General features: G+C 44.2%; 5 protein-coding genes across 13 annotated transcripts; 2 read left to right on the plus strand and 3 right to left on the minus strand.

Annotated features, from left to right (window-relative positions):
* The first annotated feature begins 67,373 nt into the window (after positions 1–67,373).
* KLHL24 (kelch like family member 24) lies at positions 67,374–105,478 on the plus strand. 6 transcript variants are annotated; one of them, XM_041003007.1, is made up of 8 exons: positions 67,374–67,609; positions 73,615–73,672; positions 76,758–77,738; positions 91,158–91,342; positions 92,355–92,473; positions 95,931–96,119; positions 97,059–97,247; positions 100,720–105,478. In XM_041003007.1, the coding sequence occupies exons 3-8, from the start codon at positions 76,819–76,821 to the stop codon at positions 100,918–100,920; spliced, it is 1,803 nt and encodes a 600-aa protein (XP_040858941.1). In that variant the 5' UTR covers positions 67,374–67,609; positions 73,615–73,672; positions 76,758–76,818; the 3' UTR covers positions 100,921–105,478. The 6 variants fall into 6 exon arrangements, with proteins under 6 accessions (XP_040858941.1, XP_040858939.1, XP_040858942.1 ...); XM_041003005.1 differs by having other exon boundaries at positions 67,426–67,562; XM_041003006.1 differs by lacking the exon at positions 67,374–67,609 and adding an exon at positions 71,058–72,221.
* A 10,181-nt stretch (positions 105,479–115,659) lies between these two features.
* On the plus strand, positions 115,660–225,039 carry YEATS2 (YEATS domain containing 2). Its single transcript, XM_041002599.1, has 31 exons — positions 115,660–115,800; positions 135,141–135,259; positions 139,711–139,808; positions 140,276–140,368; positions 145,504–145,749; positions 147,623–147,738; positions 153,857–154,018; positions 160,643–160,754; positions 164,566–164,610; positions 171,713–171,893; positions 173,515–173,754; positions 175,236–175,394; positions 176,805–176,908; positions 180,206–180,313; positions 180,715–180,897; positions 189,034–189,292; positions 191,159–191,320; positions 192,888–193,066; positions 194,433–194,591; positions 201,030–201,206; positions 204,564–204,744; positions 210,970–211,098; positions 212,173–212,271; positions 213,760–213,862; positions 215,059–215,132; positions 216,329–216,408; positions 217,042–217,243; positions 218,373–218,599; positions 219,392–219,466; positions 220,977–221,050; positions 222,590–225,039. Exons 2-31 carry the CDS (start codon positions 135,160–135,162, stop codon positions 222,696–222,698), a joined length of 4,236 nt encoding a protein of 1,411 aa, XP_040858533.1. The 5' UTR covers positions 115,660–115,800; positions 135,141–135,159; the 3' UTR covers positions 222,699–225,039.
* A 623-nt stretch (positions 225,040–225,662) lies between these two features.
* On the minus strand, positions 225,663–232,066 carry MAP6D1 (MAP6 domain containing 1). The gene is made up of 3 exons (XM_041002758.1): positions 231,681–232,066; positions 227,269–227,401; positions 225,663–226,948 (listed from the first exon to the last, which is right to left on the minus strand). Exons 1-3 carry the CDS (start codon positions 232,064–232,066, stop codon positions 226,868–226,870), a joined length of 600 nt encoding a protein of 199 aa, XP_040858692.1. The 3' UTR covers positions 225,663–226,867.
* Positions 232,067–234,999: 2,933 nt separating this feature from the next.
* PARL (presenilin associated rhomboid like) lies at positions 235,000–268,137 on the minus strand. Of its 4 annotated transcripts, XM_041002730.1 has the most exons (10): positions 267,980–268,134; positions 255,848–256,043; positions 254,355–254,495; positions 251,392–251,440; positions 244,918–245,013; positions 244,189–244,338; positions 242,551–242,621; positions 237,800–237,901; positions 237,583–237,680; positions 235,000–235,315 (listed from the first exon to the last, which is right to left on the minus strand). In XM_041002730.1, the coding sequence occupies exons 1-10, from the start codon at positions 268,099–268,101 to the stop codon at positions 235,204–235,206; spliced, it is 1,137 nt and encodes a 378-aa protein (XP_040858664.1). In that variant the 5' UTR covers positions 268,102–268,134; the 3' UTR covers positions 235,000–235,203. The 4 variants fall into 4 exon arrangements, with proteins under 4 accessions (XP_040858664.1, XP_040858666.1, XP_040858665.1 ...); XM_041002732.1 differs by lacking the exon at positions 244,189–244,338 and having other exon boundaries at positions 267,980–268,137; XM_041002731.1 differs by lacking the exon at positions 237,800–237,901.
* A 2,743-nt stretch (positions 268,138–270,880) lies between these two features.
* Positions 270,881–280,146, minus strand: LOC121171100 (cytochrome P450 2J5-like). Its single transcript, XM_041002576.1, has 6 exons — positions 279,982–280,146; positions 279,466–279,607; positions 278,659–278,846; positions 276,051–276,192; positions 275,792–275,971; positions 270,881–270,951 (listed from the first exon to the last, which is right to left on the minus strand). The coding sequence occupies exons 1-6, from the start codon at positions 280,144–280,146 to the stop codon at positions 270,881–270,883; spliced, it is 888 nt and encodes a 295-aa protein (XP_040858510.1).
* Between the last annotated feature and the right edge of the window lie 8,212 nt (positions 280,147–288,358).

The raw sequence follows: 288,358 nt of genomic DNA on the forward strand, positions 1-288,358 counted from the left end.
TTTAAGATGAGGGCTCCATGGGCATTATCTCATGTCCTTTGATCCTGATAACTTGATAACATAGATTACTGCTTTCTTTTTATAACTGAAGATGTCAAGGCTCAAAACCATGGTTGGATACTTTAGCCCAGGTCACACAGACTGTATGAGGTACATCAGCACTAGCCTAGAACCTGCTCATGCCCTGTTCTACTGAGAAGTTCCCACCACATCTCCTTCTTCACCCAGAAAACAATTTAGACACAACACGTGACTCTGCCATTTCCTCTAGTGAATTGGACTAGAGCAGGTCTCCCATCCAGATAGCCAAGTGTAAAGATTACTACAAAGACACAGCTGGCATAAAAAGATCAAATAGGAAAATTGGATCCTCCCTCTTGCTCTCTCCCTTTTCTGAAATTTGAAGAAAAGAATGCTGAGAAATTTGTCTTTGGGTAGCAGAAATGAAATGAAAAAGGATGCATCAAGAGATGCCATGAGACAGAGACCCATGGCAAGCTAAGCCATGTGCAAACCAAACTTCTCAAAAGCAAAATCTGTGAAAGCAAGCAGACCTACCTAAGAGATAAAAAGAGGAAACTGAAGCCCACTGGAACAGTTGCTAAGACAGGTCCCCCTAAGCCTGGATGAAAGCTGGTGGGCTCCTGTTGCTGAAGTCCTGGGGCCATCCTCATCCAAGACTCACTCTCCTGCCCAAGGTTGCAGGTCGGGCTCTGCTCTTGGATGTTAACAGGATAAAACTGTAAGTCCCACATTATCTTGAAGCAAGAAGCTTGAGACTAAGCTCTTTATACCTAGCAGGTTTCTACTATAACAGAGGTAGTATTGTGACATTGATTTGTCTGACTCCTACATAATAATCATGACACTATCCAGCCTCCACACATCAGGGATATTACCAGGTGCAGAGATGAGCCTTGGAAAGGACATGATACCATAGTTGCATGCAGTGCTAATCTAATCTGCTAACATTTCAAATTCTAAGGTAGACTTTCCAAATAGTCAAGGGGTAGGTTGGAAAAACAAAAATTTCTAAGGGTGAGGCTTGTCAATGAGAATCATCCCCAATTGTTCACTTGTTGCTTAGGGTCATGGTGGGGTACCATAAAATATTTATTATGCATATTGTGTTCCTATTTTGAAATTATGAGTGTACATAAAAGTAGTTCAAAGACCAGAGGGATGGTATTCTCTTCATTCATCAATTATTATATACGTATATTCCAGATGCTCAGGACACAGTGGTGAGTAAAACATGACACAGTTCTTAGTTTGTCGTCTGAAGGAAGTCAGCATGAAGAAACAGACCTATTGAAATCATCCTAGATGCTGTGAAACAAAACGTACTTGGTGAAGAAGGCTTATCAGGTGCAATTTGACCTGGTCCAGGAAGTTGGCCAAGGCTGATGTCAAGTAATGACTGAGCTATGATGAATTAGTGTGCATTATCTACAGTGAAGAACAAGGAGAAAAACTATTTAGGAAGAGGCGATAGCACATGAGAAGCCTCAGTCATGAGGAAACCATGGTAAGCACCAGGAATTGAAAGAAGGTCACATGATTGGAGTAAAGGAATTTGGGCAGTAAATGATATGGGATGGGGCTAGAAAGGTAGACAGGGCCAGATTGGATAGGTTTCCTATGCCAAGTTAAGGAACTTTGTCTCTCTGCAATGAACCATGAGAAACCACTGAGAGGTCAGGAGAGTAAATGAGAGTGGAATATCCAAGATATGAGGGGACTTTAAAAAGTTCATAGAAAGATGGAATTAGGATAAGCTTATTTTGTTGCAAAGTATTTTTATATGCATATGCACACTATTTTTTTTTAAGATTTATTTCTTTTTATTACATAGAGAAGGAGAGAAAGATCTTCCATCTGCTGGTTTACTCTCTAAGTGGCCATAGTGGCTGGAGCTGAGCTGCTCCAAAGCCAGGAGCCAGGAGCCTCTTCCAGGTCTGCCACGTGGGTGCAGGGTCCCGAGGCTTTGGGTCATCCTCTACTGTTTTTCCACGCCACAAACATAGAGCTGGAAGGGAAGTGGAGCAGCAGCAATACAAACAGGCACCCAAATGGGATCCTGGCACAGGCAAGGCGAGGATATTTAGCCACTAGCTACCGTGGTGGGCCCACATGCATACATTTTATCATGTAGAATTCCATAAATCTTTTGAAGATTCTTCAAATGAATGACTTCTGTTTTCCTCTAGTAAATTTGTGTTTTGTTTTTATCACCCACAAATCTTTTAAGTGGCCTGGTATAAGCAGATTTGCACTACGAAAATATTTTTTTCTTTTTTAAAAAGAAAGCTAGGAACTTCCTGAAGTGGTGATTACAATGCGGGAGCACAAATTCATTTGCATCTATGGCTCATGGGATGGTCCCAATGGATGAAATAGGAAGAGATTTCCAAACCTGGGACAAGCAAGGTCTATTGCCCCTAATCAGCAGGAGAAAGCTACAGAAGATGAGATGAATTTATGTCCTTCAGCTACCCTTAAGAATAGGGGTAAGAAATCTCAGAGTAAGGGAATGAAATGGGACAGGCAAGTAGCAACAACTCTGAAAATTAAAAGAATTATTATATGATCCATCAATCCCACTACTGAGCATTACATTCAAAAGAAATAAAATCAGTATAATCAACAGGTTTCTGCTCACCATGTTTATGGCAGTCATATTCACAATATCCAAGATATTAAATCAACCCAAGAATCTACCATGAAAGGATAAGGCAAATGTGGTATACATACTCAGTGGAATTTTATTTAGCCACAACGAAAGAAGAAAATCCTATTATTTGCAACAACATTATTGCAATAGATGAACCAAGACCACATTATGTTCAGTGAAATAAGCCAGATACAGAAAATAAATAACACATGATCTCACTTAACATGGAGTCTAAGGAAAATCATGTCATAGGGGTAAGAGTAAGATGAGGTTACCAAGGAGCCGGGCCAGTTGTGAGAGTGAAGAGAGTCGTAGAGATGTTAGTCAAATGCCACAAAATTTAAGGTGAGAGAATAGTTCAAGAGATCCAACAAATGCAGTGACCATTATTAGCAATATTTTGTATTCTCAAAAACTATGGAGAGGGTAACTTTTAAATGTGCCTATCACAAAGATGACAACTTTGTGAAGTAGTACCTGTGTTCATTAGCTAGATCTAGCCATTCTACAATGAATAGATATATGTGTATATCCATACATCTCAAAACATTGTGTAGTATAATACACACATATAATACACATAATAATACACATACACATAATGTTACCCATCAACTTAAAAAAACGTTTAATGTGTGAATGAAAATGTCTATCCTGACAGGGACAACAAATGACTAAGGGCCACTTTGCAGACACAGAGAAGAAGCAGCCAGTCTGGAACATACAACAGTGTTCCTGATGAGACATGATATTAGCTTGGGGTATGATGGCAGCCTGGACTGGGAATTCATGCTCAGGGGAAGAGGTGGTTATGAGGATAGATCAGAGTTAGAATTTTTCCTGCTTGTCTTTTTACCTTTTACTTGTTGAACTCTTTATTCCGTAGAACCATTAAGGCGTTAACGGTGAAAACTGTGTTGTCTCAAATGATAAGCAAAATACTAAGTTGAAATAAAAAATAAAATCAGAAAAAAAAGTTAAAATTGATACGGCTAAATAGTGGTTTGGGTTTGGAAGGAATTGGGTCATAAAGGAAAAAGGAATTTTCAAGAATAGCCTAGGTTTCTAATGTGATCAGCTGGACAAATGAAGATACTAACATTCTCCTGTGGGGAACACAGGAAAGGGAGCAGGTTCTGGGGAGAAGGCTGTGAGTTCACACTTAGTAGCACTGTGTCTGAAGAATCTGAGACATTCGAGCTGTGTTGTCAGGGATGTTAGCTATGCAAATCTGGAGCACAGAAGAGCAGTTTAAGCAGGAGATGTAAATCGATGTACCAAACATTTAAAGGGGTGATGCTTGGGTGACTCTTAAAAAATAAATAAGCCTTTGTGTTTTTCTCTTTCCCAAGTTTTCTAAGTGGAATCCGAAAACAAAAGAGTAAAAATTTCCATAAGTACAAAAGAGAGTTCTCCCTAGCTGAGATCTCAACAGAAATGTCCCTTCAATGGAGAAAGTCAAGTTGATTTCAGGTTAGCCACTCTTGAGAAGCTTCACGCTTCTTCTAAATGTGTCCATACGGATCTGACATCATCTCCAATTTCACTCTGAACAGATCTAAGGAACAGTAGGGATCCATTGTGCTGGTGAATGGTCCACTTTAGGATTCAGGCATCTCCCTAATTGTAGAGGAGTTTAAGGAGTCCAGTAGCTTCTTGGAGCTGCCCTCTCCATATCTCTCCCTACTTTCCCCCAGATATAGGAAGAAAAAAGGAGATTGGAGGCAATTGTCTCACCCATTTTCTCCCATTCTTCAACCCTCCCCAACTTAATTGGTGGTCCACATGGGCATACATCCCTCTCAACTGTGCAAACATCACCAAAAACAAAATTCAGTAAGCAGCAACCTTTGTTGCCTCCTCCAGGAGATGAACCAGGTGAGAACAAAGAGTTGGGAGGCCAAGACCGAGTATTTCAGTACTAGCTAAATTGAAGAGTCAAACTATGGAATCAACCAAAGATCCACCTATATTATGGCAACACTGAACCAGTACCGGCTCCTGCCCGCTGGCTCATTACCAGAATTGCAAGGCAGAAACTGCATTATGTAGAGCAGGCAACTTCCACAGGAAAAGAAGAGGAAGAAGTGGACCCACACTAACAGTTTCTATCTCCTAACTGCCCATTTGCCCTAAGGCAGGTGGAAGGAGGCAAATGGAAGGAGGGTGTCAAAGTGCAGAGACTGGGATAGGCTCATGCTCCTCAACCCCTGCGATCCATTCATATACTTAGCATCAAGTTCTGCCACAGGGAAGATACTGTGCTACTCCATGTACATTTATACAAGTAGAGTCTGAGTCCCTGCTAACAAGTCAATAGTAGCTGATTTTCAGCAAAGACTGAATTTATTTGTAGAAAATTACATGAATGACTCTTGTTAAGATCTGAAAATTTTAAAAAAGAAATACACATATTTCTAACCATGCTATCAACATCACCAGAAGCTGAAAGCAATCCAAGTGTCTGTCTACAGATCAGTGATTAGACAACATGCAATACAGTCACACAATGGAGGATTATTCCACTTTAAAAAGGAATGAAGTTCTGACATGTGCTATAACATAGATGAGACCCAATGACAATGCTAAATGAAACAAGCCATTTACTGGAAGACAAACACTGCTTGATTTCGCTCATAGGAGATATCTACTAGCGTAGCCAAAATCACAGACAGAATGGTTGCCACTGGGTGGGAAATGGGAATTGTTTAATGAGCACAAAGTTTCAGCTTTGCAAAATGAAAGAAGTTCTAGAAATGGGCTACACTGTCCACTTAAAAGTGTTAAGATATTGAATAGGAAGGAAAAAGTGCAAAGAAACGGAGTTCTCTTTCTCAGTGTCATACATCAGGAATATTGAATGCCAGATATGCCAGAGTTCCAAAAGCATTAACACCAGAAACATGTGTTTTAGACAACATCATGTGACTTCACTCATGCAATCTGAACAACACTTGATCTCACTGACGTTAATGATATGATGGTTGTAGCAGGGGCTGGAGAGGGATGAGGGTAGCAGGGCTGGGGAAAGGATGATTAACAGGTGCTAGGGTACAGCTGGATGGGAGTAAGAATTACGGGGTTCTGTTGCACAGTAGGGTAATGAGAGACAATATTAATGTACTATATATCTTGCTAAAAAAGATTCTAGAAAACAGAATTTGGGATGTTTTCACTTTAAAGAAATGTCATATGCTTGAAGGAATAAACATATTTACCCAGGCATTATTACATGGTATATAAATAATGAAAAAGCATATAGTGCCCCACATATATACAGTTTTATATATCAAACAATTTAAGATTTTTTAATTGGAAATTCATATTTACAGAGAGAAGAAGAGACAAAGAGGAAGATCTGTCTGCTGGTTCACTCCCCAAGTGGCCTCAGTGGCAGAGCTGAGCCAATTCAGAGCCAGGAGCCAGGAGCTTCCTCCAGGTCTCTCATGCAGGTGCAGTATCCCAAGGCTTTGGAATGTCCTCTTGCTTTTCCAGACCACCAGTAGGGAGCTGGATGGAAGTAACGCCGCCAGGATTAGAACCGACACCCATATGGGATCACAGGAGTGCAAGGTGGGGACTTTAGTCACTAGGCTACCATGCCAGGTCCTATATATGAAAAAATTTTAATAAACAAATGAAAAAGTTGCATATTTCCAAACATCCTTAGATGATACAGTATTGAATTTGAGCTTGGATCTGAAAAGAACATTAATAAAAGTTGAATCGAGAAATATTTCAAATCATCTAAGATATTTTCAATTGATGTAGGAATTAATCTAAAGCAAAAGTGATATTAAAGGCTTGATTGTATTGCCAAAAAAGAATATTTTGGAGAAATGAAAAACTTTGAATTGTACACAATGGTGTTATGTCAAGGTTACATTGCTTGCTTTTGATGATATAGTATGCTGGATGTATAGGAAAATGTTCTTGTTCTCAACAGATTAATGTTCTTTTGTGGACAAAGCATCATGATATTTTTCATTTACTTTCAAATGATGAAGCAAAAGGAAATATTTCACATCAAAAGAGAAATAGTGGTAGCACCAAGGCATAACAGGTTAAGCCTCTGGCTGTGGCTCTAGTGTCCCATATGGCCACCAGTTTACATCCCTGCAGCTCCACTGCTAATTGTCTCAAAGGGCAATGGAGGAAGTTCTAAGTCGTTGGATCCCTACACCTGTGTGTGAAACCCGGAAGAAGCTCTTGGTCCCTAACTTCAGACCTTCCCAGACCCAGCTGTTGCAGCCATTTGGGGAGTGAACCAGAAGATGGAATTCTCTCTCAATTTCTCTATCTATCTTTCTCTCCTTCTCTCTCTGTAATTCTGCCTTTCAGATAAAAAAAGTAAATCTTTTATAAAAAGAAGAGAGAGAAAAATAAAACAAAGCATATATATGTACTCATTATACCACTATTTTAAATTAAGAATGGTCTGAGGTGTAGGGGATACACAGCATTGTGGAGTACACAGCAGCAGGTAAAACCACTGCCAGAAACACTGCTATCCCATATAGGCATTGGTTCAAGTTCTGGTTGCTCCAGCTCCATACTATTGCACCTGTGAAAGCAATGAAGAACCTGGTCTCCTGCACACATGTGGGAAACCTGGAAGAAGCTCCTGGTCTCGGGAATGGCCTTCTCTGGCTGTTGCAGCCATTGGGGGAGTGAACCAGCAGCTGGAAGACTTTCTGTCTGTTTCTTTCTCTCTCTTTCTCTGTAACTCTGCCTTTCAAGTAAAATTAGTAGTCATCTTTAAAATACAAATGAGTAAAATAAAATGTGGGATTGTGTGGGGATCACAGAATCTCCATTACGAACAATGAACTAGACTTGGAAGATACAGCCAAAATTGAGACTCAAAATCACCCCACAGGACTGGCATAGGAGGATACCTCTTTCATCACCCCATGTATTAGGGTCTGCAGCTTGCAACACCAACATGCTGGCACCGGACACTGGATGCCACTGCTACCTATGCCCACAGTCATTGTTTCCCCAAGAACTCAACGATACCACAACCTCCAGTTCAGAGATGGTCATCTCTGGAGAGTGTGGGGCACCTGATTAGCTAAAGATAAGACTAAAGAGTAGCCGGGGACAAAGAACCAAGGCCCGGGGACTTCCAGACAGCCTCATTCTGAAACATTCAGGTGGCCTTTTTTCACCTTAATCCCGGGTAAAGAAGTTTGAATGAGTTTGATTGAAACATCAAGCTACACACTTCCATACACTTTTTTTTTAAAGATTTATTTTTATTATTTTTTCATTGGAAAGGCGGATATACAGAGAGGAGAGACAGAGAGGAAGATCTTCCGTCCGATGATTCACTCCCCAAGTGAGCGCAACGGGCCGATACTATGCCGATCCGAAGCCAGGAGCCTCTTCCGGGTCTCCCACGCGGGTGCAGGGTCCCAAAGCTTTGGGCCGTCCTCGACTGCTTTCCCAGGCCACAGGCAGGGAGCTGGAAGGGAAGCGGGGCTGCCGGGATTAGAACCCGCGCCCACATGGGATCCCGGGCGTGCAAGGCGAGGACCTTTAACCACTTGCGCCACCGCGCCGGGCCCTTCCATACACTTTTATGTGACAATAGAAAAGGGAATATATGAGATTATTAAAAATCTGATTTTTTTTCCTCCATCTTTGTTTCAAGGGAGAGTTTCACATATATCCATGCTATGTCACACATATTATCCAGAGATCCTTGTGTTAACCACAGTTCTAGAATTAGCATCTTAGAAACCTGATACAAAAAATACAATGCAGAAGCTCTGATCTCAAATGATGCTTTAAAATGTGTAGAGATATTTTCATGCTTTCTAATGCCATTTAAAAAGAATTTTGAGATAAGCACCAGTTTGGATGTGCATTTTAACAGTGTAACTCCCTGCTGGCTTCTGAATATCCATGACCATTTGTGCAAATTGCTCCTTCAGGATGCTATGTGAGAAAGTGGGCATGTGTTATCCACTTCCCATTGGGGACTGGGAAATGTGGCCATCACCTTTTCAGAGGGATGAGTTGGAATTTCAGGGTCTGCACCTGAATGAAGAATCCTAGTGTAGAGAGAGACACAGAAGGCCATCCCCTCATAGTAGGGATCTGGCAGGGTGAAGTGGGGGTTCCTTGAGAAAGCAGGAAAGTGGAAGACCACTATCAAAGACCCCAACTCTAACGGCAGACAGACCTATGCAAAGTCCTTAGCAACACACCTCACAAAGACTGCTAAATAAATAGCCAATCTGATGCAATAGCTAAAGTTTTAAACCCCAGGCAAAGAAGAGCAGAGGCATAAATTCCCTTCAGACAGAATATGAACCATTTTGGCTACTGACTGACTGACATGTAAATTATTTCTAACTGTCTCAAAATAACTCACTTTAACGGAAAGTCATTTCCATGTCTAAATTGGACAGTGTGTACCCCTTTCACTAGGCTGCCCACTTCTGTGTGGCCTTCTGAGTTGCCACCATGTCCAAGAGGATACTGACATGAGGCTTTTTTTTAAAGATTTATTTATTTTTATTACAAAGTTAGATATACAGAGAGGAGAAGAGACAGAGAGGAAGATCTTCACTCCCCAAGTGACCACAATGGCTGGTGCTGCGCCGATCCAAAGCCAGGAGCCAGGAACGTCTTTCCAGGTCTCACACGGGCGCAGGGTCCCAAAGCATTGGGCCGTCCTCAACTGCCTTCCCAGACCACAAGCAGGAAGCTTGATGGGAAGCGGAGCTGCCGGGATTAGAACCGGCACCCATATGGGATCCCGGCATGTTCAAGGTGAGGACTTTAGCCACTAGACCACGCCGCCGGGCCCAGACATGAGGATTTTCAAACAGGTTCTTTTCCAGAAGTTAAGCAGAACCAATGTTTTCCCAGTGCATCATTTTCAGTGTGTTTTGGTTTAGTTTTTCCATTAATAATTGAATACTCGACAAACAAGCTAATATCTAGTGTGTTTGGGAACCCTTTTTACCATCAAAAGCCATTTGGATATTTATAACATCATTCATGGGCCATACAAAACAATCAATTTAAATGTTAACCTGCCATACATTTGTTGAATTTTGAATCCCACCTTCAGTTGCCTTGGCAGGGCCAGTCCAAATGATTTCACAGACCCGTTATGCAGCCAACAGCCTGGACATTCCCCACCCCTGCAGCAGAAGCACAAAATCCACCATTCTGTTTGCTTAGAAGTGACCATCTTTGTCTCAATTGCATTATATTATGGGTTATCTGGTTCTCATCACTGGTATTAGAGCTAAATTTGTCTGAAGAAGGCTCTAGCAGAAAGGATCTTCATGCAGAACCTCAGCCTTACACTCCGCCTGCCAAAGGACCAGACTGCACACACCACTGCAGATGTAATTTGCAAAGTACCACTGCATTAGGCCACCTTTAGCATCTCCAGCAGAAGACGTACTGGTGGACTCTCTTAATATATGTGGTCCACTGAGAAAAGCAGCAAACTTTGCCAGGATAGACAATCCTAATATTCCAGGTTGTGTTACATTTTCCCTCCACAATAAATTCTTAGTCATTGCTACCTAGTCATTGTACTTTTCTCTCTCAGTAAGGTGCAAAGCCAAAAGAAGAAGCGTGGAGTCAGACTGCCTGAACTTAAATTCCATCATTAGCATTTACTAACGTGTGACCTAGGATGAGTTATTTAATCTCCATGTCTCAGGTTTTTGATTTGTAATACAGGCCTGATAACAATAGTAACTACCTCATAGGATTGACAAACCCTTTGGTGAGACTCCCAGGAAAGTGCTTCAGTTTTTTTGGTTGGCTGGTTGATTGGGTTTTTTGGGTTTTTGCTTTTTTATGTTATCTTGACACATTTAAATCCAAATGAGAGTGCGCTGCTGTCAATGTCAAGTTTAAGTCTAGTTGAATGTTGCTTAATTACATTAAGCTTCTGACATCTGCAGCTTAGTGCAGCCATCTTCATGTGATAGTCCTGAGACCAGCATCGCCTGGGAGCTGGCGAGAACTGCAGATCCTCAAAGTTCATCCCAGCTCCACTGAGTCTAACGCTCTGGGCATAGATCCCAAAAACTCCAGTTTTCATGAGCCATGCAGGTGCTTCTAATGCTCACGAAGCTGGAGAACTAGCCTGTTGACAAACATCAAGAGGTCTACAACTGTACTGTGTAGTTCAAACTCAAGCTCTGCCACTTTCTCATGGTGTAAGCTGGAGCAAGTTGCTTCATCTCTCCATCCCTCAATTTCCTATCTGTACAAAAATAATAAACTTGGGATTAAATATAGATATATAGAATCTACTTCTTTTTTAAAACATTATTTTATTCATTTAAATGACAGAGTTGCAAAGAGAGGCAAAGACACAGAGGGAGTTCTTCCACCCATTAGTTCACTCCCCAAATGACTGCAGTGCCCAGGTCCAGTTTGAAAACAGAGAGAGGAACTTGCTCTGAGTTTCCCACACGGGTGCAGGGGCCCAAGCACCGAAGCCATCTTCTGCTGATTTTGCAAGTACATTAGCAAGAAGCAACTGGGACTTGAACCAGAACCCATATGGAATGCTGGCTTTTACTTGCCATGCCACAACACCAACCCCAATCTACTTCTTAAAAGCATTGTTAGAAGCCTGGCATGACAGCCTAGTGATTAAATCCTTGCCTTGCCCATGCCAAGATCCCATACGGATGCCAGTTTGAGTCCTGGTTGCTCCACTTCCCTTCCATCTCCCTGCTGATGGCTGGGAAAGCAGTTGAGGATGGCGCAAAATTTAGGAGGCCTGCATCTGCATGGGAGACCTGGAGAAGGCTCCTGGTTTCAGATCATCTCAGCTATAGCCGTTGTGGCCACTTAGGTAGTGAACCAGCAGATGGAAGAGCTTTCAATCTCTCCTCTCTGTAAATCTGACTTTCCAATAAAAATAAATAAATCTTCAATTAAAAAGGTTATTGTTACATCTTAGAACTACTATTAAAAGTAATCTAATTGGATTGTGTTTTTGTCAATCAGGGTCCAATTAGGAAACAGAAACTAGATAAGTTTTTGTAACAGAATTTAGTATAAACAATGTTTAAGAAATTACAAACTGTTGACACATTAACTAAAAAGATGGGCAGTCATTTGGCACAGTAGTGAAGATAAGGCTTGGAATGTCCTTACTCCATGTTGGAATGTGTGGGTTCAAATCCTGACTCTGCTCCTGACTCCAGTTTCCTATTACTGTACATTCTGGGAAGCAGCAGGTAGCGGCTTGAGTAGCTGGATGTCTGCCATCCAGGTGGGAGAGCTGGACTGAGTTCCCAGCTCTGGTCTTGGGCTTGAGCCAACCCTTACTAATGGAGGCATCTGGAGAGCAAATCATCAGACGAGATTCCCTCAGTGTCTAGTTCTCTATCTCTCTCATGAGCATGCTCTCTTGCTCTCTCTGCCTTACAATTTAAAAAAATATTTTACTCAAAAAGAGAATCAACACTCCACTACTGCAGAGGCAACAACCATAGGAAGCTGCTTGTTGGGCTGGTGAGCACAAAAGGAAGAAACAGGCATTATTCACTTAGGAGCTTGAGGAATGTGTCTTTCTCAGGAGCGCTGCCGGTCAGCCATGCTAGTGTTCCTTCAGACCCAAGTCTTGAAGGTTGATAAAACAGCAAGTTGTATTGAACTGTTTCCAGAAGCAACTGCCTCTGCCTGTGTGAAAAGGCGGCATTGCTGAAAGCTGGTAACAGGAAAAGGAAGCCAGCAGAAACAAACCGGAAGCCATCAGGAGAGTGCATCCTTCCAAGGCCTGCACCTCTGCACTCTCCCTTAATGTTCCCACTCACAGGGTCTAGTGGGGAGAAGACAGCAAAGGAAAAAACATGTCGGTACAGAGCCTCAGCATCACAAAACCAAACATGGAGGAGTGGGTTTCAGGTCAAAAGACCATAGTTAATAGCTGCCAAAATGCAATTATTATTATTTTTTAAAGATTTGTTTAATAATACATTTTACAGTGAGATAGGGAAAGACAGAGAGAAAAATCCCCAAAAGGCCTCAATGGCCAGAACCAAGCTGATCTAAAGCTGGAAGCCAGAAATTTCTTCTGGTCTTCCACATGGGTGTGGTACCCATGGACTTGAGTCATCCTCTGCTGCTTTCCCAGATCATAAGCAAAGAGCTGGATTGAAAGTGGAGCAATTAGGACATTAAACCAGTGCCCATATGAGATACCAGTGCCAGCAGGCAGATCAGCTTGCTATACTACTGTGACTGCCCAGTTATTATCCTTTTTTTTTCTTTCAATATTCATTTTTACTTGAAAATCAGAGTTACAAGAGAGGGAGAGACAAAGAAAGGCCTTTCATCCACAGGTTCACTCTCTAAAAGCCTCAAAGGTGAGAGTTGAGCCAATCCAAAGCTGAAAGCCAGAAGCCTCTTGTGGGTTTCCCACAAGAGTACAGAGGCCCAGGGCCTCAAGTCATCCTCCACTGCTTTCCCAGGCCATCGGCTGGATCAGAAATAAAGCAACCAGGCCACCAGCCAGAGTTCCTGTGGGATGTTGATGCCAGAGGCAGAGGTTTAGTCTACTATGCCACAGCACTGGCCCCAGCATGGATTTATCAGGATAGATATAGATATAGATATAGATATAGATATAGATATAGATATAGATATAGATATAGATATAGAAATAGAAAGAATTTTCCATCCACTGATTCATTTCCAAAATGGCTGTGATGACCACCTCAGACCAAATTCAGGAGCCAGGAACTTCATCTGAGTCTCCCACATGGGTGGCAGGGACTCAAGCACTTGGGACATCTGCTGCTTTCCCAGGTACATTGGCAGCAAGGTAGATCACAAGCGGAGAAACTAGAGCACAAACTGGTGCTCACTCAGAATGCTAGTGTTGCAAGCAGCAGCTTAACCTGATGTGCCACAACGCTGACATGTTCTGTGCATTTTCATAAAATGATGAGAGCAAAATACAGTAAAATATTGAATTCATTGAGCATACATCAGGTTGTTCCTGTAGAAGCCATACTGGTGGCTAACACCAGGTTTCAGCTATTTGCCCACTGATACACAACAGCAGCTTATGAGATGACTGCATTCTGAAATGGAAAAGTGGCCATAGGGACAGAGAAACAACTATTTAAAATGTAAAACCAACAGATTTTTCTAAGTAATCAGAGGTGAGGAGTGAGGGCAAAGGCAGGAAAAAGAAAAAAGAACCAAGGAAAACTCACAAGTGTCTGTTGGACAACTGGATTAATGATACTCTTTCCTGGGTTAGGAGCACAGGAGACAGGGTGAGTGTGAGGGAAGGGATGCTGGAGCCAGGCTGAACATACAGGGTGAAGGGGCCATCCTGATGGCAGGAGCTGTGGAATTCCCGTCATACCATCACCCCTTTCTCTCCCACTTCAAATGTGACTATGTCCCAAGCTCGAAGCTAACTATGAATCAACCAGTAAGTGCCTTGAATGCCACCTGCTCTCTAGACTATGATTAGTCTCATTTTAATAACTGATAAACGTAGATCTCTTCTTCAAAATTTATCCTGAGTGAGAACAGGATGTGGGTGCACCACCTGGAATGATACTTACATATGTAATTCTAAACTATTCAAAACAAAACAACTGTTATTCAATTAGCAACTACTTAGAAAGTAGTTGAGAAAACCTAAAATGAATTTGCTACTCTTTAATCGGCCACTACCAACTAAAAGAAAGGGTCCCCCTTTTTCTTTTTGGTAACATCTTCCTGATACGTTATTCTTCAAATTGGACACGTTGTTTGAATTCTTGTTCTTCAAAACAAAATTCTAAGCTACACAGCATGAATTCAGATTTTCTAATCAGAGAATTTGTCAGGTTTAAGATCAAAAGACATAGTTAGAACATCTCAACAAATGATTGTTTTTTACTTCAGACATCATCATGCAAAGGGCTTCCTTTCTTCTTTTCTTTCTTTCTCTCTTTCTCTTTCTTTTCTTTCTCTGAGGGAGAGTGCTTCAATCCACTGGTTCAGTCCCCAAATGTCCATTGCAGTCCAGCTGTAAACCAGAAACACAGTCCAAGTTTCCCATGTGAATGCCAGGAGCCAATAACTTGAGCCATCACTCCTGTCTCCTAGGGTGTATGTCAGCAGGAAGCTGGAGTCAGGATTGCAATGCAGGTATTGAACTCAGGCACTTTGATACAGGACATGGGAGCTTTAACCAATATCTCCATCTCTAGGATCAATCATCTTCTTTGGAACTCTTTTGGGTGAATTTCAGCCATAGATCAAGTGGCAGCTTTGGATGAAATGATAGCAAGATTTCCTGCGGGTATAGGTTTTTCTCTGGTGGGAGATGTTTTCCACAGATGTACAAGTGAAGAAGCCTTGAGAAGAACAGCACTTATGAAGGCTGAAAGAAAAGGAGAGTCACAATCCACACATCCCAAGGGAGCCACTTATGCCAGCAAAGGTTTCAGAAACCTCCAGGAAGCTGGTCTTCTCAGCCCCTTCAAGCTGGCTTACATGTGCGTTCTTGTTTACTCCCAGGGAGCTCAGAGTTTGTTGTGAGTGGCACTTGGCAATTCTTGTGGACCATATCTGTGGATATGGCCACTGCCCCACTCCACCTGTGTGCCATTAGTTCTGGACATGTGTGTCTCATATACTGTAGGTGATCAATGAAATCTCATCAATAAAACAGAGAACAAGTATTTCACAGGCAATTCCATCATCAGTAAAGATGCTTCAATACTTATATACAAATAAATATGTAATTGTACAAAACCTTAATAGTTCTTAGCTCTGCTACTAACACAAGGCCCAGAACCTAAATAGTTATTTTTTAAGATTTATTTATGGGCCCTGCAGCGTGGCCTAGAAGCTAAAATCCTTGCCTTGAACACGGCTAAAGTCCTTGCCTTGAACACGCCCCAGGATCCTATATGGGCACCGGTTCTAATCCCAACTGCTCCACTTCCCATCCAGCTCCCTGCTTGTGGCCTGGGAAAGGAGCCAAGCATGGTCCAAGGCTTTGGGACCCTGTACCCGTGTGGGAGACCCGGAAGAAGTTCCTGGCTCCTGGCTTTGGATCGGCATAGCATCGGCCATTGCGCTCACTTGGGGAGTGAATCATCGGACAGAAGATCTTCCTCTCTGTCTCTCCTCCTCTCTGTATATCTGACTTTCCAATAAATAAATTAATTAATTAATTAAAACTTTATTTATTATTATTAGAAAGGCAGATTTATAGAGAGAGGAAAAGACATAGAAAAAAAAATTATGACCACTGGTCCACTCCCCAAGTGGCCACAATGGCCAGAGCTGAGCTGATCTGAAACTAAGAGCCAGGAGCTTGTTCAGGTTTTCCCACGCAGGTGCAGAGACCCAAGACCTTGGGCTGTCCTCGACTGCTTTCCTAGGCCACAACAGGGAGCTGGAAGGGAAGTGGAGCAGTCAGGATATGAACCGGCCCCCATATGAACCCTAGCACCTGTGCGAGAGGCCCAGCAGAAGCTCTTGGCTCTTGGCTTCAGTTCAGCTCAGCTCCAGCCATTGTGGCCATTTGGAGAATGAACAAGCAGATGGAAGATCTTTGTCTCTCCTTCTCTCTGTAGATCTGGCTTTCAAATAAGTAACACTTAAAAAAAAGAAAAAAGTCTTTTCTTTTTTTTGGTTGTTCTGTTTTACCTCCACAAGTCCCTATTCACACATTTTTCAATTAAGATATTTATTGGGGTAGGTATTGTGGTACAGCAAGGTAAGCTGTTGCTGTTGCCTGCAATGCTAGCATCCCAAGTGAGCACCAATTTGAGTTTTAGCTGCTCCACTTCTGATCCAGCTCCCTTGTTATTGCGCCAGGGAAAAGAGCAGAAAATGGCTCAAGTGCTTGTGCCCTTGCCACCCATACAGGAAATTCGGAGGAGTTTTGGGCTCCTGACTTTGTCCTGGCCCAATCCTGGCTATTACAATCATTTAGTCTCTCCTGGACTTTCAAATAAACAAACAAAACCTTTAAAACTAAATAAATAGACACCAGTGCCATAGCATATCAAGCTTCCATCTACAGCACCAGCATTACATGTGGGCACCAGTTCAAGTCCTGACTGCTCCACTTCCAATCCAGCTCCCTGCTAATAGCCTGGGAATATAGTAGTTCTCTCTCTCTCCTTCTCCCTCTCTCCCTCTCCTTCTTCCTCTCTTTGTCTCATTGATATTCAAATAAATAAAATCTTTAAATACATAAATAAATTAAAATTTACTCCACAATTTTTTTTTAAAAGTATTTGTTGAGCACATGCCACTGGCATACACTGTGCTAAAACAAGAATACACAGAAGCGAACGTGGTAAACGCAGGCCTATGTCTTCACAGGGCTCACAGTCTGCTTAATGTCTGCTGGCTCCTACTCACCTCTGAAAGCCCGAGAACTTGAGACTGCCTTGCGGGCTTAACATATTTCCATCTTTGACAAAGTAATATTGCTAAGGCCAGCCCAGACTAATCCAAAAAGACCAGGTACTTAGCAATCCACAGTTAAATTGCAAGGTTGTTAAAGCTTTTCGTTTTCTCAGGGCCCAGGAGACGTAATCAGTCCAAAGAGATCCACACCTAACCACATTCCAGTTCTCTGTGGCTTCCCTCTTCGTGAATCCCTACACATGAGTCTCTCGCCCCAGGGACCATCTCAGGAGAGCCAAAGGGAGATGGTGACACCCACCACCCTCACGTGTCATCTCTCACTAAAGGCTTTCAATTGCCTTCTTGCCTGCTGTCCTTGGGCGAGTTTAGGAAAGGTGCCCCCTCTATGCAACCACCTTAGAAATGGGCTTTACTTCCTCCCCAGGCGATGCTGCTCTATTCAAAGGTATACAGCTGGGGAACAGAACACGTAAGATTTTCACCCCAGCGGGTCCTTCAACATCATCCTGTGTGAGGTCCTTGTTCCTTGCACGGGACACAACATGAATCAGCACATTTGAGTTACAGGTGTTTTAAAATCACACTTCTGTGCTCCGCGTGGTAAAGTGGTAAAGTCCTCACCTTGCACACCCCGGGATCCCATACGGGTGCCAGTTTACGTTCCAACTGTTCCAGAATAGGTTCTTGGCTCCTAGCTTCAGATCAGCTCAGCACTGGCCATTGTAGTCACTTGGGGAATGAGCCAGCAGATGGAAGATCTTTCTCTCTGTTTTTCCTCTCTGTAAATCTTCCTTTCCAATAAAAATCAATAAATCTTTACAAAATCATACTTAAGGACCAGCATGGTGGCTCAGTTGGCTAATCCTCCAACTGCACACATTGACATCCCAGATGGGTACTGATTCATCTCCCAACTGCTCCACTTTCAATCCAGCTCCTTGGTCAGGGAAAGCAGCAGAGGATGGCCCCAAGCCTTGGGACCCTGCACCTACCGGCAGACCGGGAAGAAGTTGCTGGCTCATGGCTTCGAATTGGCTCAGCTCCTGGCTTCGAATTGGTTGCAGCCATTTAAGGAGTGAACCACAGGACAGTCCATCTTTCTCAGTCTCTCCTTCTCTCTGTAAATTTAATTTTTCAATAAAAATAAATAAATCTTCAAAAAAATCACATTTCTAGCGAAGGAAACCAATTTTCCCAGAAAATCACTGAAGTGTGTGGCAATTCTTCCATAAAATGCCAGTAACAGCCACATAGGCTTCAAACATGATTCAGACTTCTCACAAGTATTCCAAGATTGCAATTTATTTCCACTGAAGAACCCCATGAATTTTTCAAAACCTGTGACTTCAGTGAGCTCTGAACCATTCAGAAATGGAAAATGAATAGTCTGCGGCTGGGCAGTTTGTGGCGAAGGCGCTGTGCCTCCCTGGACCAGCATCAAGTTCAGTGTTGAACAACTTATCAAGTCATATCACACAGGCAGTGCTGTCTGCTGGCCTTGGAGTCTCCCAGAATTTGGTTCCCAATAATACATTTTATTTTTTCTTAAAAACCAGGTCACAAAATCACCTCATCCTAGTCATTTGTCCCATTATAATAAGCTTCTCTGTTATATTCTTTTTTGTTTTATTATTTCTAAACACTCATAAATTGGTAATGTTTCAAGGTACAGTCATAAAGAAGATGCCTGTTTGTCATTGCTCCCTCTTACTGTCCAATAGCCCTAATATCAGCTGGGGACCTTGTCCCTTTACGGTCTCTATTCTACAGGTCCCAATTCCCATGCTGCAGTCTATGGGAAACCCAGGGCTCTCCCTCCTGGGGCAGGGCAGCAAGGACCACAACTTCTTCAGCTCAGATACCAGCCTCCCCTGAATTAGGGTTCTCTCTTCTGCACCCTGGGCTTGCTTCTTTCTCTTGGCCCTAATGGGATTCACAAAGGTCTGGCTCTTCCCCTTAGATGGGGGCCCTGGAAGCTGCAGGGCTGGTGTGTCAGGGGTGGGGGAGAACATCACAGTGCCTCCTACACCAGCCCAGGCACACATACTGGTGCTTCTCATCTCTCACACCCACCCAGTCACCGTGGCCTGTGCCTCTCCCTCGTTCTCATCAACCATCTGTCCTGTCTCCACCAAAGCCCAAGTCCTCATTCCCCTTGGGATTTCACACCAGCCCTCCTCATCCAGGCCTACCATGGAGCAAATGCTTTCAGGAACAGAATTGAACAAGCAAGTCATTCATTCTCTTGGCAGAGTTCTTGCCTTCATGGTGCTTTTTCCTGCACAACATTCACCACCACCATTTCCCTCCCCCAAGAAGGCAGCTGCTATTTCAAAGAGCCATTTTTCTCTTTGCTTTGGCTTTTCGGGTGAATGGTGTGATGGAAATCAGGCACAAGAAGCTCCTTCTTCAGCTTGAATAAACAGTGGAAACCTTCTCCCTCTTCCCCTCATGCTACAGGTGCCTGGCCTACAGTAAGCACACTCAACTTTTCCAAGTTTAGAATAAAGTTCGGAAATGACCAAGCGGCAGGTGGTGGGGCCCTATTGATTCATCGTGCCAGGTTCAAAAATAGGAGAAGTTGTCATTCAGGGGCTTGGCCTGACTGTAGCCGCAGGTCTTTGAAGCCTGTCTGGTTAACAAACTTTGTCTTGGTCAGCTTATGTTGGGAGCCCTGCCTTGCAATATCCATGCCACCTGGACACTCATAGGACTTGCACACTGCTTTATCCTGATGGCCTCTTTTTGCTGGAAGATTGTTTCACGGACTCCTCCAGAAGCTCCTTCCTTAAATGCAGAAACAGAAATGATTCTTATTCGGACCTCGTGCCAGACCACTGATAGCCTTGTCTCTGGAAGCAGTGCCTGGGCTCCTGTGTTTTTGTAGTCTCAAAAACATTCCAGCATGACTGGGGGCAGGAGAGTACTCAGAGGTCCTCTACAGCCTGGCTGCTCCAGGCTAACAGGAAGCAACAGCACTGTCTGGGATGCAGTCTCAGGCCATGCTACATGATAACAGACCAGAGTCGGTCCTTTATCCCCAGACCCTAACGCACATCACAATTTGAGATACATTGATCTACTTATTCTCTCATTTGATGGATGAGGCTCAGAAAGAGTGAATGACTTCCATGGTGCTCACTGAAAACTCAATGGGGCTGGAGGCCAGATCTCTTGGCTGCTGGAGCCTTAATTTCCATCACATTATCATTCAGACTTAGCCAGTAGCTAAATAGCCTCCAAAATCTATCAAATGGAGTTTTTCCCCAAGTTTGTCACAAACCTCTCTTTAAAAAAAAAATCAGCACATAGTAAATCAGTTAAGGGGCCAATACAGTAACTCATTTGACTAATCCTCCACAATGGTATCAGTTTATATCCCAATTGCTCCACTTCTGATCCAGCTCCCTGTCTGTGGCCTAGGAAAGCAGTAGAGGATGGCCTAAAGCCTTGGGACCCTGCACACATTTGGGAGACCCAGAGGAAGGTCCTGGCTCCTGGATCCTGGCCTCAAATCAGATCAGCTCTGGCCATTATGGTTATTTAGAGAGTGACCCGTGGGTAGAAGACCTTTCTCTCTGTCTCTCCTCTCTGTAAAATCTGTCTTTCCAATAAAAATAAATAAATCTTTTTTTTTAATCAAGACTTTTAGAAGTTTCCTTTTCTACTGGTAGAGGACAAAATGACTAGTTGCCTTAACACAAAAAATTTTGAGGGGCAGGCATTTAACTTAGCATTTAAGACACCTGCATCCCATTTCAAAGGGCCTGAGTTCCACTCTTTTTCTAACTTTCTGCTAATGTGCACCCTGGAAGACACCAAGTAATGGCTCAACTATTTGAGTCCCTGTGAATCACATGGAAAACCAGGCTGAGCTCCATGCTCCCAGCTTCAGAAGACTTCAAGCATTTGGGGAATGAATCAGCAAATGAGAGTTCTCTTTCTCTTTCTCACTCACTTGCTCTCTCCCTCTCTCTTTCCTCACTCCCTTTCCAAATAAAAAATTTTTTTTTTAACCTGAGAAACACATCATGGAACAGTTATGGGGGAAACGATGGAAGATGTTTAATGAAACAGTGGTCACCTAGTTTGTGGATTGGAGTTCTCAGGAGCCGTAGCAGATGTTGGTAGAGGGCACAGAGATTGCCTAACCTTTCAGGTAGGCATCTTGAAACAAGTGTGCAGCATCTCTAAGACATCCAAGTTTATATCTCAGCCAAAGAACAAACACTAAAAGAGGTTATTAACAGGCTTGCAAATTCCACAGGTGCCTTGCAGAGGAGAACAGTCCCCACTTACTTATCACAGCTATTGCAAATGAAATTCCAGAGATCTACATAAGACACTGTTTTACTGTCAGTGCTGCCAACTGTAATAGGTATCCAAGCGATCCCAAGCTTCTCGCTCCCTAGGAATGGGAAGAGAGCCCCTTGTACCATGTTCCAGGCTCAGCATTTCCTCTGCGCACCTGTGCAGCTAGCTGAAGCCTTACATTCACCCCAGAATCCCAAAGAGCTCTCACGGAAAGAAACTCGTCGACACATTTACTATTCACAGCCTTCACTTTACACCAGTGCCCCTGACCCATTCCTTACACACTTTATTCCATTCTGCTTATGTAGCTGTCTTGAATGATGATTGTTGTTTCTCCACCCTGGCCACATGGCCTCTGGTTGCTTCAGGTACACAGCCCTCCCCTTCTGACTTGACCATGAGCTCTGTGCTCTGGCTCCATCCCTGTAAGTAGGGCTGCCTACAGTCCTGGGATTAGCATCCGGCCACCAGGAATCTGCAATCCCAGGCGAGAAGCACTGACTCCTCCCTAGTTCCCTTTTCCCCTCTACTTAAAACCACACAACTGCTCCCAGCATGACCCTATCCCAGGGCTACTAAGAGCACTGAGAGAAGAGAGCAAAAGATGCAACTGAATGATGTCCCATCCTGACCCAGGTCATTCCCTGCCCTCATGTCTTTGCTGGCACTAATGCAACTGCTTGGCTTTTTCATGTCGTTTGTAATTTTATGACTGTGGTTCTCCAGAGAGGCCAGGTGCATGGTATTTCTGGTTCTCTACCTGATGAAAGTGACCCACATTGGAAGGACACATTCCTTCTGTGATGTGTGTTGCTGCTCTGGCTAGCACTGGCAATGGTGAACTCAAATCACTGAAAACTGTCACTGGCCAGGAATGCAAAGTGACTCTGCCACCCGGAGAGGTCATGCTATCAGCAAATTCACTTCCCTGCACAGACTTGTGGAAAGTATCTTCTAGTCTTCTGGTTGCCCACTCTCATGAAGGCTGCTTGCCTCCAGACCCTACTTAGGGCTGTTCTGGGCAGTGCAGGAGATTGCAGCTGTTATAGGGGAAATCAAGGCACACAAGTCACAGAGGGGGGTCAAGAAGCGCATGTGAGGATCAGGCAGGACCAGGAACAGCTCAGACCTGCACAATACCCATTAGTAGTGGGCCCTCCTAAGCTCTGCCCCAGGGTGAGAAGACTCTGTGAGGATAAGACAAGCCTTCCTTCACAGAGGAACCCTGCCAACTCTCCTTTCTCCCAAATGGTTTCTACTGGAGGCTCCTGCAGAGAGGCTGCAGAATCCCTTTGTGTGTTGTTGCCAGAGGATTTTACTAACAGGGAACTCCTTAGTTTGTGGCATATTGAATGGTTGAATAAATGAATGACAGAGAGTAAGAGCAAGTGAAGCCTGTGGATAGAACCAACAAATAGCAAACATCTAGGTCTCTGAAACCCACACTGATGGCTGAGTTTCAGTAATGCCCCAATGAGACTAACCACATGATCTTTGCTACCTGGTACCCAGGGTGTGAGTAATGATAGTAGTACTTGTAGTGGTAGCAGTAGCAACTATTCATCCCAGAGATGCTGCCATGTTGCTGAGCATTGAGCATTGTCTTACAGCATATCAGTTAGGACTCTTGATTTCATAAGTGGCAAAACCCAACTCCAACTAACATATTGGATATCAATCTTGACCCAAAGTTGCTTTAAATGAATGTTTTGCTTGAAAACATTTGGTTTATTTTTTAAAAATATTTATTTATTTTTATTGGAAGACCAGATACATAGATAGGAGGAGAGATGGAGAGGAAGATTTCTGTCCTATGATTCACTCCCCAAGCAGCCTCAACAGCCAAAGCTGAGCCAATCCAAAGCCAAGAGCCAGGAGCCTCTTCTGGGTCTCCCACACAGGTTCTGGGTCCCAAGGCTTTGGGCCATCCTTGACTGCTCTCCCAGGCCACAAGCAAAGAGCAGGATGGGAAGCAGGGTCACAGGGATTAGAACCGGCACCCCAAAAGCCAAAGCAATCAAAGCCAAAATGAACAAATGTTCCTACATCAAACTAAAAAGCTTCTGTATAGCAAAGGAAATAATTAACAAAGTGAAGAAGCAACCAATGGAATGGGAGAGAATTTTTGCACACTTCACAAGTAATAGGGGACTGAAGGATTTACAAAGAGCTTCAGAAACCCAGGTACAGTAAAACAAAGACAAAAACAAAGACAAAAACAAAAACAAAACAAAACAAAAAAACAACCCTGTGAAAAAATGGGCAAAGGAAATGAACAGACATTTTTCAAAAGAACAGATTCAAATGGCTAACAGACATATGAAAAGATGCTCAGGTTCCCTAGCCATCAGAGAGATACTAATGAAAACCACACTGAGGTACCACCTAACTCCAGTGAGACTGGCCTACATTCAGAACTCAACTAACAACACCTGCTGGCATGGATATGGGGAGAAAGGTACCCTCCTTCACTGCTGGTAGGAGTGCAGGCTAGTACAACCACTGTGGAAATCAGTATGGAGAGTGCTTGGAGAATTGCAAATAAATCTGCCATATGACCCAGCTATCCCGCTCCTAGGAATACACCCAATAGAAATGAAATCTGCACATGAAAAGGGGATCTGTAATTCTACACTTACAGTAGCACAATCTCCAATAGCAAAGACATGGAAACAATCTAGATGTGCGTCCAAAGAAGAGTAGTTAAAGAAACTGGTACATCTACTACATGGAATATTATTCAGCTACTAAGAAGAATGAAATTATGCCATTTACGACTAGGTGGTCCTAACTAGAGACCATTATGCTCAGTGAAATGAGTCTATCACAAAAGAACAAATACCATATGTTCTCTCTAATATAAGGAAACCATCATGGAAAGTGTCACTTCAATAACCCAATCCATACTGGGTTTTTTTGGCTGCATCCCATGTGTTTTGATGTTTTTTTTTTGTTTCGGTTTCATTTATTCCAAATGCTTTCTTTTGTCTTGTTGAATTCATCACTGGCTCATGGATTACACAGTGGCATAATTTTTCCCAAGAGACTTTTGTGTTTCTTTTCTGTTACTCATGTGTTGGTTACTCAGTGGCATGTTTTTTTTTTTTTTCATAGTGCTGTGATTTGCTTTTGTTGTTGTTGTTGTTTTGTGGCTATTCTAATTCATACCAGTTGTTGGCCGTGTTTCATGGTTCCTCATTTATGGAAATGTATAGTGATGGAGTACTAGAGTCTACCATAACCAGATGTAGGGGTACAATGCAACATATATTCCTGCTTCCAAACAAAAGATGGACTCCCAATAAAACTGTTGGAAATGTGTAGACAATGGGATGCTGAACTGTCTGACACTATCTGTACCAGCAATGTCAGGGCAATTTAAATAAGAGACTGGTGGAATTATGACCCCTTATGAAGGACTATACTATTGTACCAACATGGTGAAAATCTGTCAGTGGTGGGGGAATCTTGGTCTATACGAAATTGTACCACAAAATTCAAATATTCAAAATAAAAATATAACAAAAAATTTTAAATAAATAAATTTTAAAAAAAGAAGAAGAACCAGCACCCATATGTGACCCAGTCAGTGCATTCAAGGCAAGGACTTTATCTGCTAGGCTAAAGAACCAGGTCTGGTTTCTTTTTTTTTTTTTTTTTAAGATTTATTTATTTTACTTGGAAAGTCAGAGTTACAGAGAGGGGGAGAGATACAGAGAGAGAGAGAGAAAGAGAAACGTCTTCCATCTGTTGGTTCAGATGACTGAAACATCTGCAAATGGCTGCAACAGCCAGAGCTGGGCTGGTCCAAGGTTAGGAGCCAGGAGTTTCTTTAGGGTCTCCCAAGTGAATGCAGGGGCCATTTTCTGCTGCTTTTTCAGGCCATAAGCACAGAGCTGGATCTGGAAGTGGAGCAGCCAGTACACAAACTGATGCCTATGTGGGATGCAGACACCAGCAGGTGGAGGATTAACCTGTTACACCATCATGCCAGTCCAGGCATTTGGTTTCTTTGAGAGGCTCAAATCCTTCAGGGTTTATCAAGATGGAAGGAGAAAGATACCACGGTTGTTGTTCATTTGATAATGATAATGTAGTATTTGAACATGCTGAGCCATAAACCAGAAAATTACAGTCACAGTGTTCATACCCATTGGTAGGCTCTTTCCATGTTTCCAGACCTGAGGCCCCAAAATTCTGCAAAGCTAATTGTTTCACCAATGGAGATGAAAGTTCGGAGAAGGTAGGTTACTTGCTCAAGATCATAAAATTGGTGACTAAGACAGGCTCTGAGCCCAAGGCCCAGGTGTTTTCTACCAGGTGATGCTAATCAAAGTCATTGACCTCTCCTGCAGTTTGCAATTTGGATTGTGGAGGAGAGATTGGAAGTCATAAACATAAGGTTAGGTATCCCAGAATTCCTCATCACTTCTGTGATTCTTAGCATTATATCCAAGTTAATTAGGATACTCTGTTACTTAGGCATACAATAGGCACTTTCAGTCTCAGAGGTTTTAAGGGCTTCGGTGTAGGGAAATGTCTTGATTACAAAGAGGGAAGTGTCTACCTGGGTCCTCTGCACCAGATTGTCACTCAATCTGTTCATTAAAGAGTAGAATGCTTGGAGCTAGCACAGTAACATAGCAAGCTAATCCTCTACTTGCTGGGTCAAGTACAAGCTGCTCCACTTTCAATCCATCTCCCTGCTTATGGACTGGGAAAGCAGTAGAAGCCCCAAGTGCTTGGATCCTGCATTCAAATGAGAGACATTAAAGCAGCTGTTTCCCAGCTTTGGACCAGACCAGCTCTGGCCATTTCAGGCATTTGGGAAATGAGCCAGTGAGTGGAAAATATCTCTCTCCATCTCCTTCTCCCTCTATAACTCTGACTTTCTAGCAAAATAAGTGATTTTAGAAAAGCGTTGAATGCTTAAAGCACCACCCTTCTTACTGTTCTAACAGGATCTTCTTGGGGAGGAGCTACCAACTTTTGAGAATTTTCCTTCTCTCTGATTTCTGACTTCAGAGAGCAGAAGACCAATCACCGTAAACATCTAGCTTTCCCTCACCCTAAAGAGGCTGTTTTTCTCTTCCTGGGTAACATGGTGATGCAGGACTGTAGTCCAGTCCATTGGAAGAAGTCTCACCCTGAACAGACATCCTGCCTCTAAACAATCTTAGGGCCCTGAAATTTCATTCTAGGACAATCTGTCTCAGGCCTACATGTTCCTCCATTGTCCCTTTCAATCATTAATTGGCTGAGTCTTTGCTGAGCACCTGCCAGACACTGTTCCAGGTATCAGAAATACTGATGGGAATTAGATGGAATGTATAGTTCATGATCATAAAACAGACAGAAAACGAAATAAATCAGCAAGTTAAAATGCTACTTAAAATTGTGACAAGTGCTATGGTTGAAAGAAACGAGGATTTGAGAGAGAATAATGTTATAGGAGGAGATGCTTTAGAAAAGGTATTCAGGGGCTGGTTAGGTGGCAGATCAGGCTAATTATCTACCCTGTGGTTCCAGCATTCCATATGGGCATCAGTTCCAGTCCTGACTAATCCACATCCTAGCTAGCTTTCTGCTCATGGACTGGGAAAGCAGAGAAGATGGCCTAGGTCTTTGGGACCCTGCACCTGTATGGGAAACCTGAAAGAGGCTCCTACCTTCAGACCAGCTCAGCTTCAGTCATTGCACCATTTGGGAACTGAACCAATGGGTGAAAAACCTTCTCTCTGCAAAATCTACCTTTCAAATGAAAGTAAATAAATCAAATGAATATATTATTCAAGAAAAATCTCTCCAAGAAGGTGAGATTTGAACCAAGACCTGGAATTTGAGAAGGATCCAGCCTTATAAGAGTTGGTAAAGGAGCATTCTGGGGAGAGATGAGAGATTTCAAGGAACAGTAGCTATAGTTTAAGTGTGCGTGAGAGAGAATTGTCCATATGAACTTAAAGAGGAAGGGGGGACGAGATCATAAGGGCCTTTGTGGGTCAGGATTAAAGTATGAATTTCATTCTACATGAAATGGGAAAATAGTAGAGGGTTTAAGTAGGCGATGACATGATTGAGTCCAAAATTCACAAAATGGAAAATAGACTAAATAGGTCAAGAGTGGAACAAAGTAGCACAGGAGGGTTTGGCAATAGGCCAGACAAAAGAACGTGTGCTTTGGGCTAGGGATTATCAGTGGAGATGAAAGACTTGGGGTATCTTCTCCTGGTAGAACAGACAAGTCTGGTATGAAGGGCATAAGGAAAAGAGAAAAGCCAAAATGACTCAGATTTTGGAGGCAGCCAGTTGTAATGTGATACTCTTATTATAGGAGATAAGTGGAGGAAAAGAGATGGTGGAAGAGGAAACCTGGGCTTGCCAAGATGCTTACCAGTCAACTGAAGAACCCAGCAGCAACTGGGCTCCTGATTCCAGGGAGCAAAGAAAGTGCTTGTGTTCAAGTTACACATTCCCAAGTCATCAGCATGTTAAAGCTGATTAAATCCATCAGCAGGTTAAAGCCATAACATTAAAAAGGAATCATATCGAGAAAGATGCAGGAGGAGAAAGAGAAAAGACCAACGACAGGGCTTGAGCATAGTTTCATTTTGAGTTTACACAAAAAAGCAAAACGCCAGTTGTAATGATACATTGAGCAAGAGAGGTGAATGCAGTGTAATTTTTTTTAAAAATCCACTTTCTCTTTCCCCTGCTACCTGTTCAAACCCATCCTCTTGCTGGAACTAGTTGGGTTTTGCCCCTGGAATAAAAGCAAAGGCAATTTCATGATGCTTTTGGACACTCTTAAGAAAAGCTGTCTAGTTTCTGTTTACCACACACAGGCTTATTTCAGTAATTATCATGAGATCCAAATTCATGAAGAGTCTCTTCCTTCGCCCAGCGTGACTGCACTTCGTTAGTCTAGCTGCCTCCAAGGTGAGCTAGCTCATCTCTTGCTGTGGTTTGAACACAACTTGGCTCGGCCCCCAAATTCAAGCACAAGTTTAATTCCCAAATCATGTGTTAATGATACAAAGAAGGTGGAAATTAAATTCAATTACATTTCTTAAGGTGTAGAGCCAGCCAGGCACCCCTTAGGTCAGTGTAATCATGCCTTCAAAAGGTAGTTCTTGTAAGAGTACTGCTATAAAAGTCTGCATTGGGCATAGACACTCTCTCTGCTTCCTGGCTCCCCATATGGCCCTTCATCCTCAGCACACACTCCACTACTGCCATCCAGCTGCCCTCACAAGACCCAAACAAATGGGCCCCCACCCAATCTTGGACTTGAACTCCAAAGCTGTGAATAACCCTTTTTCTTGATAAAGTTAGTGGCCTCAACTATTTCATTGTAGCAATGAAGTGTTGAATAACGCATCTCTATTTTACCAGAAATGTGAAGCCCTCTTTCCCAATTCAATAGGCTGCCTCTGGTCTCTTCAGGATTGAAGCAAAGCAGGAAGGAAAAAATTATGGGGCAGGAGTGACCTTCCATGGCTAACCTTCTTGTGAGCAGATCAGAATTGCCAGAGCTTGGCTTTCTCTCAGGAGAACACATTATGATTCCTTCGGTGTAGATCTCATCATCTTAGGAAGTTTGGCAATGGCAATTTCCTTGCTGTAATAGTTTTCTCCTAGAGCTGGTCTCTAACAATTCCTCTTTTACTACCTTGGAATCCACTTACGTTCCTCCAGCATTTGTAGGTAATTTGGGATTTTTTTCTTTAAGCAGGCCTATTAGCCAGGACCTAAGTAAATGTTATGCCTGCTTGTTCTTTCTACATCAGGTTTATGGGAAGCACTCACTCAATGTTTGCCTAAAACTCTAGGAGAATCCAGCATAGGATTCTCTTCTCTCTGCCTTCAAATTCATGAGCCAGTTACAGCCGCTTTAGTCCGCCAGGCTCCACCTTCCAAGTCATCTGCAGGCTAACCCTTTGTCCTAAGCCAGTTGCCAGGTGCTCTACAGCAGGAAGGAAAACTTAGGCTGAAGATCTCTCTAAAAAATTTGTTTCTCTGCAATGTCTTATGCACTTTGACCTCATTAGCATTGTTTGTAAATCAGAGGTCTTTTATCAGCTAAGGGAGATGGAAAAAAAAAATTCTTGACTACTTCCTTTGCAAGTCCTAACTAACCATCTCACGCCTCACTTTAAAGTATGGGAATCATTTGTTCCATTTGTGTTTGAAAGCAGTTACATACAAAAAGAATGAGTCCTATTTTAAAACCCTAAGTACCCAATGCATAAAACTGAGAGAGAGAGAAATGAGAAGGAACAATAAAAGCAGAAAAGCATGATGTAGGAGGGCTTCAAAGGTGCTCAACTATGGCAAATGTTGCTAAAAGGGGGAATATAACAAAGGGAAAAGGGTCCCATGGTGCAGTTGCATTTCGGTGTAGTACTGGGGCAAAAGCCGCATGGATGACTGGTGACTTTCTTCTCCTTGCAAACAGAAACTCCACCACCAGCTCCAGTGTACAAGGCCGACAGGTTCAAGCCAACCACCATGAGCCACTCCCACTAGGTCAGCAAGATGTGAGGAGGAATCTATTTCTTGTGGGGAATCTCTCTTTCCTTCTTTCCTTCTTTCTTTCTTTCTTTTTTTTTAAGCTAAAAGAGACACAAGGTGCTCCTGTTGTGGCATATCTGGCTAAGCTGCTACCTGTGATGCTGGCATCCCATATGGACACCAGTTCCTATCTAGCCATTCTACATCTGATCCAGCTCTCTGCTAATGGCCTAGAAAAAGCAACAGATCATGACTCAAAAGTGCTTGGGGTCCTGTACCCACATGGGAGACCCAGGTGAAGCTCCTGGCTCCTGGCTTCAGCCTAACCAAACCCTGGTCATTGTAGTCACCTGGGGAGTGAATAGCAAATTCAATCTCTCTCTGTCGCTCTTTTTTTCCATCTGTTCCTCTCTCACACTATAATTCTGCGTATTAAATAAACAAAATATTTTTTCTAAAAACCACAAGGAAAAGACAATTCTTCTTCCATTGATAATCATCATTGTCACCACTCAGTGTGACACCACTAAGACACTTTCTTGGAGCCAGCCCAAATGTAATGACAAATCCAAACAGAAAGGCAGAGCCAGGGCCAAGATCAGGAGCCTTCTCTCCCTGCAAAGTTCTTGTTACCCCAGCTAGTCCATCCCCAAATTATTTCACACCATTGGTCCAGAGTGTTCTTTCCTGATGCCAAAGGCATCTAAAGATAGAGTAGGCTGAAAGAAGGTGAAGCTTTGGAGGCAGTGTGTAAGCAACATTTCTGAATTGTTTTTATGGAAAAAGAGACAGAGAAATAGTCTGGCAACTATGGAGGGATTTGGTGAAGGCATTTTAAACAGAGATACAGTAACCTGTTGGTAAGGGAGTGGGAATGACACTGAAGAGAAGGGAGAAGGCAGAGCTACGGGATCAAGCCTTCTCTTGCTGCTTCATTCACAGCAAGCCTTTCCTGGAGTCTTCTGCACTGATTTTGCTGAGGCTCCTCCAAGCAAGAGCTGCCAATCCTCACACTACAGTTTCCATCATCTAAGGACTGCTGCTTGCATGCCCCTGCCCTGGTGACCTAAGCATATTGTTGATGGATTCCCTCCAGTCGTCTCTAAGCTCTGAATTGTTTGCAATGGCCTGTCGTGTTGGTCTTGCCTTGCAGCCTCTGCTCAAGGAAGGCTGCCAGGAGCCCAGCTGTTATAGTCTCTTGAAAGTTTTCACAAGGGGATCCCAATCCTACACATTCTTACCCTCCCCAAACCCACCCCTAACAATGTGTAAAGGACACCCAAGACTCTAGCTCAGAGTTACCAGTTAATCCTCCAAGTTGCACCTATTCCTAAGACCAACTTCATCCGTGGATCAACCTAATGCAGTATGTTGTTACTTACCCCTTCATATTCAATGTCCCAATTGTAATTGCACAAAAGGAAATATACCTATCTATGACTGTTTAAAAATTAGTTCATGGAAAATGTGTATTATATGAAAATTATGCATAGACTTCAAAAAATTTTTGTACCAAAATAAACTTAATTTTTAACTCAAATTTTTTTCCCACAAACTTTCTGAGGTTCCCTCTAGATAATTCCTCTCCCATAGGGTGGAAGGACTGGCCCCCAAGTCAGCAACTGTAGTTATGCAAATTAGTTCAAGGTCAGAGTCTTTTCCCAGGGGAACAAGGGCATTCAGTCCCAGATGGGTCCTGAGCTACACCAGACAAGGCACTACTGAGTAACTAAATGGTGATACAAAAGAGCATTGCTGTAACACATTTCCAGTAAAAATATAACAATAATGCAAAAGATTAAGTCAAGAACAACGCTGATTTGCCTTACTATTGCTTCCTGTCCACAGTAATGATTTGTTCCGCATTTCACTTCCCCATCTTATTTAACAGTAAAACAATAAGATATTTGACCTAAAATGCTTAACATTTACACTAGGAGGTGCTAGTATCTATGGTCATATAGAAACACCCAGTAAAAGCCAGAAAACAAGACTTTCATTTCCTTACGGGATTTTTAACAGTTTGTCTCATCAAAACATTATACTGACCGAAATATTTTAAATATCTAAAACCTGCTCCCTCTGTTGGCTACATTCAAATTGGTTTACTAAGTCTTGTTTTACCACATTTTCTTACTAATGCAGTTTTGTCTGAAATCTAGATTGTATGTAGTAAAAAAGAAACCAGGCAAAATGTCACTTTTTTACATTTCTGCACTTACCCGGAAAACAGTGAGAGTCAGACTTTCCATCCAAGACAATAACTCAAATTACTGAACCATGCTTGAAAATTATAATAATTTTACATGAAGTCTTTTTTTCACTAAATTTATCTCTAAATCATGTTATATTAAAGCCTGCACCTAAGCATATTTCATATTTAAAGTCTGCCTCAAATTCTTTCTTACATCAAGACAAACACTAATAAATCAATTACTTTTGTAATGATCCTTCTCTTCACAGGAGTCCTTACCTTAAAAAAGGAGTCTCCTTTGGGGGTTCTCTTCTGAACTGCCCTTTCCCATGGGGATAAAGGCCATAGACATGTGCTCTTGGCTTCATTTTCTTGGCCACATTACCTGGTCAGGCACCTAGCCAGGCTGTCTCTTGTGAAATTCTGGAGTAAGATACAACCCTGGGGACCCAGCGTGGTGGCCATGCAGCTAAAGTCCTCGCCTTAAATGTGCCAGAATCCTATATGGGCACCGGTTCTGATCCCGGCAACCCCACTTCCCATCCAGCTCCCTGCTTGTGGCCTGGGAAAACAGTCAAGGACAGCCCAAAGCTTTGGGACCCTGCATCCCTGTGGGAGAACTGGAGGAAGTTCCTGGCTCCTGGTTCTGGATCGGCAAAGCACCAGCTGTTGCAGTAACTTGGGGAGTGAATCATCGGACAGAAGATCTTCCTCTCTGTCTCTTCTCGTCTCTAGATATCTGGCTTTGTAATAAAAATAAATACATCTTAAAAAAAGAAAGATACAACCCTCAAATCAGGTTTTAACAGTAGAAGATGAACAGGAGACTGAGAAAGCAAAGGAACAAAAAAGAACAATGCACAGTCTCCAAGAGAACAGAAATGAAAGAATGAGAGGTCTCCCAAGGCAGGGAGAGGTGGCTTGGCTTCCAGCACTTGCTCCTGGTGCTGCATGAGACTCCCCAGGCCATGGGTCCATGGAATACACTGGTATCTTTGGGTGTCTTTTAGTTTCACCCAGTCTGAGTGCACTTCTGAAACTTGCCATCAAATCTTCCCTGAGCCTGCCCGTGAGGCCCTAGGAGTTCATGACAGCATGGATACCCTATAGCAACACTACATCACCGCAATCTGTACTTGCCTGATCCTTGGCTCAGCTCCTTGCCTCTGTTTATGCAAGACACTGTCAAAGGATTCATGGAAAATGGAATGAAAAGATAAGTTTATTTTTTGCAAAAACCTTTCAAATCCATGAATAGCTTCTTCAGCACATGCATTTTCCATGAACCTTTTGAAGATCTTTAGTATATGTATTAAGCATATAAATAGACTACATAATGCTTTCAAAATGTTCTTAGCACAGCACGCACACTAAGGAAAAATCTAGTCTGTATTATATCCAGTTGATATATGAATATATAATCGAGATAAGAGTATTTCACTGTGGTATAATGGGTTAAATCACTATTTGCCATGCTACCATCCAATATGGGTACCAGTTGGATACTTGGCTGTACCACTTTTGATCTAGCTCCCTGTTAATATGCCTGGGAAAGGCAGCAAAGGATAGCCCAGTGCTTGGACCCCTACACCCAGATAGGAGACCCAGAAGAAGCTCCTGGCTCCTGGCTTCAGACTGGCATAGCCATAGACATTGTGCCCGTTTGGGGAGTGAAGCATAAGATGAAAGATCTCTCTCTCTTTCTCTCCCCCTCTTTAATGTTGCCTGTCAAATAAATAAAAAATAAATCTTTCAAAAGCAAACAAAAAGACTATATGCCATTGTACCTGGGCTAAGATAGGTTCTAATAAATATTTGAAATAGTTACATAAGTAAATAAATCCCATACAAGGAAAGAAAGCCAAGGCTACATATGCTTATTTTTTGGTTTTAAATGAATTTTTATTGAAGTATCTATACAGTTAGGATATAGGTTCTTTTTCTGAAATGTATGTTTTTCATTTGTATTATATCAAATGCTCAATGTTCCACCAAAGAGAGATCACCAAGGAAGAAGTAAAAAGGTCATAGCCAAGCAAACAACAGGCAATGGCTATAAATGATAATCACACGAAAAGATGTATAACTACATTCACACACAGTAAATTCTAAAATAGTCACAAAATCATTAAGGCTATATAAATTCATACAATGGCATATAATTCTTAATTCTCGGACAAAATTATTTTTAAGACTTATTTATTTGAAGGGCAGAGTTGCAGAGAGAGAGGGAGAGACACAGAGAGATCTCCCACCTGCTGTTTCACTCTGCAATAGCTTCAATGGCCAGGGCTGGGCCAGGTGACAGCCAGAGACCAGTAGCTTGTCCTGGGTCTCCCAGGGACGGAAGTACTTAGGCCATCCTCGGCTGCTTTTCTAGGCATAGTATCAGAGAGTTGGATCAGAAGTGGAGCAGCCAAGACTTGAACCAGCACCCATTTGGAATGCTGGCACTGGAGGCAGTGAATGAACCCACCACACCATGGTGCCCCCCGCCATTGACAAAGATGTAAAACAAAGTTTCACAAAGACTATTTGCAGCAAAACTGATACATACAGGCATTTTTTTTTTAATTTCTGTTTTTTGGAGAACATGTAGTATTTGTCTTTCTGACTTATCTCACTCATTGTGATATCCTCCAGTTCTAATCATTTTGATGAAAAGTATAAAATCTCATTCTTTTTTATAACTGGATAATAGTCCATTATCGAATGCTTATACCTATTGCAGGAAAAGAACTAGAAATTCAAGTTCAGGGGCTAGTATGTAGCAAGTAAAACCTCCATCTGTGGTGCCAGAATTCCATATGGGCACTTGTTCAAGCCCCGGCTGCACCAATTCCAATCCTGGGAATGCACCTGGGAAAGTAGTGGAAGATGACCTAAGTCTTTGGCTCCCTCAAGCCATGTGGCAGATTCAGAAGACACTTTGAGTTTCAGATGAGCCCAGCGCAGGCCGATGCAGCCGTTTGGGGAGTGAACTGAGTGAAATGACAGGTCAAAGTTCCGTCTCTCTCTCTCTCCTCTCTGTCTCTCTCCCTCCCTTCCTCACTCCCCCCTCTCTCTTTCTCTGCTTCTTAACCTTAAAAAAGAGAAAAATCAAGTTTGTAAATTTGAATTATAGTGATTATTTCTCTTTTTAAAGAATTATTTATTTTATTGGAAAGGCAGATTTACAAAGAGAAGGAGATAAAGAAAGATCTTCCATCTGCTGCTTCACTCCCCAAATGGCCACAACAGCCAGAGCTGAGCCCAAACAAAGCCAGGAGCCAGGAGCTTCATCCAAGTCTCCTACACAGGTGCAGGGTCCCAAGCCTTTGGCCCATCCTTGATTACTTTCCTAGGCCACAAACAGGAAACTGGATGGGGAGTGGAACAGTCAGGACACAGTCCAGCACCCAAATGAGATCCCAGTGCATGTAAGGTGAGGATTTAGCCACTAGGCTACCGTGCCAGGCCATTTTATAGCAATTTTTTAAAGCTTAAAATTAAACATCAAAATAAGTTAAAAAATAATATCTACAGCAAATAAAGACATAATTTGAAACTACAGTGATCATTGAAATTTAAGTGCATGCAATATTAACAAAATCTTTAGCTTTAGCTGAATTGGGGGTTTTTTCCCTTTAATTTGTATTTATTTGATAAGCAGAGAAAGAAAGAAATCTCATCAGCTGGTTTACTCCCCCACATGCATGCATCAGGCAGGACTGGACTGGGCTGAACCAGGAGCCTGGTACTCAACCCAGGTCTCCCAGTGGGTGGCAGCAAACTAAGTCTTGAGCCCCCTATGCTGCCTCAATGCTTTCCCTTCACACATGTGCAGACGACTTCACCAAAGCCTCAGAGGCTCTCAGCACAGCTCCCTGCCCTTTTGTGATCTCCCCACTACTTCTGGCTGTACCTAGCTCCCTGAACTCTGATTTCGTGTTTTGAACTCAATGGTTGCTCCCTGCATTGAGTCCTGACATTTGCATCCTGACAGTGCACTGGGTCAATTACAGAACTCACATCATTTGTCCCTCTCCCCTTAGAGAGCACAGATCTACATCATCTGCCACCCAAGTTTCAAACACGGTGCTGACGCTCTAGCTGTGTAAGGTCGGAGTGCCTTTATTATGGTGTCGTGTCCAAAAGTCACGTCATTTTCATTATAACCAGAAATTGCATAAAAATCTCCACCCCCACCCACCCAATTTTCTATTTTATTAAATGAAACCACAAACAACTTTTGCAATTGTTATTAGTCATGAGAATAAATAAAAGAAAAAAAAATCAAGGTAGCACCTTTATGTATTTAGCAAAGCCTAGTATTATACCAAGACTGCTCCTGCTCATGCAAATCTTACGTGGTTTTCTCAGGGTCATAGCGAAGCAGAATGAAAAGCTCCAGTCCTCAACATACAGGAGATTGGGGAGCCCACATTCAAAAACTAGGGAGACAATGACCCACATTTCTCTATTTTAGTCAGCCCTTAGACATGAGGTTGTAATATTGTTGCTCTCCTGTATTTTACTGCCAGTCTAGCTACTTTATATCATATTTCGCTTACTTTTAAAAGCATATTGTTTCTGTACATTCACTATAGAAAAAATACCTAAATTTTTTAATTCAATGTATGATAGATAAGGTGTGCCTATTAAACAAGAAAATCCATTTTCTATTAGAAGATAGGTTCATTTAATATATCCAAAAACCATTTTACAATGAAATAAGATCCAGAAAGTTCTATTTCTCACCCCCACCAAAATGCTGATCTCCCTCATACCTTGCGCACTGCCGTCTTCTGCAGCTTGCCTTCAGAATTGCCCCAAATAACGAGCAGTGCTCATTGCTTTAGAACACTTCTACTTCCCATCACACACACTCAGCCACCCACCGGAGAGAAGCCCAAGGTCTGCATAACAGGCTTCCAAGGCCTCTCTAAGCCCTCTTCCCTGGCTCCATGGAGGCACAAGGGCCATCACTCCACCGTGTTGCTCCCTCTCCCTGCAGCTCTCTGGAATGAGCCTCTTTGATTTCCTGGTTTCCAGTGAGGCTAAAGATGGGTAACAGAGGTTGGCAGCCACTGGCCAGCTCTTGCTGTCTTTTTAGGAAACCCTGAAGAGGTGTCTGCCAGTTGTGGAGAGTGAGAGATCACACCAGACACCGGTTTAGGATGTGAGGAGCAGTCTATTAGCCAAGCTTGGTGATGGCAGTTCCTGCTACACTCCAGGAACCGCTGCGGCACATAGCCCAATTAAGGTTTTTTTGTTTTTGTATTTGTTTTTATTTTTTTATTGGAAAGGCAGATATACGGAGAGGAGGAAAGACAGAGAGGAAGATTCTCCATCCACTGACCCACTCCCCAAGTGGCACCAACAGCCAGAGCTGAGCCAGTCTGAAGCCAGGAGCCTCTTCTGGGTCCCAAGGCCTCAGGCCATCCTCAATTGCCTTCCCAGGCCACAAGCAGGGAGCTGGATGGGAAAGCCAGTTTTCCGGGACTAGAACCGGCACCCATACAGAATCCCAGCACGTGCAAGGCAAGTACCCTCAGCTGCTAGGCTACCGCGCTGGGCCCAAAGTTAGGGATTTTGAAGCTTGCTTTGAAACACAACAGTGTTCCAATCAACTCAGATGGTGCATATCACCAATCAATCAACTTAAGTGGTACATGATCCAATTTACATTTTAGGCTGATTAGCTAGCAAGCATGTTTACAAAAGCAGATAGTCATATTCAAAACCTAGTACTATGCTAAGGTGCTGGCCCCCTCCTATCTTCTAAAATATCCCATCTGTTCACTGCCATGGGATGCAAACACCCGGCTACACCCCAGCACATGCCACCATTCTTTAGAAGAGAGAGAGGCTCGTTATCATCATCTTTGAGAATTTAGCCAAAACACCAAGGCAATAAGAAAATCACATTCTATACCCTTAGACAATAACAATATCAAGTCAGTCTGCTCCTTGACCTGGTTGTTATTTGGGTGTGCTCTCTTTGGGGGAAAATTTATGGCACTGTATGTTTATATTTTGTGTTCTTAATATATGAATTATATTGCATAAGAAATTCACACAAAATCACTCTGAATCCACCCTCCCCTGAAGACTGAGTTTTATCTTATTTTTAATGAAGCCACCTTTTTTTGAGTACTAATATATATTGGTACTACACCTTCTTTTAAAATTTGTATTGTGATATATAACATAATACAGAGTATGTTCAATTGAGCAAGTAGTTACAAAGTGAACACCACCCGTCAATAAATGTATTGGCAATGTTGCATCCACTAAAACAGAATGCTACACTCACCAGTGACAGTCACAAAAAGTTTTACTACGATGAGAGGTGAGGCAACTGACCCAACGGCCGACTGGGACTAACACTGCTTAACAAAGTGCAGCTCCGAACAACACATTCGCAGGCTTCTATAGGGCGGTTTACAAAAGCTTGTTGTGGCTGGACAGCCTGTGCCCGTCTCTTCTCCAGTGTGGTAGCTAAGATAACCAGCCACCTGTGGGACAGCCGGACTCAGGTTTTGATTCCTGGAACTGAGAATTATCTGTGCTGAAGGTCATGTAGGCGGCTCGGCCGGCGAGTTCACACAGTCTCACACAGTCTCACACAGTCTCACACAGTCTCACACAGTCTCACACAGTCTCACACAGTCTCACACAGTCTTACACAGTCTCACACGGTCTCACACAGTTTCATAGCCAAGCAGCAAAGCAGAAGTCACAAAAGCGAAAAGTACTGTAGTTAGCAATGAGCCATGTTAACTCCATTTTGTTTTCCATTCTACAGGGAACACTCCAGAAATCCCTCACTATTCTTTTCTAGTAACGACCTCACAATATTCTTTGCATTATCGAAATGTCACAACAAGCCCACGAAGACATCTTCAATAGTTGCAAGCTGCAATATGCCCAGCACTCATTCATACCTGGGAGTCACTTGGGGTCTCATCAGCTAAAAGGTAGAAACCCTATTAAGCCCCCAGCATACTCAGTAGAGCCCAGAAGGCCCACGCTTTTCTTGCAGGACTACACTAATGCTAGCAGTCTTAAAGTCAAAGATCCACCAGAACTATATTGAGGAAATCTACAAATAAGCTTCAGAAGGATCAAACTGCTCTCACGATTTCAGCGAAGGCAAAATAATAATAATAATAATAAAATAAAGGGGAAAAAGCAAATGTCCGGCACCCAGCAAATGTCACCATGTCCGGCATCTTATCAAATTTATAAAACATGCAAAGGATCAAAAAAATGGAGGGAAGGGGTGGATATGAACCGAGATGAGGGAAAACACAGTAAGTTAAATTCAGAAATGGCACATGTGATGTAATCAGAAAACAAGGAAAGACTAAAAGAGATATTAGAGCCATACGAAAAGTGATCATATACAGAGATAAGTGGAGGATAGAGGCAAGACAAAAATTGAAACTGTAAAAATGAAAAGTAAAATGTTTGAAATTAAAAAAAAAAACTTGCTGAGATTAACAAGTGAGGCAGTGCAAAAGAAAAGGTCACTGAACTTGGAAACACAGTGATAGAAGCTGCCCAAACTAAACCAAGCACGGGCGAGAAAGACAGATTAGAGTTCTAGCAATGTGCACAACAACATCCAGAGGTCTAGCATCCAGCAAAACAAAGTAGAGGAGTGACAGAAAAAAAATGCTGAAGGGACAACACGGTGTACCAACATCCAACTTCACCCTGTGGCGCCAACATCCAATATGGTTATGAGTTCATATCCTGGCTGCTCCACTTACAATCCAGCTCCCTGCTCATGGTCTGGGAAAGCAGCGGAGCATGATTCAAAGCACTGGGACTCTGCACTCAGTGGGAGACCAGGAAGATGCTCTTGGCTCCCAGCTTCAAATCAGCTCAGCTCTGACCATTGCAGCTATTTAGGGAGTGAGTTAGCAGATGGAAGACCTCTCTCCCTTCTCTCTCTGCAAAACATGTCTTTCAGATAAAAATACAATAAATATTTTTAATTGCTGAAATTGTCCAAATTTAATAAAAAATATAAATCCTCAGATCCAAGAATCCCAATAAAACTCCACATAGAATAAATACACACGCACCAACATACAAAGCATATCATCATCAAATTAATGAATAAGATAATAAGAAGAAAGCATTCAAAGCAAGCAAAGAAAAATACACATTATATACAGATGTAAAAAATAATGATTGAGTTCACATTAGAAAAGCCATCTTTGACTTTTATTCATTTATTTATTTGAAAAGTAGAGAGAGAAAAAGAGACAAAGAAAGATCTCCTCTTCTCTAGTTCACTCCCCAAAATCCCATATTAGCCAGGACAGGATCAGGATGAAGCCAAGAGCCAAGAACTCATTCTGGGTCTCCCACATGGACTGGAGGGACCCCAGTACATTAGCCATTATCTGCCGTTCATGGGATGTGTATTAGCAAGAAGCTGGAGCCCAGAGTCACCACTGGATACCAAAACCAGTAACCTAGATACAGGATGCAGGCATCCCAAGTGGTATCTAAACGCCTGTTCCCAAAATTGTAGTGCTGCACTGCACTACAAAATGAAACAAAACAAAACCTATCAAGCTAGAATCCTGTAAGCAGTGCAAGTATCCTTCAAAAATGAGGTATTTTTTAAAAACAAACAGATGCTGAAAGAATTTGTCACCACTAGATCTATGTATAATACCCATATTTTTAAAAGATCCTTAAGTAAAAGAAAAATTATGCAAGGTGGAACCTTAGGTTGACAAAGAATAGAGAATGCCAAAAAGTGATAAATACATGGGCAAATACAAAAATTTGTTTTGTTCATTTGTTAATCCCTATATAAGCTAATTAACCAAAACAAAATTAATTAAGTATAGCAGGGTTTATAACATATATAGATAGAAAATATATCTACACCTAATAAAATATCTTCAAAACACACAAAGCAAAACCAACTGAACTAAAAGGTTAAAGATCTGGCCATCCAGTAATTGGTAGCAAATCACATTCTCCCAGAGCTGGGCCCTGGTCAGAGGTGCAGGCACTGCACCTGTAGCTACTGATATTCTGTTAATGCTCCTGAAACTGATCCTATACTCTAAATGACTTCTTTTACCTGCTCCACCTTCATGAGCATCAAGCCCGATTCTAGCAACCCAGAGTCTGCCTCATTTATTTAACAGGCATTTACGGAGCATGTAGTAAGTTTCAGGCATGGAAAAGGTTACTGGATACACAGCCATGAGTAGAGCACACTTGGCTCCTTTTCCAAAGTAGTTGCTACCTGTGCGGGATACAGCCAACTTAGCAAAACAACTGTAGGGCAGAGGGATAAGTCCTGTGAGTGAACAAGACGTGGGAGCTCTGAAAGCAAAGAGGATGAATGCCTGACATACTTCAAGAAGAAAATCTTTCTTGAGGCTATAGAGACAAACCTGAGACCCTATTCTTAGCAGCAATGAAATTGTGTATCGTCTACTCATTCCCACCTAGTACATAAATCACCACTTTGGCCAGCATATCCATGCTATGTGTACTACCTACCCTACTATTAGAATTGTTTTATTTTACTATTAGTCATTTATAGCCTCTTGCTGTGTGTAATTTAAAAATTAAATTATATCACAGAAGTCTATAAGGAAAAAACACAAATATATGGTATTCAGTACTATCTGTCACTTTAGGGCACCTACTGGGGATTTTGAATATATCCCCTTAGGAGTAATGCTACTCATATCAAGACACATCAGGTCTTAAGCTTCATATATCTTTTTAATTCAATCCTCACTACATCCCTGTTATCATGCTCATTCCACATGTAGAGACATTGGGGTCCAAAGAGTTTACAAAACTCGCCCAAGCTCACTCAGCTAGCAAGTATCACAACTGGGATTTGAACCCAGTACTCTCTGGCTCCAAAACCCTAGAACACTTCTAGAAGATCACTCTTTGTCAGGGATGGGAGAGTTCAAGATCAAGGGTCAGAGTAGCCTAGTAGCTGCACTCACTAAGGTTTCTGGTAATAGAGTAAGCAGCTAGAGCACCCATTGTTTGTAGTCCTGGAACTGAACAACTGGCTGCTGAGCTTTATGATAATGCATTTAGTGATGGTGCTCAAAAAAACAAACTGTCCTTTGGATGTCAGAGAAATGCCATAGCACATAATGACTCCTGCAGTACGCTGCAAGTGTTATCCTGGGCCTTAGACCAGAGCAAATCCAGCTGTGTTTTGATAACCAGAGGAAAAATATCCTTAGGTTAATAGCACTAGAAAGAAACATTAAGGCAAAGGACTTCTGCACTAGTTTGCCACCCAGAGTTATAATATTGTTAGCCTTTGGATGAAAGAGATTTAAAAAGAAGAAAAAGAAATTGCAAGAGAGAAGAATTGCTTAGAGAGAATTGCTTAGCAGAAGAAAGAACATCAGAAGGAGGAAAGATGAAATTCTTGTCAGGAGCAATAATGCACATAGCTTGTGAGCAGTGTGGGTTGAAGATAAACAGTGGGGAAATTGCAGTGTTTGCCTCTCAAGTGGGCCCTCGAGCAAGCTGACACTCATTCTGTTTTGTCTATTTCACGTGTAAAGACCTGCTGGTCAGCCTCGTCTATTTTTAACAGGATGGAAAAAATTCCTGGTGACAGGCATCGGTGCTGACCTGCTGACCGGCTCAAACCACGGTGCTCAGCATGTGATGAGATAACTTTGTTGATGAGTGCATAGAGGCTGAGAGCCACCATTGACACAAGAAACACTCCTGCTGCTGGCTGCTGCCTTGAGGGTGAAACGGTCCTAGGAGAACAGTGTTTCATGAAGGATAGCCCATGCCTCTGTGGATGCTTGGAACCACTACTAAGCCCTGTGAAATCTATGGGAACGCAACTATATGCAGATAACCTACAGCGGGCAGTGCTGGCGTGCTACAGAAGCATGCTTAGTGCAAAATCTCTTTGTTAGGATGCCCCTTCATTCTTAGACAAGGTCAGATTCATTGCTGAAAATCACACAGCCTTGGTAAAGAGATCTGTGCACTAATTCTTCTAACTGCAGCTCAGTCAGTCCAGAGAGGCTGGAAGCATCTAAATTTGGCCAAAGCAGCTGGCCAGTGGAACCAGGCAGTCTTGCCTCTTTTCCCCTGCTGTCAACTAACGGTTTCCTGGCATTTCATGTTATGCTGACAAGACTCTTTCTTGGAAGTTAGATGACTCGAATTTCTCAAGATAAGGAGTGAGTTCTGTCTATGACGAATTTTGGAAAAGCACAATAGAGCATGAAATCCCAGAATCCCCTGAAGGTAGGGCCACGCATGAAGATCATATGGCAGATGTCCTTCCCAAGTTTGATGCCTCTTCAGCAGCAGCTCATGAGCTGTATACTCAAACCAATGAGCAGTGATGCCTGATAACAGGTTAAAAAATAAGACCAAAGGAAGCAAGCTTTTAGCCTAGCAAAATGCTGCCTGGGATGCTTTGTCCAGCTCATCTCCTGACCCTGCTAATGCATACCCTGGGAAACATCAGCGATGGCTCTAATGATTGGTTTCCTGCAACCTTATGGGGGAGTTTAATCAAATTCCTGGCTTCCAGCTGAGTCTGCAGTTGGGCACCTTTTCTCTCTTTCTCTCTGCCTCTCAAATAAATAAGAAAAAAAAAAAGGTTAAAAATAACTTTCTTTGAGTCATGTAGAATATCTTGGGAAAAAAATAACAATATGACCAAATTTTAACATGATAATCAAAGCCTTTCAAGTAAAAAGCACTAGCCTACTATGTATTGGGACATAGTTCCAAGATAAACTATGGCAAGTACACGGGCTCTGCAGGGCAGGAATCTCCAGGGACTAGATGTGGACTCTGGGGCCTTGGGTTATAACCATAATCCAACACAGGATGTGAAGATCCCCTGGGGTGTCTGTCAGACTTGAATCCAGGGCAACATTTTCAGGATTCTTCAGCTATGTCTGATATCACAGGGGTTGCAGCGGACAGAGCAAGCCAAGCTCATAAAGTTTCTGCAAATTCTGAGGCAATAGAGGAAGAACACTTTATAAAAATAAGCAACACAGTCTCTGAATCCTTTAAGGCTGCATAGGAGTGCCAATCTTTAAAGAATTTAGGGTTGTGTCCAGAAAAAAAGTAATCCCTGGAGGCAAATAAGTGTATCTGCCAATTCTCAGAAGTTCTGAGTCTCAGTCTAGACCATAGAGAATCAAGTTTCCACAAATGTCATTGACAATGGCCACCAGGACAGCATTCAAATCAGGTTATCTTCAGGGAGTGAAAGGCCCCAGGTCTCTGAGACAAGATCAAGTTTTCATCATCATTTCCATGGGAGTAGACCTGGATGGAGGGCCCAGCACGGTGGCCTAGCAGCTAAAGTCCTTGCCTTACACACGCCAGGATCCCATATGGGCACCGGTTCTAATCCTGGTGGCCTCCCTTCCCATCCAGCTTCCTGCTTGTGGCCTGGGAAACCAGTTGAGGATGGCCCAAAGCTTTGGAATCCTGCATCCGCGTGGGAGACCTGGAGGAAGTTCCCTATTCCTGGCTTCAGATCAGCGCAGCTCTGGCTGTTGTGGTCACTTGCGGAGTGAATAATTGGACAGAGCATCCTCCTCTCTATCTCTCCTCCTCTCTGTATATCTGACTTTGCAATAAAAATAAATAAATTTTTTTTAAAAAGAACTGGATGGAATACACATGGAAGTGTCTGAGGAGGTCCAATCGTACATCCCAAATGCTGCTCTCCACAGACACTTTGCCCTGCCACTGCCCCTTTGCAAGTAAGCAAGGCAGAATCCAAGGGTGATCCCACCAGAGTAGGTTCCCAGGACTCTACAGGGAGGAGGAGGAGGATATCTGGCCTTCCTCCTCCTCTTCTAGTGCAGAAGATGGATTTTTTTTCCTGGACAAGCAGTCCTTCAACTCCAGCTGCTTGTACAGACAACCTCTCTAGTCCAGTTTCTACACTCCCTGTCCTGTAGCTGTTAGAGGACAACTAAATCCAAGAAGAAAAAGCGAACTGAGGGCCAAACTGCAAAATTTCTTAAGCTCATAGTGATAGAGATCATTTGTTTAAAATGTAAGCCATTAACCATGGAGTGCTAGCTATTTTCCTTCATAGGAGAGTTTCCAAATAACACTAAAGGGTACTTGTCCATGGAAATGAGAACTCAACTGCTGTTTACAGAACTGAATTAACATTGAAGGTGAACTTTCCCAAGTTTATCCTCCTGGGACAGAACCTGTTGGACTGGTGGCTGGGAGGATAGTGTTGATATTACGTGATGGAGAACTGTGCAAAGCTCTAGTGTTTGTCATCCATGGAAATCTGATTGGCTCAGGTCCTGATCTGTGTGTCCTGTAGTGAGCCCCGCACACAGTCACATGACCTCTCACAATGTGCATTCTATTGTGTGAAGCCAACTTTGTCCCCTTTCCTCATTAGTCAGGTAAACACTGCATTGTATTAGTTCCAGCTACAGATTAAAAGAAAGCTTGGCTCTTTATACTGGAGCATTTCACATATTTCAGTGCCTTATTAATTTAATGGTCAAGCATTAATGCACATACCTTACAGATTTTATCTTAAAACTGGCAGTTTTATAGCCCCAAGTTGCAAGACCTTTGTTACACGGCACTGCTAGATCAGTTAGTATTTATCTGTAATGTATTTACAAGTAAAGTGATTGATTGTATTATTTTAGAGTTTGACAAGTTAATGGGAAAATGTATTTTGCCCAGTGATGGAAAATTTCAACATTAAATTTTCAATGTTTAAAGACTTAGTGTGCATGATGGAGTTATGTAAAAATTGTCTCATACGGGCATATCATCCTGCTCAGGATCATGCAATGCGAATTGTATAAACATAAAGGCAAACAAAGGCTCCATGCCTGCCTCTGAAATGTACAGCAAATATAAAGAGAAATGGCTTTAGTGAACTCTCTCTCTTTGGAGGTGGTGGAAAATGGTCTTCCCACACTCAGCAAGGTGATTACCTGTGAGAAGGCACAAAAGCTACCATGATCTGTTTTCTGTGGCACAAGACTTTGTCTACTTATTTATGACTTGAAGAAAAGATATTCTGTTGCCTTCCTCCACTACAGTCAATTTGTTGGTTTTAACAGCAATTTTGAAAACTGGATCTTCTGACACAGACATAATGGTACTGCAGTGCAGACACCACTGGGGATGCCTACATCCCATAGCAGAGAGCTTGGTTAAGTCCTGGATATTCAGGCCCAGCACGATGGCGCAGTGGTTAAGGTCCTCGCCTTGCATGCCCAGGATCCCATATGGGCACCAGTTCTAATCCCGGCGGCTCCACTTCCCATCCAGCTCCCTGCCTGTGGCCTGGGAAAGCAGTTGAGGACGGCCCAGGGCTTTGGGACCCTGCACCTGTGTGGGAGACCCAGAAGAGGCTCCTGGCTTTGGATCAGCATAGCACCGGCCCTTGCGCTCACTTGGGGAGTGAGTCATCGTACGGAAGATCTTCCTCTCTGTCTCTCCTCTCTGTATATCCACCTTTCCAATAAAAACATAATAAAATAAGTCTTTTTAAAAAAAGTCCTGGATATTCTACTTCCAATCCAGTTCCCTGTTAATGTGAACCCGGGGAAGCTGTGGAAAATGGCTCCAATACCTGGATCCCTGCCCCCTACATGGGAAACCTCAACTGGGTTCTGGACTCCTGGCTTTAGCCTAGCCTAGACTTGGTGCTGTGACTGTTTGGAGAGTGATCCAGCAAATGTGTAAGATTTCTCTCTCTGTCTCTTCGGATTCCAAATAAATATGAAAAATTTTTAAAGGAATTCTAGGTCTTCTGGTTATGTTTTCCTATAGTTACTAAGCAATCATCAAAAGTAACACTTGTGGCTTCTGCCTGCACCCAACTACCACTGGATGTGGATCCCATATTCTTTTTTAAATGAGAATCAGGGTCCAACGCAATGACTCAGCTGTATAATCCCCAGTCTCCAAGGGCAGCATCCCATTTGGGTGTTTGTGGCTTTTGCCCTGGATGCTCTACTTCCCATCCAGCTCCCTGTTTGTGGCCTAGGAATGCAGTCAAGAATGGCCCAAAGCCTTGGGACCCTGCACCAGTGTGGGAGACCTGAAAGAGGCTCCTGCCTTCGGATCGGTGCAGCTCCAGCCATTGCAGCCACTTTGGGAGTGAACCAGAAGAAGGAGGATCTTTCTGTATTTCTCTCTGTAAATCTGCCTTTCCAATAAAAATAAATAAACCTTTAAAAAAATAAAATGAGGAACAGAAGCAAGGACATAGAGGGCAAATATTGACCATCTCTATTTCAGCTTCCTAGAAAATCTCAGTTATGAGCTACAAGTCCTAGCTTTCTTCTCCCTCACAGAGAGCTATCCTGTTGTGTTTGGGCTATGAATCTGTGCAGCCCAATTTAGATGGCACTTAAGCAAATTCTGAGAGTTTTAAAGCAGCTCTGTTTCAGGCTCTTCTCCTGCCTGCATACCGCGAGCACCTGCATGTCCTAGAAGCTGAATTTCCAGTAGGCAACAACATCACCAATTTCCATTCTATCCTAGAGGAGGATGACATCATTGCTTTCATTAGTGTCAATCATGACTTAATCAACAACTATACCTTGTCCTATGCCAACACGGAGCCAGGCACTAGACTCTCTACACCTGAGGCTAGCAAGCTGCCACCCACAGATCAAACCCTGCCTACCAAACATTTTGGCTCTATAGTTTTATTGGAACATACACACTGTGCTTTGTGATGAAGAATAGTTACGTTATTAAGAAAGAGAAAAACTTATCATGTGATTCTAACCATGTTTAAAATGCTTTTTTTCTGTTTTGTATTTTTTATTGTTATTATGTTCCATGATATGATTTTGTAGGTATAGAGATTTCCCCCTCTACCTCTCTTTTCTCCCTCCTCATTCTCTCCTCCTACCATTTCCCCCCATATTATTACAATAGTATAATCGTTCAGCAACAGTCACAAGTCCAACATTCTGCTATTTAAGTGTATCATGACATTGTACTATAGGCAATGATAAAAAATGTAGTAGAACATTATTAAGGTATATCTAACAATTTCATTGCGAGTCCTCCTTTCATTCAGAAGTAGAGATGCACACAGCAATGTATCTTTACTTCCTGATATGATAGTCTCCAGAGAATAGGTGATACAACAAAATGTTAAGATAGCTTCTCCTTCATCTCATAGAACAATCCTGAAAATTGTATTGTAATTATAATTATACAGATGGACAAGCAACATGATTACCTCTGAGAGTGGGAAGCTGCACGGCTTACTCTGAGTCGCACAAAATTTTCCATGTTTTTATAGAATCCCACTTCTTGCTCCTGTTAGGAGATGGGCGGGGGGGTAGAGTCTTGAGGGAAAATACAAATGCTATTCCCAAGGGTCACCTGAGAGCTCACTGCCCAGGACACAGCATTACCAACTATCACACACTTCAGGCCTCTGGGAACAGGAGGGGACTTGGGCTTCATTGAGAGGCCTATGCCCTGGAAGGCCTGGAAAGACCATCAGGCTGCTGCAACTGACTATACTAATTTCTCTCACTCCCTCTCTCTCTTCCTCTCCCCACCCTCTCTTTTAAGTTTTTTTTTTTTAAGATTTTAGAATTTTGGGCCCGGCGCAGTGCGGTGGCACAGTGGTTAAGGTCCTCGCCTTGCACGCCCCAGGATCCCATATGGGCGCCGGTTCTATCCCGGCAGCCCCGCTTCCCTTCCAGCTCCCTGCCTGTGGCCCGGGAAAGCAGTCGAGGACGGCCCAAAGCTTTGGGACCTTGCACCCGCGTGGGAGACCTAGAAGAGGCTCCTGGCTTTAGATCAGCATAGCATCGGCCGTTGTGCTCACTTGGGGAGTGAATCATTGGACGGCAGATCTTCCTCTCTGTCTCTCCTCTCTGTATATATCCGCCTTTCCAATAAAAAAACAAATAAATAAAAATCTTTAAAAAAAATTTTAGAATTTTTACGATTTTTTTTAAGATTTATTTATTTTTATTGCAAAGTCAGACATATAGAGAGAGGAGGAGAGATAGAGAAGATCTTTCATGTGATGATTCACTCCACAGATGACCACAACAGCCAGAGCTGTGCCAATCTGAAGCCAGGAGCCAGGAACTTCCTCCAGATCTCCCACAGGGGTGCAAGGTCCCAAAGCTTTGGGCTGTCCTCTACTGGTTTCCCAGGACACAAGCAGGAAGCTGAATGAGAAGCGGGGTCGCTGGGATTAGAAATAGCACCCATATGGGATCCCAGCGCATTCAAGGCTAGGACTTCAGCCATTAGGCTACCACACCGGGCCGACTATACTACTTGATCTGACTTGATTTCATTGGATTCTGAGAAATTGAACTATTCCAGACCCAGAGATGTAAGGCCTTGACTTCTTTACAGGCATATTTGGACTTGGCTGGGGCTGCCTCAGTCTCAGACCCCACCCCGATGTCTGCCTTGCCCACGCCTCTGCTTTAGGCTCTGCAGAGAAAGCAGCTCCCCTGTGGTTGTTAACTTGAAAGCTCATTATGCCCACAGCTCTTCCACATCCTCCCAGAGTCCTTGGGCAACCCAGCCATAGGCTTCCCCCACTTGTCCTGACTCAGGTTGGTGCCTCTGCTGGCCACCCTCAGCTGACACCCAGACTGGAGCTCCCATGCCAGCTGCGCCCTGCCCCCAGCCTTGGATCCTGCTCACCTCACACATGCCCCACAGTATTTTGCTGAGGAGAGTGGCAGTCCAAGGGAAGTAGTCAGGCTTTATTTCTGGTGAGGGCATCACAGCAGGAGTTTGCATCGTCCTGGCTGCACTTAACAGCACAGCAACAAGTTCAGACATTTCAAGGGCTTTCTGTGTTTTGGCTGCACCTGCTGCCTCTCTGTTCTTCCCATCCATTTTACCATTAAATTTTGTCTCCACTTGCTGTCTGATTCTGAACAAAGAAACATTAATCATACCTTAAATGTCTAAGGTTCTGAGACCTTCACTGTACAGCTCCCTGCCCCCTCCCAGGGCTTTAACTTTCACCTCCATCCTCAGATTCAGCCTAACCCTAGGATCTGGGATGGGCAAACTTCACATACAAGTAATCTGAAGTGTCTAGAACGATGGTGCAGGCCCCTGTACCTCTAGTTGTGTGGCTAATTCCATTCTGAACTGGCCAATGCAATGGCAAAGATCTGTAACAAAACCCCTGCCTTGAGACCACCCCTCCCAGCAGTCTTGATCCCTTGTCTAAGTCCCCATGTCCAGGCAAAGCTGGTACCCCAGGCAAAGCTGGTCCTACCCTGCAGGACAATTAGGACTTTCTCGGTCACTGTCCCAAGGACTGTGAGAGGTGTTGGTGTGGTAGAATGTTGCGAGCACAGGTAAAAGGACCCAACCCAGGGTCCTGGCCCATGTCAGAAGGGGTGGACCTTGGATGGTAAGTGGAGGGTGTCAGCGACACATCAGTGGAAAGAAGCTGATCTCCAAGTCTGCAGATGGTGAGTCTCTACCTATTTCCTGCCAGGCTCTGAGATTGCTCCTCAATGTGCTGGGACTTAGCCAACAGAGAACAGCATCCACGAAAACAGCAGGGATGGACGGGAGCAGACAAAGGCAGGCTCCCTTCCCCGGCCTTGGTTGCTCCAGTTATATAATGAGGGTATTGGGCATGGCGATCTCCACCTTTATTTCTGGTTTTATGAACTCAACAGAAGGCCTAGTCTGTTGTGTAATCATCTAAACACATGTGCAGAGAGAAACTACTTACATAATATGTGTAACAGTGCAATGCAAAGTAATACAGCTTTGTCTCCCTGACTATTCATTATTGTAATTGTCATGCCCTCTGCCAGGGCATGACAATGCCTCCCTCTCCTAACCATGATAATCCTGTTAGTTAGTGCCACTCTACGATCACTTCTATCTTGCAGCCCTAGTGTTCCCTTACATTGTCACTATGTTTCATATACCACCATTTCAGTTGCTGTCAACTTCAGTACCCTGTTTCAACGGTAGGTTTTATTATTATTCAGGATGGCGGGGTCAATGGATGAAGAGATAACTGCCATTGAAAAAACTGTTTCAGGCCCGGCGCGATGGTGCAGTGGTTAAGGTCCTCGCCTTGCACGCCCCGGGATCCCATATGGGCGCCGGTTCTAATCCCGGCAGCTCCACTTCCCTTCCAGCTCCCTGCTTGTGGCCTGGGGAAGCAGTTGAGGACGGCCCGAAGCTTTGGGACCCTGCACCCACGTGGGAGACCCGGAAGAAGTTCCTGGCTCCCGGCTATGGATCGGCATAGCATCAGCCGTTGCGCTCACTTGGGGAGTGAATCATCAGACCGAAGATCTTCCTCTCTGTATATCCGCTTTTCCAATAAAAATAAAATAAATTTTTTTTTTTTAAAAAAAGAATAAACTGTTTCGTGAGAGGAGATGTCACACCATGTCATACAGGGGCCACACTGGAAAGTATCAGGCTTTGTGATGAGTCTAAGAGAGCAAGCAGAAAATGTGGGCATCAGCCTCTATCATGGATTTCATGGTAAGGAATGGGCAGGGCAGGATAGAAGAGTTTAGGACTGGCTAGTTGAATGATTCCAGGGGGCTGTGGTACACAGGGGGTATCCCATCCGTTACCAAGTCCCAGGGTCAATAGGGACTGTTGTACCATTGAAGTGTAGCCCGAGTATGAACCCTAGTAAAATCTCCTAGAGTGGCCAGTTGGGATCTGGTCTTCAGATTGATGGGTTTGCGTATGAAAGTGTGCTCCCACAGGTTGTTGGCTACGTCTGGGAATTAGCTAACCGCACAGGCAGTCCCTTTCAGTGCCAATAAGGTCCCAACATATCAACACACCAAAATAAAAGATGTCCATAAGACATAAGGTACTGTTCCTAACTACTACAGTTAACTGCTTGAAAGTCAAAGTGGGTGACCAGGATAGAGTTCCTGGCTCCTGGCTCCTGGTTTCAGCCTGGTCCAGCCCATGGTTTTGGAACCACTTGCAAAGTAAACCAGAGAAATGGAAAAATCTCTCTCTCTTTTTCCCCCTCCCTTCTAAATAAATAAATAAATATTTACAAAATAAAAATATGAGAGTTTATAGCTGAGACAGGTCTTTCTCCATCCTTCACTTATTCATGAAATAAGCACCTATTAAGCACCTATTATTTTAATAGGGGTTATGTTCATTCTTGAGGTGTAAAGAAGAGAAAAGCAGTCCATTTACTTAAGTGGGGGTAACATCTGTGATAAATATGGAAAATCCAGGCTGTTTTATAGCAGGAGGGCACAAAATAGCTTGAGGGAATCAGACTCCTCTGTGTCTGTTCCCCACCCTGCTCACACTCCAAAGTGGGGAGCTCAGGAACACAGGGCTTATTACCATCTATCCAAGGGAAAACAAATAAATGTTCCTTGTCTTTTTCCAACCATATGTCCAATAAGATTCCTTCAAATAGGTTGGGTGTTGTGATGTAGTTAAGTCCCAACCTGCAACACTCACATCCTATATAAGTGCCAGTTGAAGTCTCTGCTGCTCAACTTCAGCTCCTGGATAACGCTACTGGGAAAGTAGCAGAAGGTGATCCAGGTACTTGGGTTCCTGTCACCCACACGGGAGATGCAGATGGCATTCCAGGCTCCTGGTTTTGGTCTGGACCAGCCCTGGTCATTGTGGCCATTTGTGGAGTAAAACAGAGGATGGAAAAGCTCTTTCTGTTTCTTCTCTCTACAACTCCAACTTTCAAATAAAATTTCTTTTTAAAAAAATACTTGTGAATAAAGCTTTGGACAAAATGATTCTCTTTCAATTTCTGGAAATTAATCTTAAGAAAGCCATGCAATAGAGTTCAATTCTACAGAAAGATGTCCCTTACAAAGTGATCAAAACACAGGGTACAAAACTTACTATATATAATCTTAGTATTTAAACTACTGGAGTAGCTGAACAAAGTATTATACATCTACCAAAGGACATCAGAAAGCAAACAGAACCAGCACATGGTTTAGAATGGAGTCAAGACTTTAAATCAGTGGGCAGCTTAATGATTCTGTCTCAGCTTTTCTATTTTTAACACAGGGAGAGCTATTCACAGTCACTAACTTGTAGTGCTTCAGGCAAAGTAAATAACATAATACAGACAAAACACCTGATAAACAGCTGGAATAGTGCTCAGGAAATGCCAGCCATTGCTGTTATTATTATTTGTAGTACACGAAAAAGGTTAATCAGGGGAGTCCAAAACAACATAGAAAATGTTGCTAGTATAAAGTGAAAAACATATATATTAAAATAATAGGTAGACAAATTCTAACCTTACGAAAAGTAAAGCTCTTGGCTTCATCCACTGTGAAAATGAAGACCACTCTCAATGTCGACATCAATCCAAAGGGGCACACAGTTACTGAAAAGGGTTGCCAAGGCAGGCATGCAATCATAGCCCTGTAGAACTAAGCCTCTTGGGAAAGAAAAAGCACCAGCTCCAGGTTAACAGATGGTGGGGAAATGGAAAGGAATTGGCAGCTGTTGACAGTGTCTGTAGTCAAGAACAGAATATGACCAAGGATGTGATGCTGAGCTTCCATTATAAGCCGCAGTGTATGTGTGTTCACTTTCCCATCAACATGATTATTCAGCAGAATGGACGGAAGTGTCAAATCATTTCCAGGTGAAAAATGAATCCAAAGGATTTAGGTGAGACCAGGTGTTGCCTGTTCAGTATCTCAAGCCTACAACAATGAATTAGTCCTTGAAGGAAATGACATTGAACTTGTCTCAAATTCAGCTGCTTTGAATTAGCAGACGACAACAACAGTTCAAAATAAAGATATCAGAAAGCTCTGGGATGGTATCTATGTTTCTAAAAAAGGAACAGTCCAGCAGGTGGACGAGTAAGATCTACAAGTTGACCAGCTACAAAAATGGATTATGTCTATTGGTATTTTAGTAATGCAATAAAAGATCTATTCATTTGATACTTTCATAAGCTGATTATCTTTACCAACTCTTGGCAAGTACGCAGTTGGGAAATGAAATGGCCTTGTCAGGGCAACAGCAGGTGAGACTCCAATTCAATAAATGTAGAAGTTTTTCTTACAGCAACATAAATGTATATTAAGTGAATCACAAAAATGTAAATTTTGAGGGACAAAGAATTTGTTATGGAATAAAAACCAGACACATACAAGGCCATGATCTGTGCTTCTTGTTGGCTGCTACAGTCTGTCTATATTGTCATGACTCAAGACAGTGAGTGCTAGGAAGGCAGGGCATGTACAGGTGGAAAAAACACTAATATACTGTGGCCACACTACAGTGATCTCATGATGACGAGATCAAGATGAGATGCAATGAGAGAGTCCTGGTGACACTGCCGATTATGCATCCAGTGACTGACACTCGTACCGTACTGTTGGTTTCTTTGTCCACACAGACAACTCCAATCCAACCTTTATTCACATATCCATAATCAACAACCCTCGCAAAAACTGAGTCTCCGATGAAGACTAAGAAAATTAGAATACACAGGAAAATACAAGTCCCTGTGTTCCAAATCTAAGATGCAGGATAAGAACATCAATTAAAGCAAAATTATCACCTCTCGGGCGACATACTTGCTGGATAGTTTTCAAAACTTAAGTGGTGTGACTTCCTACAAATGAAACTACAGAGAAAAGCTGCTATTGAGTATCAATCTTTCCAACAGAAATAGACAATTTGCTGTTGTTACTGTTGGAGTCAAGGCAGATCTGTGTGCCAAGCTTGTGGCAATACTCAAACAACAATGAAACAAAGCCAATGTGGAGCGTCATTTCAGCTTAAAACATGCTAAACGTGATGGATGAGGAGGTCAAACTGTGTCTGGACAAAATCAGCGCTCTTCAGTGCAGTGCGGAATCACAACAAGCTGCTCTTAGCAAGCTTCGTGGCAGTAGAGACGTTATTCAGACGAGTTCCGTGGTGAGCCAGCTGCTTGCCAAGGAGCTGTGGTTGCAGGGAGAGATGGAGTTGGGGAAACGTGCATGGTGGCTGCTGGGGAGATGGGGTCCCCAGACAAAGCAAAACTGTTTTCCAATGTTAGCTTGTTTTGGAGAATCTACTCAGACTGGATTACTCACTTAGCCCAAGAGATTGAAAAAAAATTGACAAGAGAGTTCCAATTTTTCTCCCTGGATTGTAATGAAACAATGGAACATACCACACACTGATGGACTAGCCATTTTTGCCCAGTGGATAACAACAGAGCTTGACACACAGGAAAAAAGCTGTTGACTCTGGAAGCCATGTATGGGGTTACAAAAGTATTTGAGAGACTCACTTCATCAGTGAAAAAAAAATTGAGTTAATATTTAAAATCCAAGTGGCCTCTAGTTGGCTCACAAAAAAAAAAGGTTAATTCTTTTGTCAAGAGCTAAATTGTTTCAGTCTTGACCCAAGAGATTTAATATTATACCACTGCATCAGACTCCAAGAAGTCTCTTTGTGCAATCACTGAAGCTCAACAGAGCAGCGTCAACAGTAGCCCCTGGTCTCAGTGTTCAGCAGAGTGTAACAGAAGTCCCTTAAAAGAGTTAGTGAATGATCTTGACTCTGAGTGCAGGGCTCTTGTTTATCACAGTAACGTGTAGTGACTGAGCTGTAGGACCATGCTCACGAAGGTTTATGAGCTGTGAGATAAAGTCAAGCAGTCCTTGGAACCGAAGGAACAACTTGTCAGGGAACTCTTGTGACAGCAAGCGGCTCTGTGATCTGGCATTGACTGTGGATATTAGCAAGTACCTCTCAGAGCTGAACATCAAGCTGCCGGGCTTGAAACAGTTTCTTGGCTCCCTGCTTTCAAACGTGAAGTCATCTGAAGCTAAATAAAGGCTGTAGAAAGCGCGCAGCTCGAGACTAGGAAGGAGTAACACAGGGCACTCTGGAAGGACAAAAGCCTCGTAGGACACTTGAATATGTTGGGTGACTGAGGCATTTAGTGGACAATTCAAGGATGTGAAAAGTAAACAAACGGAACTGAACATTTTAGCTACACTAGCTGATGTTCCACAGCAGGGAAATCATTCAGCTGCAAAGCGATGGCAAGCTAAAGCTAGGTATAACCTCCCACTGCTTGAGCTAAATGCTACACAAGCAGTGACAAATTTTCCACACCAAGAAGGCATGCAATGAAATATGCATGCATGTTCAGAACAACTGACTGCTGCAAGCAGTTTTTTTCAAAACTTGCCACTGTGTTCCAGGTTGACCAGTACAAACCCAAAAAGGCAGTCATGACAGAGAATTTGTGGGATTCCTCTCCTACTGTGTGCAGTTTTTCCATCACTCCATGTTATTCCTTATTGAGGAATATTCTTATGTGAGAGAATATGTCAGTGCAATGTTATATCCTGTCACAATTGTATTTATATTTTAACAGAATAATAGTATTTATTAGAAACTAGGTGTTCTTTTCTACAAGCTGTCAAGTAATTTTCATAGTAAAGAGTATCATTAAGGACTGGCGTGGTGCTGTATCAGGCTAATCCTCTACCTTCAAGCACTAGGATCTCATAGGGATACTAGTTAGTGCCCTGGCTGCTCCTCTTCAGATCCAGCTTCCTGGTTATGGCCTGGGAAAGCAGTGGAGGATGAATCAAGTCCTTGGGACCCTGTACCTGCATGAGACCTGAGAGAAGCTCCTGGATCCCGGCTTTGGATTGGTTCAGCTCTGGCCGTTGCAGCCAATTAGGGAGTGAACCAGCAGATGGAAAATTTCCCCATTTCTCCTTTTCTCTCTGTAAATTGTGCCTTTCAAATAAAAATAAAGTAATCTTTTTTAAAGAAAAATATCATTAGACTATATTTTCAGACAAAGAAATCAAGCATCAAAGTGGTTAAATAAACCTCCCAATGCCACCTTGTCAGTAGCAGAACTGGAATCTGGATCCAGAGTTACAATCTTTTTTTTTTTTTTAAAGATTTATTTACTTTTATTGGAAACTCAGATATACAGAGAGGAGGAGTGACAGAGCGGAAGATCCTCCATCCGATGATTCACTCCCCAAGTGGCCGCAACAGCCAGAGCTGAGCCAATCCGAAGCCAGGAATCAGGAAATTCCTCGGGGTCTCCCACGTGGATACTGGGTCCCAAGGTCTTGGGCCATCCTCGACTGCCTTGCCAGGCCACAAGCAGGGAGCTGGATGGAAAGTGGGGCTGCTGAGACCAGAACTGGCAACCATATGGGATCCCAGTGAGTGCAAGGCAAGGACTTTAACCACTATACCATCGCACTGGGCCCAGAGTTATATTCTTGATTCTCCATAAAGATATGTTGGTGGGGCAGGTCTTGCTAGAAGCTGGTTATTCGTTAAAGTTAACTCAGAATTCCTTAAAATTTATATCTATAGTTCCTTTTTGATGCATTGTGAAATTATATTTTCTTCCCCTCAAATGGCAAAACTAAGTATTGAGACATTAGAGCAGAACTGAATTCCTAAATTGTGTCAATTTTAGATGCTGCCACAGAGATACCAGGAAAAGAATTTCTCTCTCTAGATTTGTCATTTCATCTGAATTTGCAAACTATTAACTTGATGGATTACTTGGTAATATTTTACAGACCCGATGCAATGAAAACAAACTCAGGTAATATTTTTACAAAAACTATAAAGGAAAATTCTTATTCATCCAATATTTTATTTTCCACTAGTAAAAAATCTTCATATATTTTACACTGTAAAAGATCAGCTCTGACATCTGAATTAATAAACAAAAAGAAAGGTACCCTACAACTCCTTACCACCCTTTGGGACAAAAGTCACTCAGAGTTCATCCTGAAAAGCATCTAAATTTAGAGATTTGCCACCGGAGCAAAACTTTCATGCACCAGTAATAGACACAGGCAGGCTTTCCAAAGTATGCCAGGCATGTGCTTACAATGCTGTCTCAGGCAGGGTCAAGAGGCTCTGTCCCCGTGTGCTGCTAACCTGGGACACCTCACTGTTTTATAGGCCAGTTACAGCGTGCTCTGGAGCCAGACACAGAGAGATGGGAACACAACACTGATTTTGATTTCAATAGTCAAACAACTATTCTTTAAATACTTTAAAATAGTTGAATAGGATATATGCACCCAATTTGTTTCATGTCAACAACAGAATAAGAGATCTTCCCATCTGCTGGTTCACTCCCCAAACAATCACAAAGCTAGAGCTGGAGCCACTGGCAAGGAACCAGGAGATTCTTCCGGGTTTCCCATGTGGTTGCAGGGGCCTAATGGCCTGCTTTTCCAGGCAGATGAATAGGAAGTGGAGCAGCCAGGACTTGAACCAGTGCCTACATGGGATGCTGCACCACAGGTGGCAGCTTTGCCTATTATGCCACAGTGCCGGCCCCCAGAAGCAAAGCTAAATTTTGAACCCAGTCTCACCAAGTCTAAAGGTTCCCTGGAAGCCTGAAATTGTTAAGTCTTTACAGGGAGATAAAGATCATAATTGACATAGTGCTGGGCAGATATAAGACAGTGAGCAATGGCACAACACAAATTAGGTTGGCCCCTGCACTTTTACTATGAGAAACAGAATGCTAAGGTGTATATTAGGGTGGCAAGCATGATGGCTTAATAGGCTATTCCTCAACCTGCAGCACAGGCATCCTATTTAGATGCTGGTTTGTGTCCCCATTAGAGCTTTTGCAAAGTTGCAGGATTCAAAAGGGATGCATCAGGCAGAGCCTCAGTGAGCATGGGGTTGGGTGAGATTCACTATATTCATAATTTCCCAACTACAGACAGTTGCCATGACAAACGCAAAATCTTTAGAAACTAGCTAATGGGTTTTTTTCTTTCTTTTTAAAGATTTATTTATTTACTTACTTTGAAAGCCAGATTTTACAGAGAGAAAGGGAGAGATACAGAGGAAAAAAGGTCTTCCATTCTCTGGTTCACTCCCCGAATGGCTGCATTGGCTGGAGCTGAGCCAACCCAAAGCCAGGAACTTCTTCTTGGGTCTCCCACATGGTACAGGGACTCAAATACTTGGGCTATCCTCCACTGCTTTCCCAGACCACAAGCAGGGAGCTGGATAGAAAGTGGAGTAGCCAGGACATGAATTGGCGCCTATATGGGATCCTGGTGCCTGCAAGGTGAGGATTTAGCCACTGAGCCATTGCACCAGGCCCTGGCATTTTTCAAAAATAGAAGAGGAATCCAAGTTTTTGTCACTGGATATGTTCAGTCCCTTGCCTTTATACTCACTGCAGGACTGCTGGGAGAGCCACCAGCCAGTCAATTGAAAGGACCATAGATAAGACAAAAACATGCTCAGAAACAGAGGTAGTTGGAGCAGAGTGGTGTTAAGGACAGCAAAGTCAAATGAAATTGAAATTAGTGCATGCTTCTTAAATGCCATGGGGCGGTAAGCCTTGCAGACATTCAAAACCACAGATAAAGTCCTCTGGGGCCAGTGGCAGAAACTCTATATGGACTCATAGTATCTGTGAGACAGACTGCTGAGCAATGCTAGCAGCAGGGATACTGGCCAGAGCATGTGACCAGAGGACACAAGGAGAAAACACTCTTCCTAAGTGTGCATGCCTCAGTCGGGTCTGCAACAAGTCACGTGGAAATGTGCTGGGGGTATATCCTTTGGAGAAATCAGGCCTGCCGAGAGCCTTCAAGATACAATTAACTTATGACAAAACTTGTTGGGGAGCAAAAGAAATTCAGCTTCTAAAACCAGAATGACCACCTGAATTGTCAGTACTGGAGAATGTACTAAGAGAAGGAGATCCAACCAGGTGTCCCTGGGGGCAGAAGAATGAAGTATGTAGCTGTGACTAGTGTCACAGAGAAGGAAGATTTGCAGATATGCCTCAGCTCTGCAAGTCAGAAACTAAGGCTGATCTAGGGTGGTATCTCATGAGATGGGTTTGCTCTCAAGGAAGACTCTGAGGCCACCAAGGTACCAACTGCCCAACACTTCATGAGCTTTCACCTGCGAAGCACAGCTTCAGCAACAAACCAACAAGTGCCATCCCAACACAGCCATTGGGAAAGGCCACTTCCGTCTTCTGTTGCAAGGAAGGGCACCTCGTGGCCAGCTGCACCCAGGAGACAAAAATTCAGGGACAGGGCAGGGGGAGTGCACCTTCCAACTGGCAGAAGGTTTTCCCCTCGGTTCTCAAAGTGGAAAAGTTTTCTTGACCCATCTTTCCTTGTTGGAATCTAAAGCAAGTGCATTGGATTCTAAGATGTGCTTGGCCTAGAGGGGCCCCAGAGGAGCACTGCAAACCTTGCCTGGCATTTAAATAGCTCTCTATCTCCAAAAGCACTTCGGGGAGTGAGTCACATCTAACCTCACCAGGGAAGAAGGGAGGGAGACCTGGCCCTCGAGATTGGAGGCTCAGGTGCCACAAGCAAATAATGTGCTGTGTTTACTCTTGCTTCACTCAGCACTGTGAGTGGGTATTGTGTAACAGATTGCCAAGCCCATAAATATCTCCTGTGGAGCAAAACAGGGTGAGGTTGTGGTGGGCAGAGATAAACTGGTTATTTATGACATTCTCTGCCTTATTTTTTTTTATTCCTATCTTATTTTAAAAATTTTCAAATAGGGCCCAGCGCAGTAGCCCAGTGGCTAAGGTCCTAACCTTGCACACGCAAGGATCCCACTTGGGCACCAGTTCTAATCCCAGAGGGCCTGTTTCCCATCCAGCTCCCTGCTTGTGGCCTGGGAAAGGAGTCAAGGACTGCACAAAGCCTTGGGACCCTGCACCTGCGAGGGAGACTGGGAAGAGGCCTCAGGCTCCTGGCTTCGGATTGGCTCAGTTCTGCCTGTTCTGGTCGCTTGGGGAATGAATCAGCAGATGGGAAGATCTTCATCTCCATTTCTCCTCCTCTCTCTATATCTGCCTTTCCAATAAAAAAAATTAAATCCAAAAAAAGTATCAAATAATGCAGAAAAGTATAAAGAAATACACAATGAGCACATATAGATTTGATAATGCTTAATATTTTGCCATAGCCACATCATATGTACTAGTTTTGTAAAAGCAGGAGATATATATATATATATATATATATATATCTCACAAATTATGATATTCATGATAAAGATCACAAAGTTAGGAAAGAAGGAAATGCTATCACTTAGGGATATAATTCATGGAAGATAACAATTTACTTACTGTACATCACATTGCATGGTATCTACTTCTTTGTTACTAAATATATGTAATACATATGGTGTGTGTGTGTATCAATTTCCACATATGGATAATCTCTGTTGTCTTCTAAAGACTGGAGCTCCCTTGTTTGAAACACAATGAGTGCAAAAAATGTAAACTACAGAAAAAGAGATCGGAAAAGGCGGTGTCTGTTGGGAGAAGGCGGCACAGATCCCAGAGCAGAGAAATGCAAGTGTCTGGCTGGGAGAGGCTGGGATAAGAGTATGCATCTGCAGGAATAGAGGAGGAGCTGAGGTGAGGGAGCAGAGGTCTTGAAGGGGGCTTTATGAACACAGGTGGGTGTGGATGGGGAAGAAGCATCCAGCTTCACAACAGATGGGGGAGAGAAGAGCTAATGAGAAAGGGTGGCACTGGAGATGGCCTTAAAGGATGACCCCCACTCCTGCTACAACTGGAGTCAAGGGAAATTCAAAGTGCTGAGGCCTGAAAATATTTGCTATGGGCCAGTGCAATGGCCCAACTGGCTAATCTTCCACCTGGAAGTGCGACATCCCATATGGGCACTGGTTTGTGTCCCCACTACTCCACTTTTCATCCAGCTCCTTACTTATGGCCTGGGAAAGCAGCAGAGAATGGCCCAAAGCCTTGGGATCCTTCACCTACATAGCAGACCCAGAAGAAGCTCCTAGCTTAGGATTAGCTCAATTCTGTATTTCCAATGAAAATAAATAAAGTCTTTTTTTTTTTTAATAAGGTGTTTAGGGGCCTGGTGCAGTAACCCAGTGGCTAAAGTTCTCACCTTGCAGGCACCAGGATCCTATATGGGTGCCAGTTCATATTCCGGCTGCTCCACTTTCCATCCAGCTCCCTGCTTGTGGTCTGGGAAAGCAGTGGAGGATACCCTGTACCTACATGGGATACCTAGAACAGGTTCCTGGCTCCTGGTTTCGGATCAGCTCAGCTCCAGCTATTGTAGCCACTTGGGGAGTGAGTCAGCAGACAGAAGGCCTTTCTGTCTCTCTTATTCTCTGTGAATCTGACTTTCCAATAAAAATAAATAAATCTTTTTTAAAAAGTATCTGGTATTTGCCACCTTTAAATCTTAGGGGATCTTGCAGATGCTACGAAGCACAAAACGAGAAGTGCTGCTTGAGATTTGCAAGGAGGCCGACTATGGTACAATATACTTTAGGAAGAGGTGGGATCTAAAGACTTTCTGTCCACCGTCTCCCTCAAACACACACACACACACACACACACACACACACACACACACAGAGTCCCCACTCCAAGTGATCTTAGAGAGTATTCACCACAAACACACATAAATTAACAGGGGCTACTGGTGTGATAATTTCTGGGAAAGAGGTAAAAATAGGCTACTACAGAAACAAAGGGGAATATCTAGATATCTAGCCCAGAGAGCAACAAGAGGAAAGGAAAGTTCCCTGTACTCCCAGGAGGGAGAACAGGAGCTAGAGCTAGTGAACTGAGTGCAGGGAAGGAGGTAACAGAGCAGCAAAGGAAGCAGGCTTCAGACAAGAATGGCCTGGAGACTGAGCAAGATTCCTTCAGGCACCTAAGTAATTTGTGTAGAGTGTGCTGGGTCGGCAAGAAGGACCTTGTCCAAAGGACCAGGGAGCCCCTGGCTGCTTGGCTGCCTCCCCTTCCCGAGGGGGCTGGCCCGGCCCGGCCCGGCTTACTGTTCTGCGCCTGGGCACATTCTCAGACACTCCTTCTCCTGAGCCATTGTCTGTAAAGTACAAGTTCCAGAGGCATGTCCCAACATGGAACCGCTGGCTTGAACCCCAAGCACACTCTTAATTCTGCATCATACCACCAAATTTTCCCAGTATGTTAGAAGAACCCCAAGCTCTTCCAAAGACCTCCAAACTCCTACACAGGAAAACTTAGAACCTCTTATGCTACACTACATGGGAGGGACATATGAATAATAGTAAACAGGTGGGGAATAAGATAAAGTTCAACAACATCCAGTTCAGGTGTGATCATTCAAGACTGGAAGGATCAAGTACCAAAGTCCACAGGTTCTGTCTCCAGCCACAGAGAATAACACAACTGAATAGTGCTCATCAACAAATACAAAGGATCAGTGTAAGAGTGGCATCATGTGTCTCAACAGCAATATCAGAATCTAAAGCTGATAAAGCTACATAGTCATCATCCAAAATAAAAATAATCTAGAATTGTATACCTAGCCAACATTATCATTTAGTGGTAAAACTAGAAAGATGACATTTTTAGACATAATTTTTTAAAACTTACTTCCCAAGGATCTTAGGAAGCTACTTCAGAGAAAGTCACCAAATTAGTAGGCACCATTCAAAATCAGAGAAGGAAATCCCAGGATGGTGTAAAAAAAATTCTGAGACTTTTTTTTTAACCTAAAGAGAAGCTTCCAAAAACAAAAATTGAGGAGCAAGCTCTCCATGAAAAAGGAAATTTACATATCTGTGTGTCTTTACACGTACATACACACATATATACATGTCTGCATGAATTATTAAGTTTGTATAAAGATGATACTGAATGCATTTTATCACTCTTTTTAGAAAATTTAGGAGAATATTACAACAGGTACCTAATGTCTTAGCCTGTTTCCCATTGCTATAATAAAATACCCAAGGCTGAGTATTTTATTTTTCAAGAGTTTTATTGAGGTCAACATTGTGGTGCATCAGGGTTAAGCCACTGCTTCCAACACCAGCATCCCATATCAGATTGTTAGTTTGATTTCTGGTTGCTCCACTTCTAATTCAGCTTCCTGTTAATGCAGGCATGTGTTGTTGGCCCAAATAATTGGGTCCCTGTCACCATGTGGGAGACCTGGATGGGGTTCCTGGACCCTGGTATGAAAAGGCCCAGCCCTAACCATTGTGGTCACGTGGGGAGTAAGCCAGCAAATGAAAGATTTCCCTCTGATACTTTTTCAAGAAAACAAATAAATCATTACAAAGAAAGTTATTTATCTCACAGTTCTGGAGGTTCAAGGTCATGGAACTGACATCAGCTTGGCTGCATCACATGGCAGATGACATCATGGAAGGTACATGAGTGGGAGACAGACAGGAACTGGCAAGACAAGATGTCAGAGAATGCAAAAAGGCAAGTCACAATCCTTCAGAGCTCCTACTTCAGGGACTAACTGGAGACCCACAAGTAGAGAGCGATAAGCATCCCTTCAGACCACAGCACCTAATGACCTAATGACCTCCCTCTAAGCCCTTCCATTCGGAGGGTTCACCATTTCCCAACATGCCCACACATGACCCAGTGAGGAGCATCTTCAAATCACATAACACAATAAAGTAAGCAAAAGGGAAAAGAGGACACCCACTCCAGCAAAAACAGAAAATCACCCAGGAAAGGACATTTTGTGTTATTTGACTGAATATTAAATAACAAATGCCAAGTCTCAGGAGCATAGACATTAAATAATGACTTAACCAGATTGTAATAGTGGACCAATGGAGGACAGGGATAACAGCTTCCTTAACAGAAATAAGGTGCACATTTTCTGGGTATGTAGATGTGAACACCAGAAGAAATACTGCAAATGCTGGAGAACCACAAGCAGCAACAGTGGGAGATTAGACTGCTGCTTCATCATTAGCCCTGCAATACTTAACTCCCATAAAAAAATTCTTATAAACATATTTTTGCACCTATATTATTTAAATATATTCTAAATGATTTATGCATTCATTTCAAAATCAGAGAGGTATCTTCTACCCACTGATTCACTTCCCAAATGATAACAATAGCCAGGGGTGGACCAGACTGAAGCCAGGAGCCAGGCACTGCATTCAGGTCTTCCACATGGGTAACTGGAGCCTATGTACTTTAACCATCATTATATGCTGCCTCTCAGGTGCATTAGCAGGAAATTGAATAGGAAGCATAAGTGGATACAGATACTCCCAGCAATGTCTTAATCCACTGTGCCACAACACCTAGTTCAAACAAAGTTTTCTTGAAAAAAAAAGTTATGTGTAAAGTGCTCATTATCATCTTTGTAGATGAGCTCCCAAAAAGTGGGATATCATCTTTATTATCAGGTTACTAGGGGAGTTAAAGGATGTACGTAAAGGGGCTACCTGTGTGCCTGAGTTGAGATTTAGAACACAGCACTCTGAAGTGGGCACTTCAGAGTCCTCTGAACGAAAGGAGACTGCAAGGTCTCAGAAGCAAAATCTCCCTCTGACGTTATCCTGCCAGCTTGTCTCCCACCCTTTTTCTCTCTGGAAACAATCACAAACCAGAATTCTCTGCCAGGACTAGTCAGAGACTAAAACCTCTCTTCCTACAGAAAACCATAAAACCTAGAAACATTAACCCTCCCTTACCTCTCTATGAAAGACTGTGACGAAATTCTCTGACCTATCTTTCCAATAGTAGGCCTACAAGCCTGTCTCCACAGGGGTCCTGTTCCTCCAAGGGAGGAACATTATACGAAGAGACCAAGACTCTGAAGACAGACCTTGCTGGCTTTCTTGCCTCAGTCTACGAGAATTCCTCAAAAGTAAAATTAAGAGGTAAATTTATATTGATACGATTGTTTTTCCATTATGCACAATTTAGTGAATTTTTTGGAAAACTTTTTGTACATATGGATTTCAAAGGCTTTTTGCAGCAATACTTTTTTTAAATAACAGCTTTCAAATACTTTTGGAAACACCCTGTGTTTCCAGAGCCTTTTGTCCACTTACATTTCTCCACAGCTGTCCATTCCTTATTCAACTCAGTGTTTTTTGGTCTCTGCATCTTCATTTCTTCAGGATCATGTGTCATGTAAAACTATCTTGCTAGAGGCATATCAGCTATGACCCCTATGACGGTTAAGGAAAGGTATCAGAACTTCCTGCCTCTGTGATGTCTAGCACCCAAGGTAGGGAAAGGAGTATCATTAACTAGGAAGCAGCTTGCTTGATGGAAAAGCTGCAGGAGAGACGCTGGCCTGCTGCCTGTGGGCACTAGACAGGAAAAGAGCAAAACAATTTTCTTGCAGGCCTAGCCAGAACCTTATAGGAGGACTGAGGAAACTTCCTCCATTGCAATTGGGTAATAAACAACCAGCTCTTTGAGGAAGAGATGGAAAAGGAGGTTGAAAAGGCAACCAACAGCCTCAGGGAAGAAAATGGGTAGGGAGAGGCATACATACAGGGGATCAGCATTGTGGGGCCACCAAGGTACTTGCCAGCCAGGCTTCGCCTATTGGAGTGCAGGCTCAAGTCCTGCCAGACTCTGCTTCTGATTCAGCTTCCTGCTAATATGTCTGGGAAGTCAGTAGAGGATGACTGGTGTGCCTGGGTGCTTGCTATCCATGTCAGAGATCAGCATGCCATGCTGGTTCCTGGCTTCAGCCTGGCCCAGAACTGGCTGTTGAGGCGAACTGCGGACCCATGTGAACCAACAGATGGAAGCTCTCTTTTTCTTTCCCCCACTGCCATTCTTCCCTTCAAATAAACTAATAAGTCTTTAAACAAAAGTACCAACACAGGCCCTTCCTTAGAGACATCACTACATTCATGAAGCAGAGAACACAGAGCTATAATTTTGATATTAAAATCCCAAACTAGTTAAATGCATGCAAAGAAACAGAAAGTACATTCATCCCTGAAAAAAAATTATTTGGGGGGGAGGGAATGATAAAATAATGTCCTCCATGGAATCGATCTGAGGTAACCTCAAATTTGGTCTCAGGGATATTCACAGATTTGCAAAAAAAGGTCGTCTGCCAGGTGCCTTCCAGAGAACGCGATTCTAGCCCCTTCAACCCCTCAAATTTCCTGACGGCCTATCACAGAAAGGACCAAATAAAAAGCTCTCTAAGCCTCATTCCAACTTCTAGGGTTCCACAAGTTCCTGCTCACGTGCTTGCGCCTCCGAACGTGGAGGTGGCAAGCGGGCGCACGCCCCGGGTTTTCTCGCTTGGGCCCTCGCATAGGGTGCGTTTACCTAACATCTTCCAGTCAGCAGCCTTCGATAGTGGCCCTGTCACACTCGGACACATCCGTCCCTACAGCGGGCAGCCCAGGTGACCTGGCCTCGGGGCAGCGGGAACTACGTCTCCCAGAGTGCCCCTGGGCGAGGGGCGCCCGCCCGATTGGCCTCGGTCGCTGACGCTCGGTGTTTTGGCCCGGTCGGTCACATGTTTCCTTTGTTGTGAGCTGCGGCTGGAGACTGTTGGCTGCAAGGAGACGCCGGCGCTGGAGAAAACGCTGCGCCGCCGGCTGCTTGAGGGACCGCGGGGCTCGCCGCTGCCACCGCCGCTGCCGGCCGCTTCTTGCAGCCTTAGCCGAGAGGTACCCGGGGATGACAGCACCGGGACCAGCCGAAAGGCGAGGAACCGGCCAGATCCTGGGCTCTCGGGGGCGGCGAGGCGGCCGGGTGCCCACAGCCCCAGGAGGGTGTCTGTGGGGAGAGAAGCCCGCGGCCGCCGGCCTCTCGCAGCGGGAGAAGGGGATCTGAGGACAGGCTGCGGCGGGGGGCGGCAGGGCCATGTGGGGAAGCCAGGGAACTCCGGGGCTCGCTTGGAGGGGTCCTCAGCCCCGGCTAGGTGGCGGCAGTCCTGAGGGAGGGCACCCCCGCCTCCTGGCACTTGCGGGCCCGGAACCGCGGCCTTGCCAGGGGCGGGTTGGGGCGGGGTGGCCGCCGGGCTGGGGGTGGGGAGGGTGGGGGCCAGCAGGTGCGGTCACCTCCGTCTCCGGGGAGTCTGGGGGTAAGCTGGGGGGCTGGGGAGACGGTCCTGCTTGAGCTGATGCGCTGCGGACGGGGCATTTTATCTCTGGATACGTCGGAGCGCGACAGAGACCAACCCACCCTTTCCGTTTGGTGGGGGCTACCCGTAGTTCCTGTCGGGGAGTGACAGGACGGGGGCATGACGGGGTCACCGGGGGTCCCCCAGGCCAGGAGCCAGAGCAGCCCCGTTAAGTGATTGCGAAATGTGCTCGGCGCTGTCACCTGACCGTTACCCCCGCCCCCAGCGAGCCTTTGTTTACCACGAACGCGACGGGCCCCGCGCCGGGAGCCTTGCCTGCCACGGCCGTCCCGGGGGAGCGGGGCAGGCGGGGGAGCGGGCGTTCCGCGGGCCGAGTCCCCGCCTAACCTCCCCACCTTCCCTCCACTCCAGAGCCTGGTTTCTTAATTTAGTCTGTCTTGTCCCCGCCCCCCTCTCCTCCGACTTCTGGACACCTCGGGGCAGACTGTGAACGCGTCCGGGATTGGGCGCCCTCGGCGGCTCTTGGGCGGGCTCGACGGGCCAGCTCTGGGCTGTGACTGGCGGCCGTGTCCATGCTGGGTGGTCCTGCCTGCTGCCGGGCCTCCAGCCCCCTTGAAGGTGATCTGGAGGACGCGCCGGCCTAGCCGGGGTCTCGGGGGTCGGCCTGAGCCGTGGCTTTGGCCGGATCCCGCGGAGGAGGGTTGAACTGGACTGCTCGGAGGCCGTAGGCTGTGCCTGTCCTCCGACGCCCCGGAAGATCTGTAGTCTTTGACTTGTGTCGCATTATTTGCTTGTGCAGAGGAAATTCTCCTCTTGCGTGTTGATTCTTGCCGGTCCGATCCACCGAGGTGTTAGGAGGCCAACTAGGGACCGTGACACCAGGTTTATGGGAGGCCCTCATGCCCACCCCAGGCGGTGACTAGACAATTAATTGTGGTGGATTTTAATGCCTAGTTTTAAAAATCACGTCTTGGGATTTGCCAGTTTAGGACTATTTGGGTCTGCCAGCTAAGGGATTGGCTTCCATGAGCTTTGTAAAATGGGTTTGACATCTGCCTGTTAGGGGCTAAAGCTTAGACTTGGATGGAGCTCTAATTTTTTTTTTTTTTTAAGTTGGAAGAAAGTTTTCCAAGTATTAAAGATTCCTCTGTACCACGGCTTTGATGAGTCCTTTCCTTGTCTGGAGGAGTCCAGCTCACACACTTCCCTTGTTTGGAGGATTCTACTAGAATCGATGTGGCAATTCAGAACTTTTATTATAAGTGAATTGCAGTTGTGTTTTTAAATTGTAAATTAAGGTGGCAGTAATCAAAACCCTAAGACCAGTCATTGTTTAGTCATAGGATGGTGAAAGTGATTTTCCTTACCTGAGTTAATTGGGTACTTGGGATTTATCAGGTTTTTTTTTTCCCCCTGTGAGTCCATAGGAACTCCGTGAAGACCCAATGTATTTTTGTAGGAACAATTTTGAGCTTCTCTGGGTCAAGCAGGAATTTATGAACAGTTCTTATTGGTTATGCAATCTTAATATGTTTTAAAAATTCAAATGGAGAATGAACATAGCCCAGTAATGAGCAGAACTGCTTCCCCAGTTGTGTAGAGGTCACTAAATTGGCCGATAAGCACCAAATAGCACTGTCTCACCTTGTTAACCATTAAAACTGTCCCTCAATGAAGGCCCCTTTATTCAAAGCCTGTGACTTAGTCTCTGAGAATATTCTGGGTTAAGGCTGACTGGCTGACTGTGGGCTCTAATTTAAGCTTCCCTGGCTGTTGTCCAAGTTGTTGAAACCTTAATGCTTTTTCAGTCAGGTTTTTTTTGGGGGTTTTTTTTTTTTTTTAGGTTTTTTTTTTTTTTTTTTGAGCTTCCTTGTTTTTCTGCCTTTTCATTAAAGCCCAAAGGGGAAGCCTGTGAAAAATAAATACTGCTGTTTATCAAATAAATGACCACATGGACTTTTGCCTATATTTTCACCTAGAAATTTGGGACAGCTTTCTTCAAGTATAGAGACTCTGAATAAAATGCCCTCATGGAGACAAACATGAAGGATACATTTTGTGTGATTTTATTTCTGTTGTTAGGTGTGAGGCTGTTTGACAACTGTTCATATTTTAAAGGTACCAGTGTAAAAGCACAGCACCTGAACTAACTTTATTTTCAAAGGCAGTATTGTTTGAGAGATGAAGGGAGTACGCATGTTCCTATCATGGTTCACTCACCAGCTTTCCACAATGCTAGGACCCCAAAACTGAAGCCTACAATAGTAGTACTTCCCTTTGTGGATGACAGGAACCCAGTTACCCAAGCCATCTCCTTTGTCTGCAACAGCCCATAGTCAAGAGCTGGGACTCCAACCTCAGGTTCTCTAATGTGGGATGGACACATAACAAACAGCTAGGCCGAATATCCATTCCCTAAACTAACTTTACTAAATTGAAGAATTTGTCAATCTGCTTAAATTCATCATTACTCAAGAGCTGTAATTTTCCAGAATTTGGCATATCTTAAAGACAACTAAAATTAATATTGTAAAAGTGATTAGGCTGTAATCTTTATTTTGGCTTTCAAAAAGTTATTCCTGCAAACGATTTGTGGATATCTTAGAGTAAATGAAAATCACTGACTTACAAATGCTTTGATACATAGGGAAGTCATTTAGAACACTGGATCCCAAACTTGTTTAAGTGACTGAGCACCTAGTGGTACAGTGGGAGATTGAACTAAATTGAAGTAAAAGAAACAAAAACAATGAAGCTAACAGAAAACATGGATGTTTATCTGTAGGTCTTTTTCTTAAGATTTTATTTATTTCTATTGCAAAGTCAGATTTACAGAGAGAAGGAATGACAGAGACAGAAAGATCTTCTGTCCACTGAGTCACTCCCCAAGTTGCTGCAGTGGTTGAAGCTGAGCCAATCCGAAGCTAGGAGTCCGGAGCTTCTTCCAGGTCTCCCATGTTGGTACAGGGTCCTAAGGCTTTGACCCATGCTCCACTGCTTTCCCAGGCCACAAGCAGGGAGCTGGCTGGGATACGAACCAGAACCTGTATGGAAACCCAGTGCATGCAAGGCAAGGACTTTAACCACTAGGCTACCATGCTGGGCCCATCTATAGGTTAACATATTACAGTAAATACTGATAGGAAAGTACATGTTAGCAGGTTAAAGCCAAAGGGCATTACGTTTGACATGCCAAGTGTAGGGAGAAACATGACTAAGGAGTGCAGCTTGATGCTTGTAATGAGTAACCATTCTTTTTTTCTTCCTCCTTGAGGGGTTGGAAAGAATCAATAGGGGTGAGTTTTAAGGTGAGGGAGACATGCATTGTGGAAAAATTTGAATGTTTTTCTTGTAACTTAGGAGGAAATAGTGTTCTTTTTATTTTTAGAACCACACTATTTGGCACATTGTTTAAGCTCCTGGAATTTTCACCACCTAATACCTCTTTCATTTCTGTTTCTGTCATCAAAGTCATGGACTGTGTTGCCTGTCTGAAGGTCTAGGAAACGTAAGATAGTCACTAGCTTCTGTCATTGTAACCAGGGAAACTCAGGGTTTTTAATTTGCTTCTGATATGGTGGGTAAATATGATCGTGGTACTTCGAATTAGAAGTTAGAAATGTTTAAAATAACTTGAAGACTAGACTTAAGTATTATGTATGTAAAATCAGGAAGCGTTGCTCCAGACAAATACTACCAAGTAAATTTGTAATATTGTAAAAGTGATCAAATAAATTACTCTGAGACAATAGGATCCAAATAGCATAGCATCTGCTTGGTTTGGCATAGTTGCCTGTAAAATGTAAATTTCTGGTTATTTTAAAAATAAATTTACTATGTTGCAATTATTTTCTGGCTTTCCTTCTTTTGAGCTACTTTCGAATAACACACCTCTTCTTGGTTAACTATTCTTGTCCTTGCTGGGTTGTTCTTCACTCAAGGTTAAATTCGAGAAAATTGTGTGGTGTGTTACATAGCATGTGTCCATCACTTCTACAAGTTGCAGGGACCATGCTAGTCAGTACTTTATTGGCTTCTTTTGTTTTCTGCTATGGATTAATCTTTCAAAGCCCCCCATACTAACTGTAAGGCTGATCATCACCTTCTTGTGTAGAATCCCTGCATCCTGAAGGAATAATGCACACTTGCTACAGTATAGTTATGTGGTAGACGGATTCTAATTTTGTATATCTCCTCCAGACTTTGTACCCTGACCTCATCTGTCCCTTGCCTTAGCTATTAGGTTGGTATGTATTGCTTTAAAAACCTGCCAGAACTAGCCCAGTTTGAAACACCTTGCCCAATCTCCTTTGATATTTGCAAAATGTAATTCTAGACCAAATGTACTATGAGAAGCTTTATTGCAGTTTGCACCTGTGTGGGTTTTTTGTGGAAGAAATGTTGAGAATTTGAATCTATTATAATGTCAGCCTTGGAGTTTAATCTGATCTCATCCAACCCTGCAGAATCTTAAATTTGAATCTGAACCCACTGTTTGCCCCCCAGTGCCCAGCACAGACTGGGCTCTCTGGAAATGTTTCTTGAGTTGACTTTCCTTGCATTGATTCAGGAGCTTATCCCACTGTGAAAAACATTCAGTTAGCTTGGACTGAAAATGCCCTAACTTTGCCAAGTTGCAATGATATATGTAAGTTACACTGACATTTCAAAGTTAGGAAATATAAGATAGTACTCTCCTTACAACACAGTCTGAATATAGAGATATTTGTGTACATTCATGTTAAAAAAAAAAAAGTAGTTTGTACCTGAGTTTGGGACCAAACTTCTGGATTTGCCTGAAACTTGTTAAGAATTTACAAGTTCTATTTATAGTTATCTGGGCCAGAAACCAGAATCACTTGTGTTTAAATACTGTTGCTATTCTGTGCACAGCTCAAGGCTCTGATATTTTCTGTTACACATTCTTCTTCTCTCTTTCCACCAAAAAAAGGAATTGTGCAGAATGAGTTGATTTCTATTGGCATGAACTCTATAAAACTCAACAATGCAAAAGAAATATGTATTTATATGATAAAAGATAAAAGAATATAGTTATTTCATAAGCTTACAGATTCCATACAGAAAATCTAGAGAACAAAAGATTTTTAAAAATGGATTATTTTTCAAAGTATCCAGAATTGTTTAGGATTTTCTCTAATTGATTCCACAGTTATATGATATATACTGAGTAAACTGGGCTTGTTGTTGTTGTTGTTGTAATACTGGTAAACCAAGTCTTAGAATTACCCTAAGGCCCCAAGTTTCAGTGAAACATCAGTTCAGGACATTCTTCAAATAGCCAGTGTAGAATTATTCCAGGATACACTTCATCTCTGAGCCACCTTTATCTTGCTGTTGACATGAGTATTTATTTACTCTTACTCAAGAAATTTTACTGCATGAGAAAATTGTCAAGTAAGAAAGTCAGTACATAAGGAAGCTAATTTGTAAAATAGCATAAAATTATTTGCTAAAGAAGTGTTATTTATTTATTAATGGTTTTTCCATGTAAAAAATGAAAGTCTAGTGAGAAACTAGAGTTTAGTGAACATTTATTCAATATACTAATAAAAATGCCAACTCTGAGGAAGTGATTAGTGTCTGATTTGTATGTTGCTATTCTCCATTTCTTTTAGGTGTGGAAATTAACACAAATATTTTGACTGAGGCTTTAATCAAGCAAATGTTAAAAAGGTACATTTATAATATTTATAAACTATCTATACATTGGTAGTAGGTAATTTAAGCTGTTTTCTTTTCGTTAACCAGGAGTCACTTTAGCCGATTAGTGTATCAAGGAACAATTCTATCCTTAAGATCACAAAGGCAGGCACTGTCACAATCATTTGGTACTAAATACAATATATGCTGTTCCTTTATGTTCCTTTCTAGGAGCCTTAGTTTCTCTGTGTTATTCTGCAGTTTGAAGATAGTAAAATAGGTTTTCTGTACTTTCTTGGAGGGACATAGACCAGAAACATGTAATTCCAAATTTAACACAGCAATCAAAATCCAGGTTTACAACATTTGTGAGTTACACAGTTGGAAATAAATCCTAGAGTACCATTGACCTGAAGAATCTCTTAAGGAAGGTCATTCTTTTCAAGTCTGTGCGTAGTTCAAAAAATAAAGTTCCTAAAAGGACAAAGGAGAAATCGAGGAGGATATTAGCATTTCCAGCTCAGAGGAAACTTTTGCAGTCAGTCATTGGCATGTCAGTCTAACCTCGCTTGAATCCACTAAGTCATCTACCTAGAAATTAAAGTGCTGTGTTGCTGTAGTAAAATCATTACCTAGGGTGTCTCTCCCTCTCTGCTTTTGAAAGGCACACCACTTCCTGCATTTCTAACGGAAAATTCTTTCCCCTTCCCTCTTCTCCCCATTCACCTGGTCACTTCTCAAATAAACTTATCTCTCTGCAAAAAAAAAAAAAAAAAAAAAAAAGCATCACCTAGACCTCAGGTAAATTATGTGCCAAAGTATCTTATGAGGTTTAAAAGAAAAATGTACTTTTAAAGTGGAACATTGCAATCTATACCAGTGTTACATACTGTCTGTGCTGCTTTATATGGTTATTTATCTTTGTATGAATGTTTTGTGTCACAATTATATTTGCTTATATATGTATTTTAAAGACTTATTTATTTATTTTGAAAGACAAAGTGACCCAGGGCTGGCATTGTGAGCATAGCAAGTTAAAACCATTGCTTGCAATGGGAACATCCCGTTTCGGTGCTGGTTCATGTCCTAACTACTCCACTTCCCATCCAGCTCTATGCTAATGATGTGGGAAAAGCAGCAAAAAAAAAAAAAAAAAAGGTCCCAGTGTTTGGACACCTGCCACACCACAACTATGGGAGACCTGGGTAAAGCTGCTTGCCTTAGCATGGTTCAGCTCTGGCTTTAGTGACCATTTGGGGAATAAACTTCCCTCCCTGTCCTCTCTGTTTGTAACTCTGACTTTCAAATAAATTGACTGATTTTTTTTTTAAAGAAATAAAGGCGGAGTGATAGAGGTCTTCCACTGGCTGGTTTACTCCCCAGATAGTTGCAACAGCTAGAGCTAGGCAAGGTGGAAGGCAGGACCCCGGAATTCCATCTGGGTCTCCCATGTGGGTGGCAGGAGCCCATGTACTTGGGTCATCATCTGCTGCTTTCCCAGATGAAACTTTTTCCCAGATCCAGCAGGGAGCTGGATAGCAAATGGAGCAATTAGACCTCAAACCAATGCTCCTGTGGGGTGTGGGTATTGCAGGAAGAGGAGAATATTTAGGTCATGTACAGCTTCTGGGGAAGTGGAAGAAGAGTAGACAAACCCCCTTCAAAAGACACGAAAGAGAACTGATTGCTGTTATCTAAGTGCCTCAGTCTGTCATTCGTCATCCTTCCTGCAGGGGGTTGAGATGATTCTAAATGGTAAAAGGGAGCAAAGCCTAAGTATTACATATTTTAAAATGTTCAACGTATTTAAAATGGAGTCTTGTATATTCATGTATTAAGATTTGGGGAAACTGGAGGAGATAAATTACTTTTTCTGTTTTCCTTTTATTATCTATTTCTAGATGCATTGATATGTCATTTTTGTTAGCATATACTTTGGGATCTTTCTTCACTTACTGTCTGGTTAATAATTGCCCATGTCATTAAATAGGCTGCATATTTGTAAATGGCTGCATAGGCTGTTCCATACTGAAAATGTACAGTGGTTTAACTAATCTCCTGTTGTAGGGCATTTACATTGTTTTCGATTAGTGTAGTATTGAATACCTCTGTAGGTAAGTCTTCCCATGAATTCCTGTTTATTTCCTTAGATTGCTAGGAGGGATTTGGTGGCCCAACAATGTACATGTAAAGATTAACTTTTATGTTTTTATTTGAAAGACAAAAAGCCCTCATGTTCCAGAATACTGTCCAAATCCCTGCAATAGGTAGGCTTTGGTCAAGGCTGAGAGCAGGAACTCCACCACTTGCCATCACCATTGCTTCCCATGATGCACAACAGCAGGAAGACAGAGTTAGGAAGCAGAGGCAGACATTGAAGCCAGCCAGTCCACTATGGAATCACTTTGCCAACCATTAAGCCAGATGCCTAGCCCCATATTTTTAAAGGCTGTTGCAGTTGATGGCTGTAGCTAAATTTCTTTCTAGTAAGATTGTATTAAGATAGTCACTGTTATAGTGTGCTAGTGTTCTGGCACAGCAGGTTAGGCTACTCCCTGCAAAGCCAGCACCCAAATTGGAGCACCAATTAAAATACTCACTGCTCCACTTGCTAGGCAGCCCCCTGCACCTAGGAAAGCAGTGCTAAGTGGCCCTAGTGTTTGGGCCCGAATCTCCCCCTGCTACCCATGTGGGAAATCCAGATGGAGTTCCTGACTCCTGGCTTCAGTTTGGCCTAGGCTTGGCCATTGTGGCCAGATGAGTAGTGGATCTCTCTGCTAACTGCTTGTCAAATAGATAAATATTTTTAAAATGAGATAATAATACTTGCATTCTGACTGGAGTCAAATTATTTCACCATTCTGACATAATATCAGGTGAGAGAGAATTATCAGCAATCTAATCCACAATATCCATAATATCTTTTCTGCTGGGGAGCTGAAGTTCTCTTGAGGATTACTCCTGATATTCTAATTGTGGAAATGCAAATTTGAGTTAGCACTCTATGAGATATAGTATATGGTTTTGTTGCAGTGTTTACATAAAAATAAAATTATGTAATTTGAATCCTAACTTTTTTACATATTGAAATGTTTTGGTGGTTTTTTTTTCCTTTTAGCTGCATAAAGAAGACTCCTAACAGTCATTTCTCAGCAATTATATAGTCAACTGATGTAACAATGGTCCTAATATTGGGACGCAGACTAAACAGAGAGGATCTTGGGATGCGTGATTCCCCAGCAACAAAGCGTAAAGTTTTTGAAATGGACCCTAAATCTCTGACAGGTCATGAGTTTTTTGACTTCTCTTCAGGATCATCCCATGCAGAAAATATACTGCAAATATTTAATGAATTCCGAGACAGCCGCTTATTCACAGATGTTATCATTTGTGTGGAAGGGAGAGAATTTCCATGCCATCGAGCTGTTCTGTCCGCCTGTAGTAGCTACTTCCGAGCTATGTTTTGTAATGACCACAGAGAAAGCCGAGAAATGTTGGTTGAAATCAATGGGATTTTAGCTGAAGCAATGGAATGTTTTTTGCAGTATGTTTATACTGGAAAGGTGAAGATCACCACAGAAAATGTGCAGTATCTCTTTGAAACATCAAGCCTCTTTCAGATCAGTGTTCTCCGGGATGCATGTGCCAAATTCTTGGAGGAGCAACTTGATCCTTGTAATTGCTTAGGAATCCAGCGCTTTGCTGATACCCACTCTCTCAAGACACTCTTCACAAAATGCAAAACGTTTGCGTTACAGACTTTTGAGGATGTGTCTCAACACGAAGAATTCCTTGAACTTGACAAAGATGAACTTATTGATTACATTTGTAGTGATGAACTCGTTATTGGTAAAGAAGAGATGGTGTTTGAAGCCGTCATGCGTTGGGTCTATCGTGCTGTTGATCTGAGAAGACCACTGCTGCATGAGCTACTGACACACGTGAGACTTCCTCTGTTGCATCCCAACTATTTTGTTCAAACAGTTGAGGTGGACCAATTGATCCAGAATTCTCCAGAGTGTTATCAGTTATTGCATGAAGCAAGACGGTACCACATACTTGGGAATGAAATGATGTCCCCAAGGACTAGACCACGCAGGTGAGAAGAGTTAAAAAATATAATGAAATTTTTTAAAATATATTTTTTTGTAGTCAGCTGTGTGTATACTCGTTATGTGGCTTTTTATAACTTAGGATTTACTTTTTTGGAAAGTGTTGTAGCAGATTAAGGCACTGTTTCTGATACTTTCATCCCTTATCAGAGTATCAGTTCTGCTTGGCTTCCAATCCATCTTTCTGATCATGCCTCTACAAAGGCAATGGGTGATGGCCCAAGTACTACATGGGGTCCAGTCACCCTTGAGGGAGACCTGGGTGGAATTCTTAGTTCCTGGCTTTGGCCTAGCCCTGATTGTTATGGCCACTTGAGAAGTAAACCAGTGAATGGAAAACTCTCTCTGTTTCTCTCACTGTACTTTTTTATATAAATGGTTAGAATGTCTTGCCTAGGGAAGACTAGGAGCTATGGGGTGCTACAGAGGATCTTTAAAACTATACATTTCTCAACATATTTCTAATAAATTTTTCTTGACTTTGAGATAATATTTGAGAATTGTAACTACAGAAAAGTTGATAAATTTTGTTTAGAAGTAGAATTTAAGTATTGTGCTGTTTTTTCTTTTTTATAATTGTTTATATAAAACACATCTTAATTTCTAAACTGGAAAATAATCTGCATGCTTTTATTAAGTGGAATAAAGGAGTACTATTAATATACATTATTGTGGATAAGGAAGAAATGCCTGTTACAGAAAATGTTACACAAAGAATCTTTTCAATATTTTGCTAACTGCTTGTATGATTATTGGGATTTTGTAAAGATTATAGCAAATAAACATGCAACATGAATGTATCATCTTAACCATTTTAATTGTGCATTTTAGTAGTGTTCAATCTTCATATTGTTATGAGGCTAATCTTATTTTAATAATTTTCCCATACCACATCCATTTTTTTAACATTTATTAATTCTTATTGGAAAGTCAGATATACAGAGAGGAGAGACAGAAAAATCTTCCATCTGCTGGTTCACTCCCAAAGTGGCCGCAATGGCCAAAACTGAACTGATCTGAAGCCAGGAGCCAGGAGCTTTTTCCAGGTCTCCCACATGGGTGCAGAGTCACAAAGCCCTGGGCAGTCTTTGACTGCTTTCTTGTGCCACCAGCAGGGAGATGAGAGGAAGTGGAGTAGCTGATATACAAATCAGCACCCATTTGGGACCCTGGCACATACAAAGTGAGAATTTTAGCCACTAGGCTGTTGCCCTAGGCCCCTATCTCCACTTTTTAAAAACAGATTTACTGTAGTATAAGTCACAAACCACCTTTTTAGGGGTTTGTAAACCATTTTTCATTTATTTGAGAGACAGGGAGGGAGGCAGAGAGAAGGCTCCTATTAATCTATTCACTCCCCAGATGCCTACAGTGGTCAGGGCTACTGGACCAGGAATCAAATCTGGATGTTTCTATGTGGGATGTGGTGATCTTAGCAGCTAGGCCAAACTCTTGCTCCCCTGCTTTGATTTTGAGTAGTGTTCTTATGGAATGTTAATAAAATTTGTGATATTGTGAAATTACTTGTTTGCAAAATATATATGCTAGTTTGGATCTAGCAAGATTTAAAATTTCTCATGCAAAATGAAAATGATGATAAATAGTGTTTACTGGTTTTGCTATTGAAACCATCAAAAATCTTTTAAGCACCCAACATAATATGATACATATAAAATGCTTAATAATTATTAGTTATTATTTACATATTGTAAGTCTGACCTACTTTAAGAAAATTTGAATACTTGAAAGGCTGAACTTTTTGTAAATTAGATATAATGTTGGATAAATTACCACCCCAAAAACCCCACAGTATTTCTTTTTATTAGCAGGATAGTTTATTTTGGCTTCAAAGTTACCTAACTAGTTAAAGGTAATCTTTTTTTTTAAGATTTATTTTATTTTTATTGGAAAGGCAGATATACAGAGAGGAGAGACAGAGAGGAAGATCTTCTGTCTGATGATTCACTCCCCAAGTGAGCACAACAGCCGATGCTATGCCGATCCGAAGCCAGGAGACTCTTCCGGGTCTCCCACACGGGTGCAGGGTCCCAAAGCTTTGGGCCATCCTCAACTGCTTTCCCAGGCCACAGGCAGGGAGCTGGAAGGGAAGCGGGGCTGCTGGGATTAGAACCGGCGTCCATATGGGATCCCGGGCGTGCAAGGCGACGACCTTAAGCACTGCACCATCGCGCCGGGCCCGAAAGGTAATCTTTTTAAAAGAAAGAAATAGGAAGCTGGCGCGGCATAGTTAGTGCCTCCACTTATGGCACTAGCATCCCAAATGGGTACTAGTTTGAGTCCTGGCTAAACTGCTTCTAATCCAGCTCCCTTCTAATGATCTGGAAAAGCAGTAGAAGATAGCCCAAGTACTTAGGCTGCTGCACCTACATGGGAGACCTGGGAGAAGTTCTGGTTCCAGGCTTTGGACCAGCCCAGCTCCAGCTTGTGGCCATTCTAGGAGTAAACCAGCAAATAGAAGATATCCCGCTCTTTTCCTTCTCCTTCTGTATGTAAATCTGCCTTTAGAATACATAATTACATCTTCTTTTAGAAAGTAAGAAGTTTCACTCCTAGTCATTTTTAAAAGGCCAGAAAACATAAAATCTTATTTTATAAGTGTATTCATGTTTTTTATGTAATCCATCAAGGCCTGAGGGCTAGATTTAATAGTGTTGAAAGATCAAGGTTCCTGAAATTACTAAGAATGCTAGGGGCGGGTGCTGTGATACAACAAATAAGCTGGTGCTTACGATGCCCTTTACCACACAGGAGTGCCTGGAATTGATTCTGCCCCTGTTGGCTTCCTGTCCATCTGCCTGCTAATGCTCCTGACAGGAAGCAGGTGATGGCCCAGGGACTTAGCCTCCTGTCACCCACAAAGGAGATCTAGCTTGAGTTCCTGGCTCCAGCCTGACCGAATCCTGGCACTGCCATTTGGGAAGTGAACCTGCGGAAGATAGCCTTTCCAACTATCCGTTACTCTGCCTTCCAGATTCAGTAAATAAATCTTTGAAAGAACACAAAAATCCAAGAAAGGTAGACAGTTTCCAGACTAATTGATTTTTAGGTCTTCTGTAACTTTTCTAAATCCGTTAGTGCTCCTCAAGGGGGGAGGACATTTTTCCAATCAGAATCCCCTTGTAGAAGACAGAATGTTCTGAGATCATATGGGGCTAATAATATCCACCCTGTATATCTCATAGGATTAAACTACAGGCCAAGGGTTGGTTATAGGTTATAAAGTTAGAGTAAGTCATTTATTACTAACCTTATTTATAAAGTCATGACTTGAATGAAATTAGATTGCAGTTTAAGTGTCCCATCACTCCTTTAAAGACATAATTTATTTAATTATGTGACTTCCAAAAGTGAAGGCCTATTTGGCCTGCCATATAGGTGGCAGGAATCCATCTAGTGCTTCAAATAGGAAGCTGAATAATAAGCAAGAGAAGGGGATAATGGATGTATTTTACACTTGATTTTTGAGAGAACCAATTCATTTCACACTGAAAAATACATTTATGTATAGGATTAATATTACCCTCTTTAGAAGATGAATAAAATATGATTATTGTAGGCTATTATGAATATAATGGCAGAAACTTATTTTATGCAGGTATTACTTGAAGGCTACAGAGAGACTCCTTTCTTTTGCAACTCTCCCATCACTTGTCCTTTACTTTCACTTATGCGCTACTGCATGTTACCATTAAGTAGTACAGATTTCATTATCAGCACAGAGTATCCATACAGGTTCTCTTGGAGAAATTCCATCCTCCTTTGTGAAAGGAGTGGTATCTCCACTTCTTCAACCTCAACTCACTCTGGCTTCTCCACTCCTCTGAACTCCTTGCCAACTTCTTAGTCATATCCAGTTTGATCTCTCTTTAGGGTTTGGTATTGTTAGTTACTTTCTCTGTCTTCAAGCTCCTTCTTCTCTTGGCTTTTGGAATGCAATTCTTGTTGTCCCAGTTATCCAGCAGCTGTTACTTAATTTTGATGATTCTTACTCCTAAATCCAATCTTTGAAGTGTTCAACATCTCTTTGTCCTGCCTTATATTCTTTCCTAGGTAAATCATCTCATCTATTCTCACTTTTAATTCATGCTATTGCCTTCTAGACTTTTACCTCCAGCTCAGACTTTTCTCTTTCATTTATTCATATTTCTTTTTAAAATGTTATGTATATATTTTTAATATTTTCAAATTTTTACTTTCTATTTGTGCATCTTTAAGAAGTAACAGACAAAATAACATTGTCACACTTAATATTAATATCTAATACATGGTCTAATACATATTATCTAATAACCAGTCCACTTTCAAATCATTTTGCAATTGTCTGTTCCTTGAATGAACTTGAATTCAGTCCAGACTCATTCACTATTTCTTGTTTGTTTTTTCATGAACTCTTTTATTCAGAATCATTTGCTTTTTCATAATTCTGACTTGTTGAAGGGAAAGTTCTTCACAAAAATAATTCATCTTCTGGACTGGTCTGGTTGCTTCCTTATAGTTTCATTTATGCTTGCTGGAAACTGGAAGTCCACTCCACAAGTTTCAGCTTGCTGAATACCAATTAAATATTTGTGGCTAGTGTTAGTCCTATGTAATGTGTACATTGCATTTTATCATGTTAGGAAGCGCAGCTTATCTGGTTGTTTTACCATTATTGATAGAAAAGTTAACTCCTGATTAAAGTGTGATCTTCTAATCCCTCAGCTATAAAGTTAATATATTTCTCATGTCAACCAATATTTCTTTACTGTTTGTCCTGTGCCAGGTAATATTCAGAGCTCTGTCCATACTGCTATTCTCAGTTTATGCCTGCATACCTCTTAGATGGCAAAAACGCATGTTGTGTGCTTTTCTTTTTTTTTTTTTTTTAAGACATTTATTTTAACTGGAAAGGCAGATATACAGAGAGGAGGAGGGACAGAGAAGATCTTCTGACTGATGATTTATTCCCCAAGTGATCACCACGGCCGGAGCTGAGCCTATCCAAAGCCAGGAGCCAGGAGCCTCTTCCGGCTCTCCCATGTGGTGCAGGACTGCCAGGCTTTGGGCCATCCTCGACTTCCTTCCCAGGCCACAAGCAGGGAGCTGGATGGGAAGCGGGGCCTCTGGAATTAGAACTAGTGCCCAAGTGGGATCCCTGCGTGTGCAAGGTTAGGACTTTAGTCGCTAGGCTACCTTGCCAGGCCCATGTTGTGTAGATTTCAATATGTGTGTGTGTGTGTGTGTGTATATATATAGTGCATATAAATTCAGCTGAGCAAGTTGAAAAAAGAGCTTTGTGAGCTAGGAACAGAGGGAAAGAAAGTCAAATAAAAAAAGCAATGAAAAAGTCAAATAAAAAAAGCAAATAAAAAAATTTTTAAAAGCAAAAAAAAGTCCATTCCAGGACTCACATTTTTTGTGGCAGCATCAGTTAGGGATATGTTGAGATGTGCTGCCGGAAGTAACACCAAATATGTATTCTTATTTTGGGGTTTTTTTAAATACTGCTCCAGCATTATGCTACTTTTAAAAAATTCCATGTGAGCCTCTGATATGTTAAGAATACTGATTTCGGGCCCGGCGCGGTGGCGCAAGTGGTTAAAGGTCCTCGCCTTGCATGCCCGGGATCCCATATGGGCGCCGGTTCTAATCCCGGCAGCCCTGCTTCCCTTCCAGCTCCCTGCCTGTGGCCTGGGAAAGCAGTAGAGGACGGCCCAAAGCTTTGGGAACCTGCACCCGCGTGGGAGACCCGGAAGAGGCTCCTGGCTTCGGATCGGCATAGCATCGGCCCGTTGGGCTCACTTGGAGAGTGAATCATCGGACGGAAGATCTTCCTCTCTGTCTCTCCTCTCTGTATATCCGCCTTTCCAATGGAAAAAATAATAAAAATAAATCTTTAAAAAAAAAAAAAAAGAATACTGATTTCACAGTCAGGTGGGGTTTAGAATCTGACTCCACACAGCAAATTGTTTCCGTGACCTGGGCTAGGAACTTTAACTTCCCCAGGTATCAAGTTCCTCATGTATAAAATAAGCATTCAGCCACATATGATGTAAGATTATTGTAAGGATTGGAAATACTGTATGTATATATTATTACACTCTCATGAAGAAAATAAACAATACATTTTAAATTTATGCTATACTTTTACCGATTAGGAGGGAAATACTTGCCCATCACTGTGGTTTGAAATAATGTGGGCCATCAGATGGTTTATATTAATAATATATTTAAAAAAAATAATAGTAGGCTGTTGCATTTCAATATCTATGTGTTAGTTTTTTCAAAGCTTAGTTTATAATTATTCTAATTTAATAAATTAATTTTGTTAAATAAGCATTATCTTTCCAACTATCGTTCCGTAATAATGACAGCAAAACCTATGTCCAGGAACTGCTCTGTGTGCTGTGTGTATGTATTCATTTAATACTCAGAATAGCCCTGCAGGTTAATGAAGTTATTTAAAGCCAACTGAGGCTCACAGCAGGAACCTCGTATTAGTAAAGCAAGAACCCAGAACCTAGATGTTCCAGCTAAAAAGGCCATGCCCTAACTAGTGGGCACACTGCCTCTTCACCTTAGTACCTTTTGAATATTAGTAATTAAATGGCATTCTGTAAAAATCTTGATACTGTGCTAAATACAGCTGCCCTAAATATTCTTTTACTCATGGCCTTAACATTCCTCATTTCCTCTTTTCCTTATTTTTATTTAGCCTTTTTCCTTAGGCCTCGCCACATATTGTAAATTTGCTTCTAAGGTTTTAATATTAGCATTGAAAACATATTAGGGTCAAAAAAAAGTTCAGTTGGGCCCGGCGCGATGGCCTAACGGTTAAAGTCCTCGCCTTGAACACCCTAGGATCCCATATGGGCGCCAGTTCTAATCCCGGCAGCTCCACTTCCCATCCAGCTCCCTACTTGTGGCCTGGGAAAGCAGTCAAGGACAGCCTAAAGCCTTGGGACCCTGCACTCACATGGGAGACCCGGAAGAGGCTCCTGGCTCCTGGCTTCAGATCGGCACAGTACTGGCCGTTGTGGTCACTTGGGGAGTGCATTATCAGACAGAAGATCTTCCTCTCTGTCCTCCTCCCTGTATATCTGATTTGTCAATAAAAATAAATAAATCTTTAAAAAAAAAAAGTTCAGCTGACACATCCATATTTGGATCTAAGAATACCATAGAGAAGCAAAAGGTAATCGATTTAAATAAGGTTGTTTTGCCTTAGCACTGTTTGAATTGCTTCTGTGTGTCATGGCTAAACACTAGCCTTCCAACCCTCTTCATCAAGGAAAGTCACTTCCCTGTTTGTGATGGGCTTGTCTGTTCGCACCGTGTCCTGATCCATGCATGTTAATGACCATATTTGCTCTACCATCCCTGAGAGTGCACATCCATAGTACTGTCTGACACTCCAATTCTGATTCTGCAGCACGTCTAATTTGCATTTCTGGTCCAGGCCTATACGTGTATGTCCATGTTTCTCGGTCCAGTCCAAATAGCACACTTTTAAACATCAATTGCTTGGTAGTTTGATTCTGGTGTTGCTGATTTTATATCGTGTCCCAAACCACGTTGTTCCCTACCATCATTCTTCTCTGGAAAGAAATCTTTACCTTTATAGATACTAATTTTCATTTTGAGAGGACTGGCCTGCCTACCAAATAAGGTTCCTTAGTGAAAACATGGATGTCATTAAACTGGACACATGTCTTCTAGAAGATTGTCTGCGTGTGGTAGATTGTCACATTAGTGGAAAAAGTACTGCCTTTGGCACACTGCATTGAACAGTATAGATAACCAAGACTTAGGGCAGTTTATCCTTTTGAGGTAGGAATCAGCAAGTAATTACTTGTCTCTTTCAATACTTTCTTTTATCTCTAATAATGTTAGTATATAACAAATGTAAGAACCTAATTGCCATAAAAACAAGGCAGTCTTCATTTGAAATAAATTAGAAAAATCAAGGGAATTATAAATGTATTTTTATAGGAATTAATAAATCCCTTTGTTTTTTTATGGCAGTAAAATGGCATGACTTGTATTTGGTCACAAAGCTAGGTAGAAGCAGATGAAGGGCTAAAATGCCGTGTTCTGAACTTTTGATAATGATTATGATTGTGATTTTTAAAAAACTGGGGGATCCAGCACCATGGCTTAGTAGGTTAAACTTTTGCCTACAGTGCATCATCCCATATAGGTGCCAGTTTGAGTTCTAGTTGCTTCAATTCTGATCCAGCTCCCTGCCAGTGTAACTGGGAAAGCAACAAAAGATCGTCCAGGTCCTTATGCTCCTGCACCCAAAAAAGACCTGGAAGAAGAAGAAGCTCCAGGCTCCTGACATTCAGCTGGCGCAACTCTGGCCATTGCGGCCATTTGGGGAGTGAACCAGTGGATGGAAGACCTCTTCTCTGGCTCTCCTTCTCTCTATATAAATCTGCCTTTCAAAAAAACTTTTAAAACACTTTTAAGTTATTTATTAGAAAGATAAATAAGTAATAAGATAGATAAATAAAAATACTTCTTGTCACAGAGAGAGGGAGAGAGACCTTACATCTGCTGAAATCTTCATTCCTCAAATGGCTGCAGTTTGAAGGCTGGGTCAGGCTATAAAGCCAGGAGCCAGAAAGTTCCTCTCTTTCTCCCACAAGGCCCAGGCACTTGAATGATCTTCCATAGTTTTCCCAGGCGCATTAGCAGGAAGCTGTGTTGGAAGTGGAACAGCTGAGCGTGGAGTCACTGCTCATATGGGATACCAGTGTCTCAGGTGGTGGTTTTGTCTGCTTCACTACACCTGCTCCTGTGTTCTGAATTTTTATTCTAGTTTCTCTAAACAATTATATTCCAGAGGCGAGAGTTGTGGTGGCATAGCTCATAAAGCCAAATCATTTTATTCTATTTTTATATTTGGCTTACCATTTTTCTATTAATTTACTGTTTTATTGTTCTTACATAAAAAGTATATATTATGATAATCTCTCTTTTTTGACCTTGAGAGAGTTCTCCTCCCCAAAACATACCCCTGTTTTCAGTTCTTAAAATTTGCTTTAGAAATATTCTTTGCATAGGTGTGTGATTGTGTATACAGGTATCTATAAATATTCTCTACATTCTTTAGATATGGGGTTTTCCAAAAGTTCATGGGAAATACATGTTATGGAAAAAAAAATCATGTGTAGAATGCAAACTTTTTTTGCACCTTTTGTCTGTTTATTTTTGGTTTTTAATTTGAGAGGCAGAGAGACAGACCTGCTCACTAGTTCACTAGTATGTGTGTGGTGTGTGTGTATGTAGTTATTCTCATTATCCAGGGTCACTTCCCAACTCCTTTTGTTCATGAAAGTTATTTAGGCTATTCTATCTTTGATGTATCAGGCATTAATTATAAATAGATCCAATAATTATTGCTTATCTGTTAGTTTAAGATATTCTTGTATGCATGGTTAAAATCATCTTTCACAGAAATCAGAGAATTTGATGTTTTCTCAAGCTTATGATTAAAAATGGATTGTTTTAGTAACATGTTACCAATATACCAATAATTTATCATGCTTTCCTAGAAGCAGATGAGACTTAACGCTAGGAGCAACAAATAATGTTTATTTCATAATAACAGAAAGTCAGAATTTTTACTTTAAGGAATTACTGTGTGAAATAGAGTAATACTATGAAAATTAAGAATATCCAGCATTCTCTTCATCTTAGTCCATCATCTTCACTGTCATTTTGTTGTTAGTGCCGTGATCATCTGTAATAACCAGTTAAGTCTTTTTCTGAGCTCAGGCAGTAACTAGGGGTGGGCGTTGTAGTCCCACTTCCGCTGCCATTCCAGCTTTATACTCATGCTGCTTTATACTCATGCAACAAAGGGCAACCCAAATAACTGGGCTGATGCCACCTGTTTGGGAGACCAGGCTGCTCCTTTTGGCATTTTGCCTGACCTGGCCTTGGCTATTACAGGCACATTGGGAATGAATGGAAGGAAGATCTGTAATTCTCTCTCTCTCTGTCACTCTTCCTTTCAAATAAATAAGTATTTTTTTTAAAGAAATAGCTATTTTATCTAGTTAACAGTCTCATGAGAACATCAGACTCAATCAACAGCTGTTTGGTTGCCAATAGGATCTTCAGTATAACCAACTGAAGGCAGAACCTACTAATGTACTAATCGCTTTCATTGTTAGATAACAATGATGTGATTTTTAAGTTTTGGGGACTGAATGTTTTAAGTATTAGCTTCTGTGCTTTTATCTTCTTATTCTAATGTACAAAAATGAACTAGAAAGTTTCGAAAAAGGCAAACCAGGGACCAGTTTTGTACTGCAGTGGTTTAAGATGCCTCTTGCAACACTAGCATCCTGTGTAGACTCTAGTTCAAGTCCCAGCTGTTCTACTTTCTATCTGACTCCTGGGGAAGACAACAGAAGACACTCCAAGTGCTTGGGCCCGTACACCCACATAGAAACCCAGATGGAGTTCCAGGTGCCTGGCCTCAAACTGGTACAGCCTCCATTGTTGTAACCATTTGGGGAATGACCCAGAGGTGCAAGATCTTTGCCTTTCATTCATTCCCTCTCATAACGCTTTCAAATAAATGAGAAAAAAAAAAGCTTTAAAAACAAGTGAACAGGGCCCGGCGCGGTGGCGCAGTGGTTAAGGTCCCCTCGCCTTGCATGCCCAGGATCCCATATGGGCACCGGTTCTAATCCCGGCAGCCCCGCTTCCCATCCAGCTCCCTGCCTGTGGCCCGGTAAAGCAGTCGAGGATGGCCCAAAGCTTTGGGAACCTGCACCCGCGTGGGAGACCCCGAAGAGGCTCCTGGCTTCGGATCGGTATAGCATTGGCCGTCGGGCTCACTTGGGGAGTGAATCATCGGACGGAAGATCTTCCTCTCTGTCTCTGCTCTCTGTATATCCGCCTTTCCAGTAAAAATAAAATAAATCTTAAAAAAAAAAAAAGTGAACAATTTCAAGCAAAGTATAGTGACAAAATTGTATAATATGTAATATTACTCTGATTTTATATTAAAGCAAATTATTTTTCCTGAGCTCATTTAGCAATTTTTGTTTTGGGACTGAGGAACATCCCATGGATTTATCTTAGAGATATTAAGGTATTTTACACAAGAAAAACCTATGCATGGATTTCAGAAATTTTTGCACCAAGCTAAACTATGTTTTCATTCCATTTTTCCATAAACTTTTATGAACTATTCTTTTATTTGAGGTGTGATTTTAGTAAATGATACTTTTTGTTTTTTGAAAAGCAGTTACAAAGGGAGAATGAGAGAGAGAGAGATTTTCCAATATCTGGTTCATTCCCCAAATGGCTGCAATGACTGGAGCTGGGCTGGTCTGAAGCCAGGAGCTTCTTCCAGGTCTCACATGTGGGTGCAGGGACCCAAGCATTTGGGTCATTTTCTGCTGCTTTTCCAGGATCATTACCAGGAAGCTGATCTGGATTGGAGTAGCTGGGACATGAACTGGTGTCCGGATGGGGCAATGCAGCATCACGAGGCCATGGTGCCAGCTCCAGGAAATGATATTTCTATGAGAAGAATTGTAAATGAGTCAGTAACCACCCTGTTCAGGAGTCCAGTGCTGTACTTTCTGGTTTTAGTATTTTCATTTTGAAATTATTTGCAGACAAATAAGTCCTGTTTAGGAATATTTTGAGTCCTTCTGTTAATGTTTTAGTATGTACTGGGTTGGAGTTATATAACTTGTTAGATTTCTAAAAATAAGTTGCATTGCATATGTGAACAAAATTCTTCCCCACAGTATGTATTTCTGATTTGGTCATGGAAAAAGCATGCCTGGAATGGAATAGGTGAATGACTCAGCTGCAATAGCTCTGGGTAAATGAAGCTGGGCTAGGGCAGCTCTGGTAAAGGAAGCGTGTCAATATGGCATGTTTTTTTTCTAGTATAATTATGTAACATTGTACCATCTAGAACCATCAATGAGGACTCTGAGGCCTTTTCTCCCTTCATCATTTAAGTCAGGGTCCTTATTTTCCTTTAGGAGACTCCCCTTATATCAACCATAGAAAACAATCAGAAGACTTTTTTCATTTAGCTTATATTTCTGAAAAAAATAATACACCCTAAAGAATTTTAAAATTTCAAATCTATCTGTTAAGCGTATGAACACATAAATCTTGGATTCGCTTTTGATTTTTCACTTATATCTTACATTTAAACTACAAACTAAGAGAAGCCAATGGTTAATATAAACATTAGGATTCTCCTCATGATCTTAAAAACTGTATTTTGCGGGCCCAGCGCGATGGCACAGTGGTTAAGGTCCTCGCCTTGCACGCCTGGGATCCCATATGGGTGCCAGTTCTAATCCTGGCAGCTCCACTTCCCATCCAGCTCCCTGCTTGTGGCCTGGGAAAGCAGTCGAGGACAGCCCAAAGCTTTGGGACCCTGCACCCGTGTGGGATACCCGGAAGAAGTTCTATACATATGTACATACTTACCTTTGAAGGATGCTTGGATTGTGAGTCATTTTTTTTAGATATGGCAACCTGATGGGGTATTTCAAAAAGCAGTATTTGTCTTCCAGTTATAAAAAGAAAGAGGGCCCGGTGTGGTAGACTAGAGTCTAAAGTCCTTGCCTTGCACATGCCTAGCTGGATCCCATATGGGCGCTGGTTCTAAGCCCTGCTGTCCTGCTTCCCATCCAGCTCCCTGCTTATGGCCCGGGAAAGCAGTCGAGGACAGCCCAAAGCCTTGGGACCCTGCACCCATGTGGGAGACCCAAAAAAGGCTCCAGCCTCTTGGCTTCAGATCAGCTCAGCTCTGGCTGTTGCAGCCACTTGGGGAGTGATCAATGGACGGAAGATCTTCCTCTCTATATATCTGACTTTCCAATAAAAATATATAAATCTTTAAAAAAATGAATGAAAGAATATAATCTTTTCTTTCAAAGATTTATTTTTATTGCAAAGTCAGATTTACAGAGAGAAGGAGAGACAGAGGGATTCTCCATCCACTGTTCACCCTCCAGGTGGCTGCAACAGCCAGAGCTAAGCCAATTCGAAGCCAGGAGCCTCTTCTGGGTGCCCCATGTGGGTGCAGGGTACCAAGATTTTGGACCATCCTCATCTGCTTTCTCAGGCCATAAGCAGGAAGCTGGCTGGGAAGCAAGGCCACCAAGATTAGAACCAGCACTCATAATGGATCTCAGCATGAACAAGGCAAGGACTTTAGCTGCTAGGCTACAGCACAAGGCCCAACATTCTTAATGTGCTTAAATGCCAACCTGCACTATTTGGCACATACACAGAGAATAAACTGAACTGTTTATATGTGGTTTGTTTTTAGGATTTTCAGTCTAGAATGTGTTTTTTTTTTTAATTTTTTAATTAATATCTCTACATTCTTGCCATAATTGTCTTAGGTCCACAGGCTATTCGGAGGTTATAGTTGTTGTTGGAGGCTGTGAACGAGTTGGAGGATTTAATCTTCCGTACACTGAGTGCTATGATCCTGTAACGGGAGAATGGAAGTCTTTGGCTAAGCTTCCAGAATTTACCAAATCAGAGTATGCGGTCTGTGCTCTAAGGAATGACATTCTCGTTTCAGGTAAATAAAGAATTATTGTAGTAGCCACTTTTGATTTTATACATAGTTTTGCTCTTTGAAACAATACCAGTGTTTTTTAAAAAAAAGTGAAAAAAAGTATGAATATTCCTGCTTGAAACCACTCAGTTATAAAACAATAAAACTCCAAGTAACTTTTTGCTCTTAAAAAAGTGATAAGGTGATACATAATGATTTGCAAAGTATTCATCAGAAAATACTTTCAGTGATGCATAATGATTTACAAAATATTCACCAGAAAATATCTTTAACATAGCATATTTTAAATACTTTCAAATATATATAACATATGATGCAGTTTTTAAAACCTTTTACCTACTTAACTTTGTTTTGAAGAATATAGTAAGTTATGCAAAATCTAAAGTACTCATGGAATTAAGCTTCTCTGATTTATTCTGAAGTTTTCCCCCAAAGTTTATAAAACAGGATTTTTCATAAAACTTCTGAACTTGAGCTGCTTGTAGTGTATGTAGTATGTTGCCTCTAAAATCAGATTGACAGTGAAAGGACAGACTCATATAAAGCCTGGCTGGCAGTTGTTAATAACAGCGTTGCCAGCTTTGCACATGATCACATTACTGCTCAGTGAGTGACATAATCACATCGTCTTTGTTTTGTGTGACAATGTACTCTTTTTAAAATGCACGATTAAAAAGAATGTTTTTAGAATACTCCTGTTCAGGCGCTTCTGTTACTTTACTTCCAAAGTAAAAATCTTATGATGTTGTAATACATTCTGTATTTTATTGTTTTGGACTTGCCTATAATTATTGCTTCTCAAGATAAAAAAAGGAGGGGGGTGCAAAATTGAAATCTGTTTTACAAAACTATCTGTTCAGTTTAAGAGGGTCATTATTTCATCTGTTGAACTGATTTACCAAATTCTTGAATGAAAGAATAAATCCCGTGTTTTCGAGATCCATGCCTTGGTGTGGCATGCATCCCTTGGTGATGGATATATGATGATCTGTTGTGCTTTGTTTTGCATTTGAAGGTGGAAGGATCAATAGCCGTGATGTCTGGATTTATAACTCACAGCTGAATATTTGGATCAGAGTTGCTTCTCTAAATAAAGGCAGATGGCGTCACAAAATGGCTGTGCTGCTTGGTAAAGTAAGAGGAACCACTTTTTTTATAACTCTTGCTCTGGTACATTTCCAAAATAAATACCACAGCTGAATCCTTCGCTGTACTCTCCGTCTGGATATTTTGGATTCAAATTGTATTTCCTTCCGTTTCTAACCTCAGAAGACAAACTAAAGATATAAACAATGTGACACTGTACTTTTAAATGGATGTTTTGTTCTCTCGATTTGGAATTCATGGCAGTACAGCACATTTCTCTGCCCTTGCCCCCACTGCAATCCAAATGCCCAAACAGAATTAGAAAGCAAAAACAGGCGAATGTCTAATCCAAGCTAATTTTTTTTTCTCTTTAGTGACTTTCTCAGTCTGGAGAGATGTATTTATCTAAACCAATGTCATTTTACCTTTTTGTTGTTCACACATGTAGTTTGAACAAGTAGGAACAAAACCAACTGAAAATAAATATTAACAAATTTGACAACTTTTTTTAAGATTTATTTCTTTTTATTTGCAAGATAAATTTTACAGAGATAGAAGAGGTAGAGGATGGGAGAGTGATCTTCCATCCACTGTTCATTGCCCAAATGGCCACAGTGGCCAGAACTAAGCTGGTCTGCAGCTGGAACCAGGGGCTTCTTGTGAGTCTCTCACATGGGTGCAGGGGCCCAAAGACTTGAGCCATCCTCCGCTGCTTTCCCAGGCCATAAGCAGTGAGCTGGATCAGAATTGGAGCAGCTAGGACACAAACCGAGACCCTTATGGGATGCTGGTCCCACTGGCAGATCAGCATGCTACGCCACTACACCAGCCCCAGTAGCATGTTTTGAAATGTGTTATTGACATCACCTAATAAATTTAAATTCTTGTCATGTTACCAAGTGATTCCTGAAGCAGTTCCATTGTTGATAAAGCCAAAGCAACAGCTTAGATGTTCTTAGATGTTTTTAAGTTAAGTGTAGGGTATGTATTAAAATTTAATATTCAAATTATCTTATGGGTAACTATTATTATTAACATTTTTTTAAAAGATCAATTTATTTTCATTGGAAAGGCAGATTTACAGAAAGAAGGAGAGACGGAGAAAAAGATCTTCCATCCCTGAGTGACCACAACAGCCAGAACTGAGTGTATCCAGAGCCAGGAACTTCATCCAAGTCTCCCATATGCCCAAGACTTTGGGCCACCCTCCACTGCTTCCCCAGGCCACAAGCAGGGTGCTGGATCAGAAGTGGAATAGCCAGGACATGAACCAGTACCCTTGTGGAAACCCAGCACTTCTAGAGATTAGCCAACTGAGCCATTGTGCTGGGCCCTATTAACATTTTTAAAAGATTTATTGCTGGAATGCAATGTGACAAGTGTCTTTTATTTCCTTGGTTCACTGCAATCACCAAGGATGGGCTACACTGAAGTCAGGAAACAGGAATTCCATCTGGGTCTGCCACATGGGTTGCAGGAACCATTATCCGCTGCTTCTCAACCATATTAGCAGAAAGCTGGATGGGAAGCAATGTAGTTACCAAATGAACCCACTCCACCACAGTGCCAACATACTACATTTTAAAATAATGATTCCCTGAGAAGATAAACTTGCCTTAAGATACCTGGCAAAGTTAGATATAAGCCCAGTTGACATGACTTCAGAGTCTGCCTTTAATTGTTGCATTGTGTGACAGATTCCATACCCTTTATTATTGCATAGCCTTAAGTTATTTAACTTCTGTGAACTGCATGGTGTAGGGGACACAAAGCCACCAACGGATCATTTTATAACACATAAGAAATACATGTTACAGGGCCCAGCGCAATAGCATAGCAGTTAAAGTCCTTGCCTTGAACATGCCAGGATCCCATATGGATACCAGTTCTAATCCTGGCAGCCCTGCTTCCCATCCAGCTCCCTGCTGTGGCCTGGGAAAGCAGTCAAGGACAGCCCAAAGCCTTGGGATCCTGCACCTGCGTGGGAGACCCAGAAGAGGCTCCTTGCTTCTGGCTTCAGATTGGTTCAGCTCCAACTATTGCGGCCACTTGGGGAGTGAACCATCAGACGGAAGATCTTCCTCTCTGTCTCTCCTACTCTCTGTGTATCTGACTTTCCAATAAATCTTAAAAAAAAAAAAATGAAATGCATGTTACAAATGGCATCGTGTCATACAAGTTAAGCATTCATTTGGGACATTGAATGTTGGAGGGCAGGTTTGACTCTGGTTAACTCCCTGCAAAAATGTCTAGAAAACAGTACCAGTGATGGCTCAAGAACTTAGACCCCTGCTGCCCATGCGGGAGACACACATGGTTTTCTAGCTTCTGGCTTTGGCCTGGCCCAGCTACAGCTGTTGCAGCCATTTGGAAGTGAACAGGGTATCTCTCTCTTTCAATCATGCTGCTTTTCAAATGAATAAATAAATCTTGAAGGTATAGGGGTAGGGGCAGGAAGAGAAGAAATACGGTAACTGCAGTGGAAAATTGGAGGAGTACAGGAAGACAAATTTTGGACAAACTTGAGAGACACACCAAAGATATTTGTCCTTGACCCTCATATTCATGTCGACCTAGTGTTAGAAATTGCTGACAATATTTTATAAAATTAGTGTCATTTTGAGAACACAAGTGTGAGCAGCATGAAGTAACATTCACCCTGAAGTAGTGTAGTGGCGATGGGAAGCAGAAAGGAACAGACAGAAGAGAAGCTGGAAGAAGATTCAGACGAATCTTTTGTGATAGGGTGGTAGAGTGAGAATGACTGTCCGTTAAAAGAAATGTGGACATTAAGTTGAATGCTTCATTAAAGGTTTCTTGTATTCCCCATGATGCTTAATGGTTTATTCTCCATGTAAGTCATTTAATAAATCATCTTATTGATTGGTTCATCTGTCATACTAATTTGCCCTATCTTCCTCATATTTGTGATAAGAAAATGTACATGAAAACTCTGTGAAATATATTGAGTTCATACGTGTCAGGTGCTTTTCTAGGCATTCTAAGGGCTAAAAAAATAGGCCGTCTTAAAATGTTTCACAACCTAGTAATGTTTACTTAATGTTTTAGTTTCCTGGTTTGATACTCTGTATTAAAATCTTTCACTATCCATGAGCATGAACAATTAAGCTTAATCATGCAGCTGTCAACAGAGCAATCTTTCCCCCAAGAGGGACAATGAAAGTTGGTTCTTGGGGCATGAAAAAAGTTTACTCTTTCACGTCTAATCCACAGACAAGCACATAATAAGAAAAACAGGTAGATAATATATGGAGCATTTAAGTTTCATGAAGGATTGCTTTTAGCCAAAATTGTCTTTAAAAGGCTCCACAGTGGTAAAGATAGAAGGGTGATTTTAAAAATACCCAGAAACTCTGAACTAAATATTTTGCAATTGTTGTCTATAATTACCAATGGCTTTAAGAGAAATCTCTTAATTCTTCAACCAATTAGTTCAAAATTCAAACTTTGATCATTAAGATTTTCCTATGTATTTTACATATAGGTATATGTTGTTGGAGGCTATGATGGGCAAAATAGATTGAGCAGCGTAGAATGTTACGATTCCTTTTCAAATCGATGGACGGAAGTTGCTCCCCTTAAAGAAGCAGTGAGTTCTCCTGCAGTGACTAGCTGTGTAGGAAAATTATTTGTAATTGGTGGAGGACCAGATGATAATACTTGTTCTGATAAGGTAAGCTGTGCTGTCTTAAAGCTATTACCAAAGACATATACAAGATGGGAAATGTACAAGGTTTAGATAGATGGGTGGATTTGGTTAGTGTGAGGGGTCTTTTAAAATTGTTCTAGTTACATTATACTGTGAGAGGGGAAGAATTCAGTTTTGGATTGCTGAAATGGGACCCTAATACTTCTAATAAGTTTCTGCAACAACTGTAATGCAATGTTTTTGAAATGAGACTAATCCCAGTGTCAAAATTCTATATGAAGTCTTAACTGCTATCACCTGCAGAGTTACTCATATAAAACACAGCTGGGAAGTGTATTAGCATAGAGTAAGACAGAGTAACTAACTGCTTCCAACTGGGTCATTTTCTGCATACGTTTATAGTATTTTTAGAACAAAGAGAAGGAAAGAAAGCTTCTGTAGTGTAAGAGGGTGGCTCCAAGTTGTTGCTGTTCATTGAACTTCTGGAACAAAAGAACATGTGCCATCCTGCAGTCTCAGGAAATGCCAGGTTTAATCTGGCAGAAGGTATTTAATGCCTACTTGGTTAGCATTGTTAACTGAACTTGTCAAATCAATAATTTTGTTTTCGAAATTACATTTTAATGTATTTTCAAATGTTATTTAATTAAGTTCATTAATTAAGAATTGATGAAAATTCAGAGACTACTGAGTTGAGATTTGTTGGGTTCTTCTGAAGAAAGGAAGGATTTCTTGAAAGTAGAAAAAAATTAAATTCAGATTTGGGGCATAGTTATCCTATATAACACATTTTTTTAATGTGGGCAGTTAATGAAAATTGTTTTTAAAAACCGGATGGTTATTTATTCTAGAAAAAGAATCTCCTTTCTTAATTCTCTGATGTAATGAGATTGCTTTAATCATGTTTATATGTATTGGTAGACTTCTTAGAAATTTTAATTAAACATTGCTTTATGTTATTAGGTTCAATCTTATGATCCAGAAACCAATTCTTGGCTACTTCGTGCAGCTATCCCAATTGCCAAGAGATGTATAACAGCTGTATCCTTAAACAACCTGATATATGTTGCTGGTGGACTGACCAAGGCAATATACTGTTATGATCCAGTTGAAGATTACTGGATGCATGTACAGAACACATTCAGTCGGCAGGTAATCACAGACCAGAAGAAAAGTAAACCTAAATGGGAGCAATTGTAGTATAACTATTAATATACTTAAATTTTACTTACAAAATCTCTCATGAATAGACAAGTTATTTTGTAATTTTATAAAGGCTCACATAAAACATATTGCACACCTGTTTTGAACTCCTTCCAGTTGTTTTATTGAAATAATTTCTTTACCATTCCAATATCAAACATCTGTTGCATTTGTCCTTGATTTCTATTTACTTTTTTTTTCCCCTCCCTTAGCCTTTGTAGAGTCCTGAACCTTTCTTATCCCTGTGCTCTTTCATATTTCAGTTGCCAAAGTATTTCTCTGGTTGGAGGCGAGGCTAGGTAATTTGCTGTTTTTACTATTTAAAAGAACAGTTATGTTCAGGTCTGTTTTATCCACCAAACTGCATGATGACTGTGATAACTGGGAATTGGACTCTACTCATACGACTGTAGAGATGGGCTCACAAAGACCACAACTCATAATCTCCTTTGGCTCATTCAGTTTCTTATTTTTTCTACTCAATCCTTAAATGTGGATGTGGGTTGGGCAGCTTTTCCTGCCCTCTTAATTTTATACTTTATCCTGAGTGATCATACCTACTTTTCAGAATTGATGACTTGAAGTCTTCATCTCCATCATAGCCTCTTTCCACTTTTCCAAGCTCAGATTTCCAGTTGCCTGTCTGAGAATTCCATAAATGTTCCAAGACTGTAGACTAGAACCCAACTTCCCAAAACTTCAAACCTACTTTTCTTAGGTTCCAAACAACTTAGAAACTTAATTTCCTCACTGTCTCTTAAATTGAGTTAATCAGTTTACCAGCCCTCTGTCCTTAGAATTTGTTTTTCCCATTACTGTTGTTCTTGTTCTTATTGTTCTTTTTTATTACTGTTGTTCTTATGTTCAAAGTTCTTATTATTTCCTATCTGAACAAAAACAATGTTCTATTAAGTCTTCGTTTGTTTAATGTCTTGTTTCTCAGCCCAGTCTTTCCACTAGTTACTTTTTAACAACTCTAAATCATCTGACTTTTGCTTGCCCTTTTATCTTTAATTGTATTATCTATCTATAGTGCATATTATATGGACAGATAATGCATATTCTTGTCTTGATTCATGCAATCCTTTTAGCCTCTAATCGCTGTTTTTACTTTCCCTTAGAATTCTCTTCCTCTTTCAGGGACTATTTAATTAACGGTTATAACAAATTAATAACCTTTTATGTCTCTCATCTGTTAGAGCACTTATACCTATGTTACGCAAGTTGTACATTCCCTTAGGTATAAAGGTTTTTTCCTGTGCTGGAATTCAGTCTTCTTAATGTATCTTTTATTTGTTTGTGTTCAGTAAATATCAAATAACTAAAAACTGAGGGAGCCAGCACTGTGGGGTAACATACTAGGCCCCTGGCAACAGTTCTTGTATCCCATGTGGGTACCAGTTCATGATCCGGCTGCTCCACTTCCTGTTCAGCTCCTTGCTCTGGACTGGGAAGGGAGCAGAGGATGGCCCAAGTCCTTGGCCTGCATCCACATGGGAGTCTCATAACAGGTTCCTGGCTTCAGGCAAAAAACCAAGTATTTGGACCATCAGCTTACTGCCTCCACCTATACTAGACTAGCAAAAAACTAGATTGGAGGTAAAGATGGACCCTGTCTCAGGCACTCTGATGCAGGATGCAGGCATCACAAATGGTGCTTTTAACCTGCTGCCCCTCCGTGCCTGCATTTTGATTTTTCATAATTTCTAAAAGCAACAACTTACTCTAAATACCTTTTGCCTTTTAATCTCTATCATGAATATCATTTTTTCAGATGTTTGAATTCTGTTTTTAACCCAATGATAAAACCCTTTTTTCCCCTTCTTTAATAGACCAGGTATTTAAAATGTCATTAAAGCTTAGAATAATTGAATGAAATCTGATAATGCTTATGCGCAAAAAATGTCATTAAAGCTTAGAAAAATTAAGTGAAATCTGATAATGCTTGTGCCCTATTAACAGCTTAACCTTTAAGGTACGGAAATACTGATTAAGGAAATAGTCTTAACATTATGTTTATGTTTCATTTCAACCTTTAAAAACAGCACTGAAACTTCATTTACTTAGAAACTATTTTTCTCACTGGCTACCTTTGTTCCTGAGTAAATAGGCAATTTCTCCTGTAGGATAAATACATCAAGAGTAAATATTTTTCACAGAATGATTTAAATTATTGTAGTTGGTAGAAGTGATTTTCCAATATGAATAATTATTTTCAAGATTGTGTGAGTTTTTGACAAACACTTATTTTTATTTGAAAAGCAGAGTTAAACAAGGAAAGACAGAAAGATCTTCAATCCACTGGTTCATTCCTCATTTGATCACAGTTGCCAGAGCTGGACCCATCCAAAGCCAGAAGCCAGGCGCGTCTTCTGCATCTCCATGCAGGTTGAGGGGCCGAGGCACTTGGGTCATCCTCCACTGCTTTTCCAGGGATATTGACAAGGAGCTGGATTGGAAGTGGAGCCTACAGGATTGAGCTGGCACCTATATGGGATGCTGGCACCACAGACAGCGGCTTAACTGGCTGTGCCACAATGCCAGCCCCTAATTTCTTCTTTTGTGAGACCTGGAAAATACTCCTGGCTCCTAGCTTCTGGCTTCTGATCAGCTCAGCCATTTAGGAAGTGAACCAGTGGAAGGCAGATCCTTCTCTGTAAATCTGCCTTCCAATAAAAATAAATCTTTTTTAAAAAGGAAAGAGTAAAATTTGTATATAGCAAATCAGCCAAGTAAAAATGTTCATTGAACTTATTGGTAAAAGCTACTTAGTTTTTGTTTATGTGGAACCAGGCTAGTAAGATACAGTAATTTGCTAAATTAAAGTGAAGTGTAAGTATAAGAATATGTGGTTGCAGCATAATTCATTAAGAATTTTTTTACATATTGATTCTGTTGTTCATAGAGAAGAACAGAATTCAGCTGAGAATCCCGTTGTATGAGAAGTTAATTATAAAATGTCACTTGGGACAATTCTGTGTACTAGCCAAAGCAGTAGTAATAGTACTGTGTTAATTTGGTTTTTAACTCTCATTCATTCATTTATTAGTCTTGTGAATAATCTCTTGTAATGAGTAATTGTCCTACTTTCTGGTAAGATAGCTACTACTTTCTGTAACAAAGAACCTTCTTGTAATAAGACAAACTGGCCAAACTCTTAACAGATGTTTTTGCTTAGTGTTAAATTAAAAACCTTCCCATCAATCCACCATGATCAATATACCTTCCCCCATGTTGATCCCAATTACTAATATAATCTGTTTTAACATTGAGCTTCATCCATGAAAAATTATCCAAAAGTTACATTGTGTTAGGTTATGTCTTTTTTTTTGACTGTATTAAAAATGATCTTTTACTTTTCAGTTTCTGACTAAATGCCTTATCTTCAGTGATTAATTTTTTTATGTATTTGGTTGAACAGGAAAACTGTGGTATGTCTGTGTGTAATGGTAAAATATATATCCTGGGTGGAAGACGAGAAAATGGAGAAGCCACAGACACCATTCTCTGTTATGATCCTGCCACAAGTATCATCACAGGAGTGGCTGCAATGCCCAGGCCGGTGTCCTATCACGGCTGTGTGACTATTCATAGATACAATGAGAAATGCTTTAAGCTCTAAGATCACGAGATCTCCTCTCGCAAGAAGCCACGCTGATCCAAGACGAGAGGTCTTAAAAGCTCCCATTGGAAACTTGACAGATCTCCGTTATGCCACATGCAAAAAAAAAAAAAAGAAAAATAGTAAAAGTAACCATCATGGTGCCTTTCTGCCCAGCATGTCAATCTTTAAAACTGTAATAAAGTCATTTGTGTAATAACAGCAAAAACAAAACGAAAAATATGTGTAAAGGTTAATGGTGATTGTTGCTTGGCCTTTGAGAGCAGTCCCTTTGTGAGTATTTTAAGCTTCTGTAAGAAGCCTATGTGGACTAGAATGTGATGTATGCATGCCTTATAGGAATTTGTGAATGGCCTCGTCATTGAAAATATGTTTATCTGCGAAACTGTATATTCCTTATTTTGTAATTTATGTAGAGAAGATTGCATGACTTAGGCTTCCTAAGGTTAAATCACCTAATGCTTAGAATACATTCTAAGAAGGAAAATCAGTTACAAAAATCATTGTCAGTGATGCAATTTATCCAGATTGATTAAATATTTTGTAATTATTGTTAATGGCAGCAATTTGAGTATTATACTGAATTATTGTGACTTCATTCTTAGAATTGCTGTCTTACACACAAATTAAGCATATTTTGGAGAAAGGGGAGGAGTGTTCACAGGATTAAAATTGCAGGTTAGTTGCCAAGAAAAAAAAATAAAATAACCATTAAAGGCTCTTTGACTCTTAAAATCTTTCTCCATTATCTGTAACTGTTCTGAGGAGGCCTCTTCCCTTGCATCTATCAAAGGAAGGAGTTGAAAAATAGTTTGCAATATTGGGAAAAGCAGGGATAGGTTTTCTCAATCCAGCCCAGAACAGTGTGATGTCTATAGATGGCATGATGCTCTGGGTGAGAACCTCCTCGACTATGCTACTTGCTCATGAAGAAATAAAAATCCTGAGTTCCTACCGTCAAGGTGCCTTCAGTAGGATAAAGCAGGGACCACTTGTCTCAGTGGGTCCATTTTTCTTTTTTAAACTAGCTATCCTAAAAAACTAGCAAAAGCAATTTTCATTTTTTTAAGTACTTCAATTGGTACTCATTGTATAAAATACGAATTAACATTTTCAAGCTTCCGTACAACAAGCTGCTTTTGTAGATTTCTCAAGTTGAGTTTTTAAAGTTTACCAGCTTTCAGGGAAGAATGTAAATTTTTTTCTAAAGCAAATAAATGGATATAGCAGGTACCACAATAATCATTGTGATTCTGGGGTGAACAAATACAATTTATAACATTTTAGGAATGTTCTACCAGCTTTCTGTATTTTGACTTCCCAATCACTGTTTTCTGTCACACCATAATTTTATCCTCCTTGTCACAGGAGAAGTGATGCAAATGTGTGATTATAGTGTCCCCGTATTTCTGCTGAAACCAAAATGGAAATCAGAATCCTGACGTTGATAAACCGCGTTTCCCCTCATCTTAGAATGATACAGAAATCTCAAATACATTTGAAACTTTAATGCTATATATAACCTTACCTAGAGTCTAATTCTAAAGGAAACTTTTTTAAAAAAGATATTTCTACTGAATTTTTTATCTCAAATTATAAATTTGAAAATGACATATCGCTTTCTGTAATAAGTACCAGAGCAATTGCGGAAATAATTTTCTGTCATTTTAGTTGAAATACAATTGTAGATATAATTGGTATACCTGTACTGTAGTTTTACAATAAACATCTACTTCTGCATTATACTTCTGTAGATAATGGAATTTGTTTAAAAACTCTTGAAGTAAGTGAGAGTGTGAAACAAGGTGTTTTGTAAATGCTGAGGATTATATAAATGATAGTTGTTCTTTTTCATGTGTATTTGTAGTATCATACCCATCATAAACACAGAAACTTCACAAAAAAGACTCTCACAATTACTTTGTATCTGGTATTTTTGTCTATTGTAAATATATTAACTGTTTACTTGTATTTTATGTGTTTATCTTTACTAGCCATGTATTGATTGTTATAAATTTAAATGAAACCCTAAAAAAATCAGAATTTGTTTAAACATAGACCTCTTAGCAATGTTAATTTTTTTTCTACATAAAATTAAGTATTTGCAGTTTTTAATGAACTTAGCTTGAATCTTAGAAAATTTAAGTAACTATTTTTAAAGTCACCCAACTGAAATTTTAATTTCCTTTCGTTGTTTCTCTCCCCTTTTTTTTAGCTACTTTTTGATAAACAGTGGTGTCAACATGAATATAAATAAGTGAATTTTAGGATATAGTTGGTGTATCAGAAAAAAATAACCCAATTAGTATCAGATTATATTCATTCTATCATCACATAATTGATAGATCTTTTGATAGGTGACATTCAATGAGCCTTTGGATTATTATGTACGCACATCTGTATATATGAAGATAGAGGGTATAGTCATGTACACACATATATATAAACACCAACAATTTTAGCAGGTTTTTTTTTTTCAGAAAAAAAATCACAAAGTAAAAGTTAACTAACCTTATTAAATGGAATTCCAGAACATTTTGTGATGGGGACATTTCTCAGGTGCTTTTCCACCCTTTGAAAGGATACGGCCGGACGCCCACATTGGCCGTGCATCACTCTCAACTATGTAAACAATATTGACAGTAAAATTAAAAATGTAAGAATAAGAAAGAGAAAGGGCATGGTGAATATTCATAATGACTGGTATGGTTAGAATCTATATAAATACATCCAGTGTTGCAAGATAGGAAACTAAATTGGAGTTAGAGATAAATTTGTTAAACTCAGCTGTGATACCTCAAAAAGGAAATACAAGATTCTGCTTTGTGGAACAAAAGAAAAGTACTGTTAGTTTTTGCTGGGTTTTTTTCCCCTCTTTTCCTGAACTTTGATCCTTTTCCAGGATTTCCTCTGTAAATGAGCTACAAGGGGTCCAGTTTTTACAACAGAAGTGCTTCCCCCTTTCCTAATCTTCTACTGACTTTACCAGACAGGTTAGAAATGGTAGCTTATTGGATCTTCAGTAAATTTTTTCCTGGATGACTGAAATAAAGGTGTTTACTCCATTTAAACCAGGTGTTAAGACACTGTAAATACTCAGGGAGAGTATTAACTTGTGACTTTGGCCTATTGGAGGTGTTTAAAGTGCCATAACTTAAGTTTCAGTTCATGATTCTAGAGTAAATTTAATTGTGTAAAGGGGCTTCATACATGGCAGTGGTTGAATATTGATTTTTTTCTATACTTAAAAGGATGAAAATGTTTTGTGGACTGATACATTTTCCCTTAATGAATATGAATTAATGTATCACTACTGCCAAATTCCCTTTTTGAAACTCAGGAAAAACAGGTTCAATTATACTGTTTCTGTCAGTATGCAAACAAGTATGTGTGATTTTTTTTTTCCCTGTTAATCTGGATATGGCAGTTTTTTTTTTTTTTTTTTAATTGCTGTGAGAATCCATACATTGAAAGAAAGGGGTTGAATTGTTTGTGTGTGCCTTCTGTGTCTTGAGACTTCTATATGGGAAAGATGACAACTGTCCCAAACTGTATTTTAAAGAGGGAAGAATGCTGTTTATGTGCTGATAACTAAAAAAACAATGTTTCTGGTTTTTTTGTTTTGTTTTGTTTTGTTTTTAACTATTTGGGAAACAGCTCCCATCTAACCTCTCACTTCTTGAATGTGCAACGATGACCCCAGTTTGGGGTACTCCTGGGAGCTAAATCTAGGCCTCCCACGTGAGTGGCAGAAGCCCAGCACTTGAGCCATCACATCTGCTTTCCAGGGTCCCCAGTCGCAGGAAGCTGGAGTTAGAAGCCAGAATCAGGCTTTGGACCCAGGCCCTCTGATATGCACATGGGCATCTAAACTGGCTCCTTGCCAGCTAAACCAAACGCTCACCCAAGGTAATGTAGATTTCCTAGGAACTCAAGAACTGGTTAAGCTCAACATGATTTTAGCCTTATTAGATTTTGACGTGTATTGTGTTGAACCAGGTTTACATCACCTCATCCCATAGTTACACACACGGATGTGCCATACCAGGTTACCAGAATGGGATAGTTGGGTTGTCCTTTAATGCGGTAGGTTTGACTAGCTAGCTATACTTACGATCACAGCTAATGCAAGGCACCAGAAACCACTTGAGCCAGGAGTGTGAGTTGTTAATTCCAGACATATTTTCAGCATAGACATTTTAAAATGTTTTATATGAATGTTCTACATTTGCATGATTGCCTTAGATATTAAATTACTTAGTGCTAAAGATGATCATCATAAATTAATTTTTTAAAACAACCATCATAACTTATTTTATATATTATTCCAAAGAATTCCTGTTTTAATGTTTTCAAAATAACTGCACCAGATGGCTTTTTTTTTTCTGTACCTTAAGTTTTCTAGTGCCATTTCAACTTCTTTTAATTATTATATAAAGTTTACCTTAGATAAATTGATACTTGTTCCATACAGAGTAAATAAACTTCACTTTCTTGTATTTTTAACACCACGCATGTGGTTATTTGGTGGAATTAAAGTGTTAAGGGAGGTTGTTGGCTGCTTGGAGTATGATGTTTCTCATTTTTGCTTTTTGATACTTAGGTGCTTTTAGAATATTTAGATAAATCTCTATCTTACGTTTATTATGTCCTTGTAAATAGCATAGACAGTAGTCTACATCTGTTGGGAAAGTCTTATCTTCTTATTTTTGTTCCATTGTTACAATACTAATTTTTTTCTAGAGGCTTTTTCTTTAACTTTCTTGAAAAGGCAATTACTCTGCCCTTCCCCATTAGGCCCACCTCCTCTCCCCTCCCCCCCCCCCAAAGCTTTCTTTAAGCTTTTTTGGGTTTCTGGAGCTAAAGCAAGTAGTTTTGGAATCCAATGAAAGTCTAATCTGCAGAGTGCAGGCCTGTGGCAGTCAAGTACCATTTACCTCCAGTAGAGACCTAGACTTCCCCAGGAGAAAAAAAACGCTTTGTATTTCACTGTCCTCTATTCAGTTGTAGCATGTTAATACTTACATGTTTTGTTTAAATATACTTGCATAGTTTAATTTTTTAAAAGTTGTATCTAATGTCTTTTAACCATTATTACTTGACCATATGGTTATATTAAATTTTGTTTACCAAAATGTGGCCTTCTGTGTTATTTTACCTATTTCAAAGTGGTTGTAACAAAAGATATGGGGAAATAGATATTAATATGTGTATACATTTACTAGTTCATCCATAAAATAACTAGAAGGATAAATATACAATATAAAAACATGAGTGAATAAATACTTATTTGTATCTGCAAGACAGTGACAGACCTTTCACTTGCTGTTTCACTCCTCAAATGTCTACAAAGCTGAGTCTGGATGAGACTAAAGTCTGGAGTCAGGAACATTGTTTCATATGGATGACAAAAACCAAAGTACTTGGACTACCACCTGCTGCCTCCTAGGTGCAGTAGCAAAAAATTGGATTGGCAGCAGAGCCCAAGCATTCAGTTGAATGGTGCTGGTGTTCATAGTAGCAACTCAACCACTGAGCCAAACACCTGCCCCATGATATTAACTACTGGAGAAGCAATGTCTTAGTCTGTATTAGCAAAAGTAAAATTTTGAAAAAAAATAATAGCTCATATAAGCATAAGAAATACAGGCCCGGCATGGTAGCCTAGCAGTTAGAGTCCTTTCCTTGCACATTCCAAAATCCCATAAGGGCGCAGATTCTAATCCCAGCAGCCCTCTTCCCATCCAGTTCCCTGCTTGTGGCCTGGGAAAGCAGTCGAAGACAGCCCAAAGCCTTGGGACCCTGCACTTGCCTGGGAGACCTGAAAGAATTCAAAAAGACCTTTAGTACCTGTGCAATTGAGCCATCCCTTGGGATGCCCACATCCTATTTGAGAGTATTATTTAAGTCCCCACTACTCCATTTCCTGTCCAACTTCATGATAATGCACTTGGAAGTTGGTGGAAGATGGTCCAGCTACTTGGTCCCTGTCACGTTGCAGATAGATGAAGTTTTAGGTTCCTGCCTTTGACCTGCCCAACCCTTGCTGTTATAGGCATTTGAGAAGTGAACCAGTAGATGAAAATTTTTCTATATTTCTGGTTTTCAAGTAGATGAAAATCAATAAATTTTTAAAAATTTGTTAATTTAAAAAAAACAGGACATTTCAGTTGTTTGGTAAATATAATACAGTCTACAAACCCAAGTTCTAGCAAGGAATTTATCCAAAGAGGTAAAGCTTTGCCTGTGTACATCTTTTTATTTTGGAAAACATGATACATCTCCAAGTGGAAAAAGGAAGCGGTTTTTTGTTTAATTATATCACTTGTTTAACATGACGTAATGCCAAAGATTGTTAGGCTTTATTGGAATTCTATGTCAGCAGGTGGGTAAAAGGAGGCAGCAAGACAAGGCAGATAGTGACTCTTCTAGAAGAAACTTTCCAACATACGGTGGTGGCCCATCCAATCCCCAACTTCAGAGAATGTAATTGACTAGATGATGCTCAGCTTCTGGCTTTGAAATCTTAGAGTTTGTGCTGAGGAGCCCCTGTTCTGGGAGACACAGGCCTCTTGGTGAACTTGGCTCCAGAACTCCCCTGCTTCTTTTCCCCTGCACCGCTCCCAGCCTTCATTAGCAACATGGCCATGTAAGATGCTTCTGCTGACCTTACTTGCCTCACTTGCTTTGAGGTGGAGGTGGGGGTGGGGCGGGGGGGTGCAACTTGTCTCCCAAAACTGTAAAATGGCTCTCCCAGCCTCCTCTGATTCTCCTCTATGTTTTCTCTCACAGAGCATTTTTCCTGCACATTTTAAATGAAGTATTACTTTTTAAAGATGTATTTATTTTTATTGGAAAGGCAGATAAACAGAAGCAGATGCAGAGAGAAAGGTCTTCCGTCCATTGGTTCACTCCCTAAGTGGCTGCGTAAGTTTCCACTTAGCTTCCTTTTGCTTTCATTTCCTTCATTCAATGACTTTCCTTATGACCACTTCTTGAGCTCCAATTTTCCAACAGTTCTCCATGCACATCCTTAGCTTAACCATTATCCTGCCCCATCTTGTACTCCTTAATTAAAATGTCATTAAGTCACTCTCACCAGCACTTCAAATGTGCTCACTCTTTTGATCTCCCATTCCATTTACTCCCCTGCCGCCTACATGTGTGTCAATCCAGTTTTTGGCTTTCTCAGCTCCTATGCCCAAGCTGTTGAGCACTGTTGAGCACTGATAGAAAAAATCATCCACAAGCAGATACCACTAGAGTTTGTGATCTCCAGTCTCAGCTGGAAAAGGTATTCTTAGCAAGCTTTCAGGGTGTACTTAGTTTGTTCTCATTCATTTTCATTCCTCCCCCCTCCCCTGCCCCCATAAAACTGTTCCTTAGGCTCTGGGATTTCCTTCCAACCTTTCCCTTTCCTCTCGTCCTTCACTGTTTCTGCCGGTATTATAACACTAATACAGTCTTTCAACAATAGTCACAAGTCCTTCATTCTTCTATTTCAGCGTATCCTGACATTGTAGGTGTAGACAATGGTATAAAACGGTGTGGGTGTTGGATTAAAGGTACTCTAATTCAGTGTTGGTGGGAGTGTAGGCTTGTACAACCACTATCAAATTCAGTATGGAGTATGCCGAGACAACTGAAAATTGATCTAGTGTATAATGCAGCTATCCCACTTTGGGAAATTAAAAGGAAGTGAAACCTGCATATGAAAAAGTGATCTGTAATCCTGTATTTACAGCAGCATAATCTATAATAGCAAAGACATGAAAACAACCCAGATGCCTATCAAAAGAAGAATGGATTCCGCTTTCCCTTAAACAGTTTATCATTCCCCTGGCATCTTCCTCTGCCTTCTCCTTTGACTCAGCTGTTGATCTTGCCTTCTCCTTCAAAAAGAAAATAAAGTATATGAAGTAAGAGTTCTCTCAACATCTTGTCGTCTCAAGGACTGGATATTTCCTGTTCTCTCTTTTTCGTGATTGGTTATGCCCACCAGCACTTAAATTTCTCCTTTAGGGGCCAGTACAGTAGCATAGTGGCTTAAGTCCTCGACTTTTATGCACCAGGATCCCATACGGGCATTGGTTCATGACCTAGCTGCTCCACTTCCCAGCCAGCTCCCTGCTTGAGGCCTGGAAAAGCAGTCTAGCATGGCCCAAGGTCTTGGGATCCTGCACCCATGTGAGAGACCTGGAAGAAGCCCCTGGTTCCTGGCTTTGAGCTGGCTCAGCTCTGGCCATTGCAGCCACTTAGGTAGGGAGTAAACCAGGGATGAAAGATCTTTCTCTCCATTCTTCTCTCTCTAAATCTGCATTTCTGATAATAAACCTTAAATTTTTTTCTCCTTCAGTTTCTTAGGGATTTCCCTCTATCCTTCTTTCTCATGTTCAGCCTGCTTATGAGCATTTCTTCCTAGAATTTAAATATAATCTAGTTTCTCCAGTCTTGAAATTTTTTTTTTAAAGATTTATTTTTGGGCCCAGTGTGATAGCCTAATGACTAAAATTCTCGCCTTCTATTGGCTAGGATCCCATGTGGATGCCAGTTCTTGTCCTGGATGCTCCACTTCCTATCCAGCTTCCTACTTGTGGTCTGGGAAAGAAGTTGAGGACAGTCCAAAGCCTTGGGACCTTGCACCCACATGGGAGACCTGGAAGAGCTCCTAGCTCCCGGCTTCAAGTGGTCTCAGCTCTGGCCACTGCAGCTACTTGGGGAGTGAACCAGCAGATGAAAAATCATTCTCTCTGTATCTCATTCTCTATGTAAATCTGACTTTCCAATAATAAATACATAAATAAATCTTAAGGTAAAGATTTATTTGTTTTGATTGGAAAAGGAGATCGTATGTATATATATAGAGAGAAAGAGACAGAAAGGTCTTCTCTCTTGAGGTTTACTCCCCAAACAGCCACAGCAGCAGAGCTGAGGCGACCCAAAGCCAGGAGCCAGGAGCTTGTTCCGGGTCCACCACACAGGTGTTGGGTCCCAAGGCTTTGGGCCATCATCCTGTACTGCTTTCCCAGGCCACAAGAAAGGAGCTGGCTGGGAAGTGGAGCATGCAGGACATTAGGATTTAGCTATTGAACCATCGTACTAGGACTTTAAACACTATTATACAGGGCCCAGAGCAGTGTCCTAATGGCTAAAGTCCTCACCTTGAGCACACCCATCCCTAAAGGGCATCAGTTCTAATTCTGGCAGCTCCATTAAACATTAAACATTAAAGAAATGTTGAAAAAAGACCCTAAAATTCATATGGAACCACAAAGACCCCAAAATAACCGAAGTGATCAATTCAAATAAGTAAAGATAGAGACATCAGAGCACTTGATTTCAAAGCATAATCGTAGGAATTAAAACAGCATGATACTGGCATAAAAAACGGACACATTGATCAAGGAAACAAAACACAGAACCCAGAGGTGCCCCCAGATAACATGCAGCCAGATGATATTTGTAGTTTTAAAGATTTTCTAGCTACAGGCATTGTGGTAGAGAAGGATTCTCACATAACATGTCAGAATAGCCGTGGAGTCCAGACTACTGCACCTGCAGTCCAGCACCCTGCCATGGCGCCTGGGGGGAAGCAGCAGATACAGCTCCGGTACATGACTTTTCCTCCACCCATTTGGGAGACCCGGATGCAGTTCCTGACTCTGGTGCTTTCTCTTGCTTTTTTTTTATGTGCCTTTCAGACAAATCAATACACCTGCTAAAATATGATTTGTTAATTTGTTTGAAAGTAGAGGCCAGTGCGGTTAGGTATACAGCCTAACCCTCCTCCACCTGTGACGCTGTTATCCCGTGGGTGCTGGTTTGAGTTCTGGCTGCTCTACTTTGTGGATCCATCTCCCTGCTCACGGCCTGGAAAAGCAACAGAGGATGGCTCAAGTGTGTGGGATGCAGATTGCCCTTCCTGGTGCTAAAAGCCTGTTCCTTACTTAGCACTTGTAAGTAAGTGCTGGAGTGCCTGGTCTTGAGCCTCAGTCCTGTGACTCCTTACTCAAATTTCCTGCACTTCGGCCCGCGGGGTGGCCTAGTGGCTAAAGTCCTCACCTTGAACGCGCCGGGATCCCACATGGGCAGCTCCACTTCCCATCCAGCTCCCTGCCTGTAGCCTGGGAAGGCAGTCGAGGACGGCTCAAAGCTTTGGGACTCTGCACCCGTGTGGGAGATCCGAAAGAAGTTCCTGGATCCTCGCTTAAGATCGGCTGCCGGCAGCACGGCTGTTGCGCTCACTGGGGAGTGAATCATTGGACGGAAGATCTTCCTCTCTCTCCTCCTCTCTGTATATCTGACTTTGTAATAAAAACAAATCTTTTTTAAAAAAAAATCCTGTACTTCACTTTTCTCTTCCTTAAAGTGTTAGAAGAATCAAACTGTGATTACAAAGATTACATTTGTGAGGTGCTTAGAACCCTGCCCAGGGGTCTGCAGCATTCGTTGATATTTAACTACAGCAATGTGTGGTCAGGTTGCAACAGCGTGCGACTTACAGTCAGCAATCCAGGTCTGAAATGTCAGATTATGAAACCTGTAGGCCTGCGCAGCCTCATGGAACTGTGCCACAGGCTGCCTGTGCTCACGGGGATGCCCCGTCTCCTAGAGCAGGAGATACAGACTTCTGTGCAGGATCTTCAGGGGGAGGCCTCAAATCTGAAATGTCTCCCAGAGAATTCCTGCTTCCCACAACAACATACACGACCCATTCTTCCTGCAGCTTCCCTTCTCTCAGTAGATGGTACCACCGTGTACAGTTTGCTCCCCTCGTGCTGCTCCTGGACCCACTTTCTGTGGTTGCTGCAATCAATGCTGCCACATGGGAGGCTTGGCTAGCAGGGGTCTGGTTTCCAGCCTCTCAACTCTTGCCAAGCTCCAGAGGAGGGCTGAGTCTGCCTGGAGGAAGGTGCTGGTTTTCTTGGGGCCCATCTGATTCAGCAGGGGACAGTACCTTGCCCCCACTTCCTCTCTAGGATTCTCCAAGTGCATCCCCAAATTTTCAGTATTCTCTCCATAGTTCTTGAATCTACTTCCGTTCATCCCCACTGCCCAGTGTAAGCCACCATTGTTTTTCACCTGGACAATTCAAAAACTTTTTTTTTCAATTTTAAGATTTTTTTTTTGTATTTTTGAATTACAGAGAGAGAGAGAGATCTTCCACCTGCTGGTTCACTCCCCAAATGGATGATTGCAACAGCCCTTTAAACCAAGCGGAAGCCAGGAACAGCCAGGACTAGAAGTGTCCCACAACCCAGGCTCAGACCTATCAAATTATTTTCTAAATGCTCCTGCTCCTTTTTTCTCTCTCTAGTCATTCCCCCTTCCCCGTCCCCTGCCCATTTGCAGGGTCAGGGGACTTTTTCACTTTTTTTTTTAAAGATTTATTTTTATTATTTTTTTTATTGGAAAGGCGGATATACAGAGAGGAGAGACAGAGAGGAAGATCTTCCCTCTGATGATTCACTCCCCAAGTGAGCCCAACGGCCGATGCTATGCCAGTCCGAAGCCAGGAGCCTCTTCCGGGTCTCCCAGGCGGGTGCAGGGTCCCAAGGCTTTGGGCCGTCCTCGACTGCTTTCCCAGGCCACAGTCAGGGAGCTGGAAGGGAAGCGGGACTGCCGGGATTAGAACCGGCGCCCAAATGGGATCCCGGGCGTGCAAGGCGAGGACCTTAACCACTTGCGCCACCGTGCCGGGCCCACTTTTTCACTATTTTAAAACAAATTTTTTTTTTTTTTTTGAGTGGCAGAGACATAGGCAGAGCTCCATTTTGCATCTCCTCACTCACTTTCCTCAAACTCCCCAAAGCTAGATGTGGGCAAGGTTGAAGCCAGGAGCCTCGAACTCAGCTCGTGTTTCCTATATGGATGGCAAGGACCTAAGTACTTGAGCCAGGTGCCTATTAACAAGAAACAAATTGGAGCAGAGCTGGGTCTGGAATGCAGATATTGTAATAAGAGATCCAGGTATTCCAAGCAGTGTTTATCTCTCTCTCTCTATCTATTTTTTTTTAACCAATGTTTCAAAGATTTATTTATTTTCATTGAAAAGTCAGATATACAGAGAGGGGGAGAGACAGAAAGATCTTCTGCCGATGATTCACTCCCCAAGTGAGCGCAAACGGCTGATGCTATGCCGATCCAAAGCCAGGATCCAGGAACTTCTTCTCGGTCTCCCACACGGGTGCAGGGTCCCACGCCGCCAGACCCCTATCTATGTATTTAAAAGGTTTTCAGAGATAGAAGGAGATATTTTTTTCATCCAATGTTTCACTCTCGAAATGGCTACAAACAGCACCAACCTTGGTCTGAAACCATGAGCCAGGAACTTCTTCTGAGTCTCCCATGTTGGTACAGGAGCCTATGGACTTGGGCCATGCTCTGCTCCTTTCGCAGGCACTTTAGCAGGGAGTTGGATCAGAATTCCCTCACTCCTGGCTCCTGACTTCAAACTGGCTCAGCTCCTGCTGTTGTGGTCATTCGGGAGAGTGAACCAGCAGACGGAAGATACTTCTGTCTCGCCTTCTCTTTGTATCTGCCTTTCCAATAAAATAAATAAATAAATAAATAAATCTTTCTAGAAAATAAACAATGATCCGAGTCTCCTTCTAGCTTACAACAGTTTCCTTCTAAGCAATCATTAGCACAAGCAATTCGAAATAGCAGAAGGGAGCCTCCCGAAAAAAGCAGCTAGAGAATACATCACATGGAGCGGAATTCCTCAAAGGAGACAGTGGCGGGAGGGGCCTCGGGTCTGTGTGCAGAGTTGGGAGCAGTGGCCAAAATTCCTCCTCGGTCTGCGCTGCCACGTTCCAGGTCACCGCTGTGAACACCGCCCTGCCAGCATCAGTTAGCAGGCCGGCGCATGCCTGCTGGCTTGTGGGGCCTTCTGAGTCTCATCATTCCCCAACTCTCCTCTCCCTGCTCCTCTCACCAGCTGGCCCAGGAGCATTTCAGCTCTCCCTGGCCTCTTCCATGTGCACACCCTTGGGGTCCTACCTAATTCGGTCACCAGTCCACCTAGCTTGAAGGCCACCTGGCATCCCCAGTACGGGGCTCTGTCCCTGGTGCTCAACCAAGCAGGCTCTCCGTGTGTTTGGCAGGGAAGTGACCAGGGTGGCTGGGGCACTGGCCCTTACCTGCAAGCTTTCGCGGCCCAGCACACCCTCCGAGCCAAACCGGGGGAATGGACGTCCAGTTTGCCCAGTGCTTAACTGGAGAGTTCCGAGCCTCTGGCTCAGGGTTAGCCCAGAGCGTGGTGGAACAGCCACAAGCACAGCCCTGACCTCTCCCCCTTCCATTTTTTTTTTTTTTTTTTTGGCCATGAAAGTGTGTGTGTGTGTGTGTTTATCTCCTCCAGTTCCTATTCTGATTCTGAGTCGTGGCTTTTGGCCTCAGGAAGTCTTTCTTGACCTTTCAGGTTAGAAGTTTCCCTGTCAAATGATAATCAGAATAAACAGGTCACAAGGGCGGGAGCCCTGCTTGGTTCTGCTCTGTGTTCTCAGTCCCCAGCACAGCGCCTGAAACGCACACTAGGAACACGACAAGGATCCACTGAACAAATATTGCTCATCTGTTTTCCACCCTCACAGGTCGCAGGGTCAGAAGGCCAGAGGTGATGTAATCTACATTCCTCTATCACCTGGCCATGCAGGGCTTGAGACGTCGCATCTGTCTCTCCTTTTCTTATGCCACCAAGTTTTTGAGGGAACACCTTCGCAATGCACTAGGCTAGCCTGGGGACACGGAATAAATGTGTCCAAAAACTTAAAAAAAAAAAAAAATTGAGCCCGGCTCGGTGGCGCAAGTGGTTAAAGTCCTCACCTTGCACGCCCGGGATCCCATATGGGCGCTGGTTCTAATCCCGGCAGCCCCGCTTCCCGTCCAGCTCCCTGCCTGCGGCCTGGGAGGGCAGTCGAGGACGGCCCAAGGCTTTGGGACCCTGTGCAGGAGACCTGAAAGAAGTTCCTGGCTCCTGGCTTTGGATCAGCATAGCATCAGCCGTTGGCCTCACTTGGGGAGTGAATCTTAAAAAAAAAGATATATTTATTTTTATTGGAAAGGCGGATATACAGAGGAGGAAAGACAGAGAGGAAGATCTTCCATCCAAAGATTCACTCCCCAAGTAGCTGCAATGGCTGGAACTGAGCTGACCCCAAGCCAGGAGTTTGGAGCTCTTCCAGGTCTCCCACGTGGGTGCAGGGTCCCAAGACTTTAGGCCGTCCTGGACTGCTTTCCCAGACCACAAGCATGGAGCTGGATGGGAAGCCGGGCTGCCGAGATTAGAACCAGTGCCCATATGGGATCCCGGTGCATTCAAAGTGAGGACTTTAGATACCAGGCTATTGCAGCAGGCCCCGCCCCCGCTGCGATCCGACGAGCTCCGCCCCCGCCACGGGCCCCGCCTCCGTCCCGCCCCAGGCCCAGCCTCCGCTCGCGGGCCCCGCCCCCGCCGCGCTCCGACGAGCTCCGCCTCCGCCTCCGTCCCGCCCCAGGCTCCGCCTCCGCTCGCGGACCCCGCCCCCGCCGCGCTCCAACGAGCTCCACCCCGCCTTCGTCCCGCCCCAGGCTCCGCCTCCGCTCGCGGGCCCCGCCCCCGCCGCGCTCCGACTAGCTCCGCCCCGGGGCCGCGCGCACACGCCCGCGCGCGTCGCCACCCTGGCTCCCTCGCGCACGCGCGCGCGCTCCCCTGGACCGCCCTCACTGCTGACGTCCGGGACTGAGCGGGCCGAGGCAGCTCTGCCGCCGCCGCCGAGTCGTGTGCTTCCGCGGGCTGCGGGGGTCTCCGGACCTCGTGGCGGGCCCGCTGCGCGGGGGTTTCGGCCGCTGCCTGCCCTCCCCGTACCCTGCGCGCTGTCGCTGGGGACCCCGAGAAGGGTAAGTGCTGGCGGGAGCCGGCCGGAGCCGGCCGGGCGCGCGCCCCGCGCTTCGGGGCATTGTCTGGGCGGGGGCGGCGCGGGCACGTGCGCGCCCTTCCCCCACGCCGCGGAGCGCGGCTGCTCGGCCGGCCCGGCGGAGCCCGCGGCGGCCGAGCGAGGGAGGCCGCGGGCGGCTGCGGGAGGAGCGGAGCTCGGGGAGGCGGGAACCGGCGCCGCGGACCCAGGGCGTTCTTGGCCGGGGAGACGCCGGGGCCCGGGTTTTCGCGGGGTGTTGTGCCTGGCAGTCTGCCGGTGGTATTGAAGAAGGACGGAATGTTTGGCTTCGGCCCCAACAAGTTGTGCATTCACACCCCAAGAATGTTGGGATGTCCCCCCGAGCTGCCGCCGCCGCCATCCCTGCGCGGGCTGGGTGGGATTGAGCGCTCCTGGGGGCTGTGGTCCTAAGGGGCAGATGCGGGTCCTAGGGGAAGCTGCACAGATTGACCTGGCGGAGAGGCCGGCCTGGTGGGTTGTGGGCGGCTTCAGAGGCCGTGAAGTTCAAACGTACCCTCCACCCCTCTCCTTATATGATTGTAATTGTATTAGAAAATGGCAAGTAGAGGCGGGAAAATATCACCTTTAATTCCCCCAGCCCTGACAAACCGTTAGTGTTAGGATACATTGTTGGCTAGTGTTTTCGTCTGAACAGGTGTCTTAGCCGTTAGAGTGGACCCGCTAGTTTCCGTTCCCTTTTCTCAGTAACCTGTAGAAATGCGATGTAATGTTTTATATGGTCAGCGGTATCAGTCTCCCCACCCCCTTTAAAAAAAAAAAACAGGTAGCAAGAATGGATCATAAATACAATACGAAGTGAGGAAGAACTACCTTGACTTTCCTGACCAAGGATGCTGACCCTGGGTGTATACGTTTTGGTTGTGGGTATCCTTCCTCCAAGATAGGGACAGTGATACACCCTCGGTGTTCATAGGAAGGGCTTGATGGGTGCAGGTAAAGGGGGAGCATGAATGGGTTGCTGAGTGGAGGAAAAAGGAGGAGTAGGAGCTGGGAGTTCCCTTTAGATGCTCTTTGCTGTAGTTGGGACTGGGCCCAGGTCTGGGCCCATGGCAGTGGAGATGGGCAAGAGTGAAAAAGGCTAAAAAAGTTTTGATGGTGCAAGGAACAATGGAGATAAGTTGGTGAGGGAACAGGAGGAATCTTTGCTTGATCTTTGTTTTGGACAACTTAGTGTGCCAAATTAAGAGAAAGAAAAAAGAAATTTGTAAAAGATTTATTTATTTATTTGAAAAGCAGTGAAACAGGGAAAAATCTTTTATCGCTTCCCAAATGGCCACAGTGGTTAGGGCTGAACGAGGCTGAAGCCAGGAACTCCACCCTGGTTTCCCATGTGGGGGTTAGGGGCTCAAGCCTTTTGGGCTATCATCTGGAGTTTTTCCAGCTGTGATAGTGAGGAGCTGGGTCAGAAGAGAGCAGCCGACATAAAGCATGGGAACTCGGTGTCAACAGCAGCTTTTTGTGGCACAGAGAGAGAAATTTGAGGTGGGAAACATCATGAATCCTATTTTGGATGTGATTAAGGTGCAAGGATGGGCATTTGGCCTAGTTGCCAGTTAGGGTACTTGGGTTCCACCTGAGGATATTCTTGTCTTAGATGCCCAGCTCCAGCTCCAGCCACCAGTTTTCTGCTGGTATGGACTGGGTGGGAGGCAGCAATGTTGTCTCATGTGTTGGGGCCCTGTCTTCCTGTTTGAGAGACCTGGATTGAGTTCCTGCCTTCCTAGGTTTGGGCTTCTTGTTTGGCCTAGGCTGCGCCATTAGACATTGGTGGGTAGGTGAATTAGCAGATGGGGGGGAGGTAAGGCTCATATGCACTTGCTGCGTCCCTCTCAGATAAATAAAAATAATAATAGGGGCCAGCGCATTGGCTCAACTGGACCCTCCACTTTGAAGCACTGGTAGCCTGTCTGGACATTGGTTCGTGTCCCAGCTGCTCCACTTTCTATCCAGCTCCCTACTTCAGGCCTGGGAAAACAATGGAGGATGGCCCAAAGCTTTGGAGGACTCGGAAGAAGCTCCTGGCTCCTGGTTTTGGATCAGCTCAGCTCATCTCAGTTCTAACCGTTGCAGCCACTTGGGGATTGAATCAACAGATGGAAGATCTTTGTCTCTGCTCTCTGTAAATCTGCCTTTCTAATAAAAATAAACAAATCTTTTAAAAATTAATAAATTTGAGATGCGTACTAGTATGAGGTTAGTATGTTGAGGCAGTTGGATATATGTGTATAAAACACGAATTCAAGAGCTAGAGAAAATATTAGAGATAATGAAATACAGATGATACGCAAAGGTATCAAACTATGTAAGGTTGTTTAGAGAAAGAATGTGGAAGGAGATGTGAAAAGGACTTTAGCACTTGAATTCTCTTGAGTGTGTTAGAGGAAGAAGCTTGTGCATAGCATGCAAGATATGATTAGTGAACTAAGAGAAAAAGAAGGAGCCTGCAGTCACGAAGCTAAGAAAGGGAGGTAGGTCTTGGAAAGGGAGAATTGGGCCTCCTATTGGTGATTCTGAAATGTTTATCAAATGAACCGTCACATGGATTTGACAGCATGAATATTATTGGTTTTGCTTATTGTTGTGCTATCCACAGTTCTAGAAGTGGGAGGTGGAAGTCAGATTGGAATAGTTGAGCAGGGATGTGAGAAAGTGAAAATAGTAATTTAGAATTAGAAAAAGTACACCCTCCAACCCACCCCTGGCAGGCTTTTAGCGCTGCCATGTTGGAGGGCCAGTTCTTAGTTCAGGTTTCGCTGTGTCTGATCCAGCCTCCTGCTAATGCCCCTGGGAGGGCAGTGGAAATTGGCCCAAGTGCTTGAGCCCCTGCAACTTGTGTGGAAGATGTGGATCTTTGGTCTGGTACAGTCGTCTGGGAGTGAACCAGCAGTTGGGGGAATTCCTCATTACTCCCCCCCCCGCCCCTTTTTTGTCAGTTTGCCTTTCAAGTAAATAAATATCTTTAAAAAACAAAACACTCTGCCTTCTTCCAAGTACTTAATTTTCATTTGTCTAAAACTGACTTCCAAAGGAAATTTTTATTCATTTTATGTATTTAAAAGATGAGCGAGAGGGAGAGAGTATGCCAGAATGCTCCCATCCACTGGTTCACTCCTGCAGTTCCTGGAACAGATGGTCCTAGCCAGGCAGAACTGCATCCTGTCCCCTAGGTGGCCTTCAGGAACTTAAGAACTTGAGCCGCCGCTTGCTTCTTCCCAGTGTGTGCATTAGCCGGAAGCATCACAGCTGGGAATGCAGACGTCCTAAGTAGCATCTTAAACTCTATACCAAGTACCTGCTTTCCATCCCCCAAGTTGAATTTGATACTTAAAAAATGCTTTCTACATTTTTTGGCTACAAGTACATTTTAAGCATTTTTTGCTTTGCACATTGGCCATTTGTGAATTTTTGTTCATGTTCTATGTCCTTTTTACTTGTTTTCTGTTTTCAAATGATCATTAGATAGTAAAAATATGTGGCTTGATGTGCAGTGTACAGAACAGTGTGTAGAATTTCCCCAATATGTTTGACATTTTTAAATGTCTTCATTTTTATTTAGCACTATATTTTTATATTTTTATTTTGCACTATATTTTGCTGTAAACTGTTTTTTTTTTTTAATTGGAAAAATGTGTGGAAAGAGGAGAACTAACGTTTAAGTTCTGGATCTGTGAGTGGGGCCACATATGGCATCCACTACCCTGTCTTGAAAGCATTTCCTTAGGATGCATTCTCAGTTGGTCTTCTGTCTTCAGCCACAGGCTTGCATTTGAATCTTCATTGCCACTTGGCTTGGCCTGGCCTTTGTCTGCTTGCTCTTTATCCTGTCCCCCTTCAGTCCTTGCGTTGCCCAGGGCTAATTGAGAGTTGGTGCTTCTCTCTCATTAGCGACAATTTGTGAAGAAATGGATTGTCCCTGTATCATCTGTTCTGTGGCAGTAAGGAAAAGTTTTCAATGGCTGAAGTTCTGTTGATGCAGAATTGAAGTTTAGTTAGGTTCTTGAAGGATTCTGTTAGGAGAGAAGGCAGGGGTGAAATCTGAACCCATTGGAAGGTGGCTGTGCGATGCTCAGGCATGTGAGCTCTGAGTGCAGACCTGGACAGGTGGAAGAACTAGTTCTCCTAGGCCAGGGGTTGTTCATTCTGCATATCTGAGGAGTGAGATAGGGGAAGGGCCATTTTGTGTGGTGGTCCGGAAGCCTGAAGACCTTGCAGGGCAGGGTGTGGGTAAGGCAGCTGCCACTCTAGTTGTAATATTTTCATTCACTGCGTTGTGGCTACACATCAGTGATTGTCTTGTACTTTTAAAATTGAGTTTTTAAGTATGTAATTTGGTGGGATTTAGTAGGTTTGGAAAGTTGGACGTCGAGAATTGTTACATAACTGTATGTTTCTGTCATTGCTGAAAGAAACTGGTACCTGTTGGCAGTCAGTCACAGTTCCCCACTTCCTTCATGCCTTGACAACTACTTTGTGGATTTGCCATAACTAGATTTACACAACACATGGCTGCTTGTTTCACTTAGCACCCCATTTTCAGGATTCATCTCTCTCATAGCATGATTAGTACTTTGAATTTCCTTGTTGCTTAGTAATTCTCCTTGGTAGTTATTTTCCACATTTTTCTTAACCATTCATCAATAGGCATTTAGATTGTTCCTACTCTTTAGCTGTTACCAATGTTCACATGAAAAGTTTTCTGTTGACACATGTTTTCAGTTCTGTTGGTGTATATCTGGGAGTGGAATGGCAGATCAGTGTTTAACTTTTTGAGAAATCACAGAGCTTTCCATAGAAGCAGCACCATTTTACATTTTTACCAGCAAGGTGTGTGGGCTCACATTGTGCATTCTTATTTTCTGGCAGGCTATAGTTAATAGTTGTGCATATGTGTGTATTTTTAAACAACTTTATTGAGGCACATTTGACATACCCATGAAATGCATACCCAAAATGCGTGGTTTGGTAGATTTCACTTGTTTGTGCACCTGTGAAGCCACCGCAGCAGGATAATGAACATAATTATCATTGCCAGAAGTTTTCTCATTGTTCTGAGATTAGCTGATGTTGCCTGTATCAGTGGCTAGTTCCTCTTTATTGATAAATAGTATTGGATGGGTGGGTCATAATTTGTTTATCCATTTTCCCCTGCTAATGGACTTTTGGATTGTTTCCAGTGCTTTTGTTAAAAATAAAACTGCTGTTAGTATTTGTGCCCAAGTCTTTGCGTGAACATATCCCTTTATTTCTCTCGAGTAAAATCCTAGGAATGAAATGGCCAGGTCACATGGTAGGGAGCTTTTTAAAACAGTGCCATGCTGCTTTCTATCCTGTGTCATTTAATGTTCACACCAGCAGCTTCTAAGTTCAGTGGTTTCATACTCTTTGTGATTTTTTTTTAAACTTACAGAGAAGTAGTAAAAGAGGTACAAACACCTGTAAACCATTTCCTAGCTTGATCCTTTTGTCATTTTCCTACTCAAGAAGCATGCAGATAGTTAGAAAATCCAGGAATATCGTGAAAAGCAAACTCCGCTCCCTGTAGCAATGTTACTAATCCATTTGGGTCTTTCCTTCCAGACATACATTAGCATTTCTTTCATCTCTTCCCTGTCCCCTGGTTTACACAGAAGGAATAGAAACATCCACAGTGTTCTGCAGCAAGGTGTTTTCCACTTTGCAGCTTACTTTAGGGAAGTTTTCATGTGAAGACATTTCTGTCAGTCTTTGGGTAGTGTAGTTGGTTTTGCTATAAGAAAGAAATTTGTCCCCATGTGTTTCATAATAGTGTGGGAACTGAGTGTAATGTGATTTTCACATTTGGTTAGATGTGTTTCATCTCTAAGGAACACTGGGTGATTACAGAAAACTGTACCCTGCTGAAGCAGCCACACAGGCACACCATCTCAGACTTGTCCCAGTGGTTTCAGATGTGTTAAGAAATTCACGCCTTTGCTTCTGGAGTGAAGACTTTCAGGAGTTGATGGCAGATAACCCTTCTTCGGCCACCTCACAGTAATTCACAAACTGTAATCTTCAGTTACAGCTTTTACGTGCCACCTTGAGGTATTTTTTTTTTTAAGATTTATTTATTTTTATTACAAAGTCAGATATACAGAGAGGAGGAGAGACAGAGAAGATCTTCTGTGCGTTGATTCACTCCCCAAGTGACTGCAATGACCAGTGCTGTGCCGATCCGGAGCCAGGAGCCAGGAGCCTCTTCCAGGTCTCCCACACCGGTGCAGGTTCCCAAAGCTTTGGGCAGTCCTCTACTGCTTTCCCAGGCCACAAGCAAGGAGCTGGATGGGAAGTGGAGAGGATGGGATTAGAACCGGCACCCATATGTGATCCCAGCGCGTTCAAGGTGAGGACTTTAGCCACTAGGCTAAAGTAAGGTATTTTTAAGGCAACACTTATGCATGGGTACTTCAAAAATTTTATACAAAAGGCATATTTTAAAAATTCAATTTTCCTGCAAACTTTTTGTGAAAATTCATGTTGAAGTCCATGCATGTAAGTGGTCTTCACAGCATTGTGGAGGGGCTGGGATTGTAGCTTCCAATGTGAGCACAGATTTAAGTTCTGGCTATTCTACCTCAGTCCAGCTTGCAGCTCCAGCAAGAAAAGCAGTGGAAGATAGCCCTGGTGCTCAGCCCGAGGCCACCCGTGTGCAAGATCTGAGCGGTGTTCCAGGCTCTGTCTTCAGCCTACCTTTGTAACTACTGAGCAGTCAAAAGAGAATCTCCAGCTTTGTTTTTTGTCTTGTAAGTCGGCCTTTCAGATCAAGTTAAGAATTCAAAAGGTGTTTGGCATAGCAGTAGAGGCACATCCCGTATCGGTATTTGGGCTCTGATTGGCTGATTCTCGCTTCCTGCTGATGTGCATCGTGGGAGGCAGCTCATGACTCAGGTCGTGCAGTCCCTGCCACCGCAGGGGTGACCTTGATGGGATTCCTGGCTGAGGTTTGTCTTGGCCCTGGCTGTTGTAGGTCCTTAGGTAGTGAATGAATGAGAGGATGTGGGGGTGGGGGGAGATTGGTCTCTGTGTGTCTTTGCTTCTCAGGTAAGAAATAAAGATATATATATTTTAAAAAGGTTATGGAAAATGTGTGTTATATGAAAATTAACCAACATGATGAAAAAGCTGTTTTGTACAGCAAAATAAACACCCTTATCTTTTAATTCTATTTTTCGTTTACTTTTAGAAGTAATCTCAGTGTTTCTTAACTATGTAACGTATAAGACTTTGGATTTCTGTTATATTTTGCTTTTTTGTTTGTTTTAAAGATTTATCTGTTTGAAGGGCAAAATTACTCAGAGAAAGGGGGAGAGAGAGAAATCTTGCATTTTCTGGTTCAGTCTCCAAATGGCCACAACAGCCAGAGCTGAGCCCAGACAAAGCCAGGGGCTCGAGGACTTGGACCACCCTCCACTGCTTTTCTAGCCACACAGCAGGGAGCTGGGTTAGATGGAGCAGCTGGGGCACGAACCAGCACCCACCTAGAGTGCTGGCACTGCCTGCTGAGCCACAGAGCCAGTTCCTGATTCTGTTGTTTTTGAAAATGTTATTGATGTTTTTTGAGTATGGAATCCCACTCCTGCTTTCCCAACAAAGCCGTGTGATTTTTATTAGGCAGTTTTACATAGAGCAGTACATTTTGAACACATTTGTGACATTATTGCAGAAATGATTTGTTCTGCTTATCTTTTAATTCAATTTTCTATGAAATTTTGTAGTTTGTATGTTCAGAGCGTTATATAATCATCACTGTGCTTGATTGTAGAAAAATGTAATCAGTAGGTACATTTTTATAGGTGGGTAGATTTTTCTAGATAAGGCAATGTTAGTCTCATTTTAAAAAGTCACTATTTAGGGGTCTGGTGAGGTAGCCTAATGGCTAAAGGCCAAAGTCCTTGCCTTGCATGCTCTGGGACACAAACCATATGGGCTCTGGTTTGTGTCCCAGCTGCTCTGCTTCCCATCCAGCTCCCTGCTAGGGGCCTGGGAAAGAAGTTGAGGACGGCCCAAAGGCTTGGGACCCTGCACCCGCTTGGGAGACCTGGAGGAAGCTCCAGGCTCAGGTCATTGCAACCACTTGGGGGAGTGGATCAGTGGATGGAAGAACTTTCTTCCTCTCTCCTTTCTAAATCTGCCTTACCAATAAAATAAATGAATCTCTTTTTTTTTAATTGCTATTTATAGTGTCTAATGTTTTGAGGTACTTGTTTTCTTCTAGAATTTAAGCTCCAGGTAGAAAGGTGCTAGACTTGCCACTGTAGGATTTATTGGCAATTTGAAAGCTCCAGGAAAAAGTCATTATATGGTAACATGTGTAAGATTTGACTCAATTTATGTGTTCTCAGTATCTGTGTCCAAGAATTTGAGTCTGGTCTGGTTCATTTTGTTCCTTTTCAATCTAGAATTGTAGATAAATTTTGTTTTCTATATAGTTCTTCTGGAATGAAAACTCTTTAACGGCTTCACAACTAACACCAGAATTGCCTATGAGGCAGAGCCATCATTTTGAAGAGGCAATACCAATAATCTCTGGAGGTAATGCCAAGGACGTCACCGGGAGTCTCATGATGTCCCTTCTGTCAATTTAAGGATTTACCATAAATATCTCATAACTCAACTGTACCATATGACTCACTTTATGAGAAAATATGTTGGAAAGGTAGGGTAAAGAAATGCTAAGACTGACATCCAGTTGTTTTATCAATGGATATAGCAGAGGTGTCATGGATAATTTACAGTAACTGTTCAATTTGAATTTTTGTGCACAGGTTTGCAGGGTGAAAGGCACAGTACTGGCCTGAGTAGATCCTGGGATGACCTTATTAGCAAGCTGTATGGTTTTATTTAAAATAGGAACAAAGGTGGATTTTTTTTTTGAGAAATTATGCTGCTATTTTTATTTTTTCACTTATTGTTAAGTGGAAAATTATGGTAGTCATTTATAAATTTGTCATTTAGAATAATAACACATCAGACCCAACATGATGGTCTAATGGCTAAATCCTCACCTTGCTTGCGCTGGGATCCCACATGAACTCTGGTTCATGTCCCGGCTGCTTCACTTTCCATCCAGCTCCCTGCTTGTGGCCCGGGATGGCCCAAAGATTTGGGACCAGACATTTGCAATTGAAAACATTAAAAAAATAATAAATAGATAAAAATAATAACATCAATAATAGTATGGCAGTACAGAGAAGAAATAAGCTTTATGCTACAGAAAAATGTTACAACAGGCATGATTATTGTTTGAGCAAATACTGTAGGTACTAAATGTAACTTAAGGATTGAATTGTTAGGTTATGGAGAAGTTGGTGTAAAGGGGAACTGAAGGATATAAAAAAATGAATACTTGACAAAGTAACAACTGCAGTACTAAAGACAGAAAATAAAAAGAGCATTTAGAGAGAAGCACACACATGATAGGAGTTGGGCATACTGGACAATAGATGACCAGTATTCTGCTGTAATTTGCACTTCATTTTGAAGGTGAATGATCGTAGTAGTTAATCTTTTTAAATTTTACGTTTTTATTGCCATACAAAGTAGATTTTATCCATTCCGTTTGTGCAGTTCAGGAAGATGATCATGATTCCTTTGCTCTCCTGCTCCTCCCAGTACTCCTCCTTCCTTCCCCTTTCTTCACAAGTATTTACAGAGTCCTGATTGTAAGTCACTCTATATGCAAAGGCTTGATCTGCCAATATTCATAATATCCAACTAGTAAAAAGTGAAAAGACCGCAAGACCACACTTGCACTAGGGCATGAATGTAGACTAAAAGTGACAGTCATATCCTGCTGTGACCTTTTCATTCCTGCATTTTCTGTGTGTTCTGTATCAGCTGCCACATGGGTGTTTTTGACCTAGAAATGCATAATACTAGGATAATGAAACATTTTTTTAAGTTCAGTTCATCTTGCTTAACCCAACATTGAAAATGGCCCACGTGATTTCCCACCATTCTAGTCCAGTGTAATATAAAATTGGTTATTTTTATTTAAAAGACCTATTTTAACTTCTTTATATCAGATTCAAGAAGGAATGATCATGTTGGTTAATAGCATTTTCAAAGGTTTTGTGTAAATGGATTCTAATATTTAGGATGCTTTCAGTATCAGCTCTAATGAAAAAAGGATAAAATTTTCTAGATTTTGCTTTGTCTTCTGTATAATATGTTCACAAGACTGCTTGTATTGTAAAATTGGCTTAATTTGTGAGAGAAAATTATGTGTTATTTTTCTAGAAGATTTGTTTATTTTTATTGGAAAGGCAGATTTATGGAGAGACAGAGGATCTTCCATCCACTGGTTCACATCCCAGATTGCCTCAGCAGCTGGAGCTGTGTTGATCGAAAGCCAGGAGTTTCTTCTGGGTCTCTCATGTGGGTGCAGGGTCACCTAGGGCCTTGGGCCGTCCTCCACAACTTTGTATAAGCAGAGAACTGGATTGGAGGTGGGAATAGCTGAGACTTGAACCAGGGCCTATATGGAATGACGGTGCTTTCAGAGAGAGGGTTAGGCAGGGTAGGGAGGACCGAGGCATGGGGGAAGGTGGGTGGGACAAATGCTTCCAATTTTTCCTTTTTCCCCCTTTTCTCCTGTATGGGGGAGGGGAGTTGAGGCTGGGTTGCCTATATCTGCCAAAGTACATCAGTTCCCCAGGAATGGAGGATGTCCACTTGATGTCTTCTTAGAAACTCTGTGGAGCAGACTGTTTTGAGGGTATTACTGGAGTGGTTTTGATAATTTTGAGACGCTGTTGGTCTTACTACTCCAAGGTTGAGAAAAATCCTTTCCAGGTCCATTGGCTGACAGAGTCCACCCCAGAGCATCCACTCACCCACACTTGCTACCAAAGCTTGACCAAGAGAGCTGTCCATCTCATTCTGTTCTCCACCTTCTGACATGGCACTTGCCATCCTTCAGAGGCCTAAATGAGCTGGCCATCTTCTTCCCCTTGTGCACCTGGGCATGCCGTCCACTGCACAGGCATCAGCAGTTGAGGAAGCCCAGTCCTGACACATACATTTCAAAGTTAGACCATAAATCTTGTGGTTTTCCTTGTGGCCAGAGTTTTGAGCCCAGTGGTCCAGTTTGGGAGTCTCCTAAGAAACCTTGTCTGGGGTGACCCCACATCTGACCAGCTGGTACAGGGTCTGGTTCAGTCTGTCACCTGCATCAGCCTATGCATACACTGATGATTGTAGTGGCCTGGTCAATTTCATCCCCAGCTCCTTGTCCTATGTAAACTCCAGCCCAGCCCAGCCTGCCACAGACCTGGACCTTATGCGCAACAGTGAGAACTTCAGCCTAGTTTGGAGCCCTAAATAACCCCCCACCAGGCCTGCTCTCAGCCCTGGTTCTTGCACATGTTGGTATATACAACATTCTCATCCAGTCTGTGCCACATCCCATATGAGCTCTTGTATGCACCCATAGGTGTTACAGCTTAACTTAGCCCATACACCTCACACCATGGCCCAATTCATACATATGCTGATGGGTGCTACTGCCTTACCCAAATTGGCCTGCCCGCAGCCTTGGCTCTCATGTGTACTAGCAGGAACTGCAGCCCAGTAGAGGAGTGCTCAGTTTCCCTACTAGGCTCACTCCTGTCCTGGGTCTTGCACTTTGTCAGATGTGCTATGATCTAGTTTGACATGGCTTGTTTCCTGGACCAGCACTTGTCTGTAGATGCTGTGGCAAAGCCTGGCAAATTGGCACATATTCTGTCTCTTGCATGTGCCAGCAGATGCAGTGGCCTTGCCTAATCTGGCCCTCCCTTAAACCCAGGCCACATGTAGCCTTATGGTTGTTGCAGCCCTGTGCAGCATGGACTGCCCCCAGTGCCAGCAGGGGAGCACTTGAATCCCCCCACCATGTTTATTCTTGCCCTGGGATCTTGTGTCTGCTGGCGGGTACTGTGGCCCAGTCTGGCATGGCTTGTCTCACCTGAGCATTCACTGGTGGGTGCTGCAGCCTGACTCCACCTGGCCTGCCTCTGGTTCCTGCTGTTGCTGGCATGGGGGCGGGGGTGGGGGGTTGTTGCTATAGCTAACCCTAGCTGGGCCAGACCCCAGTCCCAACCCTAATGTGAACTGATGGTGTGGCATCCCAACCTGACCCCATCCTGACTCTTGCACTTTCCAGTGAGTGTTGCAGACTGGTCCACCTTGGACCATCCCCAAACTTGACTCACATGTATGCTGACAGGTACTTTAGCCAAACCTGGCATGATCAGCCCCCAGCCTTGGTTCTTGAGCTCACCAGCCAGGGCTCCAGCTCTCATTCATAGATCTTACACACACCAGTGAGTGTTTGGCTCAGCCTGACTTAGCCCAGCTCTAGTTCTGATATTGAGTGGTGGTACTGTGGCCTTGCTAGATAAGCTCACAGCCATTCCGTCTCTCACAGGTGGGTGGTACTGCCCAACCCTGCTTGGCCCACCTCCAGACCCAGTTCTCATGTAGATCAGCTGGTTCCATAACCTAGCCTAGCTCATCCCACATGCAATCTGGCCCTCATGAGCACCAATGGATGCTGGAGCCTAGCCTAGTGTGCTGAGGGATGTTGTAGCCATGTTCAGCTCTGTCTGCTCCCACTCCTTCCACTCTTGGCTCTCACACTCACAACTGGGAACCTCAGCTCAGCCTGGGCATCCCATTGTCTCCTGAACCAACCTGCTCCCAGCCACAGATCTTGTGCATGCTGGTAGTTTGCTCTGACCCAGCCTGGCATCGCCTACACTGTTTCTTGGCCCTTGCCACTGAATACTGCAGCTTGTCCTGCCCACGTCCTCTCCCAGTCCCAACCTTTCACCAGTAGATGCTTCAGCATAGCTAGTTCTTCCCCTCGGCCCACTCCCAGACCTAGATCTCATGCATGCCAGCAGGTACTATGCCTCTACCTGGCTTAGTCTGCCTCCCAGTTTTAGCTTTTGTATGTGCTGGTGGATGTGGCAGCTTGGCCCACCCCATTCCCAGTTCTTGGGTGATACTAACAAGTTCGCTAGCTAGATCTCCCACATGAGCAAGTGTATTGGTCTGAACTAGAAAAGTCCTCCAGTTTCCTTCCTTCACACTACCCAGTTTTAACCCCCTGGTTTACCAGAAAGTGCAGTGGCCTGGTCGGTTTAAGTCCTCCAGAGATCACTCATCACTTGTAACATACTCTCAGTGGTCCTCCCTCCCATGTATCCCCCACATCTCCTTCCCTGAGCAGTCCGCTTGCCCCAAAGTGTGCAGGTCCCTGAACTTGTTCTTCTGGCAGTGTGGCGTGCTGGCCTGGGACCCTGCCTGCCTCCCCAGAATCCAAGTATGCATGTCAGTCCCCAGGTCCAATCTGCTAGCATGTTTTGCCACTGCTCTGACCCTGTGAAGTTTTGAGAGATGGCACTCCTCTCTGCTGGTTCACTTCCCAAATGTCCACAAAGAGTAGTCCTGGGTCTGGGACTGTTCCAGGAGTCAGGAACACAATCTGGATTGCCTGTAGTGGTGTCTGGGATCCAGTTGAAGATGGGCGTTGGAACTAGGCACCAAAAGGGACAGTTGAATCCAGGTACTCTCAGGTAGAATGTGAGTGTCTTAGTCTAGGTGTTGACCTCTAGGTTTATTTCCCAAATGTCCACAACAGACATTTGGGCCCTCCTCTGTCGCTTTCTGAGGCTGTAAGCAAAGAGCTGGATTAGAAGTGGAGCAGCCGGGACATGAACTGGCATCCATATAGGATGTCAGCACTGCAAGTGGAGGTTTAGCTTGCTGTGGTAGGCATCAGCATCTGTTACTTTTCTTAACATTCTCTTTAAGAGGACAGAAATGGAATAAAATATAAATATAGTGGAAAAAAGTCTCACATGAATCTGTGGGTAGTTTTTTCATAATATGTGTTTGTGATGAATTTTTTGCAGACTTGTGAGTTTCACTATTTTAAATCTGTTTTCCATGAACTTTTTGAAGTTATATTTCTGGTTTTTGTGCTTTTAATATGTTGTTTGGTATATAATTTATGTTGTGTCTTTATGACTATTTTAATATCAGTCTTTCATTAAATGTTTTTGTATGGAATTATTTTGCCTGCTGTCATTTTTTTGGCATGTCTGCATAATAACTTTGCATACCCATTTGTTTAAAAACATTTAGCTATGGTGATTTTTGATGGTTACAGCAAATAGATTTGTAAATATTATGAACAGCATGTTGAAAACTAGTATAAACCAGGAACTGTGTTCCTTGTGGGCGTTTATATTTTGGTAAGTGTTGCAGTTAACACTTCATTTGTCCATTCAGAGAACCTGAGAGGGAATATAGGAGGAGCTGGGTGTGATTGGGGTATTCAGGTAGGGCCTCTATAAGATGGAATCTGATAAAACTGACCCAGGGGAAGAGTATTCCAAGCAGGAAAGACGTAAGCCTAAAAGCTACAAAGGGAAAAGATTTGATTTAGGAGCAGGAAACAAGCCTAGCGTGTCTGGATCTTAAAGACTAAGGCTGGCGAGGGAGACCAAGCACAGTTCATGTCCGGTCTTGCAGGTCACATCACGGAGTGTGAGTTGATTCGAGTGTTGTGGGAAGCCTTGGAAGGTTTCAAGCAGAGGATCATATGATCAGGAGAATAAGATTTTTATGATTTTTTTAAAGAAAAAGATTTATTGCTTTTTATTTGAAAGATAGATTTAGAAAGAAGGAGACAAAAGATTTTCTTTCTGCTGATACACTCCCCAAATAGCTGCAATGGCCGGAGCTGAGCTAATCCTAAGCCAGGAACCATGGGTCTCCCATAAGGGTGTAGGGTCCCAAGGTCTTGGGCGGTCCCAACTGCTTTCCCAATCCACAAGCAGGGAGTTGGATGGGAAGCAGGATTGTTAGGGTACGAACCAATGCTCATGTGGGACCCCAGCGTGTGCAAGGCAAGGACTTTAGACACTAGGCTACCACACTGGGCCCATGATGAGGCGTTTCTAAGATCTTTGTTGATATGTAAAGTAAAACCTTTTTAGATTTTCCAGTGACTATACATAATATGTTAATGTTTTTAATTATTTACTTTTCTTGTTAAAAAAGAAATTATTTTTCTCTTGGGATTTATTTAGAAATATAACACATTAAGACCTTTCTAACATTTGTTAAAAATGCAGACTTGTTTAGAAAGATGAAAGTTTTAATTAACAGTATTTGCTTTTTATAATGAGGCTGCTTTGTTGACAAAAAGTTTAGTTTGGAGAAATGCATGACAGTGTTTTTATTGTAACAGTATAATCGGTCCTTCCATTCTTCCTTTGTTAAAGATGTAGTTGTTTTTTTTTTTTTTAAAGATTTATTTTTATTATTTTTTTTATTGGAAAGGCGGATATACAGAAAGGAGAGACAGAAAGGAAGATCTTCCGTCCGATGATTCACTTCCCAAGTGAGTGCAACGGCCGATGCTATGCCGATCCGAAGCCAGGAGCCTCTTCCAGGTCTCCCACGTGGGTGCAGGGTTCCAAAGCTTTGGGCCGTCCTCGACTGCTTTCCCAGGCCACAGGCAGGGAGCTGGAAGGGAAGCGGGGCTGCCGGGATTAGAACCGGCGCCCATATGGGATCCCGGGCGTGCAAGGCGAGGACCTTTAACCACTGTGCCACTGCACCGGGCCCAGATGTAGTTGTTTTATTTGAAAGAGTTGCTGAGAGATAAAGGGAGGAATCTTCCATTTGCTGGTTTCCTCCCTAAATGGCTACAATAGCCGGGACTGTGTGAGGCTGAATCCAGAAGCCTGGAGCTTCTTCTAGGTCTCCCACTTGGGTTGTCTTTTGCTGTTTTCCCAGGTGCCATTAGCAGGGAGCTGGTTCAGAAGTGGGGCAGCTGTGACTCAAAGTGGGATGCTGTCACTCCCGACAGCGATCTAACTTGCTATGCCAGAGTGCCAGGCCCTACATATATCTCTTATTTTGGTTTTTGTCCCATAGTGGGGAGAATGATTCGTTCCTGCAGACAAGTTTCAAATGAAAACAAACGTTTTTTCAGTAGTTCATATACTGTCTCATCATTTTTCTTTTCAGTTGTTTCTAAAGATAATTAGTGTTTCAAAGTTGAATTGACAGTGTCTACCGAAAATCAGACAAAATAATTGAAAACATTGGGGGTCCTTTGTTATACATCCCATTCCCATGCTACGTGAGGATAAGCACGTGAGATGTGCCTCACTTCAGCCAGCATGTGCTTGCTCATGACATGTGCATACTACAGAAGTACAACTGGAACATACTCAGCAAAATGCTAAATTCTCCGAAACATGTTTCTCGGAAGCTTAAGTATATATATCCTCAAAGATCTACCAAATATTCTTCTCTCCCCCTCCCTTGCCTAGCCCCTCAGTTTTAGAGAAAAAGGCAGAAGAGAATTTTGTTTTATCCTTTAAGAGAGAATATAACAAAATACTAGTTTTTTTTTTAAGTTTTTTTTTTATTTGAAAGGCAAAGCTTTAGAGAGAATAAGAGAGAAGGAGATCTTCCATCTATGATTTCACTTCCCCAGTAGCCTAGTGGCTGGAGCAGGGCTGATGTGGAGCCAGGAGCCAGAAGCTTCTTCCAGGTCTCCTGTATGGAACCTATCACTTGGGCCATCTTCTGCTTTTCCAGGCGCATTAGCAGGGAGCTGGATCAGAAGTGGAGCAGCCAAGACTCAAAAGCACCCAAATGGGATGCTGACACTGCAGGCAAAAGCCTAACTTGCTGTACCACAGCACCAGCCCAAATAAGTACAGTTTGTGAGTGATCCCCAGGCTTTCTGGAAACAAGCTGCTGCTGTTCTTGAGGTTACTCTGGAAGTGGGAAGATAAACTGATTTGCGAAGTTCATAAAATGGGTAAGTGAAGATGATGCTGGGCTTGGACTCATCTTCACAGATAATTCCATGAGGCTCTTGCCAAACCATGTAAGACGTGACGAGTGGGAATGGTGTGATGTGAGAACAGGCTTGGATTTATCTTTCTGATTCTAGGTTTAGCTGCAAGTAGGAGGTATTTTTTATTCCTGTTTGGATTAAGGATGAAAAAAAATCAAGTTCATTATTTTATATAAAGCGAATGTATTTCATATACACAGTTTTAAGAACATGGTACTTCCCACCTTTACCCATTCCCTCCCTTTTCCTTCCTTAGTTTTAATTTTTGCAATGAAATGCTTCATAATTAAAAGTTTAGCCCTTCACTAAATACAGAATTCAGCAAGTAGTAAATAAAAAGGTATCTGTTCCCCCAGAAAATAAACAGAACAATAAAACACCAATCAAATCTCAGGATGTCCGTTTCGTTTATGTACATTACTTTTTCTGTACTCTGTATTGTTAGTTATCACAAATCATAGGAAACATGATTTTGGCTTTTTGTGACTGGCTTATTTCACTAAGCATAATGGTTCCAGTTGCATTCATTCTGTTTTGAAAGACAGGCTTTATTTTTTATGGCTGAATAGTATTCTATCATGTCTCTATACCTCATTTTCTTTGTCTAGTCATCAGTTAATGGTCATTTTGATGATCTTTTTAGGAACTCCAAATTTCTTCAGGTTGCTAAAACTGATTGCATTTTAAAGAAACAAGTCCTTTCGGTTTTTTTCTGAGCTTTGAAAACAAAATAATAGCTGGAGTCCAGTTGTCTCTAAAAGATTTCAGTTACTTTCTGAATTTTGCAGATGACTAATCATTGTATAGGCATTAAGTGCCTTGATTTAGGATATTTATATATATAAATGCTGGGGTTTTTTTATACCAGTTTTTAAATTTTTTTAATTTTAATTTTTGAATTTTACCATACAATTCTGTATAGTCTGGGATTCCCCTTCCCCCAATTTCCATCCCCCCCAATAGATTTTTCTCATATTGTCACACATTACATTTCTTCATAAGGAGTTACAATTCCATCAATCTGTTATTTAAGTGTGCCATGACATTGCTGGTACAGACAATGTCAGACGGTTCATCATCCTATTGTCTATATACGTCCAGCACTTTCATTGGGAGCCCATCTTTTGTTTGAAAATAGAGATACATATTGCATTGTGTCTTCACATCTGGATATGGTAGTCTGCATTACTCCGCCAGTATACATTCCAATTTGCATGATGGATTCCTTATAAGTAGAGAGAAACATGATATTTGGGTTTGACTTATTTCACTGAGCATAATGGTCTCTAGTTGAGACCATCTAATTGCAAATTGTATTATTTCATTCTTTTTAATGGCTGCTAGACCACTTTTAAGGTTTGGTGGTATTACATAAGATACCAGTTATAAGAAAAAAGGTTCTTTCAAGCCTATAATTTGCATATATAGTTGTCTGTTTTCATGAATTCTACCTATGTGGACTCAGCTAACCTCTGCTTGAAAATATTTGGGGGGAGAAATTGCATTTATACTGAGCATATAACACTTTCCATTATTTCCTAAACAATATAGTCTAATAAATATTTTATCACATGAATGCTTCAATAGTATTACAGGTGATGCATAGATGACTTAAGGTATATTGGCATAGATGCATATAAAGCATATATACATTTGTTATATGGAGTACTACATATTTAAGGGAAGTTTGCATCCTCGATTTTCATTATCCTGGAGGCAGGGTTTGTTTAGCCAGTCCTCTTGAGCATACCAAGGAGCAATTGTAGATCATTACATGATTTCCCAACTGAATCAAGGGAGTCTCTGAGATGGGTGAAAAACTAGACCAAGCTGAAGGACTTTTAAATTGTTACTTCTGTTTCAACTCTGAATGGATGTAAAGCTTTTGAACTAATGTTCTGTTTTTCTAGTTTTGAGTCAAAGTTTATCTCAATAAATAAATATGTATTTCTGCCTTTGGTTAGGTAAATAATCTCCCTTAGTGGTGGAGCAGATATTTGGAAATCATCATAGAACTCTTTAGTGTCTTTGTGTTGTTGAGTAACACTGCAGAGAGCACCTTGTCACTACTTCAATTTTTTTTCTTCTTTTTTTTTTAATGATTTATTTTATTTATTTGAAAGCCAAAGTTACAGAGAGATGCGGAGAGACAAGAGGGGGAAGTAAATCCTTGATTCACACCTTAAATGACCATAATGACTGGGGTTTGGTCAGGTCTAAGTCAGAAGCTTCTTTCCAGTTATCCCATGTGGATGCAAAGGCCCAAGCATTTGGGCCATCTGCTGCTGCTTTTCCAGGTACATATAGTAGGGAGCTGGATGAGAAGTGAGCAGCTGGGACTTGAACCTGTAGAGTCATCCAGTACTATTAATGAATTTGTCATTGCTTTACAGTGAACTACAGAGTGTCATCATGTCTGGAATCAAGCGAACAATCGAAGAAACTGACCCTGATTATGAGGATGTATCTGTGGCCCTTCCAAATAAACGGCATAAAGCAATTGAGAATTCAGGTAGAAATTTATCTACTTTGAGAATTGCTTCTTTGTTGACATGTGTTTCCTATTTAAGATTGTTTGTTTAATAGCAGTACACCATGTGTGACATAAAAGGGCAGTAGATTTGGAAATATAATCATAGACAGTGAGTGCATCAGTAATGAGCCAGGCTGTAAGTCTTTGCGAACATTGAATGTTAGGTATGATCAGAGCCTTGTAAAGTGTGTACCACAGTGTGGTATGATTGTAAAATGATTAAAAGTGATACCTGGATTAAGATTTTTTTATTTTTTGTAGTCAAACATTGTAATGAGTGTAGGAAAATCATCTCATCAGACTTGTAGTTTCATAGCTGTGATTGCTTAAAATAAAGGTAAAATCATTAATAATACTATTTGGCCTGGTGTTTGGGGGAGCAGGTTAAGCTGTCACTTGTAATGCTGGCATTCTATATCAGAGCACTGGTTTGAGTCCCAGCCACTCTGCTCCAGATCCGGCTTACTGCTGATGCGCCTGGAAGGCAGAGGAGAGCAGCCACAGTGCTTGGGTCTCTTCTCTAATGGGAGACCAGGATGGATTTCCTAGCTCCAGGCTTGCTACTGTTGGGACCGTGTGGAGAGTGAACCAGCAGACTTTCTCTGCTTTCTTTTTCAAACTTTGTCTCTTTGTCTCTGTCTGACTCTCGGTCTGTCTCTGACTCTCGATCTCTCTCTGTCTTGCTCCTTATAGTTCTCAAATCTTTTTTTAAGGAAAATTTATTTAATACTATTTAAGCAAATGTTTTACATTGGTCCCAGGTTTGGTAGGTATTTTGAAGGTGGTATATGAATGATGGAAGTTTAGAAAACATTGATTTAGCTCAGTTTCTACATGCAACTAATGGGTAAATTAAGATTAGGGGGCATTATATTTCATGTCTATCTTCACCCAGAATGCTCTGGAACTATCTAAAAAAAAAAAGCCATGTTTATATTTTTACAGTAAACTTATTGAAATTATTTAATGTGTGTTAAGGGAATCCATAGAAATAATTAATTTTTTCTTTTTAGGACTTATTATTTACTTGAAAGGTAGATTTACAAATAGAGGGAGAGGGGGAGAGAGCTGTCTTTCATCCACTAGTTCACTGTCTAAATGACCACAGTGGCCAGAGTTGGGCTGACCTGAAGTCAGGAGGCAGGAGGTTCTTCCAGGTTTCCTACATAGGTAGGTGCAGGGGCCTGAGGACCTGGGCCTTCTTCCACAGCTTTCCCCAGGCGGATTAGCGGGAAGCTGGATTGAAAGTGGAACAGCCGAGACATTAGCCAGTGCTGCAAGCTTTACTTATTTTTATTTGAAAGGCAGAATTATAGCAGAGAAAGAAGGAGAGAAAGAGGGAAAGCTTCTCTCTGCTGGTTCACTCGCCAGATGGCCACAGTGGCTGGAGTTGGACTGGTCTGAAGCTAGGAGCCTGGAGCTTCTTCCAGGTGCCCCCTGTGGGTGCAGGGACCCAAGGTCTTGACACATCTGCTGCTGCTTTTCCAGGTGCATTAACAGGATGTTGGATCAAAAGTGGGGCACCCAGGACTCCAACAAGCACCCATATGAGATTTGGGCACTGTAGGCGGAGCTTAACTTACTACACCACAGCATCAGCCCCAGATCCAATTATAAATAATTAAAAAGAAAGTAATGATCAGTTTTTCACTCCACCTATACTTTTATTTATGAAGAAATTGCATTCTCTTAAATAAAAGTTAAATAGATATGAAAGTGTTATGTAACTTATGTCAATTAGTCAAAATCTTCATGAGCAGGGCCCGGCGGCATGGCCTAGTGGCTAAAGTCTTCACCTTGAATGCACTGGGATCCCATATGGGTGCCGGTTCTAGTCCCGGCAGCACCACTTCCCATCCAGCTCCCTGCTTGTGGCCTGGGAAAGCAGTGGAGGATGGCCCAAAGCCTTGGGACCCTGCAACCGTGTGGGAGACCCGGAGGTTCCTGGCTCCTGGCTTAAGATCGGCATAGCACCGGCCGTTGTGCTCACTTGGGGGGTGAATCATCGGACAGAAGATCTTCCTCTCTGTCTCTCCTCCTCTATATCTGTTTTTCCAATAAAAATAGATAAAATCTTTTAAAAAAAGAAAATGCTTTAGTTTAAAAAAAAAAAACTTCATGAGCATAGCTTTTTAATAAAAATAAGAAAGGAAATTGCAATTGTTTTAATAACACTGTAGCTTCCTCCAAAACTTAATATATATTCTAAAATGTACATTTTGAAGGAGGGTCAATTTGCTTTTCTTCATTTGGGTCTCTATACTTCACCTAATTCTGGCAACCATTTTTTAAGCAGAATTTTTTTCCTCAAATTAGATTTGGTGGAAGCTTTTTTGTTGCTTGTACTATTTTGATATTGTTTTGTTTTCATTTTATCCATCAAAGAATTTATTTAGAGGTATTTCTGAGACTATATTAAAAAAAAAAGATAGTCTTTAGTGACCATAGTGTAACAGCATCTACCAAGAATGATGTCTGATGTTTATATATGCAGATACCCAAGAATTACGTATTTCTGTTCCCCAGTATCCTCAGTGGCTGGAGTTCAGCTGATCCGATTTGAAGCCAGGAGCCAGGAGCTTCTGCCTAGTCTCACATGTGGGTGCAGGGTCCCAAGGCTTTGGGCCGTCCTCGACTGATTTCCTAGGCTACAAGCAGGCAGCTGGAAGGGAAGTAGAGCAGCTGGGATATGAACCAGTGCCCACTGGGATCCCAGCTCATGCAAGGCAAGGATTTTAGCCGCTAGGCTGCCGCACTGGATCCCTAAACTCACAACTTTTGTAGTGTTATATTGATACTGAAAAGATTCAGATTTTGATTTTGGATTAGGGAAATCTATTTTGCATGGCAGGTTTATATATACATTTGATGCTATGGTTTTTCAAAGGTCACCAAATATTTCTTAGGATCTTCATGGAGTTTTTTTCTCATTCTTCATTTGTTGCTAGTTTTATCATGTTACAATTTAAACACATATGTTTCCATGCAAGTTCACCAGTTGTATACCTTTTTACTTCATTTGATTTGTTTTTCTCCCCTTCTCCATGGACATATGCATGTATGTGCAGTTGTGCAGATAAAAGAAGTATGTTATTTTTCTTTCTAAACCATTAGAGAATAACTTGGACACCTCTAAATATTGCTGTGTATTTTTTAGGTACGTTCTTTTTAGGTACATTCTTTTATATAGCCAGGATATTGTTATTAAAGGCAAGGCTGTTTTTTATGATTTATTTATTTTTATTACAAAGTCAGAAATACACAGAGGAGGAGAAACAGAGAGGAAGATCTTCCATCCGATGATTCACTCCCCAAGTGAGCACAACGGCCGGTGCTGCCGGCAGCCTATCTTAAGCCAGGATTCAGGAACTTCTTCCTGGTCTCCCATAAGGGTGCAGGGTCCCAAGGCTTTGGGCTGTCCTGGACTGCTTTCCTAGGCCACAAGCAGGGAGCTGGATGGGAAGTGGAGCTGCCGGGACTAGAACCGGCACCCATATGGGATCCCGGTGCATTCAAGGTGAGAACTTTAGCCACTAGGCCATGCCTCCGGGCCCAGGCAAGACATTTTAACATTGTTATACTGTGTAATCTAATCTGTGGTCCACAAGCAATTTTTAAATGTTTCCTTGCTGTTGTATTATATAGTTATTTCCCCCAGGCTTTAGGATTTAGTTCAGACCACGCAGAGCATTCACTTATTTTTGTCAAAAATATGTAGGTATTAATTTAAAAGGTAGAGAAACAGAGGGAGTTTGAAAGAGGAAGAGAGTTCTTGCATTTGCTGGTTCACTCCCCAAGTGACTGCAACAGCAGTGGCTAGACCAGGCCAAAGCCCGGAGTCTGGAACTCTGTCCTGGTCTCCCGCATGGGTGACAGGGGCCCAAGTACCTAGTTTGTCTTTCCTAATTGCATTAGCAGGGAGATGGTTGGGAAGTGCAGCACTTGGGATTTGAACCCTGCTTTAAATGGGGTGGAGGTGATGGCTATGCCTCCATTCTGGCCCCTACACAGAGTGTCTAATTGCCAAATCTTTTAGTCTTTCATTCTCCTCAACATTTTCTTGTCTTCGTTAGCTTTCATGTTGGAATGGTTCAGGCTGGTTATTTTGTATAATGCCCCGTGGCTTGAGTTTGATTTTATGTTTTTTTGTGGCTTGAGTTTGATTATGCTTTGTTCATTGATTAATGAGTAGATGTGCATTTTGTCAGGAGCATCACAGTGCTGTTGTGATCTTTGTAGTGCATCACGTCAGACAGCACGGGGTCACTTTGCCCCATCTTAGTGGTCTCAGCTTTTCCTCTCTGCTGTGAGCTCTGCTAGTTTTCTGCTCTTAGTTACTATTTCCTGAGTTTCTGTTGTTACTGGCTGACTTAAATCAGGACAGCTGCTGATTAATTAGGCCTTGGGTATATCTTATGTTCTTTGTGCAGCTCGAGATGCTGCCGTGCAGAAGATTGAGACTATTATTAAGGAACAGTTTGCTCTTGAAATGAAGAATAAGGAACATGAAATTGAAGTCATTGACCAGGTATAACGATAATAAAAAAAAAACCAAATTGTCAAAAATAAGTCTATCACCATAGTTATGTTTTGCATTTCCACTACGAGTATTCTTTGAAAAATAACTTTTTTGTTTGGGTTTGGGGGAGGGGACGAGAATACTGTTAATGTTTTGAATGAAAGTACAGAATTTTTAAAATTACCAAAAATTCCATCCCAAAAGATAATCCTTCTTTGCTTTTGTACTCGGCATCTCTGGTTATTTTTCAGTGAATATACATGGGAAGATACCAGGATATCTGTATATCTTTGCAACTATTGTTTGTCCTCTTAGATCTTTGCCAGTTGAATAGGTGAAAAAATGTCATTTCCGTTTAGTTTTGTGGTTTATTAAGTTATCCTCTTTCACTTGCATTTTTTTACTTTGTGAATTATCTGTACTTCTCTTTTGTTATTGCCTTTTTCTTAAAGTAATAAATTATCATTTGTTTCTAGCGACTGATTGAAGCAAGAAGGATGATGGATAAACTTCGTGCCTGCATTGTAGCAAACTATTACGCTTCTGCAGGTCTTCTAAAAGTTTCTGAGGTGAGTATTCCTCCAGTCACTGTTTTTGTTGTGTGAGGGAAAGTTATGTCAATGTGGATTCCCTGCTTTTCAGACATTTCTTTTTCTCTCTTTCTCTTTCTTCTCTTTCTTTCTTTTTAATATTATTTACATAGGTTTTTTTCCCCTTTTTAATATCATTTACATAGTTGACAGATGTAGAGGCCCTTGTGGGCCTCTGGTTAGGGTGGAGAGGCTCAAGTATGGCACAAGGTGATTGGGACAAATGTTTCAGTCCTCAGTCTCGACATTCAGCAGCAAGTAGTACTGTCTGGCTCAGCCTAGCTATCCCCAGTCTCAGCTCTCGCCAGTAACTGCAGCAGCCTAGCTCAGCCTGGCCTACACCCAGTGCTCATGTGAACTGGCAGGTGTTGCAGTCCAGTTCGGCCTAGTCTGCACCCTATCCTGGCTTTCATGTCAGTCTGTACCGTAGACTGACCCTGCCAGGCCCACCCGCAGACCTGACTCACACGGAGTCAGTCAGTGGGTGCTATTGTCCAGCCTGCTTCTAGTGCTAGCTCCATCAAGAACTGTGGACCAGCAGGAGAGTTCTCTAAGTTCCCTTTCCAGGCCCACCCTCTGCAAAGGATCTCATGTGTGCTGTTGAGTGCTGCTACCCAGACTGACATGACCGGTCCCCAGTCTTTGTACTCAGCAGTGCGTACTGCGGCCTAACCTTGACTGATCCATACCTATTCTAGCTCTCACTAATGGGTGCTACAGCCTAGCCTCAATTAGGCCACCCCAAAACCTGCCTCTCATGTGACCTAGTAGGTACCGTGACTTAGCCTACCTTATACCACACCCATTCTGATTCTCAAGAACAGAGCCAGCCTACACATATGCTGATGGGCAATATAGCCTTGCCCACAGCCCTGCCATGATGGCATGAGTGCATCAGTGGGTGCTGCAGCCTGGCAGAAAAGTCAGTAGAGTTCCTCTACAAGGCCCTTTCCCAGCACTGGGCCTTATGTGTACTGGCATGTGCTTTGACCCAGTTTGGCATGGCCCACCCACAGTCTTAGCACTCGCTGGCAGGTGTTGTAGCTTAACCCAACCAGGCGCAGCCCACACCTTGTTCTGGTCTCCTGTGTAACAGTAGGTGCTGCAGCCTTGCCTTGCCTGACCTGGCCTGCCTCTAAACCTGACTCTTATGCTCCATAGCTGGTGCTGCATCCTAACAGGCAAGTTCCCCAGGTTCTCCTATCAGGCCTGCTCCTAGCTTTGAAGCAGCCTTGCTTAGAATGGTCTGACCTGAGTGCTAACTTTTTTGCATGTGCCGTTGGGTGCTACAGCCTGGTCCCTCCCGGCCTCCTCCCAGCCCTAGCTCCTGCGAGTGTCAGGTGGGCTCCTTTCAGGTGAGTTCTGTGGTCCAGCCTGGCTCAACCTGTCACCACCCCTAGCTTTCAGTACAAGCCTGCCAGGCATGCCCCCTATCTCTAGCCTTTGCAAGCTTCATTGGATGATGCTATTTGGCCTAGCCCTGGTATCCCCTTGTATGTGCAGGTGCCTTGGCCTGAGGCAGGTATGTTCTCCAATTTTCCATCTAATATGTCCCAGCTTTCCCTCCTACCTGCGAGTACAGGGGCCTGTTCTTGGAATACCCCAGAAGTCATTCCTTTCCACATGCCCTCAGCTACTCCTGCTCCAATACATCCCTGACTCCCTTCCCTGGACAATCTACAGCACCCCTGCCTTTAGTCCAGCGCTGTAGCCTAATGGGAGTTAAAGTCCTCACCTTGCAAGTGCTAGGGTCCCGTATGGATACCAGTTCTAATTCTGGCGGCCCCACTACCCATCCAGCTCCCCACTTGTGGTCTGGGAAAGCAGTCGATGACGGCCCAAAGCTTTGGGACCCTGCACCCATGTGGGAGACCCGGAAGAGATTCCGGGCTCCTGGCTCCTGGCCATTGCGGCCGCTGGGGGAGTGAATCATCAGGCGAAAGCTATTCCTGTCTGTCTCTCCTCCCCTCTGTATATCTAGCTTTGCAATAAAAATAAAATAAAACCTTCAAAAATCTGAAATTAAAAAAAAAAGAGCAAGTATGCTGGACACTGGTATAGTTAATACAAGTTTGATACTAACAAGGCCCAAAATGCCTACCAGCTACTGGCTGCTTTTCTCCCAGCAGATAACACTTGTCTAGGTAGAAGGCAACCTAGAGTTGCCTACAGCTGGGGTCAGACTTTTTTATTGACTTTTAGAATTTGAGAAGCCTGCCTAAACTTACCAGTCATTGTGTTCAACCATAGTCCTTTTGTGACATATGTTAGCCTTAGTAACAAGCTTTCTTTTATGCTACTGTTTGTATTGGTTAGCTTTTCATTACTACAACCTTGAGCAGGGAGCTGGATCAGAACTGGAGCAGCCAGGACTCAAATTAGTGCCTCTATGGAATGTCAGCACTGCAGGTGGAGGCCTAACTTGCTATGCCTCCGTGCTGGCCCCTTCTCTAATTTCTTTTAAACCTAGAACAAGCCCTATACATTGCCCCTGCCATTGTCCTTATTTCTTTTTTTTTTTTTTTTTTTTTTTTTTTTAAAAAGATTTACTTTATTTTTATTACAAAGTCAGATATACAGAGAGGAGTAGAGATAGAGTGGAAGTGGAGCTGCCGGGATTAGAACCTGCAACCATATGGGATCCTGGCATCTTAGCCACTAGGCCACGCCATTGGGCCCCTATTTCTTTTTTTTTTTAAGAGATTGATTTTATAGAATAAATTTTGGCTTTGTATTTTGCCTTGGGTTATTCCTTCATTCTCTGCTTTTTCTGGAAAGTGAATTCAGGTGTAAAGGTTTGATTAGATTTAGGATCAGTATCTTTGGCAGAGATATTTACAACATGCTGTGTGCTTCATGTTGTCACATCAACAGGCAGATTGATGACAGGCTGTCCTGAAAGTGACGTTCAGTTTGATCATTTGGTTAATGTGATTGCAATCAGGAACAAAGAAACATTTTCTTCCCCTAATTTTTTGACAAATAGGTGATAAATAAGTATCTTGTCTTTTTATCCTGCCAGTCTGTCCACATGCAAACATAAGTAATATGACTGAACTGAAATTAAAATGTTTAACATTTTGATAATTTTAGCATATTTCCTTTTTTTTTTAAATTTTATTTTTGATGGTGTTTACATAGAAGGATGCATGTCCATGTGGACCATTGATTAGGGTAGAAAGTGTTGAGGATTATAAGAGGATGAGATCATTGTTTCCAGGTTTCTTTTTCTTCTGTATCTGGGAGATGGGAAGGAGAGATGGGGAGAAGCCACACCCAGCATCCTAACCACATCAGTACCTGGGCTTGGGGGAGGGTCACCTGATGTCATTCCAGGGTCCCCAATGTGGAACATGTTCTGAGGGTTCTGCTCAAGTGTTTTAAATAGTTCTGAAATGCTGTCTGTCTGTGCCAAGGATGAGGAAATCCTTCCAAGGTCCATTGGCTGACATAATCCACCTGAGAGTCTCCATTCACTCAGATATTTCCTGTCTAAGGTTCTCTGAGGTAGTTGTCCAATTTGTTCTACCCTCCATCCTCTGCTATGGTACCAGATGTCCTCTGCAGGCCTCAATAGACTGCCATATCCTCCATGTACCTCTGGGTGTGCCATCTACTGCTTAATGTTAGTATTTGAGGAGGCCCAGTTCTGACACATGCACTCCACTGTCAGACCACAGATCCTGCGAGTTTCCCTGTGGTTGGAGTTCTGAGCCAAGGGGTTCAGTTATAGGGGTGTCCCCAATGAAACCTCGTCTGAGGTGACCCTATACCTGACTCTTGTGTGTTCTAGTCAGTATGAGATCCAGCTAAGTCTCATCCACATCAGCCTATACCCATAGAGGTGATTGCAGTTGTTGGGTCAATTCTGTCTCCAACACCATCTCTTACACAAATCAGTTGATGCTGTGGTCCAGCCCAACCTTTCCTACCGTACACTCAACCCTCATGTACACCAGTGGGAACTGTAGCCCAGTCAGCGCTACCCCCAATAACTCCCACCAGGCCTGCCTACAGCCCTGGTTCCTGTGCATGCTGGTGAGTACAGCAGGCTGGTCCAGTCTATCCTGTATCCCATTTGGCTTTTGCACCCACCAATGAGTGCTGGAGCCTAGTTTAACCCAAATGACCCACTGTCTAGCCTACACTCATGCTGGCAGGTACTACTGCCTGTCCTGCCAAATCCACTCCCAGCCCTGGTTGTCATGTGCACCGGTGGGAAGTACAGCCCATCAGAGAGGTGCCCACAGTCTCCCTACAAACCCATTCCCAGCCCTGGGTCTTGCATTTTTTATTTATTTTTATTGGAAAGTCAGATTTACAGAGATAAAGAGAGATATGGAGAAAGATCTTCCATCTGCTGATTCATTCCCCAAGCAGCCACAACGGCCAGAGCTGTGCTGATCCGAAGCCAGTCTCCCATGTGGGTGCAGGGTCCCAATGCTTTGGGCAGTCCTTGCCTGATTTCCCAAGCCACAAACAGGGAGCTGGATGGGCAGTGGAGCTGCCAGGATTAGAACCAGCGCCCATCTGGGATCTTGGCGTGTGCAAGGCGAGGACTTTAGCTGCTAGGCTACTACGCTTGGCCCTAAAATGATTTTTTAACGATGCAGTTTTTTAACAGCTGGGTTTCCTAGTAACATAGCTAGAGTGTATCACATAATAATAGAATGTGTTATATTTTGTATGCAAGTAGCTAAGATACAGAAAAACACCCTGGGCCTCTTTGTACCAGACAGAGGGAAAAGTTTATACATTGCTATTACTTACTTTAAAGCCGTTTTACAGGGATGTTTTATTTAGAGCAGTTGATGTGTCTGTGTAGAGTGATTTGAGACCTTTTTAAAGTGAAATTTTATTTGGCATATATTATTCTTATCACCAGAAGACCTTACTTCTTTAGCTTTTAGTGGTAAAACTTTAGCGTAATTATTTTTCTTTCTAGTTTTTGTTTTGTTGGTTCAAAGACCATGTTAAAAGAAAGTTGAACTTCATTTTAATAAGCATCAAGAGATTGTGATGACCAGATAAGCTTTTTTGGAAAGACCAAATATTTGCTTACTTTTGATGGGTTGTGTTTAATCTTTGCTTCCTTTAATTTTTTTACCCCCTAGGGGTCAAAGACATGTGATACAATGGTTTTTAATCATCCTGCTATCAAGAAATTTTTGGAATCACCATCTAGATCCTCATCTCCCACTAATCAGAGATCAGAAACACCATCAGCCAATCATTCAGAAAGTGATTCCTTATCTCAACATAATGACTTCTTATCTGACAAAGATAATAACAGCAATCTGGATATAGAAGAAAGACTCTCAAACCACGTGGAGCAGAGACCAAGCCGAAATCCTGGAAGGGTATTTGTTGGATGGTGGTGGGTGGGGGGATCTAGTGTCTATTACATATTATTATATATAGTATCTTATATATATATTAGTATTACCTCATCGTACTTCCTTAGGCACCCTAGGAAATACACTGTTTTCTTTTAAAAGGGAGAAGGTGGGTGTTGATCAGTTGAAAGCTGCATTGGTGTGGCAGTTTTCAACTGCCCTTTGGAATGCCTATGTCCCCTGTCTCATATCAGTGGGAGTCCCAGCTGCTTGACCTCAGTGCAGCATCCTGCCAATTCATCCTGTAAGCAGCTGATGATGTGCAAGTGCTTGGGCTTCTGCCATCCCGATGGAGACCTAGATAAAATTTCTAATTCCTGGCTTCAGCCTGGCCCTGACCTGGCTTTTGTGATCATTTGGAGAGTGAGCCAGTGAATCAAAAATCTCTATTTATCTGCCCCTTTGCCTTTTAGATGAAAATAAAATATTTTTTCTAAAGTTGTGTTTACCCAATAATATCAGAAGTGAGAGTGAAGCTTAGTTCTTTCTAGTTTTAGAATTACATAGTTTCTGGATGCCATTCATGAAATTTGGAAAGAAAACCTTCAGAAATGGTCAGTTCTGTGTCCTTGCTCAAGGCTGTTCCTCTCGATCATATATAGTCTTCCAAGAAAAGTGGCTCTTTAGCAGTTTCCTTTATAAAATTTTATATTCTGGGCCTGGCGGCGTAGCCTAGTGGCTAAGGGCCTCACCTTGAATGCACCGGGATCCCATATGGTTGCCAGTTCTAATTCCAGCAGCTCTACTTCCTCTCTGTCTCTCCTCCCCTCTGTATATCTGACTTTGTAATAGAAATAAATCTTTAAAAAGAAAAATTTATATTCTAAGATGCTTTAGTGGGTGAAGGAAATGTGATGAATGATAAACAGAAGAAGAAACCGTTTATTGCTCTTTGATTTTGTTAGTTTATTTCTTGAGCTCTCATTTCAAGTTAACTTTGTATTTCTTGGAATAATATTTGATTATCCATTGTTGGATTAAATCATTGGTTTTTCTCTGCCTGGGGCTTGGTTCTAGAGGGAGTTTTCTGCATGTTTGGATCTCAGGAATTTGATGAATTTTATTTCCTGATTATAAATTATAAAATACAATGCAGAAAAAAAGGAATAGAAGAGTCACTGATAAGAAATCACTTGTAAGAGTCACAAGAGTGACTTATAAATCAGAACGCTTAATGTTTGTCTATTGAATATTAATCATGTAATCATGAGCAAAATGTTGCACGTTTTTCTTTCTCTCTTTCTTTTTTTTTGATCTAGGTCAGACCAATCATAGGATTTAGAAGCTTTGAATATTTTGTACTATGTGTGGCTATTTATATATGTATTTATATGATGAACATTTAATACTTGCTTTATAACAGATATCTAAGAACTGAATAAAACAAAGTCATGTGTGAAAGTTTACTACAGTCATCCTGATTTTCCCAGTGAGGGAACTGAGGTTGCTCAAGATTACACCTTAGCTCATTAATTGTAGAAAATGTTTGAGTTATGGAGTACTATGGAACTGAAAAGAAAGTAAATTCCTTTGACCGCTGCATCATTTCCATTCCCATTTCACAAAAATGATCTTTGTAATAGTTTCCTGTTTGTCTTTTTTGCATTGTGTGCATACAAAACAAATGACTTTTTAACAACTACATGGAATTACGATTCGCAGGTGTTTTGTATAAACTAATGCAATATTTATAATAAATTACTTTTTTTATGTCTGGGAGGTGCTAAAAAGCCAGAGAATTTTGCAACTTAGAAAGTCATTTCATTCATATTTTTTGTTTTTACCCTGTTGGAAACTGTTCATACAGAAAGTGATTATTGATTGTGATTTCTTTCAGGACACGTCTAGTGCTGTCGGCTCTCATAAAACAGATCCACGGAATGCTGATCTCACGGGAGATGAGACTTCACGGCTTTTTGTAAAGAAAACAATAGTAGTAGGCAATGTGTCCAAGTGAGTATCAGATGCATGTATGCTGATACCGTGGCATTAATGCCCTCATTCTTATAGTATGATAATAGGAAGAGAATTCAGGGATTCTTTCTCCTAGTTGTTTCAAAAGTAAACCAGAATTCAGAGACTTTTGCAGTTTTGGTAATAAATAGTAAGCAAAGGTAGCATTTGTATCTAGATTTCCTAGTTTCATCTGGATATCATCTCCTCTGTATTGCTTTTCTCTACAGTGTTGTCGTTCTACTTTGCATCCTTCTCATAGATATCCATGAACAAGGGCACATGTTTGCTTCAAAATGTTGCCCTAAACAATATAGTGACTTTCATGTGTAGTTTCTGGAGATGGTTGAACTTAAAAGTGAAAACAGTGAATTCTCAGGAGCTGCCCTCTGCTTCAACTTTTCAGATCTTTAATTTTTCTCTACATTTTCAATCTTGGGAGCCACTATTTTCCTAATCATCACTGAAACAGTATTCTTTGTGAATGCATATTCTGTCAGTTGGTTTCTTAGCACGAGACTATGTGATGGCTTTCTTTTATTTTTTCCCCCTGACACTTGAGTTTCTGCATCCTTTTTGGTCACTCTGGGAAGCCAAACTGATGTGAATATAGTAAATCATTGGCACATGCATCTTCCTTCCAGTCATTCACTTGTTTCATTACTTTTGCATACTGATTATCCTAGTGGTGCAGTAGAGGCTTCAGGGAATGTTCCTCCCAAGCTCTGAGTTGTTTGGAAAGGAAATCAAAGTCCAGATTTGAGACTCTGCCTGCTTTCCTGTGCCTGCCTGTCTTTGACTTAGAGTGAAATGGTGCTGGGTGAAAATTTCTGAGACAGACTCTTACCCAAATTTATTTGATAAATAGGTAAGTTTATGCAGGTTTGGAGGAGTTTTTGATCTTCTGACATAATTATTTTCTTCAGAGACTTATTAGCTAATTTCAAAAATGTTGATTTGGTTATGCAAACTGAAATGTTACTAATTTTTTGAAATTTTTTTAAAGATTTATTTTTAATTGAAAGGAAGATTTACAGAGAGTAGGAGAGACAGAAAGAAAGATTTTTTTGTCTGCTGATTTACTCCCTAATGCCACAAGGGCCAGAGCTGAACCGATCCAGAGTCAGGAGCATGTTCCCCACATAGGTACAGGGTCCCAAGGCTTTGGGCCATCCTCTACTGCTTTCCTAGGCCCTACTCAGGGAGCTGGATGGGAAGTAGAGCAGCTGACACAAAATTGGTGCTCTTATGGGGTGTAGGTGCTTGAAGGTGGGGGATTAGCAAGTTGAGCCCTTTTGCCAGCTCCAGTGTTTTTAATTCTTTAACCAGAAATTTTGAAGCATGCCTCTATCTCTTTAAGAGAATGATTTCAGGCTGTCTGTAGGAGCTTCATGAATTCTGTTTTCCCGTAGCATAAGAGAATGTAAATAGTTGTTCAGATGTGACTGTATGGAAGGGATTAGGTTAATGGAGAAAAATTGATCACACAGTGATCAAGATTTTAAATAGTAGTTTTAACTAATTTCTTCATGAAATTGTATTTGCTGATCCCTTTCCTTGATTTTTTTTTCTCGTTAGATTTTTTTTCCTCTGCTCTCATCATTTTTACCATTAAATACGGTTATTTACTAGTTTCAAATTTCCCAAATCAGACTAGAATCTCTTTAGCCACTATCTTATCTTGTTTGTTTCTATACATTACAGTATTTACCATAAAATAAGTATTTGCTTGATGAAAAAATAGGTGTTTTTATGAAAATTGTAGTTGGGTGTAATTATTTAGACTAATGAAGTCAAAATTGTAAAAGTTATCTTGGTGAAACAAATCAAACAAGGTATAAAAACAAACTTGCAAGTCCTAGTTACTAATAAACAATAAGAAGTAGATTATTAATCTCGGCAATACTTGTAGATTATTTAATAATACTTATGTGGGGGAATAAATTAAGATCAAATCAATTAAGCCTCTCTTTTATAGATTCTTTTGGAGTTACCATGCATTTAGCTGAGGGACAAATAAATAGTTCTTTTGGAATTTGACTTTGAATTGTAACCATATTGCATATGAGACCTACTCAGAAAAGACCGAGGTTTTAAGTCTAAGTAAACTCACCAACCACAAGATGTTTGGGATAACCACTGTTTTGTTGTTGTTGTTGTTTTTCCAAATAATGTAGAGTTACAATTTGTGCTTGGTTTTTAACTAAAATACTGGTTAACTATGGATGTTTAGGGAAGGAATGGTGGGCATGAGACTGTTTCAAATTGGTTTGCTCTGGAAGAGAGTAAAAACATTGATTAATTTTACTCTATTAAGAGTGTTAGGTACATAACATCACCATTACAAATATAGACATAGAGGTTCTACTTTTGAATTAGTATTGGGAAAACATGGAATGAAAGAAGAAATGAAAAACTGATTTTAAAAGATAAGGGGAAAATGTGGATTTAATTTCCTTGATAAAGGAAATCATTGGACTGAGATAAAGTAACCTAAAATTCAGCTCTGAGTTGTTTATCATAGACAAGTCTAAATGCAGGCAGGTTGAAGTACGTAATTAGAAATTTGGCTAGCAGTTGACAGTCCAAAAGAAAACTAGGGTAGTATAGTATTATCAGGCAAACTTGATTTCAAGTGTTGATGGAGGAAAGACAAACTCTATAGTGATAATAGTTTCTTATGCTGAGAAAATATGAAGATACTAAATTTCTATGCACCTGGTAATGCATTAAAATGTATAAACCCAAACTGATAGAACAGAAGAAATTACTCCAAGTACTGCCATACTCTGAGAGATTTTATGTACCTCTTACGGTAATTGATAGGTCAAACAAATACAGGTATAGTATAAAAAGTTTAAAATTTGTATTGGCTGATATGAGCACAGAGACATACACACACGCAGGCAGTCAGAGGACAACTCCCACTCACTGGTTCATCCCTGGATGCCTGCAACCTCAGGAACCTCGAATCAGGCCTCATGGCTAGGAGCCAACCCAGGTGCTCCAGTGTGGGATATGGGCATTGCCAAGATTTATTCATAATGCTTGGAAGGTAGAATGATGGAGAGGGAGAGACAGAAACCTTTCATCCTCTGGTTCTCTACCCAAATGGATGCCGCAATTTAGTCTAGGCCTGTCCAAATCCAGTACCTGAACATCTTCTGGTCTCCCTCATGAGTGGCTCCCCTACTTTTCGAGGTGCATTAACAGGGAGCTGGATCAGATGTGGAGCAATTTGGACACAAACCAGCACTCGTGGAGGATGCCAGCACCATCACAGTGGCTGCTTTGCCCACTGAACTACAACTCTGGCCCTAGGCATCTGAATCTTCACTACTAAGCCAAATGCCTGCCATGCTAGATGAGCATGTATAAGATTTGAATATGTGTTAATAAAGGTTGGCTTTGTGGATACATTTTATACATAACAGTTGCAAATAAAACTTTACGTATGCAAGAGACATTTATGAAATCTATAAATTAAGTCCATATCCTGCAGATTATTTTTTCTGACCATACTACAGTCAAAAATCAGTGATAAGTGGATTTAACTACAGGTGCCACAACATTAGAAATGAGAAGCTGAATAATTCCTAGGAAAATACAATATATTCAGAATATCTCAAGTGAAAACATTCCCAGTGCAAAGCCAAATCATGAGGCTTAGTTCTCCCCATCCCCCACCATACTTATTTTTATTGAGAATACAAAGTTATAGAGAGGAGAGACACAGAAAGAAATCTATCTGTTGGTTCACATTTCAGGTGACCCCAGGCTCTGGAGCTGGACCATTTTGAAACCTGGAACATCTTCCAGGTTTCCCACATGGATACAGGGGTCACTGTTCAGTGCTCTCCCAGGCCAATAGCAGGGAGCTAGATTGGAAGAACAGCTTGAACGGCACCCGTGTGGTATGCTGGCAGTGCAGGCAGAGGCTTTGTTTGGTATTGCACAGTGCTGGCACCAACCTAGATTTCTTTATAGGTTGAGTGAACAGATAATTCCAGTTTTATATAAAACTGGAGAAAGCAGAAAGCATTTGTGAGGTTTTTAAAAATTATTTTAAAATTTTTCTACTTTTTAAAAATGTTATTTTTATTTGAATGGCAGACTAACAGAGAGAAGGCTCTTTCATCCACTGGTTCATTCTCCAAATGGCCATAACTGTGCCAATCCCAAGCTGGGCTTCAGAAGTCTCCCCCATGGATACAGGAGCCCAAGGGCTTGAACCATTCTCTGCTGCTTTCTCAGGCCATAGGCAGTGAGCTGCATTGGACATGAACCAGCACCCATATGGGATGCTGGCACTCTAAAATGGAGGATTAGCTTGTTGAACCACCATCCAGGCTCTAAAAGAAAGCAATTGTCAGTGCATGTTATGAGAGCAGTTTAACTTTGTTAATAAAGCCAGACAATTTCTGAAAAATAACTTTTAAATGCAGAAATATTGGACAAAATAATTAGTAAGCTGAATTTAGTAACTGTATAGCAATGAGAAAACATTATGACCAAGAAGTGTAAGTTTGAATATTCAAATTGATAAATATACTTAACCAAATTAACAGATTAAAGGAATAAAAGCATGGTTACCTCAAAAGATGTGGAAGCAACAACATTAGACAAAATTTAACATTCGTTGATCATGTTTCTTAGCATACTAGGGTTTTGTTTAACTCAAATAATATCTTCAAAAGATGTATATCAAATCCCATCCTCAGTGCTAAACTTCCTGTTAGAATCTAGACCAAGATGAGGTGTATTACTCTAGTATTGAACTTTGCACTTGGAGATACTGAGATAGTCAGATTTTTTGAAAAGCGTAACATTTATTGATATGATTAATAGATAGTATGATTGTGTAATTTGAACAGTGTTTGATGAAATTTTGGTATTTATGGGTTAGCAGGTTTATTGAATACAATATCAGTACACAAGTATTGAATGTTTTATGTGACACACATACTTATAAGGCATAATTTAATTATTTTAATTTATTATTTTTTAAATTTAAAGATATCTCCTATCAGTAGTTCACTTACAAATGCCTACAACAACTGAGACTGCGAGGCTGAAGTCAGGAGTCAGGAACTAGATCCAGGTCTTCCCACCTGGGGACATTGTAGCACTTGAGCCAGCGCCTGCTGCCTCCCAGGTGTGCTTTAGCAGAAAGGAAGGCCTGAGAGTGGAGCCAGGTCTCCATATTCAAGCACTCTGATTGCTCGGTGCAGGAGTCCCAGGTCGCATCCTAACCACCACCAAACACCTGCCCACAAGTATCCTGAAAGATGCACTGAATATACAGAGAAAAATAAGTACACAGTAAGTTAGTCAAAAGACACTAGTAGTAGCCTTTTGTGGAAACTTACACAAACTTTACTATGGACATGATAAAACTAAGGCTCAGTATTGTAAAGAAGTTGCTTCTTGCCAGATTTATCTAGGGATCAACAGGGTTCATGTAACTTACAGGCTGGTTTTCACAGATGAGAGCAAAGGGCAAAGAATGGACAGTTAGACAGTTTGACCCCCTAAGGATAACTGTAGGTATAGATGAATAGAAGGCCATAACCACGTTTTCCAGCTAGATGGAAAACAGCTGCATACCTTGAGATAAAGACAGGGCACATAAAGAAGAGGGCTAATGATGTTAGTTGCTATGGTCAGGACAGAGGCCATGGCATCCTTTGACTCGGGAAGGAAGCCAGTTCCCACATTGGCAGCGGTGAGTATCAGAAAGCTGCAAAGCTATAGTGCCTTTAAACCTGAATGATAGCAACCCAAAGGGTGCTCACTCCCCAACACAGACAGGAATAGGCCCATTTGTTTCTACCTCAGTACCCACTTGGCAGGAAAAATGATTTGTTTTTTTTTTTTTTAATTTCAAATTGATAATGACAAATTAAAGGAATGCCCCCTTGATCCAAAGGGAAAAAAAAGTTTAGGAAAATGATTTACTTCTAAGATTGTTTGCGTGATACCACTGTTAAATATTGCTGGAATTTTAACCTTGTTTTAAGTAGGAAAAGTTTTATGTGTAAAGGTTGTTTTGTTTGGTATTTGAAGCAAAAAGAAATTCAGACTTTTCTGTCTTTTTTGTTTTCTTCCTTTTTTCTAGGTATATACCTCCAGATAAGAGGGAAGAAAATGACCAGTCAACACATAAGTGGATGGTGTATGTCCGAGGATCTCGTAGAGAACCCAGTATTAATCATTTTGTTAAAAAAGTTTGGTTCTTCCTTCATCCTAGCTACAAACCAAATGACCTTGTGGAAGTTAGGTAAGTGTACTTGAGAAGTTAACCTAAGAACTACAGGTTTACTAAAGTGGAAATAGGAGGAACAGTGACTTCACTTCAGCACATTCTCTGGAAATTCTTCTATTAATAATTTACTCAGCATTGACTGTTAGTCATAATAGAGTTGTAAACTGGCTTTCTCCTTGCAGATTGCTGTCTGAGCAGGCACTGCCCCTTCCTGCCAGTTTGTTACTGTTCTTAGTTTAGCTGATTTTGCTCTCCCCTGAAAAGAGCTGAACTTGCTTACATAGATAGGTGTAAAAATGTTACTGCATATCAAAATACAGAAGTGCAGTAGTATTTTATGCTGAAAATTCCTGTGGTCCCTCTCAGATGCCACTCCTAATGAGATTTTTTTTGAAACACAAAATAAGCTTGTAGAATTGCTTTTGTTTTCTTCCATAGAGGAATGGCAGTATGTGTACTATTGTGAAGCCTTTTGTATGATTTAGATGTTTTTTTGGATCGTTATGTCTGTTATGGGTCATGTCTGTGTTCACTGTATGGCTGTGCTGTGGATGTGGTTTGTTATCAGACTCTCCTATGTCCTGTGCTCTATTCAGAACATCTGTTCCACTCCTGACTCTTAGATGCAACAGGGTGTCTTCTGAGGATCTTGCTGTTTCTGTAGCTTTTCCAAGTGGTGGCTGGCTTGCTTTCCTCCCACACATCTTACTCTGTTGAGTCCTTCCTGTTCATATTTGTGGCATGTAGACTGCTTTTCTCCCTTCTCTCTGAGAAAGTCTCAGCTCATTTGAAACTTGACCTGCTGCTTCTCCTTTGTTTCAGTTACCCACTCATACCACAAATCCCTTCCCTCTTTGAATGATTTTAGCACTTGATTATGAATGCTTCTCTCTGCCACTACTTTTGTCATTATTTCTTTTCTTTTAGTTTTGATGTTGTTCACATGGTTGACAAGGAAGCACGCACACGAGGACCCCATCTTTATGTGCTATATGCAGACTTTAAGAAATGCCTTGTACAGATGCTATTAGTGTACTGTGGGTTAAGATGTTCTTAAAAGACCAGCATCCCATATTGGAGTCCCAGTTCACAATCTGGCTAGTCCACTTCTGATCCAGTTTCTTGTTAATGTGCTTGGGAGTCAGTGAATGGTGGTCTAAGTATCTGGGCTCCTGCCACCCATGTTGAGCGCTTTGTTAGAGTTCTTGGCTTCAATAACTTAGACCTGGCTGTTTATGTTCATTTGGGGAATGAATCAGCGGATAGAAGATTTCTCTTCAACTTTCCCTTTATCTCTGTCACTCTGCCTTTCAAATAAATACATATTTTTAAAATTATTTTTAAAAAATTTTTATTTAAGGGCCTGGCGGCGTGGGCTAGTGGCTAAAGTCCTTGCCTTGAACGTGCCTGGATCCCATATGGCCACCGGTTCTAATCCTGGCAGCCCTGCTTCCCATCCAGCTTGCTGCTTCTGGCCTGGGAAAGCAGTCAAGGACAGCCCAAAGCCATGAGACCCTGCACCCGTGAGGGAGACCCGGAAGAAGTTCCTGGATCCTGGCTTTGGATCGGCATAGCATCGGCCGTTGCAGTCACCTGGGGAGTGAATTATCGGATGGAAGATCTTCCTCTCTATCTGTTCTCCTCTCTGTATATCTTTGTAATAAAAATAAATCTTTTTTTTTAAAGATTTTATTTTTATTGGAAAGGCGGATATACAGAGAGGAGAGACAGAGAGGAAGATCTTCTGTCCGATGATTCACTCCCCAAGTGAGCGCAAGGGCCGATCCGAAGCTAGGAGCCTCTTCCGGGTCTCCCACGCGGGTGCAGGGTCCCAAAGCTTTGGGCTGTCCTCGACTGCTTTCCTGGGCCACAGGCAGGGAGCTGGAAGGGAAGCGGGGCTGCCGGGATTAGAACCGGCGCCCATATGGGATCCCGGGCGTGCAAGGCAAGGACTTTAACCACTTGCACCACTGTGCCGGGCCCTAAATAAATTTTTAAAAATTTTTTTATTTAAAAACAGAAGTGACAGAGAGAGGGTTCTTTCATCCGTTTGTTCACTTCCCAAATGGCCACAGTGGTCAGGGCTGGGATGGACCAGAATCTGGAGCCAGCTGCTTTATTCTGGTTTCTCACATGGGCTCAGGGGCCTAAGTACTTGGGCCATCCTACACTGCATTTTCAGGCGCCTTCTCAGAGAGCTGGATCAGAAGTGGAGACTAAAACCAGCATCCATGTGGGATGCCAGCATAGCAGGCAGAGTCTTTACACATGTTAAAATACCAGCCCCCAAATAAATAAATCTTTAAAAAAAAAAAAAAGAAAGTAACATCCTGTACGACTAGTGCAGCACCCAACTTCTCCTGGAAAGCTCCCAAGATGTTAACAATGTTTTATGCTTTAACACTGTTCTGAGTTTAGATATCCCAACTCCAAGTGGGCAGTGTTTAACAGAGGTGTTTGAGTATGGTGAGAGACAAGCTTAGAAACATTTTGTCTGTGATTATATTAATTAAAAGAATGCAGATTGCCTTATATGGTAGAAGCTGAAGCACGTAGTCCTAGAAAAACATTTTAACACAATTAAAATGTGTTAACCATATTTTGTGTTGATGATGAAAATCTGATTCATAAAAAAATGAGACTAAACAGTCATTACATAAAATCTAGTACATGCTGATACAAACCAGCACTTGTTTTATTTTGCAAACCAACACCAGTTTTATTTTTACATTATCACCAAGAATTAATTATTGATTTTCTTTAAGTTGTAGGAAAACAATGAACAATTAGATAAGAAATTGCATTGGCCAAGAACTCCCTGCTGGGCTCTGTGTTAAAGTATGACAGATCTCTTGTCAGCGTGTTGCATCAGTCCTAAGGAAGTCCAGTTGCTGCAGTTTCTTTTCACATTTCTTTCATTCTGTGTGTCTGCAGTATCTTCTGTTAATACATTTTTTGTTGTTGGATTCAATATGGTTCTTTGGTTTTTTTGTTTTTTTTTTAAGATTTATTTCTTTTTATTGGAAAGGCAGCTCTACAGAGAGGAGAGATAGAAAGATCTCCCATATGCTGGTTCATTCTCCAGATGACCACAACAGCCAAAGCTGAGCGATCAGGAGCCTGGAGCTGCTTCTGGGTCTGTCACATGGCTACAGGATCTCAGTGCTTTGGGCCATCCTCTGCTGCTTTCCCAGGTCACAGCAGGGAGCTGGATAGGAAGTGGAGCAGCCCGGACAGGAACCCCAAAGGGTTGCCAGTGCTTGCAGGGTGAGGATTAGCTAGCTGAGCCATTGCACTGGCCTTTCAAAATGTTACTTTTATCAAGTGTCTAGCTTGAAGAGGGGAGGGCATTTGGCATAACAGTTAAATTGTCGTTTGATATTTCTACATCCTGTATCAGAGAGCTGGATTCAGGTTCTGGCTACCGTGCTTGGGATCAGCATCCTATTGCTGTGCGCCCTCTGAGGCAGTGCTGATGGCTGAAGTACTTCATTCCCTGTGTCTTGGGCAGGAGACCTAGATTGAGTTTTGGGTCTTTGATTTTAGCCTGGCTCAATTTTGGCTCCTGCAGGCTCTTGGGAATAAACCGGTAGATAGAAGGTCTATCTCCATGTTTCTCTCTGTTGTTTCTGTGTCTCTCTGCCTTTCAAGTAAGAATGAAAATAAGTAAGTAAAAAATTTTTAAATTGGTATTGATGATGTAACACCACAGGTTATATGATGTTGGCATCCCATCCCATATGGACTGCCAGCTGCTGTACTTCCAGTCCCACTTCTGATGTGACTGGGAAAGCTGCAGGAAATGGCTGAAGTACTAGGGCCCTTGCCACTTGCTTGGGAGACCAAGAAGTAGTTCTAGGTTCTTGGCTTTGTGCCGGTCAACACTGGCCCATTGCAGCTATTTGAGGAGCAGGCTAGCGGATGGACAATTAGTCTGTTTTCTGTCTCCGTCTCTTCTTCTGTCTTGCCCTCTCCGTAACTCTGCCTTGTGAATAAATACATAAATCTTTAAAAAAAATAAAAATAACTGATTTGATGAGTAGATAGGACTTTGGCAACTGCCTTGAAACTTGGGGTTAACCATATTTCTGGATAAATGAACAGATGTTTTTTCTTCTTTTTTTTTAAGATTTATTTTATTTTTATCACAAAGTCAGACAGAGAGGAGGAGAGACAGACAGGAATAACTTTCGCCTGATGATTCACTCCCCAAGTGACCACAACAGCTTGTGCTGCGCTGATCTGAAGCCAGGAGCCAGGAGCCTCTTCTGGGTCTCCCAAGCGGGTGCAGGGTCCCAAGGCTTTGGGTCATCCTCGACTGCTTTTCCAGGCCACAAGCAGGGAGCTGGATGGGAAGCAAGGGCTGCCGGGATTAGAACCGGTGCCCATATGGGATCCAGGCATGTTCAAGGCAAGGACTTTAGCCACCAGGCCACTGTGCCAGGCTTCAGATATTTTTTCTTGTACTCTAAATTTCCCTATCATAGCACATTGCCTGATGAAGAGCATCTGTCGATTCTGCTCCCACAGGAGTCTCATTTTTACATTTGGTTCAGTTGTCATGACTGTCTTTACCCAGCTTCTCAATGCTGAGCTTGTAAATTTGGCTTTTAGCCACAAGACCCTGAGTGTCAAATAAGCAGTTCCCAAGCAGTTAGTTGTTACTTGCTGCTTTCCCAAGAGCATTAGCAGGGAGCTGAATTGGAAGTGGACCGTCCAGATTCAGACTACCCATTTGGGGTGCCACGGTGCAGGCAGCCACTGCACAGGACCCCCTCGTGAGCCTCTTTAAAATGTTTTTGCCTTTTCATTCAGTTCACAAGTGTTCCGAAATACCACAGTAGTTTGCAGAGCTGTATTGCCTAATCAGAATACCCTGTGGAGGCCATTTCTGTAATTCTAACTTTAGGCTGCCTTATTAGATGTCAGATGGACTTCTGTGCTCAGCACAGTTGTGACCTTACACTATGTGTGCCTATGGGAGAGCAGCCAGTGCAATAAGATCCACTAACAGGGGGATGTGGCCTCGCCCGGTGGTTAAAGCACAGCTCCTGCAACCTGTTCCTGGAGTTTCAATCCCGACTCCATAGTGACTTGTGTAACCTTGGCAAGTTATTCAGCCTTACCATTTCAGAGGGAGTATTTTGAACTGTGGTTGTAAAGATTAGATAAGTTAATAGATGAAAAGGTCTTAGAACTGGCTGGGTCATAGGAGACACAGTATCACAGTATTGTAAGGAACAGAGACATTCATCTTGAAGAAGTTAGGGGAGTTTAGTTCTTTCAAAGGCCTTTCATGTGGTAGAAGACTATTCTTTATAGTTTTGAATGGCTACCTGGAACCAACATTAGGGAGGTAAGGGAAACTTTTGATAAAAGAGCTGTTTAGAAACATAATGAAAAAAAAGAAAGAAAGAAAGAAAGAAACATAATGGAGCTTTAGTAAATGTGAAGTTTGTGGTTACCAGACTGGCTAGCTGTTTGAATTAAGTGGATGAGTAAGAATTTGTGTCCTGTTTGCATTTCTTATTACTGTGGTTTTTCCTTTTTTGGTCATTGATCATATTTAACCTTACATGAGAAGTTGAAAAGTAATGAGTATAAGTTAAATAATATACCCAATTTACCATGTCCATTGTGAGACAAGTTCAGGAAACAGTGTTACTAAAGGGTGTTTGTTGCACAGTGGGCGTAGCTTGTCGCTCCACTTTGCTGGAATTTAAGTGACTAAGCTTATCACCAGCAGCATTTCTAGTGTGACTGCTCTCCAGTTGTGCTCCTAGATTTTGCCCTTACAGAATCTGTGTGTGTTTTTAGTTTTCCAGAATCACATCCCATGGAAAAAATTTTCTTCACTGCAATCTTGGCATCTTCTTTCATTACAATAATTCCAAGCCAGGAATTCATAACAAATTTTCATTTTAAAAGCTTTCTGTCTTTTCCCCATGAGCTGAAATGATGTTGCAGACTTAAAGATTTATCGATTAAATTTCCAAGTTTTTATTACAGAAAGTCTTTAAGTATAATGAATCTTTAGTTACTCATCACCAGTTAGTAATCGTTTGCCAGTATGGTTGATTAATTCTCTCTTTCACAATTATATTTGCCTAAGAATCCTCTAATCCAATTAGTATTCACACACATTTCCATTTACTCACTAAAATCATGGTCAGCAAATGGGGAAAATCATGTTGTAAGCAAATGACCATTCTTTAAGTCTTCTTAGCAAACAGCTTCAAATGAATAGTCCCTTTGTTGAGCATTCTTGTTTGTTTTATTTTTGCCTTGGCGGGCAGAGTTTGCAGGTGTGAGGTAGGGAACATAGGCCTCGTGAGGCATGTCCATCAAGTGCCTGTCAGGGAGGCTTGCTCATCTGTGGAAATGACATCAAATCCGAAGTGTATGGGCTGCACTCCTTAACGCTAAGCATTCAGTAATTCAGTACTTAGTGTAGGTTTGAGTTGAATTATTTTTTCATAATGTAGTATGTTAGCAAAATTCATCATGTTGATTTAACTTGAGTTGAGGAAGCCTAAATGATTCTCAGAAGAACTTGAGTTTATCCATTATGAGAGAGCTTTTCCTCTCGAGGACAAGAGATGAACATGGATGAATGTGTTGATGTTTGCTTTTCTCTAGAGAGCCTCCTTTTCACCTGACCAGAAGAGGCTGGGGTGAGTTTCCTGTCAGAGTTCAAGTTCACTTTAAGGACAGCCAGAACAAACGGATAGATATCATACATAATCTAAAGGTATTGTAACAATGTTGTAGCAATGGCTCTAGAAATGAAATGTCTTTTTCACCAGCTATTTATATTGATAGTATTAGGCCTCCTGAGAGATGGAGCAGGATAGTCTTGCTGAATTGGTTTTGCACTCTGCTACAGTGATTCATTGTCCTCTGGGGAGGGAGTTGGTTTATAGCACAGTGCAAGTGTGTATTCTTTAAAAAGGGTGAACTAGTTGATCATGCTATTAGCATACTTGAATCTCTAATCAGAACTTCACTATTAATGTGGAACTTGGGACAAAATTGCTGAAATCTTTTTTTTTAAATTTATTTTTCTATAAAATAAGGCTGATAACAAGCCCTTTTTGTTATAAGAATAAAAGCTTCATTTATCTCATAAGGATGAAAGTAGAAGTGAATGTTTTGGCATCTGTGAAACAGTAGGCAAGATGGCAGTGTATTGTAGAAATCCATCATTGATATATCCACATGAGTTATTACACAGCCATTGTAAATTGTGTTTTATCAAGTGTTTTCATATACAGGGAAAATTGCCATTGTAGCAAGTGAAAAGCATAATATAAAACTGTTGATGATACAGTGTTGGAGTTGTTTTTCAGATCTCCCTTTACCAATGAGTCTGTTTTTTATACTAGTTTTATGACGCTATGCTAAAATAAGAATGTTTAACTTTTATAATTGTAAGACAAATCATTTTTAATATTTGCCCAGGCCCTCTTATAGTGATTTCATGTTTCCTTTTTTCCATATATAATTTTAATATTATATTCTCCCTAAAACTCCCTTACTTTGTAATTTATCACACTAGTCTCATCAATGGCTATAAAAATAAAACAAAATCTGAGTACATTATAGAATTCCCCTTTCATTGCTTGTGTTCCTTCAGCTTTAAGGAGTGGCGACGTTTACCTTCCCTGAGTGCTAGACAGTACTGCTGTAACTTGATGTCTGAGTTACTGTCTGGAGATTACTATAATACTAAAGTGCCTTTATGACCTCAGAGAAGAAACGCAGCAGATTAGTGAGCATGTAGCCACTTTCTTCACAGGGGAAGAATATTGTCCAATTAAGAAGGTCTAAAATAATTTTTCTTTCTTTTGATCTTATTTTAACCACTGCACATAAACCTTGTGCCTGCCCATCCCTTATTTCTGAATTAAGGAATACATCGTATTATGTTGTAAAAATCGCTCAGACCCAGCAAAATGTTTCTTGCCTAATTTACTAGGGAACATGCTTCTATTATTTTGTTGTGTGTTTGGCCTTGATGCCTTAAACAGTTGTTTTATGGCTATATGAATTTTCTTTGTACTGGAATATTATTCTCCCGTCATTTCCGTGTTAACTCTCGAAGCCATCTTTCTGTTGAGTTGTAGACCATGATTTCTTCATAATCTTCCTTACATTCTTTCTTCCTGTCCTGTTGCTAGACTGTTAGTCCTTTGTCTCCCTGTAGACTTGTCTACTCCCTCTCCTTTCCCCTTTCCGTTCCGCACCACCGCCAGTTAGCGGTTCCTCAGAGAACTTGAATTCCTGACGTTGCAGTTCATGCTCTTCTGCTGGTCAGGGCTCTTCACATTTTGGCTTGACTTCCCCTGAGTTATCTAGTACTGCTGACTTGCGTGAACATCTTGTTGCACTCGTGTCAGCCTGCTTGCGTGCTGGAAATTCCCTGGGTCTTCTTTCTTCCCTGTGTCTTTTCATGCTCTTGTCCTCTTCCAGTGCTTATTTGAATTTTCTTCAAGTCTCTGTGTAAATTTTCCTGGATATTTCAGCCTGTGATAATCTCTGTATTCTGAAAACCTGTAATATATGACATGCTTTAAAATACTGTAAATATTAAATATTTATGGCCTGTGTTGTGGCCCAGTAGGTTAAGCCTCCTGTGATTCAGCATCTTGTAGGCACCAGTTCATGTCCGAGCTATTGCACTTAAAATCAAACTCCCTCCTAATATGCCTGGGAAAGCAGCAGATGACAGCCCAAAGACTCGGGCCCCTGACCCACATGGGAGACCAGGCTAGAGCATGGAGTTCCTGACTCCTGGCTTGGACCTCATCCAGCCTTGGCTTTTGCAGCCATTTGGGAAATGAACCAGCAGTAGATCTGTTTCTGTCTTTCCTTCTCTCTGGAGCTCTGCCTTCCAAATAAATAGATCTTTATAAGAATATATTAAAAACCCTTAAGTGTTAGATGAAGTTTAAGATTTCCAGAATACGTGCAATTCACCATCTTCCATCCCTGATTGGTAATAATTTAACTTCTTAGCCATCACCGTGGAACATAGCACTTCCCAAGATCACCTGTTGATCCATTTTGTAAATAAACTTTAGAAGATTCTTTCACAAATTTATCTACAATTACTCCTTTTTTTAAAAGATTTATTTTATTTTTATTACTAAGTCAGATATAAAGAAGAAGATCTTCTGTTTGCTGATTCATTCCCTAAGCAGCCGCAATGGCCAGAGCTGCACCAATCTGAAGCCAGGAGCCTCTTTGGGTCTCCCATGCGGGTGCAGGGTTCCGAGGCTTTTGGCCATCCTTGACTGCTTTCCCAGGCCACAGGCGGGGAACTAGATGGGAAGTGGGGCTGCCAGGATTAGGACCGCCACGCATATGGGATCCAGTGCATGTTAGGTGAGGACTTTAACCACTAGGTTTTCACACTGGACCAACCTACAATTACTCTTTAATAAAGACCAAAAAAAAAAAAAAAAAACCCTTACTCTCATTTGTCCTTATTTGTTTTCTGAAATAATACCAAAAACTTTTTTTGTGGTTAAGATTCCTAAAACTGATAATTTTCATCTCTGTATTTTCTCTGCTCCAGATCAAAATTCATTCAGTAGTAAGTGTTGCTTTTTTTGCTGTGTGTCAGCCTTTAATTATTATGGCCAGAGTATCTGAGAGGAACTTGTTAGGAAGGAAATATATTTATTTCAGCCTAGTTATGGAAATTTACAGCTCAAGGTTGGGTGGCCGCATTATTCTAGCCTCTGAGGTTGGAAAAGGTGGAGCATGTGCAGGGAGAGAGCCATGGTGATCTGGGAAGCCCGGAAGCCAGGTGGAGGAGCGCGCTCTCCCTCTGCCTCTGTGCTGAGTGTGCAGTCATCCTCGCAGCATCATTGTCCAAACCAGCGGCTTCCCAAAGCCACACCTTCAAATGTTGTGATGGGATCAAGCCACCAGCCTGATCCATCAACCATTAACATTAATCCATTAAGTATTAACATAAAGTGGATTTAAATGTCTGTTTGAGCGTTTGGAGCCAAATTCTATTTATGACATAATACTGTTTTCCAGTTCTTGTTATTCTGATACCAACTGCATTATCAATGTTTCTCTTAAAATTTAGTTCCAAGAATGTAACTTGTCAATATATGGCAACAAAGTATAATTTCTGAGCTCTAGAGAACATGGAAACTTCAAATCTATGTAACTATCAATCACCCAAATTTATTCATTTGAAAAACAGAATGAGAGAGAGAGAGAAAAAAAAAATAGAAACAGGTCTTGCGTATGGTATTTCACTCCTGCAAACTGCTGCAACAGCTAGCGCTGACTAGATTTCTAGATTTTTCTTAGGATCGGATTTTGCAAATATACAATTTATGTTAAACTGCAGTAACTTATGCATAAGGTTGTTTATTTTACTCAGTGCTTTCCCCCAGAAAATGGAGGGTTTCTGTGGAAGTGATGAATGGATAACCTACAACCACTATAAGGCTTTGCAGTGGGAGGGGCTTAGATAGAGATGTGCTGAGATTCTGGGCCAGCACAGTGACATTCCGCACTCTCCTCTGTTTTAATAGCTGGACAGAACTTACACTGGCTTGCAGACATTAGGAGCAGAAACGGTAAGTATTTTTTCTGTGATATTATTTGGGAACAAGTAATTGAAAATTGATCTTCATCTTACTAAGAAAAAAATAAGTGTTGGACTTTTTAAAGTTGATCTCTTTGGTTTCTTTTTTTTTCTTTGTGCCTCAAAAAATTGTAGCATGTACCATCCTAATTGTTTAATATACAGCTCAATGCTCACACTGTTATGCAGCCATCACTACCACACCCACCTGTAAAACTCTACATTGTGCAGAACTAAAGCTTTGTACCCATTAAATAGGCACACACACACCTGCCAATCTTCCCTGTACCCAGCTTCTGCCAGTCACCATTCTACCTTCTGTGTGCGTTTGACTACTGAGCTGCCTCGTGAAGTGGAATCATATAGTGTTTGTCTTCTTATATAACTGAGTTATTTCATGTTCAATAATATCCTCAAGATTCATTTGTGTCAGAACAAGACTCAGAATTTCCTGCCTTTCTAGGCTGAATAATACATAGTTATGTGTATGAATAACATCCATCAATGGACACTTGGATTGTTTCCATATTTTGACTGGAAACTTATGGCCAGAGAATACTGCTGCTATAAGTGTGGGTGGTGAATACTGGGTGGTGTACAGATGCTTATTTGAGTCCCTGCTTTCAATTTTTTTGGTATGTACCCAGAATGAGATTGCTGAATTCTGTGGTAGTTCTGTTTTGATTGTTAAGAACTATGACAGAATTTTCTGTGATTTCATATTATCTCCACAAATATCAAGTCTAAATCTTCATTTCACAAATACCTGTTCAAGTCCTTTGTCTATCCCTCCCCCGCACACGTTTTTAAAAAAGTTTTAATTGTGAAACAGATGACAGAATGAGTTCCCAACGAAAATGTCCATCATGTTTGCGGTTGAGCCAGGCTGATGTGGGAGCTTGGGATTCAATGCACGACCCCCACATGGGTAGCAAGAAACCAACCAATTGAACCTTCACCTGCTAGAATCACAAGTAGTGCTGGAGCTGGGACACAGGCCTCCCAAGCGGCAGCTTACTGCTGTGCCACACATTGGCCCCTTGATCGTTTGTTCATCAGGTGGCTCTGTTGTCTGCTTGTGGAAGTTCTTACTCATTTTTAAAAATTAATTATTTATTATTTATTTTTATTTTCCCTGCCCTTTCCCCAATTCCCCTCCCCCACCAATTTCCCCTATATTATTACTATAGCATAGTTCTTCATAAACAGTCACATGTTCATCATTGCGGGCATGGATAATGACAGAGAGTCCAGCCTCCTGTTGTCAAGTACAGCTAATAGTTTCATTGGGAGTCCATCTTTGATCTGGAAGTAGAGATGCACACTGCACTGCATCCTCACATCTGGACATGATAGTATCCATTACACAGTCACCACACATCCCTCTTAAAAGCCACAATACAAAATCAACAACAGGAAGAAAAATGGAAATTTACAACACCATGAATTTCTCAAGAGGTTTGACAGTTCAACAGTCCTGAATTGCTGGCGATCCTGCCATTCCAATCACGATGAAATCTTTCCCGAATCCACTGACTGCTGTAGTCCACCTTAGTGTCTCCATCTGCCCAGATCTTCACTGCCAACAATTGCTGGGATAGTTGATCAATTTGTTCTGTCCTCTGTTCTCTGCCATGGTACTGGGTGTCCTCTAGAGGCTCCGATGTACTGCCATATCCTCCATGTGTGCTCGGATATGCTGTCCATTGCTCGGTCTGAGCCACTGAGAAGGCCCAGCTCTGACACACACACTCCATGGTCAGACCATCGAACCTGCAACTTTCCATGGTTGGGGTTCTGAGTCCAGTGGTTCAGCTGGTAGGGAATTGCCAAAGAAACCTCTGAGGCCATTCCAGACCTGTTTCTTGTGTGTGTTTATCAGTACAGTGTCTGGCACTTCTCACCCAAATCAGCCTACACACACACTGGTAGTGGCAATTGCTGGGTCGGTTCTGACTCCAACCGCATATTTCACGAAACTGGGTGGGTGTTGAAACCCAGCACAGTCCTGCCCACCCCATACTCGGCCTTCACATAAACCAGTGGGAACTGGAGCCTAGTCGGAGCGACCTACAAAAAACCCAACCAGATTGCCCCTGCCCTGGTTCCTTTGCATGCCGTATGTAAAGCAGACTGGTCCCATCTGTCGCTCATCCTATTCATCCGTCGTACATGTTGATGGGTATTGAAGCCCAGTTTGTCTCAACCAGCCCCACTATCCAATCCACACTGGTGCCAGTCTGTCTAGGCCATGCCTGTGCCTGACAGAATTTGACCCCTGTGCCAGCATCTGCCAGCTGATGCTGTGGCAAAACCCAACCAACCCACACCCACACTGGTTTGTGCCTGTACCAGAAGGTACAGTCAGCCAGTCTGGCTGTTTCCCTGATCCATTGGATGTGGCCCTGCATGGCCTGATATGTCCCCATCCCAGCTCTCATGTTCACCAGAGGGAGTAGTGACCCAGCAGGGGGCCTTTGCAGCCCCCTCACTGGGCCATCCCCACCACCCCCCATGTTTCACATGTGCTGTTTGGGTGCTGCGGCCCAATCTGGTACAGCTCCCTCACCTCAGCATTTGCCAATGGGTGCTGTAGCCTGGCCAGGCCAGGCCCACCCCAAATTCCAACTCACGCTACTGGGGGCTACAACCTAGCCCAGCCCTGCCAGCCCCCATTCCCAGCCCTCGTGTGGACTGGCTGCTATTGCACCCTGACCTGGCCTGCCCCGACCTGCACCAAATGTATGCCAGTGGGTACAGTATTTTGGCCTGGTCTGGGCTGCTCCCTGTCTTGGTTCTTGCACTTGCCTGCAGGGACTGTGTCCCGACAGAGGAGTTCCCCAGGCTCCTCCATCCAGATCTCTCCCAATGCCAGATCTCGTGCACACCAGTGGGTCCATGGGCCAGCCCTACTTAGTCTACTTCCTTCATAGCAGGAACAGTGGCCTTTCCTCACCAGCCCTTACCCATTGTGGTTCTTGTTGTTGGGCACTACAGCCCAGCCAAGCCTGCTCCACACCCAGACACAGCTCACACATGGCTTAGTAGGGGCAGAGCCCTGGCCTAGCCCGTCCTATACCTACCCTGGTTCTCATGAGTACCAGTGGGTGCTGGATTCTAGCCCAATCTGGCGCATCCTATACCCAGCCCACACACATGCTGAGGGATTTTTGCAGCTGTATCCAGACCAGAATGCGGATCCCACTCTGGCCCTCGTGTTCTCTAATGGGGATCACTACCCAGCCAGAGTGTCCCCTTAGCTCCCCAGCCAGGCCTGCTCCCCTCCACAGATTTCACATGTGGCAGTGTTTGCTCTGACTAGGCCTAGCATAGCCCCATCCATCTTAGCCTTTGCCTTTTGATACTGTAGCCTGGCCTGACCTAGCCAGCCCCCAGTCCCAACTCTCACTGGTAAGTGCTGCAACCTGGCTCAGCTCAGTCTATTCCCATCTCTGGCACATGAGAGCCAGTAGATGCGCTACCCTAGCCCAGCATGACCTGTACTCCAACCTGGTTTCTGTACTTGCCAGTGGGTTAAGATCTGCTCGGCCCTGCCTGGTCTGTCCCCTTCCAAAACTACCCCACACACTTGCCAACAGGTGGGGCTACCTTGCTGAGCTTGCCTGACCCCTAGGCCTGGAACATATGTTCACCAGTGGCAGCTATGGCCCCATAAGGAAGTTTCTCAGGTTTCCCCACTCGGCTCACTCCCAGACCCAAATCTCACATGCTCCAGCAGGTGCTAGGCCCTTGCCTGGTATAGCCTGCCCCTCCATCTTGGTCTTTGAGCTGGTGAATGTTGAGGGCCGGCCCGCACTACACCCTATTTTAGGATGCACGTGCAGGTGCTGCAGCTTGGACCTACCCAGCCTGTCCTCAGCTCTAGTACTTGTGAGTGTTGGTGGTTTCCATGATTACTCCAATTTCAGCCCATCACCACCTCAACTCTTGAGCTAAGTAGCGGGACTTGTATTTCCACAGGGTTGGACCCACTTATCCTCCACAGAATCCACTTTGGACCTGGTTCTCTTGCGTGCTGGTTAGTGTCATGGCCCTGCCTGTGTGACCTGTCCCCTGTTTTAGCACTCAGTCAGGTACTTGGATCTAGGTCTGCTAGACAGGCCCCCAGCCATAGCTGTCATGTAGTATGCCGTGTGGTAGTCAGTGATATTCTTTTTTATTATTATTATATTTTTTTATTGGAAAGGCGGATATACAGAGAGCAGAGACAGAGAGGAAGATCTTCCGTCCGATGATTCACTCCCCAAGTGAGCCCAACAGCCGATACTATGCCGATCCGAAGCTAGGAGCCTCTTCCGGGTCTCCCAGGCAGGTGCAGGGTCCCAAAGCTTTGGGCCGTCCTCGACTGCTTTCCCGGGCCACAGGCAGGGAGCTGGGTGGGAAGCAGGGCTGCCAGGATAGAACCGGCGCCCATATGGGATCCCGGGCATGCAAGGCGAGAGGACCTTAACCACTGCGCCACTGCGCCACCGCGCCGGGCCCAATCAGTGATATTCTGTGCTAACAAGCCCATCTTGGGAATCCCATTTGAGCTGATGAATCAGTCTGGCCCATACAGATCTTCCAGTTTCTCCCCTCCATACCACCAGGTCTCAGTCCCCTCACTTACCAGCCAGTACTGTGCCCCTGTTGTTAGGTGTCCTTCAGGATTAATTGCTCACTTTCACATATGGTGTCCGTATCCATGGATGTCCCTAGGCAATATTTCATCACCCCAACTCCCCAGAGCTCATTGGTATGTGGCCAGCTGGCAAAGCCCGGTGCCCAAAGGGCGCACTGGTGGCTGCAGAATAAAGGTAGTGCTAGCTGCTTAAAAAGCAGCCAGAGGGATGGGCTGCTTTCAATCTTGGCCGAAGAAGCGGAGTTCTACCCCACGTGCCCGACCCCTAGAGTTCTTACTCATATTCAAGCTCTTCCAGAATATTAGCTCTTACCACATACATGACTTACATGTATGCATTCCCATTCTGTGATTCATTTTTACCTTTTCACTTGGCTGATTGTGTCTTTTGAGGCAAATGTTTTTTAAGTTTGCCCATTGTTTATTTTATTGCTTGTATTTTCATTGTCATATCCAAAAAATCTTAAATCCGGTGTCATGAAGTTCTCCTGCTAAGTTTTCTTATAAGATCTTATTGTCAGCTCTTGTATAGGTCTTTGATAATTTTTAAAGTGTATTTCTTTATTTGAGAGACAGTGCAAAAGGAGAGTGAGCTGCCATCGGCTGGTTTAGTCCTCCAGTGAATGCAGTGGCCAGGAGTGGGCCAGAGAATTCAACCCAGGTCTCCCACGTGGGTAACAGGAACCCAACTACTTGAGACACCTACTTCTTAGGGTGCATGCTGAAAGGAAACTGATTAATTTTGAGTTAATTTTCTGCATAATGTAAGGGCTGGATTATATTCTTTTCCATGTGAATATCTAATTTTCTTAGCCTCTTTTGTTAGGAAAATATTGTTGGTACCCTTGTGTAAGATCATTTGGTCATACATACAAGGGCGGTATAAAAAACTCATTAAAAAATTGAGTTACATTATTACTATTTTGTTTTTATTGGGAAGTCAGATCCACAGAAAGAAGGAGAGACAGATCTTCATTCGGTGGTTCACTCCCCAGGTGGCTGTAATGGCCAGAGCTGAGTTGATCTAAAGCCAGGAGCAAGGAACTTCCTTTAGCTCTTCCAAACAGGTGCAGGATCGCAAAGCTTTGGGCATCCTCCACTGTTTTCTCAGGCCACAAACAGGGAGCTGGATGGGAAATGGGGCATCTGGGACACGAACTGGTGCCCATATGGGATCCCAACGCTTGTAAGACGAGGACCCCAGCCACTAGGCTACTGTGCTGTACCCTGAATTATTATTTTAGTGTAAAAAGTTTTTCAGATCCATGAATAGCCTTTTCTTCATAATGAGTATTTTTGTGAAATTTTGAAAACCTCTTTGCACCAAGATAAATTTAACATTAAATGGGCCCGGCACAACAGCATAGTAGTTAAAGTCCTTGGCTTGCATACGCTGGGATCTCATATGGGCGCTGGTTCTAATCCCAGCAGCCCGCTTCCCATCCAGCTCCCTGCTTGTGGCCTGGGAAAGCAGTTGAAGATGGCCCAGACTTGGGACCCTGCACCTGCGTGGGAGACCTGGAAGAGCTCCTGGCTCCCGGCTCTGGATCTATGCAGTAACGGCCATTGCGCTCACTTGGGGAGTGAATCATCGGACGGAAGATCTTTTTCTCTGTCCCTTCTCCTCTCTGTGTATCTGCCTTTCCAATAAAAATAAATATTTTTTAAAATTTTAGCATTTAGTTCCATTTTTCATGAATTTTTGAAATACTTGTGTATGTAAGGGTTTAGTCTGTTGTTTTGATCAGTATGTCTTTAGGTCAGCAACATACTATTTTGACAGAGCTTCGTAATACAGTTGAAGTTGGAAGATATAAGACCAACTTGGTTCTCCATCCTCACTCATCTTTTTTGTGTTCATGGTAAAGTATTAGCAGTAGCTGTCACAATCAGTATTAACTATTTGTAAATATTACTCTTCCCAGAGAAATGGCCTGTATTATATCAGAAGATATTTATTGAGCACCTACTGTAGTCAGAACATTGGTGGTCCAAGTCTTAAAAGTACAGCACTGAGTAAGATAGCTTCTACTGTCAAAAAGTTAAGCGTTTGGGACCCTGTATTATGGCACATCAGGTTAAGCTTCTGCTTGGAGTGCTGCTTTGATGCCCTTATGCTCCACTCCTGGTCCAGTTCTCTGTCACCGTGTCTGGGTAGGCAGCAGAATTTGACCCGAGTCCCTGAACCCCTGCCACTCATGTGAGACAGGATGTAGTTCTCAGCTCCTGCCTTCCACCTGACCCAGTCTGACCATTTGGGAAGTAAACCAGTGAATACAAGATTTTTCTCTTGCTCTAAGATGTCTCTTAAACCAGACTAGATTCCTGGCTAGAATAAAGTTATTTTATTCTTGAGATTGCAGTTGCCTTTGAAGTGACAAACAGTACATTCTTGGGCAAGATTTGTGCGTTGTGGGACACTGATGAGCCAGGTTGTTGCCCATTTCTGTAGGTAGTGGATGTTGAGCTCCATCGACATTCTCTTGGCGAAGACTACGTTTACCCTCAGTCCTCTGAATCAGACGTCTCTGATGCGCCCCCATCTCTGCCTCTGACCATTCCAGCCCCTGTGAAAGCTTCTTCACCCGTGAAGCCGTCACACGAGCCAGTCCCCGATAGCTCCGCAGAGAAAGGTAACAGAGCGTTTTCCTTTGAATCGAGTAATTTTAGGCATTGCTTTCTCATTTGCATGATGTGGTACTGATCTTCAGAGGCAGACTGTATGGAAAATGAGTTTTCCATAAATAGTCATGCTGTTTCAATATAAAAAGAATAGTCATGCTGTCTCTACTACACAAGTCTATGAAAATAACCAAATTTCTGCTGTTCTCATTTTTTTCAATAAAGCTCTCCCAGCATTTTATAAAACGAAAAAGTCATTTTAGGTTTGATTTTTATTCTTTGAGAATTATTTTTCTTTAATTTTTAATTTAAAATTTTTTAGATTTCTTTATTTTTGAAAGAGTTGTAGAGAGAGGTAGAGGTAGAGGAGGTAGAGATCTTACATCTACTCAATTCATTTTCCAGATGACTGCTAAGGCCAGTGCTATTCCAGGCTGAAGCAAGGAACTAGACGTTTCCTCTCGTCTCCCGTATGGGAGACAGGGGCCCAAGTACTTGGGTCGTCTTGCATTGGTTTTCTCAGCAGGAAGCTAGAATGGAAATTGAACAACTGGGACTCCAGCAATGCCAGCTCTGTAATGGCTTTTTCTAATGTATTACAGGAAGACTTTCTGGTTCAACCTCTGTGTGAACAAGAAATTTGAATACTAAATACCTAATCTTATTTCAAATAAGATTCATTTGCAAATGTTTTTAAAAATATTTTTTTTCATTTTATATCTATATTTAAATGCATATTTCAGTTTTCACACAGACAAGGGTTCTTCAGAAAGTTATGGAAGGTACGTATTATAAAAAAATCTGATGTTTTGCTTCAAAATGAACTTGTCTTTTATTTTTCATCTTTCCAACAGCATTTTTCAAGAAGATTTATTTGTTTGAAAGGCAGAATTTACTGAAAGCAGAGAGACCTTCCATCCTGTTTTGTTCCTGACTGGCTGCAATGGCCTGAGCTGACTCAGTTTAAAGCCACGAGCCAGAAGCTTTGTCTGGGTCTCCTACATGGGTGCATGAGCCAATGTACCTGGACCATCTTCCACAGCTTTCCCAGGCACAGGGAGCTGGCTGGAACCTGTATCCCTGTGGGATTCAGCTCTGCAGGCGGTGGCTCTACCCACTGTGCCACAATACCAACCCCTCCAAGAACTTTCTGAAGTAACTTCTTTTAAGATAAAATTGATTTTAAATGATGTTAGTACTTATCTCTAAACTTTATATTTCAACCTGTGTTAATATTTTAGTTCTTCTGTAAAATGTCACTTTCTCTTAAGGTTTCAGTTGCATCTACAGACATTTGATAAGAAATGAGATTATTAGATTAATAGAATACATTCTTTTTTATTATTTTATCTTTAAGTAGTTTTTTAAATTTACATATTTGTAAGGACACCATGAACCTATGTTCTTTTATATGATTTATAGGTAATGTTTTCTAATTTCTTGAAAGGTGCCTTTTAGATAAATATGATGAAACATGTTTACCCATAAAAAGTAATCATAAGGGCAATAAATTATTTTGCTACATTAAAAGGGTCTTGAAATACGGCATTTTAATTTATTTTTTTACCCAGGAAAGGCCCTGTTATTTTGGAGTAATTGGTAACTTACCATTTGCCTGTTTTGTTTTCACAGGATTCCCAGCTAGCACGGAAGCTGAGAGACCCACTACGTTTTACTCTCTGCCGTCTTCTTTGGAAAGAACACCCACCAAAGTGACAACAGCCCAGAAGGTTACTTTTTGTTCTCATGGTAATTCAGCTTTCCAGCCAATAGCTTCAAGCTGCAAAATAGTGCCTCAGAGTCAGGTTCCTAATCCCGAGTCACCTGGGAAATCCTTCCAGCCCATCACCATGAGCTGCAAGATTGTCTCAGGTACGTAGGGGATGCATTAAAGGGGGTGTTGACAGGATGACGGCAAGTTACCTGGCTTTTGCCTCCGTGGCTTCTTTCCAGCAGTGTGTGTGTGTGGTCAGTCATTGTGGTTTGACAAAGCTGACACAAAGCAAAATAGAAGTTCATTCATGTGGTGATTTTTGAAAGGGGTAAACAATGAAATTCAAAATGGCTCAGAACTTTTTTCCCATAATCAGCATAAGTATTATTCACTTTGATCCATGGTTGAAACTGAAATAGGAATTAAGTTTGAAGATTATATATATGGAAAACAGGTTGACTAGTAATAGAAATAATTTAGAGGCCTTTGGTTTGGTGTTTAGCTTGAAGGTTTGGAGCTGGTTTAGAAATGAGATCTCTTACCCTGATTTATTGATTTTGACAGATATACTAGTAAGATGCTAATAATTGGTGAGAGGGGGTATATAAGAACTGCAGTATTTTGGTAAATTTAAAAGTTCTCAGAAGAACATGTTTTAAAATAATTATTTCTATTATTAGCACGTATTTGGGGGCTTCTTTTCACTTAGGTTTGGATGGACTGTTTCTTGACAGCTTCACATTTATGTGAACTAAGCTTTGTGTAGGAATATACTTTATGGTTTTGGGTATACCACCTCTGAAAGATGAGAAAAAGAATGCCAAGTCAACAGGCAATAGGAAAGCTTTTGTACAACACTTAAATGAGTAGGGGATGGGAAGGCGTCAGGGCTAGAAGTAGATCGCTAAAGAGAAATGTTTACTGAATCTTTGGTATTGATGAAAAGCTAAACATATGTTATCTTCTCTATCAGTTAGGAAAATTTTAGAATTTATTAATTGAGATGGGAAGGCTGAATGTGTAAATTTTGAGAGTTAGAAAAATTGATTAATAAGAAAAAATTGATTAGTAAAAGGGATATTAGTAAAAGGGATATTTAGCCCTACATTGGTAATCTTTGAGAGTATTCTGTGAGAATTGTTTCTACGGTATAGTGTTAACAGACTTTTTGCTTGGACAATGCTAAATATCGTATTTTCCTATTTAAGTAAACTGCAAGACACTGGGTTCCTCGATTGAACTGGTAATCTAATTTCCTGCCTAATTTCAGTGTCTGCAAATGTAACCACATGATGTTAAGGGACTTACTGTGCCATGCTTCTGCAGTTCCACACTGTTATGTAAAGCCCTGTTATTTGAACTTGACTGTGTATACCTGGGGATTTTGTTAAAATGGAGATCTGTGTTCAGTAGGTCTGGGATGGGCCCTCACAGTCTGTTTCTAACAAGGTCCCCAATGGTGCTGGTGCTTCTGGCTCATGGAGGAGAATGCCCAGTGAGATAAATTGCTCCCAGGCCTCAGCTGCCCTGCCACTGCAGCTCAGATCCAAAGTGTGTAGTCTTGTTCTCAATCCCCAACTGCTTAGATTCATTGCATGGGTTTTTTTTTTTTTTTCTTCTTTGTTTTTCTTTAACAAAGGCTCCCCAATTTCAACTCCAAGTCCCTCACCATTACCTCGAACTCCAGCTTCCACTCCAGTTCATGTAAAACAAGGCACTGCCAACTCTGTTATTAATAACCCTTACGTCATCGTGGACAAGCCTGGACAACTTATTGGAGCTGCAACTCCCAGTACAGGTGTGTATTGGAGTTGCTGCTCCTGGTACTGTACATTTGTGTTATTCAGAGATTTGATCTCTTACTATTCGTGAAGTGCTTCCCAATTCTAGAATCTTAGGTCAAATTGATATTTTCAAACATCAAAACAAAAAAAAATATGAAATACTGCTCTGACTTAGCTGTATAACAGTTTCAAAAATAGAAGAGAGAATATATAAAAGTAATCTCAATACTTTCTGTGGCAAAAAGTATATTATTTGTGTATATAAGTTACATTTTTAGGAATTAAGTTTTCTGAAAATTAAACAAATCGATTTTGTTTTCCTTTGGACTGCTTGCTCTTTCAGGGCCTGCAGTAGTGTGATTACTAACTTTCCAAGTTAGGCTTTTAGTGCAGTGGTAGCTTTGTGGATTGCTATTCCCAAATAAAGTGATGTTTTACTTTTCTGCAGGTCAGACATATTTTGCTCATAGAGGGGATGTTGAAAGCTGTAGTTGCAAAAAGAGGGCTCTACTGGGGATGATAAAAAGTCTTTGGATTCACATGTAACTATGTAGTGCTATCCTGGATTTTTTAGTTGCTTTTGTTAACATTTTGCTAAAGTCCCTCATTTAAACAAACTCTCCCAAGTACAGACTTCTCCAATGAAGAGAAACAATGAGAAATGAAATAGAGGAATCATTATAGCATTGTGACACTAGTTTTTAAAAACACGCTGGGTTTTAGCAAATATAAATGTTTGTTGGACTTTTCCAAGTAGTTCTTTTTTTCTCCAATAAGCCGACCACTTGAACAATAATTGCACATGTGGTGTGGAATTTCTTGTAAAATAGGTTTGTGTCAGCCCTTAACCATAACTGCCTGAATGTATTTATGGATGTCAGATAAGTGTCCTTTAAGGATGGTTGGTCTTAGGAATAGGTCAAAAGTCTTCAGAAGCAAGTATGGTAACTGGAATAGGTGACTAATGATTGAATATGATTTTAGTTCTTAACTGTGGGCGGTGCAGTTCATTTTTATTAGATCCTAACTGGCAGAGATAAACTGATGGGCTATAAAGCATTTAATTAATGAAATGTATGCATTGTGGCAGGTTTGGCACAGCCAGTACCATTGTGTTACCTTGTCTCTTGCTCTGTATGCAGTAAAGAATAATGTGCATACATTTCCTCCCATGAATTCTCGCCAGCTTTTTATCCTTTTTCAGGCTGTGTGTGAGTCAGACTTTTTAGGAATGAATCTTTAAGTGTTTTTTCCATAATAATTATGAGTTATGAGTTAGTTAATAGTTAGAGTTATGAACTATCATCCCTTAAAAATGGAAAGCAAATAGAGAAAGGGGAGTATGATGGGAAAGTTGTTTTACTTTACACTTTGCAAATTTTACCTTGCTCATATTTAATTTTTATGTCTGACTTGCTTATTAGGAAGTCCTACAAACAAGCTCTCCACAACTTCTCAAGTCTCTCAAGGGACAGGCTCCCCTATTCCTAAAATCCATGGGAGTAGTTTTGTAACATCTACTGTTAAGGTAACAGTCTTATTGCACTTTGTCAGTTCCTGAAGAAAGCATGTTCAATTTTACTGAGAGTAGGTTAGCTGGTGATGCAGATTTGATAAAGTACTTTCTCCAGCTTATAAGTCATTACTCCAAATTGAACTACTTTACCTTGATTGTTTTTTCTAATATAGAAGATACTTCTCAACACTTCAGAGGATCACTAAGTATTATAAAACTTAGCTGTAATGAAGGTATAGCCTTATTTATATATTTTGTTGGGGATGAGACAGTTTTCTTAAAAATACTGCCTTATCAAGAACCTCGGAGCATACCCTACATCTGGGACCTAGGGAGGGTGGGAAATTGGATGGGCCTTCTGTTTAATACCCCCCTTTAAACATGAAGGAAACAGTATGGAAATAATAGTCTTACCCACTTTCCTATAGCTCTTGAACCTTTTTACCCTAATTAACTATGTAAAGATTGTCAACAATATAATAATTTTTAAAAAAAAGAAAAACAGGGGCCCGGCGCGGTGGCGCAAGTGGTTAGAGGTCCTCGCCTTGCACGCCCGGGATCCCATATGGGCGCCGGTTCTAATCCCGGCAGCCCCGCTTCCCTTCCAGCTCCCTGCCTGTGGCCTGGGAAAGCAGTGGAGGACGGCCCAAAGCTTTGGGACCCTGCACCCGCGTGGGAGACCCTGAAGAGGCTCCTGGCTTCGGATCAGCATAGCATTGGCCGTTGCACTCACTTGGGGAGTGAATCATCGGACGGAAGATCTTCCTCTCTGTCTCTCCTCTCTGTATATCCACCTTTCCAATACAAAAATAAATCTTTAAAAAAAAAAACAATGCTATGTTATAAAAATACTCATTTAGGGGGTCTGATGTGATAGCATAGTGGCTAAATCTTGGCCTTGCAACTGCAAGGATCCCATATGGGCTCCAGTTTGTGTCCTGGCTGCTCTGCTTCCCATCTAGCTCCCTGCTTGTGGCCTGGGAAGCGGTAGAGGGTGGCTCAAAGCCTTGGGACCCTGCACCCACACAGGAGATCCAGAAAAGGTTTGCTGGATCTTGGCATTGGCTTGGCCCAACTCTGGCTGTTGTAGCCACTTGGGGTGTGAACAAGTGAAGATCTTTCTGTTTCTCCTTTCTGTAAATCTGACTTTCTAATAAAAACAAATCTTTAAAAAAGACAATATTCATCTAGCGGCCAGCACAATGGCTCAGTTGGCTAGTCTGCACCTGAAAGTGCTAGGATTTCATATGGGCACTGATTTGTGCCCCAGCTACTTCACACTTCGGATCCGGCTCCCTGCTTATGGCTTGGTTATAGTCTTGGGCACTGGCACCCATGTGTAAGACATGAAGAAGCTCTTGACTGCTGGCCCCAAAGGTGACCAATTAATTTGAGGGTGAACCAGTAGATAGAAGATCTTTCTCTGTTTCTCCTTCTCTTTGTAAATCTGCCTTTCCAATAAAAATAAATGAAATTTTTTAAAAAGACAATAGTCATCTGATAATATATTCCTTTTTTCCTATATTTGTACCACCAAGAAGTAAATAAATTTTCTTTCATATGTTTATTTTTTAGTTAATTGAAAATATTTTTTTTTCTTCCTACTTGAGGATAAGAGTCTTTTGAAATTTGAAACTCCCAAGTATGCTGTAACTCGTTGAGATCAAAACTGCTTGGCATCTCAGTGCTTCTCTGCTGTCTGCTTAGGTTCAGCTTATTTTGATTGCCCTGTCTAGACCATTTGAGATGTGAACTCCTGTGGGAGAACGGTGGGAATGCAGAGATCTTTTTTCTCAGCGGTCTGGTACCTAACACTGTGTTTATTTTTACTTAAGATTTGTGTATTTATTTGAAAGGCAGGGTGCCTTATTCCTCAGTTGTGCACACTAGCTTGGGCTGTTCTAGTCCAAGCCTACATCTGGGTTTCCTACCATACATAGCCAGCCCAAGCTCTTTATCACCCTGGCGCGGGATGCAGGTGTCTGCAAGCAGCACCTTAACCAACTTTGTCACAGTGCTGGCCTGCATTTCTTATACTTAGACACCTAGTGGTGTGGTGATGATATTGTATGTTTTCCAGGGTCAAAGCAAAATTTTTTCCAAAGCCTAGGTAGTATGTAAGCACTGTGATAGGTGAATGTCCAAATTATAATAATTCCCTTGAAAGTTTTAACTTTTCCAGTCTGTCTTTTCATGGTGATGTTTCATTATATAACCTAGAAATATCATAACTTTGCTTTTAAAATTTATATGTAATTTAAAACTTAACGTGGCAAATTGTTTAAGATTTTTATTTGTATATGAGAATTAGAGGCAAATGTTAATTGTTTTGAATGTTGACCATTGTCATTGTATATGCTAACAGTTCTTTTTACTGGATTTTTGGTTTGTTTGTTCTGAAGACTTACTTATGTGTTTGAATGGCATGGTTAACAGAGAGAAGGAAAGGAAGAGACAGCAAAGCCTTCTATTTTCTTGTTCACTTTCTTAAGTGGTTGGTAATAGCTGGAGCTGGGCTTGTCTAAAGCTGGGAGCCAGGAGCTTCTTCCATATCTCCCATGTGGGTGAGGGGCTCAAGCACTTGTGCCATCTTCCACTGCTTTCCAGGGTGCATTAGCAGGGAGCTGGATGGACAGCAAAGCAACTGGACTCCAGCCAGTGCCCATATGAGATGGTAGCTCTGCAGGCGAAGGCTTAACTTGCTATGCCACAGTGCTGGTCTTTGCTGATTTGTTTTTTCAAATGTTGTTGAAATTTTTTCTCCAAACTCTGGGTGTTTATTGAGTAAATTTTACAAATAAAATTGTGAGCACATTACAACAGTATATACTGAAACATTATAGCAATATAGTTTTTTTCAATTACATACTTTGTGCCCAGGCTCTAGGAATATAAAAGAAATAATATAGAATAGAATAGAATAGAATAGAATAGAATAGAATAGAATAGAATAGAATAGAATAGAATAGAATAAATTAAATAAATATCCAATCCCACCTGGTAGGGGACCAGCATGCCTACCAGTGGCTTTCATTAAACGTAATAGGTAATAGAAGTTTTTGCAGCATGCATTGGGACCCAGATAAGGCAATTCTTGTCAAGTTAAAACTATTGTTTGTATTTGTTTCCAAAACAAGATTAAAATGCAAATGCAATGGCCTTATAACCCTAAAGTGTTTTGAATGTTTTGTCATTTGGTTGTCTCTGTTGCTGGAGAATATTGTGCATTTGTCCTTCATATAAGTGACTATAATAGCTGAAATTGCCCATTTGATCCTGATTGTAACACTTGTATTTTTGTACACACAGCAGGAGGATTCTTTGTTTGCGTCTATGCCACCTCTTTGCCCAATTGGGAGTCACCCTAAGGTTCAGAGCCCTAAGCCCATAACTGGAGGACTGGGAGCTTTCACAAAAGTGAGTAGCTGTCAGGACACTGTCCTACCACTGGGTGTGGGCTTGTTGCGGAATGCTCTTTATACATGCAGGAGCTGATTGACACTCCTCCTACATGTTGCATCTTAGTAACCAGATCCTCTTTGTGAGTCATGCTGTTATTTATTAATGTCCACTGCACTGCGTTTTGGTATTGGGTGGGGTGCATTCAGAGAGCACAGTATGTTTGTTTCTCTTTGCTACTATTTTGTCGCCAGCCTCTAAAATAAGAAACTAGATTGAGTTTGTAAAAGCTCAGGATTAAGTCCAGATGATACTTTTTATCTATCACTGTTAGGGACTGTGTTTAAGCCATTTTTTATCTTTATAGTGGAGTCTTTTCAAACAAAACATGCTTTCTGTGTCGTCTTGTGTGTTACCAGGTGATCATCAAACAGGAACCCAGTGAAGCCTCTCACATGCCCAGCACAGGAGCTGCCAGCCAGTCACCACTCCCTCAGTATGTCACTGTCAAAGGGGGTCACATGATAACTGTATCTCCTCAAAAACAAGGCATAACCACTGGAGAAGGGGCTACCCAGTCACCAAAGATTCAGCCCTCCAAGGTTTGTGGCGAGTTGGGATGTAGAGGTGAAAATGTAATTGAATATGATTTGCTCAGATAATTGAAAATTCTGATAAATTTCAGGGTGATAGAGCTGCTAACCACGTAAAACCTGTAAATGAGAGCCTAGCTATGGGCCCGGCGTGATAGCATAGTGGTAAAAGTCCTCGCCTTGCACGCGCCAGAATCCCATATGGGTGTCGGTTCTAATCCCGGTGGCCCTGCTTCCCATCCAGCTCCCTGCTTGTAGCCTGGGAAAGCAGTCGACCATGGCCCAGACTTGGGACCCTGCAGCCGCGTGGGAGATCTGGAAGAACTCCTGGCTCCTGGCTCCAGATTGGCAAGCACCGGTCATTGAGGTCACTTGGGGAGTGAATCATCAGACGGAAGATCTTACTCTCTGTGTCTCCTCCTCTCTGTATATCTGACTTTCCAATAAAAATAATAATAATAAAAAAAAGAAAGCCTAGCTATAAAAACAAACCAGTTTGGCCCAGTGTGGTAGCCTAGTTTCTAAAGTCCTTGCCTTGCAAGTGTCGGGGTCTCCATCCAGCTTCCTGCTTGTGGCCTAGGAAAGCAATTAAGGTTGGCCCAAAGCCTTGGGACCCTACTCCGGGTTCGTGGCTACGGGTCAGCTCAGCTTCGGCTGTTGTGGTCACTTGGGTAGTGAATCAACAGACAGATCTTCCTCTCTGTCTCTCCTCCTCTCTTCATATCTCACCAATAAAAATAAAATCTGAGAAACAAATCAGTAGCTGATCAGACCTTTTGCTTCTGTAGTAGTCCTCGACCAGAGTAGAGTGTGTGTTATGGAGGGTCCAGGAATTGTCAAAGAGGCAGAAAGACACCCTGCTGTCTCTTTGACAGTGAAGGTGACTGACTTCATAGAAATTTCCACTTGATTCACATTTGAGATAAATGTATCGCTTATTTCTTCAGAAGAGGTTTTTATATGTAATTTAGTTGAGAGTGAGCTCCCGTCTGTGGGTTCCCTCCCCAGATGCCACAGTGGATCAGGCTGAAGTATGTTAGTGGCAGGAACTTGAGGCGTCCCCATTGCCTCCCAGAGTCCCATCTTAGCAGGAAGCTGGAATCTGGAGCCAGGGTCAGGTAATGAATCCATGCCACCCCAGTGTGGCATGGGCATCTTTCTTTACTTTCTTAGCTGCTAGACCAAATGCCCACCTTTGACCTTGGTTTCTCGTAGGAGAGTGAGTGCTGCACTTCCTGCTTCTGATGTCAGTGCTGTGTGATCTATTTAGTCATCCTTGGCTCATCTGAGCTACAGAAGAACCAATATATTTCTTTTTTTTTAAGATTTATTTTTATTAGAAATATTTACAGAGAGAAGGAGAGACAGAGAAAGAGACCTTCCATTCACTAGTTCATTCCCAGGTAGCCACATTGACCAGAGCTGAGCCAACCTAAAGTCAAGAACCAGGAGCCTCTTCCAGGTCTCCTAAGTGGATGCCATTGAGCCATCACTCCAGGCCCTTTTGTTCTTTTATTCAAAAGGTAGAGTTCCCGAGAAAGGTGTAGGGACAGAAATCTTTCATTTGCTGACCCATTCCCCAAATGGTCACAGCCAGACCTGGACCAATCTGAAACCAGGAGCTTCTTCCAAGTCCCACTTGAGTGTGGGGTCAAGGATGTCAGGCATCCTCCACTGCTTTCCCAGGCCATTAGTACTGGAAGTAGAGCACCTGGGACACAAACTGGTGCCCATATGGGATGCCAGCAGTGTAGGCAGAGGCTTAGTGAACTATGAACTATGCTATGGTACTAGTCCCCCAAATTAGTGTATTTTGAGAACTATGAAACAGCACATAAATCCATGTATTCAGCATCAGTTAGAAAGAAGTGGTGTCTAATTAATGTTTAATATGTGCCATGCTTACCTTTATACATTATCCGTAATCCTCATCCAACCCTGCAAAGTAGTTTTACAAATGAGGTAACTGGCTCCAGTGAAAGCATCAACTAGTGATAGAGGGTTTGAACCCATATTGACCAACTCCACACTCCTTCCAGAACTAATAGAATCATGGAGCAGCAATTCTACTACACATTATGCTTTGTTTTAGAACAGCAAGAATTAAACTATCTCATTTTTTGGCAGACACACTCTAAGTGTGTGTGTTTTTAAATTGGAAACCATCCTGTCTAGGAGAAGTGAATCGCATTTTTTTAAAGGTGTTCATTTATTCCCATCTTTAAAGCATAGAGAGCTCAATCTTTAAATCTTTCATTTATGGGTTCACTCCCCAAATGCCACATACAGCCAGGGCTGGGCCAGGTTAAAGCCTGGAGACCAGAACTCAGGTGGCAGGGGCCCCTGATTCTTGAACCCTCCTCTACGTCCCAGCTTACGTCAGCAGGAAGCAGCAGTTCTGTGACATGAATTGGCATTCTGCTTTGCCCACAGCAACTGCTGCACAGAGATTGTTTTGAGAGGAAAAGTAAGAGATTAAAAAGCTTTTGGGCCCAGCGTGGTGGCCTAGCGGCTAAAGTTCTTGCTGTGAACGTGCCAGGATCCCCATGGGGCACCAGTTCTAATCCCAGCGTCCCTGCTTCCCATCCAGGCCCTGCTTGTGGCCTGGGAAAGCAGTGGAGAACAGCCCCAAAGCCTTGGGAACCTGCACCTGCGTGGGAGACCCGGAAGAGTTCCTGGCTCCTGGCTTTGGATCGGCTCAGCTTCTGGCTATAGTGCTCACTTGGGGAATGAATCATCAGACAGAAGATCTTCCTCTCTGTCTCTCCTCTCTTTATATCTGATTGCAATAAAAATAAATAAATATTTTTAAAAAGAGATTAGAAAGCTTTAAACATGTTGTCTATATGCTTTAGAGAGATATTAATGTTTAATATATGTAACTCCATTAACCACTTTTACAGACTAATTTGCTCTTAAAAGTCATGTACTGATGAAGAAAATATAAAAAGAAGCTAGCTACTAGTACATAGAAAATGTCCTAGAATGGAAAGTGAAGAGTTAGTGAGTTTAGGCTTTAAGCCAGAAAATTCAATTGTTAAAAAACATAAGTATTTTTTTTCTTTTTTTTTTAAATAAAATTTTATTTTGACATTCTTTACATAGTTAATTAGGGTAAGAAGGTTCAAGGGCTACAGGAAAGTGGATAAGACTAGTATGTTTTCCATATTGTTACCTTCATGTTTAAAAGGGGGGTATTAAGGGAGAAGGCCCACCCATTTTCCCACCCTCCCCAGGTCCCGGATGTAGGGCATGCTCTGAGGTTCTTGCTCAAGTGGTTTTGATATTGCAACAGTTATGAATTGCTGCCAATCTTGCCACTCCAAGCACTATGAGGTCTTCGAAAAATCCACTGATTGACATAGTCCATCATAGCTGAGATGGTTGGTTGACCCGTTCTGTCTTCTCTCTTTTCTTCGTTAGGGTTCTGAGTCCAGCATTTAGATTAGGAAGATCTCCAAAGAAACTTCTTGTATGTGCTAACAAGTACAGGGCCTGGCACCGTCCATCGCTCCAATCAGTTGGTGGTTGCAATTGCTGGGTTGGTTCTGTTTTCACTCCCGACTTCCACTGGAACCAATGGGTGTTGCAGTCTAGCCTGGTTCTGCCCAGCACATACGTGGCCCTCACATAAACCAGTGGGAGCTGTAGCCTAGTTTGAGCGACCCACAATAACCTCCACCAGGCCCACCCCCTACCCTGGTTTGCCAGTAAGTGTAGCAGTAATCCAGTCTGTCCCACACCCCATTCCACCCCAGCCGCTATCTTAGTTTTATGTCCTCCTGTGGAAGTGGTAACTCAAGAGGGATGAGCCCACTATTTCCCTCCCAGGCCTCTCCCACTCCCAGATTCCAGCTGATGGTGCGTCTAAGCCCAAACAACCCTCGCCCACTTTAATTTTGTTTGCACCAGTAGGAATAATCCGCCGAGCCTGGCTTTTCCCTGATCTAGTCCACATGAGGCACACAGGTGTGGTAGCTCTGCCTAATCTGGTCTGCCCCCATCCCAGCCTATGCTCTCCTGCGGAAGTATCTGTCCAGCAAAGGAACCCTCCCTTATTCCCCTGCCGGCTCTGCCCACTTCCTTTCTTGTTCTCAGGCTGGTTGGGCGCTGCGGTCCCTTCGGTACAGGCAACCTCACCTCGGCATTCCATATTGTGCACTAGTCTTTGTTGCGACAGAACCTGGGTCGACCCACACTGGTGCCTGGAGTTGCCAGTGGATGACGTGGACTCTGGGTGGTCCGTGCCCACAATGAAGGAATCATGACTGGTTATGAACTGTAGTACTGTAACAATATGGAGGGAGGTCTTGGAGAGGAATTGGGGGAATCCCAGAGCCTATGAAGCTGTGTCTTAAAATGAACTAATAATACAAAAGATTAAATTTAATATTCCACAAAAAAAACATAAGTATTAATTTGGGTTAATGGTGTCTTACTTAGGAGCCCTGTCTGCTTCCTTGTCCAATATCAGCTTTGGGTAGCTTTTCCAAACAGAATACATTTTACTTCCTTGGATTAAAATTTCCAAAGTGAGTTTTCATCTTGCCAGCGGGGTGTGCCTTATATAAGCTGCTGTGAAGACTGCCCTCGTGTGGCTGACTTGCAATACTGCATTTGGTTGGGCTGTTCGACAGAAGTCATCCTAGAAACCTTGAAGTGATTTTTGGAAGGAGGGAAAAGTAAGTTAGCATGGTGTGATGGGGAGGAAATTGAAATAGGCCCAATGTGTATTTTTGTTTTCCTTTAAATATTCACTTCCTTTCTCAGCTTAGGAACATGGAAATAGATTATGTATAGTTTATTAGATGGATTGTTTGATGTATTTGGGAAGTATGAAGAATTTTATTTTTTTTAAAAAAAGATTGATTCATTTATTTGTAAGTCAGGATTACAAAAAGGGAGATACAGAGAGAGAAATTCCCGCAGATGGCTACAACATCTACAGCTTGTTAGGCTAAAGCCAGGAGCTTCCTCCGGGTCTCCCACGTGGGTGCAGGTGCCCAAACATTGGGGTAGTCTTGTAAGGCTTTTCCCAGGCCATTAACAGGGAGTTGAATCAGAAGTGGAGCAGCCTGAATATAAATCAGCACCTGCATGGAGTGCAAGGGTCACAGGTGATGGCTACGGTACAATGCCCAAGGACAGTTATATCTTAGGAAGAAAGTTTGCTACAACAGAGAAATTATAACATCAAAAGCCTAAATAAGTTTGTTTATATTATATATGAAAGACTAGCAGTCACTTCTACCTTGATGGCTTTGTAGTTGTCAGAAATCTAGACTCTCACCTCCTCCTCTTCTCAGAATTTCGGTTTCAGCTTATGGCCTGCGGCAGATGTTTCATCTCATGCACTGGATACAACGCTTTTTGCCAGAATGAAAGGCGCAAGCTGGGAAGGAGTTAAAATGCAGTTGGTGTCATCATTCTCGCTCAGAGGGCAGGGCAAAGGGGGGAGTAAATGCAGACTGCATTTTCTGCGGCTACTCCCCCATGCTAAAGCTGGGCTCGGTTACTACAGGAGAAAAGGACAAAGTGAACACTGAGGCTCAACTGGAAGTTCGTGTCACCCCCGGCTCCCCCCGCCTCCGTTTGGTTTTCTTTTGATGCACAGAAGAGTTCTGGATGAATGAGGATTTCCATGTCCGTGTCTCTGGGGAGGTAGCCTCAGCTCAGCTCAGCTCTGGTCTCCAGCTACATCCTCCACAGCTGGAATAGAGGACCGTAGGTGTACCTCTAGATTGTAGGGCTGTCTGCACCGAGCCAGGAGAGCCGAGGGGATGAACCGTCTGTCTTCCATTCTGGGATAACTTGCTTGTTTCCATTGGTCCTGTTACCCTTTTGCTTCTTTCTTGTTCTGTTCCCTTCTTTAAACATGCATAGTGGTAGAAACAGCAGTGTAACAGTCGCATACGCCTCTTACCCAGTTTGATCATTTTGCTGAGTTTGTTCTTTCTCATGGAATAGTTTAAAGCAGATCACAGATGCCGTGTGGTTTCATTCAAGATTAGTTTGTGTTTGAGTCCATGGTTGGACATCAAGGGCCTGTCCCTTGGCCAGATGCTAAAGATAATAACAGATATTTGCCATTGGCACTCTCCTTGCCTAGTTTCTCTGTGGCCTTATGAATTACCGTTCCTCTCTTAAGAAGAGTATTGTAAGCCCAGAAGCACTGTCATGTCAGCTGGACATCACATAAACATGTTCTTAATTGCTTCATGATTTTATGAGATAAAAGTGATGTGGATAGCATAGATGAATAGGCTAATGCTAAATTCCAGAGGTTAAGTTACTTACCCAACCACTAACCAGGTAAGTAATCTGTGGAACAGACCTCTCTGCTAACATTGGAGCTGTTACCCTTCTGCCGTGCCCTTCGCCTGTGCTCTTTCCGCTGTATTAGACTGTGGTTATTAACAGTCTCATAGGGGACCATTTTGTGTACATCCGTGTTTCCTACACACATGAGAAATTGTTTTACCATAGTCACAGTCTTTGGTAAGAGGCTACATTTGATTTTGTAATTCTTGAATTGAGACATTCCATTCATCAGCTGAGTGTGATTTGTTGTTTTGTTCCACCTCCTAAATAATTCTGGTATTTATTTATTTTTTAATTTAGAAAGAATAAAATTTGGGGAAGATAATGTAGTCTGTACTCACATATGCTCCATCCCGATTGAACAGGTCTAGGTTTACTTCAGATCTTTTCCCTCATCGCTTCTCGGCCTTTTGGCTAAGATCATGTGTAGATCTATTTCCTCCCCAAACATGACCGATAAGGTTGAAGTCCACGTTGTCCTTTCTGGAGACATTATCAGGAATGTGATCTGTAGCCTTCCAGTTGATGCTTCCGTTACATAAATACTAGACACTAAGAACATGTGTTACTGGGTTTTTTCTAAGTTACATAAAGAATAATTATATTTTTATGCAGTTCCTTTTCACGCAGTAGATATTCTTTTAGTCTTTATGCAGATATATAGATAGCTCCAGTTCACTGTTATACCTCGGTTTACTCATTCCTCTGTCTGTAGACTCTGAAGAGATTGTTACATATCTTAGACATGAAGATTTGCCAATAATTAAGCAGTCTTGTTTATGTTCCCTTGAGCATGTGTCTTAAGATTTATCTGGGATACCTTCCTAAAAGTAGAATTCCTGCAATGATAAAACAGGTGAATCATCAAGTTTGAGTAGATACTTCCCTTCCTATCACCAGCCGGGATAGGAGTTCATGTTTCACCAGATCTTCTAGGTAACGCCATGTTGACTTCTTATCTATCCTTTCTTCCCAGCTGATGAGTGAAAAGTACTTCCTGCTGTACCTTTGTTTGTCTTTAAGGGGAAAAAATCCTTTTTTGTTTGTTTGTTTGTTAGATTTCTTACATCTTATTAGAAAGGCAGAAGGCAGAGAGGGAGATGTTCCATCTGCTGGTTCAATCCCCAAGTGACTGCAATGGCTGGAGTTGAGCTAATCTGAAGCCAGGAGCCTCTTTGGGTCTCCCACGCAGATGCAGAGTCCCAACACCTTGGACCATCCTCAGCTGCTTTCCCAGGCTACAAGCAGGGAGCTAAAAGGGAAGTGGAGCGGCCAGGTTGCAAACCAGCACCCATATGGGATCCTGGCACATACAAGGCTACCGTGCTGGGCTCTCCAACATTACATTTTTTCTTATTTAAATATAAGTCTTTATCTGATTTCTGGTGAGATGTTCTTTGGAGTGATAAAGAACTGGGTAATAGGAGATGTTACCCTAATTTGGCACTATAAATCACATTATAAAATGCTTATAATAGGATATTAAATAAAAACATTCTGAAACTATGTGTATAGTGTGATCTCAGCTGTGTGTTTTACATTCGAGGGACTAAGAAGCATACATTGAACTGCAGAGGCAGCATTCTCAATCTGGAAGGTTTTTCTGATATGCCTTCGTTGAAGCCGAGATAGGACAATGTGTAACCGTTAGTAATTTGTAAATGAGGACATGGTGGTGGTGTTATAGCAGTCTGGGTAGTATGGCTGGGTTCATCTCTTTATTTTGCCTAGGCCTTTACCTTGTTCATTGCTAGAATGGAGAGCCTGCGAGGTCTTGAGGGCCTCTGAGAAGGAGCACTGCTAACTGTCCTCTGGTTTGAACAGGTTGTTGGGGTGCCGGTCGGATCTACTTTACCTTCAGCAGTGAAACAGGCTGTGGCCATCAGCGGTGGCCAAATCCTCGTGGCCAAGGCCAGCTCTTCTGTCGCCAAAGCAGTTGGTCCCAAGCAAGTTGTGACCCAAGGAGTTGCCAAAGCAATTGTGAGCGGAGGCGGAGGAACCATTGTTGCTCAGCCGGTGCAGACCTTAACCAAGGCTCAGGTCACTGCCGCCGGCCCTCAGAAAAGTGGATCCCAGGGCTCAGGTAAGGGTTGTTTGGGGGCTCTTGGAGAAGTATTAGCATCCAAAATTCCCTTTGCCAGTGATTTTATTTGATTCTTGGTTTGGTTCACAAAAGCAAACCATAGGTCAATGCAGTAAATGTATGCATTAAGAAATCTGTCATTTTAAAGCATATTTTACATACAGGTATGCAAGTAGGCTTAAATGCATATAATGTCTGTTAAACTATATATATTTACTGTGACAGAGATAGTATAACATATAATAAACAGAGGCCAGTGCCATGATGTAGCAGGCTGAATCTCTGCCTGCGTCTCCACTTCTGATTCAGCTCCCTGTTTATGGCCTAAGAAGGCAGCAGAGGATGGCTCAGGTGCTGGGGCCCCTGTATCATTGTGGGAGACTGGGAAGAAGCTGCTGGCTCCTGGTGTCAGACTGGTCCAGATCTGGCCATTGCAGCCATCTGGGGAGTGAACCAGAAGATGAAAGATGTCTATCCTTCCTTCTCTGTAACTTTGCCTTTCACAAAAAATAAATTAAAAAGGTGGAAAAGTACATTAAACATATATAAAATCAAGAGAATGGGGGCTGATCCCTACATGCAGGTTGAACGTTTGAAGTCCAGTCACAGCAGGAATTTCTGGAGGCGTGGAAGGAGCTGGTGAGAAAGGAGGAGAATGAAGGGGTGATTCAGCTCAGGAACTTGAAAGTGTGAGTCCAGGTGCATGTGGACGACCAGGGAGGTCTGCCCTTGGCGCAGGGGCGGAGCGGCCGGGCTGTACTCACTGTGGAGAGGAGTGGCGCTCCGTTCTACTGCCGTTGTCCTTTAAACATCCTTTTGATGTGGGGCTAGATGTCAGGGTTCCTGCTTCCCAGAGGGTGGGCATCAAAAAGACCACTCCCAGGCTCACAAAGTCCAAGAAGCTTTCCCTCTCGCTGACCCAGTTGATTCTATGGGCTTGATTATAGAGATTTTTCTAAACTTAAGGTATCTGCAGAAAAGTTAAATTTAAGCTCCTCAAGACTTATGTTCAGGAATCTATACCATGTGGATCCAAAGGAAAACTTTTTTAGATGAAATTTATGAAGAGATAATTTACAGCTTCATAATGTATGTGCCAGTTGTTAATTGAAGCGTTATCTTACTCCTGCAGGAGTTAGGGGAGCTAGAAGTCTTATTTGAAATGCATGAATTATCATACTAAAAATGGACTGAAGGGACTCAAAACAAATGGGAGAAAATGTGTCATTGATTAAAAGTGTAAATATCAATACTTGTCAGAGTAAAAGTAATCACTTAAAAGATTTATTTCTTTTTATTGGAAAGGCTGATTTACAGAAAGACAGAAAGATCTTCTGTCCACTGATTCACTCTCCAAGTGGCCTTAACAGCCAGAGCTGGGCCAGTTTGAAGCCAGGAGCTTCTTCCTGGTCTCCCACATGGGTGCAGGATCCCAAGGCTTTGAGCTGCCCTCTACTGTTTTCCCAGGCCACAAGCAGGGAGCTGGATAGGAAGTGAAACAGCCAGGATACAAACTTGGCACACGTGTGGGATCCTGGAGCCTGCAAGGCAAGGATTTAGTCACTAGGTTACCGCACCGAGCCCAAAATAATCACTTTTAATAAATAACAATGGGACATATGTGTAAATTAGCACCTTTCTATACAAAATTAACACAAATGATCATCTTGCTTATGTGCAGAAATAGTTTGTGGTAGGTTCTTTTGGTATAATACTTTTTAATTAACAAGCTATTTAGGAATACCAACCTTTAAAGACTGTGTGTTCATGTTTTTAATTTATTAACTCTTGAATTTATTGAAGTGATGCCTGAGTTCCTTTTTGTTTTACCGTTTTTCTTCCTTGTTTTTCTCTCCGTGATTTTAGTAATGGCAACATTGCAGCTGCCAGCCACTAATTTAGCTAACCTGGCAAATTTGCCTCCGGGCACTAAACTCTACCTTACAACAAACAGCAAGAACCCTTCTGGAAAAGGAAAGCTGCTGCTGATCCCTCAAGGAGCCATCCTGAGAGCCACCAACAATGCCAGTTAGTCCATCATTAAATCCTTTGGTTCTTGGTCTCTGGGTATGTTTGTCTCATCCACCTGAGGACAGTTCTCACTTGTTTCAGGTAGCATTTGTCTAAGGGTGGTGTAACAGTAGCCATTCACTCAGATGGATTTAAGACATCAGCTAATTTTGGTGCAAATGGGTTAAAATAGTTGTATTCTTAGGAAATGGCAGTGTTATTATTTGGGGTTCATACCTGGAGAGATCGGGATGTTGAGGTTTTCTGGTGGGTAGGTTGAGGGAGGAGAATTGTCTACTGAAAAAAATCAGTGATTCCAAAGGCAAGGCTCATATACTCCCAGTATCCGCAGGTCTGACTTTCTGTTCAAGGAGATAGGACTGTGAGTAGAATCAAGTGTCCCTGCTTGCCGTCATTTGTACTACTTAGATACGCTGAGTTTGGAGATAGAGAAATACTGGTACCATACCAGTGTGTACGTCTGAAAGCCCCAAGGAGAGCAGGTAGTTCTCTAGAGTTACAGACAATGAGTGATGCTGAAAAGGAGTCACAAGTAGGAGGTAGGTTCGTAGGAATTAAGCAGTTCTGTTGCCATTGCTTTTATTCCCGGTACTGAGGCATTTCTGCTCTTGCCCTAATCCTTTTTTCTCATATCTCGACAGTGATGTGAAAATATCAAATATGTAGGAAAAGAATAGTGTAAAGCATTCCAAAATTCGTATTAAAAGCTACTTAGATTTTTGTGATATCAGTGTCAAGATAAACCACTGGGAAAGAATCTGTTAGGCGTTAAGATGAGGAAGGAAGTTGAACTCTTAATGTTTATTAAGTAGTTGTTTATGATCCAGGTAATTCATGTACATTATCTCACCAAAAATAAAACTTAGAAAGGGCTGAAGGCCTGTGGGATTTGAAAAACAAAAAGAATTGCACCCTAGTGTATTTTTAAATATATAGTTTCCCCTGGCCAGCAGAAAGAGAAAATATAAAACACTCTAAGATTCTACCAAGTGCCAGCAATTTCAGTGAAACTGACTCAGACACCACAAAGTTTAGAAGAACCTACCTGAGCAAATTCAAGTGCTGATGAAAGCATGTGGCTACTGAAGGTCAGTGTCGGGCTGTTTCTTGATCTACAACTAATTCAAAATGCCCATCAGACATACAGTTCTTCTTTGTATTTGGAGATAAAATGCAGACAGTCACCATTCAGTTGAAAGCACAGGTCGAGTATCCCTCATCTGAAACGCTCGGGACCAGAAGTGTTCTCAGATTTGGGGGTGTTTGCACAGGCTTTTCCTTGTTGAACGTCACTAATCTCAAAGTCCAGAGTCTGAAACTTTGCTGTCATGTCAGTGTTCACAGAGGTTCCCATTTCTGAGTTTGGGGAATGCTCAGTGCAGATTTGAGTCTTCACCTCGATACTCCAGGGAGTTCTCCCTTACTCCTGTCACAGAATAGCTCACCAAAGCGAAATGGAAACTGGAAAGGATTCGGAAAGCCGAAAAGGAATCATCTCTCTAGGCTCCACTTGTTTTTTTCAGCTCAACTTTCACAATGTTACTCTAATTTCTTGTATTTTTAGACCTGCAGTCTGGCTCGGCTGCTGCCGCTACTGGTGCTGCTGGCGGAGGTGGAGGAGGTGGCGGTGGTGGTGCTGGAGGAGGAGCCACAGGAGCAGGAGGGACCCCGAGCACTGCTGGCCCTGGCGGGGTGTCCCAGCACCTGACCTACACATCATACATCCTCAAGCAGACGCCCCAGGTCTGCTTGTTGGTGCTTAGCTGCTTTACCTTCTCTGGGATCAGGGGTGTAAATACCATTTATTTAGAGCTTTTTTCAAGAAAAGAGGAGGGCCCGGTGCAGTGGCCTAGTGGCTAAATTCCTCACCTTGAACATGCCGGGATTCCCTCTGAGCGTCGGTTCTAATCCCGATGGCCCCACTTTCCATCCAGCTCCCTGCTTGTGGCCTGGGAAAGCAGTCGAAGATGGCCCAAGCCTTGGGATCCTGCATCCACATGGAAGGCCTGGAAAAAGTTCCTGACTCCTGGCTTCAGATTGGTGCAACACCGGCCGTTGCGGTCACTTGGGGAGTGAATCATGGGACAGCAGATGTTCTTCTCTGTCTCTCCTCCTCTTTGTATATCTGACTTGGCAATAAAAATAAATAAATCTTTAAAAGAGAAAGCTGATGCTGGTCTTTACCCGTTCCATTTAAAAAAAGAAAAAGGAAATATTCAGAACAACTTGAAAATTTTCTCAACATTTCTTTGCTAAACTTAAGGTGAAGTTTGGGTTTAAATACAGGTCTTTGTACTTCAAAGAAAGATTTGCACTGTGCTGGTTGCCTCCTGAGTGTGCCAGGTAGTAAACTGTGTGCATTTGAAAGTTTGTTCCTGCAGGGAATAATCAGTGTGATGTTTGAAATTACATTCACTTAGCATGTGCCTTGTTTCCCCTGTCACTGAAATTTTTTCTTAAATATTTATTGAATTTTATTGGAAAGGCATATTTTATAGCAAAAAGGAGAAAGAGAGAGAGAGAGACATCTTCCATCACCTGATTGACTGCCCAAATGTCATAGTGGCCAGAGCTGAGTCCACTTGAAGCCATAAACCAGGAGCCTCTTACAGGTCTCCCAAGTGGGTGCAGGGTCCCAAGGCTTTGGGCTGTCCTCCATTGCTTCCCCAGGCCACAAGCATGGAGCTGGGTGGGAAGTGGAGCTGCTGGGATATGAACCAGCACTCATGTGGGATCCCAGCACTGAAAGGCAGAAGAATTGCCAGTTGAGCCATAATGGCAGTCAGTCACTGAAATCTTAACTCTCCAGCAAGGAGAGTAGGTTCCAGATGCTCATATTAGAAGGGTGAGAATTTCAAGCATGAGTGATTGTATCTAGTTTTGGGAACTATGTTTGAAAACTTGAGTTTCTGACAGCCTACTCTGTAAACGCTGCAAAATTTTGTAACTGAAGGTAAAAAAAAATTACTTTGGGTTGCAAAATTGAAGTAGACAGCATTGTTATATGGACCTTGGGACCCATGAATTACAGTATCAGAGCAAGTTATTGAGTTAAATTATTCATTAATCTTTTAATTATTTTTTCCTTTTTAATTTTTTTCTAACTTAGGGCACATTTTTAGTTGGCCAGCCATCGCCTCAGACATCTGGAAAACAACTGACTACTGGATCAGTGGTGCAGGGGACCCTGGGAGTTAGCACATCTTCTACACCGGGGCAGCAAACATTAAAAGTGATCTCTGGACAAAAAACTACTCTGTTCACACAGGTAAATAGATAATTCACAGTGGCTGGTGATTGTGGAGTTTATTTACCTATTGATGGCTTCTCTCTTTAAACAAAATTATGGTAAAACAATTGAGGACATGTTTCTACCGTGTCCCTTAGTATAAGCAGCATGTTTAAAGTGAATGTGGGATGTCAGAATGTTATATAGGAGGATTCTATAGCTAGATTCCAAAACTTGCCAAGCAAACATACTGAAGGGATGCATCAATCTGATATCATGTATCAAGAACAATACTCTAAAATAGCTCATCTTGTGGCAGGAAGGACATGGGGGAGTTCCACCTCAGGACCTGGGTGGAGGGAGCTTCGAGCAGCCTGGCAGCTGCTGGGGGTACCTAACCCAGGTTAGACTCGGTGGTAGGGGCTGAGGCCACAGCCATCGCTGCCACGCGGTGAGCAACTCCTGAGATTTAGGTGGCCAGTGAGTCTATTGGTGCCAGGCTCCACCTTCTGGCTGCCCGGTGTGAGCTCTGGGGTCTTAGGGGTGTGGAATTGTTGCCTAAGGATGTCCATGAATGAGGTCACTGCATGTGTTGGTAAGGAGTCAATCCTGAGGAACTCTCAATGACATGGTCACTTTACTTGGAGGTAAGCGAGGGTACTGAAACCTGGTGATTTGGAGGGTAGAGCCCATACGATCTGTAGGGTCAGATCGATACACCAGCTTACATGTGAGTCCTGTGTAGGGCTTGTTGTCACTGAACAGTGCTGACCACCACACGCCAGGCCACGCAAAAGCTAGGGTGGAGGGTTTGTCTAGCAGGACTAGATCCTAGTACCTGACAGAATGTCTAAACAGAGGATGGTCACATTAGGCAGAACCATGACACTAACCAGCACGCAAGAGAACTGTGTCTGGGAGTAGAGTCTGTTGGGGATGTGTGGACCCAACCCTGTGGAAATACAAGTCCTGCTGGTTGGCTCAAGAGTTGGGGTGGTGATAGGCTGAGCTAGGTGTGACCATAGAACCTGCCATCGCTTATGGGTACAGGGACCAATAACAGTCTGGGCAGGTCCAGGCTGCAGCACCCATATGTGTATCTTAACGTAGGGTGTGGGGCAGGCCGGGCCACAAGGTTCACCAGCTCATTCAAGGTCAAGATGGAATGGTACACTATGCTGGGCAAGGACCTAATAGCTGTTATGAACTCTGGTGTGGGAGTAGACCGAGGGGGAAAGTGGGAAACCCCTAGTGGGTCGTAACTACCGCTGATGATCACATGGTCCAGGCCTGGAGGTCAGGCAAGCTGGGCAAAGTAGCTCCAGCTGTTCAGTAATATGTGGATTGGTTATGAAGGGGGTGGATCAGGCATGGCCGAGCACACCTTAGCTAATCAGTAAGAACAGAAATCAGGCTGGAGCACAGGTCCTGCCAAGCTAGGCTCTTACACCTACTGATTTGCATGAGCCGGGATGGAAGTAGACTGAGCAGGGTCAGGTTCTATCACCTGCCAGCAAGAATCTGGACTGGGGGCAGGCCAGGCTAGAGCATCTAAAGCAAAGGGAAAGACAGGTGAGGGGCTATGCCTAGTGATATCAGAGCAACCACTGGCACGCACAAGAACTATTGCTGGGAACAGGCCTGATGGGGAGCTAAGAGGACACCCTGGCTGAGGTGGAGTTCCCACTGGTGAGTGCGGGGACTGAATTTGGAGCTGCTTTCTGGTCTAAATATGGCTGCAGTGTCCTTTGGCACAAGTGTGGACTGGGGCTGGGCACACCAGACTGAGCTAGACTTCAGCACCAACTGGTGCTCTGGAGGACCAGGGTAGGTGTAGGACAGGCTAGGTTAGGTCTCTGCCCCTACTGAGCTATGTGTGAGCTGTGGCTGGGTGTGGACCAGGCTTGGCTGGGCTGAAGCATCCAACAGTAAAAACCAGAATGGATTGAAAGCCAGTCAGGAAAGGCTACTGTTCCTGCTAGGACAGGAGGTGGACTAAGTAGTGCTGGCACATGGACCCACTGGTGTGTGCAAGATCTAACGTTGGGAGAGGTTCTGATGGAGGAGCCTGGGCAACTCCTGTTGGGGACACAGTCCCTGCAGGTGAGCGCAAGAACCACGATAGGGAACAGCCCAGAATAGGCCAGGAAAGGTACCCAGAAGCATACATTTGGTGCAGGTTGGGGGCAGACCAGGCTGAAACAGTTCACATTACCCACTGACGAATCTGAGCACCAGAATACAGTGTGGGTCAGTCTGGGATGGGTCCAACACATATCAGTACACATTACAGCTGGGACTGATGCCGGCTTTGCTGGGCTAGGCTTTAACCCCGCACCCTAGTATGAGCTGGGCTAGGCTGGACCAGGCTACAGCACCCACTGGCAAATGCCACAAGGTGATGCAAGCCATGCCAGACCAGGCTGTAGCACCCAACCAGCACATGTAGCCAAGAGGGGAGGTGGCAAGGCTGGTGGAGGAATGTGGAAGGCACCCCTGCTAGACCACCATTCCCATTGGAGCACGAGTTGGGATGTGAGCAGACCAGACCAGGCTGGGCTACAACACCTGTGGTTCTCATGTGAGCTAGATTAGGGAAAAGCCATACTGGGCTTACTGTTCCTACTGGTGCAAGCATAAATCAGAACGGGTGAGGGTTGATTGGACTTTGCCACAGCATCAGATGCTGGCACTGGGGGCTAATTCTCTCAAGTTAAACTGCAGAACCATTTGGAGAGTACATGATCCAGCAGTGGGAATGGGGCTCAGTTAGGGAAATAGTGGGCACCTCCCTCTTGTGTTACCACTCCCACTGGAAAGCATGAAAACCAGGACTGGGGCAGGTGTGGCTGGACAGCACAGCACATACCAGCATGTGTGTGGGCTGGATAGTGGGGGCTGGTTGGGTTGAACTAGGCTTCATTGCCCATTGACATGTAGGGAAGCTGAGTGAGATGTGGGATGTGGGACAGAATGGACCAATCTGCTGTGCATACTGGCAAACACAGGAACCAGGGCAGGGATGGGGACTGGTGGGGGTTATTGAGGGTTGCTCCGACTAGGCTCCAGCTCCCATTGGTTTGTGTGAGGGCCAAGTGTGAAGTGGGCAGGATCAGGCTGGACTGCAACACCCATTGGCTTGTGTAGAAGACAAGGCTGGAAACAGAACTGACCCAGCAATTGCAACCACCAGCATATGCATAAGCAAATTGGGGCGATGGACTGTGCCTGACCCTATACTGGCATACACACACAAGAATCAGGTCTGGGATTACCTCAGATGGTATTTCTTTGGAGATCCCTTCAGCTGAACTGCTGATCTCAGAACCCCAACCACGGAGAGAAATGCAGGTTCCATGATCTAACCATGGAATGCAAGTGTCAAAGCTGAGCTTCCTCAGTGGCTCAGATGGAGCAGTGGTCAGCATATCCGGGTGCACATGGAGGATATGGCAGTTCATTGGAACCTACATAGGACACCTGGTAGCACAACAGAGGACAGAGGAAAGAACAAATCGATCAACTACCCCAGCCACGTGTTGGCAGTGAAAATCTGGGACAGAGACTGTAGGGTAGACTATGTCAGCCAATGGATTCTGCAACCCCAGCCCATGATGCCGGTGCAACAGCCTACCTCACCGACCCTCACCAGACTGGCCCCAGAATGTGACTCTTGCAGATTGGGCAGCCTGGCCTTGGGAGGCCTTCCCAGTCCCCTTATCCACTCCAGTGCTCTCTCTCGCATGTGGGTGCAATGGCCTGGTCAGTGGAGTCCCTCAATAGCTGGCTCTGATCTTTGCTGACCGTATGAACAAGGAATTCAGTGTTGGTCTCCCACGTGGCCTTCAGGAACCCAGACACTGGAGGCAGTCTGCTGCCTCCCAGGTGAGTTAGCAGAAAGTTGGATCTCAAGTGGAGGCAGGACTCCATTCACTACATTCTGATGTGAGATACAGGCATCCCAGAGTGTCCCAGATAGCAGCTTAGCCTCCTACTCCACAGCACCCGCCCTGAGAAGTCTTTTTTAGTAATTAAAACAAAGATATGTGGAGACAGGCGTTTGGCACAGCAGTGAAGCCATCTGTTGGGTTGCCTTTACTCCCCCTCCCCCATAGCCAAGGATGGGAGTGAGAGACACAAAGGCATCAATTCCAGGGTAAGGCCCTATTGAGGAGCCACGATGTCTACAGATAGAAGATGAATGTCTCAGCTGAAGGGGAGAGAGGGAATTTTTCCTTCTGCTCTTAGTTCTGTTGGGATCCTTAACAGATTGGATGATGGCTGCCCACTTCAGTGAGGGTGGCTTTTCTGATTAAAATGCAAATCTGTTCTCCAACTATTCAGGCATTTCTTAACTTCTCATTAGTACTTCATGTTAAAGTTATAGAACCAAACCACAGCTAAGCTCTAGAAAATGTAAGCTTTAAATGTTCCTTTATTTCCTACATCTTTTATCAAGCTACCATTTCTATAATAATGAAGAGATTGTCAGTGTGCTGCTCATATATATGCTTATACCACAGCTTTTCAATGAAGATCACAGACTAATTTTGACACTCTAACCATTCCCCTTGTTTCCTTTTCCAGTGCTTGCTTTTTGTTTTGTTTTTGTGTTACAATTAACAGCTTTTGTCTGTTCTTTAAGCTCTTAATACTGGAATTGTACACTGTGTACTCTTGTTTCATTCTGTTATTCAACTACTGTTTCTAATTGGTCCATATGTGCATCCATAGCCTATTTCTACCTCCTTTTTTTGTCAAGACTTATTTATTTGAAAGCACTGTTTTAAAGAGAAAAAACAGTTCTTCCATTACTAGTTCACTCCCCAAAGGGCCACAACAGCCAGGCCTGGGCCAGAGTGAAGCTAAGAATAAGGATTCTCATCCAGATCTTCCACGTGATTGTAAGGAACTCAGACACTTGGTCCATCCTGCACTGCTTCCCATGCACTTAAGCTAGGAGCTTAGGAAGAGCTAGGCAAGACTCGAAACAGCTCTCTGGTATGGGATGTACCCATCCCTCTGCTGTTCTGGAGTGGTGTATGTCATGCGACTTTTTTTTTTAGTAGATTGATTATTGAAACAGAAATAGAGGGAGAGAGGGAGAATCCCCTATCTGGTTCCAGTGGCTGTGGCAGGGCCAGGTTGAAGCCAAGAGTCTGGAGCTCCATCCAGGTCTCCCACGTGGGTGGCAGGGCTCAGGTACTTGTGCCATCTTCTGCTTTTCTCAGGAGCACTGACAGGATTAGAAGTGCAGCAATGCCAGCGTTGCAGGCAGCAGCTTAATCTGCTGTACCACAATGCCAACCCCTATATAACTTCTTTTGATGCGTGTTTGGATGTTGTTGTTGTTTTTAGTTACAAATAAAACTGCTGTAAACATCCCTTAGAGATTTTTCTTTTTGTACTTCACAGTTGCTAATTCATAAGGTAAATGTGTGTTTATAAGAAATTGACAGCATGCTAAAATGGTTGTAACTTTCCCATTAGTCATGTGGGACAGTTCTAGTTGCTCTACATCCTTAATAGTTAGGGAGATCACCAGTCATTATTCTTTGTCATTTTAGCTATTTTTGTGAGTGTGAAATAGTATCATTTTCTAAGACTCTAAAATGAATTACACAGTGGCTATTATTTCTGGTCTGTAATCGTAACTTCTCCATTTACTGGCTGTGTGACTATAGTAAAAGCTGCTGGGCTTTATCTTCTCATCTAAGATAAAACTAAAATCCAACCTATAAAGTTAGCGAAGAGAGTAACTCAGGAATTCTGTGAGATATGCACATGCGCTTTCTGCTGTTCCTGGTGCTTGTTAATGAGCTCTCAGAGACTGACAGGTGACAGAGATATATTAGTTTCTGTGGTTTATTTACTTTTTTGTAGATACTATTTTTATTACAATTTCATTACACCTATTCCATATTATGATAGTGGAATTGAAACATTGCACTGAAGATTCCATCGTGTGCAAAGCCAAAAATACTTAATGCCATTTACAAAAGAATTGGCTGAGCCTTGACGTAGATTGCCAAGACTGTTCCTTGTTGAGTGGTTATCGAGTGATGAAATTCCTTGCCTAGAGCACCATTAACTTGCCCACTTAAATTTGACTTTGTCTGGATTTGAATTTCATATTTAAGTATTGTATATGCATTTGAGAGCACTTGGACTTGATTATTTTAAAAACAAATGGTATGTAGTTTTGAAGACACTGCTGCCAAAAAACTTTAAAATGCATTCATTTACTTGTTTCATATGAGTTTGGAAAGTAAAAGAATATTATTAGTGGACTGGAAATCATTAAAATTTAGAGCTTGTTAGCAGCATAAATGCAGAAACACCTCCCATAGCTTGATGAGTAAGACTTTCTGTATTGCCTCCAGTTCTTGGGTCACAACTGAAATGTAGATAGGATATTAATTGAACCTATTTATTACCAGGGCAACATTGTTACTTTCCTGTTTTCTGTTTCTGCAGGCAGCTCCTGGGGGACAGGCATCTCTCATGAAAATTTCGGATGGCACCTTGAAGTCTGTGCCAGCCACCTCGCAGCTCTCTAAGCCTGGAACCACCATGCTCCGAGTGGCAGGCGGGGTCATCACAGCCACCGCTTCGCCAGCTGTGGCCCTTTCAGCAAATGGTCCTGCACAGCAGGTGAGAATTAGCACAACACTCACACATCATGATCAAACAGTGAAAGTAAACTGAAATGTTGCTGCTGCTTTAGAAGTTTTCACATTCACGCAGTGTAAAATCCCCCACTCTGTAGTGCACAGGTAGTGGGAAAGAAACGTGCAGCCATTGTGTTCATCTCATGCCAGAACATTGTTTTAGATCTAAAGAAACTCCATACCCACATGCAGCTCATGCCTGAGTTACCCCTTCTGGCCACGCTAGGCAACCACTCAACTCACCTTCCTTTGTGGATTTGCCTATTCTGGACACTTTGTATAAATGTAGTGATACAGCAGGTTACCTTTTATGTTACTGATTTTTTTTTCTTAGAATTACATTTTGACCGCTTCTCAGCCTTTTGGCTAAGGTCAAGTGTAGAATTACATTTTGAAGGTCCATGGTAAAGCAGTGGTTAATACATCATCTCTTTTTATGACTGAATGTCAGTTGATTTTGTGAATATAACAATTCATCAGTTTGTCAAATGATGGCCATCTGAATTATTTTCTACTTTTTTACATGAATAATGCTTCTATGAATAGTTATGTACAAATATTTGTATAAATACCTTTTCATTTCCCTTGGCTATATACCTAGGAATGAAATTTCTGGATCATATGGTAACTCTTTGTTTAACGTTTTAAGGAATACAAAACTCTTTCACCAAATGACCACACTATTTCACATTTCCATCAACTGTGGCTGGCACAGTGGCACAGTGGGCACTTCATCTGTGGCACTGGCATCCTATGTGGGCAAAAGTTCAAATTCTGGCTCTTCCATTTCTCAATCCAGCTCCCTGCTTATGACCTGGGAAGGCAGCAGAGAATGGCTCATGTACTTGGCCCCTACACCCATGTGGAAGACACTGAGGAAGCTGCTAGCTTCGTATCAGCTCAGCTCTAGCCATTGGACCGTTCGGGGAGTGAATCAACAAGTGAATGGACAGTCTCTCTGTCTCTCTCTCTGTTTTTGTTAACTCTTTGAAGTTAAATAAATAATAAATCTTTAACAAGAAAAATAAAGCTTCCCATCAGCCATGTATGAGGAGTCCAATCTTTGCACACTCTGTAGCACCTGATTTTGTCTGTTTCCTTCCTTTTGGATATGCAGTGGTATCTTGCTGTGGGTGTTATTTTTTTAAAGGAATCACTTTATTAAATGTATGGTATATGTTTTCTAGTGGTTGTCTCATTTTTTTATTTAGTTTTCTTGTTTGTAGTTTTTTTTTAATATATCTTTTAAAGTTTTATTTGCAAGGTTAGAGAAAGTGAGAAATATTCCATCTACTGGTTAACTGCCTGGTGGACCACAACAGCTTTGTCTGGACTAGGATGAAACCCAGAAGCCCAGAACTCAGCTTGGGTCTCCATGGTAGCAGAGACTCAAGTACCTGAGCCATCATCATTTGCCTTCTAGTATGCGTGTTAGCAGGACATTGGATCAGAAGCAGAGGAACTAGTATCCAATTTGATACCATCATGTGGAAGCAGGTGTCCCAAGGTGGCAGCTTAACTGCTGTGCCAAGTGCCCCCACCCCTTCCCTGTCGTGCTTTGGTTTGCAGTTTCCTGATGGCTAGTGATATTGAACATCTTTTCATGCATTTATTGGCCATTTGCATGTCTTTGAAGAAGCATCCATTCAGATCCTTTGCCCATTTTCAATGGACTTACTATTGAATTAAAGTATTTTTTGAGATTGTAGTGTAGATCTTATAGATGTTTGTAAAAGTTTGCTCCTACTCTGATCTGACATTTTACTTTCTTGCTAGTATCCTTTGAAACATGGATTTTTTTGTTTTATATATCAGTTTGCTGTTTCAAACAGTTAGAGAATGGAGAAACAGAAAGAGAAATCTTTCATTTTTTGGTTCACTGCCCAAATGGCCATGAACCAGGCTGAAGCCAGGAGCTTCTTATGGGTCCCCCCTAGAGGAACAGGGGCCTAAGCCCTTGGGCCATTATCTGCTGCTTTTGCAGGCACAATAGCAAGAAGCTGGATTGGAAGTGGGAGCAGCAGGACCTGAACCAGCACCGTATGGGATGCTGGCTCTGCAGATTGTAGCTTAATCCACTGCATCAAAAAACAAAGAGGTCTATTACTTGTTTTTCTTTAGTTGTTCTTTGGGTATCACATCTAAGAAACCTAATGCAAGATAATTAAATTTAAGCCTATGTTTTCTTCTGAGATTTTAAAATTTATTTTTATTTGAAAGACTGAAGGAGTTATAGAGGAGGAGAAACAAAGAGAATCTTCTGTTCACTGATGTACTTCTCCAAATGGCCACAGTGGCCAGAGCTAAGGTGATCTGAAGCCAGGGGCCAGGAGCTTCTCCTGAGTCTCCCATGTGGGTGCAAGGGCCCAATGACTTAGGCCATCCTCTGCTGCCTTCCCAGAAATGGAGCAGCTGGGACTTGAACCAGTATCCATATGGGATGCCAGCATTGCAGCCAGACACTGACTCCTCTTCTGAGATTTTTGTATAGTTTTGTTTCTTACATCTAGGTCCTTGATTCATTTTTTAATTAATTTTTGTTTATAATATAACTTGAGAGCCACCTTTACTATTTTGCTGTAAATAACTAGCTTTTTTTCCAGCAACATGCATTAAAGGCAGTTTCCCCTCTGGGTTGTCTTGGGATTTCAGGGAATCTTATGATCTGACTTGATTATTTCTGAAGCTTCGTTTCCTACAACTACCTCTTTTTCTCATGTGCCTGGTCACCAATCACGTCCTTTGCAGCTTCTTGCACATACCGTGTTCTTTCACACCCATCTGGCTTTCTGTACCCTCTCCTGGGCCAGGAAACACTCTGCTGTATCTCCTTTTCTCTGAAGATTCTGAAGCTCCTGCTAGTACCGTCTTTGCCGTCTCAGGACAGGCAGTGCAGGTGTCTGGGCTTGCTGTCGCATCCGTCGCACTCTTGGGACTCCTTTCTGATGACTTCTGTCTCCAAATCTCAGCATTTGATGCTATGCCTGACATATGTTGAATGAAGTGACAGACATTCTGGATAAAGCCCATTTTATCCTTTTTCTTCCTATTTTTTAGTGTGGAGAAAGTGTTTTTATAAAGTAAGATAATAGGTGTTAGATTTTTTCAGTATGGTAGCACTGCACATAAGCTTTTTAGCTTTCCTGTTTCATGAAATCTAGAAGTATTGGAACCACCAAATAAGAAAATAGTCATTTTAATTGGAATGACATTTAATATGTAATTATAAATGAGTAATAGGTAATATAAATAATAGGTGATATTTACTGAGTGCTGTGTGGGAGTCATTGTTCTAAATATGTGACACTGCTCTTTTATTTGTGGCCTTGTGGGAGAGCAGTCGGAAGGAACAGCTCCAGGTCCGTCAGCCTCTATCAGCTCTGTAATGAAAACATCTGGGCAGCAGCAGGTGTGTGTGAGCCAGGCCATGGGAACCACCAAAGCCGCCACACCCAGCGTCGTCAGTACCACATCCCTGGTGTCTACACCAAACCCCATCTCCGGGAAGGCCACAGTATCAGGTCAGTTATGTCATGGTACTGTTTTTCTCTGCTTTTCTCTTTGGGCCAGAGTATTTTTGTAGGATCTTACATAGTATTTGGGTATACTAAATTGCTAACAATTAACCCAGCAAGATTTTCCATACAGCTACTTTTGAGGTTGATTATTATTTAAAATGTGTATGAAATTAAGCCCGAGGCCTCAAATGTATCATTTAAAAGTTCTTATTCAGAGGCAGGCTTCTTGCATATCATTCAAGACCTTGGGTTGCCTGTGTCTCATAGCGGAGTGCTTGGGTTGAAGTCCCATACCCTCTGACCCTACTGCCAGCTTCCTGCTCACGTGCACCCTGGGAGAGCAGGGGCGATGGCTCAAGTAGCCTGTGTGGGATGCATACAGTGAGTTTCCAGCATCTGGATTTGGCCTGGCTCAGTCTGCTGCTCTTGTAGACATTAGGAGAAGAAATCAATTTAATGAAAATCTTTTTTTATTTGTTACCCTCTCTCTTGCTTTTTAAAGTAGTACAATTTTTGAAAAAATATTATTCAACTAGTAATTTTGGTAATACAATGTAACTGTGGCCACTGGCACCCTATTGGCTATTTTCATAATGTGTTATGGAGTATTTTCTCCATGAGGAAAAAATGAGCGAACTCCCTTTTTCCTAACTCCCTTTCTCTAGCTCCCGTGTCTCTGCCTTCCCTCTGCTTCCTTCACTTCTTCCTTCCTTCCTTACCAGTTTTCATTGGAACCTGTAAGGCATGCTATACAGTTCTTTGCTTTCAAAAGATACATATGAACCACGGATGCTCCAAATCATGATCTTTCTAAAGAGAAATTCACTTGAAAATCAGAAGGAAAGGGAGGCACAGAGATCTTGGATCCATTGGCTCATTCCCTGAATGGCTGCAGCTGGCAGGCCTGGGCCATGTAGGAGCAGCCAGTTCCATCATGGATTCCCAACATGGGTGTTGGGCTCAGGTACTTGAGCACTTTTCATTGCTTTCCCAGGCACATTAGCAGAGAGCTGGAGTGTAAGCAGAGCAGCCAAGACTCTAGCTGAAATTCGACCTGGGATGCTTGCATTGCAACAGTCTCTTGCCCTGGGCCATGACACCAGTCCCTCAAGTCCTGATTTTTACTAGGGTAGTGTTACAGAGACCCTTGATCTGGCACGATACACTTGGCTGGCACTTGAAAGAATTTGTGGGAGATAGAATTAAAAGATAAATTCGTAGATTTGGAAATCATTTTTGTTTTGTTCTTTGAATGATAGCATAAATCCTGAGGCAAGATTGCCTTGATTGTAATAATCGCTGCCATAATCTTATCATTAGTGTCAGCGTTTTTGTTTTTACTCTGTAATCCTTATTTTGAATTCTAAAATTTAAAACACTATGAAAACCAAAGGTTTTATATTTCATTGCTAATTCTAGCACACATTTTTACCTCTAGTGATAGTTTGTTTATACTACTTATATATTGCTGTGATTTTGCCAAAGAACCGTTGATGTGTTAGATTACATCATGCTGTCTCAGTTGCACAGGGGACTGATAAAATTTATAGTTTTGTTTCCCAAACTTGAAACATTAATTTTATTTTTGTTTTTCTACAATTTAGTGCAGAGAGATAGTTCTGTAAAATACAGTAAAAATGTCACAACAATGTCAAAGTGTCCCATGGTCTTCTAAATACACTTAATTTCTGTATTACCTTGTTGCAGATTGGTAATAACCAGTTCACCAGCTGGTGCCGGTCCACAGAAAAAACTATCAGTAAGAGAAAGGCACACTCACACTCAAACACATGGCTTTTCTTTGGATGAAAGACCATGGATGTTATTGTCATTATTCTTACTGCTACCTTCTATACGTGGCTTCACACAAGCTCTTACATCTTGTTTGCTTTGTGCATGGAGAGCAGAAGAGTAAGGCAGACTGTATTTTCCCATTATCCCTATCTCCCGATTAAAATTGGTTTTGGATTGGCTCAGCTGCGGCCATTGCTGCCGCTCGGGGAATGAAACAACAGATGGAAGATCTTCCTTTCTGTCTCTCCATCATCTCTGTATATCTGACTTTCCAATAAAAATAAATAAAATCTTTAAAAAATTTTTTTTGATGCATCATTGGAATGGAAGCAGAATGAGCAAGGGAGGAAGCAGATGAGGTCAGAATGTGTAAGGCAGGGGAACCACTGGAGGGTTTAAGCTATAGAGTAACAGGATCTGCCTCACCTTTGGAAAGGGAGTGGCATTGATCCATATAAATCCTGGGGCACTGGGTGAAAACTGGGAGTGGATTACTAAAGAAAATTCAGTGATATATCTGGGAATTTGCAGCAGAATAAAAAGAACAGAGAACATAGTGGGAAGAAAAGAGCCACTAAATAAAGTACAAAATTTCCCCTTGGTCTCAGGGACTGGACTTCCACAAATGAACATAGTGAATGAAAGTGACTCGCCTGTTTAAAAAAAATCAAGTTACTTGGGACAGGAAATTTTTTTCCTAAGATTGATTTATTTATTTTTATGGGAAAAGCAGATATACAGAGATGAGGAAAGACAGAGAGGAAGATCTTCCACCCGATGATTCACTCCCCAAGTGGCTGCAACAACTGGAACTGAGCCAATCCGAAGCCAGGAGCCAGGAGCTTCTTCTGGGTATCCCACACAGATGCAGGGTCCCAAAGCTTTGGACCGTCCTCAACTGCTTTCCCAGGCCACAAGCAGGAAGCTGGGTGGGAAGTGGGGCTGCCGAGATTAGAACCGGTGACCATATGGAATCCTGCCTCGTGTGAATCAACAGACAGTAGATCTTTCTCTCTCTTCCTCTCTTTATATCTGACCTTTCAATAAAAATAAATCTTTTTTAAAAATTACATTGTGATTGAACTTCTCAGTAACAGTGCTAGAAGCTAAGCACATTTCTGTTGTAGAAAAACAGAAATAACCTGTTCTTGACAACGTAGAGCACTGCAGTGGGAATCACAGGCCGTAGTGCTTAGAGGACATTCAGAGAGGTTGGGGCAAAAGGAAGTTTACATTTTGTTTTGAAAGGCAGAGTGACAAGGGAGGATAGACACAGAACTCTTCCATTGCTGATTCATTCACTAAATAGCTTGGCCAAAGCCAGGAGCCGAGAGCTGCGCCAAGGTCTCTCCTGTGCGAGTCAGCGACCAGGCATTCAGGCCATTATCCACTGCCTTCCCAGTGCCTTAACACGGAGCTGAACTGCAAGTGGAACAACCAGGACTCAAATTGGCACTCCAGGATACCAGTGTCACAAGTAGCAGTTTAACCTGCTGCAGCCATACCAGCCCCAAGGCTCTTAAAGGCCGACCAAGGCTTACATGACATATTTTGAAATGATAATTTTTTTTGCTGCAATGATTAGTAGCTCAGAAGACAGTAGTCATAGGTTGGACAGTTAGTTTGTGGGCAGGTTCCATGTAGAGGTGACTTTTTGTATTTTTATAAGAAAACCAGCTTCTGTGGAAGCAGTGGAGTGGCAGTTATCTGTGACAGTCACTGTCAGAGAAGCACGCATGAGAGCCCTGCCTTCATCACCTGTTCGTTAGCTTGATGCCTTTTCTGTTAGACCGTGAGAGTCTGACAACCCTTACATTCCTTTGACACTTTAAGTTAGAATTCTTTATTGTTGAGTGAAGGTAGGAAATTTTTCTGACAGGCAAACTTTCAAATACATTTCCTATGCACCATATTAAGAAATGATACCCATGTATATGTTTTATTAAAACGAAGAAGTACAATCCAGATAAAAAAACCAAAGCCTATGATCAACAGAAAGGCGAAGGGAGTTCCTAGGATGAGGGGGAAGAGCTGGCCCTAAGACGAGGGCTCTGTGGTCGGCCTCGAACACAGCGGTCAGTTAGGGCAGGCAGAGCTCATGGGGAAGGGGACTCTCAGTGGGGATATGTCACCCCGTGGAGAGCTAAGTTGAGGGGTGCCTCAGAGCGCTCCTCAAGGAGGTGGAATGGCTTAGTGGGATGCGGAAAGAAACTAAGGAGAGGCAAGGGAGAAAATGGCTAACTGGGAAATAAAATGCAGTCGTGCTGTGCTGCTTTAGATCAACCGAGAACAATTCTGGATTATAGAGAAAATGGTCTTAGTGCCTTAAAGGGCTTATCTACTGTAGTACTAAGTCAGAAATTAACAAATCATGGCCTGCAATATCGATTCTTTTAAGCCTTTTGTAGTTTCTTTTATTTACAACTGCATAGCATATAATATTTTTATTTTAAAAATTGGAAAATATCAAAACATTGACTGTTGGCCCTGTTCCCTGAAGGCACGTCTTAGCAAGAACTTACCACTTGACTGATTCAGCATTCCTCCGTTCCCAGGAAACACTCTTACTTAAGGTTGTGTTCTAGAAAATATTTGTGATGATTAGCTCAAGTCAACCACTTTCGGTACTGTAAGGTCCCTGTTATTTACCAGGTGCTAAGCTTTTCCGTATGTTGATGTTGTTAGTATTCTCCAAATTCTTTAACAGTGAGACTTTGATTTTGCTACTGACCCTCTGCTTAGAATACTCTTGTACTGCAAACAGTTCGAAACTCTAAAATAAAAATGAGAGACTAACCCTTTCTAAAAACAGAATACCTGGCGTTTGAAATATAAGGACCACACAGAGGTTCAGGAGATTGTAAGGTGTGCCTGCACATTGAAGCATTGGTTATGTAGTGACAGTGTGAAGGAGGTGCGGCACCAAAGTGAAATGGCCCCTGAGTGATTGGAGCTGATTTCAGGAATATTCTTAGGCTGTGGGAAGCCAAGATAAATTTTTAAGTAGGAGAGTAGCAGTTTTCTGCATCAAAATATGAAACTTCCTGTCTTGTCCTAATCATAGCTATGTAGCAAACAGTCATAGAAAACACATGGAAAGAAGTACCTCAGTGCTGGCATTTGTTTTTCCTGCAGTAGGACTTCCCTTTTCTGTTAATCCTGCTTTTGCAGAATTTCTCTATCAGTTTTGTTATTGCAGGTCATGACATTGTTTAAATAATACTATGCATTTTTTTGTGTTGTAAAGGATTTATTTTATTTATTTGAAAGGCAGAGTTACGGAGAAAGGGAGAGGTGGAGAAATATGTTATCTGCTGCTCTACTGCTCCAAGAGCCACCACAGCAGAGGACTAGGACACGCCGAAGCCAGGAGCCAGGAGTTTACTCCAGGTCTCCCACATGGAGGCAGGGGTCAAAGGATTTGGGCAATCTGTACTGCTTTCCTAGGCATATTAGCAGGGACCAGATTGGAAACAACTGCCAGGAATGAAACTAATGCTTCAGTATGGATGTTAGGGTCACAGGGGCTTAGCTTGCTGCACCACAGTGCCTGCCCCAACAACCCCATTTAAAAATAAATCATGTGGGGCCCGGCGCGGTGGCGCAAGTGGTTAAAGGTCCTCGCCTTGCACGCCCGGGATCCCATATGGGCGCCGGTTCTAATCCCGGCAGCCCCGCTTCCCTTCCAGCTCCCTGCCTGTGGCCTGGGAAAGCAGTCGAGGACGGCCCAAAGCTTTGGGAACCTGCACCCGCCTGGGAGACCCAGAAGAGGCTCCTGGCTTCGGATTGGCATAGTATCGGCCCGTTGCGCTCACTTGGGGAGTGAATCATCGGACGGAAGATCTTCCTCTCTGTCTCTCCTCTCTGTATATCTGCCTTTCCAATAAAAAAATAATAAAAATAAATCTTTAAAAAAATAAATAAATAAAAAATAAATCATGTCAGGGCCAACATGTGACAAAGCAAGGTAATTCTCTGCCTGCAGTGCCAGCATCCCATAAGGGTGCCAGTTCAGCTCCTGGCTACTCCATTTCTGATCCTGCTCCCTGTTAATGGCCTTGGAAAGCAGTCAGGGGTGGCTCAAGGCCTTGGGCTCCTGCACCTACTTGGGAGACCTGGAAGAAGCTCCTGGCTCCCAGAAGCAGACCGACCCAGCTCTGGCCGTTGCTGCCATTTGGAGAGTAAACCAGCAGATGTGAGATCTCACTCTGTCTCCCTCTCTCTGTGTGTCTCTAACTTACAAATAAAATAAATTTTAAAAAAATAAATAAATTTCATCATCACATCAGTGATCCATTGTGAAATTGATGGTACTTGTGTCATTTTGCTTCCACAATCCTTTAGAAACTTCCTCCTGTGAGAAAATAAGAGTAGTAAAGAGGGCAAGAAACATGAACACCTGATCTCCAGCTTGCCTTGTCACCCAACTTCTAGGTTTGTTAAAGATTCACTCCAGTCAATCCAGTCCTCAGCAGGCTGTCCTGACGATTCCCAGCCAGCTGAAACCACTCAGTGTGAACACATCGGGAGGCGTGCAGACTATCCTGATGCCTGTGAATAAAGGTGGGTCTTCCAGCGGTGGTCTGCCATGCTGTGTGGCCCCGGGTCATCCAGAGGTGGCCCGGGGGAGTGGGAGTTCCATTCTCTCTGCTGAGAGCTCTTCATTGTGCAGCCTGCCTTCCATCCGTCAAGCTGCTTAGTTTCAGGAACCTCAAACCCTGTGTTACCAACTCTAGGGCAGGAAGGAAAGACCAGGTGAGCCACGGGTTTTGATTAAGGACTTATTCCTGAAACTTATCAAGGGGAACAGTTTAAGCACTAGTGAGAGTTTGGGATTGTTGTTAGTGACAAATCCCTGTTTATACAATTTGGTTTGTGTAGCTTAGTCCCCTTAGTATGAACACTGATAGTCCAAAGAGTCAGATCTGTATTAAAAAAAGAAGCAAACTTTTCCTGTCTTGAGATTGTCTGAGTACTGTCACTCTAAGCTAGGGCTATCACTTGGGAGTCAGATTCTTCTCCTTAATAATTTGGCTGGGGCCCAGCATGGTAGCCTAGTGGCTAAAGTCCTCGTCTTGCAACTGCTTTTCCCATATGGAAAAGCAGCAGAGAACGGTCCAAGGTCTTGGGACCCTGTAGCCACATGGGAGACTCAGAAGCAGCTCCTGGCTTCGGATTGGCTCGGCTCCAGCCATTGTGGCCACTTTAAGAGTGAACCAGCAGACGGAAAATCTTTCTGTCTCTCCTCTGTAAATCTGGCTTTCCAATAAGAATAATCTTTAAATAAAAATAATAATTTGGGCTGACACAGAGGCATAATGGGCTAATCTCCCACCTGCAGTGCCAGCATCCCAGAAGGTGCCTCACTTTCCATCCAGCTCCCTGCTAATGGCCTGGGAGAGCAGTGGAAGATGGCCCAAGTGCTTGGGCCCCTGCAGCCATTTGGGAGACCTGAAAGAAGCTCCTCACTCCCAGCTTTGGCCTGGCCCACCTCTAGCCCCCATGAAGGGAGTGAACTAGCAGAGATGGAGAATCTCTCACTGTAACTCTAACTTCAAAATAGAATAATTAAATCTTGAAAAAACAAATACTAACGTTTTCCTCTATGTTACATACACTCTCCTTTTTCCTCTCCAGTGGTTCAGTCATTTTCCACCAACAAATCACCTACCATTCTGCCTGTAGCTGCTCCAGCTCCAGTCATCCCCAGCCCTGCTCCAGCAACTGTGGCAAGAGGTATGTAGGATCTTACAATACTGTTGTCCAAATGTTTTAGGCAGGATGTTATTATAGTCTGAGTTCTTTGAGCTTTCAACATCCATATCAGTTTCTTGGAAGTTATAAAACAGCAAAAAAGTGTATTTCATTTGTAGTACTCCTGTTTTATAAGGAATTCTGAGTAGAGAAATGACATTAAGGAGGGCTTGCAGGAAAAGTCTTTGATGCTAACGTATGAGAAGACGTGTTGGGCAGAGAGTGGAGATAGAAGCTGGAGCTGCAGCAGTGGGTGTGTGGTCATGGGGCTCTGATTGAAGACTCGGGAAAGGAAGGGCGTGCACGAAGACAGCAGGTGTTGTCCTCCATCAAGACATGAAGTAGTGGGGCTGATGTGGGGCTCAACAGACTGATCTTCTGCCTAGAAGCACTGGCATTTCCTAGGGGTGCCAGTTTGTGTCCTGACTGCTCCATTTCCCATCCATCTCTCTGCTTACAGCCTGGGAAAGCAGCTGAGGCTGGCTCAAGTCTCTGGGCCCCTGCACCCATTTGGGAGGCCCAGAGGACACTTCTGACTCCTGGCTTTAGATTGGGTCAGCTCACGCAGTTGCAACTGCTTGGGGAATGAGCCAGGAGATAGAAGACATCTCTCCCTCTCTCTTTCAGTCTGTAATTCTGCTTATCAAAGAATTCAAACAGATCTCGTGTGTGTGTGTATGTGTATTTGTTTATGTATTTGAAAGGCAGAGTAACAGGGAGGGAGAGACAAAGTTCATTTGCAGCTTCACTCCCTAAGTGGCTGTAGTGGCCAGAGCTGAACCCGGCTAAAGTCTGGGGTTAAGAGCTTCACCTGGGTCTCCCACATGGGCAGCTGTGGCCCAAACACCTGGGCCATCCTACGCTACTTTCCTAAGGATAGGAAGTGTGAGGTAACCAGCACATGAACTGGTAGCCATAATAAGATGCTGGTGTCACAGGCAGCATCTTAATGCACTTGGTCTCAATACCAGCAACCATGGATTGTGGTGCCATCTAGGGCACCTAGAGCAAATTCCTCATGAATACCATGGGACAACTGTATTTAAACCTGTATTTTAAATCGGTTGTGATTGGCTTGGAAACTCACAAGTACTATGGATCAGATTTAACTTTTTTATTGAATGTTAGAACACAGTAAGATCATGTTGAAGGTGGTAAATTTACAGAGATGATAAGGAAGAGATTGTAGCATTAAATTTAGAACAAGCTGACATTTTAATATGGCATTGTTCAGGGATAGGAGGGTAGCCCTTTAAGAAATATCTAAAACACCAATTCATTGCCCCTACCCCCGGCTAACAGTTCTTCCCTTGTCTACTGCCCCTGTGATGGGTGACGTCTGGAGCCATCTCAGCCTGCCGGCAGTGTCCCTGCCACAGCTGGAGGGCTAGCCTCCCCACCAGGCTGCAGTGCTGCCACACAGATCCTTTCCCCCGGGCCCTGACCGCTCTCTCTGTTCTTGCCTTATAGTGAAGGTGGAGCCTGAAACACCTGCGCCCATTTGCCTCTCCCAGGAGGGCCCGACTGCCGTGACAACAGAAGACAGTTCGGAGCTGGGAAACTATGTCATTAAGTAATTACTCGGCACTTTCTGAAGGAGTTTTGCTTGGGCTGTTTTTGTGGTACTTTGTGAAAAATGCTGCCCGTGATAGCTGGGTGTTTGTGGAGTTGTGTGTGTGTGTGGAGTAAAGCCCTCAGGGGTGCCAGCTGCCCTTCTGCACTGGGCAGGTGCGCTGTCCCACTTGGTAGGCAGTTTAAGAGGCTCCATTTTGTAAATTAGGTAGCCACACCCCTGCCTAAATTTCCATGATGACTTCATGGGCCACGCACACTTGCTGCCTTAAAGTGCCTCCTGATAGTTTCCAAATCAGAAAATCCCCTCTAGCAAGTGTTTGAACTGTCTCAAACTGCTGAGACGATCGCCTCTGCAGCAGTATCTGGAGCATGGTGGGCACCATCCAGGATCCCACTGCAGAAAGGTGGTGTGGCTGTTTGATTTTTCATGTAGGTAAAATCCTATGTCTGTGGTATATGTTGCTTTGCCATTCCTAGGGTCTCATTTGTTTAGTCTGGATGTTTTCCATGGAATACTGTTTATAAAGAAGGCTTTCTCTAGAAGGAAAGATATAACTGATATGTTGGTTTCAAATTATAGTTCCCTCAAGAAGGAGAAACACATTAACAGATAAACATGTGTATATGTGTGCTTTAAAAGCTTGGTGGGGCAGGGCTGGTGCTGTGGCATAGTTGGTTAAGCCTGCACTTGCAGCTCCAGCATCAATGGGGGCATTGGTTCGAGACTCGGCTGCTCTACCCAGCTCCCTGCTTATGGCCTGGGAAAGCAGCAGCAAATGATTCAAGTCTTTGGGACCATGCACCTACACGAGACACCTGATGGAGGCTCCTGGCTCTGGATCAGCTCATCTCCGGCCATTGTGGCCATTTGGGGAGTGAACCAGTGGATAGAAGTCCTCTCTGTCTCTCCTTCTCTCTGTAACTCTTTCAAATAAAAATAAAATAATTATTAAAAAAAAGAACCAAAAGCTTGTGGAAGATCAAATTTAAAAGGTTTATTTTGCTGAAAAAATTTGAAGCTCATACATGTGAGGGTGTCTTCAAAAGTTTGTTAAAAATGTATATCATGATCTCAAATGGGGGAGCGGCAAGAAACTTTGAATTTCATTTTCTGTGAGCTTTTAAATTACTTTTGTGTGGGTAGAAGCTGTTACACATACTGGATTTGTTACCTTAATTTTCTTTTATCCCCAGGATCGACCATTTGGAGACTATCCAGCAACTCTTAACAGCAATAGTAAAGAAGATTCCATTAGTCACTGCGAAAAGTAAGGCAGTTACTGACTATAGGGGCATTGCTTTGCAAGCTGGAGACTGCCTAGGGTAGTGAGTCAGTTCGTTTCCTTTTGTAAGTTAGTACTGGAGTTTTAGCTATGCACACAGCTCATTTGTTAGGGCCTTTGAATTTACAGTCTGTTGGTCATCCAGTTAGTCTTTTACGATTTTTACATCTATAGAAGGAATATTTTAGACTTATTTTTGCCTGTAAATCATATATATAATTAAAATTCTGCTTTGGTTTTCAATGCTTAGTAGTAAGGAAACATCACTGTCCGGTGACATCTCTTGTGTCATCCCCATTGCACAAAGGGGAACACTGAGGTAAGCAAGCTTGTTCAAGATCACACGGCAATGGCAAGGCAGGATACAAACCCAATTCTGACTGTTGCCAGCTCCAGTCTTTTCTCTAACTCTCAGTATCACTTACTCAGTGGAAATGTTTGATTTTCAAGACCTCCAGAAAAATGTCTGCTATGTCAGTATTAGCAAGATTAAGTAATTTGGGCCAAAATCAGCAGCCCGAGGAGTGGGTGTTTCTGTGTGTGCTTCTGGACAAGGTTACCAGGGATTCTTAAAAGGAAGCTGGGAAGCAGATGAGTCTGTCACTTGCATGCCTGGGGACAGAGAAATGACAGACCAAGTACAGAGCAAGCTGCTAATTGTTTCCACTGTAAACAAAGGGAGGATCCCCTGTTGCGCCCAGTTCATGCTTAGGAGGTCATGCTGAGACAGCTCAGTGCCAGTTTGCTAGACTACAGAGCAAGATTCAGAAAGCTCCTGCTCTCTCCCCTTCCCCCTCTCTCATTCTCTCACTTAGATGCAGGCACAGAATATGAGCACTGAGTTCAGAAACCACCTTTCCCTGCTTTCCCCTTGCAGCTGGGAAACATGGAGCCCAGCCAGGAGCTGTGGCTTGCTCACGCTGCTTAGGGAGTTAAGACCAGGCCCAGCTCCTGGAAGTGTGTTTCCGTTTTCCATGGATTTCCATGCTTCATGCTGTGGAAGCCGGTTTCCTAAGGAAGGGAGCTGGCTGAGGGCACACAAGTGAGATGCTCTCTCCCAAGGAGAAGCTTTCTGTGCTCTGCCTCTCAAGGGCGCCTAGGGAACCTGGCCCATGGAGAGGGCGGAAGAAGCTCTTTGCGTTGTAGCAGCTCTCTCAGTGTGCTGGGTGTGTGCATTCTAGGTGAAGACGCCAGCTGCTTTTCTGCAAAGTCGGTGGAGCAGTATTACGGCTGGAACATTGGGAAAAGGAGAGCTGCTGAGGTAATGCCCCTCCGTAGGCCTGTGAGGAGAAAGCCGGAAAGCCTGTGCCTCCCGGCCACTCCTGAACCCTGCGCTGCACAATAATGATGCTTGCAGCACAGCGGGTTAGAAGTAATGGTGATAGAGGATTCCCTCAGTTAGAAACCCCACTTTCAGTTTCCTAGCTTTTGCAAGACCAGATGCCTTTTTGTACACTAAAGGAAACATAATCTTGCATTTTCTAAAGTTTTTAAATAAACTGCAAAATGATTTTAAATGAATTGAAGTGTTTACTGACTGCGTACAGGCAGCTCCTGGTGATGTCCATTCCGTTGAGGCTGTGGGACAGGGAAGGAGCACACACACAGGCCTACCCAGGAACCGTGGGAAGTTAGTGTGCTTGGGGAAGCAGGAAATTGGTAAAAAGCTTTGAAGACCAAACCTAGACAAGTACGTCTCACTTTATGAGCCAGTAGTAACTCTTCGGCTATTTTTATTTTAAACTGGAGCTATCACAATCAAACTTTCTTCCATCAAAAAAAAAAAAAGCGTTCTGCTAAGTTAGCACAGTGATTTCACTGTTGTGTGATTGTCTCCACTATGCATGTGCCAAGTTGAAGAATTGATGTGATCCAGAAAACTTTTGTTTTTAAGTGGCAAAGGGCAATGACCATGCGAAAAGTCTTACAAGAAATCCTGGAAAAGAACCCAAGATTCCACCACCTGACTCCCTTGAAAACCAAGCACATCGCTCACTGGTGCCGCTGCCACGGCTACACCCCGCCGGACCCTGAGAGCCTCAGGCCCGACGGCGACTCCATTGAGGACGTGCTGACCCAGATCGACAGCGAGCCTGGTGAGCAGATAGAGCATCCCTACAGCCCCTTGGGCATGTGGTCACCTCGGCCCCCGGTGCCTGCTGCTCCCTGCTGCAGCAGAGGCGAGGAACCTGCCACAGACAACGGGCCCTTTGCTTACCTCTTGCCGTATGTACCCTGTCTCCACCTCCACTGTTAGGACTGCAGTTCCAAACTCAAGCCACCTGCTTTCCTTCACATAGAAGTGGCAATCCCTTCCTTTGTAAGCTAAGGAGGCCCTGCGGACAGATCTCCCCTGTTACTCTTATCTGCAGATCTAGCTGGGAAAGACACTAGTTAGGCACTGGAAACAACTTAAGTTTTGCGGGTAAAAGGCTGAGTGCCAAGGAGTAAACAGTTGTGTGTGGTGGCAGGGATTGGGGCCAGGCCCGTGATGGGTTTTGAGGGAGAGGAAGCATTCTGAAGTTATCCCTTAAGAATAAGAAAAAAGTTTGTCTTCCCAACCTCGCCCATCTGTCTTAGACCCTTGCAGCCCAGTGCTGGAGCCCTGCCTCCTGTGTGAGGCTTCCTGGCAGCTCCCCGCAGGCAGGAGGAGCCCTCTGTGAGGCGCCGTCCCTTCCACACACGGAGCTGGCTCCCGGTTGACTGTCAGAGTGCAGGAAGCAGCCCAGAAAAGGTCAGGAGCCAAATGCACTGCCACCATCTCGCTGTGCCCTGGCTGGGTGCTGCTCCCCCTGCTCTGCGGGAGTCCCCTCACTAGGGACTTGCTGTGCAGGATGCCCAAGAGTGTCAACAGCACTGTCCTCGGGACAATGGCAAGATGGGTAGTCCTGGCTCCTGGTACACTTCTAAGTGTACAGACTCGAAAGATGAAGAGGAAGTCAACTGTACTCAGGAGGGGGCTGTGCATGGCTGTTGATGGTGGGGGAAGCCAGAGCTCTGTGCTATTTGATCTTAGAGGGCAGTCAGTCGCATTGGTCACACAGGTTGTAAAGTAATGAGAGTCCTAGTTCTCATTGCTTAGATGCAAAGAATTTTAGAACTAGGGGTGAGGAAGGGGAGCTCCCTTGCTACTTGTACCTAGTCCTGTCTCAGGTCTCAGACTTGGGGGTCTGAAGTCCCGTGGTTCCCTGGCTGTCCTGAGTGCCCGTCACCGTCTTTGCTCAGAGTGCCCGTCATCGTTCTCCTCTGCCGACAACCTCTGCCGCAAGCTGGAGGACCTGCAGCAATTTCAGAAGAGCGAACCGGACAGTGAGGAAGAAGTGGACATCCTTACTCTCTCAGAGCCACTGAAGACAAACATTAAAAAGGAGCAGGAGGAGAAACAGGAAGAAGTGAAGTTCTACCTGCCACCCACTCCAGGCTCTGAGTTCATCACAGATGTCGCACAGAAGGTAGGGGCTAAGATCTGCGAAGGGGTCACAGAGCAGCTAAACTCGGGTGTGCTGTTGGGCTCCCGCCTGCCACATCAGAGCCCAGGGGTGAGGAAATGAACTACCCATGAAAAGGTCGCTTGCTGCACATGGACTTGAAGCAGCATGAGCTAGATGTTAGCCAGTTTGTAACTTTCCTCTCCTTTGCTCTGAGCTAACTTGGGAGAACCCCTTTCCTTCATGAGGCATGTTGCAGCATTTCCAGGGTATTCTGTGGCGGGCAGTCTTGCCTACCGTCTTCATAACCCCTCCATGCATGCCTGCAGTGTCGACACGGCCCCTTTACACAGGAGAGACTGGTTCATGCACCTCGACGAAACCCAGCAGCATGTGAGCCACCTGCCAGCTGCTCAGAACCCAAATGAGTCTCCTGTCGCTCAGAGAATGAGCAGAAAAGGCAGCAAGGGTGTTCTCCGCACCTCTTGCTCACTGGCTTTTGAGTCTGCCTCCAGACATCCCCGAGTGGTGGGCCTGCTGTCAGATGCCTGGCAAGTCCCAGCCAGTTTTTCCCTCCAAAGAATTCTGGAAGTGAAACCAAGTTTAATAGCATTTGAAATAATCCAAAGCCAAGGAAGACATGCGAACATCTCCGGTGGTTCTCTTTGGTACTGCTTCCTTGTGAGCTTGGTCTAGAATGTCTATGGGGTCTCCTGCTGACTAGGCACCTCTCTGGCTGCTGGAAAAGCCACCTGCTTGCTGAGAGGCTGCTTCAACACAGACGTGGCACCAAATAACTTCCTCCTGCTTTTCCAGATCGGGGTCATCCTGCAGCCTGTGGAGCTCCACAAGAACGTGTATGCATCCGTAGTGGAGGACATGATTTTGAAGGTGGGTGCCTCCCTGCAGCAGAGAGGACTTGAACTGCTGCTGTGGGCTTTAGAACAGAAGGTCAGGGTGCTGGGGTCCCGGGCTGTGCCAAGTAAGGGACAAGGACTGAGAAAAGCATCAGAGATGATGTATTTTTATAATTTCCTATCTGACTCAGGTTTCACGTTTTTTTTTTTTCTTCCTTTCCTCTGTGGCTTTTTAGTTGAGAAAGAAAAAAATGGTACCATCCTGTGGTTTACTCTCAAATGCCCACAATGGCCAAATCTAGGCTAGGACCAGAGCCAGGAGCCAGCAACTCTATCCAGATGTTCCCAGTGTGTCAGGGGCTGGAGCCGGGAATCAAACTCAGGCACTCCAGTGTGGAATGCAGGCAACCACTGGGCTGCATATGGACACTCCCCCTACTGATTTCTTCTTCTTTTAAGATTTCTTTTTGAGGACCCAGTGTGGCGGCCTAGTAGCTAAAGTCCTCGCCTTGAACATGCCAGGATTGCTTATGGGCGCCTGTTCTAATCCTGGCAGCCCCACTTCCCATCCAGCTCCCTGCTTGTGTCCTGGGAAAGCAGTCAATGACAGCCCAGAGCCTTGGGACGCTGCACCCATTTAAGAAACCCAGAAGACGCTCCTGGCTTCAGATCGTCACAGCTCTGGCTGTTGTGGTCACTCGGGGAGGATTGGATGGAGGCTCCTGGCTTCAGATCGTCACAGCTCTGGCTGTTGTGGTCACTTGGGGAGTGAGTCATTGGATGGAGGATCTTCCCCTCTAGCTCTCCTCCTCTCTGTGTATCTGACTTTGCAATAAAAAATAAACAAATCTTTTTTTTTTAATTTTATTTATTTGAAAGGCAGCGATACAGAGAGAGCAGAGATGTAGCTGCTGGTGCACTCCTCAAATGTCCACAGAGGCCAGGGCTGGGCCAGTCTACAGCAAGGTGTCAGCAGCTTCCTCTAGGTCTCCCACGTGGCTGGCAGTACTTAGCAGATCCCCTCCCTATCGGGGATGCCATAGCAGCCCTCACCTGTTTTTCTTAAAAACTTGTCCAGTGAGTAAAATCCATCTGCAAAAGATGTATTTATTTTTATTGGAAAGTCAGATATACAGAGAGGAGAGACAGAAAGATTTTCTGTCTGATGACTCAGTCCCCCAAGTGACTACAGTGGCCAGTACTGCACTGATCTGAAGCCGGGAACCGGGAGCTGTTCTGGGTCTCCCACGCGGGTGCAGGGTCCCAAGGCTTTGGGCCATCCTCGACTGCTTTCCCAGGCCACAAGCAGGGAGCTGGATGGGAAGTGGAGCTGCCAGGATTAGAATTGGTGCCCATAAGCAATCCTGGCATGTTCAAGGCGAGGACTTTAGCCGCTGGGCCACTGCACCAGGCCCTAATTTTTTTTATAGTCTCTTAATCCAGACCTTCAGTTTTCCTGCCTAGGTAACAACCATTCAGAAAATACAGAGTGAGGAGTGGCATCAAATGGCCATGCTTGGAAATAACAGTGTCTTTCCTTGTAGGCCACAGAGCAGCTGGTGAGTGACATCCTGAGGCAGGCGTTGGCAGTCGGGTACCAGACAGCATCTCACAGCAGGTACTGTCCCCACGGGGTCAGGGTGGCGCACATACCTCCTCACACTTTAATCTCCCATGGAGTCATTTTACATTAAAATCAATCTCTAGGAGGTACAATGGGACATTTTTAAGAGTCTGGTGACCCAAGGGTTTGCTATACCTTTGAGAGAACTGCTTGGTTGTGAAAGCTCAGCTTTGCCCATATGTCTGTAACCTGTATTCATTACCTCACAGACACCTGGGGCTGGTTATAAAGATTTATTTGGAAATCGATGACAAAGACACAGAGAGCTCTTTATCCTCTTGTCCACTCTCCAAATGGCCTTAATGTCCTGGACTGGGCCAGGTCAGAGCCAGGAGCCAGGAAATCCATCTGGGTCTCCTACATGAATACCCTGTCTGGGCAGGCTTCCAAGCACTTGAACTACCTTCCATTGCCTTCCTAGGTATATTATCGGGGCTGGATAGAAAATGGAGCTTTTAGAACTTGAATCAGCACCCTGATAAGGGAAGAGCAGTGACCCAACCAGTGGCTTAACGTGCTGTGCCTGAACGCCAGCCTGCAGGACCTTTTTTGCAGAATTGAACAGACACCAGCTCTTAGCTGCCATGGCAATAACAATGGCAAAGCAGAGCATTACCTGCCTTGCCTAATTTTGTCATTGTTTGATTGTTACTCCGTTATTGGAGTCAGGATGGTAGTCTTTGAAGGGTACCCTGTCTGTCAGTTATGGCAGATCCGAGATTCAAACTCAGGTCTCATTAGCTGTGTAGCCCCTAGGTTCACCATGACGGTGCTGACTCCTCTCTGGCCTCCGACAGAAGGGTAGGTAGGTCACACCCTGCTTTTCTTTCAAAGAAAATTGATATTATTTTATTCCATCATGTTACTAGTGTTGTAAGTTTTTAAATGATAACAAAATACATGAGGATATGAACAGTCTTAAGTCAGAGGGGTGTTAGATCAGAATTGAGCAGGATGTAACACACAGAAGCCTTTAGACAAAGAAGGGAGCAGGGAGTTCTGGTCGTGCTGCCCTTTGTCCTGCTCGAAGTCCGGGCCTCTTGTGGCCAGTTCGCCTCGGTGGAGCTGACAGTGCAGGCAGAGAGACTTGGCGCTCCGAGAGGACCGTCACCGTTCACTTGACCTGGCCTGACCCCGTGTCCCCTCCTCTATAAGAGACAGGAAGCCGCAGGGCCCTCATTTCCATGCGATTTGGCTCAGCTCTCAATCTGCCAAGAATGACAAACAACCCTTATTCTGGTCTGCCTTCCACTTCCTTCAGAGTCCTTTTCCTGCTCCTTGGCGCATCTCTGACCGGGAAGTCACATTGGACTGTGACTGTAGGGAAGCTAAGTTTCACAGTTTGGAAAGGAACTAATGGGAAGGGAGAGCTGGAGACGGGGCCAGAGGCATGCGAGATGCGGATACCTACCTGTCCTCCTCCGAGCCTGCCTTGCCTCACCCTACCCCTGGCCCCTGCGCTGACCGACTGCTGAGACCTGGGAGTCACACTGAAGACACTTCTTGTTTTGTTTTGTTTTGTCTTCTGATCAGGATTCCCAAAGAAGTCACGGTGAGTAATATTCACCAGGCCATTTGCAACATTCCTTTCCTGGACTTCCTCACGAACAAACACATGGGGATCCTGCACGAGGACCAGTGAGTGGACGCAGAGGCCTTGGCGAGGCGGGAGTGCAGCTGCCTTCAGAGCCTAGCAGCTGTAAAGGCTGCGATCGGGAGCAGGGCTACTTGCTGTGAGCCTCAGAATGCCATGGCCTACAAGCTGCTGCCTCTCCCCGCTGCACCGAGACACCAGTGCCCGGTTCCAGATGAAACCCTTTAAGGACAGAGGTTTGTTCCAGATGCCATAGTGGAGCTGTACACACACACTCCGTCGGCTCATGTTGCTGAGTGTAGCAGAGGTGCCAGGTGCGCGCCACAGAGCTGGCCCGAGCTGTGTCAGGCCTTTTGTTCCTCTAGGTGTGCTCAAGGCGGCACCAGGGGCCTGCCCTGCCGAGGACTGGAGGTTACAGGCTAGAAATGGACCCTTTCTGTAAACTGGGGTCCCGAGCAGCCCCACGGTTACCCTGAACAGAGAGGGGCTACAGCCCTCCATGCCATGTGTCAGCTCGGGAGGAGGCAGCGCCGTGTGGAGCCCAGGGCGCCTGGGTGGCTGCAGCCCGAGCAGCAGTCTCTTCTGAGAGCATTAGCGCAGCCATTGTCAGAGCACGTCACAGCCAGGAAGGGGAAGGTGTGACCATGAGCCCTGATGCTCTGCACACTCCTGCCATGTCAGTAACAGCAGCCACACACCCCGGGGCTTGGCCGGAAGTGTGTGCCCAGCAGGTAACTGGCTGCACAGCACTGGCACAGTGTGCTGGGACTGTTCTTTCCGTGGAGCTAGTGGCCTGTACTTCATCTGATGGAGTCCTTCCTGAGAAGACAAGTGTTGATGGAGACACCCGTGAGTGCCTTATCTGTTGGAGAAAAGACTGTCCAAGCCCAGAGCAGGGACACAGCACTCAGACACGTGAGACCAGCTCATGCATTGAGCAGAGCCCTCGGTTCGGTGCCCCAGATGCTGTCCCAGCCCCTCAGAGATGCTCTGTGAGGAAGGTGAAGAACGAGACTCCTCCTCTGAGTGATCTGCTCTCCGTGTAGTCCATAATGTTGGCGTCAGCAGGATGAAGCAGGAGGTGACAGGCAGGAGGTGACTTCCTAACTCAGCTTCCACACATTGCGGAGGTGAAGGTGTGTGTTCCATGGGACGCAGAGCCCAGCCTGGCCTAGAGCCAACTAGTGCAGTGCCTCAGCTCCAGTCCTCTGCACGGGCTAGCCCAGTGAGGCTGGTGGGAGGCTCGTGGGCAGCTCGTGGGCTCTGCTGGAGACCCCGGGTGGCAGATGTGATCCACAAGAGGACAGACTCATTGGTAACAGGTGTGAAAGCCTAAAGACATTACCTTTTTGTGAAAGAACCATTAAGTGATTTTAAATCTCGTGTGTTAATATTTCAGGTGTATTTGTATCAATCTATAACAGTTGTGTAACAAAAATGTCTACAATAAACCTTTTAGCATTTGTGTGGGTCTGTATGCCCTGGGATCACTGTAAGGCCACACCTTGCTCTTCTGTTTGGCTGCTCAGCGCAGGGGCCAGTTGCAGGTAGAGGCTCTCACTTAGTTCTTGCAATTAATTCTTTCCAGAATGGATTACAGCCATGCTGGATAAAGGATTAGTTACATAAATGCCTAAAAAAAAAAGACTGGAAGCTACATGTTAGCTGTGGACGTAATTATTCCTGACAGGGTGGGGGAAAGAAAACTGCATTCAAGCTTGACTACCTCAAAGCCAAGGCGAAGGGGGCAGTTCCTGTCACCCCAGCAGAGAACCAGGCTGGTGTATCTGGCAGGGAAAAGCGGCAGTGCCGCGTGCTCCTGCACCATGGCCCGTCTGCTGGGGCCATCTGCTAGCCTGTGGCTGAAGTCACCGCAGCAGCAGGGCCAAGCGTCCAGGGACGCTCAGAAAACCTTGGCTTGCAAAAGGCGAGAATTCCTGAGGCCGCTGTGCCCCCACAATGCACAAAGGGCATGAGGAGGAAAGGAGCCAGACCCAGGTGCCCATGCCAGGCGCTCTGGAGCGGCAGCATGGGGCCTGGACAGGGCTGCCACGAGGCCTCTGGATTGCTGAATGAAGACCCTGTGTGAGAGGCATCAGCAGGCAGCTCCGGTCCTCTTGAGCCCACAGAGCAGCAAAGTTCTCCCATTGGCCAGAGGTGGACTGCAGGGCCTGGGGAAGGCCTGGCATGGTGTGCTGCCAAGCATACAGGTGGGACATTGGTCTCTGACCATGACTCCCTTGGCCTGTGGAAGGACCCTGGCGGCCCAAGGCTGGTTGAGGGCGTACTGTAAGCTGGGGTCCTGGGCAGCCCCTTGGTTACATGACCCTCACAGGCCCCTCCAAGGCTGGTTGAGGGCACTACTGCAGCAGTGACTTTGGTTATGAAATAATGGTGTATGTTTTCTATTGGCTGAAGTTAGCTAACAGACTGAACTGCATTTTATTTTTAAAAACTTTCCCTTTACAGCATTAATACAAAAATGCTTATTTAATAGAAACTTCAGCAGATAAAGTATAAAAATAATTTTAAATCATCCCAGTCCTCCTCTCGGTCATCACTACTTTTGTGTGTCTGTGTGACCATATACCTGACCCTCGTCCCTCACTCAGTGTGGCATTCAGCAGTCTCCCAGATGTGGAGTTAGAAGGAGCAGTCTCTTTAGAAACCAGCTCCCCTAACTGTGAAGCCTGTTGGGGAGGTGGTGGGCAGGATGGCTTGCAGAAAGCAGGGTTGGGTCCACCTGATGGTGCAGGGCACTTCCACGGTTGCTGTAGCGCCAGCAGTGAGACCACAGAGTCTCCCCCCAGGGAATCAGGCCCTAGGGGAGGGGAGAGTGCTGCCTGCTGCCTGGTGAGGGGCTGCAAGCACAAGGCCGCAGGCTGGAGCTGTGGGTGGCTGCAGATGGGAACCCAGCACACTCCGCAAGGAGGGGGAGAGGCAAGAAGAGTTCCCGGCCGAGACCATCTGAAACGCACCCACTCCTGCGGGCACTCTTGCAAGCCTGCAGGTGTGGGTGTCACCTCACAGGAGAGCCCGCAGCTCAAGGAATGGAGAAGCTGGGTTGGGGTTTGAACCTGAGACTAGCTCCCCAACCCAATCCTTCTGCTGGGAGCTGCTGGGCTCTGTGGGAGGCAGCTGCAGCCGCAGAGAGTCATGCTCAAGGCTGAGGGGCCTGTGAGGGTCATGGCCGCAGCCGTGCTACATCCAGGTCCAAATGGCCAGGAGATGGGATAAAAGCAAAAGTACCAGAAGATGTCTGCGTTTATCATTTAACAGAAATGAACAAACAGTGCATTTTAGTAAAAATCTGCTCCTCTCCCACGGAGCTCTGCAGGCAGTCTCTGAAGAACAGCCAGTGTGCACACCAGTGGGGTCTGCGACAGCCCTGTGTGCCAGCATGTGGGTCTGCTGTCCCTTTAAGATCAGAGCAGTTCCTGGAGCAGAGCCGGCTGTGCTGCCGGAACTAGCACCTTAGGGGAGACTGTGGGCACTGCCCCGTGCCACCAGGCCAGGGCGCTGAAGACCAGGTGAAGGCGGCTTGAACGCCCACCAGGAGAGGCCAAATCTGGATGCTTCCTTACCAGATACCCGCAGGCTTGTTGGAGACAGCTTTCCTGGGTAGCATCTCCACACACCAACCAGGGACAGCATTCCAGACAAGATGAGCTGCCCTGTCACCGCGAGTAAGAGCAGGACGGGCAGCAGGGTCAGAGTCCTTCAGGGAATGTCCCCTCCTTCCCAGTTCTTCCCCGAAGTGGCAGAGTTCAGTCATTTGGGGGGGCACCTGTCACATGGTACTAGTTCACTTGCTAGCACGCAAGGGTCATCTCAGCTACTAAGGAACACCTTCCACATGAGCCCTGGAGAAATTTTCAGTCACCCAGCATCACTATGCGTCACATGCAGGTGATAAGAAGCCTTCTTCAGGCTTACACATATGGCGTTGAGCAGTCACTCAGCGGGTACCCCACGTGGGTTCCTGTGGGTTCCAGAACTACTGCAGCCAACACACATGCTTGGAGAACCCCCAGCACACACCTCACTGGGGGCCACGCACGTCCCTGGTCCTCACAGATCACAGCTGACCTGGCCCTTGGGCCTCAGACTGAAGCACAGCAGGATGGCTGCATGGCTGCAGCACGGTAGTGGACAGAGGGCTTGCGTGTGCCCCAGCCTGGTCCCTCGGTAGGTGGCAGCGGCAGGGCACCCAGCAGTCACACATTGAGGATCCGGGGAGCTGATGCCTGGAAGATGGCTGAGGGGTTGGGAGTGAACTTCTTCCTCACCTCAGGGACCTGAAAAATGCAGTGGCATGTTAGAGCGCCCTTTCCTTCCCCAGCCCCAGGGGCAAAGCCACCTCTGACCAGGAGTGCAGGCCCAGAACGAGCAGCAACAGCGCACTGGCACACAGGGTGGCTGCACAGAGCACACGGCCTTCCGCCCGCCCTCCTGAGAGACAGATTGGGATTCTGGAGACGGAGCTGCTGCCTCCAGGAGAAGCCATCCCAGCAGGGGTGCCTGCCCACGGGTGAAGGGTGGCTTTTCTGTGTGAGGAGTGACTGGCCATGAAGCTATTTGACACCCTGTCGCAGCTACCTTGCCCTGACATGCTCACCTGGAAGCTGGCCCCGGGGCCGCTATCCCACCCCGACGCCAACGACGATGACGTGTGGGTTGTGACGACCTTGGTGGGCTTTGCCTTGGCGGGTCTTGTGGGCTTCACTGCAGTCCACGCCTGGAACTCCTGCCTGCAACAGAGGACAGTCACTGCTCAGCCCAGGGCAGCCAGCCTCTCACCGTTTCTCATGGGGCACTCATGTCTTGCCCCTCAGGGCTGCCTGGGGCCCTGAAGCACCAGGAGTGGGCCCAGTCCACAGCTGGGCCTCATATCACCCAAAACTACCAGCACTTGGCAACTGCCACCATTGGAGACAAGTCAGCTCAAGGCACTCTTCCTAGGCACCCCCAAAACGATCTAGTGGCTGCCAGGCCCCTGAAGCCCAGAGGCCACTTCTGAACAACCCGGACAGTGGCCAGCACAGGGAAGATGTGCCATACCTGGCTGTGAGTGGGAAGGATTAGACAGTGTTCCAGGTAGAATTTTTTTTTTTTTTTTTTGCGGGGAGGGGAAGGAAATATTAACTCATGCAAAAGAGAGAATGCACGGAAGTGACCACCCATAAAGTGACAAGCTGGCCTGATTCAGCAGGTTTTGGGGATTGGACTAGTGAGACAAAGGGTGACCCTGCCAACTCCCCCCAAGGCAGGAGTAATTTCTCACAATGAAAACACTGCACTCCTCCCTTGCTCCAATCCCAGCGACTCCCCCACTACATGGTGAGCTGAGGAGGGCAGGAGCACCTGGCTGAGGCCCTCCCTGCTCCATAGGAAAGTGTCCCCAGGTGCACTGGGGGGCTTCAAGCCCCGAGGTCAACAAAGCTGCCTGCCCTGACGTGGCTGCAGTGGCTCAGCGCCGGCAGTGTTGGAGGAGCAGGTAGGAAGGACAGTGCATGAGGAGGCTGTGGGGGCAGCCCGAAGCAGGGCTGTGCCAGGCCCCAGCAGGTGGCTTTTGCTTTTGAAGCTGCAAAGTCCTGAAACCCAGCTGCCCGCACCATCTGCCACCCTGTTTCTCCCAGGGAGGCAGGTCCTGCCCTGAGCATGCCCCCGTGCCCGCCCTGCCTCCCATGCTTGAGTGGAGCATGGCATCTGGCAGCCTGTGCCAGCAGTGGCCAGAGACCCAGAGCAGGAAGTGGCTGGGGCTGCAGGGGGGACTGGGATGGGGCATCCTAGGACCTATAATCACCTGAGGCAAGGGGAGGAGAGTGAATGGCTCGGGCCCAGCTTGACCTGTCCTTAGCAGCCCCCTCCCACTGCGGAGCGTGGGACCAAGGAATGGGGGCTGGGCTCTCAGCATGGCTTCAGAGCCATCCCGTACCAGCTGCTTTACCCAGTAGGACATGCTTCCCGGGTCCTAGTCCTGCCTTCCAGCACTTCACCCTGCTGGGTGCTGCACCCCAGGGCCTATCCCCTGGAGGCTCCAGGGTTAGTCTCAGAGGGCAGACAGACCAGGGTTCCTCTCCCTCCTCTGCTCGATCTTGGATTGCGGACAGTGATCTTGGAGCCTGGGAACTAAAGTGCTGAGCTCAGGCCCGGCAGCCACCAAAGCACAGAAGGCAGTCACATGCCTTGCCTACCCCGCAGCAGGTCAGGGCGGGCCTCACAGGACACCTGGGTACGGACAAGAGATGCGACGCAGCGCTGGTCCTTGGCCACGGATAGCCCAGGTATTTGGGGAGGGGAAGCTCTACCCTCCAGGGCAGCTCATGTTTCTTTTTTTTTTTCAGTCTTTGTACATTTTTTAATTAAAAAACTCACATTGATGTGTACAAATATGTACATGTCAAACTGTATTATTAAAACATAGAATGCAAAGAATATAAAAAATGGCTTTGTCTTCACTGAGACATGTTCTGACAAACCTGAACATTTATGACTGTTAAAACATAAGGAACAAGAACGGCTACAGATTTATCAAGCTCATGATTGGTAAATTCCTCTGAAAGTTATGGAAGTCATCAAAAGGGAAAACTTGTAAATTAGAAGGCCATGCCTACGTGGATGAGTAAAAGACCCAATCTGAGCTAGCAGGAACTAGAGGCGACCGTTAGCAGTAAGGGCAAGCATAGCTTTCTCAGCCCTCTACCAATGTCTGATATGTATGTATACATGCATAAACATCAACAGATTAACACAATGCAACTATAATTGCGTTTGTTCTACAATGATAATGTGTCACTGCATTAATTTAATATATTTTGAACAGCAATGATTATAAAATAGCAAATGAGAAACCCTGAAAAGAAACTGGAACACCTGTCAGGACCAGTGGAAGGGCTCCAGCAGCTTCCCCACCTCCCCCCACCCCAGGCCGTTACCAAAGAGGCCCCACACCAGGACCTCTGGCCCTCCACTGGGTCAGATCATGGGGAAGTCAGAGCCATCACGATGCCAGCTGGGGTCTGGATGCTGGGCTCTGTGTCAGTCCTGTGCCTGCCGCTCCCAACTGAGCTTTCCTGCCTCAGCTTTAAGCTCCCATCAGTGAATGAAAGGCTGCAAAACCCTTCCCCTGCTACCTCCTTAGAAGTGCATGGCGAAATAATAAAAAATTAGAAAAGTATATAAGAAATTAAAAATAACACAAACATTTTTTAAAAAGCGTTAAAAAATTAAGTGCATGACTAGAAGGCCAACATGATGGCTCAAAGGGTTAATCCTCCACGTCCAAGTGCCAGCCAGTATCCCATATAGGCACCAGTTTGAGTCTGGCCTATGGCCTCCCTGCTTATGGCCTGGGATCTTGCTCTAATGTGGGAGATCCAGAAAAAGCTCCTGGCTTTGGATTGGCTCAGCTCCAACCACTGTGGTCACTTGGGGAATGGAAGATCTCTCGCACTCTCTCTCCTTCTTTGTAAGCCTGCCTTTCCAAAAACAGGAAATAAATTTTTAGGGGCAAAAAAAAAAAATGTATGGCTAGGCAAGAGAACATTCTAGTGTTTCAGTCACGCAGGGGGATCCAGGAGTCATGTAGAATGGATGGGTTCTGCATGTGGAATTAGGCCTTGACACAGGAGGACAGGTCATGCTTTCTGGTCCTTTAATCCCACAGGTGGGAATTTCTCCCAAACGAATTATGCTAAGAGTAAAAATTTAGCTGCAAGGCTGCTCGTCACAGAAGTTACTTCTTTACAATTAACAAACAAGCAGAAAACCCCAGCTGACACCTGTACATATTTGAAAAAAGGCCATGAGCCAGTCATGGAGCAGCGGGGTAAAGCCACCATCTCCAAAACTGGCATCCCATACAGGTGCCAGTTTGAGTCCTGGCTGCCCTACTTCAGTCCAGCTTCCTGCCAATGTGCCTGGGAAAGCAACAAAAGGTGGTCCAGGTCCTTGGGCCCCTGCATCCATATGGGAGACTGGGATAAAATTCAGGTTCTTGGCTTCAGCCGGCCCAGCCCTGGATGCCGCAAGCATTTAGGGAATGAACCAGTAGATGGAAGGGCTCTGAGTCTCTCTGAAATACACACTCAAAGAGTAAAGTGTCCAAGCTTCCTTACCTGTCCAAATGAAGCCCTGGACTATGGGCATATCCATGTGATTGCCTTTAAGGCAATGCCCACTGCTGTGCACCTGTGCGAGGCTGACAGCCCAGGAATGGCCTCCCAGTGCAGCACCCAGTAGTTGGCAATAGATAACTCACCAGTCCCCCAAACGCACAGAACGGGGGCCCTCTGCCCGGAGCCCCGACCTTTAAGGGCCCCTGCTGTGGCAGAATTCCCTGGAGGTGAAGCAACTACAGATAGAGTAAGAGGCAGATATCCAGAGGTTCCAGATGTGTAGACAGAAAAACTACATGGGCACAACTACATGCTTGTGAAAGGGACACGCAGCCATAGGGAGCAGACACACCCTGGAGCGCAGTGAGACCCTCACCGCGCACAAGGTCGCCTCGCACGTGCACCCAAGCCAAGAATTAGAAGGAAATGAGCTGGGAGGGCTTGGGACACACTTCGTGGTTTCCGTGTTTTCTGCCTCCAGAGTGCCTGACTTGAGAAAGGAGAAAGCCCCCAGGCTTGCAGGAGCTGCGGGCTGCTCCGTCCTGGTGACAGCCAAATCCACAAGCGCCTGGCACCCACCCTGTGGGACCCCGCGCAGCAGCTCTGCCCAGAGCGAGCTCCGGAGCTGGTCGGGTGGTGCCCTCCTGCAGCGAGGTCCCCCGGTAACCACGGTCAAGGGGAAGCGGGTCCCCACCCAGCTAAGTGTGAGGCAGGCCCGCGAGCAGGATGAGAGCCAGTGAAGGAGCCCCCGTCGGCGGAGGTGCTCCCTCGCCCCGCATGTGGACAGAGAGTGACCAGGGCGAAGCCTGCCCTACCCGGGATACCCAAGGCAATGACATCGGAGGCTGCCAGCAGTTGCCGAGATCGTACTGGGTGCAGATCCCCAACCTTCCCAGCCCCAGCCCTGTACCTGTAGGACGTGGTGGCCGCGGCAGCCGAGTCCCCGTCGCCGATGGGCAGCACGTAGACCTCTCGGGCACTGGGCGCAGAGGACTTGCCTCTGCGGCCGCCTGGCCCGGATCCGCGTCCCTGCGCCGCATCTTTGGGCCCCGCGGGCGCCGTCCACACGCCGAAGTCCCGCTGGTACTGAGTGAGCGGCACGTCCCGGCCGGAGTCCCGGGCGCCTGCCGGAGTCGGGCCCCTGCGAGCGGCAGCGCTGCCGCTGACCAGGCTGGGCTCGTCGCTCTCGAGGTCCGAGTAGCTGTGCAGGGTGAGTGGCACCGCCACGTCGGAGCGGTCGAGCTGGTTCCAGCGGCGCGCCAGGCAGCACAGGCGGCTGATGCAGGGCCACGCCATGCCGGCCCCGGCGCCCGCTGCACCGCGCCGCTCCGCGCCCCGCGCCCGCCCGCGGCCCCGCCCCCGCCCGCGCCGCCGCAGCACCGCCCCCCGGCTCGGGGTGGGTCTCCCGGGAGCGGGCGGCCGCGGGGGCGGCTCGGCCTTGACCGGGATGCTGCCGCGGGGCGGCCAGAGGAGGTGGAGAAGGCACGGTCACCTGGGCACCCCTGCAAGGGTCCGAGTTGGAGAATGTTTTATTGCTGGGCCCAGAGTCTTTCCCCACCCCACCCCCATGCCATCTTTGACATCACCCTGGCATCAGATAGTTGTGGCCCCCAGCCGGCAGGCAGCGCTGGTGTGCACGAGTCGGTGCCGGGATGTACCGGGCACCCGGGGAGGGTGTCACCCAGGAGACGGGCAGTGCTTGTGGAGAACACGTGCCTACGCAGCCTGGGAGCCACCTTTAGCGTGCTGAATTCAGAAGCAGCGATCCAGTTTCCAGCGTGGATTGGCAGGATTGGGGTTAGTCCCCAGTTGACCTTTCCCTGGGTTGTAAAAGCCTCCCTTTTAAGGCGGCTTTTGCTTTATAAAGCCGCCACAAAATCTGAACACTGCCTCCCCCTTGGCAGTCATCCGGGTCTGGATACACAGACCGAGGGGGAGTCATGCAGGCTGCAGGGTGGTAGGCTTGTGCTCCCCTGGCTGCACCTCCCCAAGGTTTTCTGCTATTTGACAGATGCCCAGGGCATGCACTGCGGATCAATGACTAAATACACTAGGGCAGCTGGCCCAGTTCCCTGGGCACCATGGCAGGGCTGCACTTGGCAAGCCTCCAGTCTGCACAGCCAAGGCCCGCAGCGCAGCCCGGGTCAGCCAGAACAGACTCGGCTCCGCAAACAACTCCTGTCTTGGTTGCCTGCTAGCCAAGTGACAACCCAGCTGCCCTGAAGAGAAGAGTCCTAAACATCACCAAGAGCCATATGCACCTTGTGAGGTCACTGGAAGACATGCCAGCTCTGGGGGCTCAGGGCAAGCTGTGTCTGTGGACACTGTGCCAGGCTCTGGGCTAGCCATTCTGGCAGCTACCACAGCACTTCCTATGGGCTAATGGTTAATGTGGGGCACCTCAGGATGTGCTGGCTAGATGTGGAAGATGCGCACTGGAAACCAGGGGTGCAGAGGAGAGGGGACCCTCCTGTTGGGGCAGCTCAGGCCTGAGGGGACGGAGTTTGGCCAGAAGCAGCTGAGATGGGACTGTGGAGGCCCTTGGCTGTACCCAGGGCTTTACAGGTTTTCCATTGCCACAGGGTGACTGTGCTTTGCACTTTGACAGCCATCTCAAAGGTGAAGTCAACAGTGCAGGGAGGGGAGCAGGTGCCATGAGGCTGCACAGTGGCACAGGCATGCGCCACAGACAGCAGGGGTGAGAGAGGGGCACCTAGTGTGGCTCCCAGGAGCCGGACTTCCCCAATGGGTGCCATTCCTCAGACAGGAAGTGGCACTTGGGCACTTGAGCAAGGGGCATCCAGGAGCAGAGGTGCTCAGCAGTTTGGAGTCAAGCAGCACTCCACACCTGGCAAGCAGGGTGTAGACAGAGGACTGCAACAGGCAGGGGTGCATTCCTGGGAAACCCTCTCCTAGAGGCTGGGGGAGGGGCTGGTGCAGCCCAGGGAGCTCCCAGGCCACAGAGCAGTGACCAGCACCAGCACAGAGGTCACCATGGAAAGGAAAACATACTACTAGGCAGGCAGGGGGGTGCGGGCCCGAGCCAAGCCCCAGCCAGAGCTGTGCACCACAAGGTCCAGCTCGCTTTCCCGAGGCCGCCCTCAGAGGAGGCTCAGGCGGGGAGGGATGTTATGGCCTGGGAAGTATTTCTGTGACTTCTAAATCCCACCTCCCCACTTGCCACAAAGCACAGGCGCGCCCTGGTGGGTCCCCAGCAAGGCAAGTCTGTGAACAGCCAGCTTCCCAGCCTCATGCCACAGGGCTGTCAGCATAACGCCTTCGAAGGTCACACAGTATAGGCCAAAGGCGGTGCCTCCCAGCTGTCCTGCTGCAGGCAGTCAGGGCTGGAGGGAGCGTGCGCTCTCTCCTGCAGGAAACACCGGCTGTGCTTGTCAGGAACAAGGAGCTCCTGGCAAGAGAAACAAGACCGGGAGGAACAAGGAGGCCAAGAATGGCCAAGACCAGACGGTTGTTAGGTCCCGCCATTTGATTCTCGAGCCCCTGGCAGGATGGGCATGGCTCCCACTCCTGTTCTGGAAGTCCACTGCTTAGCCTGCCCAGCAGGGCCCTGCCAGGGGCCACCGAGCCACAAAGGCCGGCTTCAGGGCTCTCACTCCTCCCCAGTGCAAAGGCACAGATTTGGGGTGACACTGAGACCATCAGAAGATTAAAACCTCTCCTGCAGATCTTTCCAAGAAAGAGAGCTCTCCACTGCAGTTCCTGGAAGCAGTTCCGGCCCTGTGGGGCAGCAGGCACTCCTGGGAGATGGTGACGGTGCCAGCGACCTCTGCATGCCCTCAGCAAACACTCCAGTTACAAAGTGCATGTTTTATACATAAGATGCAGCTCGGCTCAGATTCAAGTATGACTTTAAGTCACTGCTGTCAAGCTCTAATTTAGTTACAATTTTAACCTAGAAAGCAAAATCTTAAAATAGTATTTTGTGTATGCCACTCACTGCCAGAAAGCTTTACCTTTCTTGGAGATGCTTAGGAAAGACAGTGGCTGCTATTTCGGAAGGCATCCGAGAGAAGGCCTCACAGCCCAGATCAGCCAGGCGGCAGGGGGGCTGGGGAGGCAGACGCGTGGGGCGTGGGGCTGCTAGGCAGCAGGCAGAAGCCAGGCCTCAGCGTTGCCACCCGGCCTGTGCCCAGTGCTATCCCCAACTCCACACTCCAGCCCTGCCAGACACAGCAGCCCCGTGCCCTCAGAGAACCACGTGTCCCCTGTTTACAAACTAGAGATAGAAACCTTTATTTCACAACACTGTCATAATTCAGTTGCTCAGAAGATGTGTCCGGGTGGAGTGGGGTGCGCGGCATGAACTGCTGGGGTGGCTGCGCTGCTGGGCGAGGTCCACACCATGTCAGTCCGGGGCCAAGCGCTGGGGCCAGAGGCCACACACATTAGCTAGTACAGCCAAGCCCTGTGTTTTACTTGGAGCCACCTCCTTTTTGGGGGCCATTAGTCCTCATTTCATGCCAGATTTTCACCAGAGGCTCCCTGTTCTTCCAAATTAGTTCATGACCGTAAGTGATATACCATCTGCAGAAACAAAAAACATACAGGTCCCACACTCAGATAACACATGGCAAGTACCAGGACCACATCAAGTTGCCACTGTCTTTAAATCAAATGTCCTTGCTGTTTACTGGGGAGCTTATTAAAGGGGCTGAGTAACTTCTGAGTGCAGTACATGACTTGGACTTCACAACAGGCCCTGGGAGCAGGGAAGAGGCCAGCCCAGGGGCAATGCTGGGCATTGTGAGCCCTTCCCATGCACTGCCTCGCCCACACAGCCCTGCAAGCGTCCACTGCAGACAGGGGGAGGTCCACCCGGGTACTAACAGTTTCTGACTGACTGATCAGGCTTATCATACTAGCAAGGCAAGCTGGTTCTTCACCTGGACAAGCGTGAGGTGTTAGGATGACAAGTCACTTGTGTTGGCAGTCACAGTGGCCTGTTACCTTACCTGGCTACCCACATGGGTCAGCTGCACCACACGCTGCCTATCCTATAGCATGCAGTCCCAATTCTCATTCTCTTGATAAAAACGGCCTAAAATGGCCTGATGTTGTGAGCTGAGGGGTCTGAGGCATGGAGGCTTAGTGACTTGCACAGTGTGCATACACTCACAGTTGTTCCACTTCTGATCAACTCCGTGCTAATGCTAAGAAAGCAGCCAATTACGGATCAAGTCCTTGGTCTCCTGCATCTATGTGGGAGACCTACAAGAGGCTCCTGGCTCCCAGGTTGGGGCCAGCCACTATGGCCACTCCAGGCACTCACTTCAGTAAAACACTTCACCAGTGCCCAGTTCTCACGGTGTCCTGCCCTGCCACAGCAGCACGGTGGCCCAGCGCTGCCTGCAACCCCGGGGCCACGATCATCAGTCATGTGACCTTGGACAAACTCCCTTCCTTACTATGAGGATCCAAGTCCTCAGCTTCCCATGTGGCATGTGAAGACCACCATACGTGTTCCGTGACACAGAGCGAGGGCAATGCATAGGCGGGCACCAGGGAACCTGGCCTGCCAACAAAGTCTGGGGCCTTCAAAAAGATCGTAGCTTTCTAAACCTACAGATGAACTGTGGATGTCACTGAGCTCTACTGAATAAAGACAAGTTGAAACTAGAAATAGCAGAGAGAAAAGGAATCCTCCACCTCTCAGACCCAAGTGCTCCAATTTCCAGACTAGAAAAAGGCCTGATAATTATAGCTCTGAGGTTCAGGAGCTGCTGGGAGATCCTTTATGAATGCCTGGGGGAGGATCCCCACATAGGACCTTCTCTACATTGAGTCTTTATGCCTCTCACCGGCAAGCCCAGGTCAGTTTCTACTATTTATAACATGCTGTCGTTGCAGCTAGAGCCCACCGGTGCTACTCTTTAATCATCACAGAGAATTAAAAATGGCATAATGGCATTTACTGCCAACGCCTACTGGGCACAACTACCTCATTTAGAATAGATTTTTATATTTCCTTTTCAAAATCACAAAACTCAACTGTCCCACTGTCATGAAACAAAATGCAAAGTCATGAAACAAAGTAAAAGGGCAAACAAGGCAAAGCAAGGGTAAAGGGCAACACTTCTGCAAGACAAGACAGGCTTGGAGGGCACTGCAAGACAAGACAGGCTTGGGCCCATGGGATGGACAGCTCCGCTGACGGGGTTGCCAGCAGACGGGCTGGGAACTCACAGAGGAGCCTCGGCTCAGGCAAAGCCTGACACACCAGCTGTGCTCAGTGTAGAGTGATGGGGTGGCAGCCTTGCTGCTCAGCCTGGGGAAGATCATGTCCCACTGCCTGCGAGTCAGAGCAGTGTAAGGGTCACTTCTCAGGACCTGTGTGTGCTAGGTGGTCCCCAGGCCTGTGATTCCCAGGCTCCCATCCAGGCCTTCAGCAAAGCCAAGCAAGCACCCCCACTACTCAGCACACATGCCCAAGTGCTAGAGAGGTAGAGGCCAGCAGCAGCAAGGGAGAGGTGGGCAGGCAGACCCACAGCTCGGGAGAGGAAAGGACAGCCCAGACCAGGGAACAGGCTGAGATCCGGAGCGACTTGGGTTAGGTATAGGACAGAAGCACAGGTTGGCCCTACAAGGCACCAGGGCAGGGGAGGGTCCCACTCTCCATCCTGTCCATATGGTAAACAGGGCCAAGGTCAGAGCAACCACACTGAGGCTTCTCCAACCCTCCCATGCCCACTGGTTCCCACTTCTAGCACATGGTCAAGCATGCCCTCTCTGCCCTCCTGGGGTGAGTGGAGACCCCAGGAAGCAGATTAACAACCCATTACACACCAACTTACATTCCAAAGAGAGCTCCCCCAAGATGTGCTGCATGATCAAAAAATTTCCATCCCAGGATCATTCCTGCTGTGTCCATGGCAATAATGGCTTTTAGGGCCTGGACGCCGGCAAGAGAGAACAGAAGGGAAACAATACTGATTCCTCAGCATGACAATCCCGACAGCAGTGTGGGCATTCAGGCAAGGTGGTCCCCGTGTACACCGGGAAAGGACTTACGTTTCCCGCTGTGAAGGTGAACATGGGCAGGAAGATGATGGCAAGCTTCCCGTCAGGGATCTTGGTGCAGACAGCAGCCAGAACAGTCATGATGGCACCAGACTGCAAAGGGACACACTGGTAAGAGCAGGAAACATTGTGTGTGGCTGTCAGAGGCCACAAAGGACAAAGGTTGTAGAACCTGCCAAGTTTCTCTGACCCTCATTTCTAGGGGAGCACAAAGCTTCAATGCTCCCACTTGGCAGCATTAGGTAGGCCCCCAGATGTTCCAGATTGCCAACGTGCCATCCCGCAGACACTGGTAAGCCTGGAAGGGCTCCCGAAGCTCGGGGACAGCATGGGGTGTGCCACTGACGTCACCTCATTTAATGCCCAATAAGCTACTTCTGAAGCTTGTCCAATAGCACTCCCTACCACAAAGAATACAAGCAGCCCAAAGCCCTATGGGTGAATTTCCTCCAAGTACAAGGCTCTATCTTCAACTTGCATGTGAAATTTGTATTCAGTTGTATAAAGCTACTAAACATTATCGTTAAAACCTGAATGAAAGTTACCCTGTAGTTTTACACTGGCCGCCCCACAGCCTCCCCTAGGAACACACAGGCCTTCTTCTAACCACCTCCTCTCTAGAAATAGAAATCTAAAACTAAAACCAGAACCGATGGCCAACACGTCAACCACTTCTTGTGACAGGTGAACAATTACTATCACTGCAAAGATTTAATTTTTATTGTCTTTGTTTTTCCTGGTTGGCACATAACTCGAGTATTTATTTTTTGTTTTGTTTCTGTTTTTATTTTAACGTGGGTAGTTAATGCCTGTGAGATATGCTCTAGATAAATGATACTAATCTAATTTTTCTTAATATTGGGCACATTTGCAATTCCCTTAAGTGGTAGACTACTCGGGAAAATGGATCTTACCATGCAATTTAAATAAAATTTCAGGATAAATAGTTAGTCCTTCAGATACACAAGCATTGCTACGCCGGATGCTAGGAAACCAAGGGAATAAGCCCTGCAGAGCCTGCCTTCTGACAACAGGGAGGTGCAGTGTGCTAAGGCAGCACAGGGGTACGCTAGCACTAACAAGCAACAGGAACCTGTACTAGGACAGTGGCCAGGGGGAGGAGATGAAGTGCTATAGGCAGTGCAGCAGAAGCCGGGGAGTCAATGCACTCGGTCTGATGGAACGCTGACTCAGTGTGCACCTGGAGCGTACCGCGCCGTCAGAGGACGGGAGAGAGCAGAAAGGCAAGCACTTGAGCATTAGCCTGTCTGCCAGCCAAGTTCACGGCAGAGACAGGTCTCAATCACCTCTTGAAAACAGTTCTAGGTGACAGTCCACAAACACCTTCCTGTCAGTATCCAAACACAGAAACTGTCCCTCATTAAAGGAAAGTAAAAAGGCAGGACAGTTCAGTGAAGCACATGTTCTTGGAGGTGAGATGGGGAGCTGGCAGTGCACTCCCTGCCTCTCACCAAGAAGCAGCCAGCAGGTCTATTACAACAGATGTTTTAAAGATCCAAAGTTGACAACATAAATCCCAAATCATGAGACAAATTAAAATTGTAATTCAGTTATAAATTACCTGTCACACCAAGAACCAGGAAAACTCTCAACTTGAATGAGAAAAGATGACATCAAGCCCAAACTGAAACAAGAACTGACCAGTAAAGTATTTATCATAAAAGGCTTCAATGAGCAAGTACAACCATGCTTGAAACAAACAATACAGAACAACAACAAAAAAGGCTCAGCAAAGGAAAAAGCAAAAAAACACCCAGAAAGTTTCAGCTTCAGAAACAGAAAAGGTAATACCCAAAGTAAAAATACTGAAAGGATGGGTTCAAAGCAAAATGGAAAGGACAGGGAAAAAAAAAAAAAAAAACCACTAGTGAACTTGGAGACAAACACTAGAAATCACCCACGTGCCTCTGCCTGCAATGCTGACATCCCATGTCAAAGTGCTGGTTCAAGTCCCAGCTACTTCGGTTCTGACCTGGCTTCCTGGCCTGTGCACTGGGAAGACAGCGGGACGTGACTGGGCCCCGACCACCTAGGTGAGAGACCAGGATGACGTTCCTGGCTCTGGGCTCTGGCCTGGTCCAGACCTGGCTGTTGCAAGCATTTGGGGAATGAATCAATGCACAGAAAATCAGTCTCTTGTCTTTCAAATAAATAACTCAAAATAAAGTAAGACTAGAAAGTAAAGAAGAGTGAAAGAGATATTACCCAAACTGAACAACAAAAGCAAAACAGATTGAAAGGGCCAATATTGTGGCACAGCACGTTAAGCAACTCCTATGACACTGGCTTCCCATACTGGAAATACCAGTCCAGGTTCTGGCTGCTCTATGTGACTCCCTGCAAATGCACCTGAAAAAGCAATGGAAGATGACCCAAGTACTTAGGTCCCTGCCACCCATGTAGGAGACCAAACAAAAGCATGTGCAAATACAGTAACTTTTTCTTTTCCCTTTAAATTTTAAGAATTATGCTTAGTGGTTACAGCAAATTCCAACACTAACAAAATGAATGCAGTAAGGGCAGGTAAAACAATCATCACTTGGCAGGAGATATGAATGTGAACGAGGTAGGCTTTATATTTCACTCAAACTGGTAAAAATGACATGACCGTTAGACTGCTCTAAATAACGTATACAGGACGCAGTACCTTACAGCAGCCACTCAAGAAAGCTATAAAAGAACCGTGTTGCGAAGCGCAAGACATATCAAGTGAAAATGTTCTATAGGCTTTTTCTTCATAAATGGTTATCTGGTAAGGAAAAAATTCAAGATAATGTCCTAATTTAGCAAGAGAATTCTGTTTATATAGACATCAGGTCACTTATGGTTAAAATCAATGAAGTCACTGCAAGTAGATCATCATAACACCGGTGAGCAAATTCTGCCTAGGAAAACTTCATATTTCAAACAAAAAAGATCCTATTTAACAAACATTTCATAAGACACTGCTTCCTCCAACAGATGCTTGATTACATATTTGTTCACTCAAGATTCAGAATGATGTTTTGGGGCCTGGCACAGTAGCCTAGTGGCTAAATCCTCACCTTGCACACCCAGGATCCTATGTGGGCACCAGTTCGTATCCCAGCTGCTCTGCTCTGCTTCCCTTTCAGCTCCCTGCTTGTGGCCTGGGAAAGCAGTTGAGGACAGCCCAAAGCCTTGGGACCCTACAGCCACATGCAGACCTGGAAGAAGCTCCTGGCACCTGGCTTTGGACTGGCTCAGCTCTGGCTGTTGTGGCTACTTGGGGAGTGAACTAGTTGATGGAAGATCTTTCTCCCTTTCTCTCCTTCACTCTGTAAATCTGACTTTCCAACAAAAATAAAATAAATCTTTATAAAAAATTATGTTTTACAGAAAAATAAACTTGGAAATGTGAATGTCAGAGAAAAACTTCCTGACAATATAGCAGGGAAAAACAACTGTTTTAAATGAGATTCAAAATGGTTAAACCAACCTTTAACAGATTCTTGAAACCTAGTGTCAATATGGTAACTGACAAATACAGTTTAATGGTCTCCATTTTTTTTTTTTAAAGATTTATTTATTTTTACCGAAAAGTCAGATATACGGAGAGAAGGAGAGAGACAGAGAGGAAGATCTTCCATCTGTTGATTCACTCCCCAAGTGACTGCAATGGCCAGAGATCGGAAGCCAGGAGCCAGGACCCTCTTCCAGGTCTCCCAAGGGGAGGCAGGCTTTGGGCTGTCCTTGACTGCTTTCCCAGGCCTCAGGCAGGGAGCTGGATGGGAAGCGGGGCCGCCAGGATTAGAATCAGAGCCTATATGGGATCCTCGCAAGTGCAAGGTGAGGACTTTAGCCACTAGGCTAACGCGGTGGGCCTATGGTCTCCATTTTTAACAAAAAATGATGATTAGGCCAATAAGATCAACACTTTATATTTTTAACATAATTTTGTTAAAAGTGTTTTCTAGATTTCTCATTAAAAATGCCATCATACCTGAACTAATGGTTTGATTTTTGTTCAATTTACCAAAGGATGAATTTAAGTATTTGGGAACAATGCTTTTATCCTATGTTGAAGGCTGAATATCTGCTGCTTGTGCCTTTCTTACCACGTGTTCCTCACTGTGCTAAATGTATCAGCACTTATATACAAGCAAGTTTAATACAAAGTCTGTAAAGACATTTTACAGAAAGATGTCCATGTACCAAGAAATCTGCCATTATACACCCAAAAAATAACACACATTAACATTTTTTTTTTCTTAAGGAATCCAGAATATGGGCTCCTGAGAGCAAGAATCTTAGCCATCTGCCCACTGGCCATAGCCCAGGTTCTGGAAGTATTATAATGCACATCCAGTCTACACAGGAGCCATTCAATCTCGATTAAACTGGATATACCATCAGTTTTAAATCCCTAATTAGTCAGAATTATCCAATGCTTAATTCAGTCATGTTCTGACTTATTCATTTTGACATGCTCTGTATTACACTGACAATATATTTGACCAAAAGTTTAAGGCTATAGCTTGAAACTTCACAACAAATGTATACATTTTAAATCAGATGTAGATTAGCCAATAGTGTTATCTGAATGTTAACTTCCCAATTTTGAGCATTACAATTATGATTCTACATGATATTGATTAAAAATGGGGTGGAACATACACAGAAACACTTTAATTTTATAACTTTTTGTCTAAAATGATTCAAAATTTAAAAAGCAAATAAAAGTTTAAATTAGAAATACTTACTGCACCAAGTGATGGTCCATATCTTCCTGTGGCAACTTTACAAACATAACTGACAAAATTGGAAATAACACCTGAGAAATAAGTTATATTTCAATAACAAGTGAATATAAAAATGGTTTAAACACCTAGCTCTCTCCCACCCAGAATAACAACGTTCAGTTTCCGTCTGGGTCACACAACGGGAGGCAAGGAAGAATATTAGCCTCATTTCCCATCTTTCCAAGGGAAAAACGACCCTGACCCACGTGGCTGACTTGCTAAGTGACACAGGGGCCAGAATGTTCTGCAGCTCTGCAGTTACCTCTGAGTCTGGGACTGGCCTGCTGACACACTCAGGAAGGCACTCCAGCTAAACTTTCAGACCCCTTCAGGCCCCTTCAGCTCCAAGGTCACAGGAGCTCAAGATAAATCTTTCCAAAGACCACTTCCTATGAGGCAGTAATTAACAGCAGCTAACCAGAACATCTACATCCACAGCACCACAACTCATGGCCAGGGGAGAATGACCCTTAGTATACAAGCCAAGGATATTCTTCAACAACCCTCAACAAAGGAGGGTTCTTTTTTTATTTTTTTAAGATTTATTTTTATTGGAAAATCAAATACACAGAGAGGAGAGACAGAGAGGAAGATCTCCCATCCAGTGATTTGTTTCCTAAGCAGCTGCAACAGTCAGAGCTGAACTGATCTAAAGCCAGGAGCCAGGAGCCTCTTCCAGGTCTCTCAAGCAGGTGCAGGGTCCCAAAGCTTTGGGCCATCCTCTACTGCTTTCTCAGGCCACAGGCAGGGAGCTGGATGGGAAGCGGTGCTGCCAGGATTAGAACCAGCACCCATATGTGATCCCAGGGCATGCAAGGTGAGGACTTTAGCTGTTATGTACCGTGGAGGGCCCAGGAAAGCTCAATTCTTATTGTTTCCAGAGAGGTTCAGTCATTTCTGCCACACCACACAGCCGGTTGCAGAAACAGGATCTAACCTCATATCTTGTGCTTCTGAAGCTCAGTGCTTAGCACAACTGCCAGATACACTGTAAACTAGAAGTTTTAAAAATTGATTTTTTATATCTTACGGCTTAAGTAAATTTAGAAAACAGAGAGAGATGAAATCATGCCATTGCTAGGACCATGGCCATCAACATGTATTCTTGCAAAAAAAGAAAGATGAAAAAACAAATTCAATTATGGCCATCCTACTGGATCTAAAGCTTTCTGGAAACTGAACACACTGAAGGGAAATGAGCTAATTTAAGATTACTTAATAAAGACCCAAATGAAAGAGACAGCTGGGAAGTCTGGGAACCACTAATCCACAGAAGGGCCGGCCTGAGCTAAAGAAAGCAAGGCGTAGTGAGATTAAAATGGCATACTTAACTTCTAATCCCCAACTCCCATTTCTCCTCAATAATTCAAAATTAAACATGCCCAAACAACCCACGCACTAGGAAATCAGCCATGTGCAAACAGGAAAGGCAGCAGCTCAACCTGCCCTCGGCAAACGTCTCTACCTCCAACCTGATGAACTAATGTGTCCTGGGCATTTTCTCAGTTTAAACATGGCTGTAACCACTCCCTTTGTCCCTTGGGCAGATGGGTGGAAGCATTTACACTCCTGAAGGTCCCTAGATGAAGAATGTATTACCTGCAGACAGGTACACTGCCATGAACTGTTCCTGACCCAGGATGTTCACTATGCTGGAGGAGAAGCTCCATAACACATACATGTTAGCTGCCATGTGAAATAAGGAGAAATGACTGAATGTCGACAGCAACATTGGAGAACACAGGACCTCTACAAGAGAGAAACAGTGTGGTAATCGTGAAACACACAGCCACAGTGATCAGGAAACCAATCAAACGTGGGAAATTAAAACAGAGCTAGCTGAAAACTTAAACAAGAGGGGTTAAGCCAGCATTTTTCAAAGTAGTAAAAAGCTTTCTTTTACACTTATTAAGCAACTAAGAAAAATTCACAAATCAATGAAATTTAGGTTGTCCTTCTGGCAAAAGTCAATTAGAAACAATGCATGGATTTTTTTTTTCAACCGCAGATACAAAACTACATAATATTTTCCTCAAGGAATAAACATGCAATAATCTTAACTCATCAAAAAATAATTATATAATTACTATGTCTAAGGCACAGTTCAGGCAACTAAAAAGTTTGTTGAAAATGTGGAAGAGAAATAAGTTGAGGGGCCAGCAGTGTAGTGAATAAGACCACTACCTGGAATACCAGCACCCCATAAAGGCAACCAATTCAAGGCCGAGCTGATGGTAACTCAACTTTTTATAGTATTTGAATTAATACAAAACATACTGCTTTCTTACCCTCCCCACTTCAAAATAAAGCCACGTAAGTTAGACTCACTTGAGGCTGGGTTGGATGTGAAATATCTGATCATCATCCTCTGTAGAGAAGGAACTCTCCATAAACAGAATACAAATACATTCGCAGCTATGATACCTAGAAAATAATTTTAAAAATTTATAATTCAGACAAATGAAAAATAAGAGCAAAGAAAAGCCCAATTTAAAACTCATCTGAATAAGATTTCCTGCCATAATTACAGAATCATACCATACACATGGCAGAGAGCTCAAGAAAGCAAGTGAAAGCAACATTTCTGTAATATGAAGCCTGAAAAGGGCAAGGGTTCATGTTCAGGCTGCTGCCCTTCCCATGCAGCTCCCTCGAGACCCTGCACCCACATGGGAGACCAAGAAGAAGCTCCTGCTCCTGATCAGCTCAGTTTTGGCTTTTGGGACCTTTTGTGGTGGTAAACCAGCAGATGGAGGATCAAGCACTTTTTCTCTCTGTATCTCTACTTTTCTATAAATCAGACTCTCAAATCAAAATAAATAAATCTTTTTTTTTAAAGACTTATTTTTATTATTTTTTATTGGAAAGGCAGATATACAGAGAGGAGAGACAGAGAGGAAGATCTTCTGTCCGATGATTCACTCCCCAAGTGAGCGCAACGGTCGATGCTATGCCGATCTGAAGCCAGGAGCCTCTTCTGGGTCTCCCACGCGGGTGCAGGGTCCCAAAGCTTTGGGCCGTCCTCGACTGCTTTCCTGGGCCACAGGCAGGGAGCTGGAAGGGAAGCGGGGCTGCCGGGATAGAACCGGCGCCCATATGGGATCCCGGGCGTGCAAGGCGAGGACCTTAACCACTTGCACCACCACGCCGGGCCCAAAATAAATAAATCTTAAGGCAAAACAAAACTGCCAAGGTGCCGGCACGTGCTTTAGAGAACCCCGAGGAAACTCCAAGTGCTCTAGGAGCTTACTTCCTTCACCCACATCCCAATTTACTTCTTCAGAACAGCTTATTCCTCTTAATAAAAAATCCAGGGGGCAGCGCTATGGCATAGTGGGTAAAGCCACTGCCTGTGATGCCAGCATTCCATCTAGGCACTGGTTTGTGTGCTGGCTGCTTCACTTCACATTCAGCTCCCTGTGAATGCACCTGAGCAGCAGAGTATGGCTAAACTGCTTAGACCCCTTCCCACCCATGTGGAAGACCAGGAGTTCTTGGCTCCTGGATACAACCAAGACTGAAAAACAACAGATATTCCCAGTCACAGCTTGACAACCACCTGAAGCAGCTAGAAGACAAGACCTGGAATTTTGGGACCCCGCACGATAGCCATGCGGCTGAAGTCCCCACCTTGCAAGCACAGGGTTCCCATACGGGAACCGGTTCTAATCCTGGTGGCCCTGCTTCCCATCCAGTTCCCTGCTGTGACCTGGGAAAGCAGTCGAGGATGGTCCAAGGCCTTGGAACCCTGCACCTGCGTGGGAGAACCAGAAGAAGCTGCTGGCTCCTAGCTTCAGATGGGCTCAGGTCTGGCCATTGCAGCCACTAGGAGAGTGAATTAACAGAAGGAAGCTCTTCCTCTGTCTCTCCTCCTCTCCGTATATTTGACTTTCCAATAAAAATAAATTAATCTTTAAAAAAGAAATGATTCATTAAAAAAGAAAGAAAATACACAGCAGGGCCAGGTGCAATGACTCAGTGGCTAAATCTTTGCATTGCAAGTGCTGGTATCCGATATGGGCACCTGTTCATGTCTTAGCAGCTCCACTTCTTATCCAGTTCCCTGCCCATGGCCTAGGAAAGCAGTAGAGGATGGCCCAAAGCCTTGGTGGCTCTGCACCCACACAGGAGACCAGGAAGAAGCTGCTGGCTCCTGGCTTCGGATCAGCTCAGCTCCAGCCATTGCAGCTACTTTCTCTTTGTCTCTCCTTCTCTCTCTGTCTTCCCAATAAAAATAAGGAAGTTACTATTAAAGCATGGAATTAAAAGCTAAACTGATTTTGATGCAAAGAAAATCTGAAATCCACACATGCAAGGGACCTCAAAATCTTCAAGAAAAGTAAATACTAGGAAAACACAAGGCTTGGCTTTTACCTGAGTGTTATATTTGAGGAATAAACCAGGGAAGATCTAGCTCAACCAGCCTTTCAAATCACTTCATTTTTTCTTAAAAGAATGCTCAACAAGGTACCGTCTCATAATGATCAGAATGTCTACCATCAACAGAATGGGAAAAAAGGAAGCAAAGTTCACAAAGATACGACAAAGAAAACTTATACACTGTTTATGGGATTGTAAATGGCCCAAAAACCTCAGAAAACAAGGAGAGTCCTCAAAAATTTAAAATACAGGGTGAGCACTATGGCACAAGTTAAGCCATTATTTGCAGTGCCAGCATCCCATATGAGTACCAATCTGAGTCCTAGGCTAATGTGCCTGGGAAAACACTAGAAAATAACACAATCTTAGGCTCCTGTGACGCATGTGGAAAATCCAGATGGCTCCTAACTCTGGCCTAACCAGGCCCCAGTCACTGTAGCCATTTTAGGTTTCTCTCTCTTCTCTCTCTGTAACTGTGTCGTTCAAACAATTAAATCTAAAAAACAAATAAACAAAAATACAACTACTGTAAGATCCAGCAACCCCATATTTGATTATATATTCAAAAGAACTGAATGCATGGTCACAAGAGATATGTATATGCTCTGTGTTCACAGCGGTGTTATTCACAAAGCCATAGAAGGGAAGTGACCAAAATGTCTACCAACGAGTGAACACACAAGCAAAATACAACCATAGCCACACAATGAAATACTATTCTGCCTTAAAGGGAATGGAATTTTATCATCTACTATGTCATGACTGAACCTTAAAAGCAACTAAGTGAAAGATTCAGAAATAAAAGACCACACATGATTGCATTCATATGAAATGGCCAGAACAGGCAAACCCACAGAGAAAGCAAAATGAGCATCTTTATGATTGTCAAGGGCTAAGGGTAAGGAGGAGTAGAATGATAGCCAATGGGTGTAGAGTTTTATCATAGAGTGATGACATGTTTCAGGATTAGATGGTGATTACAGTAGCATGACTTTATGTATATCATAAAAGCCACTTTAAAGGGTTCATTTTATGACAAATAAGGTCTCTCACTTACACACACATACGCACAGAATATTGCACTAATTTGAGAAGCACAGTTTGGTGCAGCAATGTCAGTCTATTTCTGTCTGTCTTTAGTCCAAGCAAAGTAGTACCATCTTTTTTCCTGTTTTCCTAAAAAGAAGTACTCACTATTCCACTTGGACCCCCGGAGCTAAGCAGAGGATCCCCTCTGTTTTTGGACTAGATCAACCTGCTTCTCCACAGCTCCTCTACCTGGAAGGTCTGTCACAGAAAGCTGGTACACAGAAAGATTGGCATGCATTCACCATAAGGAAGGCAAAGGCCTACAGTTTATTGACCACAAAATGCAGCGACTACATTCTCTGTACCTTCCCTGGAGATAAGAACATCTAACTTTCCTTGGAAGCAACCTTCATCAGTCAAGCTGACCTGTTTACATGACACACACTGTTGGAGAACATGGAAATTGATATATAAGTTCCTTTAAGACAACTGATACACAAAGTGGCTGTAATTCTTATCTCTGCCATTTCTGGCTGTTGATCTCAGCTACTCATGTGTCTGAACCTCGGTTATCCCTTCTGAAAAATGGGACTACTACTGGAAGGACTCTCAAGAGAATTAGTAACAATGACACAATGTTCATTTAAAGCACCTAGCCTAGTACTTGGTGCTTCAGTGGCAATCAAGTATTACTTTTGACGTTCTTCTCCAGGAATAAGTCCCCTGGCACCTGAGGAGACAAGTGCTATAGGAAAAGGTCGGGATGAGCTGGAGTGCTGCGGGAAGCCCACCTTGCTGGCAGCACCAGTGCCAGGGAAGGAGGCCTCAGCCTGGAGCAGACACAGAAACGCGTTTAGGAGAAAAAACTCAAAGCTAAAGGTAATCCTGCGGGAAACAAACAGCAGAGGAAAATGGACAGACTCCAGAAGGTGGGGCAGCAGGGTCAAGGGCACAGGGCATAGCAGGACCCAACACTGAAGCTGCCAAAAAACTGCAGGCACTGGGCAAAGCCTCCTGTCTTCTCTCTCCCCATCTTTCTCTACCCCTCCCCTCCCAGATCAGAAAACGTTAGCTGCTTCTTTCTCCTTGGTTATTTGAATCCCATTGCAGGAAAGCCAGTGTTCTACTGAACAAACAAGAAAGTCTGCCAAGCGTTTTGGAAGACACCCCTGATAGAAAGGCGGGAGAAAATATGGTCCTGACAGCTTGCCTGGGACCTCCAGGACAGGCTCAACAGCCTTCCAGAACAAATCAACAGAACAAGGAGCTTGCTGAAGCGTAAAAGCATCAAGTACAAGTATAACTTTGAGCAATTAAGATCTTAAAAAAAAAAAATCCAAAAATCAACCTAACAAAAAAGATGATTAAAACTAATCCCCTAGTATATGTTTGAAAAGTGAGTTCCAGGGGCTGGCATAATGGTGTAGTCTAATCCTCTACCTGTGGTGCTAGTTCATGTCCCAGCTGTTCCACTTCTGACCCAGCTTCCTGCTAATGGCCTGGGAAAGCAGCAAGGATGGCTGAAGGACTTGGGCTTCTGTAACCACATGGGAGACATGGAAGAAACTGCTGGCTCCCAGCCTCAGATTTGCCCAACTCTGCCTGTGGCAGCTATTTGAGGAGTGAAACAGTGGATGCAAGTTCTCTCTGTAATTCCTTCAGTAAAAATACATAAGTCTTTACAAAAATAGCGAGAAATCTGGAGCTGGCATTGTGGCATGGAAGGTAAAGCTGCCATCTATAATGCCAGTATCCCATACAGGTGTCACTTCATGTCCTTGCTAACGGCCTGGGAAAGCATCAGAGGATTGCCCAAGTACTTGGGCACCTGCTACCTACACGAAGCTCCTGACCTCAGGGTGGTTCAGTCTTCAACACTGCAGCCATCGGGGAGTGAACCAGAGGATGGAAGATTTCCTGTACTCTTCCTCTCTTTCTGTTAACTCTTTGAATAAATAAATAATAAAATAAGAATGCAAGGAAGGAGAAAGGGAAAGAAAAAGGGAAGAAAGGAAGAAAGAAGAGAAGGAAGAAAAAAAAACATTTGAAGCTACCACGGTTTTCATGCTCCACTGTTTAGGTATAAATATTACAAAACGAAGCAGGAAGCTAGTCTCAGAGCTTTGAAACACTCTAGCTGAGAACTTGTCAAATGCAAAACAACAAAACAAAACAAAACATCTATTATCCAAGGAAGGAAAATAGGATGGAGTGAATCTATCAATTAATACCAGGAGCTGTGCCAACCTCATTGAGGATCAGTCTAAGAGAAGCAAGTGGAGAGCTAAGCAAGGCAAGCTGGACTACTGGCACTGTTGAAAGGAGACGGTGTAACAAGGCATCTGCTTACCCTTGAGAATATCGGCATGTAATTAATTGGTTATTAAGCCTCACTAACAGTCGTTGTAAAGCTAAAATCACTGCTGTGAAAATAACGGTAATACCTAAGTAAGATAAATTGGAGGTGATACCAAATAGCTCTAAAAGCATTTCCTCAGCTTTTAAATATTACAGAGACAACCCAACAGTGATGATATACTACTAGTGGAACTTTCACATCTACATTCAAAGCACTTTGCACTGATACTGCTAGTTAGAACACATCATTTTCTCCCTCCTCTGCCAAGTTTCATAGGCCTGGGAAAGCAGTCAAGGACGGGCCAAACCCTTGGGACCTGCACTCGTGTGAGAGATCAGGAAGAAGCTCCTGGCTCCTGGCTTCAGCACCCACCACTGCTGCCACTTAGGGAGTGAATCAGCGGATGGAAGATCTTCCTCTCTGACTCTCTTCCTCTTTGTATATCTGACTTTCCAGTAAAAAAACAAATATTTTAAAAATTCTTTTAAAAATTACAATGATCATTGTATCATGCACAGCATGCTCACATTTCAAGAGGGTTGCTAAGACAGAAGAATGGAAGAGAGAGAACTGGCTCTACAACGAGACAGACCTGGAGATTTTGAAATTCAGCTCAACTTCTTAACAGCAATTCCACCTCAACTTTATCTGAAAGTTTCAACTTCTCTGAAAGTTTATTTCCTTATGTTTAAAAGAGGAGACAAATGTCCCATTTGCAAACCTGTGAAGTAGGTATATAATGGGTATAAAGCACCTGAATGTGTAAGGTTCTTACTTGTAAACTCTTTCATAAGCTGGAATTCTAGAATAAACTGGTCATCTAATGGCTATCACCTTAAACTGCAACAGGGCATGCAGTAAACCTTCACACTAAGCTACTTCTCAGATGATGACACTAGCCTAAAGGTACAGAGATTCTGCCTTCTAAACCATTGGTGATGGCGATATACAAAAGCCATTCCCTATGACATACTGTACCTTTTGGTCTGATTTCTCTTCCCTTGAATGGCTAAAACGTGTAAGCTAACACAAACCTGTCACAGTCCGCTGGCCATCACTTAGGTTATTCCACCACTTGTTAATCTAAAACAGAAGGAAAATTGCATATCATCATGTGTGAAATGCTTTCAGGCTAGGAAAAGGAAGACACAAAAAGGAAACACCTGTAAAAATTACCTGTAACCATCAGAGATAATTAAGATGTGGCAGAACAGCACAGGCATGTGTGTCACGGTCGGACAACAGCCTAAGTCCTCTGCCCGGAACCACTGGTGAGCTCTAGAACCTCAGACAAACTCTTGCTACCTTGCAGTTCCCTGTTCTAGAAGACAAGAGAATACCTAGCACCTAGTTGTGACGACTAGCCAGGATGTGAAGCACCCAGCCAGCACTCTCAGATACAGACAGCTACACAAGTGATTAGCCCACAGGTCCTACTGAGCTTCAAAATTCTGTGAAAGATTTGTGCTAAACTGCTGTTACATTTTAATACAATAGTGGTACTGAAGATAAAAAAAAAAGAGACAGAATCCTAATATCTCAAGGGATTCCCACTCAACTTTTTGGGAATAACCTTTGTTGCTTCAGGACAATGCACTGGCACTCACCAAACCTGGACAGTAACAGCTAATCACACTATTTGCTCTGAACTTTTGTCATTTGGCATGTTTCATGAGAAAAGCTTTTATACAGAAAAATATATTGTAAATATGAAATTGAATAAGACTTGTTACAGGAAAAAAATTCCAAAGTAAAAAGCACATATGGAGATCAATACACACCTGATTTGATTTCTCTAATTATACTTATATTATTGTGTGCTCCCAGAGCTTACTCACTGCATACGTAATGGCACAAAAGGGTTCCGAGAACTACCATTTTCTGCATAGCTACACAAACTGGTTCATCTGTTCTGGGATTTTAATGACTACAACCTATTATTTAAGTCTACTACAAACAAATCGATCTTTAGATGAGGATTACATATATCACTTGTGCTACTTATCACATTCTAAAGAGTATGTGGGTATGAAAATTTCATAGCACAGAACTGTGCTGGAAACCTATAGCCTTCTACGGGATACAGAATCACGAGGTAGGCCAGTTTTACTATCTCTTCAAGTACATTTTTACACCAAATCTCCTGCAGGCTTCACCTGCAACCACTGCTCTTCTGGCAGCAAATGCCTTTAAAACAAATAGACTTCATGCTTGATAAATGTGTCTAAGGGGAAATGAGTGAAATGATTCCTCCTCACTTAGAGACTATCAAGCTATCATTCATTTAAAATACATCCAAGGCATCCCCGAGGCTAGCCTGCCAGGACGACATTGTGCCTAGGAAGGGATAAGGTCAGGAGCACACCAATGCTTTCCCCAAAATACTATAAAAACAACAGTGCTTGAAAACCAAACAGACCCGAAATTATATTTACCTGTGGCCTGAGTGCTCACTCAGTATGGGCAAGCAAATCTGCAAGGAATCATTTTTCAAAAATTACTTAAAAGAGGGCCCAGCATGGTAGCCTAGTGGCTAAAGTCCTTGCCTCGTATACTCCAGGATCCCATATGGGCACTTGTTTGTGTCCCAGCTGCTCCGCTCCCATCCAGTTCCCTGCCTGGGGCCTGAGAAAGCAGTGGAGAACAGCCCAAAGCTTTGGGATCCTGCACCTGCGTGGGAGACCTGGAAGAGGCTTCTGGCTCCTGACTTCGGATGGGTCTCTTTGGAAGTGAACCAGCGGACAGACATCATTCTGTCTCTCCTTCTCTCTGTAAATTTGACTTAAAACAAATAAGTCTTTTTATTTATTTATTTTTAAAGATTTATTTATTTTTATTACAAAGTCAGATATACAGAGAAGAGGAGAAATAGAGAGGAGTATCTTCCGTCCGATGATTCACTCCCCAAGTGAGCGCAACGGCCAGTGCTGTGCCAATTCGGGGCTAGGAGCCAGGAACTTCCTCCAGGTCTCCCACACGGGTGCAGGGTCCCAAAGCTTTGGGCCATCCTCAACTGCTTTCCTAGGCCACAAGCAGGAAGCTAGATGGGAAGTGGAATGGCCGGGATTAGAACCGGCGCCCATATGGGATCCCGGATTGTTCAAAGTGAGGACTTAAGCCGCTAGGCCATGCTGCCAGGCCCAATAACTATTTTTTAAAAATCAGTTAAAAGAGTGGTATCCATTTGTATATAAAGTAATAAAAGTTCTAAAATCTTAGTATTTGTACTTTTTTCTTACATCCCAACCTCCCTGAAAAGAGCCAGAAACACTCAGCAGTGACATTTCACAAGAGGTAAGTGTGTCAACATGCCACTGCGAAGCATCTCAAAATCTACTAGACAAGTGTGTATTTTGACAAACTTGCCATCCAGCAAGGTGAAGCCATAAAACAGTGGACCTTATACTGCAGTGGGCCTGGGATACTCCCCAAAATAAAACTGTTTCAAACTCTGTGTGGTGATTCTCTGGAACGCATAAGAGGAGCGGGACAAAGTTTCTGGAATATTACCCAAGTATCAGACAGCCATACAAAATATTAATATTTATTCTGATGAAAGGACTATATTAAAAGTATTACAAGTGTATTACAAGGGCTGACTTTACAAAGACCAAATGTTGCCAAGAACTAAAAGCGCTTCACACAGTGAACAGAGCCTGGGAAGGCCGGGCGAGGGTACCAGACACGGGCACACAGAAGCAGCAAGTTCCAGTGTCCCACAGCCCAGTGGGGTGACAGCAGCTCACAATAATGTATTATACACTGCAAAGAACTGCAAGAGAGGAGCTGGGAGGCTCCAGACACACACAGGAGGACGGAAATGCTAACTGCCGGGTGGGGCAGAATTACTGTGGTGGAAGATCATACCGTATACTATAGAAATGTGTAAGTATTATATGTTAATACAAATTTTTAAATTAAAAATGATATAAATACCAATAACCAAACTTTCAAAATCATGATTAACTAAAACAAAGAAAGCATTATTTCTCTTTACCTCCTTTCTGAAGTCTCCTTCTTTTTGTGGCCTTATGGAATCCAACCAATCAGCTTTTATACCGTCAAAGTAACTCTGAACCTTGGATTTCAATGACTCATACTGCCAAATAGCAGCTGATCCAAACGCACAGCCTGTAAACTATAAAATTTGGCATGTTACATGATAAATTTAAAAAGGAAATAAACCCATATATATTTCCAAGGACAGCATTTCATTTTCACTGCTTTTTACAAACTGAAGAAACACCTGAAATAGTTAAACTTATTAGAGTGAAAAGAGTATTTTATTATTTCCCAGTTTAGTAGCTTCTCCCATCTGGGGCCAATTTCCAGTAGCAAATTTGCACATAAAGTCAAACTACCAAAAGGTTACCACTTGAACTGCTACACCAGATCTAAGCCCCTAAGTTTCTTCTTCAGGGCTTCCATAACCCAGCTACATTGTCAAACCAGTAATTCGAGCAGCATTTAGTTTAGCAATAAAGATCCCTGCTTCCTCTCTGAGTTTGAGGCTGACAGCCAGAGCCCAAGCTCCTGACTACAGCTGCCTTTAAAACAAATGATTTATTTATCTGAAAGGCAGAAACACAGAGAGAGTGAGATGTTCCATCTGCTGGTTCCCTCCACAGATAGCGACAACAGCCAATGCTGGGCCAGGTCAAGACCAGTAGCTTCATCTAGATCTTCCACATGGGTGCAGGGGCCCAGATCCTTGGGCCATCTTCAGCTTCCTCATCCAACCCATCAGAAGGGATCTGGATCAGAAGTGGAGCAGCCAGAACGTGAACCAAGGTCATATAGGATGCCCGCACACCAGGGGGTGGCTTTACTCACAATAATAGCCCCTGATTATAGCTTCCTGATGGTGTAGACCCTGGGAGACAGCTCAAGTAACTGGACTTCAGCCATCCACATGGAAGACCCTGACTCATCCCCAGGTGTTAAAAACATCTGGGGAGTGCTCAGCCCCAGTGCAGTAGCCTCGTGGCCAAAGCCCTCACTGTATGAACCGGGATCCCATATGGGTGCCGGATCATGTCCTGGTGGCCCCAGTTTCCAACCAGCTCCCTGCTTGTGGCCTGGGAAAGCAGTCAAGGATGGCCCAAAGCCTTGGGAACCTGTACCTACATGAGAGACCTGAAAGAGATTCCTGGTTCCTGGTTTCGGATTGGCTCAGCTCCGGCTGCTGATGATGGAAAATTGTTGTCTCTACTCCTCTCTGTATATCTGACTTTCCAATAAACATAAATTTTTTTAAAATCTTAAAAAAGAGTAGGGGAGTTCTTTTTATCTGTTTCTCAAGTTAACTTTTTTTTTCGATTAAAACAGTTATTCAATTCACATTCTGTGACCAGAATTCATAAGCCCAGCTACGCAGACAGACCTTTGGGACCCCTCCCACCTCTTACAGAAAGGGAGCCCAACCGGCCAAGCAGCTCTTTAACACTCCACTGGCTGCAGAGTAACAACTCTGGAGGTGCAAACTCTTACCCCAACAGTGAAAAAGAATGGCTTCACAAGAGTCCGTATGGGATAAGGAGATGGATAAAAGACTGTTTCTTCCACCGGAGGAATCAAAGCGCTCCTCTTGTATGCTTCGCCACTTGTCCCTGGGTCTGTTCTCCGAGGTTCAACCTTCCTGGGAGCTTTTCTGAACCCACATTTTTGCTGAAGAAAGAAGTTGCACCTGTGGTGGAAAACAACGGATTAGACAAAAATGGCAACTTGTAAATACCAAACTCATGGTCTACGTCACCATCGTCTCAAGCCAGAAGTCGCAGGAATCCCACTGCTCCTAAGAGCTGGTCACCACGAGCCTTTCTGGAGAAGGAAGGAGACAAGCCAGGGCCGCGGCAGAGCATACTCGTTTCATCTGTTACTTTCTATCACTCGACAGAATCACTGATCTCCTTCCTCCACAAAGAATCCACAACCTTCTAGATAAACTGGAAAACCAGAAGCTGTCAGTTTCAATTAGCACACAACAGCTGGTGCTTTGTTTTTTATAAATACTGGCCACTATAAATGGACATTTTTTTCCAGCTTTGCTTCTATTTATTTTACTGTTTTCATTTCTCACAGCAGGGCCTCCTCAAAATATTACTCATCATACCTTCCAGTTCCAAATTCTAGGGCTGTATAACCTACTTTGAAATAATTTATTTACCTGAACGACAGACACTATCCCCCTCACTCTCACACAATACACACACATGTGTATGCACGCACACAGAACAAGGGAGGTGGCTATCTGCTGGTTTACTCCCCACATGGCCACAACAACCACGGCTGGACCAGGCCAAAGCCAGGAGCCAGAAACTCCATCTGGGTTTCTGACACAGGTGGCACGGGCCCAAACACTTGTTCCATATTCCCCTGCTTTCCTAGGCACATTAACAGGAAGCTGGATTGGAAGTGGAACAGCCAGGACTGGAACCAGTTCTGATAAAGGATGCCAAGATTGCAAGCAGTGGTTTAATGCACTGTGCCACGAAGCTGGCCCTTATTCCTTTGGTGCAAGCATGAAGCATACTACTCTGTCACTAAGATTAAAAACCCAGAAGTCTGAGTTCTTTCTTGCTTTCTCCTTTATTCTCAGCTTCCAATGAAAAATTAGATATAATAAAAAACAAACAAAAGCCTTCATTCCCAGTCTGGATCCTCACCTTGCACCTGGATTACAAGAGCAGCTTGCTCAACTTCAAACACTTCTTTCCTCACATTATTTGTAATCAGACTACTCCAACAAGTCTTCCTTACCTCTGCCAGGCGGAGCAGGACTCCTTGTACTCCTGGGGCTCGAAAGGACTCATATACTATTTCTCTCAATGACTGTCCACACCTCTGCTTAATCACTGTATTTTCACCTCCAAGTCCAGTCCTTAATATAGGCCAATGATTAAGCGTGAAAAGGAGTTAAAAATCAACAGCTTTATATTCTTTTAGTGAAAAACTGCAACTTCGAGGCCCCATCAGTGGAGGAGAGGATAAACACAGGGACATCAGTAGCCTAGTGGCTGAATCCTTCCCTTGCACGTCCCGGGGATCACACTTCCCATCCAGCTTCCTACTTGTGGTCTGGAAACACAGTCGGATGGACCAAAGCTTTGGGACCCTACACCCACATGGGAGATCCAGAAGGGGCTCCTGACTCCTGGCTTCGCATCATCTCAATTCTGGTTATTGCAGCCACTTGGGGAGTGAGCCAGCAGACAGAAGATATTCCTCTCTGTCTCTCCTTTTCTCTGTAAATCTGATTTTAGAACAAAACTAAATAAATCTTTCCAAAAAGATTAGCATTGTTTAAAAAAACACATTCATTTAGGAAGACAAAACAGAAACAAAAAGTAAAACAAGAGTGGGACACGCCCAAAAAGGTCAAAAAAGGTAAAACCTGAGCCACACCTCACAGATCATTCTCAAACACACTGTGAGCCACAAAAGTGAATCACAAAATACCAAATATGTGGTGTGTGTGTGTTCTAAATTTACATAAAGCTGAAGAACAGCCATGCCACTGTGTTATGACAAACATCAGCACAGCACCTGGCTGGGCTGCATCGGGCTGACTGGAAAGGGGGCACAGAGGTGCTCTCTCACCCTGCTAATGGTCACACAGGTGCTAACATTTACCAAATCCACATATGTACACTTAATATGTGCACACCTTATTATCTGTAAATCACCTCTCAGTTTCTAATATTAAAAAGATGTACATAGGACATGAACCTAAAATCCATACTCCCAAATTAAATTGCAGTCCTTTTAAAGACATCTATTTGGGGAAAGTTACCAAATTATTCCAGCATTGCTATGTTGCTCTAAGTCTTCTAAATGAATATCCTTTAGGAAACACTTAAAATAGGTCATCCCAACTCTACCCCCAATCTCTTCCCTTTGCCTGTGTTGCTAGAGGCACAGAAAAATTAATACTGGTCTAGTGCCCCCCGGAGGCTGAGTGGCCACCTTCCACAGAGCTCTGACCCAGAGTGACGATTTTTAAGAGCTTCTTGGAAAGTTTTTGCTTACCTGATAAAAACAAACATATTACATACACACAAACACATCTTCTTTCTGCCTTGAATAAGGAAGTAATAACTACCACTAGTCATCCTGAAGGCCAAGAGGCAGGGATTTACATACTAACCTGGACATTTTTGAGCCATCAAGTAGACAGTAACCACTTACTTTCAAACACCTTATAATAAATAACTCCCCTTCAGTTAAATAATCACCCCCAGATTACTCAAGATAAAGTACATTCCTAACTGGATATTTTTATTTTTGTATTTATTTGAAAAGCAGAGGGACAGAAAAAGACAGACATACATACACAAACACAGACAGAGAGAGAGAAGGAGGACCCAAAGCTGAGAGCCTGAAATCAGGTCGCCACATGGTAACAGGGAGCCAAGACCTCGAGCCATCATTTGCTTCTCATGGGGAGCACATTAGCAGCAAGTGGATCAGGAGTGGAGCCAGGCCTCCAACCCAGCACTCAGATGGGAAATGAAGGCATCCCAAGTAGTATCTTCAGCACTGTACCAAATGCCTACCCTCACATTATCTTAAAGTGGCAGATGGTACCTTGCAACTGGATTTGACTCTTATGATTGCAACGTACCGTGCAGCTACTTTGGCCTAGAAAATGAAGTGGCAAGTAACCAAAACAAACCAAAATCAAAATAGGCCTGGGTAATAAAGTGGCAAGTAATCAAAACAAGCAATGCCACTTTGAATCAATACAAAGCTGCGACATAAAGTGATGGCATTTCCTACAGGAATCGTAAGTTATAATCCAGTATTATTGGGTAACAGCATTTTTTTAGTATACCAAGAAACAGCAAGGATGAGAATCCTTTGTGTTCAGCAACTCAATACTACTCAATCAGTTCCAATGAGAGGTTACTTTCGCATTTCATCAATTCTTGTAAAATTCAAAGCACAATGCTTGAAAAGGGACAAAAACATACTAGGTTGGGAATCTGAATGTCAAGCCAAGAGAGACCATTTGCCTCAGACACTTCACTGTGAGAATCGTGCAGCTGAGCGCTACAAGGACACAGGGCCTGGTCAGGGTGACACACAAACACAACAGGGGTGTGTATACACAAACATACATGGGTTATCTCCCACATAATCACAGCTAGACACACAGAATGCTGGACTGTATTAGGTACTACATGTTGGCTCACTGAAATGATTTCCTTTGGTGCAATCACATGTTGCAGGAAAAGGAAAGTAAAAAATAATTTCCTTCTTTCCTTTACAGAGTTCCAGAAGGAAACAGAGTTTGCCAATTAGCTACACTGGCTTAATACTTGGTATCAGAATTGAGTTTAATTAAGATGTAAAGCATTAATTTTGTTAGCAAAAACAATGTGGTCAGCAGATCTCAAGTTTTCTCCTGTGTCACTGGGTGCCACGCCGTAGCTTAGTCTCCTAACTCAGCTAGTCTCACCTGCAGCTTAACGGTGGCCTCACTGCCCAAGAGGCTCCTGGCTCCCAGCCTTGGATCAGCCTAGCTCTGGCCACTGTGGCCATCTATGAGCCAGCAGATGGAAGATCTTTTTCTTTCTCTGCAGTTTCCTTGGGATTCTATGCAGCACTTGCCAGTCCTTTGCAGTTTTGTTTCAGATTTATTTTAATTTGAAAGGCAGATTTACAGCAAAGTAAAGACAGGGATCCTCCATCTGCTGGTTCACCCCCCACAAAAGGCAGCAGAAGCCTTTTGTCATCTGAAACCAGGAGCTTCTTCTGGGTTGGGTGCAGGGTCGTAAGGCTTTGGGCAATCCTCTGCTGCTTTCCCTGGCCACAAGCAGGGAGCTGGATGGGAAGTGACAGTTCTATGGGATGCCGTGCTTAGAGGTGGAGGACTAGCCAGTTGAGCCAACTGCACCAGTCCCAGGACCTCGGTATTTTTTAAGAGCATCCCAAGTGACTGTCATGTGCAGTCAGGGCTGTAACCTGCCATATTAATGGGTAACATTTAGTCTACAAACAAATCACCTGGGCATATCATTAAGCTTGGATGTTAATCAGCAGGTCTAGACAGGACCAGTCTCAAATTCTGCACTTCTTTTTTTTGGGGGGGGTGGGGGGTGGGTTTCCAAAGGCAGAGATACAGTGAGAAGGACAGAGGAGGAGAGAAAGTTATTCTATCCCCTTGGCTACAAGATCAGAAATGGAAGAGTCAGAATGTAACAAGATGCGGCACCACAGGCAGAGGCTCAGCCTATCATGCCATGGCACAGCCTGACAATCCACACTTCTGAACAAGCTCCTAAACCTGGATTTATGGAAACACTGCCTGCAGAGTGGATTGGATCCTCAAACTAAGAATTTTATATATATATATAAGAATTATATATATATATGAGTTATATATATAATATATATAATGTTAAAAAAAAAGGAATATGCAAGAAACCACATGTGGTCAAATTTTTTAACTTGGCCTTTTACAAAATAAATTTGCCAAACCCCATGCCCAAATTGCTCCTGAACCACTTTCAAATAGCAAGGAGCAAGACCCCAATTACCACCCTCAAGGACTCTTACACTTGAATTAGAATGGCTTATCTGCAGATCAGCCCTATCTGATTAGGTGACAAAGGACTACACATAGCCACTTACTCCCGGCTCCAGCACCCACAGCAGAGTCCCCTAGAATTCTCAGCCTTTTGATTTGGGAACACATCATAGGCTTGGGCAATCTACACATCCCATCCCTGGTCAACTTCAAGGAATTCAACAATGGGCATGTGTCCCATTTTAAATCAATAATATACAAAGAAATTTACTTTCACATGCGATACTGAAGAGAAGTTTTCCTGCTGGATTTGAACCTAACAATATACAATCCCAAAAGCTGATGGCAGTCCTCGTAGAACCACAAGGAGACCACAGGCTGAGGGCAGAGCCAACATTTAGGAAGCCAAGACAGCCATGAAGGCGCGGGGTTCTGTTGACAACGGAGCCACTGGATCCTGCCTTAACGGAAATCAGTCCTACCTCCGGACTTTTCACCTGCACAAATCAGAAATGTCTCAAATTGCTTTGGTTGGTTAACATTCAGTTTTCTATTATCAACAAATCGAGCAGAAACGGCAAGAAATGACAAAGACAAGACGCACCTAGGCACACAAAACAGATTAATCCCACTTAAAATAGGGGGGATGTGGGGGATATCTGCTGCAAGATGCCCCGGGATGATCCCCTCCCACAGCAGTGCGCTGCATTTCAGCCAGTGTCCTGCGAAGGCGCATCCTGTGAGCCAGCAGGTGATGGCCCAAACACTGCGGCCCTGCCAGTCCTGTGAGCGGGGTCCCAGGTTCCTGCCTTCCACCTACTAGCGCCTCAGCTGCTGCAGGCTTCTGAGGAGTGGGCCACAAGGTGGAACAGCTCTGCCCATTTCTGCCTTTTTCTCCCCTTCCAAATAAACAAAAACAATACACTCATATTTAGGGACAGGAGGGATTTCTACATAAATCCCTTTACACCAAGATTATTTTCTTGTTTTTTTTTTTTTCCAAAAAAAATTTTTTTAGGATCTCTTATTTGTTGGAAAGAAACAGTAATATTATTTCAACCCCAAACAGCCTGTTTCTCATGCAATAAGATATTGCGAAGTAACCAATGAATCAACAATCGATATGAGTCAGACTGCTCCTGATCTACATCAAAGAATCGTAAAACCTAATATACTTGTAAGGCCTTATGCTACACGGAAAGGGGGAGGGAGAGCAGAGAAATCTTACATCACCCAAGAAGGTGTGAGGAAGACTGGAAGTATAACCTATCAGGATCATAACTGGTAACTCATAGACAACAGACTCAAATCAGCATTAGATAATAGCAAAACTACAAAGGCATATGGGGGGTAATCAGGAGCAATCCCAACAATCTCTTAACAGGAGATCACATGCACAGAGCAGGGGGGGACCCCAGAGTGGAGCAGGCAGACAGGAGGAGGCTTGTATCCCAACCCTGAAGACTCCTAGATCCTCACCAAGGACTATCAGTATGAGCTCCGAGGACTACATCCCAACTGCCAAGGAGACCACGGGGAATTGGAGTGCCGTCAGAGGCCGAGAACTCTGAGGTCACCCACCTCCATTTGGATCTCCCACACGGGATGGAAGAGGCCAATACCTTGCCTTGCAGGATCCACAGTCATCGGAACAACAACCAGGAGCACTGAGCAGTCCGCAGAAACAAAACAGTAAACTTCCTTCGGGACTAGGGAGAGGAGCTTTCTCTGGTTCTTGCCTGGTTCTGACTTTGGGTCCCCACCCTCTCTCGTAATGACCATCAGGATCGCTCCAGAAACCCCCCAAAACAAACTAACAAATTAACAAATAAACAAACAAACAAAAAACCTAGAATAGATAGAGAACAGCAAGGAAAGCTTAGAAACAGGAAACGGGCAGTGTGGATGCACTTATAACTCACTGGGTGGGACACAAAGATTAGTTACTCCTCACTAGGGTTTTGAAGATTTCTCTGCACACCCCTCCTAAAACCGTTCACCTAAACTGTTGACATATGTCTTCTTAGAGTTAAAGAGTTAGACTACTCGAAAAACAGCCAGGTTCTGCAAAATCATGCTTCAACGCTATAAACTGCTAAATACTAAAATTAAAATAGACATGAGACAGCTGAATAGTAATCTATAGCCATTTTGAAGGTGTATAGAACCCAGCTGTATATAAACTAATAATTGTAATGTCAATGTAGAAGTCATAGGATGTGGTTCAGAACTTGCACTCTTTTTTTTTTTTCTCTCTCTTCCTCTCTCTTTTAATATGCTGGTTACACAATACCATGTCAACTAATTCCATTATGTTATAAATTGTTACTGATGTAATGTCGGGACTTTTAATTGATTGGGATGATACTCAGTCGGCTCTACCTTCAGACCAGAGTCTGAAGGAACAGTCCCAAGAAACTGTTGAACTTATCTGGACAATAACATGCTGGACTCTATGGTTTGTAGATGCTTGCAAGGAAAGAATCTCAACTGAATTTGAACTGTGGTAATGCAACAAGAATCCAATGGGGGGGGGGTTATGGGGAGAGGAGAGGGGAATCCCAGTGCCTATAAAACTGTGTCACATAATGCAACGTAATCAATAATAATAAAAAAAAAACTAATAAAAAAATCTACCTTGAGTTAACAAATGGTAACTTAAACACGGATAATCAACATAGTTGGTTTAATGATCTGTCATGTATTCTATTCAAAGATAACTCAATCTGAAAAGTTCAGCTCTGTTCGTGTGCTACATCAACTGTTTTCTTCTCATGGACACTTCCATACAAGTGCCAAATTTAAGCCTAAGCCATGTTTTCCAGAAGTGCTGCCAGGAGCTTAAAAACTTCTGTACTTCAAGAGCCTATGGGAGATTTTCGTTTTTAAAATATTACTTTGAAAGACAGTGTAACAAGAAATAGAGAATGAGAGATCGTCCACCCACAGGTTTACTCCTCCAGTGGTCACGGAGCCAGGTCTGGGCCAGACCTCAGCCAAGAGACAGGAACTCCATCCAGTCTCCTGCACGGGCGGCAGGACCAAGCACCTGAGCCATCTTCCTCCACCTTCCCAGGTGCTTTAGTGGGAAGCAGCATGGCAAGTAGGGACCTGCAGTGCAGCAATGCCAATCCCCTCTCCTTTCCTTATAGAAAGCCAGACAGCAAATATTGTAGTCTTCGTGAGCTACTGAAATTTCCCCTCCATTCCGTTGCTTTACGATCCCTTAAAAATGTAGACAATTCCTGGCTTTCGGATTGCCGTATCCCGCAGTTCACAGATCCTTCCATCAACACCTGCTAGTAAAATGCAAATTTCTGTCCCTCTTCAGCCCTTCCAATAAAGATAAAATGTTAAAACAAAATAGTTCCACCAATGAGAAGCACACGGATTCAGTTATTCTCTGCACACTAATTTTAGAACCACAGGAAGTCCTATCAGACGCAACAGACTATGCACGCAGTAACACATATTCCTTATTCACTTTAAGCATTTCTTTCCAGAGGCAAAATGTTCTATACACTCTCACTTGAGCTTATTTCATACAACAACTAACACGTCAATTTGAACTTCCCATATAAATGGCAAGCTTTTCAAATGTCAAGATACTCATCCCCAACACCTCACGGGTTTCTTGTTCATTTGTTACTTCAAATGGTTTCCATGCCAACATTTAGAGGAAGCTCATTAATTCACGAGCTTTCTTTAGCTTCCTCACTCTCAAACCAGTACAATGATGAGTATACAAGGCCAAAATTAACTGTGGCTTCCTAACAGGTAAACCCAACTTCCCTCCAAACTAACTCCACGGGCGGATTTGCAGCCAGCCTTGCAGAAAGGACAACTGAAATATCTCCCATTTCCACTGTCTCTTCACTCTCACCCTTCCCACAGCTCAAGATCAATGCCTGGGGCAGGCATCCTGGTATAATGGGTTAAGATGCTACTTCCAGTCCTGCTCCCTGCTGAAGCACCTGAAAAGGAAGCAGAATATGGCCCAAATCCTTGGACCCCTGCACCCACAATGGAAACCAGGAAGAAGTTTGTGGCTTCCGACTGAATTCTGGACATTTGGGGAGTGAACCAGCAGATGAAAGACATCTATAGCTCTTCTTAATTATCTCTGCCTTTCAAATAAGATGAATTTTTTTAAAAATTGATTTATTTCTGGGCCCAGTGCAATAGCCTAATGGCTAAAGTCCTTGCTTGAATGTACTAGGATTCCATATGGGTGCTGGTTCATATCCCAGCTGCTCAACCTCCCTTCCAGCTCCCTATTTGTGGCCTGGGAAAGCACTCTAGGATGGCCCTAAGCCTTGGGACCATGTACCCACATGGAAGACCCGGAAGAAGGTCCTGGCTGTCTTTGGATCCACTCAGCCCCAGCTGTTATGGACACTTGAGGAGTGAACCAACGAACAGAAGATCTTTCTGTCTCTACTCTCTGTAAATCTGACTTTCCAATAAAAATAAACTTAAAATAAAAAAGATTTCTACTAGAAAAGCAGATTCACATAGAGATGGAGAGAAAAAGACCTTCCATCCACTAATTCCCTTCCCAAGTGGCCCAAACAGACAGAGATCCGAATCCAGGAACCAGGAGCTTCCTCCGGGTCTCCCTCGCGGGTGCAGGATCCTAAAGCTTTGGGTGGTCCTTGACTTGTGTGCGCGAGAACTGCCATTGGGAGGACCTGATGGAGGAACTTTGGAAACACCTTCACTGGGACGCAAACCCTGCAGGAGAGCACAAGAAGCAAGGCAAGGAGCAGCCTAGACCATGTCAGGTTACAGTACACACCGGCATACATGTGGGTCAGGTCTGGGGACAGGCCAGTCTGGGCCAGCACATAACACCCACTGGCAGATCTGAGGACCAAGGCAGGGGGCAGGAGGAGCCAGATCAGGCTGCAACACCAGCCAGTTCACATTAAGACCGGCACAGCAATCAGGCTGGGCTGGAATAGGCTTCAGCACCCACCAACAGGTGGGGGAGCAGAGGGCCGACCAGACTGCACCAGGAGGCACAATAAGACTGTAGACGCTCAGGTAAGGCGAGTCATGGCAGCCTGGGCCAAGCAGGTGCCAGGTTCATGGATCCCAGGGACAGGTGCTCTAACAGCGGTAGGGTAGATTGGTTCAGGTCATGGGGCCCACACGTGTGGTGAGGATGGGTTCCTGAGTCCCGGGAACAGGGGAACAGGTGGGGTATGGGTCACTTGGCCCAGATCCTGGGGCCCACCTTTTAGGTGGCTGTTGTTTCCGTGAACCCCAGGGTGGGGAATCTGGCGGGGCTTGGGACTCCTGATCTGGGTCCCAGGTCCTTCATAACAGGTGCGTGTCGGATTCGTGAGCCCCAGGGGTGGAGGGTCCGGTGATGCTTGGGACACCTGGCCCAGCTTCTTGGACTCGTCAGCAACAACATGCCCTAATAATGAAAAAGGTGGAGCAGTGGACACAGGCCCTGTTGTAAAAGGAGAATAAGGCAACAATTTGGTGCTGTAGCAGAAGAACGGAACTAACTGGGCAATAACCCCAAACGATGACAGCAAAAAATTTCAGTGACTGGAGCCAGTGGACATTGGGAAGGCGACATCATCCTGGGATCAGTGAAATCGGCAGCATTTCAGAACTATCCAAACCCTCAGAATATGTACACATTGAGACTCTGGGTTGACAGAAGGTGGCAGTTCCTCATCCCTGGGTACTGGGACGTATGGAAAGTTGTGAGTGGTATGCCCTTTGTTTCTTCCTTTACCCCAGTATCAACAAGAAGAAATAGCAAATTTGGAAGCAATAAGTTCACCCAATTTTCCATAAACCTTGATCCTTCCTACTCTGATCAACCATGTAATCATTATTTTTAAAAATAATAAATTATTTTTTAAAAGATCAGTGCCTGAGGTTCCACATTGTAAGAATAAAAGCTGGTCCCACCGCGGTAGCCTAGTAGCTAAGATCCTAGCCTTGCACACACCAGGAACCTATCTGATTGCCAGTTCTAATCCTGTCAGCCCTGCTTCCTGTTCAGCTCCCTGCTTGTGGCCTGGAAAAGCAGTGGAGAACAACCCAAAGCCTTGGGAACTTGCACCTGCGTGGGAGACCTGGAAGAGCTCCTAGCTCCTGGCTCCTGGCTTCGGATTGATGCAGCTCTGGCAGTTGTGGCCGCTTGGGAAGTGAATCAACAGATGGAAGATCTTCCTCTCTGTCTCTCCTTCTCTCTGTATCTGACTTTCCAATAAAAATAAATAAATCTTTTTAAAAAAGAACAATAATCTTTTAAAAAGCATAAAAAGTATAAAATCTATAATTATGCAAGTTTTTCACAAATTCTTGATAAAACTGCCTTTGAGTGCAGGAAGAAATACAGGTTCTTCCACTCTTCCCACTCGCTTCTAGGATTGAGGGGCAGGAGGGAATCCTGGAAACAGTCATCTGTAAGGTGAGGCCAGGCGTGCACCCTCCCCAAGCCTCCATCGCCTAGCACCTGCTAAGCACTTCCTGTTCCTTGCTCCCACAGAGGGAAACCGACTCCTGGAACCCCTAACCAAGTTTGAAAACCAAGAGCTGTAACCTTTGAATTAAAGATCAGGAGCCGATTTCCAAATCAGACGCACATCAGATTCTTGGGGACGCTAAAGGGTTTCTCCAGAAGTTTAGAATCAAATTACTCTAAGGCAAAGGCAGCCTTTGCTGACACACTCACACAGGCGCGCGCCTTAGCAAATCTGGAACGCAAAGACTCCAGAGTCTCGATTCTTTAACAGCACAGTCTCCACTAAAGTGACCCCTCCTGACCCCGTCCCGTCTCCAGCTCTCTAAAGACTCTCCAAGAAGCCTGCTGTCGGGGAACCGGGGCTTCATGGTGTGAGACGCAAATCTCAGCTCCGTCCTCCCAGCGGCCAAGGGGCGCAGCGGGCTCGGGGCGAGTCTGGGCCGGAGTGGACCACGACGCGGCCTGGCCCGGCGAGAAGCGAGGACCGCCCGAAAGCAAGCGAGGGGGCCGGGAAGCGGAGGGGAGCGAGCCGGTGACGCCTCCCGAAGGCCCCTCAGGATGCACCGCCAGAACTCACAACTGCAGCGACGGCCATTACCTGCGTCCGAGCAGCCGCGGCGGCGAGGTCAAGGCCGTAGCGAGTTCCTCGAGGCTGCGGCCGCCCAAATCCCACGCCCGGCTGCAGCCCCAGCTTCTCTGTGCCCAGCCGCGCCACGCCATCTTCCCAACCTCTGCCCCACCATGGCCCGACCTGACCAACCCCGGAACCACTTCCGGGGCGAAATAAGAACCATAGAGCGCCGAGGGGCAGCCTCGAGCGCCCCCGCGCGGCCCCGGCCGGCTGAGCTGTGCTCCTCCGTGGGTTCATTTCCCGCCGCCCCTCCCCAGCCGCAGTCAGCCTGGCAGTTTTTGGAATATTCCATTCCAGTCCCAACTTGTGAGAAACACCTTTCCCTTTGCTCTCTCCCAAGCCGCCTAACCAACTTGTCCCTCCGCTTCAGCCGCCAATATCTCCTCTTGCAGACCTTCCCTGACCTCAACTCTGACCGCAGCTGTTGCTTCCTATCGTCTTACTGCCTTCACCCATCTCCACCGTAGCACCCCATTCATATAACCACCTACAGTGTGCCAGACATTGAGACACCATGCGACCTCATAGAGATCCTCCTGTACTGGGAAAGGAGCAAATGAGTAAATAGGCAGTTAATACGTTATGACCTAGTGGGGCCAGTGTGATGACTCAATGAATTAGATCATCCACCTGCAAGCACTAGGACAAAATGAGCTCCAGTTCGTGTTCCAGCTGCTCCATTTCCCATCCAGCTCCCTGTTGATCTGAGAAAGCAGCAGAGGACGGTTCAAGGCCTTGAGACCCTGCACCTGCATGGAAGACCTGGAAGAAGCTCCTGGCTCCTGGCTTTGGATTGGCTCAACTCCAGCTGTTGTGATTATTTAGGCAATGAACCAGCAGATATAAGATCTTTCCCTCTCTGTTCCTTTATTCTCTGTAAATCTGCCATTCCAATGAACATAAATAAGTCTTTTAAATAATACATTGTTATGAGATGTAAAAAGGTTCTCTGGGGAATGTAGGGGAGAAGAACATTATCTGATTGAGGGATGGGAGCATGGGAGGCTGGAGCAAAAGCGCTAAGGGTTGCCAAGGGGAGAGGCCAGAATGCCCTAGACCGAAACCCATTAGTGACATCTCCCACGGCTGGTTTGCTCAAGAAACTAAATTCACTTTAATTTTATGAGAGAAGTAATGTAGTTGCAGTAATGAGAGATTGGGTGTGGGCAAAAGGCAGGAGATTTTGTTGTAGCTCAGCAAGCTTTGTGAGCATCACACTGGGTTCTCCCAATTCCATGGTGGAAAAGCCCTGGGTCTGGTGTGCCCGAGTCCAGCTCCAGCTGAGTTCAGAGCTCTGGAAGGGTGTGTGGAGTCGGTGATAAAGAAAGACACAGACACTTGGTGCGTTCTCACAACAGCTCAAGAAAAAGCTGTCCTTTTTATTTACTCAGACAGCTTACAAGACTCTACACGAGCAACTAATTATTCTATTTTTACTTCAAGACTAAGGGGGCATGTACAGACATTTGGTCATTCCGTCTGTACTTCAGGGTTAAGCAGATGCCCCTAAAGATAATTCTGCAAAATACTGTATTCATGGTCTTCAAAGCAAGCCATGATTCATTCTTCAACAGTAGCCATGGAGCAACAGCCAGGACTCCAAGGCCAAGGCACATGCGATTACCTGCTAATCAGTAGTACATTCCTACCACATTTCTATTTCTACAATTCACCCATTATTTAATGGGAAAATAGGTTTCCCAGGGAAAGACCTAAAATCTAAAACAAAAACTTCAAATGTTAAATCCTCTTACAACTATAGATTCTACAACCCCACAAACAATGAAAAAATAATCAAAAGCATTTTCTTTAATAAAAGCATCCTTAATTCCTCTAGCTAAAAATTATAAAAGCAGCTAAAACAATTACATTTCCTATGCTCCAAAGAATTGCAAAGACAGGCTAGCCTTTGAAATAACAATAACTATACTTATTGCCATAGCAGTTTCGGCTCTCACTCCCATCACTTCCATTACTTTGTAAAATTCTTATTAAGCCGTTTCCCAGAAGGTGTGCTATATGTCTGGGCCCGATTTCAGGGCAATGGGTAGGTACACAATAAGATGTCCAGAAATGGCATGGGTTTAATTGTACTCCTGTGCGTAGTTAAAGGCCCACTCACCAAGACATTATCAATAACATTAACTCTCAAGCTCACGTTGGTGGCAAAAGCCATCCCACAGAGGCAAACAATACCTTAACAGATTTCAGAATTCTTAGTGGAGTGCTTGAGTGTCCATGCAAAAAGGGGGTGAGACCGTGTCAAGGTGGTCAGAGAGAAATCCGCCGGGCCCTGCCAAACAGCTGGAAGCTCCCCCGGGCCCTGCCAAGCAGGAGAGCTGTTCTCTTCACACCTTCATGCCATCTACACCTATTGCACGGACCCCAGCACTGGTGGGTGCTGAACACACAACCAAAGACCACTGATCCAGGGCCTTTGGTCATTTTGTAGGTTTTTATGGGAAACAAATACATCATCTTGGACAGTAGACTTTGCATTTTCTTCTAGAGAGAGGTTTCCTTACAACCTTGTCAGACAAAGATAGAGAGCCAAGACATGTAGCTGCCCACTGTAAGACTCTGATTCCCAAAGTCCACTTTCCTCCCCTGCAGCGCAGCCCCATGAGTTGTCAGGTGTTGTCTGGCTTCTTCACACAGATCCACAGAAACGGGGACTCGGACAGCCAGTATGCATGAGAAGTCTGGCAGATGCTCTTGCTCTAATGAATTGGTGCATCATCTCTTCACCAACAGTCTTAGTTTTCTACCAGCATCCATAAAAATGTGTCAGGACAGCCTGTTGGCTTTCCAACCAGCAGATCCGTTACAGTTCTTGCTAGGAGTTGATCACTTTATGTTTCCAAGGGGTCACTTCTCTAGGTTCTGATAACAACGTAGGTTGTGGTCATATAGGCTGCTGGTGAAAAGGGAACGAAACTCTAAGTCATTAAAGAATAGGAATCCTGAAAACTGAGAGTCCTGGGTGGCCCGTAAGAACTTAGGGGTCATGAGCGCTGGGCGTGGAATCCTCAGACGTCAGAGGAGAGACAGTGGCCAGGTTACTGATCATCAAGCTGAAGAGGTGCTGGAGAGAAAGGGAGGTGTGTCCACTGGGGAGAACCCACTGGTCAGTGACCTGTGGACAAGTGGTCTGGGAGAATCTCCAGGGTGTGAGGAGGATGGATCCAGCTCCAGCACCCTGGGCATCTGCAGCTGGGATGCTGGCTATTCCTTGCGTACCCGACGTGCTCCCCACCCCACCCCAGATCACTCTCCTGTGCTGCCCCAGCCCTCTTGACTGACTTTACTGGGCCCCATTTGTGGACTTCCTTGCCCTCTGGCTGAGTTCAGCCCATCGCAGGCAGAATTGGGATCTAGGAGCACAGGAGGAGAGGGTGCTCAGAGCACCCAACTTTGTCCAGGAGCCACAGCATTGGCTTCTGTATTCTGTCGCTAAGCTCTTTTCGTTGTTTCCTTCAAGTGCATGAAGCCAGCAGCCTGCCGTCAGGGGCCGCAGGGAAGCAGTGTCCCCAGGGAGCAGGCAGGGGTCAGTGAGCCAAGGCACTGCAGGGTAGGATCTGTAGGGCTGTGTTGATCGTGATCTGGGCAAAGGAGTGTTCACTATTGCTGCTGTTATATGCCATTATAGAGCATTCTTTTTAAAGATTTATTTACGGGCCCGGCGCAGTGGCGCAGTGGTTAAGGTCCTCGCCTTGCACGCCCGGGAAACCATATGGGCGCCGGTTCTAATCCCAGAAGCCCCGCTTCCCATCCAGCTCCCTGCTTGTGGCCCGGGAAAGCTGTCGAGGACGGCCCAAAGCCTTGGGACCCTGCACCCGCGTGGGAGACCCGGAAGAGGCTCCTGGCTTCGGATCGGCATAGCATCAGCTGTTGCGCTCACTTGGGGAGTGAATCATCGGACGGAAGATCTTCCTCTCTGTCTCTCCTCTCTGTATATCAGCCTTTCCAATAAAAATAATAAAATAAATCTTTTTTAAAAAAAGATTTATTTACTTAGTTTATTGGAGAGTCAAATCTACAGAGAGGAGGAGAGACAGAGGACAATCTTCTGTCTGCTGATTTACTCCTCCAAGCGACCACCACAAACTGGAGCTGCACTGATCCAAAGCCAAGAGCCTCTTCTGGATCTCCCATACAGGTGCAAGGTCCCAAGGCTTTGGGCCGTCCTCAGCTGCATTCCCAGGCCACAAGCAGGGAGCTGGATGGGAAGTGGGGCCGCCGGGATACAAACCAGCATCCATATGGGATCCCGGTGCATGCAAGGTGAGGACCTTAACCATTAGGCTACTGTGCTGGGCCCTGCAGAGCACTTAGTAAGTACTAGGTACTGTGTCAGTTACTTGCTAAGTGCTAGGATTAAGTACTAGGAGTTAGTAAGGACTAGGTAATTTCCAAGCAGTATTGTGTTACTAGGTTTTTCATCACCGAAGAGAATACCTGAGAGGAGCTACTGAGGAAGGAAAAAGTTTATTGCAGCTTGTTTTTTCGGAGCTTCACAACTAAAGATCAGACGGGTTCGCAGGTCAGGCATGCAGTGAGGGCAGTGGATGGTGGAACAAGGCCAAAGGGACCATCACACAGCCAGCCAGGAAGCAGGGCAGCTCTGAGACTCAACAATCGCCAATAATACGCGCAACTGCATTCCCAGGGCTTCCCCTGCTCACCCAGCAGCTCCCCCCGGCCCACTTCCTGGATGCCATGATGAAGTCCAGTTTCCATTCTTAATCCACTAATATTAACTCATTAGCCACAAACAAAAGACTTTGGCGACCAAGCCCCCAAATACGCAAGTCTCTGCAGGACCCACAAACTGTCACCCAAAGCAGAGCAACAATCATGCTTAACTTAGTCTTGAATCAATCAAGTGAATTCACATTTTAAATAGGGAACCTGAAGGAAGACTTGGGAGAGAAACAGAGACAGAGAGCTTCCACTTAGTGATTCATACTCCATTGCAGCAGGAGGATGCTCTCTCTTTAAATCTACCTTTCACATAAACAAATGGATGTATAGATGAATACGTCTTTTAAAAAGATTTTGAAAGCTTGGAGAACCTTGCGTGTTTTGTCCACAGAATGGCCAGGGACAAGTTACTGTATCATGCTTTCTTATTTCTGGAATCCTACCAGCCAGTGGCAGCAGTAACAATTGACATCCTGCAAGTTAGAAACATGCACACACTCATAAGTGTATCTTTTAAATGACACAAAGCAGAAAGGTAAGACATTTCATTTTGTAAAGGCAGGTTTATTGAAGTAGAACATCTCTACAATAACTATTACCATTTTTGAGATTCATACTTTATGTAATTGGAAGATAAAATACCAGAGAGAGGGAGAACCAGAGAAAGAGAGGTCTTCCATCTACTGGTTCACTCCTCATTTGGCCAGAAGAGACAGCGCCCAGCCAGACGAAAGCCAGGGGTCAGAAACTCCTTGAAGGTCTCCCATGTCAGTATAGGGACTCAAGCACTTGGGCCATCTTCTGTCGCCTTACTAGGCACATTAGCAGGGAGCTGGATCAGAAGTAGAACAGCCAGGACTCCAGCCAGCACTCTGATGCTGGTGCTGCCAAGCAGTAGCTTAGCTCCCCGGGCCACAGCACCAGTCCCAGTGCTTACTCTTTTTTGGGTACAATTGTATGAGATTTGAAAGACATTTACACCTATGTAACCATCACTCCAACCAAGATACAGAACATTTGTTTTTATGTCACTTTTTAATCGACCCTTATGCTACTCCGAATTTTCAGAAACCATTTAAATTATTTTCTCTCCCTATAGTTTTGCCTTTTCAATTATATTACTAAAATTGGACCATTATAATATGTTTATGCAAACATATAATTTCCTTTCATTTAAAAATATTTATTTTTATTTTACTTTAAAAGGTTATAAAGAGAGAGGAAAAGAGTCATCCATCTTCTGGTTCACACCCCAGGTGGTCAGTATGGCCAGAGTTGCACAGGTCTGAAGCCAGGAGCCAGGAGTTCCTCTGGGTCTCCTATGTGGGCACAAGGTCCCAAGGACTTGGGCCATCCCCTGTTCTCTTTCCAGGACATTAGTAGAAAGCTGTATTGACAATGGAACAGCAGGGACACGAATCAGCACCCACATGGGATACCAGCAGTACAGGTGGAGGATTAGCATGCTATACCACTGTGGCAGCCCCTATTTCAATTGCTTTTGGGTAAAAGAACCTGGGAGTGGGCAGCCTCATTGGATGATATAATTTTTAATCTGGATAAAGTTTCCCACTGTGGTTGTTGCATTTTACCCTCCTGCTAGCAATGTCTTGGAGCTCATGTTACTCTGCAGCTAGATTATCAGGCTTCTTTTATTTTAAGATCTCTTTTTATTTGAAAGAGTTAGAGGGATCAATCTTCCATCCTCTGGTTCACTCCCCAAATGGCCACAATGGCCAGGGCTGGCCCAAGCTGAAGCGAGCACGGGGACTCCATCTGAATATTCATTGTAGGTGTAGCCTCCTGCTTTGCTGGGCACATTAGCAGAGAGCTGGATGGGAAGTGGAACAGCCAGGACACAAACCAGGATCCACATGGGATGCCAGCCTTTAAGGCAGTAGCTTAGTCTATTGGGTCACAACACTGCCCTGGGGCTTTGTTTTAAAACTCTAATAGTTACAGAGGAAGGAGGGCAGAACAAATTGGTCAACTACCCCAGCCAAGTGTTGACAGCAAATATCCGGGCGAATGGAGACTATGAGGTGAACCATGCCAGCCAATGGACCTTGGAAGGATTTCCTCATCCTTGGAGTGGTGAAATGGACAGCATTTCAAAATTATTGAAATAATCTAAGCAGGACCCTCGGAGCATGCTCCGCATCGGAGACCTTGGGTTGACCCCTGGGTGTGTGGTCTTCCTCCCTCTTTCCCCCCTTCCACCAGACAGAGGAAGAAGAAAAAGAAAAGTTGGAAACAATGATATCGCCCACTTTTCCCTAATCATTGACCCTTCCCACTCTAATCAACTATGTGAACATCATCAAAAGTAAAATTTTAAAAATGTCTAATAGCTACAGGTGTCTCATTTGGATGTCAACTTGCATTCCTTTAGTGCAAGTCATTCTTTCTTTAATAAGCAAGGTATATCTGAAGACACAGTGTTTCGAAACTTGGGGACTCTTGTGTGGGGGGGAAGTAAATGGGGTGCTTGGTGGGGAATTTGCTACCTGTTGACTTTGCCACATAGAGACTAGGGGAGACTTCATGAAGTCTGCAAGGATCAGGACCGGCACTTCCTCTCTTTGGTCAGGAGAGGGCAGAAGAGGGCAGAAAATAAGCAGCCTTTTAACGTTTTTTTTTAATCGCATATCAGCCCAAGCACCTGTAATAATTGCATGCAATCATACATTTACAATTCCTCTTGGAAGCGTTTCCTCTGCACCCAACTAGTTGTCACCTTGTGAGGCCTGAATTCCCATAACCTGGTCAGCTAATGTACCACCAGTGCTGATCAACCTTGCAAGAGCCTTCCATGCCACAGCCAAACTACCCCATGAGCTGAACCACCTTGCAGAGTCCTTGATAATAAGATTCCCGTTCAGCATCGCTCCCAGGGATCATGGATTGGAGAACCACGAGAAGCTGAGCTGGGTGAGCACTGCTCTTCGGTTTAATTTAACTTTGCAGGGGCAGAGAAACACAGCGGAGGAAGTCTGGCTGGAGAACAGGCCTCCAGATTCCCCTGACACTGCACTAGTTACAAGCTCACCTTCCTGGGACCTGCGCGGGGCCTACTCAGGCGGGGCACTGCACAGATTTGCTGGGGCTGGGGCTGCAGGGTGCCCCCAAAGATGTACTCCAGCCGGAGCCCTGGGCTCCCCACTGGCAGCTGGAACCGAAAGGTCCTGAGGAGGGTGGCAAACATCAGGAAGAGCTCCATTCGAGCCAGCTGATCCCCTGGGCACATCCGATGCCCTAGAAGCAGAAGGAAAGACCAGCTGTGCCACCCCAACCCCGACTCAGCATCCAGGCCCCACTCCCACCCCTCACATACCTGCAGAGAACGGCAGAAAGGCCTCACGGGTCACGAAATTTCCATCCCTGTCCAGGAAATGGCTGGGATTGAACTCTCTTGGGGTCTCCCAGCACTTGGGGTCATAGAGCACAGACGCCAGGTTGGGCAAGACAATGGTGCCCTGTAGAGAGGAAACAGGGTGGCTCACAAAGCCTCCGAGGGACCCTGGGAAGGGGTGAATCCAGAGACGCCCCCAGGCCTTGGGGACACTGAGCAGGCAGGTCCTCACACAACACTGCACCCTCCTGACTTCTGGACCTCTCAGCACTGTCCTGAACACGGTGGGGCCAGGTCCAGAGACAGGCAGCCACTGCCAGCTGCAGAGATGGCCCACAGCTGGCAGGCAGGACCACAAAGAACCAAGATCTCTGGCAGGGAACAGACATGGGGGTGGGGTATGTGAAAGAGACAGAAGCAGAGATGGGCAGTGGGCAACAAAGAGAGGTATAATGAAAGAAGCAGGCCAAATACCTTGCTCTTCCTAGCTGCAGGGGACAATGTGAACTGAAGCCCAAATTAACCCTTCCTGGACCCCCTGCCCTCACCCTTATGCTGACAAAGTGACTGTAAGGGAATCTGTCTGAGCAGACAGAAACTGAAGCTCCTGTCTGGCACCCTCCATCCTTCCCCACGCTCTGACCAGGCAGAGCATAGGGAGAAGAGCCAAAGTGCAGCGAGGATGGGGTTGGTTATGGCCTTGGGACCAAGGCCACTCAGTTCCACACTCCTGCCCAGAGGCTGCCCAAAAGATCACAGAATCAAGCCAGCTAGCCTCACAAAGACCAGGGCAGGCCACAGCGGCCTTCATGGTGACAAAGGAGAGCTTGAAAAATGGTTTGGAAGAATCAAAAATGAAAAACAAACTCAGTAGAGCCAGAAGGGGGGAAAAAAAGGCAGAAAAAAGCAGAAATTGAGTTGCCAGCAGCAAGGCTGGGTCCTGACATGAGAACAGGTCTCCCTGCGGCTTTTGAGCAGCAGTGGCCCCAGGTACCCACTGTTGCCGGAGACAGCTAGCATTTCCCACCCACAGCCAGTCTCAGGAAGTTCACCTTTTCTCTTTCTAGGACACCCTCTGCATTGTACTTATCATGGGCTCAGCTCTGGCCATTACAGCCACTTGGGGAGTGAACCAGTAGATGGAAGATCTGTCTCTCTGTCCTTCTCTCTCTGTAATTCTGCCTTTCCAATAAAAATAAATACATCCTTTTAAAAAAATGAAGAAGAAACTCAGCTGTAAGCAGCAGAAGGTGGCCAGAGGATTGGCTAGCACATCTGAGACCAGGCTACAGAGTGCCCGTTGCTTCTGCCCTGAGGGATTCCGTAAGTGGCTGTGTTCAGCAGTGGTCGACTGCTGTGCCTTTTGAGCTGCTGAAGCCGAGGCCCTGATGGGGGCCCGCAAGCCAGCAGTGCTAGGGCAGCAGCCACTCAAGAGAGCCTGAAGCACAGCTCTCCCCTCCTTCCTCGGCTGCTGGGGCCTTCCGAAGAGCCGGCAGTCCCACCAGCATCTTCAGGAAAGACCCAGAATTTGAGGCAGCTAGCTCCATAACACCCGTTTCTCTGACCCTCAGAAAGCATAAAATTAACAAATGTTGGTATTTGAAACTGCTACATTTCCGAATAATTTTTTTTTCATAGCAAGAGAGAGAAAAACATGCAGCCTATTTTGTCTTGAATGTGCATGGCTTAACCAAAAGCACCTGATGACATTATGAGGCCTGGAGGAGGCAGTGGGCACAAAGCCCCTGGCCCATGGAAAGGCTTGGCAGAGAGCAGGTGTGGTCCTGTGAGCCCCAAGGGAGGTTAGACCTAGGTTTTATACACATGCACAGTAACAGTTCTAAACTAGTGTCATCTAACTTCTCTATGTCCCTTAATTGGAGCTGATCCTTTTAACCTTATTATCAAATGAATTAAACAGGAGCCTTTCTGCTAGAAATCAGCTCTAAGTCCTAAACCCTTCAGAGAACAGATCAAGTCTGAGACCCATAGCTTGTAAATGGCTTAAGCATTTACCAATAAAGTATTGGAAAACATCCATTGGGTGGAATAGTATGCAGCCATGAAGAGTGATATGCAGTAAGAGTTTACGATGTCTGATCCTGCACTCAGGGTCATCTGCTAGAAATGCAGATTCCCAGGTCCCAGCCCAGATGCTCAAAGTGCAGCCCAACATTATGTGTCTTCTGCCATCCCTCCAGGGGCTCTGATGCTCCTGAAAGCTGGAGGAATCACAGCTTAGAGAAGGGGCTGGATGCCCAGCAGAAGTGAAATGATACACCTGACGTGGTAGATGGGTACATGATCACTGCTAAGGAAAGTAGCTGTGAACTGGAACTGTGGGCAAGAGGGGGCATTCAGAGGTCCACCAGGTTCCTCTCGGCTACGGGGAGCTTGAGACGCCATCCCATGAGTGCATTCCTTGTCATCACAGCCCAGCATCCCAGTGCATCAATGTGTGAATGACTGATGGAGTGCCAGTAGCTCAGCTGATGCTGTGGCTGTTGCTGTGGCCCAAGGCCGCGCTGTGGCCTAAAGCTGTGCAGGCCCTGGGGTGGGAGGTACCAGGTTGTACAGGGGAACCACCTACCTTGGGCACATGGTGGCCATGCACTCTTGTAGAAGTCACACACTGGCGCACGGCGCCCACGGCCACCACACTGCTGAGCCGCTGCACCTCGTGTAGGACTGCACGGGTGTAGGGCAGTCGCTCCCGGTCCTGGTAGCGGATTCCCTGGCCAGTGCCCAGCACCGTGTCCAGCTCCTGCTGCACTCGCTCTGCAGGAGACTCGGGCCAGTCAGGGGAGGCTCGCTGTGGCCTGCCCACCCCACCCGCACTAACCGACTGCGCCATCCCAGCTGAGTCCTGTGAACAGGAATCTGCATGCTTTTTTCCTGTGTGTGGGGGTGGGATTAGTGGGAAGGGAAGACAGCTAGATTTAAGTGCCCACTATATATTTACAAAGAGCACAGTGGGGTAGAGACTGTTCTCTTGATTTTACAGATGGGACAATCGAGGCATTTACAGGACAAGAAGTGGAGCCTGAGGACTTCAGCTCAGGTCATGGCCAGTTTAATCCCTCTTTGATCATGACCTTGAGTGGGACACTTAACAGGTGCCAAACCACGACACAACAAGTAGCAAATGTCACCCTGCTTCCCACTGGCTCTGAGAGGTGGGACAGCTTGCTTGAGGTCACAGAGTAGCAGGTGAGAAGTGAAGCCCTGCTAATGGATTTAATGCTGCAGAGACTCCAGGTCCCACTGTGCGGAGAGCAGGATCCACCCCTAGGTCTGCAAAACTGAGCAATGGAGGCAGTGCCTGGAACTACACCCAGGGCCTAACGGCAGTGGGGCCATTCAGCCCGGGAAGGGGTGGAGCCGAGGACTCCCTCACCCTGGATGGCCCCGTGCTGGACCATGTAGATGAGTGCCCAGTGCAGGGTGGTGGCTGTGGTGTCAGTGCCTCCCAGAAACAGGTCAGTCACCACTTGGATCAGGTTCTCCTCGCTGAATGTGGAGACTGGATCATCCTGGGCCTGCAGTGTGGATGGTGACGGCCGATGGGGAACAGTCCGCTGCTCCACTGACTCAACCCTGTTGCCTCCAGGAGCCGGCCTAAAACACGTGTGACCAGGGCCCTCCCCACTCCCAGGGGTCAGACTTGCAGGGACAGCGTGGGCTTTGGACAGGGAGGCCTTGACCTCAGCCAAGCTCTCCGGGCTTGCCACTCTGCCCAGGACAGCAGAAGCTCCACCCCCACCCACCCCCGTGGACTGGTGCCTCAGGGTGCTCAGGAAAGTCAGGGACTGAGACACAGATGGCACATCCAGACCAGGCTTAACAATGAGGGATAGCCCAGGAGACAGCCCCTCCCTCCCAGCCACCTGCCTGCCCACAGTTCCAGGCCCACCTTGGTGATCTGGGCCAGGTAGCAGCTGATGAAATCCCTGGGGGCGTCAGGCACCACGAGCCTGTGCCTGAGGATCTCCTGGTGGATGAAGCCCCTCACGGCTTCGTGGTGCCTAAATAGTTCCTGGTGGGGTCCCGGGAGGTGGCGTAGCACCCAGGGAAACATGTCATACAGCTGTGGGGAGAGGACCCCACCCAGAGCCTTCTCAGCTGAGGGCTGTTCTGGGATGGGGGAAACCCTCCATGGTGTGTTGGGGCCTCTGCTACCCTGTAGCCCAGAGCCACCTATCTTCTGGAGACCCCCTTCCTCACAGAAATAGTCTAGCTGGGAATGAGAGGGTTAGCACCAATTGTGCTCAGGCCCTGTGAGGGTGCAGCAGGTACAGCCAGCTGTGCTCCAGAGGCTGTCACCTGCCTCTCACACCCTAGGTAGACCTGCAAGCTGACCCCGCCCCCGCTCCCAGCAAATGAGACCTGATACTGCGGACTGTTCCCACAAAGCCACCTCCAGGAACCCACTCCCAAAGCTCCCTCCTGCCCCGCTCTCACGCCGCCTTCCCAACATGATTTACCCGGCGCCACACAGTGGTGACGAATGCCAAGCCAAAGTCAATAGCCTGGGTAAACTGCTGGAAGATGGAGTCTTCGGAGAGGATGTGGTGGCCAAACACGAGGGCCCCAATGACTCTGGCCGTGGACCTGACAATGGGCGCTTGGGGATCGAAGGGTCTGCCTGAGCGACAAGCAAAGGGACAGGGCTCAGGGTGGGGAGCGGGACACGCACACTCTCATGTATGCAGTCATTCATTTCCCTCCATCATGACTCGCTGCTCCTCGTCCGCACACTTTAGCCAGGGCTTACTAAGCACCTGCTGTGAGCCAGGCTCAGCGCAGAGCTGGGAGACACCTGGCCATGTCAATGATGACAGAACATGGGGTGGGCAAGTCATAGCTGGCACCTGAGTGGGAGTGGGTGGGGGGCCGTCATGCCTCTGATTCAGAGAGGCTTGCTTAGTCAAGTGCCCTTAGGCACATGTGCAGGAGGGAGAAGGGGCAACTCAGGGCCCAGGGAAGGGAGGTGGGGAGGGAGGGATAGTAGCACATTATCTGAGCAGAAAGTGCTAACAGCTGGAGGAGCGAAAGGCCATGGGAGCTGATGGAGACAGCACTCTGCTCTGGCCCAGGAGAGTTTCTGCCTTCCCCTCATCTGGGTGTCTTTGGGTCTGTGTCCACCCTTCCTGGAGAAGCTTCCAGAATATTTCTGTGGCCCCAAAGGGCAGGGGGTGAAACACACATGCATGATAAACAGGGAGGTGGCGGGGTGGGCAGGACTTGCGAGCTCCTTACCCTGCTCCCTGCGGAAGGCCTCAGCCAGCTCTGCCGCCTCTGCCTGAAGCTGGACCTCCAATGCCAGCTTGCCCAGGCCCAGCCCGCGAAGCGTGGCCAGGCAGAAGCGCCTCTGTTGCCGCCACGTGTGCCCATTACTGCAGATGATGCCTGAGCTCGGGACAGGGAGGCAGGTGGTTGGTCAGTGATCCCCTCCCCCGCTCCCAACCTTCTAGGCCCTAGAGAGAACAGGCCCCACACAACCTTCCCAAACTGGCTCTGGGGCAACAGGGTGGACTCGGCTGTGCCCTCTTGAATTGAGCAATTCCACTTTGCCCTGAAGAGTCCACCCAGGTAAGGGAGGCATGGATAACAATAGGAAGGGAGGAAGGAGCCGGGCAGGAGGCAAGGAGGGGAGGAGGCAGGTGCTGAGCTAGGTGCTAGGCGGATTGGGCCCTCTCGGGTATCTTAGCCCCTTTGCCCTCTCCCAGGTCCTCAGAGACCAGAGGCTGGGCCCATCTCCCAGATGAGTATGCTGTGGGATGAACCAGGAGGCTGACTGCACAAGGTCATGGAGCTTGCAAGGGGCTGGGTTCTTTTCAACCCCCACAGCTGATTCCTTTCTGGCTCTCACACAGGTGTCCGCAGAGGCCCGAAGTCCCAAGTCCTCCGGGTTCCCTCTCCGCGGATAATCCTGCACGCCTGGACAGTCCAGCCACTTTCCTGCCTCTCCTCTCCCCAGCAGGAAAGCCAGCCTTACCTTGTTCTCCAAACAAGTCCTGGAAGAGCGGGGTCAGGGGCCGGCCGGAGAACTGCTCTGAGTTGGAGACCAGCGCTTCCCACATGGCCTGGAAGCCGCTCAGCACCACCACGGGTGTGGGGCCTACCCACACAGTGAACACACTGCCATGGGTCTGGGCCAACTGCAGAGAGACAGGGGTCGTGGGCTGCCCACCAAGCCCTGCTGCAGTGTTTCCCAGGGTCTCGCTCTTGTCGCCAAGTCACCTGCCTGCCTGCAACAATGCCCCTGCTTAGAGCACCCTCCCCCTCCAGCAGCCGAGCCAGACCCTAGGTTGCTGAAAATGAGTGTGTTCTACCCATTACACATGATACTAAGTAACAATCACAATGCCCCGGGAGCTTTGCACCTGAGTTGGCTTTTCATGTGTTATTGGAGTCCCCCTCCAAAGAAGGGTACGAGGGAGGCCCCTTCATCTCCACAGTGTGAATTAGAAAGCAAAAGCCAGGAAAGATGGCCGAAGACCCAGAACCCAGGTCCTGGAGCTTCCATCCCGGTGCTTTGTCCACCATGGCAGGGTCTGGGGGTGGGAGGGTCCTGTGATCTGTTCTCTCTCTTCCACCAGGTAAATATCTCGTATTGCTGGGGGAGAACTGAGTGCTGTTCTGGGGAGAGGCAATGTCCCATGCCCACCGTGAATCTCCCTAGTGGCCAATGGGGGCCTGGGCATCAGAGCTCCTGGGTATAATAGTGACCTGCCCCTCTGGAAGTGACTTTGTGCCTCTTAATGGCTCCCTTCTTTCCAACTTCCATCTCAAGTGGTTTTCCAGAAAGATCCTTGCAGCCACCAAGAGTATAACCTTCGGTTAATAGCTCTTTTCCTCTGCTGCATTCCAAATCCCTCATTGCTGGATTCTGCACAAAGTCTCCCCCAAGCCACTGCTGTGACTCCCTCCTTTGACCTTGCATTTGACATGGGGAGGCAATGGAAGCTCAAGACCCTGAGAGCCGGTGAGCAACAGACCCTGGATTCTCTCCCCATCGCCTCCATTCCCCCATGTATCTGACCTCGGCTTCTTCTATCTGTGGTGCCCCTGGGCTGGGAAGTGGCTCCCCCGTCGCTCCTTAGGGGTGTCTAGCTTCAGGACAGATTCCTACCTTAAGCAGCTTCTCGGGGTGCAGTTGGAAGTTTAGTTGCCACAGGTTTCCCAGGATGGGGAGGGGAAAGGGACCGGGTGGAAGGCGGCTCCACTCCCAATAGAAGGTACCGAGTTTCAGAAGCAGGCAGGAGGTAGCCAGGACAGCCAGCCCACTGAGTAGGGCCAACATGGCCACGGCCCCTTGGTTCCACCGCACAGCACACTCTGGCCATACTGCTCTCCTGCCCTCACTTTTATGCCAGCTGATGGAGGTGAAGTCACAGGTTGTTTTTTTTCTCAATGGAGTAAATCACTTTGGTCACACCGGTGCCACCTGGGCCATGCCGCGGGGCTGTGGCCCATGACAGATTGGGACAGCGCACTTCAACGGCAGCATCAGCCTCAGCATTCCCTCTGGTCCATAGAACTCCACCCTGCTGAGCTATTTTGCTCCTTCACCCATCGGCACCCCTTGCCAATGAGGCGCATTCCTCCCTCGGCAGCACATCACAGCTGCACAAACCAGAAATTCCCTCTAGCCGCCTCCCCCAGCCTCTAGCAATGGACCCCAGGCAGGTTTCCTGGGTCCCAAGGCAGCTGTCCTTGTCTCCAATCCCGGGGATGCCCAGTGCACAGCAGCAACTGTCCACAGCTGACTGTCCCACGGTGGGCACCCCACTCTTCCTTTCTTTAGGCTTGTCTAGCAGTGGCTGTAGCTGTCCGTGTTCTGAGCTGCCAGCGAGGGATGCGACTCCGTGACAGTGCCCACTTCCCATTCCTGTCCCTGGGTTTTGTAGGGGCACAGTTACCCCTTGATTAAATCTCATACAAGGTGCTCTTCTCTCACACACAAATTCCTGCGTGACCACCTCTTCTTCATCCTTCCCCTCTCCCCACCAGCAGGAGCTACTCGAGGCCAGGGACCCAATCTCAGCTGAGATCCTTCTACATAAGGTAGGCCAGGGTTCCAGCAGGCATGGAATTCACATGTCTTGGATTTTCAGGGGTGGCTGCCGATCCCAAGGGTCTCTGGGGAGGCCTGAGCATGCGTGCAGGTTCATGTGGCAGGGCCTGATGATGACTGTGGTCTGGGAGATGGAGGCAGCCTGCGAAGATGGGCTTGGGGTCTGCTCTATAACCCACTGTTCATGTTGCACTGAGGTTCTGGCTGTGTTCTGGCAACAACAGCCTAGAACATTTCCTGGAGTCTTCTCTAAAGCAGAGGCAGCATTGGAAGGCTTTTCCTGCACATGGACACACCTGTTACCCTCCTGGGAGACTCACCTGCTCAGTGATGAGATGAACTCTGACAATCTTCCACCCTGCCCTCCCTTGCTGCAGGGAGGCTGTGGAGGTTGGGACATACATGGTTCCCGCACTGGCACACCTGACACACAGCGCCAGGGGGTGGCCATCCCTGACACACAGAGGCTCTCAGTCATGGCTTGCAGCACCTGACTGTGAAGTGTGGCCTCTGTGGTGGGCGGTAGCACTGGCTGGGGTAATGTCCCTCTCCCTCTGGGCACCCATGCGCCAAGTGTACCTGAGCCCATGGTGCCACTTCCAAGCTGTGCCTTGTTCCTAGATGGTCTCCCTGTGACTGACCATCATCATCACCACACCCAGGGCTGAGGTTTCCAGGTTACTTTTCAGAAATCTAGGCTATGAACGGACTAACTCAAATCTCAAATACCTCTCCCTTTTCCCACCAGAAGTCAAGGTTAAGGCTCTGCTCCATTGGAGTGGTTTTCTCAGCAGCTTTCCAAATCCAGCCTGCAAAGGGTGTCATTACTTCCACCTGGCAAATCAAGCAAGCATGGCTCCAAAGGGCAGAGTCACTCATGATCTCCCTTGGGCCTTCACTCTCTGTTTTCTCTTTCCCCAGCAGTTTCCCAGCTGGGACAGGCCAAGGAAGGATACTAAAGGCTGAGACAAAGCAAACTCAAAACTAGAAAAGCAGCCCAGAACTAGTTACGCTTCTTGGGTGTCCAGGCTGCTATGGGACAGAGCGGGTGGGATTAGAGGGGGGTGTGTGTCAGCAGGGGACTTACCTCCTGTCTGCTGCTATACCCACTGACCCGGGGCCAGGGGAGAAGCCCTTCCGCAGTCAGCAAGGTGTGCCTAACTCCAGCCTCTGCAAGGTGCCTGGCCCCAGGCAGGAGCTGTTGTCTTGCAATACACTGTCTTTCAAGCTGCACCCCAGCTCCCTGCAACCGATATGGAGACCTGGACCTCACCCCAGCATCTCCCTGCATGATGACAGGAGATAAAAATAAGATGACATAGATACCAACAGAGATGAAAGAAATGAGAAGCAAGGCAGGAAAGACCCCCAGCTTTTCTTCCTACACTGGAATGAGGGAAGGTTCACTTCTTTTTTCTTTTTAAAAAATTTATTTTGTTAATTTGAAAGGTCAAGTGATAGGGAGAGAGAGAGGAAGAAACCCCAAATGGCCACAATGGTAGGGATTGGTCCAGGCTAAAACCAGGAACCTGGGACTTCTTCCAGGTCTTCTAAGTGGGTGCAGGGACCCAAGCATTGAACCATCCTCCACTGCTTTTCCAGGTGCATTAGCAGGGAGTTGGATGGGAAGTGGAGCAGCCCGACTAGAACTGCAATCCTGGTGTCATAGGAGGCAGCTTTACTCACTACACCACAGTGTCGGTCCCTGAAAGATGTCTTAACTGCAGCTACTATATTCCTCTTATCCAAGTATGGCTCATGGCAGCTGCTGTGAAAAACAGGAAATGCAGGGCCCAGTACAATGGCTCATTGGTTAAATCCTCACCTTGAACCTGCCAAAATCCATCATGGGCGCTGGTTCATGTCCCAGCTGCTCCACTTCCCATCCAGTTTCCTGCTTGTGGCTTGGCAAAGCAGTCAAGAATGGCCCAAAGTCCTGGGACTCTGCAACCTTATGGAAGACCCAAAAGAAGCTCCTGGCTCCTGGCTTTGGATTAGTTCAGTTCTGTTGTGGGCTAAGGAGTTGAGTAGCACTCGTTAAGCCAAGCACTACGCGCGGTGGGCTTGGGGCTAGAAGCACCTGGTCTCAGCTGTGGCCAATCTGCACTAATGAGGGTGTGGGGTAAAGCTTAAACAAGAAGTAGGTGAAAGGTCAAGAGAGAAGGCAATAAAGGGAGGCCTCTGAGAGGCTTCGGAGAGAGACTTCCACCATCCCTGTCTGGTCGGTGCCTCAATCCCTCAGGACCCTCGCCGAATCCCATGTTACTGGCTCAGCAGGCCGTAACAAATGGCGCCTAACGTGGGGCACGGTATGAAGGACTTCTGAGGGACCCCTGGACCTACGAAGGTAAGTTTAAAATTTAAAAATTTTGCAGGGGCATAGCTGATTTCATCCCCAGACCCTCTCCCTGCGCTTGGGCACGAGGGACAATCTGAGGGACCCCTGGAACTCTGGAGGGGCATAATTAATCTCATCCCCAGACCTCCCCATTCGGGGCATGAGGGACAATCTGAGGGACCCCGGAAATCTAGAGGCAAGTTTAAAAAATTTTTGCAGGGGCATAAGTAAAATTTATCATGGGGCAAGAACTCGCTAAAATGCAGGTAATTAAAGGAATCAGAGGTCTGCTCCACTCACAAGGCACCGATGCTAAGCTTAAGGCCTCGCAGAGTTTCTTTGAAACTGTCTGCGACAGTCTTCCCATGGTCTGCTCTCATTGTAGTCACCTTCCTTCTCTGGCACTTGGCAAAAAATACTTTGCCATCCTCTCAAGCAGTGGTGCGACCCTGCCGTAAAAAATTATCCATTAGAAGGAGGAGAGCGCTGCAAACCAGGGTAAAAAAGGAGAAGGAACCCCAAACAAGACAAAGTCTGGAGAAAGTGCGCGAAGAAAATTCACGGTCCTCTTCTCAGTTCCAGGCATTGTGACCCTTTGAGGAGTAAAACAGTAGATGGAAGGTCTTTCTCTCGGTCTCTCCTTCTGTTTGTAAATTGTCTTTTTAATAAAAATAAATAAATCTTTAAAAAGATAAAAAAATAGGGAATGTATTCAAAATAGTAAAAAAGAAAGATCAGAAAATTTCTCAAAGGTAAGGGAAACTAGGACAAATCAATGGAGATGTTGAGCCTCTTGTCCAGCCATAGCAGCAAGGGGGAGCTATTCCCCAGTGGGAAGTTGAGGGCTTTCCTGATTCAAGCTTCTGAAAGGGCTTAGTGTATGGCCCGTTGGCTGGCAGTCAGTGCTGCCAGGTGGGAGTTTTATGGCAGTCTAGTAGCAGCTTTTCTCACTCTAGGTCTGCAGGCTGGATGCTCCACCTGTCTGTTTCTGGTTTCCAGTGTCTGCTCAAGAGATGTTTCTGGGACAAGACAAACCCTGGGAGGGTTGGAATCCAGGCACTGGGCATAGCAAGAGAAGAGACTGGAAGGAGACGTGGGCAGCTAGAGGTCTTGGAGGGCTTAGAGTGAGAGCTACCCCCCTGGGGATTCCTAGCTTTGGGCTGATTGGCACACTTCCTCACACCAGGACCAGGATGATCCCAGGACCACAGCTCACTCGATTCTTGGTCAAGGACACCAAAGTGGTCAGAGTGGTGGCCTCCCCAGTTCCCCACCGTGAGAACTAAGCGTTCCAGGCAAGGTCAGTCTCTTGGCCCCCTATCTGGCTGGCATGGGGCCAGTCCCAGCTGGGTGATGGGGCTCCCCTTCAGGAGGATGTTATGCCAGGATCATGGGGGGCCAACAACCAACTCTTACGGTTCTCACCAGAGCAAGCCCCTGGCTTCATCCCTCCAAGTGGAGTCAGCTTGAAGGGATGGAGGCTAGCAAAGCCTGAGCTGAACCCAGGCCAGAGGCAGAAATGGGGTCCAGAGATGATTCTGGCAGAGAGGCAGTTCCTCCCCATGACATAGTACCATTGCCCTTGAGAGAGTGAGCAGGGACAGACATAGACCTGCAGCCAGGTTTCAAACAAGGTAAGCAAATTGTTTAGCAACTCACAGTAAAGTGTTTTTTTCTTTTGTTTTGTTTTTGCTTTTTCAGTCTCAGTGGCACATTTTACAGAGAGAAGGAGAGACAGAGAATGTTTTTCCATCTGCTATTTCATTCCCCAAATGACTGTGACAGTTAGAGCTGAACTGATGTGAAGCCACCAGCTGGGAACTTCTTCTGGTTCTCCTTCGTGGGTGCAGGATCCCAAGTCTTTGGGCCATC

The sequence above is a fragment of the Ochotona curzoniae genome, unplaced genomic scaffold, assembly GCF_017591425.1.
Source record: "Ochotona curzoniae isolate NIBS_2020 unplaced genomic scaffold, NIBS_Ocur_1.0 scaffold_2587, whole genome shotgun sequence".
NCBI lineage: Eukaryota > Metazoa > Chordata > Mammalia > Lagomorpha > Ochotonidae > Ochotona > Ochotona curzoniae.

Coding starts and splice junctions, on each gene's coding strand:
- LOC121171100 (XM_041002576.1), bottom strand. CDS start 280,146: ATGTTTCCCTGGGTGCTACGCCACCTCCCGGGACCCCACCAGGAACTA. Junction 278,847..279,465: donor CCAGCACGGGGCCATCCAGG/GTGAGGGAGTCC, acceptor AGTCTCCTGCAG/AGCGAGTGCAGCAGGAGCTG. Junction 270,952..275,791: donor CTGTGCAGTGCCCCGCCTGA/GTAGGCCCCGCG, acceptor TTAATGACTTAG/AGTTTCGTTCCCTTTTCACC.
- MAP6D1 (XM_041002758.1), bottom strand. CDS start 232,066: ATGGCGTGGCCCTGCATCAGCCGCCTGTGCTGCCTGGCGCGCCGCTGG. Junction 227,402..231,680: donor GCGGCCACCACGTCCTACAG/GTACAGGGCTGG, acceptor CCTCTGTTGCAG/GCAGGAGTTCCAGGCGTGGA. Junction 226,949..227,268: donor GCCCCGGGGCCAGCTTCCAG/GTGAGCATGTCA, acceptor TGCATTTTTCAG/GTCCCTGAGGTGAGGAAGAA.
- YEATS2 (XM_041002599.1), top strand. CDS start 135,160: ATGTCTGGAATCAAGCGAACAATCGAAGAAACTGACCCTGATTATGAG. Junction 173,755..175,235: donor GAGCTGCAAGATTGTCTCAG/GTACGTAGGGGA, acceptor TCTTTAACAAAG/GCTCCCCAATTTCAACTCCA. Junction 176,909..180,205: donor TTGTAACATCTACTGTTAAG/GTAACAGTCTTA, acceptor TTGTACACACAG/CAGGAGGATTCTTTGTTTGC.
- PARL (XM_041002730.1), bottom strand. CDS start 268,101: ATGGCGTGGCGCGGCTGGGCACAGAGAAGCTGGGGCTGCAGCCGGGCG. Junction 242,622..244,188: donor GGCAGTGTACCTGTCTGCAG/GTAATACATTCT, acceptor CTTATTTCTCAG/GTGTTATTTCCAATTTTGTC. Junction 237,681..237,799: donor TCACCTTCACAGCGGGAAAC/GTAAGTCCTTTC, acceptor GCCGGCGTCCAG/GCCCTAAAAGCCATTATTGC.
- KLHL24 (XM_041003007.1), top strand. CDS start 76,819: ATGGTCCTAATATTGGGACGCAGACTAAACAGAGAGGATCTTGGGATG. Junction 77,739..91,157: donor CCAAGGACTAGACCACGCAG/GTGAGAAGAGTT, acceptor TAATTGTCTTAG/GTCCACAGGCTATTCGGAGG. Junction 91,343..92,354: donor GAATGACATTCTCGTTTCAG/GTAAATAAAGAA, acceptor TTGCATTTGAAG/GTGGAAGGATCAATAGCCGT.